Source organism: Ochotona curzoniae, unplaced genomic scaffold (assembly GCF_017591425.1).
Source record: "Ochotona curzoniae isolate NIBS_2020 unplaced genomic scaffold, NIBS_Ocur_1.0 contig_4501, whole genome shotgun sequence".
NCBI lineage: Eukaryota > Metazoa > Chordata > Mammalia > Lagomorpha > Ochotonidae > Ochotona > Ochotona curzoniae.
In genome coordinates, this window is record NW_024466307.1 from 371,328 (window position 1) to 652,710 (window position 281,383).

Consider the following 281,383-nt stretch of genomic DNA (forward strand, 5'->3'; position numbering starts at 1 on the left):
TCCCACCAGTTGTCACATAACCTTTTTAGTGAATGTTGTCACATTGAAACTTCTGTGCTGTAAGTGTGCAAATCGTTCTCTCTGTGACTGGTAGTTGGGTGTAGGACAAGCAACATGGATGCTGAATCAAGTTCAGAAATTAAAAGGCTTATGGAACTTCCTCCGCAAATCCTCTCCCATTTCTGTTTTATACCTTTTTTGACTACTTGGAAATTACATTAGCCTTTCTTTCTGTGCCTCTTGGGCCTATTAGGAATCCTGCATGTTTCTGGTGCTGTTCCTTAGTAAGAACCCTAACCAGCATCACCCTTTGTATCCCTGTGACTCAGGGAGTATTCTAAATGAAGAGTGGCTTGGTAAATGGAGTTTATAGTATAATTAATCACTGCTACTGTATTTATCACACTTGTACTCTTACAGAGACCTATAAATGGATTTTTTTAAATTATTTATTTGAAAGGCACAGTTACAGAGGGAGAGGAACAGAGAGGTCTTTAGTCTACTGGTTCACTGCCCAAATGTCCACAACAGCCAGGGCCGGGCCAGGAGAAGCCGGGAGCCAGGAGCTTCTCTGAGTCTCCTGCACACATGGGCCTTCTCCCATTGCTTTCTCCGGTACAATAGTGGAGAGCTAGAGCAGAAATGGAGCATCCAGGACTCGGTACCCAATGAGATACCTACACTTCAGGCAGATTAACTGGCCTATTTGCATGAGCGTACCTAGAAGGATTTGTATTTATGTGAATTTTTTTAAATGATTGACTTGCTTGAGAGAGAAGGATGATAGGACGCCTGTTCACTGGCTCACTTCCCACGAGCTCACAGCAGCTGAGCTGGACCTGACCAAGCACAGCTGGGCGCCAGGCCACTCAGTCCAGAGCTTCCTCGCGGGCAGCAGGAGCCCAGCTCCGTGAGCCATCACCACTGCATCCTGGGGGCCCAGTTAGCAGATGCTCAACCCAGAAACTCCACTATGGGACAACATCCACCCTACCTCCATTTCTGACAGTGGGTACTAGTTATAGAACCAGGAAGGTCTGTAAGAAACTTGTGTGTGTCATCTCCAGTGCTATTATATGGAAAAACTGAAAAAATAATGTTGTGACTATGTTCAGAGCAGTGGGTAGACAAACCCTTGTAAACAGGTGAATACAGGTGTCTTGAGCTGATTCCTCTCCTGTGTGTCTTCATCTTTCCTGTTGGTACATAGCAAAGTACATTGCCTTTTACCCCTCTGACGCTCCAGTACAGCTGACTGTCAACCCCATTGAAGGTTAATAAGATTCTGACTAGAGTGCTGTCAGAGATGTGGGTGACAACTTTCATAGATTCCTTGTTCTCTAGCGTTTTACCAAGTAGGAGTCTTCATAGCAATGAAGCGCACACAAATATTTATATTTATTTTTTTTAATATTTATTTATCTTCATTGGAAAGGCAGATCTACAGAGAGGAGAGACAAACAGATCTTCTGGTTCGTTCCTTAAATGATCACAACAGCTGGAGCTGAGCCAGTCTGAAGCCAGGAGCCTGGATATTTTTTCTGGGTCTCCCACGCGGGTGCAGGGTCCGAAGGCCTTGGGCTGTCCTCGACTGCTTTCCCAAGGCCACAGGCAGGGAGCTGGATGGGAAGTGCAGCAGCTAGGATACAAACTGATGCCCACAAGGGGTCCTGACACTCACCAGAGCTGCTGTACCAAACCTTATTTATTGAATAGTCATTACTGGAGACCAAGTAAAAATGTGAAGTTGACTGTGTCATACTAGGTGTTCAGTAAGTGCTAGTGAATGAAATGAGTTTAGTTGGTTGATGATTAAAGAGAAACTGCAGAAGTTAAAAAAAAAATGACTAGAACAATTAAACAAGAGAGTAATGATCCAGACTCCGTGAGAGCTCTCTTGAAGAGGAGGTGTTTGTTAAGGACATTACTCAACGTCAGACATTGTTTTAGCTTTGTGGCATTTCTTTTTCCTGCCTCACAAAAATCCTGAAAAATAGAGATTATCCTTAGTTTACATATAAGGAAATTAAAGCTCAAGTAAGTGATATAAGTTTCCCTAAGGTCCTAGGTAGTGAACAGCCTCATTCAGACTTTGAGCCTCAGGAGACTGCCATATGTATTTTATTACATATACAATTGATTTTAGATTACAGTTATTATCCTAAATGGTTTTTGATGATTAAGCCATTGAGACTGTGAGGAAGTTAGATGATCTTTTTAAACACGTTGGATAATGTTTCTTTAGTTCTACAGTTTTCTTAAGATGTGTTCACCTACTTTTTTACCTGCAGTAGCAGTTTGTGTTTTTTTTCTGTGCTAGTGTGTATTAGCAAGTCTGTGTTCTAATTACCCATAAATAATTTAGCAGGCTGCAGAGCCTATGGCCACCATCCTTTTGTCTTACGTTGATGAAAAGAATAATTGGTTTCACATTTAGTATTTTAGGAAAAATAACCATGACCATTTAGTATTATCTCATTTTTATATTTTTTATTCATTTTATGAATAATGTTGAGAATATACTTTTATATTATAATAAACATCAAAACACAGAAATCCCAAGTTGTTATTCCATATTTCCTGGAGTAGGCATTTTGTTTTGGTATTAGCAGACTGCCATCAACTTCCCAGGCTGGAGCCTGGAACGTTCATCCTGCCAATGAAGATTCCAGGGTTCACTAGCTCTGTTGAGAGTTTGTGTCTCATCATCACTTTTGTTACATGAAAGCCTAGTAGCATTGACATCTTATGGTCTTGTTCAAGAGAAAACAGTGATATTAGATCATTCATAATTGTAAGCATATTGTTTCTACACAGCATTTCTGTAATTTATTTCTGTATCATCTGTTTTTTCCCACTTCCCTCTGTGTATATATCTGCATCAAGCAACGTGTAATGCACAAACATCACAAAGGATGAAAATTCTGTCAGTAAGATGTGGTGTTCCAAGTTCCACTACAAGTGTGTGGGGTACAGTAAGTGCCTGCTGGGGACGCTCTAGATGGTAATACCTGCTCTTTTCTATAATTTGTGTCTTTCCTTTTTGTCTCTGAAAATGCATTATCTACTCATTTATTCTTTTTTTTTAAGATTTATTTTTATTTTTATTGGAAAGGTGGATATACAGAGAGGAGAGACAGAGAGGAAGATCTTCCGTCCGATGATTCGCTCCCCAAGTGAGCACAACAGCCGATGCTATGCCGATCTGAAGCCAGGAGCCTCTTCCGGGTCTCCCACGCGGGTGCAGGGTCCCAAAGCTTTGGGCCATCCTCAACTGCTTTCCCGGGCCACAGGCAGGGAGCTGGAAGGGAAGTGGGGCTGCCGGGATTAGAACCAGCGCCTGTATGGGATCCTGGGTGTGCAAGGCGAAGACCTTAACCACTGCGCCATTGTGCCGGGCACTCATTTATTCTTGAGTTCAGAAAAGAGCAGATAGAACTGGCATGTGGCACAGTCAGAAGCCCCACCTGCATCACACACGGGCACCCATTACTCTGCTGATGTGGCTGGGAAAGCAGCAGAAGACGGCACACAACCTTGGTCCTTGGCCACCTGTGTGGATGGAGTTCCAGGCTCCTGGCTTCAGCTGGACTTGGCCCTGACGACTGTGGCCATCTGAAAGTTGAGTCAGTGGGTAGAAGGTCCTGTTTCTCACTGTGGTACTCTACCTTTCACATCATTAAATTGTTTGTTTAAGATGGTGTGCATTTGAAGCATCTGAACATTCATAGTCTGAGATTCTAACTATAGGGTCAGTTTTGCCATCATACTGTAGAATGCTGATTGCTTCTTTGCATTCAGCTTCTGATTTTTTTTCTTATAGTTCTCTAATAATTGTGAAACTGTTCTGTCCATTTTACTCGTTTTGACATTACAGGTAGAAAGTGAAAATTCAAAACACTCAGCTGGGCCCCGGCGCGGTGGCGCAAGTGGTTAAAGGTCCTCGCCTAGCACGCCCGGGATCCCATATGGGCGCCGGTTCTAATCCCGGCAGCCCCGCTTCCCTACCAGCTCCCTGCCTGTGGCCTGGGAAAGCAGTCGAGGACGGCCCAAAGCTTTGGGACCCTGCACCATGTGGGAGACCAGGAAGAGGCTCCTGGCTTTGGATCGGCTCAACTCTGGCTGTTGTGACCACTTGGGGAGTAAACTAGTGGACGAAAGATCCTTCTCTCTGTCTCTCCTTCTGTCTGTAAATCTGCCTTTCCAATAAAATAACTATTTTTTTAAAGGCAATTGAGAATGTAGACTCAGAATAGAATCTGGATTTGAGTTTTGGCTGATACATTTTTGTAAATGTGAATGATAGCCCTTCCCTTAAGTATTTGTTGATAGTTACTCTGTTACAGTATCTAGGAGTAATCATGAAGAGTAATGCTTGGCATGTGGCAAGCTGGTCACTCTTAGTTGTTATCTTGCTGTGGCAGGTGGAGCCACCTGGTGTGGCTCCATTCCTTTCCCCCACTCTCAGAGGCTGCTTGGATCCTGAAGAGGGTGGAGTCAGGCAGTGGCATTGACAGACATGCTCAGAAAACCCTTGTTTCCAGAAAAGGAGATGAAGAAAAGATAAATTCCCTCTCTGAAAAGCCAAACCTCAGCACCCCATTAAACTAGATTTTTACCCTATAACATTTTATTCAGTGAGCTGTGCCTTCTTGCATGTCCTCATTTTTTTAAATTTATTTTTCTAGAGGCAAACTTCTGATTTAATGTATTTTAAAACCTGAGACAGTTTGTTTCATTTGAAATAAAAGGTGTATCTGAAGCAGGGGAGAACAGCTGCCTGCGTCTGCCTTGTTTGTGGGTTACTAACACAAGCATTAGACTCTGCACTTGCTTTAACAGCAGTAAAAAACAATGTCTGTTCTGTTTGACTTTTAAAATAGAATTTCTGACATGCAGGCAGCCCGCAGAGCAGTCCCCATGTGCCTGTGAGAAGCCGGGGATGGGACACGCCCTCCAGCCCAGCTCCGGGAGGACTCAGTGTAGTTTCGTGTTCACATCAGCGGTTTTCATTTTATTGCCATACCTGCTTTTCTTCTCTTAACCTTGTAGTTTTCTTGTCACAGATTCTCTGCCTCTTGATAAGCTATCTCCAGTCTTTTTGGAAGAAGCAAATAGATTCATTATGCTGGGTTGGTAAGACAGCTCGCAGATCATTTATTAAAGAAATTCATGCTTATAAACAAGCAATTCCCATGTGTATCCTGTTTTTATTGCAGACTGTTTTGCTGGAGAAAACCTGATAATATTCTTCTTGTATTGTTTTAAAGTGTCTGTCTCATTAAGACAATGAGGATATAGATACTTATCACAACATTTGCTAAAATGGGGAGAAACTACAAATAGCCTACCTGTCCTCACTGTGAAATACCACGTTATCAGTGGTACTTAACCCACTGGACCAATGCCAGCTCCAAAACCATGGTCGGGCTTTCTTTCCTTCTTTTCTTCTTTCTTTTTAAACACCTTTTTTTTTTTGAAAGTCAGATTAGAAAGAGGAGAGACAGAGAAACATCTTTCATCTGTTGGTTCACTCCCCAAGTGGCCACAACAAGTGGAGCTGAGCCAATCTGGAGCCAGGAGTCAGAAGTCTCTTCCAGGTCTCCCATGTAGGTGCAAGGTCCCAGGGCTTTGGGCTGTCCTTTACTGCTTTCCCAGGTCACAAACAGGGAGCTGGAAGGGAAGTGGAGCTGCCAGGATTAGAACCAATGCCCATATGGCACCCTGGTACATGAAAAGTGAGTATTTTGCTACTAGGCTTACTACAGGCCTCCGTTGTCTTAACAAAATCTGATCTTTTAATAAAAACAAAATTCAGATTGATATGGGCTTGTGTCCTTCCCCCCGCCCCCCGACACACACAGTTTGTTGGTGAAAGAGGAAAGTATGTGAGTATATTTTTAAATCATTTTGTCTTAAACGTTTTCCACCATGCTTGGCAAGTTTCTGAGTGTTTTTTTCTCTATGCTTTTCAGGCATGTATAATATGATTAGGAAGAAAACATAGTAACTTCAGAGCCTTCTGTGGAAACTAATTTATTTTCTCTTTTTGGAGAGAAAGAGAGGGGGGAAGGGTCCTCTCAAACAGTAGCTCACTCTTCAGAGGCTCACACTGGCCGGGACTGCACTGGGCAGAAACCCAGAGGCTCATACTGGCCTGGACCACCCTGGGCAGGAGGCCAGAGGCTCACACTGGCCTGGACCACCCTGGGCAGGAGCTCAGAGGCTCACGCTGACCCGGACCACCCTGGGTAGGAGCCCAGAGGCTCACATTGGACAGGAGCCCAGAGGTTCACCCTGGCCCAGACCACCCTGGACAAAAACCCAGAGGCTCACACTGGGCACGAGCCCAAAGCCAGGGCCACAGGCCAGGTCTCCCATGTGGGTGTCAGGGTCCTAGGAACTAAAGCCTTCACTGCTGCATTCTGGAGCATACATTAAGAGGAAGCTGGAACCAGGAATTGAACCCATGTAGTCCGGGGTGAGACACAGGACGTTAGAGCAAATGCTTGCTCCTGGTGCTGTTCATCCTTATTCCCTGGTAGTAAGCAGGTGTCCTCTGAGAACCTAGAGCAGTCTTTGAGATATGATGTCATTGTGCACTGTGGTTCAGAGAGACTTCTAAGAAATTGAAGCATCAAAGCGATGATGGTGTCTGATATATCGGCGATAGATACACATGAGGAATGAGGACCGAGTCACACAGTGCTTTAGTGGAACAGATTTCAGGGAAACTTGGAGGTGTTTATCTAAGATCTCACTTGGAAGCAGTTACTTTGACAGACTGTTTTGAACTCCAGCCATCCACTGTCAGAGCCATGCGAAGGTGAGAAAACAGGCAGCAGTATGTCAGGAAGCAATGCTGCAGCTGGGACTCAGGAAACTGCAGGGCCATCGGCAAGGGAATTCTTAAAGGACTCTGTGGGGCTGCCAAGTGTTTTCTTTCCAGTTCAGAGATGTCAGGTTGTGAAGTAGCTCCTTGGCCAACATGGACTGGTTATCACTGAACTGGTCAGGGTGCCCCTGTGTGCCTGAGTCAGCATCCCAAGAACCCTTCCCTGTAAGATAAAAGCTCAGTTCACAATTGTTGCAAGTCTTTTGTGTGTGGAGTGAGTCACAGAGACGGCACTGTCCAAGAACCTGGAGAATGCCAGAGTCGCAGCTCTGTCCAACAGAAGTTCTCATTCTGGACATTGAAGCACTTACCTTTGCATTGACACTTGGTTAATGTGCTTACATCACAACAGGCTCCGTGTTGTGCTGAACAAGGAGGTATCTTCTCTGGGAGTGAATTTCATAGTATAATATTAGTTGGAGTTAAGTGTTTTTACTGTTTCTGTCGCTTTGTTAGAACCAGAAAGGCGAGGAGGGAGAGGCAGGCAGAGAATTCACACAGGCTCCTCTCTGATGAAAACGTGTTGCCTCAGTATGCATGTCTTGTTTCGGGATCTGTATGTTTCCTTTATTTCTCAGGAAAGCATAAAACTTAAAATTTCTTCTATAATCAATTTAAAAATATTTTTGAAAAAACTACAGCATATTTTTGCAAAATATCAAAACTGAAGCCAGAAGTGCAAAGTTGGGTCTGTGCTTGGATGGCACACGTTAAGAACTCTAGCCATGAGGACTTACTGTTTCTGAGTGTGTTCAGTTCTCTGTTCAGTTGTGTGTGTGTTTAGTTCTGTGCCCAGGAATGTGGAGACAGGGCGCTGAGATTGGGTCATCTGTAAGCCTTAGAGCTGTTATTTTTTATTTTCTTATGATTTGCAAATGAAATGATTTACAAGTGTAATAAAATGAAGCTGAAAAGGGAAAATTTTTTTAAGTCACTCATGGAAGATGTTTATTTGAAAATTGTAATTTAAAGTTATAGTCTTAATTCAGTTCATGGTATTTAGACTTAGTGAAAGGACATTTACTCAGACTGAAGTCTTATGTTCAGAGAATTGAACACTGGAGATTTTAAAAGACTGCTTCTTGTGGTTACAGTTTTAAAGTTACTGGTTTGTGTGTTCACAGGGCAGGGGCCGGCGGAAACAGAGGGCAGACTGCCCTGGGCATTCGTTACTCCTCCTCCTGCCTCTCTCTGTCCTTCCTGCCCACGTCTCCTAGGGCCGTTAGTTTATTGTGCCTGTTTTCTGGGTTATTTCTTGGTGAGTCTGGTCAGTATGCAAAGTGCGCTTGACATTAGTTGCGTTGTTTGGTGTGTCTTTTATAGGTCGGAGGAACTTTGTGGCACTAAGACTTCTTCCTCAGAATTCCTTCTGAGAAAAGTTGTTTCTGTTGTTACTACAACCCAGATCAGAGACTCTCTTGTATTTTTCAGTGGTGACCTGAATTGTCAGTGGTAAGTCAGGCTGGGGACAATTTGAATATTTTCAGAGAAAATACACCCTTAAACCAACATGCTAAACCACAAGACGCAAGGATTCTTTCCTTTGAGCTTGTGTTACTATTTGTGATTCTTAATAGAAGTGAAAACAGGCTTCAGTCTGTACTGCCAGGTGCAAAATGACCTTTTCAAGAACAACCTTGTTTCTGTAACACTTATTTCCATCGTGAGACCTGGGCCTTCGTGGTGGTTCTCCTACCACAGGACCAGAGCCTTCACGGTGATCCTATCCTGTCTAGTGGTCCTGGGACCACAGGACCAGAACCTTCATGATGATCCTGGGACCATAGGACCTGGGTCTTCACGGTGATCCTGTCTAGTGATCCTGGGACCACAGAACCAGGGACTTCATGCTGATCTTGTCTAGTAGTCCTGGGAACCAATAGACAGTAGGACAGATCTGTGAGCTTGCGATTTTTCTTGAGGATGTTTACATATGTATGTTTTATAGATTCCTGTCTTTGTCTTAAAGAGTGAGATGGCAAGACGGGTACTGTGCACAGGGTTTAAGCTGCTACCCACATCCAGTAGTGACCACTCCACTTCTAATCCAGCTTCCTACTGCTGCATCCTGGAAAGCCACAGCAGATAAGTTCTCTGTCCTGTGCACACATGTGAGAAGCTCTAAACTTCTGCCATAGAGTGGCTATCTGGCACACTTGCTTTCCTCTCCTTACTTTCTCACTCTCTCCTCCCCTCCCCCTGCCTTTAAAATAAAATGGAAATAAATAAACAGTGAAAGCAGTGATGCAGGATTTTAGTGTAGTAGTCAACATGCCAGTTATGAACTGGAGTATTTTGCACAACAGTGAAGATGCCCACATCCAGTGTTGGAGTGCTTAGGCTAAAGGACCAGCCCTGTTCCTATTTCTAGCTTTCTGCAAATGCAGACCTGCGAAGGAAGCAGAGGATGCCTCAAGTGTGTGTGTCCCTGCCACCCACATGGGAGACCCAGATTGGGTTTCTGGCTCTTGGCTTCAGGCTGGCCCAGGGCCAGCTGGTGTGGGCATTTCAACAATGACCCAGCAGATAGAGCTTCTGTTCCCTGCCTCTCAGTTTCAGTACCTGACCCTAGCTTCTGTCCCACATCCCTATAAGGGAGACCCCAGAAGGCCTGAATTGAGCCCTGGATGCTTGGTTTGCACTTCTTCCACCCATGTTGTGGGAATTTGGAAAGGGAGCCCACGTATGGGAGCTAGCTCACTCCTTCCCTGTCTGTGTCTCTCAAACAACACAGTGACGTAGGGATGGTACCAAGAGGACTTGGGGCTGGTGTTGGGGCACCACCTTGAACTGCCACTTCAGTCCCTGTGTTGCTGTATGCCTGGCTCAGCTCCTGTCTTTGCTTGGGATCAGGTTTCCTACTAATGAAATCCTAAGTTCCTGCTGCCACAGCACCTATGCACAGCCCTAGTGGAGTTTGAACACACAATACCCCAGAAGGTTGTTTATCTCGTACTTTCGTATTTAATGTTGAAATGAGGAAGAATTGGAAGTATTTTATTTAACTCCAAAAAAGTAGCTTGTCTCCTGTTACTTGTGTGAATACCAGCATAATGACAGAGTAATGTAAAACAGATGTGCTCAGTAGGTACAGCCAGCCTGGTTGTGGGCTCTGCAGATGTCGCTGGAAAAGTCAGGTGTCAGCCTGCTGGAGCTTCCCTCTGCAGGGAGGAGGCAATGCTTCATCGATAACTTCTGTTGGGCACTGCAGAGGCCCATGAAGAAGCCACTGGGGCAGGAGGCAGCGCAGACTGATAGAGGCTGGAGCACATGGTGGTAGAAGAGATCTGGCTTGGGAACTCTGCAGGATGAAGACCTGAAAGCCAGGAGCAGCCTCACAGAGGAGATGCAGAGCAGTGAGTACCTGCGAGTCAGGTATGAAGGTAGACAGCAGAGCCTTGGTGCATTGTTGCTGCTTGAGCAGGACAGTGGCAGAGCTGCTCCTGAGGCAGCTGCTGTCATCAGGAAGGAGGTGCTGTTCAGTGAAGCTGGTGGGAAGTGGTTCGGCGCAGGTGCCTTTTGAAAGCAGCACCCGCAGCATTTCCTGAGAGTTGGGATATCAAAGATTGAGAAAAGGAGGAGTCACAGATGATTGCAATGTTGTTTGCATCACCTGCTGAAAGAGATGAGAGTCACCCTCTGCTGAAACCAGGGAGCAGCAAGTAAAGCTGGTTTAGGGAATGGAAGCAGTGAAGGTAGTTTGGAGATGTTCAGTCGAAGGTGTCAAGACGAGTCTGGTGTGGGGCTGTCAGGGCACTGGCAGATAAGCCATGTTCAGTGTGTGTGCCTAGGGAGTTACACAAGGCTGTTACACAAGTTAGGTGGAACTGGGCTGGAGCTATCTGTTCATCTCATGGACTTGCCTGGTGTTAGCACTGCCGGGGGCCCAGTTCCCCTGAGGCAACTAAGAACTGAAACATGGAGTGGGGTGAGGGCGAGACATTGCAGTACAGCAGGTTAAGCTGCCTGTTCAGGTCTCAGGTCGTCAACCTCTTCTTTAAAAAAAAAAAAAAATATATATATATATTTGTACTGGAAAGTCAGATTTACAGAGAAGGATCTTCCATGTGCTGATTCACACCCCAAGTGCTCACAACAGCCAGAGCTGAGCCGATGCAAAGGCAGGAGCCAGGAGCTTCTTTGAGGTCTCCCATTACAAGTACAGGATCCCTAGACCTTGGGCCATCCTTAACTGCTTTCCCAGACCACAAGCAGAGAGCTGGATGAGAAGTGCAGCAGCCAGGACACAAACCAGCACCCATACAGGATGCCAGCACATGGAAGGTGAAGGTTTAGCGACTGGCTATTGTGCCGGACCTGGTCCTCAACTTCTCATCCAGCTTCCTAATGACTTGGGAGGGTGCTGGTGAGGATCCAATTGCTTGAGCCATGTGGGGGACTGGGAAAGAAGATGTGTCTCTCTCTCGTTCTACCTTTCATATAGATGAGAATAAAACATTTAAAGGAAAAAGAGATATCTGCATCCTCTATTGGAGGATTTGGTTAGAATCCTGGCATCTGGTACGTCCACTCCAGCCTCTGCTGGACGGTTGCAGATGATGGGATACATGGCACGCATTCTAGGCTCCTGGCTTTGTCCTGGAACAGCCCTGGCTGTTCCAGGCATTAAATGAGTGAAACAGCCGATGGACCATGTCAGTGTGTGTGTGTGCGCGCCATATAAAATGTAGTTACTGTTTACCATATATGGAAATAGTGGTTGTTCAATAAGTACTTCTGCTTTCCTACATTTCATTGTTTAAAAGACAAAGCATTTATACTCTTACCCTTTTCAATAGTGCAGGTATGGTGAAATTATGATTTCTATTTCTCTGATTTTCTAGCAAATGCCAGGTAATTGGCTAGGCAGAATGTAATGATTAAAGGGGAAAATCCTAGGAATAAAAACAGAAAGCCAGGCTGTGTTCCTCTGGGCACTCAGAAGCAACACCTGCACCAGTGCTGCTCATGCTTGGCACACCCTGCGGCTCCTCACGTGTGTCTTAGAACCTGACTGCCTGACTCGCAGAACTTCTGGCTGATCTGGTGTGTGATGGAAATGTCTGAAGTTCCCCAAGTATGTCTGATCTGCAGCAGTTTGTGAGCAGTAGTGGGGTATACTCTGTCCTGTCAGGACAATGTTCTAAATCCCTTCCAAAACCTGTGGGTGCCAAAAATGGAAGCAGTGTTATTACAAAACGCTCTCAAAGCAGAGTGGAGTAAGTGGCCCTGTGTATACATGCCAACAGGAAGTCGCTGCCGTGGGAGGTCCGTGCTGCTGTCCCCGAGACCATCAGCATCGCGGAGGGAGGCCCACGCTGGAGGCAGTGGCATATCACGGGTCAGAGCCAGGTTCTCAGGAGTACCTATCCCTCTGCTGTCCTGACATTCTTACTCTCCCATTAAGCAGTTCACTTAACCTCTGAAACGCCCCACTTTTTTTTGTTTCTTTGCAGGGAAGTTCTAAAGATTCTGGTTTTTCTATTATAAATTTTGTTTGTGGATTTATTTATTTATTTAAAAAGCAGAATGATAGAAAGAGGGAGGGGAGAGAGAAATAAAGATCTTCCTTTCCCTGATCACTCTCCAAATTTTCACAACAGCTGGAGCTGGGTCAGGAGTCAGGACCTCTGTCTGGGTCTCCAGTGCGAGTGGAAAGAACCAAAGTGCTTGGACCATCGTGTGCTGCCTCCTTGGTGTGTTAGCAGCTACACCAAGTCAGAGTGTAGCATAGCCGCGATGCCAGTCAGGTACTCCGGTGTGGGATAACGTAGCCTGGATGCCAGTCAGGTACTCCGGTGTGGGATAACGTAGCCTGGATGCCAGTCAGGTACTCCGGTGTGGGATAACGTAGCCTGGATGCCAGTCAGGTACTCCAGTGTGGGATAACGTAGCCTGGATGCCAGTCAGATACTCCGGTGTGGGATACCAATATCCCAAGCAGTAGCTTAACTAGCCTGCCATGCCACACCTGCCCCTGCCAAGATGTTCTTCAAGCTTAATATACTAGTATGGGGAGCTAAACCATAGGGAACTATATAAAGATATTATTACTTGACGGGATTTTTCTTAACCCTAGGAGTGATATAACACAGCACTCAGAGCTGGTGCCGTGACAGTGAGCTAAGCCATCAGCTGACACCAGCAGCCCCTATGAATGCCGTTTCAAGGCTTGGCTGCTCTGCTTCCAATCCAGCTCTTTGCTAATGGGTCTGGAAGGCAGTGGAAGGTGGCGCACGTCTTTGTCCCCCTGCCACAGTGTTCATGGCTACCAGCATCAGCCTGGCCCAGCACTTAACATGCCCACCTGGGGAGTAAACCAGCAGATGGAAGAACTCTTTCTCTGTGGTGTCTTCTCTGTCTCTCCCTATAATTCTTCCTTTCAAATAAATATAATAAACCTTTTAAAAAATTATGCAATGTAATAATATCCTGGGAATAACTAGGTCATTGTTTTTTCATTTTCTGGTGAGTAGAGCTGTACATATAGTAGATAATATAGGCTGTGGGACTTAACATTTGCAGAAGTAGGAGTATCACTTTGTATTTATTTTTTGTGTGGTATATAATGTGGGTAGAAATTCAGGTTTTGCACTCAGACCTTGGTTGCAAAACAGGTTTTGCCTCTGGTTAGCAAATATGTGTCAGTAGGCACAGCTTTATTCTCTCTAAACTGGCAGTAATAGCATCTCCCTCATGTGGCAGCCTGAAATTCCCATGTGCAGCCCACACAAGGGACCTGACATGGAGTTTACAATGGTGTGGGCCTCTTGGGACAGTGATCTTAAAAGCCTGAGCAATAATTTTTCCTTAGCTGAAACTCTTTCCTTGTTCTTCAGTTTGCTTTGCTGATCTGTATCACTCTGGTTTTTAGGTGTCCCACCACCTCCATGGGTGCTTTTCAGAGCAGTGTTGAATCTGTTCTTTGCAGGTATTTTTTGAAAGCCTGCACCATGGATAACATGAAGAAGCAGCATGAAAGTGGAGAGGACCTTCTGCTTCGTGTGGGTCTGAATGACAACAAAGCAGGCATGGAAGGGCTAGACAAGGAGAAGATTAATAGAATTATAATGGAAGCTACAAAGGTATGTTTCCTGTTCCTTTTCATATCTCTAATAACATTTTACTTTCTCTTGAAAAGATCTTTGCTTGGGAGTTCATATTGTTGAAGCCTTTATTCTAACATACAATACTGCTAAACTGCAGAAGGCCCAGCATGAGCTCCCTGCTGTGCCCCAGCCCATTCCCAGGCACCTGCCTGTGTAGACTGTCTGGAAGCAGTGTGTGTGTGTGTGTGTAGGTGTCCTCTTGATGCCAGGAGCCCTTGCCTAGGCACTGCCTGTGTAGACTGTCTGTGGAAGTGCAGTGTGGTGGGTGTCCTCTTGCTGCTCAGGACAATCTTGGAATTGTCTTGCTTTTGGTGGTGCTGTGCTTTTTTCCCATGTTAGAGTCAGCCAGAGGTTTTTTTTTTCTAAGTGATTGAAGATCGGCATTTGTCGTTAAGCCTGTGTATGCAGGGCTCCTTGTTGATCCACGTTGTAAGCCACTTGCAGACAGAGAACCTATTCTGCTCTGAATATTGTTGCACTTCCTCCTTGTGTGCAAGGAGATTGCTCAGGGTGGGCTTCTGCCCCATATGTGCGTGTCACCTTTGTGCGGTTCAGATCTGTGCTCATCTCAGCTGCATACTAAGCCATACGAGGCTGATGATAACCCTGGGAACCAGCAGTCTGTTAGTAAATGCATGTCTCACAAAGAAGGAAGCTGTGACGCAGAAAGATGAAGTAGGGTGAAGCATCACAAGCAGTGGCTTACCTCTGCACCACAGCCTCCGAGCACTCTGACTGCAGAGTCTGTCTCCAGCCACCATATTACACACCCTACAGAAAGCAAGCTGGCGTGAGGCTTTTCTTTACACAGCTGTCTTATAGTTTGTCTTTTCTTCCTCCATAGGGGTCTAGATTTTATGGAAATGAACTCAAGAAAGAAAAGCAGGTTAATCAGCGGATTGAAAAAATGATGCAACAAAAAGCTCAAATTACCAACCAGCAGCTAAGGAAAGCACAACTACAGGTATTAATTTGATTGTCAAGTTAAGTGTAAGCTGATAGAGCAGTAACTGACAGAATCATAGAGCCAGAGTTGTGGCACAGCAAGTTAAACTGCCTGTGGGGACTGCTGCTTTCTATACTGTAATGCCTATTTGAGTCTGTACTACTTGCTTTTGTCCCAGAACCTTGCTCATGACCAGGGAAGGCAGCAAAAGACGGTCCAAGTAGTTGGCCCCACCAAGATGGAGTCCCAGGTGCTTGGCTTCAGGCTGGCCCACGTCTGGCCAGTGGAAGAGTGTGTGTCTCTCTCTCTCTCTCTTATTCTCTCTCTGGTGCGTAGGAGGCAGGGACTCTAACACTTGAGCCATCACCTTCTGTCTCTTGCTGTGTCCCAGGCATCCTGACGTAGGTGCAGGCATCCCATGGAGTTGGTTCAGCTGCTGTAACCAGTTCCCCAAATCATGTGGTCCCATTATCTCCCTTGGGGTTGTCCTTACCTAGAATGACAGAAATTAATTATTTCTAGTCTGTGTTCCATCTCTTGGTAAGGAATAAAGGGAGAGAATTAAAGACAGTAGCTTGTCCGTGTTCCATGTGGTTTAGCAAGAGTTGGGATCCCCAGCCCTTCCTGACAGCAGCAGGGGCTGGCAGTGTATTCTGACCTTGAGACGCCATTGACCGGCCGAAAAGCGGTGATATCCATGAGGTGGCTTGCTGGGCTTTCACTGACACTGCATGGAGTACGTGTATGAAGTTGGGAAGAGCTGCTATCTCAAAAATAATGAATTTCCCTTTCTATAAACATAAACATGGAATTTCTTTCCATTTATTTAGTTCTTCAAGATGTGAAGCTTTCTACATGATGACCTTGTATATAATTTGTTAGACTTATACTGAAATATAACTGGTACGAATTTTGGTAGTGCTAATGTGTATTGAATTTTTTTTTTAAATAAGATTTATTTATTTATTTTATTGGAAAGTTGTGTTTACAGACAGAGAGAAAGATCTTTCATCTGCTGGTTGACTCCCCAAGTAGCCACAGTGATTGGAGCTAAATTGATCCAAAACCAGGAGCCAGGAGCTTCCTCCAGGTCTCTCACATGGGTACAGGAGTTCAAGGCTTTGGGCCGTCCTCGACTGCTTTCCTAGGCCACAAGTAGAGAGCTAGCTAGGAAGTGGAGCAGCTGGGATATGAGCCAGTGCCCATGTGGGATCCTGGCACATGCAAGGTGAGGATTAAGCACTACACTATCTTGCCAGGCCCATGCTGTTGCTTTCACTGCTCCTAGATTGAGGCAATCTTTCCAAGGTCCATTGGCTGACATAGTCCACCTTGGTGGTGTATGTGTGTGTGTTTCTGGGTATATGTGTGGTTCTGTGTACGTGTTTCTGGGAATATGTATGGTTCTGTGAGTGTGTATGTATGTGTGTGTGTTTCTGGGTGTATGTGTGGTTCTCTGAATATGTGTGTGTGTCTGTGTTTCTGGCTATATGTGTGGTTCTGTGAGTGTGTATGTCTGTGTGTGTCTTTGCTTCTGGGTGTCTGTGTATGTCTCTATATGTCTGTATATGTGTTGCGGGGCAGCCGCCTTCAGTCTTGAAGCCACTGAGAAGAGCAGAGCATGCAGGCATAGCTGTATTCCGTTACCCAAGCCAGGAGGATCAGGGGCCTCGCCTGCTTTCAGATCAGATTTTCCATCTGCTAGCACTGCACTCATGGATATTGGGCAACAGATGTGGGAGGAAGAACAGAGTGGGGAATACCTATCATTGCTGTGCTGGGAAAGGGGAGGTATAGTTCTCAGAAGAGGGAAGCACTTTTCCTTCCGTTTGTGTTCTTTTCCTGTGGTTGTCATGGGGATTTTCAACTCTCTTGGCTGGTGGGAATGTTTAGTTACTTAAGAAATGAGATTATGGTGGAATTTGAGGTGTCCTAGGTGGAGCTCAGGAAACCACACTAGATCTGGCTTCTCCTGGCCTGTCAGCATGAGCAGTAACCTCTGGCCAGAAGACATATTGCTCCCAGAGTGGAGGCTGGAAGCCGAGCTAGGCCCATGGGCCTTGTCCTGGCTGACAGTGGGAACCCAGTCCTTTGAGCCACACCTTCACCTCCCAGGCTCTGCATGAGCCAAAGCGGCAGTCAGGAGCCAGGGGTGCCTGGGACCAATGCCGGCTAGTCAAGGTCTGGGTTTTGGTAAATTTTCATTCTGCTCACAATAACATTGTTTCTGAATTGGTGTTAACTCTTGAGCAATTTACTTTTTGGACATTTTGGCCAGTTTTGTGACTGTGTAATATATAAATACCTGATTACATTATAAGGCATGGTTCACATGAATTGTGCTGCTATGCTGTTTCTAAGGCTCATATCCTTGTATGTGGTTACAACCTGGAGGAACAGAAAATACCTTGCACTGTGAATCAGATGAATCCAATGAAGGGTTCTGTTCCAGTTAGGACTGCCTGTTTCATGGGAGGTTCCCTGACTCCTGTTGTGGAATGGCAGGAAATGTGTTCTATGTTGATTGCCACATTGTTTGATTTGTTGAGTTTCCTCTGAAAAAAGTTGTGTAAATGGGAGGGGATTGAGGAAGTCGTAAGAAGTCAAGACAGAACAGAGATGTTTTCAATTGAAATTGTTTCTATTTTAGAGTTCTAAATGTCCATGTTGTAGGTTTTGTTCCACATATTGGGACAGGAACTGAGGTGAGAACTCTGTACACATGAATCCCAGGTGTGTGAGAGAACACTCTAGAATGTTCTCCCACTTGAAGGAGGACTCTTGAACTGTCATCTCAGAACTCTTAGCAGAGGTGAGTGGAATCAAGGGTCTTGTCTTCATGCTAGAAAGAATTGAGTGTGAGACAGTGTAATGCCAAGCAGGCTATTGCACTTTAGTGGGACAGGGAGTCTGTCAGACAGGATCAGACTGGGCGGGCAAGACTGCATGGTGTAAGAGAATACACGTGACAGGCCGAGTGACTCAGGGAGGAGCTGAGAGCAAAGCGTATAGTCTGTATCCAGACCAAAGCCTCTGAAGGAATGGAGTTAGTTCTCCCTGTGGTTCCCCCTTCCCTTCCTCCTTCTGGACAAAGAGCTTGCTGGGTGAGGAAAAGGTAAAATTGATCTCTTGTCAGACTAGGTGGCCCACCTGGTAGTGGACAGGCTGTGGAGGTGTCCTCACCCGGAGTGGTCAGCTGACTTGCCCCTGTGAGCTGGGATCAAAGCTTCCAGGGAGAAGGCTGGGACCACCCAGGAAGTAGCTGGGGCATGGGCAAGACTTGGTAGTGTGTAATTCTGGGCGGCTTCCTGGCTTTGCTTCTGAGCCTGCTGGGGGCTGTTTCCTCCTACGGAAACTGCACAGGGGGCAATTTCTAACTTGCCAGAGGTCCATGTTACATTCCATGGCAGCTGTTCGGCAAATCAGCTCATTTTATTGACCCAGGTGTACTCAGTAGTTGCTAGGTTAATAACAAGTCAAAAGAATGGAAATCATTATCTCTAAAATACTCTCCTGACGGGAATGGGGCTTTTAAAAAGAAAATAATCTGTCTTGTAAATATAAAATGTATCATTAGAGACTTTGCTCCTGGAGCCTACAGCAAGTCCTTGTCCCCATAAGAATTCTAGACATGAGGCGGAGAGTAGGGTCAGCAAGCTGAATGTCACAGAGAAGTACACTGGCAGACAGCCTTCAGACTGCATTGCTGTGGATGGAGGGTCCACGCCCCCCTCCCTTCTGGGATACTGCTGGACAGAGGGCTGTGAAATTCCTCCCCAAGTTTTATTATCTATGGTATCAGATCAAATAGCCTCCTTGGCGTTGGGTCACAGATCTTCCCGGGGGAAGATGGGCTCCCTCGTGGGTGGGACTTTGCTTTGAAGGCTGCTGCGTTCCTTCCCTACACCTCTTTCCCTTTGGCCCTTCCACACATATAGGCTGATGACTGTCTTTCCTTAACAGTTTGAACTTCCCTCAGTGTATAAAAGAGCATTGGGAGATGCTAGAAGGAACACAGTCTCACAGTCTCGGAGTCACTGGACCTATCCAGCTGCATGGCAGGGCCCAGTGCTGGTGCTGCTGGCTGTGCGCCTTGGGGCCAGCTCCCTTTCTTGTCCGGAGCCTTAAAGTGGAAGTGGTCATGAGGGGGTCTCTGGACCCATTGACCTGAGTCAGTGAGTGAACAGACTTGAGAGACACTTGGCTGTTACTGGCCGTGCATGGTATATGCAATATCATTAAGCCTTTTTCATATCCTCTGATAAATACATCCCATAGGGGTATCTTTAATTCTTTTTTTTTTTTTTTGAAGATTTTATTTATGTGTTTGAAAGACAGAGTTACAGAGTGAAAAAAGCAGAGAGAGAAAAATCTTTCATCCATTAGTTCACTGTCCAAATGGCCATGACGGACAGGGTTGAGGCAAGCTGGAGCTGGAGCAGGGTTTCCTCAGGGACCCCTGCTGCCTTCAGTTGCATTAGCAGGGAGCTCAATCGGAAGCAGTCAAGACTTGAACTGACTCCCATATGGGATGCAGGTGCCACAGTGCCAGCCTCTCTTTAATTTTCTCAAGGGACATTAAAGGGTTAGGTTTAGTCTCACTTTATAAAGAAAAGCAAGGAGGAGGAGAATTGCCTTGCCCGCTGTCATGCAACTAATGAGTGTTAGAATCCAAACCAAAATTTTTACTCTTTTCCTAACTTTTATGTATTTAAGAGGCGAAGAGAGAGAAACAGAGAGAAGTCTCCATCCACTGATTCACTCCCCAAATGTGTGTGCAGCAGCCTGGATAGGCTGGGCTGGTTCCAGGAGCCTGGACTCCCATGCAGGTCTCCAATGCGAGTGGGCAGGACTGAGCCTGTCTGCCTGACCTTTGGGGCATACACAAGTCCCCGTAGTGGCCGAGAGGAGCTGTGGAGGTGTTAGAGACTCAGTCAGAACTCCATGGCACGTGAGGGAGAGTGCCCTCCGTGGCAGGGCTGTGTGGGGGGCTGCAGAGAGTCATGCAGCAGTGAGCCATCCTGTCTTGGGGAAGGCACTGGAACAGATGAGTCATCTGCTGGGGATGTTCCCTCTCGGCCCTGGGAAGGGGAGTGTGAAAGACGCAGTCAGCATGGCCGCAGGAGCCCAAGAAGGACTCCTGCCCGTCTGCTTGTTGCAGGTCACTGTGTCTGCCTTGCTCTCTACTGACTCTTGTCACTTGGGCGTGTTTTCTGGATGGATACAGGACAGTTTTTAGTCTCCCTCTGTATGCACGTCCTGTCAGGATGCTCAGTGCTAACTCATTGTTGCAATACTGTAGGAAATAAGGCTAAAGCAAAACGATAGATGAGTCAGATTGGAACGTTCTGTTTACTACATCAGTTGTATTACCAGAACCCAAAGCCTTATCCACAGTTTCTCTGTTGCTTTTTCTTTTTTTAGCCAACTTTCACACATCACTGTAAATTTCCTTCCTGATTTCCTACCAGTCATCCCTCCCTGTTAGAAAGAATTCAAAGACAGATAAAATCTTGAAAAAAAAAAAAACAACAACTTGGAACTTAGTATCTAATACAATGCATGGTTAGTAAGAGGAGGAAAACAAATATGAGAAATTAAGTTCTGTGGCTTAGAGGACAGAGATGGAGTTAAGTTACCTAGCAAACCAATGATATGTGAACAGACCTTGGAAGCCGTGGGACAGAGCTGGGTTAGGTGTCAGAACACCTGGCCAGCCACACCCTCTACAGCGTCAGTGTGGCTGACATGATCCCATGTGGGTGCCAGACTGAGTGGAGGACAGCCTAGGACCTTGGCACCCTGTACCTGTGTGGGAGACCCAGAAGAAGCCCCTGGCTTCAGATTGGCTCAGCTGCAGCCATTGCAGCCACTTGGGGAGTGAACCAGTGGACAGATCTTTCTCTCTGTATTTCTTTCTATAAATCTGCCTTTCCAAAAATAATAATAATAATAAATGTTAAGATGGAGGAGGAGAAGAAAGGCTGTGGAAGACAGCTGTGCATGTGGAGATAAGTTGCATTCCAGCACCTTGTAGCCCTGTCACTCTCTGCCTTAGAGGATAATTGCATTCTAGAGATGCCACAACGTGCTTATTCCCTCTACTCGTCTGTGGCTGTTATTATTTTATGTAAATTTAGGAGACTAACAGACCCACTTGCTTTCCGCTCTGCAAATGCCTGCAGCCAGAGACCTAATCCACAGACTCAGTCTTGAGTTAGCCCTGCTGCCCTGCAGCATGTGCGTGAGCAGGAAGCCAGCACTCAGCTGCAGCACTCCAAGCTGGGCTGTGGTGCCAGATGCCCACACTGTTCTGGCCTTGGCACAGCCCCAAGCCCTGCCCCCGTGCTCAGTTGCAGTTCTTCTGACTGCTTTCTCCTTGCATGATTCTAAATCCATCAAACATCACACGGGCGGGCTGGTGCTATGGGACATAGTTAAGCTCCAACTTCAGTGAGAAAGTTCTTTAAAAGTTGTATTTCTTACTGTAGTATTTGACATACATGGGGGTCTTCAGAAAGTTCAGTGTATGTTGTCATTTAATTTCATTTGTTCCTGAAGTTTTTTGGAGTTTCTTCATGTATTAGAGTTCTGAAGGATAAATTACAGCTTGTTTTCAGCTCTTTGTAGGGAATAACACGTACCTGGTGTTATCGTTCACTCTTCTACAGAGGGCATGAATGTTTACGTTAGACTTCTAGGCACTGCACAGCATGAACATCAGTGTAAATGAGATATATGTGTATAAATATGTATGTAGTAGCCTTGGTCGCTGTTTTAAAACTGTTACTATTACCAGTCAAAGGGGGTTTGTTTGAGACCAGCACAATGACTAAACTGGCTAATCCTTCACCTTCAATTGCCATATGGGAACCAGTTTGTGTCCTGGCTGCTCTACTTCCCATCCAGTTCCCTGCTTGTGGCCTGGGAAAGCAGTCGAGGATGACCCAGAGCTTTGGGACCCTGCACCTGCGTGGCAGACCCGGAAGAAGCTCCTGGCTCTTGGCTTCAGATCGACTCAGTTTCAGCCATTGCCACCACTTGGGAAATCAGTGGATGGAAGATCTTTCTCTCTGTCTTTCCTTCTCTCTGTAATCTGCCTTTCAATGAAAATAAATATTTTTAAAGGAGGAGGAATTTGTTTCCTCTAACTTAAGACTTTGTTACAATAACTTCTCCAAACTTATACAGTTGTCAAATAATTTGAAAATATAGTTGGAGTGGTTCCTCTGTTCAGTAAATGTTTATTAAGTACTTAAGTACTGGGACCCTGCCATCCACATGGAGTTCCAAAACTCCTGACTTTGGCCTGATCCAGCCCTGGTCATTGCAGCCATTTGGGGAGTGACGCAGCAGATGGATTTATATTCTCCCTCCGTCTTTCTCTCTCTCTGCTTTTCAAGTAGATAAACCAATGTTCTTCAAAAAAGAAAAAAAAAGCACTTACCAGCCTTAATGAGCAGTAATAAAATTGATGTATACACTCTTCAACAGTAATGAACTATATGTGCCCTCATTAACACCCATGAGCAGCAGTAAGTGTACATTTGTAACTCACAGTGGATGAGGGGTGGGCAGGTGCAGGCCACCAGCTAGATCCAGATAAGTGTTTTGGTCAATGAAATTTCAGTGTCATGTCTCACATGTTAACATTTTTAAATTAAGGTGGACAGATTTGCAATGGAATTGGAACAGAACCGGAATCTGAGTAACACCATGGTCCATGTAGACATGGATGCTTTCTATGCAGCTGTGGAGATGAGGGACAACCCAGAGCTGAGAGACAAGCCCATTGCTGTGGGCTCGATGAGTATGTTGGTAAGTTGGTAAGGAGGATGAGCGAACGGGCATTTCTTGTCTATTCTCGTCAGTCTTCAGCTGCTTGGAAGGGAGTGCTTCCATTGAGCTCCATCCCTGGTCAAGATATTTTTTACCAGGGTAGTTACTGTGCCATGTTGGAGTGATGGGTATAAAGTCCCAGCTCTGCTTCCTGCTAACAGGTGCCCTGAGAGGCGGCAGGTAATGGCACTAGGGATTGGGTCCCTGCCACCTCTGTGGGAAGCCAGGGCCAACCTCTGGGCTCCCGGCTCCGGCCTGATCCAGCCTTGGCTGTTATGGGAATTTTGGCAGTGAACCAATATTTGGAGGATCTCTCTTTGTCTATGTCTGTATGTCTTCAAATAAATAAAAGTAAAATTTTACAAATTTTTGAAACTTAAAGACTGCTCACAGCATTTTTGGAGCCTGCTTTATCTGACATGCTTTGATTTCTGTTAGATAAGTAATTTCCAAATAAAACAAATCCCAAAAGTTGAGTGTGAGCCTCTGTGTCTATTCCCAGAATCCTAAAACTTTTTGAGCTTCCTACATAATACTTGGAAATGTCAGACTTTAAGTTCCAGATTTCCAGCTTAGGGAGACCTCATCAGTGAATGGTGTACAGACAGAGATCCTCAGATTCGAAGAGTCCCAAATCAGAGATAGATGCTCAACCTGTATTGTGATGTTGTACTACTTTTTATTATTATGATTTGGAATCTTTGTTATTTGTGTTATGCCATTACCTCACAACTTCCTATACTATTTGCTGCACTGTTACTTTCATGTAGCATCATCTAGCGTCTTACAAACTTTGATATATCCTAACTAGAATGCATGTATGTCTTCTATTTAATTTTTACATTAATTTATTTGAAATGCAGAGTAACGGAGACAGAGAGATCATCTGTGCTCTGGCTTATTCCCCAAATAGCCACGACTATTGGTGCCAGAAACTCCATGTGGGTCTCATACATGGGTGTCAGGACCTGCATGGTAGGGCCGTCCATCTTGCACTGCTCTCACAGCTACTAGAATGGACACAGAGCGGCTGGGCCTTGACCGGCATTCAGCTATGGGAAGCTGGCATTGAAGCCACCTAGTGTAATAAACTGCTGCAAAGGGCCAGCCAAAGAGGATGCCTGCTTGAACAATGTGTGTAGTTACTGGAAATACAGGCAAGTTTTTTCCTAAGACTGTCTGTCTTGCTTACTATGTAGTATCATGTTCTAAGTAGGTGGGACAGCAGTGAGATAAGGTCCTAGGACCCAACAGGGTAAACTCAAAGCCTGGTGCAGGTCAGTAAGCTGTAAAAGAGATGTCCTTAGGGCCCAGCGCTATAGTGTAGTGGTTAAAGTCCTCACCTTGAACGGCCGGGATCCCATATGGGCACTGGTTCTAATCCCGGTGGACCCACTTCCCATCCGGCTCCCTGCTTGTGGCCTGGGAAAGCAGTCGAGGACAGCCCAAAGCCTTGGGACCCTGCCCCCACATGGGAGACCCGGAAGAGCTCCTGGTTCCTGGCTTTGGATCGGCTCAGCTCCAACCGTTGCGGCCACTTGGGGGGTGAACCATTGGATGGAAGATCTTCCTCTCTGTCTCTCCTCCTCTCTGTATATCCACCTTTCCAATAAAAATAAATAAATCTTAAAAAAAAAAAAAGAGAGAGAGATGTCCTTATATTGATCAATATCTCCACTTAGCTTTGTATATTTTTCCCCATGTGGTCAACTCTCCTTCAGTCTACTTCAAATTACCATGCAAGAAGGTTTGGTGTCCGAGCAGCCATGCCAGGGTTTATTGCCAAGAGACTCTGCCCACAGCTTATTATAGTGCCCCCAAACTTCGACAAGTATCGAGCGGTGAGTCAGGAGGTAAGTCACGGGTCCCATCTTCCTCGAGCCCCTGCTGGTAGAGACCTGACACCTCCACCCTTCCCTCAGCATGCGTCTGGGGTGCTGGGCTCAGGGTGGCACCCAGGCTGTTCATCCTGTACTTCCCCTGCTTTTTTGCCTTTGTGTGTATTTTTGTGTGCAATAGCCTCCTTATATGTTAAAACAGCTACCCATGTTTCTCTTCAGGTGCAGTATAGATTTCCTTCATCCCTAATTTCAACTTTTTTTACGTTTGTGTCAGTGTTTCTAAGCAGTGACAGAATCTGTGACTGTTAGCTGCTTTCCGTGCCCTACAGTCTAGCCAGGTGATGTCCAGGAGACTGGTCAGCAGGGACAAAGGGCAGGACAAGGGCTCTGAGTGTCTCCTGTAGGACACTGCCACTTCTAGGCTGTGTGCTGGGATTTACGTCCTGGGTCAGAAGGTTGCAGGATCACACCAGACACTGTACAGTTGCTGCCGTGACATTATCTCTGTTATTGTGTTCCTGACTTTCAAAAAAGATTTATCTATTTATTTATTTATTAAGCAGAATGAGAGAGAGAGCTTCCATCTGCTAATTCACTCCCCAAATTGCTACAATAGCTAGTATGTATTACAAAGACATAAAATGTTCACCATAACTGCAGTGGGCTTTAATAAGTTAAAAATCCTGTGAAGAATAAAGTCCTCCTTTGACTCAGTACAACTTCTAACAAACACAGTGACAAGTAGGTAAGAACCAACTGTTCTTAGCGTCTTCATGTCTAAGTACAAGCTGCTTCACGAATGATACTCATGTGTAAATGAACTGCTGCACACATTTGTCACTGATTGTACATGCAGTAATGGGGCAGTGACTTAAGGAACTTGGGCCTGGCACAGTAGCCAAGCAGCTAAAGTCCTCGCCTTGTCTGTACCGGCATCTCATGTGTGCTGGCTCTAATCCTGGCGGACCCAGCTCTCAGGTTGTGGTCTGGGACCCTGCACCCACATGGGAGACCAGGAAGAGGCACCTATCCCTTGATTTCAGATCGGCTCAGCTCCGGCCGTTGTCGCTGCTTGGGGAGTGAATCAGTGGATGAAAGATCTTCCTCTCTGTCTCTCCTCTTCTCTGTATATCTGACTTTCTAATAAAAAATTTAAAAATAAATCATAGGAAAAACAAAAAGTTTAAGGAACCCAGGATAGTGCAGCATCTTTATTTGTTGGAGCTTCAGACTTGTCTTTCCTGGATGTGTCTTTCAGTTCTGGTAGCAGGCACGCACTTCTGTCTCCGGGAACACTGCCCATTCAGACCTCCAGAGGGCGCCAGCCACTGGTGCCTCAGTGTCACCTTCCGAGATTTATATGCATCACTTTCTGCAGCTTGCTATAGGTGGCCGAATAATGTTGCATAAAAGGAAGCCTTTTGTGATCTCCTTCCTGATCTGCTTTAATTTGAAAGAATTGACAAATGAGCTTAAGAGTGAATTATTTATTTCCTCAATCCATGACTTATTGATTGCAGGATCATTACTGTAGTTGCAGGGCCAGAGTACTAAACTTTTGGTCAGCTCTCTGGAGAAGGTTTTGCAGTGATGACACCATTGGAACCTTTGTCATTCCTTTTGAAGGTTAAGGAAATACTTGCTGATTACGATCCTGACTTTATGGCTATGAGTCTAGATGAAGCCTACTTAAACATAACAAAGCACTTAGTGGAAAGACAGAGCTGGCCCGAGGACAAAAGAAGGTACTTCACCAAAATGGGAAACCCTGCAGAAAATGGTAAGCAGTTTATTGCAACTAACAAATTAAAATAAACAAACAAACAAAAACAACCTTTCAGATTGACCTAGCTGGCTCATGACCATGTACAAGTATAGAAGGTCAGACCAGCTACATCGAGAGACATGGAGCACCGGAGGTTTTCTGAATTCCCTGTGTGGGAGCCCATCTGTAAGCATGGTCATCAGAGTCCTTGGGTCGGGGGTCACCCCCTGCTCTTCTGCAACCTGAAGAGCATCCGACTGGCAGCACTCAAGTGGAGAAAGCCATGGCTTGCTGTGAATGTTTTCTCTGACCGTTAATGAAAACAAATTTTAAAAGATGAGCCTCAGACATAGCCAAATCTTCCTGTTTTCCACATGTTCTGTAATCTCGGTGTACTCCTGACTCTGGCTTAGTGTTGTAGATGGCCGATGGGAGAGCTCGCTCTGTCACTCTGCCTGTCAGATAAGTAAGATATTTTAGCTGTTTCTAGTGAATGACTCTGTGGGCTAGAGGCATGTCTGCTGTCACAGGAACAGGGCCTTGCAGTTTTGGCAGGCGACGGATGCGTCTTCCAAAGTCTAGAACATTCCTGTTCTGTTTTCCTCCTCTTTTTTGTAAAAAAAAATATATATACATATATATGTATATATATTATTTTAAAGGCAGATTTAGAGAAAGAGGGAGAGAGAGAGATCTTCTGTCTTTTGGTTCACTCCCCAAATAGCTCTAACAGCCTGAACTAAGTCAGCCAAAGCTGGAAGCCAGGAGCTTCTTCCAGATCCCCCATGCGGCCAAGGTCTCCCAGGGGCTCGGGCCATTTTCCACTGCTTTCCCAAGCCATAAGAAGGGAGCTGGCTCAGAAGTGCAGCAGCCAGGACTCTAACCAGTGCTTTATGGGAGGCCAGCACTGCAAGACAGAGGATTAGCCTGTTGAGCCACTGTGTCAGCCCCTCCCTCCACCTTTACAAAATGTTTTTCTTTGAACATGTGCTACTGACTGTGGTCTCCACATATGTGAAAATTGATCATTATGATTTTACATTTTCTCTGGTTTGTGTGCCTAGTGAACAAGTGCCAAACCATGTGAGGAATGAAATAGCATCACACGACTAGCACCGGCCATCAAGGTGGACGGCTTTAGTTCTAGCACTGTCTCTGATTACATCAGCAGCCCAGCAGGTAGTATCACCACAAGGTTCTGCAGCAGCTCTTTGATGTTCCAGAAGGAGCACTCTGTGCTCTGTGCTGTATGTCCTATCGCAGTGACTCACCTGAGGGCAGGCAGGATGTCTTCAGGGGGGCTTAGTGTCCTGCAGTTCCCCTGACCCCTGCAACCTGTTAGCACAGGGAGCAGGTTCCTGGTAGCTGGCTCCTGCCCCAGCGACTTGCCGTTCTTCTGCAGCTCTCATTACCTGACCTCTACTGCTGATAAAAGTTTATCAGCCCCACTTGGAGTTCCCTCTGAAATGCTAGTGCATTTTAAAAATAGAATATGAAAAGCGTCTGTGACAAAATTCATAACACATGCTCATCACAGTATTTACCTTGTCTTTACGTTTTCACAAAAGACCAAGTTCATTTTTCAAGTAAAATACAGTACTGTGCATGGAGACAACATATGTGATCCTTCAGACTTTACCTTGATTTGGAAAGCATTTATGCATGAATATAATAAAACTAAGAAATATGACTAGAAAACTCTGCTCCTAATCTTCACTGTTATAAAAACATTTACGCATTTCTCCTGAATTAAATCTTTAATGAATTTGTACATGAGGACATTTTTAGTACAAGTACAGTTTTAGAAGTGTTTTACAGTCCATATATGAAAAATATAAGTAAAATGAAGTCATAACCAGATTGATATGTTTCCTTTATTTTTTGGTGATAAGACTGTACAGCTGATTGATGATAATAAAGATTATTTCCCTTACAATTGAACTCTGGTTGTCTAATATTTGCATAGTTAAACAAGCATGATTTTCAGAGATAGTTTTTATTTTGAAAATATATCCTTAGGAAAAAAGACAACTTCTAAACAAGCAAGTCAGAATTAGAAACAGCATTTGGAAAAAGAGACTTCAGACTACATTCATATCTGAAGTTTCTTACATAAATGAAAACGCAAGGATTTTTTCCCCTCTAATAAGTCATTTTCCAGGTGTAGTTATTCTGTGTTGTTCATTATCTTTCTCCGCATTTTTAAGTTCTGGTTTTCTCTAGATAAGGATAGAGAAGAAAAAGATTTCTTTTTTTCCTAAGAAAAATGTAAACTGAAGCCCCGTTCTACTTTTAATGAAGTACAAAAATTAATCAGTAGAATAGTTCAAGATGTATGTTATGGAAATAGATGATCTTTTGTCCTTTGGCCCTGGTTTGGGAAACCTGACTTGCGGGCGGTTCCTGTTTGTGGTGCAGCTACAGCAAGCAAGGAAGCAGACACGCTGGGCGAACATGACGGCACCATCTCCCCGCTCCTGTTTGAAGACAGCCCACCTGACGTGCAGCCACTGGAAAGTCCTTTCCACGGAAATGGTGAAGAACAAAGCAGTCCTCAAGTGCTCCAGAACTCCGTTGTTTTTGGAACGTCAGCAGAGGAAGTGGTGAAGGAAATTCGTTTCCGAATTGAGCAGAAAACAGGACTGACGGCCAGTGCAGGTATTTAAACGTGTGAGACTGCAGTTGTGACGTCCCTTCGGCTAACTTCACTCACCGTGGTCATTTCTCTTTACGAAGCATCCAACAGTGTTTAACTGACTCATTTTGGATTCAGTTTAACACCATTACTATCAGAGTAGTTGTGGAACAACACGCCAATTAGAGTTAAGCAGAAAGGGCTAGAAGCACAAAAGAAATGGAAAGCTATCATAAAATATCAAATAGTTGTCTTTTATTATGTACAAAATATATTGATGTTCCAAGCAGGCCTTGGAAGACGTCAGTGCACGAGAGAAGCCTGCAGGTGCCCCCCAGGGAGGGGGCAGTGGGTGTGCCAGCCTTGAGGGCACCTCAGTCTGAACATGGTCACTGCTGCGGTCAGAGACCCTGTGAAGCAGCACTGCATGCTGGGTCCATCTTTCTCTGCCAAAGCAGCAACAATCAGTTTTAGGAAGATGTGAAAAGAAACTGAAATGACCTGTTATCAATGAGCATACCTATTTCAAAGTATCTTGACCATGAAGACTTCTGGAAATTGTGAAACATTTTTCTGAAAAGTAATCCTCTCTTTTGAAAGCAGCAAAAATAATGAACACATTTGATTATCATTGCTCTAAGTACCCTGTAACCCAGGACCTTTCCTGTTGTTTCTGTATGAGGATAATCTATAGACAAGATACTACTTAAAGAATAACCATCCACCCTAAACTCTGGGTCTTTTCAGAGAATCTAGAATCACTACATACAGCCCTGTGATTCTTACAAGAGATAATAAGTAAATTAGCAGTAATGCTTAATATTACTCAAAGCATAGCTCTAAAAACCCCATGTTTCCCGTGGAGCTGTCTGAGTTGATCCCAGCTCTGGCTCTCCTGGCTGCAGCTTCCTGCGGTACAAACCCTGGGAGGCAACACAATGGCGCAGGTGCCTGCCAAGAGCCCTCAGCTCTAGCCTGCACCCTGCTCTAGAGCCAGCCCTGGCACGTATCTTCTCTGCCTCTCGTTTTATACAGCATACATGACTCAGTTCTGAAGTTATTCTTAGATTTTTGCTATAGAAAGAATTAAATATTCTTCATCTCTGCTGCCAAAAAATTAATCAAATTTCAAAATTTTCTAAAACTATCCAAAGCCATGAGGAGATAAATGAGAGTCAAATGCTATTTTCCTAAGATATATTTATTTTTATTGCAAAGTTAGATTTACAGAGAGGAAGAGGGATGGAAAAGAAGATTCTGGTGTATGTAAGGTGAACACTGCAGCCGCCAGGCTACCATGCTGGGCTCAGATGCTATTTGTAAAGTAGCATTACCTATAATTTCACAGGACACACAGATTTTTTCTTTTGCATTTAACATGATGTTTCTGTTTTGTCATTACGTATTTAAAAGTTGTATATATTGATTTCTTTGAGTCTACAAAATTTTTTTCTTTTTAGGTATTGCCCCAAATACAATGTTAGCTAAAATATGCAGTGATAAGAATAAGCCAAACGGACAATACCAGGTTCTTCCCACTAGACAAGCCGTGATGAACTTCATCAAGGACTTACCCATTCGGAAGGTAAGGCTTTGTGCACAGGCTCAGCCGCGTGTGTGAGTTCTGAAGGGACGCCACATGGGCTGGTGGTAGCCATCCTGTGTGAGGGCTGTACTGGGCAGTTGGATTTGGACTTGAAAAAGTGTTTTATAAAACCTTGCTGGTTGGCTTCTGGAAATTTGTTTGCTGGAAACATCAAAGAAATTGATAGGTGGCAAGATTTAAGTGCTCTCCTCCAAGAATAGGGAAGTAAAAGGAATATGTGGAAGAGCAGCCAGACGCCGTCGCAGTCCTCATGCCCACGCTGCTGCCAGGCAATCCACAGGGCACTTCAGAGAGTCCAGGTTTCAGTGGTTTTTGACAGATAAACCAAAATGCTTGACCATCTTTAAAATGGTAAGATGACCCTCCGAGGTCCCCGGAGAGGCAAGCATTATTGTGCTGCAGGTCTCCTGGATCTCACTGCACACACACACTTCTCTCGACGTGATTGCTCTGTCACTGTTAGGTATTCTACGACCTGCATTTCTCCCTCCATCTGGGAGAAATTCACATATGAGTGAATTTTTCTTGTATTTCAAATGCAGAAGAAAGGCCCTCTCCAAGGACATCCTCCAGTGGTTACTGAATAAAATCTGCAGGCGTCTCTGTAAAGTCGTCGTTTTCCAGGGAGTGAATAGTGGTCACTTAGAAAGGTCTAGGGTCGGATAACTTTCAAGTGAGCAGCCCTTGGGTGGGTCACCATGTGTATGGTAGGTTAAAAAATGCTTGTAGTGAAAGTTCATTTGTCTAGCTCACTATTACATGATTACAGAACTCCATTTCTAAATGCCTTTTAAAACACCATGAAACATTACTTTCGTGATCATGGTCAGGATGCAGTTAAAGCAGTTTTGCAACTGCTTGTGAAAGCAGTCACACTATCCATATCTGTTTTTGATTATAAAATGTATAATGAGACTATAACCTCAATCCTTATTTTACTCTTAGAACATTTGATGACGAACACTCATTTCTCTAGGTTTCAGGAATAGGAAAAGTTACAGAGAAAATGTTAAAGGCCCTTGGAGTTGTCACCTGTACCGAGCTCTACCAGAAGAGGGCGCTGCTTTCTCTCCTGTTCTCAGAAACGTCTTGGCATTACTTCCTTCACATCTCTCTGGGTCTAGGTTCAACACACCTGGCAAGGTATTGTTAATATCACTGTCCTGCTTTTTCTTTATCGTTTGCTTCTGAAGTACTAGTTGTAACCACTGAGATGGAGCCTATAGGTACAGGTCACATGGCCTTAAGACCATTACACAGAGTTCACAATTTAAGCTTGAACTGGAGTCAACAGATTGGACATGGGGGAAGGGTGCTGTTCCAGGACTGGGTGGATGAAAAGGAAGATGTACAGCTGCCTGCTCCTCTGTCTTGGCCTTAGTGCAGAACTCGGTGGGATTGGCTGACTTAGCTAGGGCTGGGCTGTTGAGGAAAGAAGAATGGCTTCTTGAAGCAAGACGATTTGATAATCCCATGAAGCACCCTAAAGAGCTAGCTGCCTTTCTAAATGGTCCCTGGGTCACCACAGGGTGTTCTGTGGGAGGCACTGTTCTGGGCACTGAGAGTGTTAGCAGGAAGCAGGACAGAGCCCTCCCCCGAGACAGCATGACCACAGAGGGCAACAGGCTCAGCAGCTCAGGTACCCCCTGGGGTGCCCACCTTGCCAGTGTGAGTGCCAGCTCCTGTTCCAGTCCAGCTTCCTGCTGGGGTGAGCCCTGCTGAGGCTCACCTGTGTGGGAGAACTGGACCGACTTTGTGTCTCTCAGCTTGTGTGCCACCCTGGCCTGGCCCTTCCCCCACTGTGGCACTGGGGGAATTAACCCCTGGATGGAACATCTGCCTCTGGCTCTCTGCCTTTCAAATTAAATAAATAAATAAACATCATCTTACAAAACATTAAAAATCCAAATAAACAAATGAATACAGTAAAGCAGAGTGAGAGTGTGAGTGGCATCCACAGGCTGCCAGAGGGAGCCAGTCACACAGAGTAGGGGTGAGGGTATGGCCGAAGGGCCCTGAAGCCGAAGGGCAAACTGAAGAACTGAGTGAAGAGAAGGGAACAGGAAACGAGAGGAAGGCCTGCGGTGGACAGCAGCCCCGAGGCCACATCTGCTTGGTGGTCTGGAGGCTAACAGCACTGCAGCTGGGAAGCCCTGCCGGGCTGAACCATCTGGGGCTGCAGAGACTCCCCGTTGTGAGTCACTGGGCATACTGACTGACCTCACGTGGCTGTGGTGGCCATTGGAGACATCACAGCATGATGAAAACAGCAGCAGACAAGACTCACTAATCTAAAGTCACCTGCTTTTATTTTCAGCACATGAAAACAGTGTAGTTCTAATACAACATGTTATCCTGTGGTGTTTAGAGAGAAAGCTATACCTGGAATTCGCAGGCTTTCACAGGAATAGGTCATTTTAGGCCTGCATTGCCCTCTGTCCATGTTCCCTGGTGCCCCACTCTGCTTTGTCTTCTCCCGTGTTACATGCTTGCTTCCTCCTTCCATGGAAACATCGACTTTATAAGGGCAGAGACTTCATGTATAATATTCATTTCTGTATCTACCACGTTCTAGAACAGGACTTGGATCACAATAGGCTCACTGAGTATTCGGAAAATGAATAATCTGTGTATCATTCAGCTCTCATGGGTTTTTAACTGTTCCTGTCAGAGCAGCTAGAATGCAGCCAGGCCAAACCAGTCAGTCTAGATGCCCAATCTCCATCTTAATTGCTTTGTACCACATCCTGACTGAGTTCTGTGGTATGGCCTAAATGAGTAATGAACATATTGTAGGAGAGGCAAGTTGCTGTTCTAGGTGAAAAACCATGAAGTTCAATTACATCCCATGACTGCAAGATATTATACTACCACTTCCTACTGGTTTTTGTGAGTTTTATATATATATATATATATATATATATATATATATATATATGCATGCCTTAAAAAGAAGGGATTTGTAATATCTCTGTTCTCATCGACGAGAATATAAACTTGATTCATGACATATATAATCATGCTAACATCTTATTCATATGCTTTGGTGACAGACTTAGGTCGTTTTAAAGATATGTTTATTTGAAAGTCAGAGTTACAAGGAGAAAATGAGAGGTCATTTCCCAGGTGGCAGCAATGGCCAGTGCTGCTGCAGACCAATGCCAGAGGCCAAGAGCCTCTTCTGGACCTCCCACATGAGCGGCAGGGCCCAAGCACTTGGGCCATCTTCCACTGCTTTTCCCAGGCCATTAGCAGGGGGCTGGATCGGAGGGGAGCAGCTGGGACTGGACGCAGTGCCCACTGAGATGCCAGTGTTCCCGGTGCAGCCTTACCCACTGTGGCACAATAATAGTTCCAATAGTTTTATTTGTAGATTCAAAAACTATTTTACTGGGCCCGGCGCGGTGGTGCAAGTGGTTAAAGGTCCTCGCCTTGCACGCCCGGGATCCCATATGGGCGCCAGTTCTAATCCCGGCAGCCCCGCTTCCCTTCCAGCTCCCTGCCTGTGGCTGGGAAAGCAGTCGAGGACGGCCCAAAGCTTTGGGACCCTGCACGCACGTGGGAGACCCGGAAGAGGCTCCTGGCTTCGGATCGGCATAGTATCGGCCCGTTGCGCTCACTTGGGGAGTGAATCATTAGACGGAAGATCTTCCTCTCTGTCTCTCCTCTCTGTATATCCGCCTTTCCAATGAAAAAATAATAAAAATAAATCTTTAAAAAAAAAAACTATTTTACTATTTTTTGTGGTGTATAAACTTTAATGAAGAAATTTAGATGTTTGAAGAGTAATTGATATGTTAAACCATAGTTAACTAAAAGTAACTCATTCGTCTTTAAGGAAGAAAGTAATCTTTTTTTTTCCATTTCCAGGGATGGAGAGAGGAAAAGCATGAGTGTTGAGAGGTAATGTTTTGTTAGTTACTTATTACTATTTTACTAGTTATTTATTACTAGTTCATAACTAATGTTATAACTTTGGATACAGATATCACTGAAATGTTTAAAAATATAATGGCAATCACAATAGCCATTTCCTAAACTAACGGTCCTAGCACAGTGCTCTCGGTGGGAAAAAATGAACTGTAGCAGTCTTAATTTCAAGATTCTTTGTAAGAACCATCAGATTTACTTGGGAAATTTAAGAAGTGATTTAGGAAAATTTTCCCTAAAGTCTTCAAATACTGGTGAAAGGCAGAAGCATCAAATGCAGGTTGAACATCACAAATCCAGAAATCCTAAATCCAGAACTGTCCAAGTGCCATGTGATGCCACAAGCGGGAAATTCCACATCTGACCCCAGGAAACTGATGGGTAAAATGACCTTCAGACATTCATATCCACAAATGGAGAAATAGTCAAATGACTCCTGTCTTTGAAGTAGGATGTTATGCACCACATGAAAATGTGGATGTTGCTTACTCATTAAGGACCATCAACAGGTCCAGGTGAGAAGTGCTAGGTGCTGAGCAATGCGACTAGCAGCGTACTCGTTACGAAGAAATTAGGAGGAAGTGTTGGGCTGCCTGGCCCATGCTTTTGTGGTGCATTTCTGAAGGAGTTCACGAGAATAAGAAGTCCACTGATTGTCACCAGCCTGGGTGCTGAGAGCCTGGGAGGGCCGCCACCATCTCAGGGGTGCTGAGAGCCTTGGAGGGGCAACACCTCCTGCAGGGGTGCAGAGAGCCTGGGTACAGTCTAGGAGGGCCACCACCTCCTGCAGGGGTGCTGAGAGTCTGGGAAGGCCACCTTTCCTGAGCTTGCTTCTGCTGTGATAATCTTCCTCTTTTGTGTCAACATGGCCTCTCAACTTCGTTCAGCACTGTTTGCTTAACAGCCTTGCTTCTCTGGCCATTGCTTAGGCGATGCTGCCTCAGTACCAAGAGCCAGTTCACTGAATCTGCTTTGTGATATTCACATTCCAGAAAAGTCCTCTGCAGTGATGGGGTGATTCTGTGGAGCAGAGCGCATGCATACGCCCTTTGTGTTACCTGTCAGTGACTCAGTCATCCCTTTAAAAATACCCTGAAGAGAAAGAGAACATAAATTTGCTCCTTTGCTAGTTAGCTTACCAATTAGTAGTTTTTCCATGATTTTTGTATTCTTGGATGTTTTATTTTATTGTATCTCATTGCATCTGAAGCATTGTTTTATACTGCACATAATGTACCTTACTGTTAAACACACCATATCATTCAAACACCATCCTGAGTTATAGTGCACTGTAGTCAGCAAAATAATTCTTGTCTTTCCAGAACATTCAGTGAGATAAGTCAAGCAGAAGAACAGTACAGCCTATGCCAAGAATTATGCAGGGATCTTGCTCAAGATCTCCAAAAAGAAGGACTTAAGGTACTCCATCTTAGTTTGGGATTCCTAGTCTTAAAATGTTTAGTCTTAAAATGTTTGATGGCTCAAATGGCTAATCCTCCACATGCAAGCGCCAACATCCTATATGGGATGTCCCAGCTGCTTTACCTCCTATCCAGCTCCCTGCTTGTGACCTGGGAAAGCAGTTGAGGACGGCCCAAGACCTTGGGACCCTGCATCTGCGTGGGAGACACAGAAGAAGCTCCTGGCTCCTGGCTTTGGATTGGCTCAGCTCTGGCCATTGCAGCCACAAGGCTAATGAACCAGTGGCTGGAAGATCATTCTCTCTATATTTTCTTTTCTCTGTAAATCTGCCTTTCCAATAAAAATAAATAATAGCATGCTGCAATTACAGATCTCTTTAAGATTAGTGCAGGCTGGTAACTATTGGTACAGGCTGTCTGCTGCCTACTGCCCAGACAGTTTCGGCCTGGGTTAAGTTGTACAGAGGAGCAGCCTGGGTGACTGCAGTAGCTCCAGCACGATGTACATGAGGAAGTGTAAGGGGAAGAGCTTCCTCAGAGCCGTGACACAGAAGCCCCTTTCCAGTCGTCCTGCGGTGTTTTTCTTCACGTAGACAGTGTAGGGGCAGCCACACTGTCATCAGATACCAGGGAGCAGGAGGGTTTCCTCAGAGCCGTGACACAGAAGCCCCTCTCTAGTGGTCCTGTGGTGTTTTTCCTCACATAAACAGTGGCCTCCTGGAATAAACATTTTGTTTCAAGGCTTGTTCCAGTTTGCTTAACAGGTTGGAAACAAAAGCTTCAAAGACTTTGAACTCCTGTTCATAACTTCTTTCACTGATGACAATTCACTTTTGATATTTTCCCAGCACTTTCAGAGGTGAAATTACTATAACACATGAAGTCATTATAAAGAATAGTATATGTGATGAATTGTTTTTTCATAACCCTTCTTGTCATACCTTGACTGTGAAGAGCTCTCTCAAAAACTGTATTGTTTTTGATTTTGAATTTTTTTTGTGTTGTTTTGTTTGTTTTGAAAAGCAGAATGATGAGGGGAAAGAAACAGAGGTCTGTGTTTGCTGGTTACTCTGTCCAGTGCCTGCAGCAGTGGAGGCAAGCCAGGCCAAAGGCAAGAGCCGGAAACCATCTGGGCTGTTGCTGTTGCCCCAGGTGCATAGCAGGGAGCCAGATCGGAAACAGTGGTGGCACTCAGTCCCGGGTGCTCTGGTAGGGACCACCATCCCAAGCAGCAGTGTAGCTTGTCTGGAGAATCATTTGACTGTGGTATGGAGGTTGAAGCAGAAACCCTGAAGTGAGCACGCTGCTGTAGCACCTCTTCACTTTTGAGATGCCGTCCAGGGAACTGCACTGAAATGAGCCATTCTGTTTCCATTTTTCAGTCTTGTTTTCCGCACACCTACAATCCTAGGATGTACTGGCCAGGTGTCCTGCAGGCGGGCCCAGATCTGGTGCATCTGACAGTTTTCTCATGATTCAGCTGGGTCATCCTGAGACTGGAGTACTTGCCTCATCACATTGTCCTGGGTCACGTGAAGCCCCTGGGCATCTTGGGCATGTGAGAGATGGTCCTTCCCCTGGGCAGTACGTCAGCAAGCCTAGTCTTCCCCTGAGGAACAGGGGCAGGAATTAAGCTGTATCTGCAAGAGCTAATAAAATACATCTAACATGGATGACACCAGTTAAGTCCTTTGAACTGTATGGTTTGGTGACATTAAGTACATCAGCAGTTTTGTGTGACAGTGCCATTTGTCTCCAGAACATTTTCATCCTCTCTAGCTAGAGCTCTGTGCCCATGAAAAACTGCCTGCAGACTGAGTCCCAAGAGACTGTTTATCGTGGTGTCTGTACATAGGGCAGCAGGAAGTGTCAGGGAGGCACAGTCGGTGAGTCCTGAGAGGCTGTCGGACGTGGTGAGTGGTGTAGGGCAGCAGGAAGCGTGTCTGTGAGGAGCTGTCAGTCCTGAGAAGTTGTCTGCCATGCTGTCTGTATGAAGGGCAGCAGGAAGTTTGAGTGTCTGTGAGGCGCTGTCAGTGAGGCAACACTTTGTGCTACTGAATCCATCTCTAATAAGAGGAACGACTAGTTAGCAGAGCCCTTTTCATATGAAGATGTTTTGTAAAAATCCAGTTGGGACAGATTTCATTGCACAGCAGATCAATCCACTACTTAGGACTTGCATTCCATAGTGGGGTGCAATGTTCCACCTGTCCAGCTTCCTGCTTCTTCCTAGCCACACAGGGTACCTGACTGCTGGCTTCAGCTTGAACCATTCCTGGCTGTGCGGGTCTTTGAGGAGTGAACTGGAAGATCTGGCTCTCCCTCCCTCTGTCATTCTGCCTTTCAAGTAATAAATTATTTGGCTAAAATTGGGTTCTGATTACTTCCAACTTTTGAGAGACAGAGAAGAAGATCTTCCATCCGATGATTCACTCCCCAAGCAGCCACAATGGCCAGAGCTTAGCCCATCTGAAGCCAGGAGCCTCTTCCGGATCTCCCAAGCAGGTGCAGGGTCCCAAGTCTTTGTGCCACCCACGACTGCTTTGCTAGGCCACAAGCAGGGAGCTGGATGGGAAGCTGGGCCGCCAGTTCTAATCCCGGTGCATGCAAGGTGAGGTCTTTAGCCATTAGTCCCCCATGCCAGGTCCTAATTTTGGCTTTTTGAAAAATGTATTTATTTTAATTGGAAGGTCAGATTTATAGAGAGAAGGAGAGGCAGAGGAAAAGATCCTCCATTCACTGGTTCACTCCCCAGTTGGCCACAACAGCCAGAGCTGAGCCAGTCTGAAGCCAGGAGTGTCTTCCGGGCTTCCCACACGGGTACAGGGACCCAAGGCTTTGGGCTGTCTTCCACCGCTTTCCCAGGCCACAAGCAGGGAGGTGGATGGGAAGTGGAGCAGCCAGAGCATGAACTGGCACTCACATGGGATCCCAGTGCATGTAATGCAAGGGTTTAGCCACTAGGTTACCATGCCAGGCCTTGAGGCCCATTTTAATTACCATACTCCATCAGTTGTCACTTGTCCTTCCATACTCTTATGTGTTAGCAGAGACTAAAGACCATGTGTCATAATGTCTTCTGTGTCTCACAGGGTCGAACCATTACCATCAAGCTCAAAAATGTGGACTTTGAAGTGAAGACACGAGCTTGTACAGTTTCCTGTCCTGTTTCTACTGCAGAAGAGATATTTGCTGTTTCTAAGGAGTTACTGAGGACTGAAATTGATGCTGATTTTCCACGTCCCTTAAGATTAAGACTTATGGGTATGACTCAGTTTCTTTTTTTTCCTGGATTTTGTCATTCAGCTTTGGAATACTCTCTTCTTGGGTTTCTTAATCCTGGTCACCAAGTTCTCACTGTGTACTGCTATTTAGCTTAATTCTTTCGGACTTAATGTATGTGAAACCAGAATCATTCATTTAATTTTAGTTATTTTTCTTTTTTTAGGTTTATTTTTATTGGAAGGACAGATCAAATTTACAGAAAGGAGAGACTGAGAGAAAGATACTCCATCTGCTATTTCATTCCCTACGTGGCGGTAGCAGTCGGAGCTGAGCCAGTCCAAAGCCATGATCCAAGAACTGCTTCCAGGTCTCCCACACAAATGCAGAGTCCCAAGGCTTTGGGCCGTCCTCTACTGGTTTTCCAGGCCACAAACAGGAAGCTGGATGGGAAGTGAAGCAGCTGACACATAAACCGGTGTCCTTATGGGATCCTGACAGTTGCAATGTGAGGATATAGCCATCCAGCCATCGCACTAGGCCCCCAATTATTTTTCTTACTGCTTACTGAAATTGGGAGAGCAAGGTTTACTTCAAAATTTAGCACTTCATAGATTAGAAAGCAAAGTTTGGCACATGGAGACATAAGTTTTAGGGACCTGAGGCATCAACCCACTGTAAAACCTGGTATTGTTTCTATAGCAAGGCAAGACTCCCTTACAGTATATTAAGACATTAAATCCTGGGGCCTGCCGCAATGGCCTAGTGGCTAAATCCTCACCTTGCATCTACCAGGATCCCTGTGGGTGCTGGTTCTAATCCTGGCTGCTCCACTTCCCATTCAGCTCCTTGCCTGTGGCCTGGGAAAGCAGTCGAGGATGGCCGGGCCCCTGCACCCACATGGGAGACCCCAAGGAAAGTCCTAGCTCCTGCCTTCAAGTTAGCTCAACTCTGGCTGTTGCAGCCACTTGGGTAGTGAACCAGCAGGTGGAAGTTCTTTCTCTCTGACTCTCTTTCTCTCTGTAAATCTGCTTGTCCAATATAAATAAATAAGTAAATAAATAAGTCAATAAATAAAAATCTTAAAAAAAAACAACAAACCTTTAAATCCCCTCCTAGGTATTCATTCATCTGTTATGTGCAATATTCAGACATGTTGGCTTTCAGAAGTCAGTTGAGGACTGTGACACTGCTGAAGCCACTTTCCCAGATGCTGCATGATAGAAACACAGACCCCAGGACCCCAGAGTGAACTAGAGAAAAGCCCCACCTGACTCACTGGCATCCTGTGCTGGTTCAGCTTCCAGCTGCTGCACTGCCTCTCCAGTTCTCTGCCAATGTGCCTGGGAAAGCATAGAGGATGCTCCAGTCCTTGGACTCCCGCACTCCTGTGGGAGCCCTGGGGGAAGCTCCTGGCTGCAGCCTGGCCCCAACTGTTGTGGCCATTTTGGCACAGTGAGTCAACAGATGGAAGATGTCTGTCTGTGTCTCTCTGTAACTCTTACTTTGAAATAAATGTATCTTTTTAAAAAAAGTAAACTGGGGAGAGAATGTGCATAAGTGTTTCAGAGTAATTTAAGAATAGCTAAGGAGTAAATATATAGTTGATTCCAGTTATTTATGTATTATTTAATGAGTTCTATATATGCCAATTTCAGGAAATATTTAATGCTACCCAGTTTTATAAAGAAAATGCCTACTCCTAATAACAGCTATGGTTTAGAAAAATACATCCTTTGTTTGATTTCTCCATGAGCATGTTGTGTGTGTGTGTGTGTGTGTGTGTGCGCGTGCACGCGCGCACTGCAGGTAAGCTGACCCTGTGGAATCTGGGACCAACTGGTTGTGGCTGTTTTAACACAGGTGTCCGGGTGTCCGGTTTTCCCAGTGAAGAGGACAGGAAACAGCAGCAAAGGAGCATCGTGGGCTTCCTGCAGGCTGGACACCAAGTCCCACCAGCCACAGGCCCTGCACCAGAGGGAATGGGTACAGACCTGTTGGCAAAATCCCCAGAAACCACTCCTAAAAAAAAGAGTTTCTTTGATAAGAAACGATTGGAAAGGAAAGAGGGTCACCAAGATGCACTGAAATGTGAAGGTACAGATGAGCAAAATCTACAGACCTCACACACAGTCCAAGTTTTAAAGAGGACAATGAATGAGAACCTGGTATCAGAGAGTCTACTCAGCCTGGGCCCCTTTACCTGTCCTGTGTGCTGTCAGGAGCAAGGAGGCATCAGTCTGGAGGCCTTCAACAGGCACGTGGACACATGCCTTGAGGCACCTTCAGGCAGGGAGGCCTCCCGAGTGTGGTCAGGGTCACGGGCTGCTGCCGCTGAAGTCAGCAACAAGGAAAACGCACACTGCTCGTTCTCCTGTGGCGAGAAGCAGGATGACCAGGCCCCACAGAAGAGTGCAGGCCTCGCCACTGGAGGCCCTGTGGACCTCTCATCTGAACCACCAAGTGCAGGCACTTCAAGTCCTAACCGCAGCAAGGAGGACCATGCTGACCTCCCACAACACAGCTACCACAACTCTGCGTGGGAAGGCCAAGGGGCCAACCTACTGGGGCAGGAGTGCACCCACCCGGACGTATGTGAGATCACCGCAGGCCAAGCTCTGGTGTGTCCTGTCTGTAACCAGGAGCAGAAGACGTCAGATCTTACCCTGTTCAACGTGCATGTGGATATTTGCTTAAATAAAGATGTTATCCATGAACTGAGAAACAATCAGGACAATCTAGTTCCTCAACTCAAAGAAAATTCTAGAAGTGCTGGTGAGTCTATTTCCTTTTAAACAATATGATTTTTTATGTTTTTAAAAAATCAAATGAAATTGTTAAAAGACACAGAAGTTTCAAGAGCTGAGTGTTGTAATAAAAAAAATGCCTTCAGAGAATATTTTTAAAACACAGTATTCAATTAACTATATCCCCAAGGTCAGAAGACCTCTTGATTTGCTTTGGGTAGTGCTACCTAGTCAATTGTCAAAATAAATGTAGGAGAGAATAAGTGTTAGTAAATTAGGAGGAAATCATACTGCATAGCTTCTAGTTTGTGTAAGTAAAAGGGACATAGTACCGAGGGAATTTTTTTACATTTAGTCAGCATTTTTGTGCACCTTTTCAATTAATTTGTGTTGTTCATTGTGGCTTTTCTCGATTTTTCTTCACTCAGAAACCAGTTCGAGCAGAGTACGGAAGACTTCAGCAAAAACAAAAAGGTATGGTTTTCTTTAATGCTAATAGTGAATAATAATTGCTTTAAAATGTCAATGTTTTGAGATCTTATAGTAGGTATTAAGTTTTTATTTTTTTTAAGTCTTCAGATAAGATTTTTAAAAACTGCTTATTTGCAGCATTAATTTTTACAAACCACCTTCTGTGTTGTGATTGTATGTTCTCTTTCATTCCAGGCCAACACTGATGAAAACCCACTCAGCGTCAAAAAAAGCCAAGCCAAGCACCACCACACAGACTATCGATACTTTCTTTAAATGAACATTGCATATTTTAGGGTTAACTTTTAATTGAAAATATTTTATAATCAATGAATTTATTTTAATTTACAAATCCTTTAATGGAGACAGCTGCATAATCCCTCCCTAAATGGCATTTTTTTCTGAGAATGTGGAATATGTTCAGATTTACTTATAAGAATGTGCAATACATACGAGTTTACTTCTGTGTACCTTTGCCTTAACACGCGAACTTCCATTATCAGTGAAAATCAATCCTTTAGAGACTATTTTAAAAAGAGAAGCAGGAATGAAATAAGAAAGTGATTTGTTACTTTTACACTGGACATAAACCACAGGGGTCAGGGCTCTTAGTGGCCCCTAAGTACTTGTCCACGGGGATCAGGGCTCTTAGTGGCCCCTAAGTACTTGTCCACGGGGATCAGGGCTCTTAGTGGCCCCTAAGTACTTGTCCACGGGGATCAGGGCTCTTAGTGGCCCCTAAGTACTTGTCCACGGGGATCAGGGCTCTCGGTGGCCCCTAAGCACTTACCCACGAGGATCAGGGCTCTCGGTGGCCCTAAGCACTTGTCCACAGGGGTCAGGGCTCTCGGTGGCCCCTAAGCACTTGTCCACGGGGGTCAGGGCTCTCGGTGGCCCCTAAGCACTTGTCCGTTGTGCACCCTAGGCTGCTGTTTGATTGTGGTATCTTCTGATGCCTCTTGGACATTCACCACCAAAATGTTATCATAGTTTCTGTGATAAGTTTTACCTTAGCAGAACTCCTCTGCCTGTTTTTTTTTTTTTTTAATCTTCAGGAAAATAGTATCACCATATTATCTGTCAAATGGATCTTTACTTAAAATATTATTTATTTGATCTTATTTATAATTATTTTATGAATGAAAATTCACTTTATACACAGTAGTTTTATATGTGGAAGTAGCAAGGTTTTATTTCTTGACAGTTTGCTTTTTTACATACTTGTATTAAATAGGATAAACTGTAAGGTCGTTGTAATGTGAAAATGTGCAGTTCAGAAGATAAGTGTGTATCAGAATATATAATTTATCTTAGAGGCATTTCCAGGATACTTTTATTGATGGTTGTGAAAGAAGACATTGTAAATATAGTTGAATATGCTAAACACTTCTGTGTTGTCAGTGAATTCTTTAAAAGTCAGTTATGTAGTTGGAACACGAAGAAGGAAGCCAGTGTGCTCACCACAGTGAACTACCTCTCTTGTTATCTTGTGTTTTTGTTTTCTGTTCTTTTTCTTGTTTTAGCTCATTAACTATGCAAGGAAATTACATATATTAGCATCTGGTAACTTGCCTGGAAATTCCTAGATTGTTTGACCAGCTGAGTGCTTGTTGAGTGCTTGTGGGCTCGTGTGCCGCCCCACAGCAAGTAGGGCACTGGTGCTCTTGGTGAATTCCAAACCCACCAAAGCTGATTCAGACACACTCTGTTTCCCATCTAGCCTGAAGTTTATTGTTTTTATCATTAGAGCAAATTCCAAATTATCTTCATGTAAGTAAGTGATTTAGCTGAATGTGATCCTTTAGTAGTTCTCAGTAGTAATTGAAAATAAAATTGTAGTTGATCAGTCAACAAGCAGAGGTACTTCCTTGCTTTTGTGTTCTTCCCCCGATGAGTTCATTCACGTTTTTCTGCCTCAATTCTCAGCATCTTTTTTTTTTTAAAGATTTATTTTTATTATTATTATTTTTTTTATTGGAAAGGCAGATATACAGAGAGGAGAGACAGAGAGGAAGATCTTCCGTCCAATGATTCACTCCCCAAGTAAGCGCAACAGCCGATACTATGCCGGTCCGAAGCCAGGAGCCTCTTCCGGGTCTCCCACGTGGGTGCAGGGTCCCAAAGCAGGACTGCTTTCCCGGGCCACAGGCAGGGAGCTGGAAGGGAAGCGGGGCTGCCGGGATTAGAACTGGCGCCCATATGGGATCCCGGGCATGCAAGGTGAGGACCTTAACCACTTGCGCCACCGCGCCAGGCCCCAATTCTCAGCATCTTTTGCTGTTTTTTTTAAGGCATTAAATCCGTTTTCTAGTTTTTATACTGATTAGAGACATTTTTAGAAACTACAGCGAAACTACAGGAAATGGTTAAAGGAACCACAACCCAATACAAAATTGTTAAGGAGAACATACAGCTCAAATAGTGGTAAAAACCAGGATCTAGAATGCACTTGTGTAGATGGTTCCTGTGGACAAGAAAAGACAATTAATTGAAATCTGTCAAAAGACTTCTCTGAAGTTTATTTGAAAGAGAAGAAATCTTCTACTCTGGTTCACTTCCCAAACACAACAGCCACATTGGAGCCAGGCCCAAAGCCAGGAGGCCAGAACTCCACCCAGGTTTGCCTGTGAGTGGTAGGGCCCCAGGACCTGAAACATCGTTTCCTGCTGCCCAGGAGTGTAAGAAGTGGGAATTGGAAGGAGGTACTCTGACTCAGGATGCAGGTATCATAGATGGTGTGTGAACCACAGTGCCAGACACCTGCCCTAGTCAAAAGGCCTAAACTGACATATAACACAAAAGGGAATCCAAATGGCCAAGAGGCGTAACATTCATATTCTCGTGAGCAATCCAGAGACCAGAAGCACCAATGATCCTGAGTGTCACTGATGAGATGAACATTTACTGTCTCTGCCTACTGTCCAAGCAGTGGGCACCAGGGCAGCAGGTTCCCCTGAGGGAGCTGGAGAGACAAAGGGAGATCAGGTGGGATTTCTTCCCTTCTGCCCCTTCTGTAGATTCTCCTCTCCTTCAACCAAAGTGCTAGCCAAACGGCCTCACTCTTACTATGAATGCCACAGGCTGTGCTTTGTGCTCTGTTTTCTTTGCAGCTGCCTGGGCGTTTGTGTGTAAATAGACCCTTAGGAAGACTAATGGACCTAGGAAATGCATGCAGAAATGTTCACAGCATTGGAGTTAGCACAAGCGTTGAGGTCATGTAGTCCTGTGTATTCGAACAGTGGGTTATGTGCAGTGAGGAAAAGGAAGGAAATTGATGGATGTAATGAGAACCAGAGGATGCTGGCCTAAACTAAGTGTGGCATCCTAAGCAGGTGGCCGAATGAGATGCAGTGACAGTGAAAGGTTGTTCTGTGTCCCCAGAGTCGGCAGAGCTGTCATAGAGAAACAGAGGCACATGGAGTCCTGCTTGTAGTTCAAGGGCAGTTGTTCACAGACACACTTGGATTTGTGTTCAAGGATTAAAATACAGCGAAGTTCTCTGTGTATATCTGACTTTTCAATAAAAATAAATCTTTAAAAAATACAGTGAAGTGTCCTCATGCAACCTTATGCATGTCAGGAACCACACCTCTTACAGGATGGCATTCCCTGCCTCTCTCACACTGCAGGGGAGGGGGTCCGTCCCAGCAGCTGGCAGAATGCTGACATAAATGTCCTTCATGCTGCAGCCTACACCAACAGTTGGGTTGTTTCAGAAAAAATGGTGTAACTGGTTGACCAAATACCTCGTCAGCACCAAATAAACCAGTAGCTAGCCAAGCTACCATACCTCTGTCCTCCCCACAGCCCCCACAGTGCTGGTCAGTCCAGTAGGTTTTACTATTTATAGCACATTCTTGTTTCTTTTAGTTGCAGGTTTCTTAGGAAAAGTGAGCTTCACTGGTTGGCCTTGGTGCTATGCTTCAAGGTAAGTTCAAAGGTGCTGGTTCTATTGGTCTCTCAGGAATCATTTCACACTTCTCACTCCAGCCTTGAGTTCGAGGTAGAGGAGGGGACAGCTAAGGACAAAGGACAACTCCCTGGCACACACGGCCCACCCTCCAGGTCCAGCCTGAAGTCAGCACACAAGGCCCACCCTCCAGGTCCAGCCTGAGGTCAGCACATGAGGCCTACTCCCTAAGACCAGGCTGAGGTCAGCACACGAGGCCCACTCCCCAACACCAGACCCACCCTCCAAGATCAGCCTGGGGTCACTGCACGTGGCTTACAGACAGGGAAAGACACAGTGCCACCCCCAGGCTCTGCACTAGAGGAAGTTGGAATCAAGAGTTGGTTGTTGAAACCAGGTACTCTGTGTAAGGAACATGGTGACAAAACAGCACTGTAACTTTCTGGCCAAATGCCTGCCCCTGAGTGGACTTTTTCCTTTCCATTTACTTCCAAAGCCCACACCAGCCAGGGCTGGCCCAAGCTGAAGCCAGGAATCCCAAATTCAGTTCAGGTCTCCCATGTGGGTGTCAGCCATCACTGGCTACCTGCCAGGAAGCACAGATATCAGGAAGTGAGATTGGGGAACTGGGACTGCACCCAGGGGCTGTGATACTGGACACAGATGCTCAAATAGCAACTTAACCACCATGCCAGATTCCCACTTCCTGGGTGCAAGTGTGTTGCTTTAATATTTATTTGTTCTGGGCCGGCACGGAAGCCTAGCAGCTAAAGTCCTTGCCTTGAAAGCACCGAGATCCCATATGGATGCTAGTTTTAATCCTGGCGGCCCCAATTCCTATCCAGCTCCCTGTCTGTGGCCTGGGAAAGCAGTCGAGGACAGGACCTTGGCCTCCTGGCTTTGGTTCGGTGCAGCTCCAGCCGTTGCAGTCATTTGGCAAGTGAATCATCAGACAAAAGATCTTCCTCTCTGTCTCTCCTCCTCTCTGTACATCTGACTTCGCAGTAAAAATAAATCTTTTTTTTTTTTAATATTCATTTGTTCTTATTGGAAAGACAAATCAGATTTGTAGAGGAGAGACAAAGATTTTCCATACACTGGTTCATTCCCCAAATGGCTGCAGCTGAGCCAATCTGAAGCCAGGAACTTCTTCCAGATCTCCCACATGGGTGCAGGGTTCCAAGGCTTTGGGCCATCCTCTGCTGCTTTCCCAGGGAGCTGCGTAGGAAGTGAAGCAGCTGGGACACAAAGTAGCACCAATATGGGATCCCGGTGCTTGCAGGTGAGGATTTAGTCGCTAGGCCATCATGCCAGGCCATGGGTAAGAATTTTAAAAACAACACTAAAGGGCTGGTGCTGTGGCATAACAAGTAAAGCTGCTGCCTGCAGTGCTAGTATCCCATATGGACAGGAGTTCGAGTCCCAGCTGCTCTACTTTCCATTCAGCTCTCTGCTAAGGCATCTGGGAAAGCAGGAAAGGATAGTCCAAGTGCTTGGTTTCCTGAATGCATGTTGGTGACCAGAATAAACTCCTGGAGCCAGCACACAGGCATGCACAGCTGGGACTGCGTCCTGCAGAGGCCAGAGGTGGCCCATGGCCCATCGTCAAGCTTCAAAACGTGCAACACTACAGATCCAGTCGTTGGTGTAAATGCCTCATCCGATCAAGACAGTACTCAACGCTCCCAGCGCTCCGTCAGAGACCATCTTGAACCCACTGAGCGCACCCTCGCCACAACACGCCATTTGGTGCAGGAAGACCACATCCCTCGCACAACACGTCACTTCTGGTGACGCAGGTGACAGTGGGCCTCCAGTACCCCCAAACCTCACACTCCGCGCTGCGCGGCTCACCGCAGGCCACGTGATAACCAGGGGCTCGGGTGCTGCGCCCGGCACTACAGTAAGCCCGGGCGAGAGGCGGGCTAGGGCAGGGGCGACGCGCGTGCGCGGGGGAGGCCCGTGGGGCGGGCCCGGCGCGCGGTGACGTTGTACGCAGAGGGAGGCGGAGCTCGCGCTGCGGTGGCGGAATGAAGGGGCTGAGGGGCTTAATGGCTGAGGGGCTGAAGGGAAGGCGGCGGGACGAGGGGCTGAGAGAAGGCGGCGGGACGAGGGACTGAGGGGCTGAGGGAAGGTGGCGGGACGAGGGGCTGAGGGGCTGAAGGGAAGGCGGCGGGATGAGGGACTGAGGGAAGACGGCGGGACGAGGGGCTGAGGGGCTGAAGGGAAGGCGGCGGGATGAGGGACTGAGGGAAGACGGCGGGATGAGGGACTGAGGGAAGACGGCGGGACGAGGGACTGAGGGGCTGAGAGAAGGCGTGGGCTGAGGGGATGAGGGAAGGAGGCTGGCGCACCCTGAGTAGGAACCCGGTTGCAGCCGCCCTCAGGGTGATGACCTTTTTCCTCAGGGAAAGCCACCACGTGAGGAGGCTGGCTGACTGAGGGTTCTAACCACGTTCCCCGGGTTAGAATTGGAGGCCATTGAGGGACCTGAATTACTTTCTAGTCCGTCCTGACATCGTTTTTCCACTGCGCACTTCCTGTGTTTCTCTTCTGATTTTTAGAATTTTAGCTGTGAATGAGTATATAGATGTATTTCACTTTCTGTCCTGTTTTTCCATCTACATATTAGTATATAAACAGATAATGCTTTCTATTCCGTATATTTGCTATTTAGAAATTTTTGTTGAAAGGCAAACACACACATACACAGTGGGGGAGAGAGGGACTGATGCCTACCTTCCGTTCCCTAGTACACTCCCGGAACACCCACAGCCAGGGCTGCACTCAAGCAGGCCACTTCCCTGTGCACAGCGGGAAGCTGGGGTCGGCCCTTGTGCCCCCGGAGGGCCCAGAGGTGACTCCCACGCTGCAGTGCTTCCAACAGCAGGCCCTATTCATATTGTCATTCAAGGAGAGTCTGAAATTATAGGAGTCGTCCTCGACACAACATTTTGCCGTGTGTTTGTTTTCCACTAATGAAGAAATATGTAAAGGAAAAACGTGTATGTTGAAGATGAACATTGAAATTTATATGAAAATGAAACGTATTTCATTAGTTAATGAAAAGAATTCCAAATGAAGATTCCCTCTAGTATTTAAGGATTTTAATCTTTTTTTTTTTTTTTAAGATTTGTTTGAGAGGTTGGTGCCATGGTTCAACAGGCTTATCCTCTATTCTGTGGCACCAGCATGCCTAATGGGCTGCCCCATTGCGCATCCACCCCCCTGCTTGTGGCCTGGGAAAGCAGTGGAGGATGGTCCAAGGCCTTGGGACCCTGTACCCGTGCCACAGACCTGGAAGAAGCTCCTGGCTTCTGACTTTGGACTGGCTCAGCTCCTACTGTTGCAGCCACTTGTGTAAACCAACAAATGTAAGAGCTTTCTCGTCACTCCTCTTTGTAAATCTACCCTCCCAGTAAAATTAAATAAATCTTTTTTAAAATGGGCCTGGCATAATAGCCTAGTGGTTAAAGTCCTCACCTTCCATGCATCAGGATCCCATATCTGCGCTGGTTTGTGTCTCAACTGCTCTACATCTATCCAGCTCCCTGCTTGTGCCCTGAGGAAGTGGTACAAGATAGCCCAAAGCCTTGGGACCCTGCATCTGCATGGGAGACCCCAGGGAAGCTCCTAGCTCCTCATTTGAGGTCAGCTCAGCTCCTGACCATTGCAGCCACTTGGGTAGTGAACCAGCAGATGGAAGGTTTCCTCTCTCTCTTCTCTGTAAAATCTGCCTTTCCAGCAAAAATAAGTAAATGTTTTTCTTTTTTTAATTATTCATTTGAAAGGCAGTTACAGCTGGTCCCTGAATTAGAGTTTCAGATAATGCTATAGTTTTCAAATGGGAGAAATGTAGATTTATTCGGAGTAAAATTCTGGAGCCTGTTTAGTAATGGTGTAATACTCAAGTTACAGCCAGGTTGAGATCAATCCCAGTAGACGCTTCCCAGATGGCATAGAACTCAAAGCTGCCCTGGTGCACGTTAAGATTAGGGTTGGGGCAGGTTGGGGCGGACCCTAACTGATAAACCCAGCTCGGGCAGGGCCTGTGGGTGTCCCGCCCAAGACCAAAGAGACAGGGAGGCGGGAAGACACAGGACACAGGTACCAACGGACCGAGCATGGCCATGCACCGCGTGTGGCAGAGGCGGGAGAGGCAGGGACCTCAGGAGCAGAAGGCTGCGGACGCGGACCCCGAGGGCTGTGAGTTTGGGGTGGGCTGGGTGCCCAGTGCCTCCTGGACTTGGGGCTTCAGTGAGGCTTGCAGACTCCAGGCCCTGGAGGAACGCGTGCTCCCACCCCCCTGTGAGGCGCTCTGGGGAAACGGTAGGGACTGTGTGCTCAGCGGGGACTTCATCTCGGTGCCTGGCAGTGTTTCCCTGCGCTCTGGGCCCTCGCCTGGAGAAGTCAGGTTGCATTTCTTCGCCTGTGGACCCCACCCCGGTTCTCGTTTCAGTCTTCATTTTGTTTGTTTTCTTTGATATAGGGAACCTGTACATGTTCTATTGCATATATGTGACTTTTTTTTTACTTTGACCTCTTCTATCGTCTGATTCACGAGACACAAGGAGACAAATTCATGTTACATCGAGGTTTTTTTTGTTTTGTTTTTTTTTTTAAGCTCTTAGGTCTGATGATTCACTCCCCAACTGGCTGCAACAGCCATAGCTGAGCTTATCCAAAGCCAATAGCCTGTGTCTTCTTCCAGGTCTCCCACCTGGGTGCAGGGTCCCAAAGCATTGGGCCATCCTCAACTGCTTTCCCAGGACACAGGCAAGGAACTGGATAGGAAGCAGGGCCACCGGGATTAGAATTAGAACCGACACCCATATGGGATCCTGGTGTGGCAAGGGGAGGACTTTAGCTACTAAAGCTACCACGCCTGGCCTTACATCGAGTTTTACTAAGAAGAGTGGAGATAGAAATTCCTGCACCTGGCAGAGCTAAAGCAGAAAGTGTCTCAGTAAAGGAAGGAGAGCCCTGTCTGCAGTCAGACTGGGGTTTTCAGACACCAGTGTGTCCTTCTGGGACGGTGTGTGTGAAGAATTTGGGGTGTGGAATTTCCCTAAGTCCCTCCCCACAGTACTTGCCATCAAGGTTCTTATCAGCAATGACTCCTTCAGTCCACAGACTCAACCCTGTGGGACCACTGTATGGCTCTCTCTGGTCAGTGAGTTCCTTCATCAGGCAGGGACCCCTTGGGCTAGGAGTTGGCAGTATGTTTTTCAGGCTCTACCCCGTCCTGTCTCGCCTGTAGTAAGCCTTTACTGTGAGCCTTGAGAGTCAGGGGGTCTCCCGCCCTCACCTGGCCCTGAGTGCAGATAGCTTTGTGCTTTGGTGTCTACTTGAGCGTCTACTTCTTGAGTGCTTCCTCCATGTGGTTGGTGAGATCCCATAGCTTTTCTTCTGTAGCCTGCTGCTCTGGAGGATTTTGTAGCTTTCAAGTCAAGCCCTGCATGATCAATGTGTGTTCTACTTTTTATTTGCCATTGAATGTGGCTTGATAACATATCTCCTAAAAGTTCTGCATGTTGTGTTCATGAGGGAGACTGGCTTAGACTTTTCTACCCTTGCAGACACTTGGGTTTAGCGTCAGCTACATGCTGGACCCCAGAAATGAGTTAGGGAGGGATGAGGTCAAGTTGCTTTTGACCTTTAAACATTTGGGAAAATTCACTGATGAAGCCACCTGAACTTGGAAATTAATTTTTCGCAACATTTAAACTAAAAATTCAATTTTCTTACTAATTACAGGGTCATTTGGATAATCGGTATAATCCTGCATGAGTTGTGATTTGTGATTTTCATGGAATTCGTATAGGTGAAGTTGGACATGTAGTTCCCTGGAGACCTATTTCCTGTCCAAGGGCTTCAGAGATGTGTGCCCTCTCCTGGGGTTGGACATTTGTGTCTTGTCTTCATGGTTAATGTGGCTACAGATTTATTGATTCAGTGATATTCTCTCTTGGTTTGTTGACCTTTGTCATTTTGTGGTTTTCAGTTTCACTGGTCACTGCTTTTACTTTTGTGATTTTCTCCTTGCTTGTTTTGGGCTTGCTTTGCTTTTTTCTCTTTTAAGGCAGGACCATTAGTTTATTGGTGAAGACCTTTCTTTTTTATAATCATTTAGTGCTATGTATTTCCTTCTAGTCACACTTTTACTTCATCCCACATATATTGATGTATTTTATTTTCAGCGTCACTTGGTTCAAAGTTGTTTCTGAGTTCCTTTCTGATCTATGTTGGGAGAGTCTGGGCACACTAGGCCTGCACTCCTTCTTGGCCACGTGTATAGAGGACTCCGCACCCATGCAGGCTGCCAGCAGTCCTTCACAGAATTCTCACCCTCACAGATTCATGGAGGAGGGCATCCTTTGAGGTGGCTATAAGAGGTGCACTCCCATGAGCTTGCCCCCTCCCATTCTATGATGTCTTCCCAGTGCTGGGGTGCTGCCCAGAGACCCTGCCCAGGAGCCCTGCTGTGCTCTGGGCTCTAGAGGGTAGCTGATTTTCCACAAAGGACTGAGACCTAAGAGGTATAAGGTGACAGGGAGTTGAACAGTGGTGCAGCAGTTGGAGAGGAACACAGGTTTTAGTGTGCAGCCTCTGCGGTGTGTGGGGGGTTAACCTGGGGTTGGGAGATAAATCTGGGCGGTGGAGCACTGATTTCTAGGAGGCTGATGTGGAATTATTGAAAACATGAAGGGACTGGGCCCAGAGCCCAGGAATGGGAGCATAACAGGCAGCCGTGAACATCCTGCTGAGACCATTGTCCACAGTAGCAGGGAAGCCAGCGTTCGTGTGGGTTTTCCAGGGCTGTTGGACCAAAGTGGCCTGGGAAGCATTCCCCACAGCTGGGCCGGAGGACTCGATGGTTATGCAAGTGAGCTGACGGCTTGAGAAGGTGGCAGAATGCCCAGTCTTGGGGAGCTAGAGCACATGAGCTGAAAGGATGGGAGAATTGGGTGTTTTGATTATGTTGAGCAGATGGTAGCTGAAATGAGTTAAGGGTATGGGAACTGAGAGGCTAACCGCTGGGTTAACCATCCTCAAGGATGGAAACGAGTGGCAGTAGCAGAGGGTTCCAGGTGGTAGAATAAAAATTGTCAGTCCATGTCAGTGCTAGCAGTGGTGGAAGAAGGTGCCACAGATAGTGCTTGGCTTGTAGTCAGCTGCCTTCCCCTGCTGTGATTTCTGCTTTGTGCATCTGTGCCCCAGACTCCTCTCATGTAGGGGCATCCCTTGTGCTGCCTGTTCTTTAAAGGCTTCCAGAGACAGGTGCCACTCGGAGATACCAGGGAGGGAGGCCGTTGTGGGACATGGCTCCTCTCTCCTGGAGAAGTTGCTTGTCCTTGCCTGAACTTGGAGGGGTGAGACTCAGGAAGACCACTTGGCAGCAGGTATGCCTCAGGGATCCCTCCCAGAAAGGATGGCCTGACACTCCGCCATGACAGAAAGCTGAGGAAATCTTGTAGTCATGCAGCTGTGGAATGCTTGATGGTGTGTGATGAGTGGTGTTTGCCGAGGGCTTGGCTATGCTTTCATACCCTCCAGGGAAGCATGTTTATATGTGTGATGTGAAATGGGCTGCGGTTTAGGGTTTGGTCCCTGCAGGGCTGGCATCTGTACCTTATCTCTGGGCTAGCTGCTGCAGCCTTGGGACTCCTCCCTGCCTAACCTTACACACATTTTTACAAACCATGATTTCAGGGTGAGCCTGTGAGCAATGGTTTGTTTGGGAGCCAGGAATAACTTTAGGGTAAGAAACAACTAGAGAAGATGAAATGGATCTTGCCATGGTAGCTTTACCAAGGAGTGAGGCCCTGCTGCCCTCCTTGGAGGCAGACGGTTGGGGACCCAGGCCATTGTTCCTGAGTTCCAGGGTGCTCTTCCTCTCTAGGTCTTTGCTGTTCCCTTGTCAGCCTGGCTTGTTCTCTTTCAGTACTGCCCAGTGAGAGACGCTTTCAGGATGCTGCCAAGAGCAATGACTTGGACCTGATGGAGAAGCTGTTTGCGAAGAAGGTTAACATCAATGCTGTCAACAGTGTGAGTGAGGTCACAGGTGGGCAGGTCTCCAGTGGACTGGAGCTGAACAGGTCATCTGGAATCATAATGAAAGATGGAGGGTAGGCTGCCAAGGCAAGGGGGTGGCCCTTGTTGATGATCCCAGGATGGCAATCAGCCATGGAACAGACTGGGGCAAGTACCCAGGGTTTTATGCATGCCTGCAAAGTCTGTGTGGATGGACACAGGACCCAAGTTCAGGTTAAAGGCCATATCTGGGGTCCTGAGTAGTGGCCTGGAGTGCAGCGTGGCCTCATATGTCTGAGAAAGCAAGATTTCTTACTGCAGACTGGACAACGGGGCGACTGGGTAACATCTCTCTCCAATAGTGTCCTAATTCAGAAGATAAGGGAGTGTGAAGCCGCGTGGTACGTGTGGAACAAAATGGCTGCCGCTAACACATGAGGCCCCCTACCTCAGCCCAGGTCAGAGGGCTGGCTTGCTTTCTCCTCAGATGAACCGCACAGCCCTTCACTTTGCCGTTGCGAGAAACCATTTGTCAGCCGTGGACTTCCTGTTGAATCACAAGGCCAGGGTGGATATTGCTGATAAGGTAGGCTGGTCAGCATCTGGCCAAGCAACCCTGATTCACCTGTACTCATGTTCCACTTGATGGAGAGCTCTTTGGAGAGGGTGTATGTGGTGTCCTCTGTGGATTTTCTTACTGTCACCTGGGGGTCTTGGCTTCTTGCTTATTTCCCCCACAATGATCTGGCAACCAACAACACATGTGTGAGAGGATGGTCCAGGCTGGGTTCTGGTGCATGGAAGATGTGAGCATGCTAGCCCTGGGGACATTAAATTCTCTTTCCCATATGAACTCTGGTGCTAAATGCAGATGTGAGATTCAAGCTGTGCAAAGGGCTACAAGGAGGTGTCATAGATTCAAATCTTATGTGCTGCCTTAGGAAAGAGCTAAAGGCTAAAACTGAAGTTCTGCCTCCCTCATCTGCAAGTGTGAAACTCTCAAAGTTCTCAAATCTTATCTATGAGTGCTGACATCCAGCACATGGGTGCACTGAAATACCGAAATCTGTGTAGAACCACCTTTGATGATCACAGGTAGAGTGTGATGGAAAGCATCTAAATTCCATTCTATCCCCCAAGCTACCTCATCAGGGTGTGACCTGAAATCCAAACAGCCCTGGTCCCAGGTGCCTCAGGTTGTATTGTACATTTTTTTTTTTAAGATTTATTTATTGGAAAGTCAGATATACAGAGAGGAGGAGAGACAGAGAAGAAGATCTTCCATCTGATGATTCACTCCCCGAGTGGCCACAATGGCTGATACTATACTGATCCAAAGCCAGGATCCAGGAACTTCTTCCGGGTCTCCCACACGGGTGCAGGCTCCCAAGGCTTTGGGCCGTCCTCAACTGCTTTCCCAGGCCACAAGCAAGGAGCTGGATGGGAAGTGGAGCTGCCAGGATTAGAACCGGCGCCCATATGGGATCCCGGTGCGTTCAAGGCGAGGACTTTAGCGGTTAAGCCACGCCGCCTGGCCCCTCAGGTTGTATTGTAATGCCTAACTCATAGTTGAGGAGGTTAGACACAGGGAAGTGTAGTTTGCCTCAAAGTTGGCATATGTAGTAGAAATGAAACTCAGGGATGCTTGTATGACGCCAGAGAATGGCTGGCTGGCCTGAGGTCAGCTACGACCCTAGGGCCTCCCCATTGCCTGCCTTCACTGAGCAGAAATTCCTCACAGGGGGAGCCTCACTCTGAAGTTCTTGTTCTGAAACAGTCCTGGACCATAGTTTGTAAAGTGTGACCATCGGAACAGTCACATCAGTGCTCACTTCGGCAGCATGTATCCTAAATGGAACAGTCACAATAACCGTGGGATGCTGAGAGCCAGCCTCCATGCCCAGGGACTCATCTCTCAGTCTGTCTGGACTCTGCTGACAACAAGACATGAACCAAAGGCCTCTTACGTTTCATAAAGGAAGACCCCATGGCCACCCAGTCCTGCTTACTCACCCTTCTATTCACTAAGGCAGGATGGTTTGGTAAGAGGTAGGAGGCTGTGTTGAGACTGCTTGCTGTGGCCAGTGCTAGCAAAGAAGTGGTGGGCTTGTGTTGATGAGGAATGCAGGACCCAGAAAGCAGACACAGCTTCAGGAAGGGAGGAAGGGACCAGAGTTGGGGCCTGGAGTCAGGCACATGGCATCTGCTCTCTGTTGCATCAGTGGCATAGAGCCAAGGGCCCTGGGTCTGATTCTCAGCCCTTCAGCTCCACCCAGCCCACAGCCAAGCTCTGCTCAGCTCAGCACACAGCTTCCCACTGCATCCCTCCAGCTTAACAGGACCTCTCAGCCTGACACTTTATGTATGTGTGTGCAGTTTCACCTATGTGAAACCTATGTGTGCAGTTTCACCTATGTGCTTAAATGGCTTGTCTTTCTTGTTTCTCTCCTTTTGGGGGCCTTCTCTTCTTCTACCTGAGCGCGTGCTTGGCTCTGTGCTCTCCAGTGATCATGCAGCCCCATCTGCATCCATCCACCTGCCCAGTTACTGACACTGTGTAGGTAGATGGAGTTGAATCTGTGCTCACACACACGGTTTGTTCATCTCCTTTTTAGTAAAGAATAGCCAACATGTTTCTCTTTTTTTTTTTTTTTGTCTTTTTCCCCCATATTTAGCAAAGTGCATTGAAATAGTTCTAAGTCCATTTGTTATTTTTAGTGGCAATGTGCCAGAGCTAACTACTCTGTTAGTTATTCAGCATTCCCATGTTGATGCGCACGCATCTAGCTCCAGGATTTTGTGCCACAGTGAACACCCTCACACAGTTAACATCATGTCTTGAGGCTTTATTTTCAGATAGAGACCCAGTTGACCTGCTGACTGCTTTCAATTTAAGCAGACTACCAGCTGGCTTATCAGTCATGGCTTCCTTCAGATCATATCTCCCTATAAGATCTTCTGTCCATATATTTTTAAATGGTTTATTTGCTTTTTCTTGTTGGTTTTAAGGAGTGCTTCATATATCAGAAAATTACCTACCTTGTTATTGATACATTTAGAAATTTTGTCTATTGTGTTTTTCCTCTATAGCTCTGGGTTAAAAGAATGTGCATTGTGGTCTTGAGTTTGTTCTAAGATATTCATTGTTTGTGTACTTTCTCATGTACTCAATGCCACGCAGTGTCTCATCTCCCATGAGTGCAGTGTGACACAGCACCCCACTTTTCCCTCTAGATGGAAACCCATCTGTGCCTGTATCACGTAATATACATGCTATAGAAGTTAGAGAACATCTTTGTTTTAGATTAAATTCTCTTCTTGATGTGTACAATGAATCTCAGCTTGATCACTGCTGGCCAAGCTGACAGGTACTCTGCTCTCTCCTGGGGAAGCATGGCCTCACGGTGTTACACCTCGCAGCCTGGTCTGGAAGCCTGGAGACCATGCTCATGCTGGTGAAAGCTGGAGCCGACCAGAGAGCCAAGACTCAGGTGGGTGTGGGGGCACCCCTGTACCCTTGCATCTCTGCTAGAAGAAAGTGCTGAGGCTACAGTGAAGGACTTGGCTCCTGGCTGTCTGCAGGATGGGATGAATGCTCTCCACTTTGCAGCTCAGAGCAACAATGTGCTGGTTGTGGACTATCTCATTCAGGATCTGCACCTAACTGACCTGAACCAGGCTGACAAGGTGTGTTTGTGGTGGTGGGATAAACCACCCTCCCTTTCCCAGTTCCACCTTGTCTTTGCCCCAGGGAGTTGATCAGTGTCATAGCTCACACAGACACTTCAGGGAATTTACCAGAGCAAGGGGAGGGAGAGCATGTGGGCATGGGGTGGAGAGGCGGAATGGGGGAGTCAGCTGCAGCCACTAGGAACTTCTGCTATATATAGGAGTTTCTGGTAACCATCACCTTGGTAACAATACAAATATAAGAAAGACTCTGAAGATGATATTTAATGGGCAGCAGCAATGGGAGATATTCCTGATGTAGCTTCCGCTGCAATACATGTGACATAATGAACTATGAGATATTCCTGACATAGCGAATTCTGGTACACATGGGACACACTGAGTACATCTCAGTGCCAGATGGTGCACACCCTGGGTATGTTCAAGGAGAGTGGAGCCAGGGAAGCCTTTCAAGCCAGGGACAAAGAGGATGACCTCAGATATCCAGGAACATCACTCTCTGGCCACAGTGGTTAATAACTGGGCTAACAGCAGCCCGAGGTTAAGTGGATAGGAGCTGAGCAGATGTCTTTGTGGAGGTCACAGTGTCCTCTGAGTCATGCTGTGACTCTGGTAGAGTTTTTGGGGACAGAGACCCCCAGACATTTGACATAAGAGTCCTTACTTGGTAACCTTGAGCTTTGTTTATTATTTTTGTGAGGCTGACACTGACACACTACTGGGATTCTGAGTGTAAAGGGATTCCAGGTTTTGTTGTAAAGTCATTTGGGCCTCCCCAAGCGGGATTCGAGCCTGAGGCCTTGTGAGAACATTCATAGTTGCAGACGCACAACCCACAGGGGTCGCCTCAGGATGCACAAATTCAGCTGGGTTCACCATGAATGCTCTGAGGATGCCACTTTAGCAGGGCATGTTGGAGGCTGTGAGGCTGCCGCAAAGCTGGTTATGCTGTGAGTCCTGTGAGAGTGCTGTGCCAGCCAGATGCTGTGGGTGCTATGAGGACACCACACAGCTGGGGGCGCTGTGGGTGCTGTGAGGAATGCCGCCTCAGCCAGGAGCTGTAGAGCTGCTGCATAGTCTCTCAGTCTGTAACACTGCCAGTTTGAGAGGGAATCTGGTCTGGGTGCCTCTTAGGGACCCTGCATCTGTGGCATTGCCCTTGGAAGTCCCTGCGGCTCTGGGTGCCTGCTCTTGGCCCTGGGATGTTAGCAGCTGCTGGTGTTCACTGAGTGTGTGACAAACATGATTGTGTTTGATCCTCAGAGAGGAAGAAAACCATTTCTCTGTGCAGCAGCAAGGGGCCATGTTGAGATGATAGAAAAACTCATCTTCTTGAATCTGCATTCCTCAGAGAAGGACAAGGTGAGCTGAGCTCTGTGAAGGGGCAGCAGGTGTGTATGGATTTGCTGATGCATTGTGGTCACAGACCACTGCTCTGGGTTGCTGTCAGCAGAGGGTGTCATGGCTGTGCAAGTGAACCCTGTTGGGTTGGCCACAGCTCCGCCCCACAGGTGTTGGGGAACTGGCAGACTTTGTGGATTGTTCAATGCCTGCTCCAGTTTCCCATCTCTCTCCCTGCAGCCTGATAGACACCCATCCCCTGCTCACTGAGTGAGGGAGCCAAGGAGACACCAAATCTACCTGCTCCTCTGATGATTTTCCCATGGGTAGAGTCAAGGACTCCACTTTTTACTGCAAGATGGTAGCAAAATTAGAATGAGGAATGTGGGTGCTTTTGCTTCTCTTTTAAATAGCTGTGTCTTCTCATAGAAGATGTAGAGGTTTATGAATTTCACTTACAATTGCACCTGACACAGTCCACATGCTAGGCCACAGTGTGGCTACAGGGAGAGTACCCAGGAGGGTGGCCTGGCATGGATCTTCAGCACCTATGTCTCTGTTGCAGGAGGGAAACACAGCCCTGCACTTGGCCGCAAGGAGTGGACACAGTCCAGCTGTACAGCTGCTGCTGACTCAGTGGCAAGGAGTGGACGAAGTCAATGAGGTATGGATACGCTCACTGCCAGCTGGACCTGGGCTTCAGTGGGGAATTGATGGGAGGAAAGCCAAGCAGTTAGGGCCGGGAATGTAAACGTGATTTCAAAGATTCCTGCTGCTTTCCTGAGAGCCTCCCAGTCTTCACTTGTTAACATTCATGTGCTCACCCATTCATTCCAAATGCTTACTTCCTATATACCATAGGCCAGACAGTTTATTCTTATTCTGGAAGCCTATAGGGCAAGAGGGGCATGCAAGGGCAAGTGTATGGCACAGTGCATTAAGCTACCACTCAGCATATCCACATCCTGTGGCAGAGTGCATGGGGTTGAGTCCTGCTTGGCTTACAGTCCAGCTCTCTGCCAGTGCACAGTCTGGGAGGCAGCTGGTAACATCTCAGATGCTTGAGGCCCTGTCATCCATATGGGAGACCTGGATGGAGTTTTGGGCTCCTGGCTTCAACCTGGCCCAATCAGGACAGAATTTGGGGACTGGGCAAGCATCTGGTCCAGTGTGTGCATGTAATCTTTATCAAATAGATGAAAATGAGTACATTTTCAAAATTAAAAATACAAGAAGGGCATGCAAAATATACTGTATGCATGCAATAATAGAGGTGTTATGAGCTCAACGTGGTAGCCTAGTGGCTAAAGTCCATGCCTTGAACACACCGGGATCCCATATGGGTGCTGGCTCGTGTTCTGGCAGTCCCACTTCACATCCAGCTCCCTGCTTGTGACCTGGGAAAGCAGTCAAGGATGGCCCAAAGCCTTGGAACCATATACTCATGTGGTACACCTGGAGGAAGCTCCTGGCTCATAGCTTCAGTTTGGCTCAGCTCCAGCTTTTGCCGCCACTTGGAAAGTGAATCATCAGATGGAAGATCTTCCTCTTTGTCTCTTTTCCTCTCTGTACATCTGACTTTCTAATAAAAAGTAAATAAATCTTTTTTAAAAAAAGAGGTATTATTTATCTTAAGAATTTATTCTAATTTTTTTTTTGAAAGGCAGAGTGACAGAGGGAGAAATAGAAGTCTTCTACGCATTGGCTCTCTCCCTAAAGGGCCATGATGGCTATACTTGGGCCAGACAGAAGCCAGAAGCCTGAAACTCTGTCCTGGTCTCCCACATGTGTAGAAAGGCACCAAGCCCTTGGGCGATCCTCTGCTATTCTCCCAGGTATACTAGCAGAGAACTGGATCAGAAGTGGAGCAGCCAGGATATGAACAAGTGCTCTGGTACCATGTGCTAATATCATGGCAGCAACTTAATGTGCTGTGCTACAACTCTGACCTCTGTGGGGTGCCTTTTAAAAAAGTAATGGAAAACGAAATTAAAAGATGTTTATGTTGGTGCAAAATTTTTGAAAGTCATGCTTCATGTATATTTTTTCATTATACACATTTTCCCTGATTATTTTATTTCAAGATTTTCAAGATTTTATTTCAAGGATTTTCATGATTTTTATTTTAAGAATTCAAGATTTTTTTAAAAGCAAAATAAATTTCCCTATAAAAAATTATGTATAGGGCTTAGCATGGGATTCTAGCAGCTAAAGTCCTCACCTTGCATGTGCCGGGATCCCATATGGGCACCAGTTCGTGTCCTGGCTGCCCCATTTCTCATCAAGCTCCCTGCTTGTGGCCTGGGAAAGTAGGAGGATTGTCCAAAGCCTTGGATCCTGCACCTGCGTGGGAGACCTCAAGGAGGCTCCTGGGTTCCTGGCTTTGGATCAGCTCAGCTCTAGGCCATTGTGGCCACTTGGGGAATGAACCAGTGGATAGAGAATCTTTCTGTCTCTCTTCCTCTCTGTATATCTGCCTTTCCAATAAAACTAAATAAATCAAATCTTTTTTTTTAATTGCATATGTATTTGAGAGGCAAAACAGAATAATGGAAATTCATCCATTAATTCATTCCACAAATTCCCACAGCAGCTGGGGCTGGGCTGGAGCCAACCTGACAGGCAAGAACTCCAATCATCTCTCTTGGTGGTGCCTGGGACCCCATCGCTTGAGCCAGGCTTGCTACCTTCCAGGGTGTGCATTGGTGGGAAGTGAGGTTAAGAGCAGTGTGGAGTGCACGAGGACATGACTCCCATGCTCCCCTTCCTGTTAGCATGTGATCCACTGAGCTTGCTGTGGCATGCACCCCCTGGGCTTGTCCAGCACTGTTGTTAAGCAGAGAAAATCCTGGGGGGCTGGTTAGGGTCGCTGCTCGAGGTCAAACACTGAAATCACTTTTTTAAAAATTGAGAGAAGGAGAGACACACAGAGAGATCTTGCATTCTACTGGTTCATTCCCCTGATGGCCACAGTAGCTGGGGCTGGACCATTAGCTTCATCCGTATCTCCCACAGAGGTGCTCGTACCTAAGGACTAGGGCCACTGTTGGCTACTTTCCCAGGCACATTAGCTGGGGACACCATCAGAAGTGGAGCATCAAGAACTCAAACCTGACATCAGTGTTGTAAGCCCACAATGCTGGCTGCCACACTCCCCTATTCAGTGACTTTCCCCACTGCAAATTATCACTCAGCTTCTGAGATGGTGTTCCCTGTGGGCTGTCCCCTGAGGGCTGTGTCCTCTCTACTTCTGTGACTCCAGCAAGCACAGTGGTGTCTGCTGGCCCCATCAGTGTACTGTGAGGATGTGATGGGATGGACAGTGGCAGGGGCAGGCTGGAATCCTTAGGAGAGTGGGCACTGGTACACAGGGCGTGCAGCCTGCTCAGCAGCCTTTGGCTGGGGTTCCCTTTACTCCGCCGTGAGTACAGTGTTTGGTACTCTGGTGTGCTCTAAAGGGACCGAGGTGTGAGGGCTAACAGTGGCCATGCAGTCTTGCTCTGCGTGCCTGTGACTGGGAGCAGCACCCAGGGGTGTGCACAGGACTGGTTCTCAGTGCTGTGCTTCTTCACCTGGGACCATCAGCCCTGACAGAGTTTTCTTTGCTAGGATGGAGAGACGCCCTTCTTCCTGAGTGTCCAGGAGGGTCATGAAGAATGCAGCCAAATACTCCTGGAGGCGGGAAGTGACATCAACGTTAGAAATAAGGTGGGCTTCCGGGGGTCACTTACAGGACTTTGTGGAGTTCACACATGTGAGATGATGTTTGCTGGACATGTGACTTCCCTCTGAGATCCTACGGTGAACTTGCTGCTGGAGTAACATCTTTTTTCTGCTTCTCCGGAGGGAAGTCTCTTGACAGTGGGGTTAGGAGCGGGCACCTGTCACTCGCTGAAGACTGGACGCTCTTCTCTTGTCCTAGGAGGGCTTCTCCATGGCCCCTGGTCACACCTACCTTGCATAGCAACGCTGAAAAGGATGTGCATTGGTGAAAGCTCAGGTGTGGCAGGCTGGACCCTGGCTGCTGCTGGCCTATGGGAGGCTCTGTGGTATCCAGGCTGCACTGCTGCCTGCATTTCCTTTGAGAAGTTGGGGAGCTCACCCAGCAGCGTTTGCAGAGCTCTATCTGTCTCCTTTCTTCTTCTGAAAATCCTTCAAGATCAAAACATTTGATGTTACGTGATTCTACTCTTCAGACCTCACGTTGGCAGGAATTGATTTTCCGCAGAGTACCCCATGTTCCCCTTCCTGCCCCAGCCGCACCCACACATGAGGGGGCTCTCCACAGTGTGACTACAGAGCCCCATTTCCCCTTCCTGCCCCAGCTGCACCCGCACATGAGGAGCTCTCCACAGTGTGACTGCAGAGCACCTTTCGTTCGTGTACCAGATCTTCGCTGGATGGGATCAGAATTTCAGGGGTTCAGAGCTTGTGTGGGGCTCCTGGCCAGAGCTCAGCCCTCAGCCTCTGAGCCTTGACCTCCTGTGCCTTCAGAGCAGTCGAGGCAGCACTTGCAAATTGCAGGAGCAGCTACCATGCCTGGGGTGGTACTTCTGCCATTCTCGTGCTACTGCCCTGACTCCCCAACTGCTGAGGCATTTTTTGTAGCCAGCTCCAAGTCACCTGTTTTGTCTCGTGGAGAGGTTTCTGGGGGTGCAGAGCTTGTTCTAGTCCTTTTATACACAGAAGAAGGGAAGTGGATTTAATCCACATTTGCACAGGCAGTCTTACTCCTGGTGCTCCCACAAGCACTGCATGACCCTGTGCCTTGAATGGCAAGTGTTCATTTTTTCCCGTCACAGCTGGTCAATGGCTGATGGCAGGGTGGCTCCGGTGAGGTCTCCCTGGCTTGAAGCATGTGGGCCTCTTGCTAACTCTTGTGTGGCACCATGAGGACCTGTGTCTCTCTGGTCTTACTCTCTGGGCTGGGATTCCACGTTTGTAGGGTCCCACCGTGTGGTCCCACCACCACCCAGGACTGTCACCCTGGGGCAAGGGCTTCTTCCGACACTTGACACTCTCAGGGCCCAGGATTCGTCCATTGCACGTGGGCACCCCAGGGCTCTGACACCTGTGGGGATGGTGTTGGGCTTTCCTTTTTCCTCTGCTGTACCCTCCCTGGGTCAGCTGATTCCCGTGCACTAAGCAGCAGGGAGTGAGCCTCACCAGAGCCCCTCCCCTGTCCCCCTGTCCCTTCAGCTCAATGTCGGGGCCTTGCAGACTGCAGCCCGGAATGGTCACAAAGCCCTGGTCAACCTCCTTCTGCGGGAGAATGTGGACCTGTACCCAGGCTCGGGCGTAAGTCTCCTCCATGACACGGGCTGAGGGGCTGGTGGCTATGCGGGGCATCCTGGCAGGTATGGGCCAGGGGAATCGCTGTGGGGGGCACCCTGGTGGGTATGGGCCAAGGGGTGGCTCTGGGGGTAGGTACCCAGGCGGGTGTGGGCCAGGGTTCTCCCCAGTAAGGCTGCCTGGCTCCTTCTGAAAACTGATTCTGAACCCTCAGCAGTCAAAAATGAGATGTGACTACTTGAGCCATTGAAGTCCTGAACAGAGACAGGTCTTGAGGTCTGCTGTTTAAGTTTGCTCCTGTGTCTTCAGATGCAGTTCCCTGTGAGTGCCATCTCCCTGCGAGGGCCTTGAGGACATGGAGCAGGGCTGTGGTTGAAACTCCATCACAGCTGTGGGGCATGACAGCGTTAGGACCTGGCTCTGGACTTCCTAATCCCGGGGCAGTGCCAGCCCCCTTGAGGCAGCAAGCTTGGCAGGGATATACCCTGAGTCTGACCTCTCCACTCTGGTGCCCCTGCTTCTCGGGGTGCTGCTGGCCTCCCTCCTTGCTGAACACAAAAGGACAGGAAGATCGGGTTAGTCTCTGATAGTCCTGTGGCAGATTCTGGTCCTCACTGTTCATGATAAAATGGGGACTAGGTGATGTCTGGGCACCCACCAACCCGTCTGCAGCACGGCTGACTTCTCAGGGGCCAGGAAGTGCACCAGCTTGCACTAGGGCCCCAAAGCATCCTTGGCTGCTGCCTGTTCTGCCCATACCCTCTCTTACTCCTTCCTTTCCCTGACCCCAGCTGCTCCTCCCTTCCTGTCTATCTTCTTCGGTGCCTCCCAGTCCCAGAAGGAGAGAGCAGACCCCTAGGCAGCCTGGGTCTCTGGGTTGATCCTGGGGTCCCTGTCTTCAGCCCACAGAGTCCCCTCTGCATCTAGCAGTGGCCCACAATCACATGGCCGTGGTGACCAGCTTACTGCAAGCCCAGCATGACACCAATGTCCTCAATCAGGTGAGCTGTGATCCTGGCCAAGGTTGAGAGGCCCTAGAAACTCCCCGGGGGATCTGTGATCTTTCTAACCTTCCCTTCTTAAAGTCCCCCTCTTCCCATGCAGACACAGATGTACACACAGGGGCTTGGAAGAGCCCAGGGCAACACATTCCCACCCAATAGACAGTCTGGCTCACGGGTGCCCTGGACAAGCAGCTCAGCAGGAACTCCTCAGAGACCCAGATCAACAGCTGCCCCCTGCCCCAACCCCTCACCCCATATATGCCCTATTCCAACTCAGGGGAGCCCTCTCTGCTTGGGAGGCAAATGTGGCTTCCCCTGCCCAAGGCAAAAATAACCTCTTGGAGTTAGAAGTCATTGGGAAGTCCAACTGCAGCAGGAGCAAAGCTCTCTGAGAAAGGGCTCCTTTAGGTGGAGAGGCAAGTGGCATGGAGGTGGGGCAGACACGGAGGGAGACCAACTGCCACCCCTAGCACCCTACCCTCAGCAGAGTCCCTGTGGGCTCCTCCAACCCCCATCTGGCTCCAGAGCTTCGCATCCCTCCTAGGGTAACATCTTGGACCCGCCCCATCTCAGAGGGTGTGTATGCATGAGTGTGTGTGACGCCTGTCTACAGTTTCAGCTTGGACCTGACAAGCTGTCGTGTTAGCCCAGGAGGGTACTTGTCAAACAAGGCTCATTTAAGATCAGAAAACACGAGTCAGCAGGGCAGGTGCTCTCCCAGCCCTGTTTGTCTTCAGTGAGGCAGAGTATTATGGGTATTGGCCCTGCCATGTGGTGCTGTGGCCCTGTGCCTCGCTGGTGTAGTCAGTGGGGGCATCAGTGACCTGGAGGTGTTAGCAGAGGTACCTGCCATACAAATACTGTCTTCAGGCATGAGACAGAAAAGTCATAAGCAAGGTAGCAAGGGTTAACTGGGCAGCGTGTCTGTCATAATGAACAGGCAGGGGATGCTGTGGCATAGTGGCTAAAGCTGATGTCTGCAGCTCCAGCAATCCCATGTAGATACTGGTTCATGTCCCAGTTGCTCCACTTTTTTGAAAAAAAAAATTTTTATTTGAAAGGTAGATTTACTAAGAGAGAAGGAGTGATAGAAAAATCATCTATCTATGGTTCACTCCCCCAAAAGGCTGCAATGGCTGGAGCTGCACTGGTCCAAAGCCAGGAGCCCAGTACTTCTTCTGGGTCTCCCACTTGGATGCTGGGTCCCAAGGGCTTGGACAATCCTCTGCTGCTTTCCCAGGTGCATTAGCAGGGAGCTGGACTGGAAGAGGAACAGATAAGACTTGAACTGGCACCATAAATGCCAGTACCAAATGGAGGCTTAACCTAGTACACCACAGTACCAGTCCCTGCTCCGCTTGAGCCAGCTCCTTCACAGCGGCCTGGGACAAGCAGTGGCAGCTCACGCCTGCACCCTCCTCACTGAGGTTTTCTTTATCTCCCATGGCAGAGGCAGCAGACGCCCCTGCACGTGGCTGCTGACCTTGGGGACGTGGAACTGGTGGAGATGCTGCTGCAGGCGGGCTGTGACCTGAAGGCTGTGGACAAGGTGACTGCATGCACAGGCCTGCTGGCTGGTGACTGTGTGGATGTGGCCTGGGGGACGGGACTAACTGCGTCTTCACACACCTCTGGTCATAACATTCAACTTGACCCCATTTTGATGCTAACCCTAAGAGTTGTTCAGAGTAAGAAAATCTGTGGCTTTCAAATACTAGTTATCAAGTGCTCAAAATCACTGTAGATGCACATGGTGCAGACATTTTCAAGGTGGCCCTCACCAGTAATGTTTACAGAGAACCTGCCCACTGGTGTCCCCTGTTGACAGCCTGCAGGTGCCACACGTGTGAGCAATCACTCAGCCTTTGTGTCTCTGACTCGTCACACTTAGCATGAGCGTCCCCTGCTGCCCCTGAGCCACCTGCTTCCCACCTCAGGGTGTGGGTGAGCATCCAGCTGCATAATTCTACGCTTGTGAGAGCCCTCTTGCTCACTCTGTTTGATAACCAGTTATACCATCCTGGCTGCCAGTCGGAGGCAGCTCTGTCAGGAGCCCAGAGAGCTGAACCCTTGCTGCGGGCAGCCATACTGCCATCCCAGTGCCTTCCTTAGTAACACCCAGCCCTGTCCTTCCTTATGACCAACAATCATCAAAACAGAGCATCCACTCCCCAGTCTGATGTGGCTGTTAGTGCTACGGCAAGCAGTCAGCATCCCCTACCACCCTGGGAGGAATGTGGGGAGAGCACATCCCTCTTCCCTATGGACACTTCTCAGGGTGCAGGGGCCTCCTGCAACGTCATGTGCTGGGCAGCCTTAGGTTCCCAGCTGATCAGCAAGGAGCCATGAGATACTCAGGACCTCCTGTGCTTTGTCACATCATCGCCTCACAGGAGCCAGGTTCTTACGGGGCTGCTTGTGCTGGCAGGCTTGACACTGGCTTCTGTGTCTCAGCAGGGAAGGACGGCCCTGGCTGTGGCCTCCAGGAGCAGCCACAGCCTGGTGGTGGACATGATCATCAAGGCAGAAAGATTCTACGCTTGGAGACAGGTGAGCCTGGCCTTGCGGTACAATCTGTCTTCTCTGGCCACCTGGGGTCAGCTGTTTTCCTGCTTTTGTGCCCAAGTGTCTGAGCACAGGGGAGCCTGCCAATCGTGTTCTTTTCCTCTGACGTGGGGACAGGGGAGTGCAGCTCCTGTTGCTATGGCCAAGAGGCTCCCTCCCCTCCAGGTCAGGCCTGTGCCCTCAGGCTAAGATGCCACCCCAGATACCAGCTTGGTTGCCTGGCTGTGCTGCTTTCCGTCCAGTATGTCAGGGCTGGAATTCCGGTCCCGATGCCCACTGTGTCTGCCCCTGTGAGGGCAAACATTGCTTCTTCCACTGTGGTCTGGGTGCATTCCTCATAAATTCTTAAAGCAAAATGTACCTGTCTCCATGTGCCAAGCCTGACAGGAATCCAGACCCTCACCCTCCCTTCCCACCCCCATTTCTGTACATGAATACCAGGCCCAAGACAGGACCTGGCTCTTCTCCTCGGCCTGGAGCCCCCAGGGGAGGCGGCTAATGCCAGTTCTTCAGCTAAGCTAAGTTTGGGCCACAGGCTCTGCCATCCAGGATCCCACGTTTCTGGCTGTTTTGTTGTCCCAGTAACGACTCCCGTCTAGTGACTCGGAACTGTCTTTCCTTAAGACTCACTTTTATTTCAGAGAAGACAAAAATAGAAGTCAGCATACATGAAAAGTGAGCCTAGGGTCAGTGGTAAGCCCTTTGCCCTGTGGGGCAGTGTGTCCCGCTTGCTGGCCACTGACCTGCCCTGTCGCACGGGGCACCTGCAGGACAGGCATTCCTGGGGCCTGCAGCACTGGCTGCATGGGGTTGTTCCCCAAGAGCTTTGGTTTGCAGCTGGGAAGCTCTGCAAAGCCAGCCAACAGTAGCAATCTGGGCCCCATGGGTCCTTCAGATGTTCCTAAACAATGAATTATTTATTTTGGTACAAAAATCTTTTGAAACCCATCTGTGTGTGTGTGTGTGTGTGTTTTCCATGATGTATCTTGTTTATGGATGCTTAGGGTTACGTTTAGCTGCTGTGGCTAGGATAATGTCTGCTCCTGTCCTCCCCACCACCCACATTCTCTCTCCTGCTTGCTGGAGGGGCTAGCTTTGGGGTCATGTTGGTTGTGGTAAGAAGGCAACCCATCTGGATTCCCTGGAAGCTCCTAGTGAGGGTCAGAAGAACCGATGAAGTATGGCTGAAAGTAAGACCACCACCAAGACCACCAAGGGCACCTGCCTAGGGACCCACCCTGTGTTCTGCCTTGCGGGCCCATCTCCAGCGGCAGCAAGGAGTACAGCCCTGTGAGCCCCGTCTGTTCTTGTGAGCCCTGTCTGTTCCCCTGAGTCCCATCCATTCCTGTGAGCTCCGTCCGTGCCCGTGAGCCCCATCCATTCCTGTGAGCTCCATCCGTGCCTGTGAGCCCTATCCATTCCTGTGAGCCCTCTCTGCCTGTGAGCCCTGTCCATTTCCCTGAGTCATCCATTCCTGTGAGCCCTCTCCGTGCCTGTGAGCCCTGGTGACACACATTGACAGAGCAAGAACACTGGCAGTAGTCTTGCCTGCCCAACCACCAAGTCTGGAACACCCTTGATTCACAGAGAACCCTGACAGCCATTTCCTCTTCCTCTCAGGAGCATGGTGAGGACCCTGACACCCTGGGCCCTGTGACATTCAAGCAGGACCACAGCCTGGAGACGAGGCCCATGCGTACACTGCTCTGGGACCTGGCTTACCGGCAGCTCAGGCCCCGCGAGTGGCAGAGGCTGGCCCGGTGCTGGGACTTCACAGAGGAGCAGATCAGAGCCATCGAGCAGCAGTGGGTGGGTGAGTGCAGCCTGGACCATGCAGGCAGGAGGCTTTCCTGGTAGGGTCAATAAGGGCAGGGATGTCAGGTAAAACCACAGGCTTCATAGCCTAGAATTGGGGTGGTTGGCTTGGGTTTTCATGGGTGCATGGGAACATGTAGGGGAGGGAAGTAAGCCACTGCTGGCTTCTCATCACCCTATGTGGAAGGTGGAGTTAGGTTGTGTGTCAAGCAGGTAGCAAGGACTTAAGGCACTAGTGTCCCTGAGATTGTCCTAGTGTGAACAAGTCTGCTGCATGATCAAGAAGCTGACCGCTTCAGGAGAAATCCTGTAAACTAGCTATAGTGGTCAGGCTTCTTGTGGGATATGGTGTAGCCTCAGGTTTCACACAGAGAGCCAGTGATGGGGCAGAGCCTGCTATTCAAGGCACCCCGCATGGCTGTCACCACAGGAGGTTGCTCTGTGCATGTTGGACCCACCAGGAGACGTCCTCGTGGCATCATGTGGGGGAGAGCACATAGGACCTGAAGAGGCTCATGGGCCTCACTTTATAACCTGTCCTGCTCCCACACAGGAGCAAGATGCCTACAGGACACGTTGAGACCTCTTTGAGTACCTGGCCAGCCTCTCCCAGGCCCCACAGCCTTAGTACCATCACTCTGGAGATTAAGCCTCAACTTAAGTTTTCGTGGCAACAATCATATTCAGAGAATGGCAGGGTGGGGACAGTCTACTCACAGTCCAATCACAGTGCAGTTTGGTGAGAGCCTGTGGGCTAATGATGGCATGTGAGGTCAGTGGGGGGCAGCCATTTGTGGTGTGTCCAATCCTGAGTGGGAAGCCTGGCTCCCAGCCCTGCCTCCACTTCTGATTCCGGCACCCTGCTAGTGTGTACCCCAGGAGGCAGCAGAGTGCCTCAAGCACTGGGGTCCCTGCTGCCCACACCTAAGATGTGAACCGAGTTCCTGGTTGTGGCTTCAGCCTGGCTCAGGCCTGGATGTTGTGGGCAGTGGGGAGTGAGCCAGCAGATCCCCAAGAACTGTGGTCACAGCACCTTCCCTCACAGTGTGTCACCTTGGTGTCTGTTCAGGGAAGGAGAGCTTCCGTGAACATGGCCACAGGGCCCTGCTCATCTGGCTGCACGGGTCCTGGCTCATGCAACCCCACCCTGCCAAGCACCTGCATGAGGCGTTGGTGCGTGCAGGCCTCCCAGAACTGGCCGGTGAGTTCTCCACAGGTGGGAGCCCCTCCTATGGTAGACATGGAGGTAATGGTCAGAAGTATCAGTCAATTAGCAGAGGTCCCTCCAGGGCCAGCTCCTGTAGAATGCTGAGCAGGGGGACCAAGGCACACCTGTCAGAGCTGATGGCTGTCCGTGTCGCCCCCTCCTGGCTGTCTGCAGAAGTGCATGGAGGGGGGCAGTGTTCCTGCCCTAGATGCAGGTAGCCAAGGCCACTCTTTCCATGTCTGAATGTTTCCTTCAGAGCTGCTAGCACTTTGTCAGCTCCTGGGGTAAGAGCCACCGTGACAACTATTGGCCACTTTCATAACACAGCAGTAAATCAGCTGGCAAACCATTATGCCAGCACCACTGCTGGGTCAAGTAGATGGCCGCTGGGGACACAAGTGAGTGAATTGGGCCAACCTGAAAGCATTCCAGATAGTAGTCGAGACCAGAAACTGCCTGTGGTCACCCTGAGGCCTGCTCTCGGCTTTACAGTCTCCTGTGCTGGCCTCCAAGCCCACCCTGAGGGTTGCAGGGCCCGTGGGTTCTCCTTGGGGCCCAGGACTGACTGGCCATGCCACCATTCCACCAGTGCTCACAGGAACAGGTAGGGCAGGAGCTCAAGATGTGCTCTTTATAGCTAATGGACGTTAGAGATGAAGGGGTACTAGACCTTGCGGGCAGAGTGCCTAAAAAGGCCAGCCGTTACGGAACATCACTCTTCATAACAAATCTACTTTTTCCAGAAAAGACTCGTCAATTAAAAAATGGAACCAACTCGAACTCCAGGAAATGCACAGTTTCATAAATTCTGAAAGAAGTTGTTCCATGACTTTCTTTTAAATTCTGCTCCTCTTAGGCCGTAAATGTCTTCTGTTGGCACTAACTTTCCTCCCAACCCTGGGACGGTGCTGACCAGGGCCTTGCACAGATGGACGAGGAGCAACACTGTACACCTCCCAGATACCCATGTAGGTTTTGCTTAAGGCTGTTGTCCATCTGTCACTTAATGCAGACATGTGATCATCTAGGAGGGTCTACGTACCACATCTTAGGCTGGCGATGGCAGCAGATCTACAGTGTGGCGACCCAGGAGTTTTAGAGACACTTTTGCTGTGGAGTCGCCATAAATCCCTGGGCCTGTTGCTGCTGTTCAGGCTGTCAGACCCTTGGCTTCCCTCCCTGGGACTGGGGTTTGCCAATCATTACAGCATGCCTTGGATGTCACCGTGCCAGCTGCCTCTCCTCAGTGACTCTGGGTTTGGATCTGGTTGTCATTTGGCTTACATCACATATAAATGGAAAGGACCAGAAGTAGACCCATTGGCATGTATTGCCACTTGGTGGTAGAATGACATAGTGACCACATGCTACCCAGATGAATGTGGAATTGGAATCCCTAAGCCTCAGGCTGAAACCCTCCATGCTCAACCCCAACCACTGATAAGTGTGAACAGCCTGCATCTCATCTATGGATTTGTAAGTCTTGTGCTGACTGGAAACTGCCCACCTAATGCTGCAAATGCCCCAGCCATGATTCCAAATCCTATATGATGGCAGAGTGGTCCTGACCCATCTGCTCAGCAGGGAAGCTTCCAGAGTCCTTGCTGCACCTCTCCCGGCCAGCCGAAAAGCCTCATGATGCAAAAACCACCGAAGGCACAGCACTGCTGTCTGCTGCTTCACTCTTAACGTGGAGCATGGGTTCCCACCACGACCTGCTCACTGAGGTGGGGCCTGACCATGTGGTTGTGGTTTGCATGTTGAGAATCCCTTACTAGCCAGAGACTAGAGTCCTCCAAGCACAGCTGAAGACCCACGTGTGAGCACCCCAGCCCGCTCAGGGTTAGGGTCAGGGTGAATGGCCCAGGGCTGCTTTCAGGAGGTGAATGCTGCCTCTGAAGACCATTACCTGTGCAGAGGGAAGACCACGCTTGCTAGTCAGCAAGGTGTCATGCTGGGTGGTGGGAGTGGCCCTAGTGGAGCTTGTGGTCTCTGATGTGCCTGGGAGCAAGTCGCGTGTGAATTTGCTCATGAGACACTGCCTGACACTTGTGTACTTCAGAAAACTCTCATGTCCATGCTCAGAAAACGCTATCTGCCTAGTTTTTCTGTCCTAAAAGCACTATGTGGCAGCAGGGAACTGTTTCCTGGAATAAAATAGGGCTCTCTGTCTTCTGTCCCAAGGGGGCAAGGCTTCCGGTACCCTGCTCTGAACCCAGAAACACCTGTGACGGGGGCTCCTGTGGGCGGAGTGACAACAGAGCCTGCTTTGTTCTGTGTTTCTGGGCCAGGTCTGGCGCTGCTGGGCTGCTGGGGCTCCCCATTATAGGATGGGGCTGGAGCTAAGTCATGCACTCCAGTACTGTGATCTGTGAGGGAGGCAGACGGTGTCAGACACAGCCCAGGAAGCTTCTGGAAGCTTCCATGACTGTTCCTGGGCTTGTGTATTAGACTTCCTGTGGGGTCACAGCCCCTGATTCCCCTGTCAGGGTCCCAGGAAGGCAACTAATACATCACAGCTACCAAAAGCTTTGTGACAAAAGTGCCAGTGGTACTCCTCGTCTTCATCTTTTCAATGTAAAATGATTCCCGTTCCCACCAGCTCTGATGACTGTTCTAGTACAGTGGGTATACACTGGACATATTCCAGTCCTCAGAAATGATGCCAAGAAACAGGCTTCATAAACATGACGGAATCAACAAGCTCAGTAAGATAAAAAATGAAGTTCCTGTTTTAAAAAATTAAGCAAGTTTTACTTAATTTCTTAAATAAAATAATATTAAACTAACTTCTACATATTACAAAGGCTGGTGTAGCTTCAAAGTCTCCTGTAGTCCTGGAAGCCGAGATGCTCCATCAGGGAGGCTGCTGAAGAGTGAAGGCAGAGCAACGGGCCACCTCCCTGGCATGTGGCCCTTCAGTCAACCACTTTGATGGACTGAACGCTGCCCAGGATGTGGGGATGGGTGGGTCTGGTTCCCAGAGGCCGGGAGGCTGAGCTGCTGCCCTCAGGGGGCACAGTCCGTGGGTACTTGGCTGCAGTTGCCTGAGGAATGGTCTGCTAAAAAGAGAAAAGTTGGCTTCATCAATCCCACAAGGTATTGTGCCCTGCCACCCCCCCCACCGTGACAGGATCCAGTGTCCACTCAGGAATGTCCCTCTCCCTGCCCCCATGGCTCGCAAAGGCCAAGGCAACGCAGGTGGGATCAGACCCCATCCCTCGTGCCGTCCAGCTTCCTCCTGAACCCTGTGGTCTGGTTCTTGCTGATGCAGCTCACCCCAGGGTTGACAAAACCCAAGTGGAGGACTCCCCGAAGCAAGGTGCTCCCTTGACATCGGGCACAAGTACAGCCAGATGGCTAGAAACCATGTTTCAGGGTCCGGCACAATAGTGTAATGGTTAAAGTCCTCGCCTTGAACTTGCTGGAATCCCATATAGGTGCCGGTTCTAATCCCGGCAGCCCCACTTCCCAATCAGCTCCCTGCTTGTGCCCTGGGAAAGCAGTCGAGGACGGCCCAAAGCCTTGGGACCCTGCACCTGCGTGGGAGACCTGGAAAAAAGTTCCTAGCTCCTGGCTTTGGATTAGCGCAGCACCGGCCGTTGCGGCCACTCGGGGAGTGAATCATTGGACAGAAGCTCTTCCTCTCTGTTTCTCCTCCTCTCTGTACATCTGCCTTTCCAATAAAATAAATAAATCTTTAAAAAAGAAAAAAGAAACCGTGTTTCAGTGGACACGGTGAAAGCAAGCAGCTGCCCAGAGCCCAGGCCCTCATACTCAGTCGCCCTGTGTGACCTGTTCACGTGCTGTAATGTGCACAGGTGCACTATACACATGACTTGTGACTCAAATGACTGACACGTGCTTACAGGGCCTACTCCACCTGAGGCAGCATCTTAGGAGCAGGGGAGTGTTCGGTCCAGATTTCTACCAGGTTGCTTCATTCAGAAAAGTAATTTAAAAAATATTGCAAGTAAAATTATATCTATTTTGTCAAAGCAGTCACAGTAAGCACTTCAGAAATGAAGAGCCAGTTTTTTAAAAAAACGTGTTGTGGTACAGTGAGTTAAGACAGCACCTGTGACACCAGTGTCCCATATGGTTGGTGGGTTCTAGCCCCAGCAGTTACTTCCCATCTAGCTCCCTGCTAATGTGCCTGGAAAGCAGCGGAAGACGGCCCAAGTGCTTCGAGGCACGGATGAAGCTCCCGGCTGCTGGCTTGGGCGTGAGCCAGGGTTGCACTGCCCAAAGGTGCACATGGATGCTCAGATGGCTGGCAGCTCTCTGGCATAGCCTGAAGGTGCAGGGGTGGCACACCAGATGACATCACCAACAGGGATTGATTTTTCTTCTATAAAATATGAATTCCTACACTGCTACAGAAACAAATTTTCCCATGGTTAAAAATAAACATGCAAGTTTGTGCCTCAGAGATCTACTGCTGTGATCTCCATCTTATAAGCACATAAACACGCAGATACAGGGAAACTGTTTACTGGTAATATTAAACATTTTGTTCACTGTTTTGAGAGGCAGAGTATAAGCGAGCGAGCAGGAGACGAGCTCTCCTTCTACCAGCTCTTGTCCCAGGTGCTGCTTTACCAGGGCTCAGTCAGCACAGACCCGGGACGAGGGAACCCAACTGGGGTCTCCCACCGGGGGCAGAGATCCAAGGACCTGAGCCAGTCACATCTGCTTCCCAGGCGCATTAGTTGGGAGCGGCGGGACTTGAACTCACATGCTTGAATCTAGACATGTGCTCCACAGAGCGTATTGGCTGTTTGTTCTGCCAAATGCCTGCTGGGGATCTATTCCAAAGTCACAAGACAACCATGACACCCGGTGCTGTCCTGTGTCTATGACACTATGTTATGAGCTGACGAATGTCTTTACACATCTCGCTTTCACATTCTCCTTTTCCCAGACAACATAATCTGTATGTGGCCTTCCTGCAGCGTGAGCTCACGCTCAGCCTGCTTGCCCTGCAACATCCACACACTTCCCTTTGCATCACAGGAGTTTCTGCAACCTGAGTTTTTTTTTTAAACTTGAAATATGTTAACAACTACAATGAAGAAAAACAAATGTGATGCTAAAAAACAAACAACCCAAAAGTTAGAAATTATAGAAAATTTCTTTGGTAATCAGATACTTGCTATGTCAGTATCTGGATACAGTTATGGTTTTTTGAATCAACTAAAACATTCATTTCCAGGGAGCTAGCGCTGTGGCACAGGGGCAAAGCTGCTGCCTGCCACATGGAGATCCCACATGGATGCGTGTCCTAGCCCAGGGGAAGGAGTGGAGGCAGCCCACATACTTGGGCCCCTGCTACTGACATGCAGGAGACCAGAATGAAGCTCCTGGATTTGGTTTGGCCCAGCCTGGGGACTGAGGCCACTGATGGTGAGCTGGTGGATGCAAGATCTGAATATCTGTCTCCTTCCCTCATCTTCCCCTTTCTCTCTGCAACTCTTTCAAATAAATACATCAATCTTAAAAATCCACTATGCATCTTGCCCTTCTGAATGTCACTGTCACTGACAGTTCTCACGCTGTTCGGAGGAAATGTCGGAAATCAGTTTCCAACAGGGAACACAAAGCTGCCGGAGATCACGCCATGCCCCGCGTGGTCTCCCTGTGGATTCCATCCATGGGTCTTACCACTGTGACTGGGTGGTGCTTCTCCACGACCACGGAGCTCATGGGCGGAGACACACCCATGATGGCAAGGCTGCTGCTGACTCGGCTCTTGGCGGCAAAGTCACACCTCCCCGTGACCCGGGCTGTGATGGTCCTCCCTGCTTTCTGCTGTGCGGATGTGATGACTCTTGGCACATACTAGAAACGACAAAAAGAGCCCATTGGGGACATTCAGGCAAACTGTGCCCGACTTCCAGTCTACCCTCAGGGAGAAAACACAGTACTTAAAAATTATTCCTTATTCCACCACCTTAATATAGAAAAAATAAAACCCAAGACAAGCAGCACACACACCCAGACCCCTCTACGTCTGAGCATTGGCTTCTGGGGGACAAGCAGCGCACACACACACACACACACACACACACACACACACAGCCCCCACATCAGCGCTGGGGTGCCGGGGACAGCAAACACACACCCAGGCCCCCTATGCCTGAGCACTGGGCTGCCGGGAGTTTGCTGTTCTTAGAGCCAGCTCCAAAGCAGCAGGCTTCCAGGAGGCTGCAGTGTCAAGGCGAGGCCCGTGCATGCTGCACTGGCTTCCGGAAGTGACTGCCTCATGTCCTCACATCCAACCAGCACCAGATTTCAGTGTGGATGTGGTGTCAGTCTGCTGTGCAGGTAAGATCTAAGGGACAGAACTGAGTTCCTGTTTCTGGCTTATCCTTCCTTACCAGGCATCGGTTGCTACAGGCATGTGGGCAGGTGGGAGCTCTTTCTACCTATCTCTCAAGTACAAAATACTTTTTAAAAATTTTATACACTGCTCAGGATTCTTAACAGTTCCTTTAACATATAAAATTAATTAGGGTTTACCCAGTCATGCTGAGAAGCCTTCAGAAAGGGTCATGAGATGCAAGCAAGAATTCTGGTGGGTTGGGAGAGCGGCTCTGGGGGTGACGGAGGCTGCCATCCCGCACTGCCCTGCCAGGAGCCGTCAGCTTTCAAAGGCTATTGTTTCTGTCTGCAGCAACCTGGAGGCTGGCAGGAGCAGCTGGTGGAGACCCGTTCTGGAACCACGTGGGGGCTCTGAGTGATGTGTAAACACTGCCGCTCAGTCAAGGGGAGGGAGAAATCCCAGAAGGTTCCGTTCACACTCTGCTTTACAGAAATGCATCAAGTGTGACTCATGTTGGAAGGATGACTTTGGGGCTGGCAGTGTGGCACAGTGGGGACAGCAAAAGTTCAGACTGCTCCTCTTCCGGTCCAGCTTCCTGCTCACATGCTCAAGGACTTGGGACTCTTCCTCACAGGGGAGACCAGGATGGAGGCCTGCAGCCTGGCCCAGCCCTGAGTGTCACTGTTAGGGAAAACAGCTCTGTCACTCTGCCTCTCAAATAAGCAAATTTTAAAAATGTGTGGTGATCAAATTATTTAACAAATTTAGATGTGTTCATTCACTGCTTCCTAACACATCCAAGTCCCATGGCCATGCATACAGCTGTCCTATCTAAACAAGACAATCTGACCACATCACGATTCCTTGTGTGATCACGGAAGACAAACATGTCTCATCAGGTGGAAGGGCTGGACTTCGGTCTCTTTGAAAGGCATTTACAGACCTAGGAGACAGATCTTCCATCTGCTGGGTCATTCCCCAAGTGGCCCCCATAGCCAGGGCTGGGCCAGGCAGAAGCCAGAAGCCAGGAGCTTCTTCTGGGTCTCCCACATGGGCACAAGGGCCCCAGCATTTGCACTGTCTCCTACTGCTGTCCCAGAGACCACAAGCAGGGAGATGGATTGGAAGTGGAGCAGCCAGGACTCAAACCAGTGCCCATATGGGACGCTGGCACCACAGCCAGAGGCTTAGGCAGCTACACCACAATGTTGGTGTGCCAAGTCTTTCTAAGCCAAAGTTCCCCTATGTATGCTCAGCCTTGTGCACCTTTCACAGAATAAATAGCAAATGGAATGTATCATTTACATAGTAGCTCATTTTTTGTGTTAAAGTGATCATAGATAATTAAATTTTTAGTAGTGGGTGAGCCCAGCGCGGTAGCCTAGTGGCTAAATCCTTGCCTTGCATGTACCAGTACCGGGGTCCGTGCAGTGGGTATGGAGAACACAAAGGTTGTGTGGAGAACTGTTCCCCTACAGGCAAAGCTGCGAGGAATTATCCTTGGAAACACCCACTTCACCACGACGTAAAAAGTCTATGCCAGAGCTTGTGACTGCTTCTGCATAAATAAAGGGGACAGCTTTCTTGCACTGTCCATTGTGATCTTGAAATCATAGTGGTCCATTTGTTTTCCTTTTATGCCTACTCCATGCACCCTTCTTGAGCTCCAGCCAGGATCCCTTCTGGGCATCGGTTCATGTCCTGGCTAATCCACTTCCCATCCAGCCCCCTGCTTGTGGCCTGGGAAAGTAGCTGAGGAAGAACCATAAAGCCTTGGGACCCTGCACCTGTGTGGGAGACCTGGAGGAGGTAGGTTCCTGGCTTTGGATCAGCTCAGCTCTGGCTGTTGCAGCTACCTGGAGAGTGAACCAGCAGACGGAAGATATTTCTGTCTTTCCTTCTCTCTGTAAACCTGACTTTCCAATAAAAATAGATAAATCTTAACAAAAAGTGAGGACTTAGCCACTAGGCTATGGTGCTGAGCCCAGGACTTCATTCTTTTTTTTTTTTAAAGATTTATTTTTATTATTTTTTTCATTGGAAAGGCGGATATACAGAGAGGAGAGACAGAGAGGAAGATCTTCCTCCGAAGCCAGGAGCCTCTTCCGGGTCTCCCACGCGGGTGCAGGTTCCCAAAGCCTTGGGTCGTCCTCGACTGCTTTCCCAGGCCACAGGCAGGGAGCTGGAAGGGAAGCGGGGCTGCCGGGATTAGAACCGGCGCCCATATGGGATCCTGGGCGTGCAAGGCGAGGACCTTTAACCACTTGCACCACCGCGCCGGGCCCTGACTTCATTCTTTTTTATAGCTGAATAATACTCTATTGTGTTTATATGCCAGTTTCCACCCTAATTTGATTCTGCTCAGGTTACTGTGAACAATGCTGCATGTTCATGCCTCTGGGGTGTGTACTAGAAATGGGACTGCTGCAGCCTTTGGCAAGAGCTAGCAGCTCTTGATACATGCAAGTTTCAGGCAGCTGGCATACTACCAGTGACCTCAGGGCACTATGGAGCAGTCACAGCTCGCATGTCTGCCTGTGTGCTGAGACCAAAGCTGGGATGCATGTCTGCTGCAGCAGGGAGGCGCTGCAGGACCACCCAGTGGTGCCTGAGGGCCTGCGTTCTGAGTCCTGACTGCAGCTTCCACATCAGCCGACCCTGGGAGCTGCAGGTGAGGGGCCACCCAGAGAAGAGCTCAGAGCTCCATGCTCCTGGCTTTGGCCTGGCACAGCCCTGTATGTTGGGGGGATTTGAGGAGTAAAGCAGTGGATCGAAGATCTCTTCTTAACTGTTTTATGTGCCTTCAAATAAATTAAAAAATAGAAACATAAAACAAAGATTTAGCAGGCATGAATGTGAGAGCTTGGTTTGCAGCCTGCTCCATCTTCTCTGCCAATGCTGAGTGAAGCAAGCAGGCTCGCAACAGGAGGCTGGGACACAGTTGGTCGAGGACTACCTGCATACAGAACACTTCAAGTACACATTCCAGAACTTGGGAAAATCACTTCCTACTTTGAATTTGAATTGAATTGACAGTAAAGCCTATTCAAGATGGGATGTGTGATAGAAAACACATACTTAAACACACATTAGCCCTCTAAGCCCTTAAAAACACAATTTGATCACCCTTAAACTTAAAGCATTATCAATTCTCTCTCAAATTAAATCTACTGTTCTTGAGTAGTTTGGAAAAGTGCAAAATAAATTTTTTTTTCTTTTCAAAGATTTGAAAAACAGAGACAGCAAGAGAGAGAAAGTGTCTGTCCTGGCTGGTTTCCTCAACAGCCACGGCTAGGGCAGGTGGAAGCCAGGAGCCAGTGGCTGCGCTCTGGTCCCCATGCAGGTACAGAGCCCCAGGACCCATGCTATCTTCTGCTTTCCAGGCATGTTACTAAGAAGCAGCATCCGGGGGCTGCTGTGGTGGCACAGTACGCTAATCTACCAGCATCAGTTTGAATGCGTAGGTTTGAATCCCACTTGGTCCACTTCTGCTCCCACTCCCTCCTAACAGCCTGGGAAAGCAATGCAATATGCGCCCTGCATACATGAGAGAAACTTGGAAGAAGCTCCTGGCTCCTGTGGCCATTTGGGGAATGAATCAGCAGATGGAAGATCTTTCTCTGACTATCCTTCTCTATATAAATCTGCCCCTCAGATAAAAGAAATAGTAAATAAATCTTAAAAAAAAAAGCTGGATCAGAAGTGAGGCAGCCAGGACTTAGGCAGGCACCTCGAAATAGAATGTGGACACAGCAGGTGGCAGTATAACCAGCTGCTCCACAGATGCCTGCCCCCCCGAAATGTTATTTTTACTTAAACTAGTGTGGTAGCACTTCTAGTTTAAACTCTTCATTATCAATTCATTTCGTAGCCACTCCGCACATTAAATATTTGTGGCATGGTCTGCATAGAAAAGTATGTTCTGGGTTCAGTATAGCCACTTTATAGACAAATTTAACTTTTTCCTAACATAGCACTCGCACTGATTGTACCTCTTCTGTTGCAGCGGCAGCAGCGGGTCCTGTGCCAAGAACAGAAACAGGCACATGAGCAGAGGACATGGACGCAGCCCCGGCAGAAGCTGTGGAAATGGCAGAGGAGATGGCAGCGACGCTGGTAGCTCCAGCCACGGCCACTGTTGGGGCCAGCAGCGGTGGCGGTGCCATGGAAGAGGACGCAGCTGAGGGCTCCAGCTGAGCAGGGTGCTCCTTGCCTGGAGCGCCAGGTCCATACTCCTCCTTTTTGTTTCCGGTGCCATCCGTCCCTGCAGAACACAGGTCAGCTCCATGTCAGTCACTGTCAGCCTCAAGCAGTGCATGAGGCACAGCTAAGCTGCGGCCCTAACAAAACGCAGGGGTGTGTGCCACCCCAACACAAGTGGGCAAAGGCTTGCAATAGCCGACCCTTCCATTTCACCTGAGGAAAAGGAGAGGAATGATTTCCTTAGAGAATTAAAAACAATTTTTAGGAGAGTTACTGCCAACGTGTTATGGAAGTTAGGTGTCATGGCTAAGCTAGGATTGCGTGCCTGGGAGCCCCGTCCACATGATGAGTGGTGCACAGGACCCTGCGAGCCAGCGAGCCCACAGGGAACACGGTGTCAGCCAGAGCACGCCAGGGGCCTGTCACAGAGAATTAAGGAGAAATCAGTTTCCTGTTACTCACTGTAACCAGTTTTAATAGTAAAAATAAAATCTATAAACTCTCCTCCAGAGAGAAGATGAAATTCCTCAACCAGAGTGGAGTACACCACACTCCACGGTCGCAGCTCCAGCACTAGTCTGGGCCACGGCATGGGTTCACTCCAAGTTCTGACCGGTTCAGAGAGGGCGCTGTCCGTCTCAACACCCTCACAATATGTGTGGATGCCCTCAAGGCAGGGCCCAGGAATCCCAAAGGGGCAAGTCACTGTACTGTGACCACATTAACTGCGTTACGACAGCTCACTTCTACAGTGGAGAAAGTCAGCCCAGCCGAGTTCTGCTGCCCCAACTCCCACCCAGATGGCAGAGGCTGCAGACACCAACCTGCATCACCTTTGCTCTGAAATATAGTCATTGCTTCCAGGTTCAGTGCACACACTCCTCTCATGAAGGCCTTTTTCATGGAATCTTCAAAGTGTTCTTTTTCTTGCTGCATTCTCACAATCTCAGCTTTTGCATTTTCCAAAGCTCCAGTTAACTAAAATAAGGAATCAAATAAATAAAATAAGATTTGAGACACCAGGAAGAATTCTGATGTAAAAAGCAGGTAGTCCTCAGGTTACCTCAGTCTAGCACTAGTCCTGGGGTTACCTCATCTAGTAGTGGTACTCAGGTTACCTTAGCGTAGCAGCAGTCTGTCCTTCACCCTCCATGTACCTCTCTCCTTATGCATTTTAGATTTATTATTTTTTTGAAAGGCAAAGCAACAACATGGAAACATCTTCTATCTGCTGATTCACTCCCCAGATGAACACGATGGCTGTAGTTGGCCAGGCATCCAGAAGTCCATCTGGGTTTCCCATGTGGTAGCAGGGCCCAACCACTGGGCCATTGTCAGCTGCCTTCCTCATACACTAGCAGGTGGCTGGTAAGAAGTACAGCAGCCGGCACTTGAGTTGCACTGGCACCTGTAAGGGATGCCAGCCCCTCAGTTTGTTTTGTAAGACTTATCCTACCTCCATTGTCTTCGTTTTATAATAGTCTTTTTGAAGACTGCTTAGAAACTTGACAGTTCCTGTGAAAATTTCTGATTGGGATACTAGCCAAAATACACTGCAAGACAAGACAGCCTTGGATCCTTCAGGGCGAGTCAAAGTGCCTGAAACAGGAAGGCATGGCTTAAAAAGTCCATGCAGGGAAACGAGGCAGGCCACTGTTCGGCCAACCAAGCCTACAGGGGCTGCATTTTTTTTGCATGCAATTTTGAACTGCAGAAGCTATTTGTGCTATGAAATTTGTTCTTAACAGTTAGAACTTAATGTTATAATGATATTACTTTTCTTTTTAATATTTTACTGCAAGAGGCCTATTGCATTCTTCATAAATTCTTTGTGTTTTATTTCATTTTAGATGCCAAACTTTTTTCACAAAAACAATTTTATCACTAAACATCAATGAGAGGGCCTGGCAAAATAGCTCGTTGACTAAATCCTCACATTGTAAATGCTAGGACTGCATACGGGCACTGGTTCATGTCCCAGCTGTTTCACTTCCCATCCTGAGAAAGCAGTAGAGGATGGCTCAGTTTTGGGACAATGCATCTGCATGGGAGACCTGGAACAAGCTCTTGGTTCCTGATAGGCTCAGCTCAAACTGTTACAGCCATTTGGGGATTGAACCAGTGGATGGAAGATCTTCCTGTCTCTTCTCTACATAAATCTGATCTACCTTTCCAATAAAAACATACATATTCTTAATTTTTGGAAAGTTAGGTATAGAGAGGAGGAGAGACAGAGAAGATCCTCCATCCAATGATTCACTGTCCAAGTGGCTGCAATGGCCAGAGCTGCCGATCTGAAGCCAGGAGCCTCTTCCAATAGTCTCCCACACGGGTGCAGGGTCCCAAGGCTTTGGACTGTCCTGGACTTTTTTCTCAGGCCACAAGCAGGGAGCTGGATGGGAAGCAGGGCTGCCAGGATTAGAACTGGAGCCCACATGGGATCCTGGTGCATGCAAGGCGAGGATCTTAGCTGCTAGGCTACCACGCCAGGCCCCAATAAAAATAACTCTTAAAAAAATACTAACTAAAAAAAATCCAATGAGAGAATAATTCCAATTTATAAAAAAACCTGCTTAACAGTAATCTTATAAGAATGCAGTTTATCTGTGTTAACCCAAGGATAAACATTTTGCTTACAGTCTTTATTCTTGGCCACAGAGACCAAAAACAGGGAGGCTAAGAATAAAAGTTACAGTGAGTCTGTCTTTGTTTCAACAAGAAATGATCATGCAAAAGTTTACCATGGCCATTTTGGCTTCATAGTCGTTGGAGATCTGGACACACACTTCCTCAGCTCTTGCCTGGCACGCTCGCTCCACCACGTCTTTCCACTTCTTCTGTACCACAGCACGCCAGCCCCTCCACGCCTTCTTCAGCAGGTTCCTCCGGAAGTACTGGTCAGCTAGCTTGCCTTCATAGATCTAGGCAAGAGCGGCCCATCAGCAGCCTACGGGCTGGGAAACGTGTGGACAGGAACGACACACTACCGGGACACACACTTTCACTCAATTCCAAGCTGTTGGAATGCTCCCTTCTGCATGGGAAAAAGGCTGAGAGAGGGTAGGTTCCTGCGCTCTGCCACCCAGGCGGAGGAGATGCTAATGCCAGACTTGTCTGACTCAAAGGCCTATGGTCCTTCTTATCACACCACTGCCCCTAAGCCAATCAACTAATCTGATCAGAGGAGACAAAGAAGTCCTTTGTGACATACAGACTCCAGCAATGTCCTCCCCCGGCAGAGTGGATCCAACCCTTCTCCCTGCTCTGCTCTGTGGTACCTCCCAACCACGCAGGAAGCTACACTGTTTTATCAAAGGAACTTAAAATTCTGAAGACCTAGATTCAATTCTTGACTTCCTTAACTATGCCCCACATGTTCTGGCTGATAATTTACAAAATACATTTTCACATGTTGCGTGACAGATAACTCCAAATTTAGTGTAAGTACTCATTTCAGTATGATTTATGTGGATCTGATTTATTGGGCTTAATAACGAAAACAACAGGAAGTCTTCAAAAGGGAAAAGTTCTATTTCCTAATAAGAGTTTTCTCCTCCAACACCTGGACGTGGCTCGACGAACACACATGGAAGCCACCTGTCCGCTCACACCTACAGGTCTGTCTGTCCTTCATGGGTCTCCATCTTCTGTCCAAGCTTAAATGTATACTATTAACTAAGGATAATTTAAACAAAGCTACACAAACATGACTGCTGAGATTCTCATTCCAAGTCTCTACAACACTTATGCTCTAGGCAGCCTGCAGTGTATCAAGAAGGCAATAGTCTGTTTTAAGGGTTCTGTGGTGGCAGATGGTCTGTGTCTTAGGTACAACCCTTATGCTGACTGCTAACAAATCCTGTGTCTGAGGTACCAGCTCCTCTGAAAGGCGAGTGATCTGAACACAGTTCACTCCGACTGGGGAGAAGCAGACAGACCCTCTCTGACCTCTACAGGAGCTCTGGTAACTGGTTCCCAGCTTCATCTGCTTCCTCTTTTCAAACTTACGTCCTGGGTGGACCTGACATGACCAATGCGCCAGTGGAAGAAGGTTCTCATGACCTCGATGCGCTCCTTCTGCTTGCCCACGGCATGAGACAAGCTGGCAATCACCTGTCAACAACAGTTATTCCAATTAACATGATGGGAACAGCAGCAACTCATTCAGAGATCTTCGCATTGGTCACAACATGCTTCACAGAATGGCTAAGTATCAATTCTCCTGTCACCCAAACAACCTATGATGTTTTAAAGACTTTCATTTTTTAAAAAAATATTTATTTATTTTATTGGGAAGGCAAATATACAGAGCGGAGGAGGAGAGAGAGGAAGATTTTCGGTTTGCTAATTCACGCCCCAAGTAGCCGCAATGGCTGGAGCTGATCTGAAGCACAAGACCAAAATAATGTATACAATCACAAAAAACCATGATCAATGAGCCATGCCCCTACTCCTCTGCTGTGTCACCATGGTACTGCCCATAACACGGACTGGCGGCCAACCCACTCTGTTCAAGGTGCAAATATGAGAGGAAAAGTTAGCACACATTTGAACTACAGACTCAAATTTTCAGAAGTCTAATAGAAAGCAAGAAAAACAGTATTTCCTGTGTGTATTAATGAAATGAAGACCCATGTATTAACACCAGGACCACCAGAGTCAGTGACATCACACTGCTGGTCTCACAGTGAAGAAATCCTGCAGCCGCACCTGTGTTAATCCATCACTTTTGGAATGATCCTCCTGCGCCCAGTGTGGTAGCTTAGTGGCTGAAGTCCTTGTCTTACATGTGCCAGGATTCCATATGGGTACCGGTTCATGTCCTGGCAGCACCACTTCCCATCTAGCTCCTTGCTTGTGCCCCGGGAAAGCAGTCAAGGACGATCCAAAGCTTCGGGACCCTGCACCTGTGTAGGAGACCTGGAAGAAGCTCCAGGCTCTTGGCTTCAGATCGGCCTAGCTCCAGTTTTTGCAGTCACTTGGGGAGTGAACTAGTGGACGGAAGATCTTCCTCTCTGTCTCTCCTCCTCTCTGTATATCTGACTGTCCAATAAAAACAAATCTTTAAAAAAAAAAAAAAAGAAATTACTCTTTCTTACTCTCCTTTATGAACTTAACAATCACTTATTCCTGCAATTTAGTTTTGGCAAGACAGCTGCCACTTGTTAGAGTAAGAAAAAAACACCTCTGGCTATATTCACCAGCTCTGTATTTAATGGGATGTTTAATAGAAGCGTAGCACAGACTGGTATGTTCACATAGAGATAAAGTGCAGTATGTCTCTCTGTGTCCAGACCAAAGATGGACTCCCAGTGAAACAGTTGAAAATATCCTGACAGTAGGATGCTGGACTCTCTGACACTGTCCATGCCTACAATGTTGGGAAACACCTCAAAAACAGCATGATGGACTTATGACTTCACGAAGGACCACCCATTGTAATACTAGAGGGGAAATCAATGGGGGAGGGAGGAAACTTGGGAGGGGGGGACAGGAAATCCCAGAGCCTATGGAACTGTATCATAAAACAATAATAAAAAATAATTTTAAAAAAAGGAAAAAGAAAAAGAACAAGACCTCATCTTTTCTCCCCAGGGAGACCTCGAAGGCCTTCTGCAGCTCCTTCAAATCACGGATCTGGTCATTCAGTTGTTGTACATGGGCTGCTTGTCTTTCCTTCTCCTTTTTCATTTCCATTCGGTGCCAGTCAATAAAGTTAAGTCTCCATTTACTTAGCTCAGAAATAATATTTGTCTGAAAATAAACACAATGTTTGGTTTGCTAATGTGTCCTAAATCTCCAAAAATATTAAGCATTAAAAAAGTTCTGGAATGGGCAATCAGCCTCTGAGCACCAATGAGGACGTGTGCAAGTTCACAACCACCACACTGAGACATCAACCTCCGCCTGTCTTAAGTTTCTCTTAGGAAACCTGTTGTCATTTAGAAAACACCACTGTTTCATTCACAAAGTTCGTCCATCTGCTCCAGGACATGAAAGTTCACGTCAAGATGGACCAGGAAGACAAGTGTGGTTGCCCAACAAATGAAGCCACACATCCTGTATCCAATAAGCTCGAGTCCTGGCCCCTCCACTTCTGGTTCAGCCTCCTGCTCACGCACCGGGAGGTAGCAGGTGCTGGCTCACCTGTGTGCGTCCTACCGTGACTGTGGAAGACCTGGACTAAGTTCCTGGCTTAGCCCTGATGTAGGCATTTGGTGTGAACCAGTGGGTGGAAGATCTTTGTCACTCTGCCTTTCAAATAAATAAGTACATCTTAGTACTTTTTCTCTTTTTTTTTCTTGAATAGGGAACAGGAAAGAGAAACGCAGGATACTCGGCCTGGGCTGGGCTATTAAGGACCAGGAAGCCCTGCCAACACACAGGCAAAGGGCATGAGCAAGCTGGACACGTGGCTCCCCCCAGGCCAGTGGTCCGCCTACAGCCAGGTGCGCAGCCCTCCTACGCCGCTCGAATGTTATACATAATATTCACTCGAAGAGAGGACATTCTGCTTGCGAGGGGCCCACACTTCAGGGGAACTTAGAACTATGATCAAAAGTGTGCAGCCAGTTCCAAGGAAGAAAATGGGAGACACTGTGGCAGAAGATTATTTCTAGAAATATTTCTCCAACTGGGGAGAAATATAAATCCCACAAAATGCACATGATTGTAATTTCTTCATGTTTGTGAACATTCATTGTTTTAAAACTATTTTAGAAAAACCACCATTTTCTACATTCAAAAAAATTTTCATGTATTTGTTTAGTACTAAAGGCAGAGAGACAGAGACAGGAAGCTTGGAGAGATTTTCCATTTGCTGGTTCACCCCTCAAATACTTCCAACAGCAAGGTGTCATGTCCCACGCGGTGGCAGGGACCCAAGGGCTTCAGCCTTCACCTGCTGGCTCCCGTGCTGCCCAGCAGCAGGAAGCTGGACAGAAAGCAGAGGGGCTGGGACTCGCCCCAGCCAGGCGCTCTGACAAAGGCTGTGGGTGTCTGGCCGAATGCCGACTTTCACTGTTCCTAAATGGTAAGCAAGGACGAGGAGGTCAGCAGGGCTTGCACAGTCGCCATGCAGCTGTTTCACTGCTGGACGCCCCCAAGGAACAGAAATTCTGAGCCCAGAGCTGCAGGTCCCGGGACATTCCAGATGGAAACACTCCCAAGTTGGGATCCTGTGTAGAGTCCTCAGGAAGCTTAAGAGCTTCTCACATTCTTAGCTGAGGCCAAGAAACACCTTCCATGAAGAACAGAAGCAACTAGTAGGAAGTCACACGTGGTGGTACCTTCAGGCCTGAGCTCCAGAGGTCAAAGACGTTCTCCACCGTCTGCAGGTTTTCTTCAGAGATGAGGAATTCGCCCACACCCCCATCACGGGCATTTGTGTGGCTGGAGGTTGTTCCTGGGGAGGAAGAATCGCCCAGCAGATGGGAACTGAAGAAGTCCATGACCGGGTGAGAAGGCTTCCTTGGTGACAGTGTGGGCGATGACCCTGGAACACAGGAGAAGGACCTGCTGTGGCACGACAACCACCCCCACATTCCGCATGGCAGCAAATGACTGCTTGCACACCCTGTGCTCCCCGAGTCTCACCCAGATGCCATGGGGGATGAGCCGCACCTCCCCTGCTCCTGAAACCACAATACTGCTGTGCCAACTGTGCTTGCACACAGAGACGGCAGGCAGTGACCAGAGATAAGGCAGCTGGGCAGTCTCCAACACACAGGTATGTCAGGATGCCCCCGCTCTCACTCCTGGCCTGTGTGCACAAGAGCTGTATCTACTCTGACAGCACAAGGCACAAAGGCCAATGTTTCATCAGAGGTTTATGTTGCAGACTTGGGGACAAGAGACGCCCATCACTTCTCACACTGTGAGGTCCTTGAGACCAAGACGGGGTGGGCTGGGGCTTTCCTCTCTTCAAGGATAAACAAAGGAAAATTCAGCATGGGGCTGTCACCCAAAGAGCACAACTCCCAATTCCTCAAAAAGGGGAAGGTCAGCGTTAAAACACACAGCATGAACTTGAGATGGCACTGCTGAGGTTCTCAGTCCCCAGTGAGGAGATGCCTTCTAACATGGGATCCACACCCATCACACTGAGTCACACAGCAAGAAAAGTACTCTCAGCACGCCAGGAAGACGCCTCAGTCTCATATTAGAACTCGCTTCAATTTTTATGTTTCATTTTATGTGAAAGGCAGGGAGAGAGAGAACTTTCATCTACTGTTCACCCTCAAATGCCACCACAGCCAACACTGGGGCAGGATATGCCAGGAGCCTGGAACTTGTTTTGGTTCCCCCATGTGGGCGGTAGAAATCAAAGTACTGGAACCATCACCTGCCTGCCACCTCCTGGGAGTGCCCCAGCAGGAAAGACTCAACCCAGGGCACTTCAAGGGTGGACACAGAGTCCGAGGGGGCATCTCAGTCACCCAGCTGGATGCCTACTCCCTCCAACACTTGCAAATCTATTAACACTTCACTGAATCCTAAAAAACAAGGTGTCACATATTATGACATATTAACTTGTGTTAATTCTACTATTTTTGAATCTTAGGAAATTACCTTAAATATTATCACTTACATTAGCAACAGTAACATTTAAAAATCTTTCCAATAAGTAGTATACTGAAACTGTTGCTCCTCTTACTGCATTAGTCGTAAATAAGCTGCATATTAACGAAAGCGAGCCGAGAAAAGCCATACCATCTGTCTTCGAATGACCTGAAGCATTCAAATCACTTCCTTTTCCAACATCAATCCCCACTTCTCTGATCACAGGATTGTTTCCTGTCAAAAAGAAAAGTTTTGTTAAATTAACCAAACCACTCTTCATTCACTGCATGCACAGAGGAAACAAAAGCCCTGTCCTTGGTCCTTGGAGACAACTGTACAACTGTCATGAGGGCAGCCCCAGGCTGGCCTCTGCCACATCAGGCCTGAGCACGCAGTGCACATCTCCTGAGAGCCTCCTGAGTTCAGGAGAGGGAGGTAGCAGCTTCCACATAACCAAACGCCTCATCCTCAGTGACAGGCAGAGAGTGAATCCCGGGTTACAGCTCTGAACACACTGGACTTCTGAAGGCTCTGGGCCTACAGTTCCTTTTGTGGTCCCAACACAGCTGACCAACGACTGAGTCACAACACACAGCAGTGTCCATAGCACTCCCCAGGGCTGTGACCCACTGGGAGCCCAGCAGTGGTATGCATGCTATGACCATGTCCATGTCTTCAGAGAGGACTGCTGCAGCCGCGCACTTCACAAATACAGAGAGAACAGGCAGAAGAGACTTCCATCCTTCAACCGCTATCACTCTCCCTCAACCCACACCTGTTTGTGTTGGCTCTCGAGCTTGTGCTTGGTGTGGCCCACGACTGGCTCCATCTGACGGGGGAAGACTCGGGCCAAGCTGCAAGTCCAGACACATATGCTAACAAGTACTCCAGGCAGCTTGGAGGGCCCCTGAAGGACTACCTTCTTCCTAGGCATGGGGTCACCTGGGAGTAGGCATGCTGAGGCAACACATTCCACTCAGACTGCACCTTGGCTGTCTGCTCTACCTCTATCACTTCTTCAAGATTTGTATTTTTATTTGAAAGGCAGAGTTACCGAGAGAGAGAACAGACTCCTCCGTGAACTGGTTCACTTCTGCAATGGCTGCCCATAGCCAGGTCTGGGCCAGGCCACAGCCAGGAGGCTGGAACTCTTGTCTGGAGCTCCACAACTGGCACAGGCAGACACTTGGGTTGTCTTTGGCCATTTCCCCAGATGTGACAGCAAGGAGATGGATTGGAAGCAGAGCAGGAGGGGACTGAGTTGATGCCAATGTGAGATGCCCGATGTTATAGGTGGTAGCAGCCCTAGTTTCATTACTTTTCACAAAAAAAGAGGCAAGTGAAGTTCAAATAAAAATTTAGGTGCCTCCCCTGTCAGGGCCAGGAATAATACTGAAATGTGAAAAGTCCGCCTACTGATCTAGAAGTGCCAACAATGGTGGGGGGACAAGCACATCCCCAAACAGCAGCATCACTCAGCCCAGTGGTATCTTCAATTAAGAGCTGTCTCAGGGCCTGACATGCTAGCCCAGTGGCTGAAGTCCTTGCCTTGCATGTGCCAGGATCCCATGTAGGTGCCAGTCTGAGTGGAAGACAGCCTAGGGCCTTGGCACCCTGTACCTGTGTGGGAGACCCGGAAGAAGCTCCTGGCTCCCGGCTTCAGACTGACTCAGCTCCAATCATTGCAGCCACTTGGGGAGTGAACCAGCAGATGGAAGATCTTTCACTCTGTATCTCCAACTTTCCAATACAAATAAAGAAATCTTTAAAAAAAAGAGGTATCTTAAAAGATATACATAACCTTGATGATGAAGAATGCTACTAACTGCCGTAGAAATTCTAGCGTCAGGCACCGCTTCCCCCCGAGGGTGAGACGATGGATATACACCAGGGTCGGCATGTGGATTCACTAGAGTGTAGCGCAGCAGCTCCTCGTACTCCTCCTGCAAGAGGTGGGCGTGAGCACCGTGTCACAGCACCCACACGGGCACAGGAGCTGCATCTGCTGAGCACAGCACAGCACCCACACGCTGCCACATGGCCACGGGAGCCACACCTGCTGAGCACAGCACAGCACAGCACAGCACAGCACAGCACGCAGCCCTCACTCCCACAAACCATTTTTGAGTCAACACAACACACAGTTTTTATTATTCAGATCAGTTTGACTGAACAGGGACAAGCTACTAAAAAGCTACCAAGATGCCCACGGTGGCCAGGCCCCAGTCAAACAAAGGCTAAGAGCCAGCTTCATCCAGGTCCCACATGGGTGTCAGGGCCACATTCCACTGCTTTTCCTAAGCTACTAGCAGGAGGCCAGATTGAAAGTGGAGCAGCTAGGACTTGAACTGGTAACCATATGGAACAATGGTATTGCAGGTATAGCTTAATTCACTGCCCTACAATGCCAGCTCCACCCTGGGGACTTAGTCTGGATTTCAAGCATTATCTCTTGATGAAAAGACAACTTAAGGCTGTCCATTTTAGTACCTTAATTTTATGGTGTGGAAGAACCTGCACAGGCAGAGAAGAAGGGCCCAGGAATGAGGTGGGGGATGGGGGCAAGGAGCCCTCACTAGTCAGTCTCAGGCTGCCTTCATCCCAGGAAATGGTCAGAGTTTCCCAAACCTTCCCAATTTCTGCATGTACAAATTCTGTTAAAAGAGCTTTTATTTCATAAAGTATTTCCCTAAAGCTTTTCTCAAAATGCAATGTCGGTCACTTACTCTGGATACACCATGTAGTCTTTTCTCTGTTACGTGATGTCACTATAAACCTTATGATTTGCCCCAGGAATCTGAACCCACACTCCTGCTGATGGAACTTTCCGAAGAGAGCAAAGTGAAGCACTCCACATACAGGGTGTCTCCATGGCTGCTGTGGCTGCTTGCCGGTCCACCTGCCCCAGCCAGGAGCTGGCCCTTGCGGTGGGTCCTGGCAAGCGGCACACCAGGGAGCCAGGGGAGCTATGGAGCCTTTGACAACGGGATAATCTGCATTAAAAGTGAAAGCAGAAGTATTTCCATCCTCCTCCCTGGTGCCTGTGGAAGCCTCTGCACAAAGGAAGTTACAACAGAGATTCCTAACCTGAAAGGACCCATCTGGAATGGAGTCAGTGAGCAGAGAAGTCCTTCCCTCCCATTTCCCCTTGCTCAGATGAAGGCCCCACTCAGGACGCGCTTCCTACCTGAAGGTCTGTGGAGACAGAACTGGCAGGGTCCGAGTTACCCTGTGTCACCGCGAATGCACGTTTGTCCTCATCAGATGACATTGTGCTCAAACTCTAGGAAGCAATGCAAGTTGATCAGCTTTTCCTTCGACTTATCTAAAGGAAAATGCTCAGGCAGCAACCAACCGGCACCATCCCTGCCGGCAAAGCCCTGGACCAGGTGGGAGAAGGCAGAGGCGCCACTGCAAAGGCAGCAGGCTAACCCCTGCAACATCCCCTTCCTCGGAATAGCGTTTTAAGAGGAAGAAGCTTTACAACAACGACACACATCCAGATACCTGCCCGGAAGAACTGCTAGCAGACAGTAAAAGCACGTTTACGTGTCTGGCGGCAGCAGGGGCGCCTACGCCCAGCACTTGTCTTCACGGGCTCTTCCTGACAAACACGGCCCTCGGACCTGGTGCAAGGTGAAGGCACCGCGCAGGGGGCAGGGCCGGCGGCCCGGGGCCTGTGGGCAGCAGGTGGCCGCCTGGGGCCACGCGGGGTCGCCTGGGAGATTGTTGTGCCGGCCGGGAGGCAGCTGAGGAGGCGTGTCCGTGGGCGGTTAGAGCCGAGGGGACATCAAGGGGGCTCGGAGGGCCAAAGGAAGTCGCAGCGAGAGTACTTCCGGCCCCCTAAAAGCCGTGCCGGCGGGGTCTGCTCACGCCGCACAGGGACCCTGGGACACCGCGGGCTCGGGCGTCTGAGGTGCTGGACACGGGCAGGCCGCTCCGGGCGGGCAGGGTCGGCGCACCCCCGGCGCACAGCCTCCGGACCCTCGCTCCCGCGCTGGGGCGCACGCCGCCGCCCGGACCCCGACCCCACGCCGGCCGCTCACCGTTCTCACCGCCGAGCACACCCACGACAGCTGCGGGCAGCAGCGTCCGCCCCGGGAACCTGCCCCTAACTGTCGCGGAAGCCCGCGGGGCACCCACAGCCGGTAGCCGGAAGCCGGAGTTCTCTCGGTCCCGCCTCCTGCGCGGCCGTCCCGAAGGGCGGGACCTCGGGGAGCCCCGCCCAGAGCCCGGGACGGGTGTGCGCGTGCTCAGCGTCGGGCGGCGAGGGGCGGTGCCGGTGGGCGCGCCTTCGCGGAGCCCCGCCCCCCCGAGGTGGTTCAGCGAAGTTGGGGGTGGTGCCGGTGGGCGGGTCCTCGTGAGCCCCGCCCCTTAGGGGCCTGTCTACGCGGCCTCTGCGTCGGCGGCGGCTCCGCTGTCCCGCGGGGCGGGCTTGGAGGCTCCGCTCTCGGCGGGTTTGCGGGGCGGCAGCTGCGGGCGAGTTGGGGTCAGGCCCCCGTGGGCGAAGTGTCGCAGGCGGGAGACTCTGAGCTCTTCTTTCAGCGCTTCCCCGTGGCCGGAGCACTTGAAGGCACTTCTTTGGAAGCAGTCTGCGCCCTTACCAACTCGTAATAGCCGATTTCCAGCGCGGACTCCTCCGAACCATGTCCACGGGCGTCACGACCGGAACCTGCGCTGTGGGCAAGGCGTTTGCGGGCTCGAGGGAAATGGTGAGCAAAGTCGACGAAAACATGGGCGTCAGGACTCCGGTGCGTGGAGTGAGGAGTGAGCGAGGGGGACGCGGGGCAGGACGGGGCGGGACGGGGCGTGAGGGGGCTCCGTGTGAGGCGGGACGGGGCTCCGTGTGAGGCGTGAGGGGGACGCGGGGCAGGACGGAGCAGGACGGGGCTCCGTGTGAGGCGTGAGGGGGACGCGGGGCAGGACGGAGCGGGACGGGGCTCCGTGTGAGGCGTGAGGGGGACGCGGGGCAGGACGGAGCGGGACGGGGCTCCGTGTGAGGCGTGAGGGGGACGCGGGGCAGGACGGGGCTCCGTGTGAGGCGTGAGGGGGACGCGGGGCAGGACGGGGCGGGACGGGGCTCCGTGTGAGGCGTGAGGGGGACGCGGGGCAGGACGGGGCGGGACGGGGCTCCGTGTGAGGCGTGAGGAGGACGCGGGGCAGGACGGGGCGGGACGGGGCTCCGTGTGAGGCGTGAGGGGGACGCGGGGCAGGACGGGGCTCCGTGTGAGGCGTGAGGGGGACGCGGGGCAGGACGGGGCTCCGTGTGAGGCGTGAGGGGGATGCGGGGCAGGACGGGGCTCCGTGTGAGGCGTGAGGGGGACGCGGGGCAGGACGGGGCGGGACGGGGCTCCGTGTGAGGCGTGAGGGGGATGCGGGGCAGGACGGGGCTCCGTGTGAGGCGTGAGGGGGACGCGGGGCAGGACGGAGCGGGACGGGGCTCCGTGTGAGGCGTGAGGAGGACGCGGGGCAGGACGGGGCGGGACGGGGCTCCGTGTGAGGCGTGAGGGGGACGCGGGGCAGGACGGGGCTCCGTGTGAGGCGTGAGGAGGACGCGGGGCAGGACGGGGCGGGACGGGGCTCCGTGTGAGGCGAGAGGAGGAAGGATGTGCTGGACTGTGAGGAGCTAACTCGGCTGTGCTGTCCGGGAGGTCAGTTGTGTGTGTGTGTTCCGTAGCAGGTGCAGTGTGTGTCCTATGGGCAGGTGCACGCCTTGGCATGGGAGGTGGCCCGGCTCTGGTGCACCCCCTCCGTGTGTTCTGTGGGAGCGATGGCCGAGCCTGCAGCAGTTGCCTGGATGATAAGTTGGTGCCCGGAGAGCCTCGGTGAGAGGGGCATGGAGGGTGCTGCTCAGTGCACCACCTCCCACCTGCGGGCCTGGGTTCAAGTTGCCTTCCTGGCAGGTGTTCACCTGGCAGGTGGCAGGTGAGGACTGAGGATGTGGGTCCTTGCCGTCCCTGAGGGAGGTGCTGCTGGCTTTAGTCTAACTGGGTATTTAGGGAGTGAACCAGTGGGTAGGAGAGTAAATGCCACCTCTGTTGCTCTGCTTTTTTGTTTAATTAATTTTTTAATTGGAAAGTCAGATTTATGGAGAGAAGGGACAGAGAAAAAGGTCTCTCATCCACATTCACTCCCCAAGCAGCTGCAACAGCCAGAGCTGAGCCAGTCCGAAGCCAGGAACCAGGAGCTTCCTCCAGGTCTCCCACGCAGGTACAGGGTTCCAAGACTTTGGGCTGTCCTTGACTGCTTTTCCAGGCCACAAGCAGGGAGCTGGATAGGAAGCAGGGCCACTGGTATTAGAACCGGTGTCCATATGGGATCCTGGCACATGGAAGGCAAGGACTTACGCCACTAGGCTACTGCGTCCGGCCCTGTTGCTCTGCTTTTTAAAGAAAATAAGTAAAAGTTTAAAAAGTGGTGGCAGCTGAGACTGGGTAAAGAGGAGGTGTCTGAGTCTGCAGGACCTGCTGTGGTTTGAGATTGCATTTCAATTTCAGTGGCATGATTTTAGATATCCGTTACTTAACTAGCCACCTTTAAATGATCCAAAAATATCCCTGGACCGTGTCATGTGCTCAACGTTTAAACTCTGTTAGACCTGGTATACACTCCAGAAGACTAGGGAAAACACACCAAGAACATATTATATGGAATCAAGATTGCAGAATGTCCAGACTGCAATGAAAATAGTAACACCCCAGCTGAAGGTGCTGGAGGGTGAGGGTTACCAGGTTATCTGGGCATGTTTCTAAAATGCTTTAATGTGAACAGCCGTTCACCACGTGATCTGTACTAACTATGAATGATATGCTAAATATAATGTAAGCTATTAAACTGTATAATTTTATTAACACAATTGTGGAACATATTTTTGAGTGTTTTGTTTTTTATTACCTTGATTGTGTGTTAACAATAATTTGAAAGGCGGAGAGACCAATATTGGTTCCCTCTAGAAATATGAGAGCCAGGAGCTAGAACGCAGGGATCCCACACAAGCCACTTCAGGCATCACTGCCACAGTGCGCGTTAACTGGGGGCTGGAATCCAGAGTGGAGACAGGCACTTCAATGTGAAATGCAGCTGTCCCAGGCAGCACTTTTAGTTTGAGGTGAAACAGGTTTGAGGATGACCACCGTCAGGGTAACGGTATCATTTAGAACTCATTTTCAAGGAAAGCAACATTTAGTTATTTGTGTTATTTAGCAAATATTTGCTTCCTAATAAGATCCGAAGGGAGGGACCATGGCATTACATCTTCCTAAATACTTTAATAATAATAAAGCCAGACCCATGAAGTAGGACTCTTGTTGAAACTAGAGCTTTGAGTTTGTATCCAATTCTCTGGCCCCAGGGTGGAGGATGGGGAGGCTCCACCCTTCAGCAAGGCCTGTGTCCAGGGGCCTGCGGGGTGGGGTCGGGGGCCTGAATGTGCTTGTGGTTGGGTGTTTGTGGTTCCTAGTATGTGCCACATACTTCACTCAGGCACAGGTTTCTACTGACAGATGGCCATTGTGTGCATTCTGCCTTTTGCTGCTGGGTGCCCCAGGTAGGGGCAGTGCCTCCCCACTTCCTGTTACTTCATAAAAATCCTCACACGTTGAAACCTTCAATACAAGTTGGACGAGTGCCGCCCATCTGTGTTTGCTGTGGACTGAGAGCTTCCTCTTCATTCCTGCTCTGTGCCTCCCTATCCCCATGACATCCCTGAAGTTTGGTCCAGCCACGCCAGGTGGCAGTGTAACACATGCCTACAGGCCACTGAGGCTGGTGAGAAAAAACAACACCACCTACAGAAAAATTAGCGCATGACAGTGCAACATACAGAGGAGCCCTGAGTTTAATCTTGTGAGTTCAGTCAAAGACTTAATACTGCTGCTGACACAAATCAAACAAGTCCTAGTCTTGGCACTCAGCAGTCTTGGCACCCTGGCAGATGAGGGGCAGTAGCCTGGGCAGAGTGATCAAACTGTCCTACCTATCAAAAGTCTACATGGACCTGGGTTTCAAGATACAGTGTTTTTTGAGTAATAAAATGGCTGAATTTTGTTGCAGGTGAATGATTGTGAAGTATTTTTTTTTTAATCTGTATGAGTAAACACCATAGTGTCTTAAGGTTGGGATTCCAGTCAAAAGAACTTGCCTTTGTGCTTCCAGAAATAGGCTGCTGGCTTTTGCAGGTCACTCCCATTTCTGAGCTGCACTCTCCATGTGGGCCAGGAGCCAGGGCCTGCTGTGGCTATTTGCAGCTGCCCAGCATCCTAAACACCTCTTCATGTCTGGGGAAATATGCATTCCCAGGCTGAACTAGGAGCCTCCTGTCCCAGCTTTCCTTGCAACAGGGGTTGTGTGGATGCACCTGAGAGTGAGCCATCTGCGCCCTCTGGCAGGGGTGGCAGCAGTGGTCCAGCCCCCTCAGGAGCCGCATGGCAGTGTTTTTGGCCGCTGCTCCCCGGTGTCACCGTGGCCATCCATTGAAGCAGAACTATTAAAACAGAAAGGAAAATAGACAAACACACATGTGTCACAGTGGTGAGTAGGGGTGATGGAAGAGATGGGGTGAGAGAGTAATGAGGTAATGGGGTGAGGGAGGTGATGAGATAAGAATGGTGGAGGAGGTGGAGGTGAAGAAGTGATGGAGGTGTTGAGGTTGTGGTGGAGAGCAGCAACCTCTGAATACAGCTGAATTACTCTGTGTTAAGAGCTGTTCAGTGGCCAGATGGAGACTTAGGAGGAATGAAGAGGCCTCTCTTCTAGGCTCCGGGTCAGCCTGAAGGAGGGTCCACTGCACTTTCAACTTGGAATCTGTGCAAACTAAGGCTGGAAGGACCCTCTGTTAGTGGCTTTAAGTGCCACAGTTGCTATCAAAAGTCAGTGTGGGGGCTGCTGGTGTGTGTGCACACATGCTCATGTGTGTATGTGTGCACATGTGTGTGTATATATGTGCATGTATATGCGTGAGTGTGTATGTATGTGTAAGTGTGTGCATGTGCACAAATGCGCATGTATGTGTATGCATATGAATGTGTGTATGTATGTGTGCACATGTGTATGTATGTGTTTGTACATGTGTGTGCATATCCACCCATGAGTCCATAGGCGAGAATACTTGCACAGAAAATGAGTGTAATGAAACTATGCATGGATTTCCAATGTTTTCACATTAAAATAAACTTTTTAAAAAAGATTTATTTATTTATTGCAAAGTCAGATATACAGAGAGGAGGAGAGACAGAGAGGAAGATCTTCCGTCCAATGATTCACTCCCCGAGTGGCCACAGTGGCTGGTGCTGCGCCAATCCAAAGCCAGGATCCAGGAACTTCTTCCAGGTCTCCCACACGGGTGCAGGCTCCCAAGGCTTTGGGCCGTCCTCGACTGCTTTCCCAGGCCACAAGCAGGGAGCTGGAAGGGAAGAGGAGTTGCTGGGATTAGAATCGGCGCCCATATGGGATCCCAGCGTGTTCAAGGCGAGGACTTTAGCTGCTAGGCCACGCCGCCTGGCCCTAAAATAAACTTCTAATTCCATGTTGCCACAGGCCTTTTGATGTTCTCTTCTCCCATTAGTGGTGGGTGGGTACATGGGGAGCTCTGATGGCTGTGGTGGAGATGAGGGTGGACAGGACAGGGCACAAAGCTCTGAAGCTGGGACATCCTTCTTGCTGACAGTGTGTGAGCAAGGGCAGGGCGCAGCTGGGAACCTGCTGCTCTCGGCCGTACATGCAGATGAGGATAGAGAGGTGAATGGGCCAAGAGTTTATGCAGAGGGAACCACTGTGGGATGGTGCTGTTCTGCTGCTGAATATGTTTTGATCCGGAATTGACACAGTTTCCCTGAAATTCAGCAAATCCTTGTGAGAGCCCAGTGTGAGCCAAGCATGGCCCTCTGGAGCTCCAGCCACCAAGTCAGCCTTTTACCAGGGGAAGGTGAGGAGTACTCTTTGGGGTGGGACAGGCCAACTGGGGGGTGGGGTATAGGGCATGGGGACTGTGTGGGATCATGCCAACCATGGGTTGGGACAAGGCATGGGGACCATGTGGGGTGGGATAGAGCAGGGTCATGGGAACAGGTTGACTGTGGGGCAGGATGGGGCGGGACGTGAAGACCATGTAGGAACAGCCAACCCTGGAGTGGGATAGGGTGGGGTGTGGGGACTGTGTGGGGACAGGCCAATGCTTCTGAGCTTCTGAAGGCTGTGAGGGACGACCCTGAAGGGCAAATGTGGGGTGATATCACTGAAAAATGCAAGCAACTCATTGGGAAAAGCCTTTAGGGAGGGGCTTCACCATCTAGTGAGACAGATTTCTTTGATGGCTCTGCTAAGACCGGGGCTGAGTGCAGTGGTGGCCCAGAAAGGAGGCACTGTGGAGGTGTGGAAGCTAATGGAGTCAGAGCGAGGGATGCTAGCTGGCAACGTGCAGGATCTGTGAAAACAGAGAAGTCCAGGGTGGTACAGCAGATACAGTCACATGCGTTTTCTTCCGCTTTCTGTAAAACCTGATTTTCTTGGGAATGAGAAGTTAAAAAGCAATTTCATCAATTTGTAGGCAGAAGTCATCCAGCAGTGTTCCTATGAAAGCTCAAGATAAGGGTACCATTCTGAGGTCACCATTAGGAATAAGTTGTGCTGACCTCATCATTGAGAGATGGCACTAATGGCATCACTGAGAGTAGCCGTGATAACATTATCATTGAGAGAGGGCCCTGTTGACCTCATCACTGAGAGAAGGCCTTATTGACAGCATCATTGAGGGCCCTGTTGACACCATCACTGAGGGCCCTGCTGACATCATCACTGAAGGCCCTGCTGACATCTGTAGTGTTCTTGGTCCTGGTGTTCTTGAGCCACTGGAAAGAGTCCAGAAACTGTGTGCTTATGGATCTTCCATTTCTTGAGAAAATCAATGTAATTATTTGAATAGCTGAGGATTTTTGAACTCAGCTGAACCGAGTTCCTGATGCGTAGAGATGACGTCAAGGCTTTTGGCCTGAGAAGCTGGCATGATGAATTCTCCTTCCCTAATATGGACAAAGCAGAAAGGGATGCATTTTGGAGGACACTTCAAGGTCGAAATTTAGACACGTTGGGGTGTCTGTGGCATCACGCACTTGCCCGTGGCTAGAGTCAACAGTGTGTAGTTGGGCTGCAGTGCTAACAGATTGGTGTACTGTGCCAGCAGAATGCCACAGAGGGGAGAACACATGGTCCTGTGCTTCAGCCAGAGCCCAGACAGAAGAAATGAGCAAAGGAAATTGGAAAAGAGTGGCTGAGGAAGTAGTGGGTGATTGAAAAAGAAACCTTGTGGCTAAGGGGGAGAAAATAGCTGTGACCTTGAGTTAGCTCCAGGGAAAGCATTGTGACCTTGACAAGGTGATTTTAGTGGAGTCATGGGAGAGTGGGATGATGGATGTTTCTATAAGGACTGTGTCCGTGAGGGAAGCAAGCACTGGCATGTGAGTGAGGTCCAGGGAGGCTCTCGGCTCAGTGATGTGAGGGTTCAGGTGTGTTCAGGAGATGTTGGAAATACACTGAGGAGGTAGCATCCAATGCTGGAGGGCAGTAGGGGGCTGCTGAGTCATGTCCTCACAGGCAGGGTGGCTGAGGGACTTCTGGTAGAAGTCAGAAGTTGGTGGATCGGGGGAGCAATCAAGGAAACAGACATTGTTTGTCTATCACTTTTAATGGATTTTTAAAAAAGATTTATTTATTTTTATTGGAAAGTCAGGGCCATATAGAGAAGAGGAAAGACGGAGAGGAAGATCTTCCGTCTGATGATTCACTCCCCAAGCAAGTGCAATGGCCGGTGCTGAGCCGATCCGAAGTCAGGAGCCAGGAGCCAGGAGTCTCTTCTGGGTCTCCCATGTGGGTGCAGGGTCCCAAGGCTTTGAGCCGTCCTTGACTGCTTCCCCAGGCCACAGACAAGGAGCTGGATGGGAAGCAGGGCTGCCAGGATTAGAACCGGCGCCTATATGGGATCCTGCCACATGGAAGGCAAGGACTTTAGCTGCTAGGCTACCGCACTGGGCCCAATGGATTCTTTCTTGAGGTAACTTTAAGGCATGATTAAAAATGATGAGATTCACTTACTTTGAGTATGCAGGTCAATGATTGGACAAAAGTCCACAGCTGTGTGACTGCCGCTTCGTGGAGGCAGGACACTACCATCCTGGTACCCCTGCTCTATCCCTGTTGAGACAAAGATTCAGCTAGGCAGGGGGAGAAACACCCCACCACCCTTTGGTGGAGAGAGGCAGGAGCTGCCCTGGCATGGTATGGCACTCCCTGTGGCCAGGGGCAGTGCAGCCTTGTGTGAAGGCCCGAGGAGACTGCACTAACTGTTCCTGGAGTGGAATCAGTGGTCCCCAGGCTCGCAGCAGGATGTGGAATCGCTGTTCAGTGGTTTCTGATGAGCCATGCCCATACCTCGACCTTGTCTGTACTTTATCATCAGTTATCTTCTGCAAGGGTGAATTGCTTTCTTGAATGGTCAGGTAGGGTGAGTGAGAAATAGCTGGCTTTGTTTTTCATCCGTTCTTTGTTTTTTAATGATTTATTTTATTTTGTTTATGAGAAAGGCAGATATACAGAGAGAAGGAGATAGAGAGAGAAAGAGACAAAGATCTTCAGTTCTCTGGTTCATTCCGCAAGTGGCCACACTAGCTGGAGCCCAGTCAGTCCGAAGCCAGGAGACCAGAGCAGGGAACTGGATGGCAAGTAGAACAGCCGGGACACGAACTGGTGCCCATATGGGATCCTGGCACATTCAAGGTGAGGATTTAACCATTAAACTATTGTGCTATTTCTTTTTCTTTCTTTTTTTTAAGTTAAGGATTTAATGACCTCTAATTTCTAGGGGGTTTATGAAAGTTGGGAGGTGGGTCAATACCAGGTGTTTGAAAATGTTCGTGGAAAAGTAGAATTATAGAATGGGTTCACTTTGGTTCCTAAAATGAGGAAATCCATTCACAGATTTTCCATAATAAGCATTTTGGTGAGTTTTTGTTTTAAATTTGGCTCCGCATGCATCTCTACTCCAGGGCTAAGGCCAGGGTTCGAGTGAACCAGACACAGGTGACCTCTGAGATCAGGTGACGCGGGAGATCCTGTGGAAGGCGGAGTCCTGTAGTAGATACCCACTCTGCACGCCTGCCGCTCCCTGGAGCAGAGATCTGTCTCTGTGTGCCTCCCACTCCCTGGGGCAGCTGCTGTGCCTGGAGCCCTCAGTACAGAGAGAGGAGGAGGGATTCCACAGTGAGGGGCTGCACCTCCCCAAGCACAGCTACAGAATAGTGTGGACCTCCCAGGAACAGCCAGGAGCTCAGTGTTTAAGAACTCTGAATTATTGAAGACCCCAAAGAGGTTTTGTCTGCATGGGTTACCACTGTTGTTATTTGCCACATGAGAAACGGAAGCTGTCCAAGTAATGCTGTGTGTGTTGGCCAGCTGAGCTTAGTGAGGGATATGAGTTTGAGGCCTGTTGTTTTCCTTGAAGAGACAGGAATGCAAAGTGAAAATGCCTGTGACTGTTCACAGTGGAGCTGCTGCGCTTTCTCTGTGGGTTAAGGAGATGTGGTCTAGCAGTAGCACTCACAAAGGTTGTTTCCTGGGTGTGCCTGTGTAGTTTGGCACTTCAGGGATGCATCCAGTTCCTAACACAGTGGAAAGAAACAAAGCGTCCTTTGGATCAGACTCAACAACTCTGAGCTCTTTACCAAGGACACAACTAGGAAATTGGCTCCTCCCAACCCCATTCAACTGTGAGTGCATAGTGATGGGGGAACAGTACCAGTGGCATAGCTTGAAGACACTGCTGTGGCTGGTGCAGAGGCCACTGCTGCCACCACTCTCACCCTCCTTGGCTTTCACACCTTCAGGGCACAGTCAACACAGAGAAAGGGCAGATGTGATCTCAGGATTATTGAGAAATGGTGTTGCTCTGTGGACCCTTGAATGGATTTGGAAAAGGCCCATGTTGGTGTCTGAAGGTTGTCTTTGTTCTCTCATTCCAAAGAACACATCCTGAACACTTGTGATTACCTGGGATGGGTGTATGGGTGTGTGGATATGTGGGAGAGTCAGTGCACATGGCATGGATTATGTCACTCAAGATGCTGGTTACCTGGTGTGTGTGTGTGAGAGAGAGAGAGAGAGAAAGACTGAGGAAGACAGAGTCAGTGAGGAGGGCCTGGGCTCTGCCTGCTAGATACTGGTTACCTGGGTTGTGTGTATATGTGTGTGTGAGAGAGAAAGAGAGAGAGAGAGAGGGAGAGAGAGCAAGCCAGGCAGTGAGGAGCCCTGTCCCCTAGACGCTGATCTTCTGTGATGAAGGTCATGGCCAGCGAGGCGACAATCACGACATAGGGGACAGAATGGAACAAAAATGTGGGACTCTGGAATAGACAGGGAAACAATAATCGAGAATGTAGGGGAAAGGGTAGGACAATAGAAGGACGTAAGATGGACAACAGTAAGATAATAGACAGTGGACAAAGGGCACAGGCAGCAGAGGACAGAGGGTTGAGATTGACAGGGATCTGGATCGCAGGTGGAGAAAAGGGAACGCTTACACGTTGGTATGAGTATAAAACAGTACAGCATTGTGGAAAACTAGAACTTCCTCCAAAAAGTGAAAGTAGAACTATCATCCTGGGTTGCAGCCCTCCCATATGTGTGCGCGCACACGTGCGTGCACACGTGCACATGCACACGCCCAAGGGAAATAAGGCTGTATTTCAGAGAAATGTTTGCACTCCCACATTTATTCCAGCACTATTTGTGTTGGCCAAGAAATGCAAAGATGCACCAGTGTTCCCCAGCTGCTCAGTGAGTAAAGAAAACATGGCTTGTGTGCACAGTGGAACATTAGCCCTTATGAGGATGAAATCTCTTCACCTGTAACAGTATACATGGAACTGGAGGCCCTTGCTTGTGTTAAGTGAAATAAGTCAAGCGCAAAAAGACAGACAATTGCATGATACCCTACATGGGGACTCTGATCTCTTTGGAGTTGAATGTAGTGGTGGTTACAGAAACGGGGGAGAGCTGGGAGGGAGGGCTGGGGAAGGTTGCTTGATGTGTAGTAAATTGTAGTTAGCAGAGAGCAGTCTGGGGTTGTATTGCAGCCAGCAGGGAGAGCAGCTCTTGAGCCATCGGCAGGCAGTGTCCCTTCCCCAGGTCACGGCTCTCTGCGTCTGATGCGCTCTGAGTCACAGGGATGCATCCTCACTGCAGGTGCCTTGTGGAGGGGGTGGCTTGCCTATTCTACACCACTGAGTTTTTGAAACTCTGGAGCCAGGGCACAGTGGGCAGAAAGGATTGGAGAGCTTGCTTGGGAGGGCTTGGATGCAGAGAGATAACATTAATGAAAGAGCTTTTTGTTTTTGTTTATGTTTACTACTAGGGTAGAAGACAAGTATGGCTGATGGGCAACTGTGTCCATGGGAATGGTTCATAGGCCCCTGGTGGAAGTGTGTGTGCACGCACGCGTTGGGTGACTGTGTCGGTGGGATGGTTCTGAGTTTTTAGACCTAGGCGTGTGTGTGTGCTGGGCACCCTGCCTTGGCACAGGCCAGCTTGGACTCTGGCTGGAGGGCCCGGCGACAGCTGGGTGGCAGGGCAGCATCACCAGGTGCAGTGCATCTTGGGCCACAATCTCTCCCAAATGCAGCAGTCAGGAGCTAGGGGGCATCATCTCAGCTGTCCTAGAGGGAGCGAATTTCTGGTGTGTGGGCTAATTCTATTCATTGAGAACCCAGTGAGGCCGAGGATGGCCTGAGGAGTTTAATTTGAAGAAAAGTGACCTTGTGATCTATGAGAGTTACTGCCAAGGGTATAGGCAAGGGCAGTGAGCTCGAGCCCACGGACAGCTGCAATGAGATAGGAGGGGGCCTTTGCCTCATGTGGACACAGGAACCGAGCTTGCCAACCTGATGCAGTGAGAACTCGGAGGCAATGAGCAAAGCTCACACCCCCGGCCTCTCCTTTGCCTCCAACACAGAAATCAATTGGTTTGCTGAAGTAATAATAATTCCATTCATGAGAGACAAGGACCTGGCATCAGGAAAATGCAGTCTGCTGTGTTCTTGGCCAGCGGCCAGAACAAGCAAGGCACTCTGTGTGTGTCTGCAGTAAGCAGAAGCGCTCGGATCAGGGGGTCCTCCTGTCTGTGAGGAGCCTGCGTGGAACCCCCTCCCCATGCCCTCAATCCTGCATTCCAGGAGGGCTTGCCTGCTGCCATGCAGCCCGCAGCGTGATGCATGTGCAGCACTTTTGCATTCAGTTCACACAGGCTTCCTGGAGCCTGGAGGAGGTTCAAGGCTGTTCTGAAGTGTCGTCAGGATCCATTATGCTTGGTTTCCTGTAGCTTTTGTTCCAGGCTGCCTAGGAATCAGTGATTGTGAAGGAAAATAGAAAATACACACACTGAAGCGAGCGATGTAGTTTCACTGTCTAAAGCCTACCACCCAAACTCTGACCTGAGTAATCCAGGGCAAAATGACATTTCAGCAGAGGATACATCCATTAGTAAGTCTTTTATGTGAAAAGCCCCATAGGAGAAAAATGCTCACTGAAATCTTGGCTTGATTTACATGTGGGGAATAGAAAATTGAAACCAATCATTAAAGCCCTAAAGGTTTACTGAAAAATCACCATACATTGCGGGAGCAGAAGCATTTTGTGTAAATATGCATATGTTAAGTTTTTCATTTAGATACTGTATCCTTCACTGGGGATGTATTAATTCCATTTCTGAATAGCAGGGAGAGATGTGATGTTTGGTGTGCTAGATAGTGTTTGGAGCAAAAGTACCCTCATTGAGGGTTGATTGGGATAGAGTTCCTTTTGGGGATTAGGAAGATGATGAAGGGAAAACATAGTTTCACACAGTTTTGTCTCTTCCCAGGCTCCAGGACCCCCGATCTGTTCCTCCCACTGCTCTTCGCTTCCTGATTCCCGTGGTCTGTCTCTGTCCCCTCTGTCCAGATGGCCGTGCCCACACAGCCCCTGCTGTGACCCGCTCTCCACAGCCTCTCAGCACGTGGTGCCTTTGGAGCAGGTGCTGGTGGGGTGGCTTGTTGTCTCACAGCCTTGAGTAGCAGCAGCGTTTCTCCCAGAAACCTTGGTGGTGTAACAGCAGTCAAAGCATGCCCAGTCTGTCTGCAGCCAGTTTGACCCATGCTTGCTGGCTGGTTGGCTCCCACATTGCCTTGTTTGTGGCCATGAAGTCCTTGCAGTGCTGGAGCTGAAGGCCCAGGACTGGACAGCTGCTCAGTGCAGAGATGGGATGAGAAGTCAAGTTCAGGTTCATTTTCCCCACTCATCGTCAATGTAACCATCACCAGACACTTGGGTCATTGCAGAGCTGTCTTAATTTTTTTTTTCAAATTTAAAAAATCTGGCAGACATACAAAAATTGTACATTTGTTGGGTAGTATGTATAAAAACAATTTACACATGTACTTGTGCTGTGCTCAATTAGGGTAGATAAGTTATCGTTTCAGGCATCTAATGGTTGTTCATAGTGAGAATATCCAAAAGGCCTGTCTTGTAGGCTTTTTGATTAGAGAAATAGGCAGTAAATGAATGCTGTCCATCTTGACTCAGCTGTGTAGAAGAACTCCTGCCTGGCTGTGACTCAGCTTGCTGGCAGCAACCTTCTGATCCCTCAGGTCCCACCTCTTCGTCCCAGGGAGCCAAGCTGTGAGGCTGGCCTTGTGAGGCCTCCCCACTACCTCCACCCTTATCCATTGACCGCTTACAGGATTCTGTGAACCAGGCTTGTACAAACTTACCCTACTAGTGCCCAGCTGACCAGCAGGAGGACACTGGAAAAAGTTAGAGTCTGCTTCGTATGCTGCTTCGTAACTGCTCTGCAACAGTTTGGGCTTTTCCTGGGTAGAGAATTTACTGGAGAAAATGCCTGTGACAGGTAGCAGGACTAGAGCAGGATGAGGTAGCTGATTGATCTATAAACCTAACAGGAAGTCCGCAGTGGGCAGTCTGGGAAATTCAGTGATGGTGGCTCTGTGATGTGTTGGCCTCATGGCTGCTGCCTTCTGCTTGCCCAAGGTCCTTGGAAGTCCTGATGGGACTAACGGAAGGCATGGACATTCCTGGTTGAGTCCACCCCTTTGCAGAGAGTTCCTGGGAACCCCACCCAGTGATGGAGCAGTGCCCCACCCACCCATATGTCTCCCTTTAAGACTGAGCTGACCAGCCAGGACAGCTGGCTGTCATGTGCTGTTAGTGAAAAAGGAGAAGGAGAATGTTGGCAGCCTGCAGTACTGGCCACACTGCTGTTCCTGGATTGGTGTCTGCCTCACTGGGACCGCAGGGTCTTCTGTGTGGAGTGCAGCCTTGCTGAATATTCCTCCCTCCAGTTCCCAACCCCACCTGCGTCCACTGGGTGCTTCTGGTGTCTGAGCTAGGTGCCTCCCTGGCAGAGAACTGCTATCTGTGGTCATTTGGGGGTACATCAGTCATTGTGTTGACTGCACCTGAATTGAAAAGGTTGATTTCATAAACAGCGATGGGCAGAAAAATGGGGGTGAGTGGTGTGGGCAGCACCTTGTGGAACAACATGGTGGGCAGCTTGCCCAGGTTTCTGTGTCTCCTTCTCTCTCTCCTTCCTCCCCCCATGTCTCTTCATTGCAACAACAAAGAGCTTGTGTCCTTGTTCCAGTTTCTACCATAACAGTCTGCATTCCAGTGAGCAGGCAATTCAGTTTTAGGGGACATTAAATTCTGAAACTTTGTTATGAATAGAATCGAATGCATTTCATTCGTTTTTATTTTCCCTGGTTCCTGTTCACCAAAAGCATATCATTTCAGCAAGTGGGTGGCCCCCTGCCACAGGCTGATTCTGACTTGGCTTTCCTGTGTGGTGGCACATGAGCTGTTTTGAAAGGCAGTAGAATCTCCCCACCTCCACCTCCTGCCACACACTGGAACAATTCCCCTAAAGGATTTTTTTTTTGTCTGCTTCAAATTGAGTTGTCATCTAGTTCACCGATCCACCAGAAGAGTGATAATAAATTTCATAAAAATAATTTAGGGGATTTCTATTGTCAAAACAAAAAGTGCCTTTTAAAGCAGCATTATCAGTGACCATTTGGGAAAAACTGGTGTTTCTCATCCATCTTACCTTGGGTGTGTGGGAGCCATATGTGCCTTGCAGGCATTAGCCATGTGCTTCTCTCTCAGGCTCTTCCTTTGCAGAATGAGGCAGCGAGACAGGGCTAGACATGAGTAGGAGAGTGTGTGGCACAGAGACGGCACTGGGCATATGAGGGCTCTGGCCACGCATGTGGGCACACATGTATGTGAAAGATCAGAGCACCCAAATGTGAGCACACACGCGTATCAGAGGTCAGAGAGCTCAGATGTGAGTACGCACGCCTGTGAGAGGTCAAGAAGCACGGGTGTGAGCACGCCTGTGAGAGGTCAGAGTGCAGGTGCTGGCCGCAGGTGTAGACAGTTGTCCTCGGAGCCAGTACAGCTGCTGGTCGTGGGGTGTAGATGGCCAGTGGGCTCTTTGCACTGCCCATTAATGTAGACAGGTTCTGGGCTGATACCCAGTGTGGTGTGGCTGCGGAGAGCCCCCACTGGGTGGGTTGCAGTGGGCAGGCTTGCAGAGAGGCTGGGGCTGTGTTCTCTTCTGAGTGGATGCTCAGTAAATGGAGGCTGGCGCCTCCACCCTGCCTGGCAAGCCACCTGGTTCCAACTGGCAGCTGTGTGATCTCGGTGTTATTTCCTGCCCAGGCCTATGGGTCTCACCAGTGACCATGTCCCTGAGTTTAGAGCAAGAAGGAATGTGTGGGCCACTGCTCTGTCTCAGTGTCGTTCCCGAGGTGGCCAGGGCTGCTCAGAGAGATGCCACCAAGTGACTAGAGAGGATCGAGCATGGCTGAGGGGAGGAGTGGGCACGCGGGGAGTGGAATGTCACTGTGTAGAACAGTGCTGACACGTGTGGTTGGATAGCGGGGGCGTCTCCACCTTTCCAGATGCCAGGAACCAGGGCTCCTCTGGATCTCCCCTGTGGGTGTCATGGGCCAGTGCTGGGCTGTCACCACTGCCTCCTGACTGGCATTGGTCAGGAGCAGAGCTGGGAGTCAGACCAGGTCCCCTAAGGAGGCTGCACAGCCACCCCAATCCCATGCCCCTTTATGGCAACCCGTGGAGCTGGTGTGTGCTATGTGATATGTAGTAGTGAAACGGGTAACTTGTAGATGTCTAATCTCCCCCCCACCACCCTTGGAAAGAGCTGGCAGACACATGGTTCAGTTTTCAGAAACTTCTGGGCCTTTTGCTCACTTAGGCTGTGATGGGCCAGCATCCAGCAGTTGCCGTGCTCACGTGCCCTCATGGCATCCCACAGCTGTGCTTGGTCTTTCCCCCGTAGGAGGACAGAGAAGAACAATGCCCTTGTGTTCTGGAGTGACAGGCCCTCACCCTCCGTAACTTCTAGAGATGATGACTAAGGTGCGTAGGATGAGTGTGGTTGCCTGGTAACCACTGCTTTAAACCTTTGTCAACCTAATTGCTCCCTGATAAAGTGAGTTAACATTGAACGGCTCTGTAAGTAGCTCGTGTGTCCCCTACCCTTGTTCTTGGCATCTCATTATATCTTTAAAATATATTTATTTGAAAGTCAGAGATGCAGCAAAAGCTACAGAGAGAGAGATTGATTTTCCATCCGCTACTTCAGGAGCCACCAACAGCCAGCCCTGGGCCAGGCCAGCCAGGAGTTCCTTCCAGGTCTCCCATGTGGGTGCAGGGACCCTAGTACTTGGCCCATCCTCAGCTGCTTTCCCAGGCACATTAGCAGGAAGGTGGACTGCAAGTAGCTGGAATGCTGGTGTTGCAGGCAGCAGCTTGTCGTGCAGAGCCATATACAGTTTCATCATTTCAGATTTTCTTTTTTTTTTTATTGTTAATAACATTGTATTATGTGATACAGTTTTATAGGCACTGGGATTTCAGATTTTCTACCACTGAGATTGATTTACCCTGAGTGGCGTTGGTGAGGATCCCACTTGCCCAGAAACAAGAAACCTGAGTGACCACCAATGTTACTCTCCTGCTCTCTGTATGCCGACTCGGACATGAATGCCTCTGGAGACTCTTGGCCTCCAGTTCTGCTCTGACGGGTTCTGGCGGCAGTCAGACAGTGCCCATGTGCTTCTTCTTAACCTGAGGCACCAGCATCTCCTCATGGCTGTGCTCTGTGTCCCTGTCCCTGACCCTAGCGTCTCCCCACAGCCATGCTCTGTGTCCCCATCCCTAACCCCAGCATCTCCCCACAAACGTGCTCTCCATTCCCTGTCGCTCACCACCCCTCATGCTCTAAGCAACACCCATGCTACTGCCATGGGAACATAGAACCCCAATGACATTGCGCATGGTCCCAGTCCATACGGCTGGTCTACCACCTGCACTGCCATCACTCTGAATGTGCGAGGTGTAGCTAGAAAAGGACCTGCTCAGGATGGCAGTGTGAGATACTCAGGTGACCTTGGAGAGGGGTCCCCTGCAGGGGATGGGCTGTGTGTATTCCCCCCACCCCATGAGAACTGGGGGAATTTCGGCTGATGGAACAGCAGAGGCTGAGTCCTTGTTCACTTCCAGTGCAGGCGGCTGGGTACCCAGAGACATGCTCTTCCCCTGGCCAGACCCAGACAGGACACAGGCTCTCAGTAGCTGTGCCTGCTTCCCTCCAGCAATGGAGAGTTCCCACTGGTTCCTGGGGCTCCTATGTGGGGGTGTGCCTGGTGACATGGCTGTCCCTGCCACCTCCCGCTTTATCCACTACATTACAGCACCACCCCAGCAGATGATGTGTTAAGCAGCATCACTATCACAGAGGCTGTCCACTGTTGAGCTGGGCCTGTGCCTCTGGTGCCCTTCACAGGAACATGGCCTCCTGCAGGTTGCCCCAGACAGCATGTGCTGAGTGAATGCAGTCTGTCTATGCAAGCTTCCCCTCAAAGCCGCCGTGAGAAAGCTGGGGCCCAGGCTTGTTCTGGGCGGCTGTGTAATTGTAGGCAGCAGAGCAGTCGGCAGTGACATATCTGTTGTCATTTCAGGGAGAAGCAGCTTGCTGTGCCTTTTCAGTGAGCACATGTTGTGTTTGGATGGCATCTGTGGGCTGTGAGGGGAAGACACTGAGGGCTGTGAGCCAGAGGAGGAGGGCTCACGGAGCAGCTTCCAGGTGCACACCAGTCCTCCATACTCCTGCCACTTGCTCTCAGAGGGCTCCCCCCCTCAATTCCTCCACCAAGTACAAGAGCACTAGCTCCTGAGTGAAGAAATTTAGGGAGCTTGGGGGGGGCGGGGTGACAGCAGTGACGCAAGCCCCAAGAGGAAGTGCAGGTCAAGGAACACGAAGGTCATGGTGCTCTAGGGATCAGAGGTGTGGGAGGGTACCTTGCCTAGCATGCCCCATAAGAGTGTAAGGGTGTAAGGGTCACAGAGCAAGAGCTGGTGTCACACTTTGTCTAACATACTTGGAGAAGAAAGGTTTGTTTCACTTTACAGATGGTGGCCCCAGAGCCTGGCATCTAGTGGAGGCTGGGCCTGGCCAGTGTGACTGCAGTGATCACATGGCAAGCTGGGAAGGAGAGAGCCTGGCCTGGACTCAGAGAAATGACCAAAGCTGTCTTGAGAACCACTTCAGGCAAGCTGCAGATGCTCAGGGGCCGCCACAGGTCCAGAGTCCACCTCAGTCTCTCAGCCAAGCACAGAGACCTCAGAGTTTAGACAGCTGCACCCACTGCAGATGCTGGTCGCATGAGGTGCTTATCCATCTGCATGGCCCTGGGGAAGGGCATGCCAGAAAGATGTGTGTTTTCCTGATGTGCTATTTTTCATCCCACAAGGCTCCCAGCATCTCCAGTGTTACTGGTGGGACTGGAGAAAGAATGTAGACTTGGAGGCAGGAGCACACGGTGCTTCCTGGAGCCCTCGGCCTTGGATGGATTCTGTCCTGGCACAGGCTAGAACTGAGGGCATGGCAGCTCAGCCTGATGGGACAAAATGGGGCTGGTAGCTGCCACATCTCTGCCTCTGTGGACACATTGCTCTCTGTCACAACAAGGACCATGGTCATCCCCAAAATTGACCCGCTTTCTCAGCAGGTTTCATGGTTGTAGGCAGCTCCAGGACAGGAAGGTAAACACTGCAGGTAACTATAAACAGGATTTGACCCGTAGGTTAAGATGTGCCTCCCTTGGTCAGGACATGGCCCCTTTGGTTAGGATGTAACTGCCTTGGTTAGGATGTGGCTCCCTTGGTTAGGATGTGGCACCTTTAATTGGGACATGTCCCACCTTGGTTGGGATATTGGCCCCTTGGCTGGGATGTTGGCCCCCTCGTTTAGGACGTGGCCCTTTGGTTGGGATATGACACCTTTGGTTAGGACGTGGCCCCCTTGGTTAGAATGTGGCCCTTTGTTTGGGATGTGGCCTCCTTGTTTAGGTCATGCCCCCCTTGGCTGGGATCTGGCCCCTGTGTGACTGTGCTCTGTGGGGAGCCCCCAGCAGGTGATGCCGTTGTTGAGAATTCCTACATTATTGCCAGGATTGCTAGGACATGAGGGTGCACAGGTGTTTCCTCCCCGTTAGCTCTTGTTTGTTTTCTGAGGTTGCGTGGCCACAGGCGTCTGCTCACAGCGTGCAGGAACATGAGCCTTGGTGAGTCCCAGCCTGGGCACTATGCTCCAGCAGTGGCAGAGTCGGTGGGGTGGCCCTGTCCATCCTCAAGTGGGCCACCGTAGTGCTGCTGTCTGGAGGCAGCATCTGTGGTGCTCGGGTCCCATGTTCCTGTGGTCTTTCTGCTTCAGTGTCCTCTCCTCCCCACCCAGGTTTACCTACAGCTGTTCATTGCCCCGTGTACAACCTCGTCTAAGCTGAGGAGGCATTGCCATCTGTGTTAAGTACAGCCAGGGCCCTGGCCCCTTGTGAACTGACAGTCACTTGGGCAAGTTGCCTCCCTGAGCAATACGTGTCCAGGGAACTGGCCACAGCCATTTCCTTCAGACTATGGACAGGACCCCTCAAGGGGTTAGGGCCCCGCAGGCAACCCCCAGGGAGGACAGCGGCCTCATACTGAGGTGAACACCAGGTACCCATTTCCTGTCCCCTGTGAAGGGCCCCACCCCACCCTGGGGTCCCCTGATGAGTGCAGGACCTGCCACTCTGAGCAGTGTTGTCTGTGGCCTAGGAGAGGATTTGGAGCTGGGTCACTGTCTCTCCCGTCCCAGAGTTTCCTGAGCCGGCGTCTGGTGTGTGGTGCAGTTGTGCGCACTGGGCTTTGTCCAGGGCAGTTAGCTCCTCTCAGTGACAGAGCATCCTTGTGAACCGTGGTGCAGTGTTGCTGCCAAGAGTTACTGTGTCCCATTTGCTTCCAAGGACAATCTAGTGATCAGCTCTTAGACGCATCTTCATCCATTTTTATTCGTGCTGCTTTGGCAGCAGAGATTTCTTGGCCCAGATTGGGAGCTGCTGGCTGGGCCAACTCACTTTTCTTTATCTTTGTGTTTAACAAATCTTGAGCTCAGGTTAGGTCACTCACACAGTGATGGAGGTCACATGTCCTCATGACTATTCATGACAGGCAGCTGGGGGTCGGCAGGGGACATAGAAGGCCTACATCTTGCAGCCAGCCACCTGCTGTATGGACAGGGCCAGAGCCACATGTGGCCAGCTGAGGGACAGGCACCCGTTCTCACATATCCTTTATAACTTCTAACTCCTGGGATCCTTCTGACTGTGCGGTCGACTAGAGGCTCACTTCCTGCTGGGAGGAGGATGTCCAGAACCCTGTCCTCAGTGGTGGGGACCATAGGCACTTCCAGGCTCATTGGGGTTTGGGAAGCTCAGGATGTTCATGTTAGTCCCCAGGAGTGACTTTCCAAGGACTCCCAGAAGCTCTTGGGGCAGCCATGCCTGGGTGTGACCTGGCAGATTGATGCAGCACAGAGGGAGCAAGGGACTTGAGCACCTGCAGGGACTGCTGCCCAAACCGTGCCCCCAACATGTGCACAATGTGTGTCAGTAGGTCCGTTTCCATGGCCTGTTCTGGGCTGTTCCCTGTTGTGCTTCTTGCACTTACCTGCAGGGGTCTTTTTTTTTTTTTAAGATTTATTTATTTTTATTGCAAAGTCAGATACACAGAGAGGAGGAGAGACAGAGAGGAAGATCTTCCATCTGATGATTCACTTCCCAAATGACCACAATAGTTGGCGCTGTGCTGATCTGAAGCCAGGAGCCAGGAGCCTCTTCCAGGTCCCCCACGTGGGTACAGGGTCCCAAGGGTTTGGGTTATCCTTGACTGCCTTCCCAGGCCACAATCAGGGAGCTGGATGGGAAGTGGAGCTGCCGGACAACAACCGGTGCTCAAATGGGATCCCAGCACATTCAAGGCAAGGACTTTAGCCGTTAGGCTACCACACTGGGCCCAATTAGAGTGTCTTAATAAAAATTTAATGCAAGTAAGAGAAATAGCAACCTTATCTTGTTTTCAAACATAGTGTTTTATTCAAGAGTATAAACTTGGATTGATAAGTATAAATTTTTTAATATTTCTTTTAGGAATCAGTGTGATGACTCACGTGGCTTATCCTCTGCCTTCAAGAGCTAGCATCCCATTTGGGCACAAGTTCGTGTCCTGGCTGCCTTGCTTCCCATCCGGCTCCTCGTTTACAGTCTGGGAAAGCAGTGGAGGGTGGTTCAAAACCTTGGGACCCTGCGCCTACATGGGAGACCTAGAAGAAGCTCCTGGCTTCTGGCTCACGATCAGCTAAACTCTAGTGGTTGCAGCCATTTGGGGAATGAACCAGTGGATAAAGATCTTTGTTTCTCTGTCTCTCCTCTTTGCAGATCTCCCTTGCCAATAAAAGTTAATCTGTAAAAAAATTATTACTTTTAAAGCATTAAATTTGATGTTTAAAGATTTTAGATACATGTTACTATTTTGTTTTTTAAAACTTTAAATGCAAAGAGATGAAGGGCAGGGAGTGGGGAATGCACCCTTACCCACTTCACTTCCACAGTGCTTGTGGTACCCTGGCCTGGTGCTATGGTAGCGGTTCAGTTGAACCTCACTGCTGCTTTGAAAGGTCTGCATTAGCAGGAAGCTGGGACTGATGGCACAACAGGTGTGGAACCCACACACAGTTCCACTGGAACTGCCAAGCTAGGCACCTGCCCATTCAAGTCTGGCTTCAAAATGTGTCTGGCAGCAGAGTGAAGAAATAGAGTGAATTTCCACACATCTGTGAACCTAGAGGAACATGAGTTATGAGTGTCCAGCAGTTTTCTGTGTTATGGTACCGAACTGTGTAAATACTGTGCTCATTAATGTGTGTCTCTGAAACAAACCCACAGAGAAGCAAGGCCTGGGCCCTGCACCCTGGAATGAGAAGCCCCCTGTGTTGGCATAGCGTGCCATGTGCCGTCAGCATGCCTGACCATGTCTGTCCTGTCTGTGGCTCTGGCCGTGGTAGTGAGCTTGGGTTCAAGTCCCCTACTTCATTAAGGTGGGGCAGGTCTCTCCTCGTGGATTTTTGAATGCAATAGTAACTTGTGAAGCGTTTAACCTGAGTCTGATCACACACTTGTCTTCCACCGCTCCACGGCTGCCTTCCAGCCAGGTCAGCCACAGGGGCTCCTCAGGCAGGCCGGGCTGCCGATCTTGCCTTGTGCAGGCCTCACGGCTTGCAGTAGTCATTTCTTTCTTACTATGAATATGAGCCAGATGGTGGGCCCCTTGGCTAGGGGGCTTGGCTCATTGTTTCTTTCCCGTTTCTCTTCCTTTGCCTTTTGTTCTTCATAAAAACACTCTGGTTTTATGTTCCAGTTCTGCTGAGTTTTATTTTGGCCAATCTATTTTCGGTGTACAAGAGGCTTTTTCCTCCTGTCCTTGATCTTGTTCAAGCACTTGGCTTTCTTTCAAGGATGGAATGCTACACCATCCTCCCTGAGGGAGCTGTAAGGGGCAGCATTAGTTTCCTAAGGGTCAGTTGCTCCTGTTTGCTTGTTCTTTTTTGTTTGTTTGTTTGTTTTGTTTTGTTTTTAAAAAAACACTAATGTATTTACTATTTACCTGAAACAGTTACAGAGAATGTGGTGGGGACTTGGGGTGGGTCTTTCATCTACTGATTCATTCTCCAAATGGCCATAACTGCTACGTCTGTTCCAGGCTGAGGCCAAGAGCCAGGAGCTTCATTAGGGTCTCCCATGTGGCTGCAGGGTCCCAAGCACTAGGACCATCCTCTGCTGCCTTCCCTGGCCAGCACCAGGGAGCTGGATCAGAAGTGGAGCAGCTTGGACTTGAACCCATGCTCATAGTGGGTGATGGCATCATAGATAATACTTTTTAAAAAAGATTTATTTATTCCTATTGGAAAGGCAGATATAAAGAGAGGAGGAAAGACAGGGAAGGAGATCTTTCTTCTGCTGATTCACCCCCCAAGTGGCCCCAACGACTACAGCTAACCAATCTACAGCCAGGAACCTGGAGCCTCTCTGGGTTTCACATGTAGGTGCAGAGTCCCAAGGCTTTGGGCCATCCTCGACTGCCTTCTCAGGCCACAAGCAGGGAGCTGGTTGGGAAGAAGGGCTGCTGAAACATGAAACAGTGCCCATATGGGATCCCCCAGGCGTGCAAGGCAAGGACTTTAGCCACAAGGTTACCATGCTGGGCCCACAGGTAAGTTTTAACTACTGTACTGCAACACTGGGACAGATGCTAACTTCTGCATGTGTCTTAGGTCCTTGTTTAGGAGGAAACAAAGGGACCCTGAGGTGGCTCAGGGTCGGACAGGCTCAGTTCCATGGGAGCATTCATCTGAGCGTGGGTTGTTCTGCTCTGTTTGGGCTGAAGGTGCTATTTGGTTTGCTGCCTGAGGCACCACCTACCTCTGCCCAGGTCCAGGTCTGTGTGCAGAATGCAGAAAGGAGCAGGGGGCTGTTTAGCTGCTGTGGGTTTCACCAGCCCTGCTGCCAGCCCTTTCTTACAGGGCATTTGCACCTGCTAGACCCCAGGGTAGAGCCTCTGTGGGCTTTGTCCTCCAAAAAAACTACGTGTGGAAGTTCTGGAAGATTCTGCCACTAGCACCTTCATCTTTTGGTCCAAACCTCCAGATATCTACCTATTCAGGCTCCCTCTTGGGGTCCGTGTCCCCATGATTATTCCTCGTTGATTTGTTTACTGTTTTCTCAGTGGGATTGTGGGTGAGGAAGGGCATGAACAGACACGTGAATTGTGCTTCGCCACCACGAGAGCCATTTCTGAAGCTCTGGTGCTTGCAGGAAGTGTTCCAGGAAAAAACCAGTTACAGGGGTGCAAGTGCTGCAGGGGCGGAAGGCTGGTAGGATGTGAAAGGATTCTGGAAATTAGAGAACAGTTTTTCATGGACATTTGGAAGACCCCTTCAAAAGGACAGTGCTGGGAGGCTGGCATAGCACCATGTCTGAGGTGACAATTTGGGGCTTATTCCTGGCGCTAAGATGCTGGGACAGATACATGGTACTGTTTCTGAGGTGAGGGTGCCAGGAGGTACGTGTGAAGTATCTCTGTAGATTGTGCCAGAATGTGTGCATGTTTCTCTGAGGTGATGGGCGCTGGTTCACCTGTACAGCCTCATCTCTGGGTGTTCCTGACACCATCTCTGAGGTAACAGTGCCAGGATGCATGTGTGATACCACTTCTGAGGTAATTGTGCCAGGACACATGTGGGACACCGTTTCTGAGCTTTCGGTGTTGGACACCTATGTGGTGCCCTCCCTGTGGTCACAGCCCCTGGATGCCTGTATGCTATCTTCCCACTATCTTCCCCTGGGCAGAAACGTGCTGGCCTGGGTTTATAGGAAGGAAACCGACCCAGTGTACCGCCTCAGGCACCCTGCAAGTTCTCTGGTCAAAGGTGGAAAGATCTAGTTCTCTGAAAAGCAACTCACTCCATCTTCACCTTTTCCTCATCAAGTCTTGTTTTAGATTATAACAATAATATCTTCTGCAACAATTCAAATGATGTTGAAGAGTATAACAGCAAGGTGAATACTGCTGTCACCAGCCTGGTCACCAGGGCCTCAGTGGGAGGCTGGACAAATAAGCTCCATGTTAGAGCCCCAGCCATGACCATAGGCAAGTTGTTTAAATGTTTTATGCATCGATTTCTGATTTTTAAAATGAGTAAACACTAGAGCTTACCTCTAAGAAATACATTTATTTACTGATTTATTTGAAAGAGGGACACAGGAAGAGGTCTTCCATCTTCTGATTCACTCCCCTCAAATGGCCAAAGGATGGAGAGCCAGGCTGGGCCCAATCCAGGACTTGGGCATCTGGGTCTCCATGTGGGCTACAGGCACCTGCTGTCTCCCAGAGTGAGCATCAACAGGAAGCTGGAGTAGGAGGCAGAGGCTGACTCACACCCAGGCACTCTGGGGACCTCAAGCCGCTGCTCTCTATCCTGTCGTCTCTCCAAGTCGCTGGGCTTTGTTCAGATGCCGCTGGTATCTGAGGATTCTGAGCTGCTGATTGGGCCACTTGGCATGGAAGTTCTTCCACATGGTATTCACTGTTCAAGACAATCTGCTTCATATGGGGCATCTGTGAGGACAAAAGTATTTCTTTTCTCTTCCTCAAGATTCCTGAATTGATAAACCCTGGGCTATAGGAGGGGAGGTGGGGAAGAGGTGACTAGGGGCTCAGAGTGGGTCCCCCAGCAGAGCTGGCAGAAAAAGATCTTTGCCCAGGTGTATACAGAAGACAGAAATCTGAAGAGGAAGGGGACGGGGCTGGGATCCTGTGGAGAACACAGCTCATGGCTAGAACGTTCCATCTCTGGCTGCAGCCAGAGCAGCTGAGGCTCCAGTGCCAGTCCTGGCACACAATGTGGAGGCAGCATCCCCACGGGCCTTCCAGGCAGAGCCTCTGTGGTTGTTGGGGTCAGACCCGCAGCACTCAGGTGGCATGAAAGCCAGTGGTGTGACTGCCACTGCTGCTAGCGGCTGCTGTGTCATAGAAAGTGCGTCCTAGCAGGGTTTGCAGTGACGTCCACCGGAACAAGCAGCTTGTGCCCTCTGCTCCGTGTGAGTCACCATTCCTTTCAGTGCCTGATGACATAGTCATTACCTGTGTGCCCCTGTCGGCCCAGTCTCTATGGTTACGGAGAAGTGGGACCCCGTTCTGTGTCACAACAGCAGGTGTTTTCTGGCTCACTAATTGTCTGTTTCTATCTCCTGCCCATTTTCCCATTGAGCTATGGTTTCTTCCTGTTGCGAATTCCTTATAGATATTCTTTTTCAGTTATTAAGATAAGGTGTTTCCAGCTTTGCCTTTTCCTTCTGCATGCTGGTCATGGTGGATGTAGTTTTGTAGACAAAATGTGAATGTTTCTGTAAGCAATATGCTGGTTTCCCCTATGTTTTCTGCTTGTCTCCAGTCCAAGGGTCTAAGTTAGGCATCTTTTTGTAGTGGTGGGTAAGACTGAAGCCAGATATGAGTGGAGCTCAAATACGCGAGATCTCCAGAGCTTTGGATAGGATTGTGGCTCGAAACTCTAGTTGGCAGTCTTCCCAGCACGTCCACCACCGTCACCTGGATTAAGCTGGAAGCACAGTGTTGGCAGACAGTGAAAGCATCCCTTGGGATGGGGAGGAGTGCAGGTGGCCTGCATTCCCGGAAACTCTGCCTCATTCCCGACTCTCCTCCTACCTTGTGCCATGAGCTCTGGGTGGATGCCCTTCACAGGCCCTGCCCACTTCTCTGGCATCTGAGAATGCGTTAGCTCTCAGGAAGCCTCCACGTGCCCTGGAATTCTTGGCTGAGGCAGCATTAGGAGCCTGGACACTCCTGGTAATGGCTGTCACCACAAGCTTAGTTGTTGTCCCCGGTGCTGAATTAAAACACTGAGGGCGAGGTTAGACGGTAAAGGAGAGAACTTAATCCATCGACAGACAAGAGGGTAGTCTGAGGGATTACAGCCCTAGCTGGTGAGGGTGGTCTGGGGCCTTCACAAGGGATGTAAGGAGGTGGGGCCACTGAGCTGGGAGCTGAAGCAAGTGTGGCTCTGTTAGCAGTACGTCTGACATCAGTGCAGATCCTGGGGAAGCTTGACTTCATGAGGAAGAAATGGCAAGCTGTTTGGAAAAAGGAGCCAGGTACTGCATGAAGAGAGCTTGGTGCTTACTTAGGCAGAAGGGGGCCTACTGGCTTGGCACTCAAGCTTCTGTGCCCTGAGTTGCCCGTACACCTTACACTGTGTTACAGTGCATTCAGACCTGGTCAGGCTGACCGGGGAGGGCCACCTGACATTGCAGCTTCCACTGGCTTCTCAAAGGCCAACTCCATTTCTGGAACAGATGCTGTGGTCAGTCACAGGCTCTATAGTTTGCTTTTGTTCATCAAAATATAAGAAAAGATGAATCTGTGCTGGTTACATACACATTTTGAATTTACTTTTTGTAAAGTTTCAAAGGTGAGTTCTGAATTTTTGCAGGATTCAAATGACTTAGGAAGAGAGCCTGTGCCATAGGAAATGACTGAATAGCCCCCTGTTTCCTGCTGAAGGGAATGCTGGAAATGCTGGCTTACCCATACAGTAAATGTGCTGATTCTGGTGTGAATTCTTGTTCATTTCAGTTATTGCAGCTTTTTAAACTTTATCTTAATGTCTGTTGGCCAGGACCTGCCCTAGTAGTCTTTTTTTCTGATGTTTCTTGGTTTTTCTCATGCATTAATTTTAAAAAAGGATTTTTTTAAGTGGAAAGGCAGATTTACAGAGGTAAGGACTGATAGATTTTTCACTTGCTGGTTCACTCTCCAAGTGGCCACAACGGCCAGAGATAAGCAATCCGAAGCCAGGTGCTTCTTCCAGGTCTCCCACATGGGTTCAGGGTCCCAAGGCTTTGGGCCATCCTCCACTGGCTTTCCAGGCCACAAGCAGGGAGCTGTATGGGAAGTGGGGCAGCTGGGACACAAACCAGCACCCATGTGGGATCCTGGCACATGCAAGGCGAGGACTTCAGTCACTAGGCTACCACACCAGACCCATTTAATATGGAGGTTTTCCATGCAGATCATGATCTCTACATTCAGTTAGTTTGGACCAGCTTTTACAGAGACCAAGAGCAAGACGGCTCTGTTGAAGTAATTCTTCTATTTTGCTGACTGGAAGTGAGACAGGCACCAAGCAGGATACTCACATGGTAGGTCATCATGTGGCATAGTGGCTGGCTGTGCACACAAGGCCATCCCTGGGAGAACTTCTATGCAGGTTAGACTCAGGGTATCTTTCATCAGGAACACGGGAAGGACAGGGATGAAGTGAACAAGAAACAAATGCTGATAGCCAAGGTGTGAGCTCAGACCAGCGCCTGTGTGAAGAGATGATGGGAGTAGATTCGCAACCCCTCTGTGGCTCCATCATCACACTGGTTTGGTATCTCTCCTTCCTCAGCCTCTTAATGCCAACCTCCAGTGCCCACCCCTACTTTGTGGTCATCGTCATGGGGCAGACCCTGTTCTTGGGAGTCACCTCTACCTCAGCTCCGCCCACACACTCATCCCAGCTCTCCTCAGACTTCTTCTGGCAACCCTCATTTTTTTTCCATTAGAGAATCCACTTTTTATTTGAGTCAGTTCCTTAATGGCCTGAAGGTCACCTCTTTCCAGCTTCTCAGACGGAAGAAATTCCTCACTGTCCTCACTTAGAACGGCAGCCAGTCTTGCCCCTTCGTGAGGCTTGTCTGACTCACGCTGGCATGTAGAGAGCACAGCAGTCAAGTTAAGGAGGAAGAGGATGCTGTGGGGCCAACATGCCCTGTCATGGCATCCTGTCCAACGTCACAGTCCAAGGCAGGAGAGGAGCCTTATGGCTGCTGCAGCTCCTTTCACTCCTGTTTGCCCTCAGTTTGCCTCAGGCTTTGCAAGCTGCCCACTGTCACCTCACTAACCATCACTGCCTCCCTCCCTCGCCAGCCATCAGCCATCACCCTTTCCTGTCAATCCCTCCTGCCAGCTGCTATCACCCTGTCACCCCACTAGCACTTACCCTCTCACCCACTTCTGTCAATCTCTCTTGTCACCCTCTGCCACCAGCCACCAGTGCCCGCCACCCTCCCCTGCCCCCGGGGACCCAGGCCTTGCCCTCACTGGCATGCTGAGGAAGGCAAAGCTGTTGTGAAGAGAGCACTACGAGAACACTGCCTCTGTGCTGCATTTCTTGACCACAAGGATGGAGATTCCAATGAAAACAGTCCACAGGGCCAGGATCTGCTGTGCGGGAACAGGGCTGACCGCGGCCTTTGGTGTTAGGTTCTCCACAGAGCCAGAGGTGTGACTGAAGGTGAGAAAATGCTCTGCCCCCTGGGAAGCCAGGCTGGCAGGGAGGGAAGCATGGAGTCTAGCCTCCTGCTGCTGCATGGCAGGCAGCCGCGGCCACCCAGTCCTGAAGGGCCACTGCAGCTCCGTCTGTGACCCTTCTCAGCTGACCTTGGTCTTCTCCAGTTTCTACTGGCAGTGTTCCACAGCTTTCATGCTTGTGGCAAATTTCTCCCTAAATATTTGTTATGTTAAAGCCAGTATAAACGGTATTATGTGTTAATATTCTTAATTTGTGGTCCCAGCGGCATGGCCTAGTGGCTAAAGTCCTCGCCTTGAATGTGCCCAAAACCCATATGGTCACCAGTTCTAATCCCAGCAGCTCCACTTCCCATCCAGCTCCCTGCTTGTGGCCTGGGAAAGCAGTCAAGGATGGCCCAAAGCCTTGGGATCCTGTACCCGTGTGGGATACCCAGAAGAAGTTCCTGGATCCTGGCTTTGGATCAGCATAGCATCGGCTGTTGCGGCCACTTGGGGAGTGAATCATCGGATGGAAGATCTTCCTTTCTGTCTCTCCTCTCTGTATATCTGACTTTCCAATAAATAAATAAATCTTTAAAATATATATTCTTAATTTGTTGCCTAGTGCCACAGCATGTAAGTAAAACTGCTTTATAAACACTAAGTTGTGCACTGTATCCTTGGTAAAAATCACCTCTCAATTCTTTCACTTCTAAAAAGTTTTATTTTTCCTTTTGAATAGCAGAGCTAGAGAGAAAGGGAGAGAGATTGAGGAGAGCAATCTTCCACTCATTGATTTACTCCTGAATGGCCATGATGACTGAGACTGTGCCATGCTGAAGCCAGCATGGAGCTTTCTCCAGGTCTCCATGTGGGTGCAGGGTCCCAAGGTTTTGGGCCATCCTCTGCTGCTTTCCTAGGCCACAAGCAGGGAGCTGAATCGGAAGTGGAGCAGTTGAGTCTCGAACCATGTGAGCATCCACATGGGATAGCATCCCAGGCAGCAGTTTTAACGTGCTACCCCACAGCAGCAACCCCGGAAAGCTGCTTACTCCAGGTGACTTTCTTATAGCTTCTGTCTTACAGTCCCCTTAGTCACTCCACAGATTTGTCGTACAGCTGTTCCGGAATCTTCTCCATGATCAAGTCCTCAGAGAACTCATTTTCTCTTGAATCTTGGTGTGTTTTATTTCTTTTCCATTCTATGTACCACAGCAGAGACCTTCAGTGTTGTGTTCCAGTGGGGAGACTGAGCCGTATTATTAGGTCTATGGTCCCAGGAGTGAACAGCCCATCTGCAGGTGAGCTGTGAGTCCTAGGTTTTCTGTTTGGGGCCTTTCATGATGTCCCAGAGAAGCTCCATTCTATGCCCCGCTTGCTGAAAGTTGCTATCCTGAGAACCTTGGATATTGCAAACTGCATGAGCTCTGTTGAGACAGCCAAATGGCATGTTGTGCTTAATTTGTCATTATGGTAAGTTACACTGATTGGATTCTAAATGATAAACCCGCTTGGCATTCTAAGGGAAAATCCCAGTCAGCCATGCTGCAGCCTTCCCCGTGTTGTTTCTGTATGGTTTGGCACATGGAATCTGGTCGTAACCAGTCCTAGGCTGGCCTGCTCTTGTGACTCTGGCAGTCCCTGGGACTGTGGTGTAAGGCTCCTGAGCATTGATTGGGATGTTCCTGTTAGAAGCAGTCTGTTGCAGCTGGATCTTGCTTTACACTTAGTTGGGTAAGACTGGCTGGGGCTTGGTCGAGGTCAAATACTGGGCACTGAAATGGCCCTCGGCGTTCTCTGTCCACTTCTTTGGCATCCTTAGCTGTGGCTCTGGCTGCAGAGGGCCAGCATCATTTCCTGCCTGAGCAAGCTTTGAGCACCATTGCCTCTGGTCCTTCCTGCCAGGGTTTCCCAGCCTTGGGGGTCCACAAGCATACCGAAGTACTTAGTCCTCAGCCATACCCTTTAGGGGGGTACTTGCAGACCCCTGGAGTCCTCTCCTCTGCGTCTGCAACTCAGACATGCAGAATTCTCAGTGGTAGTTCCAGTCCCAGGAGTGCAGCTGGCATTTTCCTGCCTCTTCTACACCCAAGTGGGGGTCTCCCCAGGGCCCTGCCTCTCCTGCACCCATGTGGGGGTCTCCCAAGGGCTCTGACTCTTTCTTCTGTACCATGTGTGATTCTTTTTAAAATCTTTATTTATTTATATGAAAGGAGGAATGACAGACAGACGGAGGGAGAGCAAGAAAAAGAACTTGGATCTGCTGGCTCACCCTGCAAATCGGGCCTTGCAGAAGCCAGGAGCCATGAATTTCATCTGGAGCTCCCATGTGGTTAACAGAGACTCATTGAGCCCTCCTCTGCTGCTTCCCAAACTCCTTAGCTGGGAGCTGGCTGGGAAGTGGAACAGTGTTGCCAGCCGCCTCTGTACGTACTGGCCACATGCCGTACCCAAAATGGCGCCGGCCAGAGAAGCCACATCTTGGTGTTTGGTGGAGAGTCACGTAGATTTCGCAGTACTGCGCAGGCGCCTAGCATGCGCAGTGAGCTGCGGCGCGGCAGGCACGTAAACACTGGGACTGACGAATCCAGTCGCCCAGAACCCTGCGTAATCATGACGCCGACCTATCATCGGCGGAGGCGGGGCCAGACAGCACATAAGAGCAGAAAGCCTGCCGGGGTCGGAGCCTCTTTCCTCCTCATCTTGCTGTGCACAATAAATTTTACCGCAGAAGACTTCACTCGCGTCTGCGTCTTATTGCTGGGCGGTAAGACATGTGGGCGCGACAGAACAGTTGGGACTTGAACCAGTGTCCTGACAGGAGAAGTCTACATTACAAGTGGCAGCTTCACCCACTGCACCACAATGCCAGCCCCTGCCATTTCTTTCCAAAAATCCCAGTAAATTCTGAGTTGCTAGAAAGGCTTGATTTCTCTGTATATAGGGCAATCATGGGGCCCTGGGTAATCTCGGAAAGGATGGTCATGTCCTATGGTGTGTCTCAGTGACTCCAGGGGGGACAGACACTAGCCCGGCCCTGCAACCTGCATGGTTCCCTTGGAGAGTTTCCATGGCACCTGGGCCCTGAGGAGCAGGAACTGCTTGCACTGGGTGAGAGTGACCCTGCTCTGTGTCCCAGAGCACCCCAAATGCAGAAGGCAGCAGTGTCTAGAATCCCACACCCACTGCATATCAGCCATTGCCTCTAGCCATCTCTGAAGAAACACACTAAGACAAGTGTGAATTCGGCATGGATGAGATGGGCCCATATTTTCACTATCTGGGAGGCAGTACTGAGAAGTGGCCTGTGCTTACCAGATCTGCAAGTGAACTAGCCACAGCTATTATTCTTAGGGGATGTGGGCACCGAGGCCCTTGGGTATTTGGTGCCACCCCTCACTCATGGGGCCAAGCCCAGCTCAAAACCACATCAGCCCTTAGCTGACTGGGTTCTTAACTTGGTGAGGAAACAGAAGGGGACACCCTGAGCACCCCTGAGGACACACTCAGGCTGAGGCTTCCAGGAGTGAGACTGAAGAGCTCTTATTTCGGGAGTGAATCAGTGTGGGGGCCATCTCTTCTTTTTTTTTTTCTAAAGATTTATTTTACTTTTATTGGAAAGGCGGATAAACAGAGAGGAAAGACAGAGAGGAAGATCTTCGGTCCGATGATTCACTCCCCAGGCGGCCGCAACAGCTGGAGCTGAGCCAATCCGAAGCCAGGAGCCTCTTCCGGGTCTCTGACGCGGGTGCAGGATCCCAAAGCTTTGGGCCGTCCTCTACTGCTTTCCCAGGCCACAGGCAGGGAACTGGATGGAAAGTGGAGCTGCCAGGATTAGAACCAGGGTCCATATTGAATCCCGGGCGTGCAAGGCGAGGACTTTAACCACTGCACCACCATGCCAGGCCCGGCCATCTCTTCTTATGTCTATCTCTCATTCTCAAACATTGAAGGTCAATGAGTGCACCTGCCCTTACCTTGCTGCATTCTGCTCATTCTCTTGGAACTTTCTGAACTGCACATCAGAGGCCACAGAAGTGTTGAGATTAGCACATGTGTGTGTGAGGAGGGGAGGAGCGTGGGGAGCTCCTTGCAGTCACAGTGTGTCCAGGCAGTTAGTTGAAGTTGTACCCAACCTATCCCGTTACACAGCCTGTACCCCTGCAGTGTGATCTTTCTGTTTTTAGTTGTCTTGTTGCACCCACCTTCCCAAAATGTAGCTGTCTCATCAGGCACCTCCAAATCCCACCCTATCTGTACATCTAAGCCCAGCACTGCTCCCCTCATCGTAAGAGGCTGAGGAGGGGGACCCTCTGGCCACAGACCACACTGCGAGGCATGATCTTGGCTTCATGTGGACGGTCCACATACACACGCAGATGTGGATGGTGCTTCTGCCCTCGCTGGTGGGTCAGTCCTATTCCTGTTTGCACTCACTACCCATCATACCTCATGGCCAGACATAAGCCTGGATTGGAACCTGGCCTATATGTGGGCACATCATCCCCCCAGGACCCAGCCTGGGGAAGGGGTGCCTCACAGATCTAGGTCAAGGCCCCTCACAGCCAGTAGGCTGTGACTCTGCAATACAGCAGGCCTACAGTGAGTGGACTTCCTGCTTCCATCTCTGTCACAGCTGGTGACTGCACAAAGTCCTGTAGGATGGGGGTGTGGGAGATGGCCCTGTGCCGAATCCTGTATATGGACCCTGCTATGTTGCAGGTACCCAAAGTGAGCCATGCCAAGTTCCTGCTGTTCCCTGAGCACCTGCCAGAGCTGCTTGATTCCTCCCACGTGGCTGTCAGGTGGCACACGAACCAAGCAAGTACTGGTGTTGGAGCTGGGGTGTCACCACTCTACCAGGGCAGCCAGTGCATCCGTCTCGGTCTGTTAAAATGGCTAGTACACATGGAAGCCACCACAGAGCCCCCTTCCCCGGCTGGACTCTCCTGCCTGGGGCTGGATGTCAACTGCCTCCCAGCCTGGGGCTGCCTGTGCAGATGGTGCACTGGCTCCCTCGGGATGGGGGTGTGTGCTCCCTGCTCTGGTGTCCTGGGCTTGTGGAGACTTTGCACTATCCCTTGGGGACAGGGAGCAGTCAGAAGCTCTGCCCAGCTCTTACAGGTCCTCAGTTGATGATACTGGGACACATCCGTGACGTGGAGAGCCGGAGCTGCCTTGCTGCCCATCAGGGTAGGGGTGGTGGGGACGCAGGCTGGGCTCTCATCCTGCTCTGCTCTGCCGTGTGTGGAGGTCTCATGTCTGCACCCTTTTGAGTTCCTCTTACTTAATCTTTTTTTTAAAGATTTATTTTATTTTTATTACAAAGTCAGTTATATAGAGAGGAGGACAGATAGAGAAGATTTTTCGTCTGATGATTCACTTCCCAAGTGACCACAACAGTTGGTGCTGTGCTGATCCAAAGCCAGGAGCCAGGAACCTCCTCCAGATCTCCCGCATGGGTGCAGGATCTCAAAGCTTTGGGCGGTCCCAGGCCACAAGCAGGGAGCTAGATGGGAAGTGGAGCTGCCGGGATTAGAACCAGTGCCCATATGGGATCCCGGTGTGTTCAAGGCGAGGACTTTAGCTGCTAGGCCGCACCGCTGGGCCCATCTCTTACTTACTCTTGTGTATCACTAAGGATCTGAGAGATGCAGGTGGTTTCTAGAATGCACACAGAGTATCGGTGCTATAGTATAAAACGAAGACCTACCACCTGAAATGCCTACATCCCATACAGATGACAGATTAAGTACCAGCTGCTCCATTTCACATCCAGTTTCCTATTTGTGGCCTGGGAAAACAGCTGAGGATGGCCCAAGTGCCTGGGCCTGGTTGTCCATATGGGCGACTGGGCCTGTCTCCATCTTTCCTGGTGCAACCACCTGGGAAGTTAGCCAGGCAATGGAGAATCTCTTTTTCTCTTAATAAATCAATAAAATCTTAAAAAGAAAATTCACAGAATTTTTATTCAGTCCTACCTCTGTCAGAAGCTTGCGTTTCCTTCTCAGAGGACTTTTTTTTTTTTTTTAAAGATTTATTTTTATTATTTTTTCATTGGAAAGGCGGATATACAGAGAGGAGAGACAGAGAGGAAGATCTTCCATCCGATGATTCACTCCCCAAGTGAGCGCAACGGGCCGATACTATGCCGATCCGAAGCCAGGAGCCTCTTCCGGGTCTCCCACGCGGGTGCAGGGTCCCAAAGCTTTGGGCCGTCCTCGACTGCCTTCCCAGGCCACAGGCAGGGAGCTGGAAGGGAAGCGGGGCTGCCGGGATTAGAACCGGCGCCCATATGGGATCCCGGGCGTGCAAGGCGAGGACCTTTAACCACTTGCGCCACCGCGCCGGGCCCACTCAGAGGACTTCTTTATCTCCCTGCTTGTAATAAAAACACACATGATGATAGAGAAGCAACTCTGGTTTGTACATGAGATTTAATAGACAGATGTGCCCTGGAAAGGCAGCAAAGAGAGATGGGCAAGGAGGACAGAAACATGAACAATGTGAGTGGTGGGGCAGGCAGCAGCGTGGCCTCAAACTGCCCTTCCAGGGCACTCAGCTCTCAGGAGCTGCAGAGGTCGGTCCTGGCTGTGGTGGTCCATGGTGGGAGGGTAAACACAGATCCAGACAGGAGGGTGGAGCCAGCAGAGAGCTTACCGCTCAGGAACTCTCACCAGGATGGAGAGTGGAGAGTAGGTACCGTGCCCCTGGATGTGAGTGAAGTTCTGCCCGACACACAGCAGGGCAGGCAGCAAGCACCTGCTGCGTGAACTCTGCTTGGACCTGGGCAGGTCTGCAAGGGCTTTCCCATCGCTCCCTCCCTCCGATGCAATGCTGGATCTGCCTTGACAGCCAGGAAGAAGTTGTCCCTGCTGGCTGGAGTGTACAGGGCAGGCCCAGAGGAAGGGTCCCTCAGCCTTCCTTCCTGCCTCCCACATTAGCGCTTTGGCTGGGCAGAAGCCGGGGTTGTGGTAGTGAGAGGTGGGATCTGGCCTCCACCCATTCCTCCCCTCTTCAGTGCCAACATCCCAGACTTGAGGATGTGTCATTATCCGGGACTTTGAGATCAAACACGGTGGAATTCAAAGGATGAAGTGCATAAGAGTAATCATGGGAGCTATTGTCTTCCTCTTTCATCGAGAAGGAGAACAAGCTTTGATATGAGAAAGGCTGGTTTGATGTTGCTGTCACACTTACATCTTAGTGGAAAGGTTCTCACGATGTTTTGGTGCAAAGTAACTGCGACCTGAAAGCAGGCTTCTAAGTGAGAAGGACAGGGAGCTGAACCTTTGTCATGCCTGGGTTCAATAAGCAGAAAATACAATGTGGCTGTTTCCTGCAGGTCCGCGTTGTGTTCAGCACTTTGCTGGATTGATTCATCGGTGCTAACAGGGCAAGCACGGTTGCTTGGTCTTCTTACTTACTTACCAATTTCTGTGCCATGTACTTATTTCTCTTCCCTAGTCGTTCTCCTTCAGACTTCCAGCGTTGGATTGAGTGCAAGCAGGGATGTGAGCATCTTTGTCTTGCTCCTAACTCTCCTGGCTCAGTGCAGACTGGCAGCTGGTTTGTCTTGTATGGCTGTGTTCCTTCTGCACCACGTCTGCTGAGGGGTTAAATCATGAAAGGATGTTGGACCTTGTCAAGTGCCCTCCAGGCATCTGTTACAAAGGCCAGTGCAGAGGCCACTGTGTGCCCACAGGACCTGCTCTGTGTGTCAGTACGTGGCCCCACCCTCCCCACCCTGTTTGTCTCAGGTTCACAGCCCCATCCACCTGGCCCCATGCATCCCGGGTCCACAGCCTCACTCTCCACGGCCTTACCCTCCCGGCCCAGAGCGTCCCAGGTCCACAGCCCCGCCCTCCCGGCCCCGCCCTCCCTGCCCCATGCATCCCAGGTCCACAGCCCCGCCCTCCCTGCCCCATGCATCCCAGGTCCACGGCCTCACCCTCCACGACCTCACCCTCCCGGCCCCATGCATCCAGGTCCACGACCTCACCCTCCCGGCCCCATGCATCCCAGGTCCACGGCCTTACCCTCCCTGCCCCACCCTCCCGGCCCTGTGCGTCCCAGTCTGTGACTCCATCCTCTCTGCTTGCGCTTTCATCACAATCAGTTCCATACCCCTCCCTCTGCAAAGGGAAGAAACTGCTGGGGAAAGCAGGTCTTGGGTACAACTGGTTGGGACTGTGGGGTGGGAAGGGGTACAGCTTTTGCCAGACAAGTGAGGACAGAAGAGGGACAATGTTTCCTGTACGTAGAGGATGGGCAAGACAGGCCTGAACAAGGGTCTGAGGACACTTCTGACATGGCTTGGTCAAGGACTAGTCATTTCCTGCACACACCAGCCGGGAGCTCTCCATATGTGTCCAGATATAGCTCCCTGGCCAGAGAAGCCACCCCTCCTTCTCCATCACAGCTCCTGGGGCAGTTCAGTGGCCAATGCTCACCCAGGGCCTCCCATTCTGTGGTGTGCCTCATGAAGGAACCTACCTTTCCCATAGAGAACCCACTGGGGACACAGTAACCTGCCCACACACTTTACAAACAAGTGTTTGGAATGTTCTGGACGAGATGCACAGGTTTTTATGTCACGATGAGCAGTGCTGGGTTTCAGCAGGTCTTCAAGAAGTTTGTGCAAAATGCCAGTCAATCGAAACCTATGAAGGATCTGACAGTTTAGCACTTTTTCCTACCAAGCAGCTTCTTGCTCCTCCTCCTCCAAGCCTTCCTCGTGCTGCTCATTTCCTTGCTGCCTGTCCCCAAACGCAGACGAAGCCAGCAGGTTACAGCCAGACCCCTGGTGTGAGCACCTCGGACTGCAGCAGCATAAATGAGCATGAAGCATAGGCCAGCTTGTCAGAAAAAACCTGGGTATCCCTGTCAGCTCTTCTGCACCCTAAGTGTGCATTCAGATCTGCACCGTGTCCACAAGGGCCTCTGTGGATAGGTGGTGTGCACCTGGGTCCCTGCGAGCTGGCCAAGCAGGGGGTTTGGAGCTGTCCAAGCCAGCCCCATCCTGTCCAGCCCTGCCCTACCCCTCCTCCAGCCCCTTCTCTAGCCCCTACTCAGCCCTGCTTTAGAATCGCGTGCTGCCCAAGCAGGAAGTGCAGGCGCGGTCCTTGGAAGGCTGAGGGGAGCAGAGTCCCGGAGAATAGAAATTTAGAAATTTATTTTTCGGCTTTTGGACAAACGCTCGATTCTCCGTCGTGGCAGCCACTTCGCACCGGTCTGAGAGTGCGGACGTTCAGTTGAGACATTTGCATCGTAGACCAGGCAGACCCCTGGAAGCCAAGCCACATCCAGCCGGCCCAGGTTCCCGGCCCCGCCACCCCGCCTCCCCATCACCTGTGCTAGGCCTGTGCTAGGCACGGGACCTGAGTCCCACTGGTCCCCACACAGCAGACCAGCCCCCAACTGCTCCCTGGAACACTTGCACCGGGGAGGGACCCTTGCACCGGGGAGGGACCCGGCGTCCACGCCTCCGCCCCGTACCGCCTCCTTGCCAAGTCGTGCGCCCGCCCCCGCGCAAGGATGCGCCCCCGCCCACTGCCGGGCACTGCAGCAGGGGGAGGAGCACGGGGAGCCCGCAGCGTGCAGGCCCGGAGCCACCTCCCCGCCTCTTTCACCTCCCACGCGCTCCCGGAGTCGCGACTCAGCTAGCACCCCGGCCAGCATCAGAAGGAGGTGGCTTGTGTTGCCGCACAGAGACAGGGTGCGGGGTAGGTGTCCTAGCGGCTGGAGGTAAGTGGGGAGCCCCTGGGGCCGCGGCGAGACTTCCCGTCGGAAGCTTAGGGTTGGGCAAGGGAACTTTTTGCCACAGCGCACTTTGGTCTGCTCGAAATGGCCCCCGAGGCTACAGCTGCTGGTGCCGGTGGTCGCGTTGGGTGAGAGTGAGAAAGTCGGGAGGATGCCAGGAGAGCGAAGTTGGGAACTGGAAACGCGGTCTCCGGCTTTCCCAGGAAAGGGGTGCTGATCCGCATCCAGGGAGCGCAGTGCTCTGCCTGACTGGCTGTACCCGCAGGCGGTCGATTTAAAGCTCACTGCTGGCATCCTCCCCCGCGGCAACTTTCCTGCTGGTCCCCTTGCAGGTGGCACTGAGGGAACCTCGAAACAGCACCGTGGGCTCGCGTTCTCCCGCGTAAATCCCCGCGGGCCCAGGGTGGCGTCCAGGCGACAGCGGGTGGGGGAGCCCGGGCGTCGGCTCCCGTAGGCTCTGCGCTTTGCCGCGAGAGGGAACCCCGGGCGCCTGCGCGGCGGGAGGAAGCTAGATGTGATGTTCAGCAGGGAGAACGACGGCTCCCATGGGCGACAGTTCCCCGTGGCGGCGGGGACTGGTGGGGTGCGCACAGGTGCAAGGGCAGACCTCAGGAGCGGCCCCTTCTCTGGGCGGGCCCCTGCACCCAGGTCTGGGGTCTCGGGGGCGTGGGGGTGGCACTTTTCCTCCACTGCGTGGTTGGAGACGCCCACCAGCTGAGTGCAGGAGACTGCGGAAGAGAAAAGACGGGCTGAGCCTGGCTGTGAGCCGCTGCTGCTCTTACGCAGACGCGCAGTCGGGAGCATTTCTGTGGGCGCGCGGGACCTCGGGCGCCACGCGTGGGGGCGGAGGGGGAGGAGCTGAGTCACAGGGCCGGGCCGGCAGAGCGGGGCGCGTCACCCGCTGCGTGCGCGAGCGATGCGCTGAGGCCATGGTGGGCGGTGGAGTCTCTGTGCGAGAGCGCGCACCAGGGGCTCCTCCGAGACGCTGCGCGCAGCTGCGGGACGGCGGCTACTCCTGGACCAGCGCGGCTAGGGAGGCTCGTGGGCCAGGGACGGGCAGCGCCGCAGTGCGGCAGTGCCTGGGGCGGGGCACAGGGGACGGCGATCCTGGGGTGGGGGTGGGCGGTGCCTGAGGAGGGGGGCCCTCGCCTGCTTGCTTAGTGGGCCCACTGGCTGGTCCTTAACCCGGGAGGAGATTGGCGCTACTCTGCCAGACCTTAGCTCATCGTACAGTACAGTGGCGAGTTTCCCGGGAACTCGTGGTGTTGGGGCACCGGGGTGCTGAAGCGGGACAACCGCCCAGTGTCCATGTCCTGAATGTGAACAAGATGAATGTGAATTCTGTGTGCCGCTCTAACGACCGTTCCCACAAACAAAGCAAGGATTTCTGGCTGGCTTTATCTTCCAAATCGGGGCACAAAGAGGCACAACGAAGGCGATGGGGCGTTGGGGAAGTGAGAGTAGGGGGCAGTGGCAGCCGGGGAGAGATGACCCCCCCCACACACATCCCTGGGTGGAATCTGTGGTCAGAGTAGCGCTTGGGTGAGCCAGAGCTGTGTAGAAGCGAGCTCTCAGCTTTACAGAAACAAACTCTGAATGGAAAATTCAAGGGACCGGATTCCCTCCGGAGATGAAGAGACAGGAGAAGCCCTCCAGCGTTGTTCCCTCCCAGGGGTCAGCAAGGCAGGCGCAGCCTTTGCCAAAGGCAGAGTCGTTAGTGCCTTGGGTGGAGGTGGACAGGGCAGCGTAGTCAATCACAAGCCCCAGCCAAGGTCCACCCTGTCTACGCCCTGCGCGTAGGGGGAGCTATGGCCAGGCCACAAAAACATCATGGGGGCCACACGCTCTGTGGTCACTGGTGCAGGCCGGAATTAGAGTTTTCTTTCGTAAACTTCACTAAGGCAGCTATGGTGAACGTGAACGTCTGACTTGCCCGTCCTGACTTTAAAGCCTTCTCTAGCAGTTCACCATGCTGTTGTTGCTGAGCACAAATCCAGTTCTGTGTACCCTGCAGGTAAAATTGGCATCCTGGTTGGGCTCAGCTGTACCATGTGTAGGGATTGCCCAGGAGAGACTGTAGCGGCCTGGCGCCTGATCGCAGGAGGGGTACCCTGGGTGGGGCTTACAGTCCCCCAGGACCATCAGACCACGTTGCCAGCTCCCAACCCCAAGCACCGCTTGTTGCTACATTCTGTCTTGTTTTGGCTTTGGTGTTTTCTTTGCAACTGAGCTGGCAGGGAATTCAGTTGGGAGCTTGTTTGTTTCTGAGCACTGGGAGGAGCTGGGGATGAAGTCACTGCTGTAGATCTTTCCTAGAAGTGCTGGATTAGGTCCCCAGTTAGGCGCAGGGCTTGTGTGCTGAGTTGGGTGGAAACCACCCTTGGGGAGCAGGCATGGTGGTGGAGTCTGACCTAAACAGAATAGCAGGGGCTCAAAGCTCTCAGCCTTCATTGGTGGCTCTCTGCTGTGTGAATTCATGCTGGCATTGGACACATGGACTCGGAGCTGATGGCCTTGGTGGAAGCCACGGGAATCTGGATTCCAGGCATCAGTTGGACACAGGAACTGAAGTGGGCATGAGAAGCGTTGGGTCAGGAGAAGGGGTGGGCCGTGGCAAGACAGGCAGTGTAGGGCCAGAGGCCCTGAATGACCTGGCTCTGTGCAGCACTCAGACCCTGGTTCCTCCTGCTACAACTTCTGGCTGGGGTCTTTTCGCTTCTGGGTTGGCCTGGGGACCACCAGTGCTGTGAGTGCTGGGCCATTCCTCACTGTCAGACCGTGTGAAGTACTATGGGCAGTGAGGCAGAAGGGAAATCACCTGCTCTTCCTGGCAGGTCCTTCGTGGTGGGAGCTGGGGGTGGGGACAGAGTGAGCAGAGGGGTGCTGAGGGCAGCTGCTTTCTAGGAAGAAGTGTGTCAGCTTCATGTGTTCAAGCCTGCAAGGTCATAGTGAATCCTTGTCTCCTCATTTACATTGCTTTCAGGTTTGTCCAATTTAGTATTTGTCTTTGGGGGCCAGTTTTCTGGCAGAGTAGGTTATGCCGTTGCTTGAGACACCAGCATTCCGTATGAGGCCAGTCCAAGTTCCAGCTGCCTGCTTCTGATACAACTCTCTCTGCTAATACACCTGGGAAAAGAGCAGAGGAGGGCACAAGTGCTGGGGTCCTTGGGTCCATGTAGGAGACCGGTATGGATATAATGTCTACTGGCTTTGGCCTCACCCAGCCCTGGCTGTTAGGGTCATTTGAGAAGTGAATCAGCAGGTGGAAAACATTCTCTTCCTCTCTCTCTCACACTGCTCCCCACCCACACCCCAATCTATGCCTCTATCACTCTGATTTTCAAAGAAGCACCTACATCTTTAAAGAAAATCATACTCCTAGGTGCTTTCTGATTCTGCTTTTCATTCCAGGAAAGAAGAAAAGCCAGGGGCCTCAGGTAGATCGTGAATGGAATTGGTAGATAGCTAGAACGTTTTCTTCCAGGTTTGACCTCATGCTTTGGTTTCCTGTTAGCTGATAAAATTGTTGAATATTGTCACCGTGCCTGAGAAATGCTGACTGTTTTGTCAAGCACTGGAGCACTAGCTTGGTATCGATAGCCTCTGCTTTCATTTCCACAGCCAGCTTTCAGTGCACTCCCTGCAACACTGAGGTCCAGGGCGGCTGAGGTTTGCAGTTAGGTGGTGTGAGCCTTCAGCCTCAGCTTCTCTGAGATGCCCACACCTACCCTGGTTACAGGATGCCGGCTACTGGACATTGCCTGGAGACATGTTGCTCCATGCTGCAGATGGGGTGTGGACCCTGAGCATGGCTCCGTGCTGCAGATGGGGTGTGGACCCTGAGCATGGCTCCGTGCTGCAGATGGGGTGTGGACCCCGAGCATGGCTGTATGCTGCAGACAGGATGTGGACCCTGAGCCTCTCCACATGTGGGGAATGTAGCCTCTCGCATCTCCCTCCGTTTACTCCTTGTGTCCACTTTAACACTCAGGACATTAGCTGTTATTTCCAAGGAAAGCCCTCCCACTGGTCAGTACCGTGTGAGGGATGTGCCCATGTGATTGAGGCAGGCAGTCTGCTTGTCCTGGGTTTTCTTGAACTTTGCTTCTATTGGTCTGCTATCCCTTGTTTTCCCCAAGAGGGAGGACAGAGCCCCTCATGTTCAGATGCCAGGATGTCCTAGCAACGTGAGCCAGGTGTGGGACCCAAGCCACTTGGGCCTGCCTGCTTTGTGGGAGGCCCTAAGAGTCTGTTTCCCAAGGTTGCTGCAACCAAAGGCATCAGAACAGTCATAAGTGGACGGGACATGCCATGGCTGTGGGTAGCACTGGGAGCACCCAGAGGTTACCCTGTGTGCAAGGTCCCTGGGAGGAGAGCTGGCCAGAGTGCTGAATGTGCCCCGGCAGTGGGAGGAGAGCTAGCCAGGGTGCTGAAATGACCGCCTGATCCCAGCCCTGCCTTGCAGTTCACCAAGTGTCTGTGGGCAGCTGCAGCAGAGACCCCTGGGCACTTCTCATTCTCCATCTCCCACTTCTTGTTTTGTCTCTTGGCTCCAAGCTTTTCTCTCTGTGGTCCATGTGAGACCCTGCAGATCTGATTTCTGAAACGGCTCCACTCTGGGTTGGGGGAGGTCAATGCTGCAGTGGGAGAGGCTACTCTTCCTCTTGCCCATGGCCTTTCTGTCTGCTTGTGGGCTGCCTGGGCCTGTGGATAGAGCAGTGTTCCCTACATCCTTCCTCCAGAACCTCAGAAGTGGCCTTGCTTGGAAGTAGCGTCTTTGTGGATGAGACAACTAAAGGTGGTGCCATCCTGGATGCTGCAGGCCCCAAAACCTGGGTAATGTTCAGGCACCCAAGCCCCAGGGGACAGAGGCAGGAGGGGAACTACAATGGGCACGGGAGGTGAAGGGGGCCTTGGGAGGGTCCCCATGGTTTACAGCACTGGGTGTGAAAGCCCTGGGAGATAAGGCCTGGCCTGCCAACTGCTCCTGACGCCCTGAGCTTGTTTAGTTCCAAGTACTTGTGCTTGACTTCTGTGGCCCTAGTGGTTGCTTCCCTGTGGCTGATGCTTTTGCAGCACGTGGGGTTCTCTCGATATGCTCCGTGTTGCCTGGTCTCAGCCTCACCCTTAGTGGTTCACACTGAGGTCTCTGCTCTCGGAGTAGGACTAGACCCTGCCCCTACATCCCTGATGTTAGTGTGTCCAGCAGTGAGGCTCTCCCAATCCTGGCTTCTCTCAGCCAAGTGCCATGTCCAGCAGTGAGACATTCCTCTGGCAGATGGAATGTTTGGAGACAGCGGAGAAGAATGCTTTCTGGGCTGTATGGGTCCTCAGCGTTGGCCACAGACCCTGTCATCCTGAAAGAGCATTTCACCCTGGAAACCCCTGATGCAGCTGCAGGTCCTATAAGCTCCATGTTGCAGCTTAGTGGGCTAGAATGGTGTTTCCCTCAAAAAGTCACTCAGGGTCTATTTGCATAGTGTGGGTGGGAGGTGGATGCTGTGTCGCTCTGGGGCTGGGGGTGGGGGGAGTTGTCTGCCTTTGGTCAGGATGAGGCTGTGAAGTGGACCCTGCTGTGGCCAGTGTGTTTGTGAACAACGGGGTGGGAACACAGACACAGCTAAGAGTGACTCAGTTGTGTGGTGAGGAGGGTGCAAGCCTTCTGTGCTTCAGGGTTTGTGGTCAGGGAGGTCCTGGCACAGGCTGGACTCAAGTCCACCAGGTTGGGCCTGTTCTTGAGTCCCTCAGCCTATGACATTAGGCTGTGCAGCTCTGCAAGTGGCTCACTGCTTGGAAATACCCTGCTACATGCTTTCTGTTCCAGGTCTCCCCAAGCTGGTGGACACCCCTGTCCCTGGGTCATCACCTCATGCCTCCAGAGTGTGTGCAGACAGGACTGGAACCTTGTCAGGTGGATGTGGGCCACAGTGTCCTCCCTGTGCCCAGCTGCCTGCCCTGATGATCAGCTCCTTGGCGAAGGTTGGCAGAGGCCCCTGCTCTGGAGGTGCTGGCATAGGGCATTCAGCTGCTGTTTGGCCTCCCTTGGCTGCACCTGAGGTGCCAGTGGCCCTGGAGAAGCACCTGACATCCTGGGCATCACACGAGCTAGAGCACAGGCATCATTATCTGTAGGAACCGTGTTCCTTCTGTTCTGAGCAGGAGCAGGGTGGAAGGTGGGAGGGTTGGAGTCCGGTATGCACAGCACTATGCTGGCTTGGCTGTGGGTTTTCTGTAGCAGCCCTTGGCCCAAGGCTGTGATGGGGAGGACATCCCCACAACCCTACAGCGAGAAACCTGGGGTTAACATTACGGAAGGGACTCAGTTACCTTCCAAGCATCTATGTACCACAGGTACTGCCAGGGACATGGTGCGGTGGATGGTTGAGCTGCAGGTGACAATGAGGCCAGCCCAGGAATGTGTGTGTGTGTGCACGCGTGCACTCATGCATGCACAGGGGCAGGTCCTGGTGGGCGACCATGTCTGGATCCTTGGCCAGCAGTGCCCTTTTCTGCAGCAGCTGCTGCTGTTTGTGGGAGCAGCTGTGCTGGAGGAGAGTGTGGTGCACCTTGTGGGGAGGGGCAGCCTCACTGTCACAGCCCTGGCTCTGATGCCATATGTGGACTATTCACTGGCTCTCTCATCCCTCTTCTGCAGGAGACTTTCCCTCATGGCTCACCTGCTTTCCATCCTGTCCAAGAGGCCCTGGGTGTGTGCTCTCTGGAGACAGCAGTGGCTGTGTTGTCCTGTGCACAGATCTCCTAAGCCAGTCACAGTAGTGACGAAGTTGCAGGGTGCCGTGGGCACAGATTCTTAGTGGTCATGGGCAGAGGCCAGAGGTCAGATAGAGGCAGTGCCATGACAGGCCGGTTGAGGCTGCTGGTGAGGGAGGTGAGGAAGGACACTGGTGACCCTGCCTTTCTTTTCCTGCAGGTCCCATCGGAGCCTGAGAGGCTGAAAGTGCCCATCTTGCTGCCACCCACCCATCAGGGAGATGGATGAGACCCCCAAGGACAGGACATCGCTGGTGCAGGGTGCCAAGGCTGTGGCCCGGGAAGTTAGGAAGCATGTGAACCACGCGGTGGACCAGGCACAGGATGGGTACACACGCAGGTCCTACCATCGCTTTCAGGATGAGGAGGGCGAAGAGGATGAGCTCCCCGGGGATCCCTACCCTGGCAACACCCCGGAGGACGAGGGCTCCAGTGAGGCCACGGAGGGCCATGACGAGGATGACGAGATTTACGAGGGCGAGTACCAGGGTATCCCCAGCGGGCCCTCTGGGAAGGATGGCAACCTGGCCATGGAGCAGCCCCCAGGGCCCACCTACAAGGAGTCGGAGAGGCGGGCAGACGAGGAAGAGCTGGCCCAGCAGTACGAGCTCATCATGCAGGAGTGTGGCCATGGCCGCTTCCAGTGGCTGCTCTTCTTTGTGCTAGGCATGGCCCTGATGGCCGATGGCGTGGAGGTATTTGTGGTGGGCTTCGTGCTGCCCAGCGCTGAGACGGACCTGTGCATCCCCAACTCGGGGTCAGGATGGCTGGGTGAGCATGAGGGGCAGGGCTGGGACTCGGTGAATATTTGGGCAACAGGCAGCTCGGAGGCTCACAGAGCTGGAGTCAGGGCTCCCCAAGTTTTCAGGGTAGGGAAGTGAGCACACCTCATGCACAGGTCCTCTGCCTGAATCAGGGACTACACACTGTCATGGAGTCTGCCATGGGGTGCCCTTGGCCAGCAAGTCTTCGCATGAAGGATCCCGTGAGGGGGTTCAGACCACTCAGTGTCTGTATCCAAGGCACTGCTCGAAACCCTGGCTTAGAGGTGAAAGGACCCAGTGACTTCACAGGCGATGTCGCCACTGTGGGCTCTGGGAGGTCTCCTGTGGTTGAGGTCCAACATCGTCTTCCTGCCAGTGAGCTGCTGTTCTGTTCCGTTCTTGACTCTCAAAGAGTGAAGGGCTGTGTTGTGCATGGTCCAGCTACAGGGCAGACGAGGGTGCTTGACTTCAGAGGTGCAGGAGAGAGTATGTGGTTGTGGAGCATGTTAATCTGTTATATACCAGTGCTGTATCTTGCAGATTTTTTCTTTTGATCAGTGAAGACACTTACCCTTAAACATGGGAATTTCCATAGTTTGTAGGGAGGTGGAGTGAAAGGATTCGTGTGTTTGGGGTTGGGATGGTAGTGGGAGCAGTGCATGAAGTTGCAACTGGGACAGCTGAGGAGGAGGTTGGGTGTTGGATGCACAACTGCTCAGCTTGAAGTCCAGCTCCCTGCTAATGCACCTGGGAAGGCAACAGGTACAGGTAACAGCCCAAGTGGAAGACCTGGATGACATGTCTAGCTGCTGGCTTCAATGTGGGCCAGCCCCAGCCACTGCAGCCATTCGGGAGTGAACCAGCAGATGGGAGAGCTTATTGTCTGTCTTTTTTGATTCTCAAGTAGATGAAAATAAAGTGAAAGTAAAGAAATAGGTATGCGCAAGCCATCCTCAGAAAGGTCTTGAGAATGCAAATTACAAAAAATACGTGCAGGGATTTCAGACATTTCTGGTGCGCAGAAAACATTTAATCTTGTAAAACCAATTATGTGAAGGAAAGACAGCTTCCATCCTCTGATTACACCCCACACACTGACAGCAGCTGGAGCCAGGGACAGCCCATTTCTGCCTGAACAGAGGCCAAGGAACTTGAGCCAGCTCCAGGTGTGCATAGCAGGAAGTGGGGACCAGAGGAGACCTAAACCCAGGCACCCTGCACTGGAGTACAGCCATTGCTTCCCCCTTCTGATCCCCAGAAGAGGCGTCTTAGTTGCTATGCCCACACTCATGTCCTGTGCTTTTCATTCCAGTTTCTGCAAGCCTTTGGATGTCCCTGAGTCCATTTGGATTTTGCTCCTACCAACCCAGTGATACCAGGGCCATGCAAAGGCTTCCCCAGGGTGGAATCCATGTATCATGTCCTTGATTTCCTGCTGGAAATCTTGGTGGAATCCGTAGGCATCCCTGGGCTCCCGGGTATGAAGGACACAGAGTATTCCGGGCCCTCCAACCCTGGGAATGGCACCTCCAGGGACACCTGGACCCAGGTTTCCTTGTCTGACCTTGGATTGAGAGCATGTGAATGATCTCCTAGCTGCCTCCCAGACTCGCTGCTGTCATTTCACTCATAATTGCACTCTAATGGGATCTTTCTAGACAAGCATTTAAAGTATTTTGTCATTTTCATTTCAGCCCATAATAGCTTTGCAATGTAATTACCACACTGGGTCCCAGCAGTGCCACCAAAACATCAGCAGGAAGGCCTGGCCACGTGGTGGTGGCGGTGTGAGGACCAGGAGCAGTCATGTGACCATCAATGTTGCTTTTTGCAGTTTGAGCCGCTCCTTGTGTTTGCCATGAGATTAATATTGTGCAGGCAGTTGCAGCATGCTGAGCATGTATATCTGCCCCAAGCTGAGGGTTTTGGTGACATTAGGCAGGCTGGAAGAAACTAGAGTAAGTGTTATATATTCCTTAATAAAAATTGTTTACTTATTTATTTATAAAACAGCATTACAGAGAGAGGGAGGGAGAGACAGTTTTTTCCATCCCCTGGTGTGCTCCCCACATGGCTGCAACAGCTGGAGTTGAGTCAGTCCTAAACCAAGAGCTTGGAGATTCTTCTGGGTCTCTCACACAGGCACAGTGTCCCAAATGAGCAACCATCCACTGCTGCTTTCCCAGGCATATTAGCAGGGAGCTGAAAGGGAATTGGGGCAGATAGCACTCAAAACAGTGTCCATATGGGATTAAGCCATTTTGCTACAGAACTGGCCCATAAATGATGTATGTTCTAAGGAATTGCTCTTCGGGGCAGTGGGGGGGTGGGGAAGGGGAGGAAGGTGGGTGCTGTAAGGTGGCCTGTTCTTTGTTGCCAGGGTCTAATCAGTGTGTGTCATCATGGGCAGCAACAGGACAGGGACACACAGGAAGCTGTGGCCCCATGTGCAGGACCCAAGGTGGCCACAGGCTGAATAGGGAAGAGGGTCCCCAAGAAGTAGTGAGGGAGAGATAGCCCTGCAGAGGGGAGAATGTGACCTACTTTGTGGGGCCCTCCCAGCCCCAGTGTATGGCGCAGGGGGAGCTGCAGGGTTGGCCTGAGCCAGCTCATTTCTGTCAGCAGAGAGCTAACTAATCCTGCTGTGTGCTGGCTTGCAGTACCCAGGGCCTTTACTTGCCACATGGGGGAGAATGGGTCTGTAAGCAGCAGGGTTAACCCAGAAGCTGGAACTCACTCTTCCCAGTAGAGCTGTCCCTGGCCCTGAGATGGCTAGTGGAACCCTCCTGGCAGGAGTGCCATGAAGGCCAAGGGGAGTGCTGAAGACAGCCAGTCCTGTGACTTGTCCAGACATGAAGGAGAGGCCATTGCTGGGATACAGACAGTGGCCTCTGTACTGCCCTGCTGCCTGGGCCTTGTGATGCTGTCCTGGCGCTGACCCCAGGGAGCAGGCAGTTTAGCTCCTGGCTTATGGACATCCTCCTGGGCTGTGGGGCTGTACAGATGGGCATTGTTCGGAGAAGCTTAGATGTGTTAGCCCTTGAGGCCAGGCTGATGAACAACAGCCTCCCAGGCTGAGGACAGAGCGTGTGTGCTGCCTGGGCTGCTCCATCTACTTTGGAATTCTCTGTGTGTCTCGTGCAAATCTGCCTGCTCAGAATTCCCTGCACTGTGCTTTTCCAGGCAAATTTGCTCTGGAATTCCTGGTGGTGTTTCCTGGGGCAACACTGCATGCTCCAGAATTCCTTGTGGGTGTGTTTCCCATGCTGATCCTCTGGCCTTGAAACCCCCTACTCTACACTGTGGCCCTGCCCTGGAATATGAAGTCTGGGGCTGTGATCTCTGTTGAAAGTGGCCACATAAGTCTGGCCCCCACACGGAGGCCAGCTGTGCAGTGCCCCGTGCCTAAAGCCACCCGCTGTCTGGGTCTGTAGCTGCTTCCAGCCAAGATTCTGTGGATTCTCAGCCATTTGGCATGATGACCACCATAGCTGGCTGGCCAGGGGCTTCACCTCACCTGGGCCAAATGTTGACCTATGAGCTGTGTGTTAGCTGACTGATGAGGGTAGAATGTTAGGAAATTCTCCAAGCTAATCTAATCTAATCTAAAATGAAAACTTTAAGTGTGTTTCAACTTTCCCCCCTAACCCTGCAGTCAGTGGCCTGGAATTTGACTATAAAAGTAATAAGGGGGAAGCAAGGAAAGGAGGAGAGTGGGAAAAGGCTAGGTCCCCATTGGCTCTGAGCCCCTCACTGACACCGTCATTCCCCTCAGCCATGCCCCGACTGCACCCCTCACTGACTGACACCGCCATTCCCCTCAGCCATGCCCAGATGACACCCCTCATTGGTACCACCATTTCCCTCAGCTTTGCCCCAACTGTGAGGTGGCTGGAAACTGACAGTGATGCCAGGAGGAAGCTCTGACTGTGACTCCACCAGCTTCACCTGAAGGTTAAGCTCCGCATGCCGCAGTCAGCTCCCCAATCCTCTCAAAGCTCCCATCCCGCACCCAGGTTCTTACACACCGTCTTGTTGGAGCAAAGCTAAGGGGGTGGTTTTAGGATTAACTCCTGTGCTTGCTCAGCCCACTGGGAACCCCAGAAGGAAATTTTTCCATCTCTAAGATCCAGTGATCTCAGCTGCTGGTGGGCCCAGCTCTAGGATGCTCCCAGCACATGGATCCAGGCCAGTTCCTGGTGGAGTGGGGAGGTTCAGGCTGTGGCATGCAGGAACTTGGAGCAGACCAACCGAGAACCGTTTGAACCTGAGAGCCCTGGACGTGGTTGCCCTTGGCAAAGACAGAGCTGATGGCAAGGGTCAATCTCCTGAATGACTGAGGAGCCAGCTCCTGCCTGCTGCCTGCTACCTGTCACTGAGAGCTCCGTGAAGATGTGTGGGTGTGTCCCTTGTCTGAAGGACAGGGGTGTGACCCCCTCGTCTCTGTCTTTGCATGAGAGGGCAAGCATCATATTGTCCTCAACACTTATAGTCAGCTAGTGAGGTTGAGATGGCCCTCGGAGCTCAGTGGTCACTTGTATACTGACTACCATGACCCTGGGCCTTCTCATGTGGGTGCTGGGTGTTACCTGTCCGTTACTGTTCCGAGTGTTCTTCCCTGTCTCTGACCTCTCTGTGTTCCTGTCTTGCAGGCAGCATTGTGTACCTCGGGATGATGGTTGGGGCCTTCTTCTGGGGCGGCCTGGCAGACAAGGTGGGGAGGAAGCAGGCCCTGTTGCTGTGTATGTCTGTCAACGCGCTCTTTGCCTTCCTCTCCTCCTTCGTCCAAGGTTACGGCTTCTTCCTCTTCTGCCGCCTGCTCTCAGGGTTCGGGTAAGGGCGCTCTGTGTGTGTGTGTGTGTTTTCTTCCTACCTGTTTCTGTTCTGCACACCGCAGGGCGCATTGTCAAGAACCTGTCCCTCCACATGGTACTGCTCTACACAGGGTGCCCCCCAGGAACCTTGTCCTGGGTCAGCCTTTGGACCCAGCCAGGGACTTAGTGCTTGCCACTGGTCCTTTCCTGTTGTTTTCCTTCCAGAAAACAGCCATATCTTTAGACTCCATCTTGTGCCACAGCCATTCAGGAAAGTCAGCAAGAAAAAGAGAGACAGACAGAGACAGAGAGATCTTTGTTCATTATTTATGTAAAATATTTTTATTTTTTAATAATGATTATATGGTTGATCAGGGTGGGAAGGATCAAGATTTAGGGAAAATTGGGTGAACTCATTGTTTCCAAGTTTGCTATTTCTTCTTGTTCCTGGGGTACCACTCATGACTTTCCATATATCCCAGTACCCAGGGATGAGGAACTGCCACCTCATATCAACCCAGGGCCTTCATGTGTACATATTTCTGTACAAGTGGTTTGGATAGTTCTAAAATGCTGCCGATTTCACCAATCCAAGGGTGATGTCACTCTCCCAATGTCCATTGGCTCCATTCACCGAGATTTTTAGCTGTCTTCATTTGTTTGGAGTAGTTGTCCAGTTTGTTCCATTCTTCTGCTACAGCACCAAATATGCAGTCATTTTCTCCTTTTACAACAGGGCCTGTGTTCACTCATTTTTCATTAATTAGGACATGTTCTTGCAGGCGAGTCCCAGTACCTGGGCCAGGTGTCCCAAGCATTGCCGGATCCCCAACCTCTGGGGCTCATGAACCTGACATCCATCTAGTAAGCGGCCCTAGGATCCAGGACAGGAGACCTAAGCCTTGCCAGATCCTCCACCCCTGGGGCTCATAATCTGGCACCCCCCTCAGAAGTAGGCCCCAGGATCCAGGCAGGCCAGGAGACCTGAGCCCACCACATCCCCAACCTCTAGAGCTCACGAACCTGACACCCACCTAGTAGGTGGGCTGTGGGACCTAAGCCAGGAAACCCAAGCCCCGCCATATACCTACCTCTGGGGTTCACAAAACCAACACCCACCTAGAAGGCAGGCCCCAGGACCTGAGCCAAGCTACCTGAGCCCTGTCAGATCCCCATCCCTGGGATTCATGTACTCAACCCCCACTGGGCCCAGACTGACATGACTTACCTCACCTCAGTGTTTGTAATCTTATTGCACAGCCTGGCCTAGTCTAGTCTTCCACCTGTTCCAGCTCCTGCTGGTGGGTGCTGCAGCCTATCCCAGCACAGCCTGATTGCTGTCCCGGTTCTAATGTGAACTGGCAGGTGTTGTGGCCTGATCTAGCTCCTCCTTCCCCTGCCCTCTCAGATCTGCCAGTGGGTGTTATGTGCTGACCCAGACTGGACTGTCCCTAGGCCTGACCCACATGTATGCCAGCGGGTACTGTAACCTGGCATGGTCTGGGCTGCTCCTTGCCTTGCTTCTTCGCTCATTTGCGGGGACTGCATCCCAATGAAGGAATTTCCTAAGTTCCTATGTTGTGTCTCCTCCCAGTGGCAGTTCTCGCATACCAGTGGGATCAAGAGCTTTGATTCTACTGGCCCAGGTTGACTTTGTCACCTCCTATCCTGGCAAGAACAGTGGCCTTGCTCAACCGGCCATATCCATTCTGGTTCTTGTTGGGTCCTGCAGGCCAGCAATATCTAATCCATGCCCAGATACCGCTTTCATATAGTTCAGTGGGAATCAAGACCTAGTCTGGGCTGTTCTACACCCAGCCTGGCTCTCATGAGTACCACTGGGGGATGGAGTCAAGCCCAATCTGGTGCTCCAAGGTCCCAGTACACACCTGTGCCAATGCAGTCTATAGCCTTGTACAGCCACGCCTGCTGCCTACAATCTTACTCAAGACAGAGATCTTGCAGCCACTGACTCCATTCCCAGATGGCTGCAATGGTCATTACCAGACCAAGCCAAAAACCAGAAACCAAGAGCTTCTAGGTCTCCTACATGGTTTCAGGGTCCCAAGGACTTGGGCCATCCTCTGCTGCTTTCCTAGGCACATTAGCAGGGAGCCTGACTGGAAGTGGAGCAGTTGGGACTAGAATCCGTTCCTACATAGGACACTCAGAAGGTGGCTTTAGCTACTATACCAGGGCACCACCCTCCTCTCACACATTATTATCCTCAACACTTGATCTCAGCAGACTCTAGCTTTGATCCTACTGGCATGAATGAGCAAAGAATACTCATCCAGCAGCCGCATCCTCAAAGTCAGGGTTAGAGCATCACATGACATGTTACCCTGGTCTGTCAGCATAGCAGGTACATTTACCCATAGGAACCTGTGTCTGAAGACACAGCAGGTTCTATCTGTGACTCCCTGACATGTGTTGAGTTAAGGAGGTAATACTGTTACCCAAGCACAGAGCAGTGTGGCTGCTCTATGTCATCATTTCCTTCAGAATCTAGAAGCTTAGCTGAATCCAAGGCTAATGAACACCCTTAGGAGATTACGAGAAGTTCTGCTTTAATCAGGGGCCAGCCTTATTACTGAAGCAGGCCCTGCAGTGCTCACAGCATTGTGTAGGCACTGGTTTATGTCCCAGCTGTTTAACTTTCCACCCTGCTCCCTGCTAAAGGCCTGGGAAGAGCATTAGAAGATGGCCCAAACATTAGGGTCCCTGAACCCACATTGGAGACCCAAGTGAAATTCCTGGCTTCTGATGTCTGCCTGGCCCAGCCCTGGCTGTTACAGCCATGTGGAAGATATTTCTTTCTCTCTCTCTGTATTCTGATCTTCAAATAAATACATCTTCTAAAAATGTTTTGCTTCAATTTGTAAAGAGAAACAATGGAGATGCATGATTTCAGATTCACTCCTGAGGGTATAGAGACATCATTTTCAAGGTCTCTGGCATAGAAGAGTGTAGCAAAAAATAAACACTAAATGGGAAGAGGCTGGTGCAGTGGCAATAATGGGTTGAGCCACCAGCAGCAGTGCCAGTATCCCAGTATGGTTACTAGTTCAAGTCCCAGATAGCTGCTCCACGTCTGATCCAGCTCCCAGGTGTCCAGTTCATTGCAAAGATACCTGGGGAAGCAGCAGAAGATGGCCCAAGCACTCGAGCCCCTGCCTCTACTGGGAAAACCTGACGCAGACACAGTCATTGCGGTGGTTTGGGGGTTGAATCAGTGGATGAAAGACCCCCTCCCCACCAACTCTGCTTTTCTAATAAATAAAATCAAATATACAACAATAAAAGGGAAACACATGAGGAGTGTGAGAGCCCCAGGCCCACAATGGGCTTGGGAAGCACCCACTGGTGGTATTGCTGGTAAGGTCACAGCCCATACAGCTGGACAAAGTTTGTGAAAAGGAGCCTGAGCAGCCATATCCTAACTCCTGCACAACACCCACGTGCCTCTGGGCCCTGCTAGCCTGTGTGCTGGGCATGGATGTGGGCAGCATGGAAGGCGCCTTATTAGGCCTCGTGAGCGGTTCTTGCAGCTTCTCGCATGGTATATGCCCAGCCCAGTGCTGAGGAGTCTTGCAGACCCAGCCCACATGAGTTTAGGAGGTTTTTGCCGTGCCACTTGTGGAAGCTGCAGGTGTGGAGCCTTAGGTCCAGCGGCTGGCTGGGATCCTTATCTTCTGAAATCAGGCAGGTGAGCCAGGGTGACAGTCCACAGATCACAATCAGGGCTGCCCAGGATAGACCTAGAGTCATGGTAGGTAGCCCTGGCACCCCTCGCGGAGGGATAGAAGTCTCCGTAATGGGTTGGAGCTGTGTGGCAGCCAGCAGAGCCCACATTGCACAAGGGTCCGTCCTGAGCCGGCTCCACCCTGGACTGCTGAGCTCTAGGAGGTCTGTCAGCATGGTCCTGCCTCCAAGTACCCCAGTTATGTCCTGCAGCTTGCAGTTCAACAGGGGTGCGACCACTGGTGCTGAGCCCAGTGCTGAGCATCACCCCCAGCTGCAGGCCCCAGCAGCCCTATTAGGCTCCTCTTCCTGTGGTAAGGGGCCTGCCTGCCTGTGTGCGTGATGTCTGCCCTCATCAGTCCCCAGACAGGCCATGAGACTATCATCTAGAAGCGTTAGCCCGACCACTGCCTTCTTCTGGATGGCCTCATGTGTCTGGTCAGTGGGAAGAGTGATCATGCTGTCAGGGGGTGTCCTGCAATCTCACAATTCACTCTCCATCTCTTGTCATCCTAAATGAATCTCACAGGAGCAGATGCTCCCTCCCTTTTGTTCCGGAAAGCGAGAAAAGCTGGAGTGGAGCTGGCAGCGTGCACTCACTTTCCTTGGCTCAGAATTGAATTATTTGTGTCCAGTCACTGTCAATTATGGGGGCAATCGATCGTGCAGAGGGCGCCGAGCAGCGATTGGGGAGGGGGAAGGATAGCAGCCTGCCCTCCCCCACTGGTGCTGCCAGGCTTCCAAGTGTCCCTGCTGCAGGCAGCAGAGGAGGAGTCCATTCCTGGGTGTGTGCAGTATCCACACACCCCCGTGTTGGGATCCAGGGAGACAGCGGTGTTGTGGCAGTGACCACCACACACAGAGGTGCTTTGGGGAAGCACCTGCTCATCTCAACAGTGGTTCTTAATAACTGAGTCTGCAAAGAACAATGCCTTGTTCTTCCTGCAGCGTTTTATTTATTGGGTTGAACAGCAGAGTGAGAGAGAGAGGGAGGAAGAGCAATCTTCCATTGAATGGTTCACTCCCCAGACACCGCATCAGCTGGGACTCAGCCAAGCAAAAGCCTGAAGCCAGGAACTGCATGTGGAACTCCCTTGGGACATCTTCCCTTGCTGTCATGAGCTTTGAGCATGGAACTGAGCTGGAGGTGGAGCAGCCAGGACACTTAGCTAGAGGACCTTGTTGTTACCAACTGCAGCTTAACTTGCAGAGCTGCAATGCCAGTCACATGTGTTTGTTGTTGTTGGTTTTAAATATTTATTTTTATTGGGAAGGCAGATTTACATGCAGAAAGAGAGATGGGCAGAAAGATCTTCCATCTGCTGGTTCACTCCCCAAATGGTCTCAGTAGCCAGATTTGAGCTGATTCAAAACCAGGAGCTTCTGTGTCTCCCACGTGGGTGCAGGGTTTCAAGACTGTGGGCCGTCCTCTCCTGCTTTCCCAGGCCACAAGCAGGGAGCTGGATGGCAAGTGGAGCAGCAGGGACACAAACCAGTGCTCATATGGGATGCCCATGTTTGCAGGTGGAGAATTAGCTGGTTGAGCCACTGAGCCAGCCCCATAACATGTTTTGTGAAGTAGAGAGTTCAAACGTTCAGCAGCCATCAGGTCTTCTCACATGTTCAACCCTGATTCTGCATTACAAGAAGGCCATGTTTCCTTAGCGTTCTGGAGAAGTGCAGACTAGTGAAAATTAATGCAATTTTAGGGCTGTGCTCTACCCTTCCACTAAGTGTTAGGACAGACTTCACAGTTTGTACCTGAGGATGAGACGCTGTGAGGGAGGCCCACTATGAGCACCGTCCTCCTTCTAGCTCAGGGCTGGCTTCTCTTCTAGGCAGCATTTGGTTCCCATGCCAGGTCCCACCATTTCCCCAGCATCAGCAGCTCAGTGCCTTTGCCGGTGTAGCAAAGGCCAGGCTGGGGAGCAAATTGATGGTGTGTTCTCTCTGCAATGACGCTGGTGTTAGCCAAATCCCATGCTTACAGATGAATGTTTCTAAAATAGCTGCATTTTCTTGTTTCTTTGTCTTAGATTTAATTTATTGATTTGCCAGGCAGAGTTACATACATATAGAGAGAAAGAGAGAGAGAGATCTTCCATCTATTGGTTCGCTCCCCACATGTCTGCAGTAGCCATGATTGAGCCATGCCAGAGCCAGGAACCTAGGACTCTGGGTCTCCCATGTGGGTACAGAGGTCCAAGCATTTGGGCCATCTTCCACTGCTTTTCAAGGCACCTTAACAGAGAGCTGAATCAGAAGTGGAACATTTGGGACTTGAACCAGAACCTGTATGGTACGTGGGCGTTTCAGGTAGCAACTTAACTGGACCACAAGGCTAGCCCCAGATAACCAAGCATTTTACCAGTGTTTATGACAACAGTTTATGTAATAACAGGAAACTGACATTTCCCCATGTCACATAATGTGGACTCTTCTCCCATGCCTAGGAGCTGGGCAACCTCTAGCTTTGCTAACTGTGGGCCGAGTGGACTTCACCCCAGACTTGGCCACCTTTGGGGATCCTCTTCCTCCTCTCTGTTCCGGTGACAGCTCAGCCCTCCCAGACCTCTTGGAGGGCCAGGGCCATGCTCTCAGGCACACCCTAGGGCTGTGCAGCTCTGTTTCCTTTCATGGAGTAGAGGGTGCCAAAGGAGCTTCTCTGGGTAGCTTTTTTGTGGGTTCATTGCTTTGCTCGACCTCTGGTAATGGATGGTTGGAAAGTCATTGTTCTGTGAGCTGTTTGTGAGCCCAGACTGTCTGCTGAGCCCATATGCTTCCTTGTCCAGAGCTGCTGGGGTCAGCCCTGGCAGGCTGTTTACCCTCGTGCAGGACACGGGGCCTCAGAGGGCTACCCAGCTCCATGAGTGTGTGTTCCACTGAGGCCTGCCTCACAGTGGACATGGGGAAGGCCAGATAGAGGACAGGAGACAACCATCTGCTGAAGTGGGGAGACTGCAATCCAAGCAGTTACTTCACTTAGCACTGGGGGTGTCAGGCTTCCAGCCTCACTGCACCTGCTTTTCACCTGTACCCTCTGACCCACTGACAGGTCCAGCATAGCTGTGGCATTACAAGTGTAGGACATTCAGCTTTCTGGGTCTCCCTGGGCTTCTGTCTATCTTCAGGGCAGAGCTGATAGTCGTCTCTGCTGTCTCCCAGCCCAGGGGCGTGCTACCTACAAAGTTGGTGCAGTCTGGAATCCCACCTATGAATTTGCCTTTGGTTGTTATTTATTTATTTATTTGAAAGAACATCAGAAAGGAAGCAGGAAGAGGGACAATAACCAGGGCTGGACAAGGCCATAGCCAAGAGTCAGAACTCCATGCGGGTCTCCCACGTGGGTGGCAGGGACCCAAGTACTCAGGCCGTCTCTGCCTTCTCTGGTGCATTGCTGGGAGCTGCACTGGAAATGGAGCAGCCAGTACTCAAATTGGCACTCTGATACTAGATTGTGGCATTGCAAGCAGTGACTTAACTTGCTTCACTACGATGCCAGGCCATGCCTTAGGTTAGGTTAGTGAGGACAATACATGTTCCGTGACGTTTCCCAAATGCCTGGCACTGAGTCATGTGTAAACCCACTTTGCTATCATCTGCAGATGCACATGCATGGACATGGCGTGTGTGTCTGCTGTGCACATGTGCTGAAGTATGCAGTGCGTACCTGTACACTTAGTGTGTGCGTGGCTCAGAGGCCCCAACTTACTCTTTAAATGTGTCTTGATAGAATGTTTTGACTTCTCAGCATTTCTATAACATTACAAGGATCTACACTGTTTGGTTCACCAGGCGTCCAGCCTGGTGCCGACTTGATCAGCTTCAGGCTCTGAGGCCGGATCCGAGGCCCCTGAGCACAGTGGCTCCTCCCTGTCATTGCTGCGGGGAGCACCAAGCACAACCTTATCCTGATGGTCCATGTCATTCAGAGCAACATGTTGCTGAGCAGTAATGGTGGACATCTCCCGTACTACCTTGGTAGTGGTTCTCATAACTGGGAATCAAGGCTCCTTTGAAATTAAGGACATTGTGAGCCCACGGGCAAGCTGTCCAGGCCCACACATGGCCTGTGCAGCTCAGCTGGTCCTTCTGTGACCAGCATGTGGTTGCTGTGTAAACCTGCACCTCCATGTTTGGTTCTGCCCAAGTCCCTTTCTTGAGTGCTTGTTGAGTGGTGATGTCTGGCAGCCTGGACAGAAGTGCCCTGCAAGTCTCTGGTCAGCCTGGCTTGGTGGCATGACAGAGTGTGGAGAGCAGTGAGTGCAAACTGTAGTGTTTGAGCTGTTGCAGAATCTCCTGTCATGGACAGGATCTACACCGTGTTTCCACTCAAATGCAAATTCCTTAAAATCCTGACTAGGTAAAACCAATCATGGCAACTGCTGTTTAGGATGGCACAGCAGAGAGCCAGAAGCCCCTAGCCACACCTCCACTACCCAGGTGGATACCACTGTCCCGGTGGATTGCACAGCCAGGAAGTCTTAGGCTCACCCTCCACCACCCAGCCTGGCACTGCTGCCCCTGTGGGCTGCAGCGTTAACTGCAGGTCCAGGTTTCTGGGAGGCTATGGAGCCTGCATTAGCCATGGAGACTGTTACCAGTGTCGCAGCATGTGGAGGTACATGTTCTGTGATGAGCTGGGGTGGCCTGGAAGCAGTGGTGTTACAGTTTGCTTTTGCTCTGTGTCTTGCCCCTCACCAGTTTCCCATGTCTCTTACAGGATAGGGGGCGCCATTCCTACCGTGTTCTCCTATTTTGCGGAGGTGCTCGCCCGGGAGAAACGAGGGGAACACCTGAGCTGGCTCTGCATGTTCTGGATGATTGGTGGCATCTATGCCTCAGCCATGGCCTGGGCCATCATCCCACACTATGGTAAGAGGCTGGCCTGGTGGTGGACAGGATCCCTACATGGCCATCATCCCTCTCCTTCTGGGATGGTCCATCAGCAGCACTGCTGTCACGTGCTTCTGGCTTCTGAGTTGTCTGTGGGCTCCCCCTCTGGGATCTGCATAAGAGGCGGGGGGCTCTGTCTATGGCTCTGGGGTCTGCAGAGGTCACAGGAGAAAAATTACACTCTTGTCCTCTGCCCTGCCTTGACCATGCTCTGGTCACCAGACTTGTACAGTGCCCCTGCCCCAACTGGTCCTCCAGACTCAGTGTCCCACAGTTTAGCCCTATCCTGGACTTGCCAGTGTCTGCAGACAGATCCCGCAGGATGGCACCGGGCTGCCTGGCCCCATGTCATTGCAGGCAGTAGGGTTTTGTTCTTTGTAAAGGCTGAATGCTACTTGTGTGTGTATGTGTGCTAGTGTGTGCACGTGTGTGCACATAGATCCATAGTGTCAGCCCTCAGTTTTAAGTTTGGAGTTCCACATGTGACACAGGTCAGGGCCCCGCATAGTCACCTCTGGATGTTGACTTTCCACAGCCATGCATGGAGACTAGTCCTCGCCTGCTGTGGCTCTGAATGCTCATGTGGAAGGTTGGTGACTTCTGGGCTCCTGTTGTGTCTGCGTCAGTGGTCACTGGTTCGCAGTGATGTGAGGTGAAACCATTGTGTGTGGTGCCCCCAGCTCAGATTATATACTGTAGGTTCCTTTAGCTGCTTGGGGACCTCTGTATTTGCATGAGGGGGTGGTTTATAGCTGTTTTTCTGTTACTGAAAACTGACCTTGACTTTGATAGGGACTATGCTGAATCTGTAGATGACATTGCTGAGTGTAGGTGCGGGCACGCTTCCGTCTGCTTCTGTCTGCACCTCCTTGGCTATGTTTACTCCAAGCCTCTGGTTCTTTTTCTGATGCTATTGTAAACGGGCTTTCTTTCTTTATTTTTCTTCCGGCTGGATCATTGTTCAAGTACAGAAACAAAGCGGATTTTTCTGTGTTGATCTTATATCCTGTTGTTACCAGAGAAGCTTAGTGGCTTCTTTCTTCAGCTTAGCCTAGAAATGAAAAGCCGGGAACAAGTGCAAGTATAACAGAAACTATTCCCAGCAAGGGGAGGAAAGCACTGCCCGCAGAGGTGTGGGCCAGTGCAGCGTCCACTGCCTGCACAGGTGTGGGCCAGTGCAGCGGCCACTGCCTGCACAGGTGTGGGCCAGTGCAGCGGCCACTGCCTGCACAGGTGTGGGCCAGTGCAGCGTCCTCACAACCATGAAGATAGGGAGGGATATGGGGGACCCAGTGTCTGAGTTGATAAAGAGGTACCTTAGATAAGAGCATTCAAGTGGCTCTCTAGTCCGGGGACATGGCCCATGACCTCCTGCTCCCCCGAGTATTGACAAAGAAGCAAAAGGGAAATTCCTTTTGCCTTGGTTACCTAGGCAACTCAAGGTCTCACTCTGCACAGCCAGTTTATCTAGTATGTGCAGACAGTGCTCTTTGAGACGGGTTCTTGGAAATGGGTATCCCCTCTCCAAGACTCCTGGACCCGGCCTCACTGTAACCTGACTGAATTCATTTATTACAACAGCTTTTTGGTGGAATCCAGAAGGGTCTCTGTGTAAGATCGCATCACCTGCAAAGAGAAGCACCTTCCTTTCTGATTTCCAGACCTGGCTGCTCTGGCCACGGCATCCAGTGGGGTGGAGTGGGCACCCCTGACTGACTCTCACCCTTGAGGAAGAAAAGCTGTTGGGCCTGGCCTCTGTGGCCTGCGCTCAGTGGAGGCGCTGTGTGTGCATGGGAAGAGTTAAAACAGAAGAGGAGTTTGCTTAGCTGCTCCTGGCCATGCTCCTCAGCTGTGGGGAGGACAGGGGTACATGACCACGGTGCTGTCCACCCCCAGGCAGACCCTGCATACCCCTTCCCGGGATCCTGCTTCAAGTGCAGAGTGAGCTGAGTGAGGCTGTTGGGAAAACAAACACCAGGAGAGCCAACTTCTCGAGTAGCAGGAACCATGGGCCCTGGGTTTGCTCGAGAAATACTGCAGCTATGCCCCTTGCTGGGAGGGAACTGAGCTGAGACCAGAAGGAGCAAGAGCTGGTATGCCTGGAGACTGGCAGTGAGCTGACAGGGCCGCTCCCACGAGAAGGCACCCTGGTGGCTTGCACAGGTTCTCACGTGGTTGTGACCTGGGTGACTGTGGACCCCACACCCACCTACCCTGTGCGGCCCAGGTGAGGCAGAAGGCTGACAGGCAAACTGGAAAAGGGCTGTGTTTCACTCTGATGCTGCCCACCTCCTCCAAGGAGACCACGCAGTTGGCACCAAAGCAGCACAAACCGGTTTCAATCTCCTCCGGGGAAGGTTATTGATGGATGTGTTCCTACTGCCCTGGGGCGGGTGGAGACCGCATGGCACAGTGCATCATGGCAGGCGTCACCTAATGGATGCCCACGATGGCTGCGGTACGTAACCCAGGCTGTGTCTACCCTCCTGTGACCATGCCGGGGAATCAGAGCAGGTCCCAAGCCGCATTGCAGGCGCTTACTGAGACACTGAAGGCTGGTCGGAGAGTGCTTGCTGTGCAGGCCGATTACTCCCAGGCCAACAGGCGTTCTGTGTTCCCGGTTCTCGGTTAAGCCCTTAGAGAGCAGTCCTAAGCCGCCGCTGTGGACCTGAGTGATATTTTTCCACAGTAGGAGCAGAGAGGAGGCAAGGTAAATGGAGATTTATCCCTGAAGAAAAGGGCAAACAGAGAAAGGAATAGCAAATGGTGATGAGACATTTACCAATGCCGGGAGAGGCAGGGAGTTGGGGAATAAATGAATATCTTTAGTGAAATGAGGGCAGCCGTGACATGCGTGGGCGCAAAACAAGCAGGGCTGCATCCAGTGTGTGTCCTATGCGGAATTGCTCTGAGGTCAGGGAGCCCATGGGAAGTGTCTCCCAGGATGGAACCTGGGAGGTGGTGGGATGTGGTTATGGGAGAAACGGTAAGGGCAGCGCAGGTGTAGTCGCCATGTGCACAACTGCAGTGCACGTGCTCCTGGCCGCCTGGCCATGCTTGAGAGGTTCCCTTTACCTAGAAACCTCAAGCTGTTAGCCTAGTTAAAAAAATAGAGATAGATTCATAAACAAACACATCATAAATAATAATTTTTAAAGATTTATTTATTATTATTATTATTTTAATTGGAAAGGCGGATATACAGAGAGGAGAGACAGAGAGGAAGATCTTCCATCCGATGATTCACTCCCCAAGTGAGCGCAATGGCCGATGCTATGCCGATCCGAAGCCAGGAGACTCCTCCAGGTCTCCCACGCTGGTGCAGGGTCCCAAAGCTTTGGGCGGTCCTCGACTGCTCTCCCGGGCCACAGGCAGGGAGCTGGAAGGGAAGCAGGTCTGCCAGGATAGAACCAGTACCCACATGGGATCCCGGGCGTGCAAGGCGAGGACCTTAACCACTGCGCCACCGCGCTGGGCCCCAAATAATAATTTTTTTTAAAAGATTTATTTTTTTTTATTATTTTTTTATTGGAAAGGCGGATATACAGAGAGGAGAGACAGAGAGGAAGATCCTCCGTCTGAAGATTCACTCCCCAAGTGAGCGCAACGGCCGATGCTATGCCGATCCGAAGCCAGGAGCCTCTTCCGGGTCTCCCACGCAGGTGCAGGGTCCCAAAGCCTTGGGCCGTCCTCAACTGCTTTCCCGGGCCACAGGCAGGGAGCTGGAAGGGAAGCGGGGCTGCAGGGATAGAACCGGCGTCCATATGGGATCCCGGGCGTGCAAGGCGAGGACTTAACCACTTGCGCCACCGCGCCGGGCCCCTAAATAATAATTTTTAAAAAGCACAGTAAGATGTCTGCTGGAAGATGGAGAGAGATGCGTGGCTTTTCCAGATCCGTGTTTTCATTCTCTGTGTAGCTCACAGACGTGTTCAACACATCTCATTAACCGTGTCTCCTGCAGCCACACGGTCCTCTCTCCGCATCCAAACTGATTAAATTGGAGAAGGAGCAGCTGGTGGGTGAGTTCTTCCTGCTCCCCACCCCAGGATGGGGAGGAGAAATGTGCACACATCTTAGCATAGGGCTGTTTGCTGCAAAGGATGCGGCCTGTGTTTTCCTCCAAGGGAACAAATGTCTTGCCTCCACAGGGCTGTTCTCTTTTGAGGGTGAGTGGTCCCTGGCAGCCAGTGCACCCATGCAGGGAAGCAGGATGCAGCTGGTGCACCCATGCAGGGGAGCAGGATACAGCCTTCTGTTATCAAGCCCAGAGGTCCTGGCACAGTGGACAGTGCATAAATGTCCTTTCAGTTTCTTGTCTTCTTTTACAAAGAGCACTATTTCTTTTTTTTATTATTTTATTTTTTATTGGAAAGGCAGATATACAGAGAAAAGGGGACAGAGGGAAAGATTTTCCAAATGCTGTTGCATTCCCCAAGTGACTACAATGGCCAGAGCTGAGCTGAGTGGAAGGCAGGAGCCAGGAGCTTCTTCTGCATCTCCCATGTGGGTGCAGGGTCCCAAGGCTTTGGCTGTCTTCCACTGCTTTTCCAGTCCACAGGCAGGGAGCTGTATGGAAAGTGGAGCAGCCAGGACACTAACTGGCACCTATATAGGACTCTGGTGCATGCAAGGTGAGGATTTTAGCCACTAGGCTACTGTGCCAGGCTCCTTCTATTTCAACATACATTTTGGTCTTAGCTAATTTTCTGGCTCTGTATAATGTATGAAGGCATTTTGAAGTATTGATGGAACATTAGGAGTAAGCACTTAAACTAGTGGTTAAGGTGCCAGTGCCACGTGTCAGACTGCCTTGATCCAGTCCCTGCCCTGGCTCGGTTTGAGCTCCTTGCTAGTGCAGTCCCTGGAGGTGGGAGTGAGGGCTCCACTGTCAGAGCCCTGCCACCCGTGTGAGACTGGGTTCAGTTCCCAACCCCAGCCAGGCCGTCGCAGGAAGGTGAGAGTCGTTCCTCTCTGCCTCTCAAATAAATAATCTTTTTTGAAGATTAGTTTATTTAGGTGTAATTTTAAAATTATATATATATATTTATATTTGTTTATTTTTAATGGAAAAGCAAATATACAGAGAGGAAGATCTTCCGTCTGATGGTTCACTCCCCAAGCGGCCGCAACGGCTGGAGCTGAGCTGATCCGAAGCCAGGAGCCAGGAGCTCTTCCAGGTCTCCCACGCAGGTGCAGGGTCCCCAGGCTTTGGGCCGTCCTCAACTGCTTTCCCAGGCCACAGGCAGGGAGCTGGATGGGAAGTGGGGCCACTAGGATTAGAACCGGCACCCATATGGGATTCTAGCACATTCAAGGTGAGAATTTTAACCGCTATGCTATTGCACTGGGCGCTTAGATTATGTATATATATATTTTTTTTTCATTGCTGTTTTCTTTTCTTTCTTTTTTTTAAGATTTATTTATTTATTGGAAAGTCAGATATACAGAGAGGAGGAGAGACAGAGAGGAAGATCCTCTGTCCAATGATTCACTCCCCAAGTGAGCACAACAGCCGGTGCCGTGCCGATCCAAAGCCAGGATCCAGGAACTTCTTCTGGGTGTCCCACACAGGTGCAGGCTCCCAAGGCTTTGGGCCATCCTCGACTGCTTTCCCAGGCCACAAGCAGGGAGCTGGATGGGAAGTGGAGCTGCTGGGATTTAGAACTGGTGCCCATATGGGATCTGGGGGCGTTCAAGGCGAGGACTTTAGCTGCTAGGCCACGCCGCCTGGCCCCAAGTATGTATATATTTTTAATACACATTTTCCATGAACATTTTGGAGACTGTCTCATTAATACAAATTTCAAAATGTTTTGTTCAAAAATAAATTGCTCTTAATTGCATTTTGCTTGAACTGTTTGAAATACCTGCATATGGCCATAACCCTAAAAATCAAATACCACAAAGACATAATGAGAAAAATGAGCAGTCTCCAGCTGAGCCATACCATTACACAGACACCGCCCTCCCCAACCAGGGCCCTCCTTGTCCCCGTCTCACACGCAGTCTTCTGGGGCATTGGGAGGATCCAGTGGTCCAAAACCATGCTGTTCCACTGAGCCGGGCTGGAGAGCACTTGCTGCATGGACCATTTGTTCCTGGAGCCAGTGGGTGTTCTGCATTCCCAGTTCTCCGCTAGGCCCTTGGAGAACAGCTCTAAGCCGCCAAGGATGTGACATGCGTCGTGTGTGTCCTCATTTTCCTGTTTGCTGTGCATGTCTCCCAGGCTTCCCACACTTGTGGCCCCTCTCTGTGTCTTCCCTCCACTCTCCCCTGACTCCTGCAGGGTTCTGTATGCCCTGTGCTGCTCAACTGCGTGTGGGGGCCCGGACCCCAGCCCCATGATGCGGCCAGTCTGGGGCCACTTCCTGGGGAAGGGTAAGTAGGGGGTGGTTTCTGGCACTTTTTCAGTCCTCTCGGTTTCTCTCCCTGCTGTTTTGGCTTTCTCCTGGAGGATGCCCAGTAAGCTGAGTGGGAGCTGTCCAGGTAGGGGGTGCCTTTGGTGATGAGTGGGCTCTGGTGGATACCCTGGTACAGAGAGCTGTCCTCTGGAGCCGAGCAGAGTAACCATGTGCTGTTTGGAGTCCGGGCCTGGTGGATCTGAAGGCCCAAGGAGCTGGCGCCATCTGGAGACTTATTGGAGCCCGGGAGACCCTTCCCTAGTGACTGCCTCACACTGCTGGGCTGTGAGACTGGCCAGGGTCCCTTCCCATGAGGCCTCCGGACAGCCTCCCTGACTGTCCGTGTGCTGGGGTCCACTGACCTGGCACTCAGTCGGAGGGTCCTCCCGGAAGCTGCTCTGTTTTCTGGCCTCACTTGGGAAGCCACGCCCTGCTGGTCACTCAGTGACCCAGTGCTCAAGGCCACCAACACCAGGATGTGGCGTCTGCCTTATGATTCATTTATTGTGAGTTTGGGGTCTAAAGTCCTGTGTGACATTGAAGCCAAATCACAGGCCAACCACATGGAGACCATAGCAGTTTATCAGTGGACGGCAATTAGGCATGTGTGCAGGTGTCTGCCTGCCCTGTGGGGAGATCCCTAATCAAGAAAACACATAATCATGAGAACATGTGTTTTTTGAAAGCATCGTCAGCCTTCAGGCACCGGCACCCTCACTAAAGGACCTCACGGGGCTGCCCCAGCTCCATTTCACAGTCAGCAAAGCTCACAGTGACTGTCAAATCCTGAGAAGTGGCCCCATGGGTGGCCACTGGCCGGGCTCTGGCTTTCCTCATGGCCATGCCAGACATGTTGCCTCTCACTGAGTTGCCCCCATGGTTCCCTCTGTCTGGAATGTTCTTCCCTCAGGTTCCACAGGGACCGCTGCAACCATACTGATTCTGCTCCTTGAAGTGGCTATCCCTGACCACTTGCTGAAACAGCAGACACAGGCCACATGGATTTTCCTCAGATGCTAACCATGACTGCCCATTAGAGTGGCACTACAGGTGAGCAGGAGCTGGCCTCACATAGCAGTGTACCCTGAATCTCCCCAGGCACCCACTCCAGGTCACAGTCAAGACTTACCCACTTATAGAAAGTCTTGCTCATTTGGCAAACATTATGCACAGACAGTGTGGCAAGATTCAGAGTCACAGAACTGTCTGACAGAAATGCAACGTGAACTGCATGCAGTACCTTCAGTTTTCTAGTAGCCACAAAAAGTGACAAGCAGCATGCCCTTTTCTGTAAATCTTTTATTTAACTCATAAATATGTGAAACATTACTTAGCATGCCATCAAAATTAAAATATGGTACAGTTCACATATTGAGGGGGACTGAGGCCTCAGAACTGGCATGTGGCCAATGCCATTGCATCCCAGCCTAGCTGTGTGGGGGTCCGCAGAAGCACTTGGCGAAGCCCAGCACATGCTACCAAGTTCACTGAACCCTGGGAAGAGTGTGGGTGCTCGTGGTATTGTGAACGGACAGGACCCCGAGGCATGGCCGGGGAACCTGGACTTCCCAGTCAGCACAGCTACGGGGCAGACAGGCTGGGCATGATTGATGGGCCTTTGGATTGAAGATGCTTGCTTGAGGATGCTGGAGCCAGGGGAAGTCACAGAGGACAGCTCGCTAAGAGGCCCTTGGGAGCCCTGAAGCAGGCGCTTCTCACAGACACACCCTGATGGAGGGCTGTGTGTATTGGGGACAGGGTGCAGGGGATTGTATGAGGAGTCGGGGGGCTTTGAGGGTGGCAACTGAGGGAAGGGGTCTGTGGGTTGCTGACCAAGCTGGGAGGGTTGTCTCTGGTGTTCTGTGGCTGCAGTTGTCATCATTGGTGCACTGCTGTTCCTTGCTGGTCATCTGACTGGCACACGAGGCCACCTCCTTCCTGCCTCCCCCAGGAGACTCGGGTGTGATGGAGCAGAGAGCATCGCATGGCTACACTAAGCAGGTCTCCCACGGTGGGGTTCACTGGTGTACACTTCCTGGGTCCGCCCCCCCCCCCCAGGAGTCAACACATCTCCCAAGGTGGAGTCTGCTGGCTTGTCCCCGAGGTGGCACTCCCCTGAGTATTCTCCCCGAAGCAACGTCTTTATGTCCCCCTACATGTCCTCTTGAGGTGTGGTCTGCCCTGCTCACCAGTCGGACTGTGGACTGCCCTCTGTCTGTGAGCAGCCCACTGCCCAGGACATGCTGCAGCGCCATCTGCTGGCAGTGAAGGAGACCATCCCATCTTGAGCTTTGGGTTTTAAGTTGCCACTGTCCAACACTGTGGGGCAAAAACGGTTTTTTGATGTTTACTCTAGGGCATGCTGTTATTTTAATGCACATACTCAAACACTTGCCAGCTTCTTAGATCTAATTTTAACCTATAAAGTTAAAAAGAAGGAAGAATCACAGTAAATTGGGAAGGTCTGTGGTGTAGCTGTTCTGTATTCACTGCCATTTTGAAATTTGTGTTAATGAGGCAGTCTCCAAAATGTTCATAGAAAATGCATATTAAAATATATACATAATTTAAGGTCCCAGCGCAATAGCATAATGGTTAAAGTCCTGGGGGACCTTGTAGGACAATTTGCATCAGCATTTTTATGCAGTTCTGATTGGTCCGTGTTACTGTGGTGTTAGTACTGCAGCAGTCTCCGCAGCGGAACACCATGGATGTCCTCTTATTAAAGGGAGGACTCACCTGAGCCCCAGGTGCATTCACATACCTGCTCTTTTCAAATCCATGGACTCCTGGTTTCTCTTGGTGGAGCTGAGTTGGGATGTGTGCTGGTCCCAGGACTCCTTCTGGAAAAGCTCCCCCATTTGCTGTTGGTGCACTTGGAGATTCCAGGGTAAATTGCCCTGAGTAATAAACTTATGAATTTGTGAGTGTCAGAAGCAGCCAGGGAATCTGCTTCTTGGAAAGCAGATTGGTCACGGACCAGTTTTGGGAAGCAGGGCCAGAGGTGCCATCTTTCCTTCCACCTCTGGCCATTGGCTCTGTGCCTTCCACACAACAGCACAGTGGGTGCAGGCAGAAGGAGGCAGGACAGAATTTCAAAGGAAGACATGGCTTACTGTGGTTTATGTAGCCCTGTGGTTACTGTATGTATATGTGTATGTGTGTTGCATATATGTGTGTGTATGTGTGCCTAGAAAAAAAGCAGATACATGAGTGGCATTAGTTCACTCAGCCACCCTGAACTCTTCCAGGACGTGCAAGGCTGTGAGAGTGGTAGGCAGCGAACGGAGCAGAGTGCCTTGTGGACTGCTTAGGATGCTCTGGTGCTGCAGGGAGAGGAGACTGCCAGACGTGGTCCCAACCCCTCCTCGGCCAAGACCCCATGCCTTCACCTGCCAAGACCCTGTCCCCTCTGCCAGGACCCCTCCACTTCATCTGCCAAGACCCTACCCCTCACCATCTTGGTCCTCGGCAGGGTGGAGCTTCAGCATGGGTTCAGCCTACCAGTTCCACAGCTGGCGTGTGTTCGTGGTGGTCTGCGCCCTGCCCTGCGTCTGCTCTGTGGTGGCCCTCACCTTCATGCCTGAGAGCCCACGCTTCCTGCTGGAGGTAACCCTAGCTCCTGTGTTTACCAGGTGGGGTTTCCTATGTAGCAGTGCTGCCCGTGCCTTTGGCTGGTGGCTTGTCTTCTGATCCTGGAGCCATGGAGGATGCAATCCTGCTTCCTAGAGGTGGCTAGACTAATCCCTGGGGGTGGAGGGAAGTGGCCAGGGTTGGGGAGGATGAGACTGTCACCAAGGCTGTAGCTCAGCACAGTTTGAGCAGCTGTTCTGGTATAGTTGTCAGTACAGCATTGTGATGTGTGTAGTGTGTACTGACCATGTGTGTTAGAGCCCCCTGCATACTGACCCTGTGTGTGTGTTAGAGCCCCCTGCACACTGACCCTTTGTGTGTGTTAGAGCCCCCTGCTGTACACTGACCGTGTGTGTGTGTGTCCTGTGGTACAGGTGTGTGTGCTCCTCTCATCTCTCACAGCCATGCTCCTCTAGGTGGGGAAACATGATGAAGCCTGGATGATTCTGAAGCTGATCCATGACACCAACATGCGGGCACGTGGGCAGCCTGAGAAGGTCTTTACAGTGAGTACTTCATCCCACTCCAAGGAACCAGCCCTGCCTGGTGGCAAGCATGTATCCAGAGCCCCAAATGAGCAAGGAAGCTGGGGAACCAGAAAGTCACCCACAGCACAGGCAGAGGTGTGGGGGTTGGGACTTGACAGCACAGGCAGAGGTGTCGGGGGCTGAGTTGTCACCCACAGCACAGGTAGAGGTGTGGGGGGCTGGGCTGTCACCCACTGCACAGGCAGAGGTGTGAGGGCCTGGGTCGTCACCCACAGCACAGGCAGAGGTATGGGAGGCTGGGTCGTCACCCACAGCACAGGCAGAGGTGTAGTATGGGGGACTGGGTCATCACCCACAGCACAGGCAGAGGTGTGGGGGGCTGACATGTCACAGCACAGGCAGAGGTGTGGGGGGATGACAAGTCATAGCACAGGCAGAGGTGTAGTGTGGGGGGCTGGGTCGTCACAGCACAGGCAGAGGTGTAGGGGGCTGGGTCATCACCCACAACACAGGCAGAGATGTGGTGGGGCTGACAAGTCACAGCACAGGCAGAGGTGTAGGGGGCTGGGACTTGACAGCACAGGCAGAGGATGTGGGGGGCTGGGTCGTCACTCACAGCACAGGCAGAGGTGTGGGGGGCTGGGACATCATACAGCCAGGCAGAGGATAGGCAGCCTCTAGTCTGTTCAGGAGTCGAATGGGATCAGTCCAGTGGTGACACCCTCACCCCCTCCATTGTGGGTTCAGGCCATGACCCTGGGCTCAGGCTGCCTCAGCTTCCCAGCTCAGGACCTACAAGGGTGCCCTTGTGGCTCTGAATGGTGATCAAGTCCTTGTGGGGCTCTTTCTGCACTCTGCCCGGGTGCTGTCCCCATGCTCACTTGCCGCGGCTCAGCCCTGGGATCCAAGCAGCCGGGGGCTCCCAGGTAAAGCAGGTATGTTGGGCTTGGCTTGTCTCCTGCCGGATCACCTGAGCTGGTGACAACATTGGACTCAGTTGAGGGCAGATGCAGGAGGCCATGAGTGCTGGATACGTGAGGGTCCCAAAATGTTCATGGAAACAATGTGTTCAAAAAAACCTGCCTTTGTTTTGCACCAAAATAAGCATATATGTTACTAACCCTTGATTTTCCACAAACTTTAAAGTGCCCTGTGTACTTCACAAGCATGGTGAACAGGTGGGGAGAAATATATCTAATTTATAAGGAGACAGAAAGTAGAATCTTAAGAATGGAAGGGGCTTGGTGCTGTGGCATTGCAGATAAAGCTCCTATCTGTGGCTCCAGCATCCCATAAGGCCACCAGCTCAAGTCCTGGCAGCTCTACTTGCCATCTAACTCCCTGCAGTTGCACCTGGGAAGACAGTAGAGGATGGCCCAAATCCTTAGGACCCTTTACCCACGTGGGAAACCCAGAAGAAGCTCCTGGCTCCTGGCTTCAGATGAGCTCAGCTTTGGCTGTTGCAGCCATTTGGGGAGTGAACCAGCAGATGAGATCCTCCACCCTTCCTCTCCCTCTTTCTCTCTCTCTGTCACTGTACCTTCTGGCTAAGAAAATCTTGGAAGGAAGAGCTGTGTTAGCTCCTAAAGAACATGACTCAAGGACACCAGGCAGACTCAGGCCGTCCGGGGTAGTAGCCTGTGGTTTTTGTACAATTGGTGGGAATGGACAGACACCCTCTGTAGGTGTGCAGTCAGGGATGTTCCTGGTAAGCAGAGCCAGGAGGTCGTGATGTGTCCAGGAGTCCACCCTCTCTCCCCATTTTCAAACAGAGGCCTGAGGAGGTATGTGAGGAGCTCCAGGCCCATGGGCATCCCTGCCAGGGTTAGAGGGAAGCAGAATGGGACAGAATGACAACCTTGGCCACCTGCATGCAGCTTGATCCTCCCATCATACGTCTTCTTCCTTGGGGTGTCCACAGATCCCCCGCTAGGTCTCCTCTCTAAGGCTTGAGATGTGATGTTTTCCAGGCCCCTACTTTCCACTCACTCCTCTAACTGAATGTGCTCCTCAGCTGTCATCAGAGTGTGTGGGACTGAGTCCCAGGCGTGTGGCAGAGGCTCCAGGGCCTTTCCAGCCCAGAACTCACCCCAGGAAAACCTGAGCCTCCCCAGCCCACCTGGCCCCTGCACACTGGCTGAGCACCAGCACCACCCTGTCCAGCCCTCTCCCACTTCCTGCCTTAGCCACAGCATGGCCATGGCACTGCTGCTGATCACCCAGCCCTGACCCTGCCTTCCTGCCATCCACTCTTTGGAGGAATAGCTGTGTCTTCCTGCTGCAGCCTGCTCTGGTTTCTGCAGTCTTGTTGGGCAGCTGTAGATGAAGAGCCTACCCCTATAGAGATGCCGTCCCTTCCTCCTGCCCCTCGACCCACTGCAGGCATGTTGACCAGCCCTGGTGCCTGGACTATGGAGGAGGAAGGGCTGATGGAAAGGGGACAGTTGTAGGCCAGATGGGTCAGATGAGGAGGTAAGGGTCACCTGGTTGACCTGGGGCTCACCCAGCAGGTCACTCAGTGTGTCACTGTTCATGGCTGAAAGGTGGGTGTGTGGCTCTCACTGATCTGGTTCCCCCTTCCTATGCCCCCTCTTTCTGGGTGCTTCAGCCACGGTCCTGGGCCCCTTTCCAGCAGGTTTGGCATCAGCCACCTGGGGAAAGCTCAGCCCAGTGTGCTTGGGAAGAGCTCGGTTCTGTATGCTCAGGGAGAGTTCAATCCTGTATGCTTATATGCTCAGGGAGAGCTCGGTCCCATGTGCTTGGAGAGAGTTCAGCCCCATGTGTTCTGTTGCTCTCCAGGTGAACAAAATCAAGACCCCAAAGCAGGTTGATGAACTGATTGAGATTGAGAGTGACACAGGGACCTGGTACCGCAGATGCTTCGTCCGCATCCGTACAGAGCTCCATGGGGTAAGCAGTGTGTGCTGCATGTCACAGAGAGGGTGGAGGAGAAACCTGGATCCCTGCCCAGGACACGCAGCCTTGGGTGGGGAGAGAGCCCTTACATCTCAGGAGGGGAGGGGGCCTCTAACAGGGCAGGGGTTTCATCCAGAAGTTGAAACGTGTAGTTTTCTGTGGCCTCTGGCCTACACAGGTTGAGATGAGCTGTGATCCCGAAAGGTGGTGATTTTATCAATCAATTTGATATTGTGTGATTTTGTGTAACAAAATAGGAGGGATGGAGGGGCAGGTGTATCAACTGTAGTTGTTAAGTTGTGCTGTCTCTCAGATCTGGCTGACTTTCATGAGGTGTTTCAACTACCCAGTCAAAGAGAACACCATCAAGCTCACGGTGGTCTGGTTCACATTGTCCTTCGGGTAAGTCAGGCCTGGAGCCCAGGCAAGCCACGGTGGTCAGTGCCTCCAGTAGCTCCTGTTCATGCTGGCCTAGAGGCTAGGGCACAGACCCCGGGCAAGCCTTGGTGGTCAGTGCCTCAGGCAGCTCCCACTCACGCTGACCTAGACTAGGGCACGGACCACAGGTGAGCCTCAGCAGTCAGTGCCTCAGGCAGCTCCCATTCATGCTGGCCCGGAGGCTGGTTACCTGCTCAGGTGTACATAACTGACTAATCAGTGACTCCTGATCTTGTTGGACAGCTAGGGCAGCCACGCTGTTTGCACTGGTGGAGTTCAGGGGTTATGCTCAGTTCCCATGTGTGAATAACTTGGGGGTCCACTCAGACCACAGTGCAATGTGTGAGCTCAGCACAGGATACTGGGTTCCCCAGGCAAAGCAACTCTGGCCTGCAGGAACTGTCAAAGGGTGTGGAGGCCCCTCTGCTGCTATGGAAGCCCCATGGTACCTGGGGTGCTCCTCTGCAATGTGCTGTGGCTCAGCATGGGGGTGCAGGGCCTAAGCCCACCCTACCCTGCAGATACTACGGGCTCTCCGTATGGTTCCCGGACGTCATCAAGCACCTGCAGTCAGACGGCTATGCACTGCTCACCCGTAATGTTCAGAGGGACAGATACGCCAACTTCAGCATCAACTTCACGATGGAGAACCAGGTCCACACGGGGATGGAGTACGACCATGGCAGGTCAGTGCCCGGGGACGCCCAGCCTGCCCCTCTCTCACAGAGCGTGTTTCTATGTCATCTGCCTGACACCCCGGGATGCCCAGCCTGCCCCTCTCACAGAGCGTGTTCCTATGTCATCTGCCTGACACCCCGGGATGCCCAGCCTGCCCCTCTCACAGAGCGTGTTCCTATGTCATCTGCCTGAGGCTGTATCCCACAGGCTGTGCTGTGCCTTAGTCGTGGTACTTGCATGCTGTGTTTGAGTACTTGTAAGCAGGATGTCAAAAGTGGGTACACATGTGTCCATAACTGCTTCTTGTTGGTGAGGCACTGGAGCTGAAGAGATGGGAAAGCAAGGAAAAGGAAAGAGAGGAGTTAAGATGCAAGAACTTGAACAATCCCTGGGTGTCAGGACTTGGAAAACACAGACTTTGTCAAAAATAGGTTTAAAAAATACGTAAAATCATCAAACTTTTGCAGGACAGGAACTGGCTCAGCAAGGTGAAAGATCCCGTGGGTGCAGGATACTATTCTAATCAGCAGTCGTGTGAGGCCCGGGAGATGCCAGAAACATTCCACTCTCCCCAGGACACCCTCACTTGAATCTCCACTTAGGTCTCATCAGAACTTTTAACAGCAAGTGCCCAGTGGTTCGAGAGAAGATTCCCTTTGTTGAAGAAGTGTTGCTACTGCAAGAAAAAGTTCTAGCATGTTTGTAGTGATTGTTGAAGTCCTCAACTGGGTACACAACTATGGCTTAGAGGGTTTTTTGCCCTAGCAACAGGGTAGTTTAGAAGTTTATAGAAAGCGGAGCTGGAAGGTAAATTTATTTTGTAGCAAAAAGAAATTTGGAACCCACACTGTGAAGTTTATGGAGAGTGCACTTGATGAAAAAGCTACAGAATTGTGGCAGTGCCCTCGTGTTCAGCCTCTATACTTGCATGTGGGTGACTCTGCTCAGAGCCCCTGGATGGTAGTGGGCTCGGCCTGAGCTCAGCAGGCGAGCATCCCTCCCCTGACCCTGTGTGCACACTGCTCATCCTAAAGAGAGTTCCAGACACACTGATGACCCTGACCCTAAAAAGAGTTCCAGACATGGTGATGACCCCTGACCCTAGTGAGAACCGGACACAGTGATGACTCCTGACCCCAAAGAAAGCCAGACACAGTGATGACCCCTGTTCCTGTCCACAGAGCCCCCCACAGAGGGGCCACTGTTTTGTGATTTTTTTTTCATGACCACAACCCTCTTCTCTGCAAAGAATGCCCTGACAACACCTAAGAAGATGCTGAGAGATTTTGATATCCTTCCACCTAGTTCCAGAAGCAAGCACAGCTCCCGTGCTTCTCCTTGGCCTGACAGATACCTGCTGGCCAGAGGGAAGTGGGCTGCTGGAGTAGGTGTGTGAACCTCGGGCACCTGGTGCTATGAAGGAAGCTTAATGTTGGACATGGGGCGACCCCTGCAGCAGCTGCTTCTCTCATCAAAGCTGCAGAGTTCTGAGACTTTCCCTTGGTTGTGTGTGGAAGGTTCTTAGTTTAGGAGTTGGGTTTTCACTGTATGTGTTGGGGAACACACCCTGAAGTAAGAACTACTCACCCCAAGCAGAGTCTTTTCACATGCAAGGATAGGAATCAAAATAGTACCACAGGTACTTGCTTACCCTGCGCCTCAGTTCAGACCCCAGGACCTTCTGCTGGTAACATGAGAAGCTACCTGATGGGGTGCAGAGGCGTCCAGAGGGCTGTTGGAAGACAAGGCGACTACATGAGGAGAGAGAAGGCGTGTAGACACCCACACACCCATGACCCTTGCCTCCAGCCAAGTCTGTGTTGCTTCTCTCACCTGTCTGACTTGACCTTGAGCTCTGGTAGACAATGACAATGACATGGATTTCTCTGTGTGTTGAACAGGTTCTTGGGAGTCAAGTTCAAATCTGTGACTTTCAAGGATTCCATGTTTAAGTCCTGCACCTTTGAGGATGTGACTTCAGTCAATACCTACTTCAAGAACTGTACCTTCATTGACACTGTTTTCGACTACACAGGTAGGGAAACATGGTAACTGTGACCGTGCAAGCAGAGCAGGTTGGGGGCTGAGACCCAGGTGCAGACAGATGAGTCCCATCCTACACTAGCCTGCAGCACTGGGCTTGTCAGATTTAACGCAGTTCAAGTGCCAAAGTCAAAGTGGGCCAGAACGCAGCTCCCCTGTAGCTAGGTACCCCCCTCCTCCATGGCGTGAATGTGTTGGAGCTGAGCTATCCTAGACACAGCACCCCTTCCCCGTCATGGCCATGTTGGACTGATCTAGCCTAGACAACACCCCTGCTCCATCATGGTCATGTTGGAGCTGAGCTAGCCTCCAGTTGGTGACCCTGGCTTCCCTGTCTGGTGTCCAGCACAGACCATAAACTCAGTCAGGAAGCTGCTCAGGAAGTCCAGGAGGGAGACAAGCATGACAGAGCACCTGTGTGCGCTCTTCCCTGTTGGGACTCACTGTCCACTCAGTTGTTCCTGCTGAGGCCATGCCTGCGGGATCAACTGCAGGGCACCTGTGAACCCAGGGTCATCCGACATCACAGCTGGACCTTCGCAACTCACACCTGGGAGCTGACGTGTGGCCCAGCTGGAGATCCAGTGTCAGCTGTGGCCAGCTCTTCACAGGGCACTCTGCCCAGTTCCGGTGAGGCCCCGATCAGATAGGAAGAAAGGGTCTGATTGTCACAGCTCTTAACAGAACCTACCACTCCTTGCAGGCTTCCTGAGGCAGCTGCCCATCTGTGTGGGCTGCCTCAGCCCTGAGTCCTACAGTGGCAGCAGTGGGCTCATTGTGTGCACTTTAAGTGCAGAGTTTCTGTGGTTGTGGTGTGGAAGCTGCTGGTGCCTGGATAACGGGATGGTCCTCCAGCAACAAAGCAAGGGAAGGGTCAGCTGTGGCCAGCCTCAGCACACAGGAGACCATTGGACTCTAACTTAACTCACTCCTTTATTCAGCAGGTATTTCCCTCCGGTGTTTTTACCTTGTGATATTTTTGGTTGAGCTCTGTGCTAAAGCCAGAAAAGACAAAAAAGCCAAGCTGGCCCAGGCCTGAGTCCCATGGTTCTCCCCAGACTTCCAGTGGGCTCCAGCTGACCCTCAGGAACTGATGTGTGGCCTCTACTGCTGTTGTCCCCACAGATTTTGAGCCATACAAGTTCATTGACAGCGAGTTTCAGAACTGCTCCTTTTCCCACAACAAGACGGGGTGCCAAATCACCTTTGATGATGACTACAGTGCTTACTGGATCTACTTCGTCAACTTCCTGGGGACGCTGGCTGTGCTGCCGGGGAACATTGTGTCTGCCCTCCTGATGGACAGAATCGGGCGCTTGACAATGCTGGGTAGGCAGTCTGCTTCCTGGGAGGGAGAGGGGCCAGGCCCTGAGACCCCTGGCTGCCCAGGAGCAGGCCCAGGGCCTCTGATAACAACTGGCTGCTAGTGCGACTCAGCCTATTTACATGGCACAGAAGCAGTTCTCTCAAGTTGTCAAGCATAGGGTCAGTTACATGTGACTGATGGGCACTTTTCCTCTAGTCAAGCACTGCGCAACAGGCATTTCACATTGACTGCTTCAGAAGGTGAGCACCTTGGGTGCAGGTGGGCACCCCTGGGCCCAGACCTTCTTGATGCCCAGTCTGCAGCTTCCCCTAAAGTTCAGTTTTCCTGAGAGGTCACCGAATCCCACAGTCCCTTGTCCTCACCACTCCCTCGCCCTGTCGTCAGTGGGCAAGCTCAGGCTTTATGTGGTCATTGGCAGGTGGTTCCATGGTGCTGTCGGGGATCAGCTGCTTCTTCCTGTGGTTTGGCACCAGTGAGTCCATGATGATTGGCATGCTGTGTTTGTACAATGGGCTCACCATCTCTGCCTGGAATTCACTGGACGTGGTCACAGTGGAGCTGTACCCCACGGACCGGAGGTATGTGGAACGGTTCTAGGCGGATCACTGAAAAATCACAGACTAGCAGAATACACTTCCCAGGGAGCGCACACCTGACGTTCTGGGTGCTACAGATGGCCTGGGGTGTGGAGCCCTGAGTGGGACTGAACACAGAGCAGGAACACGCAAGAGAGTGGAACCCCTAGAGGGAGTGAGCACGCAGTGTGTGCATGGCAGGAGTCTTGCTGCTCTCCTCTGGGTTTCTCAACCATCAGTCTGGAGGAGTGGCAGTGAAGTAGTGAGGATGAGGGTATTGTTGAGATTAGAGTGAAATGGAGATTTAAGTACAATATAATTGAGGTTAGGGTGTGACTGGGTTGAGATTACAGTTGGGGTAGTGTGTAATGAGTCAGGGTGTATATGGGGTTAGGATGTAGCTGGGTTAGTGTATAACTGGGGTTAGGTTTAATGGGGTCAGGGTATAACTGGGGTTCGAAGTAGTGTATAGCTGGGGTTGGCATGTGGCTGGAGTTGGCATGTGGCTGGAGTTAGGGGCTAGCTGGCATTGGCGTATTGCTTAGGATTAGTGTGTAGCTGGGGTTGGGGTGTGAAGGTTGGAGCATAGCTAGGGTTAGCATGTTGTGGTAGCCTACAGGTGTTGGGGCTCACAGGAGCTGACACTCCTGCCATGGCGGGAGGTCTCCATCATTTTGGGGTGTGTGGGTGAGCCCTGTCTGAAGTACCCACAGGCATCTGGGAGGATCTTATGACCATCCTGATTTGTTGAGAACCATCCTCCAGTCCTCGTATGGAGACCTAAGGCTGCTCTACATGCCACGGTTGGCCTGGAGACAGGACTGGGGTGGCACCTAGTGCTGGGCCTCTGAGCTGCAAGGACAGGAGCCCTGTCCTGCTTGGAGCCAGGTGACATTCAGTTCGCATGGTGCTGCCACACTGGTGAGGAGGCCACCCCCTACCTGCTGCTGTTTTCTTTGTGTACCTCACACATGGTGCTACTGTGTTCCGTGTACAGTTCACTTTGACATCTGTGCACAGAGGAAGCTGTCTTTGGGACCATATGTGTGCAGGGCCAGGGCATAACTGTGCAGCCTGACCTTGCCCGTGTCCTCTCCCTGTAGGACAACCGGCTTTGGCTTCCTGAACGCATTGTGCAAGGTGGCCGCCGTGCTGGGGAACCTGACCTTCGGCTCCCTGGTGGGCATCACCAAGGCCTTCCCCATCCTGTTGGCCTCCACCGTGCTCGTGTGTGGGGGACTGGTGGGGCTGCGCCTGCCAGACACACGGACCCAGGTCCTCATGTGAGGGGTAAGCGGCCTGCTGTCCCCCAACGCAACTCCACCTGTGACTGGAAACCTCGCTGTGTCTCCCGCTCCTCCCATGTGACTGCACAGGTGCCCCCACTCCGCCCTGCCTCCTCTCCCCGGACGCCTCCTCTTGCTCCCCAGACACCAGGGATGCTGGCCCAGGGACACGGCCCTGCTCAAACAGGGTCAGCTCATCAGGGCCAGGGTGTGCAAACTGGAGCTAGCCACTTACTGCCCCGTTTGTGCTGAGAGAGGTTTTTTCCAGGAGAGCCTGTGTTTCCTGTTTACCGAGAAGACAGCCAGCTGTTCCTGTTGTGACAGCTGCCTGAAGGTCCTGCCAGGGCTGTGGCAGAGGCCTGGAGGACTGCATCTGTAAGGCCTGTCCGAAAGCCAGACAGGTGCCTGAGAAGTGTGCAGAACTGGGTATCTGGAGCCAGGGTATGAAGTCCAACAGCTGGAAATGGGTTGGTGAGAGGACCTGCCCCTCATCACACAGCCTCGCCTGCATGCGTGTCCCTGAGTCATAAGATCCTTAACCACTTGTAGGAGGAGTGGCTGGCGGAAGGAGGGATGCAGGGGACCCCTATGCAGACCTTGGCCCTTGGAGGTGAGCCCTGGTGCTGCCCTGAGGCCTCTGCCTCCACTCTCATGATCAAGATCCTGTGGGATACTTCTTCCACCACCACGAGCCCTCTGTTGCCTCCCTTGCTCCCTCCCTAGGGAGGCCCAGTGATCATGGCCCTAGCCTAGACAGTTCCCTTCCCATCATCATGCAGGCCCTGGCCAGCAGGGCCCTAACCCTCGCACACACCTCTTCCTCAACAGAGCTCAGCAAGTCAGAGTTGGGGTCTCCTCAGATGGGGGAGGGGTGCAGGGACCCTGAAGTTCCCCTGAAGCAGTCTGGATAGTTTATGAGCGATTGTTTCTGGGTGACACTTGTGACTGATAGTTTGTGCCTAGAGGTGTGTGAGTGAAATGGTGTCACCCACTTCATATCCTGGAGGATAATGTGGCTGGCAAGCAGGCCCTGGCAGGCCACCTCCTCCTCACACTACTGCCTGGCACGAGACCATACTCTCCCGGGCTCTTGGACCTGGAGACATGCCAGTAGTGTGCATAATGGGGGTGGGACCTGAGAGGGGCCTGGTAGCCAAGGAGCTGCCAGCCAGGCTCAGGCTCAGCATGGGGCCACCCAGAGGCCTGCTGGTGCTGCAGCATATACGCCTGCCATGCACGTCTCTGCCCTGATGTGGCACAGGCTGTCCCTCCCCCAGAAACTCCCCCGGCTGGCAGAGCAGGGAGCCTATGCCCGGGCCACACTCAGGGCCTCTGCCACGGCAGCAGCCTGTGCTGAGTCCCTGGCACTGTCAGGTGGAGAGGCAGGAGCCACTGGCCTCATACAGATGACAACTGGCATTCCAGGAACTTCCAGAGCCAGCTGCAAATCATAGCCATCACTGAAGTTAAATACCAGGTTGTGTTTGAGTTTTTATTCACTGAGAGGAACTGTTAATATACATTTCAGAACTCTGCTTGCCACTGACTCTGTTGCCTTCTGCTGCCATGCAGCCTCAGGTTCCCATGCGGAGCCTGTGTGGAGCAGCACCCCAGGGTGGCCCCACCCAAGCTCCAGGCTGTCCCAGGTCTGCAGCTGCCTGCATCAGGTCTTTGTGGGGGTCACTCAGAACCCAGGTCATCAACAGGGGACATCTCGCTGCTTCATGCCTGTAAGCCAAACGTGGTGATCCTGCCAGGAACAGTGGCCCTGAGGGTCCCTGCCCCACCTGGCTTATAATCCTGAGTGCACACCTGCCCCAGTTCAGAGAGTGAGTGCTCCTTCCTGCTGAGTGCTCCTCTGTGCACAGCCGTGCATCCTGGCAGGCCCTGTGCCTCTGCTGGGCTCTGAGCACTGTCACTCAAGGCCCGAAAGAGCGCCATGGTCTCAGGCCAGCCCATGGCCTCTCACATTGGGTTCTTGGTTGTGGTTTTCCTTTTCTGTTCTGATGCTCTTGTAAGTTTGTTCTCTCGTCATATGTGTCCAGGTACCCTGCTGTCCCATTGTACAATCATGTATGTCCCAGATTCCCCAATGTATCACATATGTCCCTGGTTCCCCAGTGTCCCGTGTATATGTGACATGTATGTCCCAGGTACCCCCGTACATATGCTGCATGTGTGAACTCTGGTATGTTCTGTTTCTGGGCTTTCGTCCTGTGTCCAGCTGGCCCCATTGTGAGCTCCTTCTTCCAGGATGCCCCTCTGTTTCTGATTTCTGATTGCCAAAATGTTTGTGAGCACATGTGTTGTGCGGCTCGTCTCTCCTGTGTGGACACCTATATTGTCATGTGCCAGGTAACCAACATTCGTGTAACAGCTGCAGAGAGAATCCATGTATGTCAGATAATAAAGAGCATTGTTGGCTCCATTAAAACAAGGATCACTGTGTGGCTGCTCTTCTACACCTAGTCCAGCCCTCACTGAGTCCTGGATACAGAGAAAGGGAACTAGGCAGGACCCTCAGGGGGTCCTGGCTTGTGCCTCTGACAGTGGCGACTGCCAGCGCTTGGCTCTGAGAGCAGTGGAGGACATGTCTCATGGCTGCCACACTGCATCTTCTCCATCCCCACAAGGATGTGGAGCTTGCATTTGACACAAGACCCAGGTGTCTCCTGACACAGGGTGGGGCCTAGAAATGTGGTTGAAGATGCAGCCCTCTCCAGTGACTGGATTTGTTCCCCTTGGGGACGCAAATGGCAGCAACGATGCCAAGTGTCCATGGCTGCAAGGAAGGCTCCTTCCCTTCCTTATGACCAAGTAAGACAGGGGTGGAGCAGGTGTTTGGGATAGCCACGGGCAGGGCCTGCCTGTGCTCCCCCTCCCCACAGCCTGGGAGAACTCGTTGGCACCCCCAAGTTTCTGGTGTCTGACTCCTGGACAAGGTGGGAGTTTTGTGAGCAATGGGAAAGGCACAGCTGTGTCCACATTTAAACCTAAAATCACTACAGGGACACCAGGAATTTGAAAATGGAGGGATTTCCCTAGGTTGACAGGACATCACACTGGAGGCCAGGTCGCTGAACTGATGAGCTGGTGGCAGTAGGGTGATATGGCTTGTCCTTCTGTGATGTCTGCTCCTGTCCTGATGAGAGGGGCTATGACCTGCACTCCTCTCCTCTTAGGATAGGGTCCTATTGATCTGGGGACACCCCAGGATGTTCCATAAACATCACATCTCCCAGCAGGACCACAGACTGAGTGGAGGGTCAGGACAGTGGAGAGGTCAGCCCAGCTGAGATCTGATTCCAACAGCCGTAGCCAATGAGCTGTGTGAGGTAACGGGGCTGGGGCAGTAAGGAGATGACTGGAGCTGTGTAAGGTGACCGGGGTAGGTGTGTGAGGTGAGACTTGGGCTGTGTGAGTTGACTGGAGACTGTAGAGGTTGATTGAGGACTGTTTGAGGTGACTAAGGCTGTGAGGAAATTACTGGGGTAGATGTATGAGGTGACTGGGAGGTTCTGTGAGGTGACTGGGAGCTGTGAGAAGGTGACTGAGGGCAGTATGGAAGTACCTGATGCTGTGTAGAGTGACTGGGGAGCTGTGTGAGGTGATGGGTTGTATGTAGTGACTGGAGTGCTGTATGTGGAGGTGACTGGAGAGCTGTGTGAGGTGACTGGAGGCTGCGTGAGGTGATCCTGGGGCTGTGTGAGGTGACTGGGGCTGTGTAGGTAACTGGGGGCAGTGTAGAGGTGACTGGGGCTGTGTGAGGTGACTGGGGTGCTGTATGTAAAGGTGATTGGGGGTCCGTGTAAGGTGACTTGGGGGGCTGTGGAGAGGTGACTGAGAGCAGTGTGGAGGAGACCAGGGAGCTGTGTGAGCTCACTGGGGGGCTGTATGAGGTGATGAGTTGGCCTGAGTGCTGTATGTAGCAGTGCCTGGGACTGTGTGAGGTGATCGGGGGGCTGTGTAGAGGTTACTGGGGGCTGTGAAGAGGTGACTGAGGCCAGTGTGGAAGTGACTGGGGGGTGTATGAGGTGACTTGGGGGCTGTGGTTGCTTTCCAGCTAGGAGCACTGCAGCTGGAGGCTGGATTGCACCACCTGGGTCGTCTGTTCCCAGGTCCTTGGATTTCCAAGCCTGCCTCTGCTCCCTTTTCACAGTCATCAGTTTAAGTCCTGCAGGTGTCAGGGACTTGGTCCCCTCTCTGCCCCCATGTCCTTTGAGGAAAGCCGTCCATGGGCTTCCTCTAGGGCTAGGCCAACCCCTCATGAGGCCTCTACCTAGAGTTCAGTTTCCTACAGTTCCCAGGATGGACAGCAGGTGGAGTCATAGCAACTTCAAGGAGCTGTGTGTTCCTGAAGGAAACAAGCTTTAGCCCTGGAGGAGGTGGGTGGCCAGGACACAGGGGCAGACACTGGGAGGGGCAGGGGCTGCAGGGTCATAACCAGGGTCAAGCACCCATCAGCTGCCCCTACACCTCCTTGGTCTGGGAAAAGTGAGACTCACCCCCGCCCCAAGCCTCCCCAGTACCTGTTGCTTTCCCTGAGGGGTTGAAGGCCCAGGATGTGCTAACCCCTGGCCACCCAGGAATGGTGGGCATAATGGGAAGGGATCCTCTGAGAGCTGATGTAGAAGAGAAAGGAAGAAGACCCAGGTCATGGGCCTTAGAGAATCCACAAACCATAGCAAGATCCACAAACTTACAGCAAGAATCCAAAAACATAGCAAGAAAGTGTTCTAGGGGATTTTGCCAAGCAACTGCTTGGCACTGTCTTCTCATATCCACTGATTTGTGCTGTCATTGCCGAGGTCAGGAGGATAGAGTCAGTGTGCTGAGGCACGGGGCAGTCCCGTGGGCAGTCATGTTGTCGTTCATGCTCAGAGCTGTATTGGGCCTGGGGCCTGTCAGTGTTAGGGCGCAAGCCACAGGGGAAGCCTGTGTCATCACACAGCCACACAGGCATGCTCCCAGGCCAGCCATATGCCCAGCACAGAGCCTGGCTGTCCAGCCCCACAGTGGTTTTTCTGGAGTTGTCAGCTTGTCAAACACAAACATGATGTGCACAGAGGACTTGGGCGGGGGGCGGGAGGAGCCAGGATCCCAGCTCTGGCACTTGCGGCCCTGTGGGTATTGGGGAAGTGAAAGCTGGGCCTTGAACTTCCAGAGCTGGCTTCTGTGGTGACTCAGCATAAGGGAGAAAAGAGAGCATCTGGGAGAAGCTAAGCGAGTGCCGAGCATACAAGCTCTTGGTGGCCTCCAGGATCCAGGCAGCTTGCTAGAGTTGGGGCTGCCTATCCATGGACTACCACGAGGTTGAGCCTGTGCCACTGCCTGTGGCCCTGCCCACATCTCCAAACCCTGCTGTCATTGTGCCCCCATCAGGCACGCTGAGGCAGTGGGCAGTGACCATGAACACACAAACGCCCAGCTCCACCACAGGGACCTCTGGCAGCCAGGAAGGGAGTAGGGAGGGGAAGAGAGGTGTGGCCATGTCCACCCCAGTGCCTCAGCATTGGCTGTGGTAGACTACATACTGGGAGGACCCAGAACATCCCCTCCCCAATTGGGGCTGCTCCCCACCCCCGGGAGCCTTGCCTGTTCCCCTCAGGTCAGGAGGACTCCCCACTCAGATTGTCCAAGACCTCGAGTTGCAACTGTTCCCCAAAGGCCCTGCTAAGATGATGCTGGTGGGAATGAGTAATTCAGGGGTGGTGAGCACTTCTGAGCCCTGTAGCTGGCACCCTGCCCACCACCTGGGCACACTATGGAGCTGGGCGATCGAGTGCCAAGCCCAGGTCCTCCAATGGGGAGCTGTGTGGCCTGCAATGAGTTCTCTCAGTATTTCTTCGGCTGTCAGGAGTACTTGCACATACATCCATGCTGGACAGGCTGTGCAGGGTAATGGATGACAGAGACAAGGGCCTCCCTCCCCTGGCCTCAGTGAAGCAAGATTCTGGAGGAGTCTGAACACGCTCAGCTGTGGCCGCCTCCCCTGAAGGGTGCTCTGGCTGGATAGCTGCATGGGCAGGAGCCACAGAGAGTAAAACTCCAGGAGGAGAGGTCCTGCAAACACAGGAAAACCCAGGGTCAGTGAGGCTGAAGGACCTCTGAGGCGCAATGCCGCGCTTGGCAGGGGGTGAGGTGGGTGGGGTTTTGTGAGGTGATGCTATTTCAGAGGCTTTGTGATTAAGTCTGTAGTTCATTCAGTCCAGTCCACTCTAAGTTTGTTGCCTTCTCACTGCATCAGAAGTCAGTCATCAAGAACCATCAGTTGCCAGAGCACCAGCTGACACCACCACCTCCACAGCTGGTGAGTGACAAGCGTCACGCTGCCCCCCCCCACGCCCAGTTCTGAGCAGGGAGGGTGGGACTTGTGCAGCAGGACTGGCCCCCGCACCCAGCACCAACCAGGGCTCTCACATCTGCGCTCTTACAGGGAATGGCAGGCTCCAAGAGTGGGAGCAAGAACTAGCACCAAGCATTCTTGACACCAGGTCTTCATGGTGTGTGTGCGCGCGGCACACTCATGTGTGCACTTCAGAGTTACAGGATAGAGCCAGTCCTACCCTAATCAGCTCCCCTGGAAGACCCACAAGTGAACAAGCAATCATTCACTCCCTGCCCATTCCCATGCACCTGGTCCTATGCCACATCCTGGGGACTCACAGGGAGGGGACAAGAGGCCTGGTTTTTCCACAGCCAGCTGATAATGTAGCTGAGGGGATGGGCAGGTCACTAGGAGAACAACATGACCTGGGCTGTTGCTGCAGGAGTCCTATACACTGACCTCTGAGAAACAGCTAAAACCCAACTGGAAGGGCCCATATAATCATAACTCAACATCCCAGATGACAGCACCACACAGCTGATGTGTGATGACTCAGCATTCCTCCTGCAGGTGATGGCAGATGCAGACAACCCGCACACAAATGTAGTAAGATATTCAGTGATACCTTTGAGGATTTATTTTAGTTTGTAATGGAGCTTATCTTACTTTCAGTCTCTGAGTTGACAGCGTCGTGTTTCACCATGGCTGGCAACTTCCTTGGCATTTTGTCCTGAGCTCCCATGGGCCACTGTATCTCACTCCAGGGCCCAGTGGGGGTGGGGGGCAGACTGAAGTTGCCATGTTCTCCGTGTGCTGGGTTCCTGCCCGTCCTTGTGTTCACCTGCTCTAGTTTCATCAAGACTGGGCGTTCAGCCCCACAGGTGCTTAAGCCCCAGGGTCCTCCACTGAAGCTAATGAGGGTGGATGCTTAATCCAATTACTGTGATTAGAGGGAGCCTGGCAGACATGGGGCGTGCCCAGGAGAGGGTGGGCTATGGTCGTGCAGCTGGGCGCCTGCTGTCTGTGTGCTGCCTCGAGTGTGCACACTGGCCACCGCCATGCCCCTGCCTCCCCTGCCCCATGTGGCACTCTGGGCCTCGCCTCTTCCTTCCTGCAGCAGCTGGCCTCAGACTCTTACTGTCAAACACCCAAGACCCCAGCTAAAAGGGGCAGGGGTGGGGGCCTTAGCACATCCCTCACACCTGCCACGTGGCTGTGGCCAGCCAGAACTGATGTGAGTTCGCTTCTGCCTCCCAACAGGCTCCTGAGCCCTGGGCCTCAGAGCATGACTCACCCAGCAGGCGCCTGGTTCTTGCCGCAAGTACGAATGCATGAGCTCAGGATGCACCCTGGTCCTCAGCTTGCAGCCTAGATCCTGATACTTAGGCCTGTGTGCCCATGTGTGCAGGGCTGCCCCCTCCTCCCTCCCTGGTAGGTCAGGTTTCACAGAAATGCACTGAAAGGGGTCATCCTCACCCAGCATGCTTCTCCCCCCCCCCCCAGGAAGCCACCCATCACTCATGTACCAGGAAGATATAAAGCCAAGTCCCTGGGGTCTCTGGTCCAACTAAACACCTGGTGAGAGAATCCATCACTCAGACCAGCACGCGCCCAGAAACAGGTGGGGACCCTGTCTTGCAGTGCCTGGGCTGGGTCCCTAAGTGGCAACAGAGAGAGCCTGATCACCCTCATGGGAGACCCCATGGAGGCTCTTGGCTGTTGTGGGAACTTGGGGGTTGGACCAGCAGATGGAAGACACCCACCCCACCCCACTGAGCCCCCTCACAGGCGTCCTACAAGATGAGTAAAAAATGTTTTTCAGCCATCTGATATTTTATGTTAATGTGATATTAATACAAAGAGAACAGGTTCGAGGGAGTTCACAGGATTCTAGTATAAGGATATTTCCCTCCTGCCTCCTCCCACCAGTGACTCCCTCCCTCCTTACTTCTCTTTCTGCTTAGTTTTTAAGAAAATGTTTTAAAATTTCATTATCATCAAGGGCTTAATGCTCTGTTAAAGAGCTCAACAAGTGAAAGTGCAAAGACTCCAGTTCGGCAAGAATCCATGGGGGACACAGACAAGAGCTGCAAAGAAGAACACCTCATTCAGATAGGGTAACTGTTTCTAAGGGTTGTTTGTTTTTGTTTGAAAGGCAAAGTTACAGAGAGAATGACAGGCAGTAGGGTCGTTTGCTGCTCACTCCCCAAATGCCACAATGGCCTGAACTGAGCGGAGAGGAAGCCAGGACCCAGGAGCTTTTTCCAGGTCTCCCACGTGGGTGCAGGGGTCCAAGCACTTGGGCCATCCTCCACTGTTCTCCCAGGCCATCAGCAGGGAGTGGGATCAAAAAGGGAGCAGCAGCACTCAAGCTGGTGCTCGTATGGGATGCCAGCATTGCAGGAGGCAGGCTAGTCTGCCATGCTCCGGGAAATGTTTACAATTGTCACAAATTGCTAAAAACAGTAAGATAACTTTTTTAAAAAAGATATTTGTTTATTTTGAAAGAGGCAAAGAGAGGAGAGTGAGACAAGGAGATCTTCCACCTGCTGGTTCACTCTCTAAATGGGCGATCGATCATGGTCAGGCTTCGGTCACACACACAGTGGCTAGAGCCCAGGCAAGTCATTTTGGCCAAGGAAGCCGATTTCCATAAATTCAGAGAGAATTACATCAGGATAAAAATTGGTGCATCAAGTCCTTTTTCTCTGTTTCCACTGGGACGATGTGGGTGTGTTATGTCAGCAACCACCTGCTTTTACAGCTCTATTTTTTTAGCATTAGACTAAATGACAGAAGCCTCCTGGGAAATTTGGAGCTGAACTGTAGCTGATGGTGAGAAAACCACCCTCTCCATACCTGTGAACTGGGACTGTGACCCCTCGAGGACCCTCAGACTTCCTGTGGAGCCTGAACCCCACCCAGCTGGGACCCTGGTTGTCCTGGAACGGCAGACCTGCCTGTCCCCACCAGGAAATGTTACCCCAAGTTCTGAAGCTGCATAGTGGAAACTGCTTCTGATCCACTTCACTTCTAACTGGCTGGGTTTTGTTTTGTTTTGAAAACATGTATTTTGTGAGTTGGTGCCATGGCAAAATAAGTTAATCCTCCATTTGCGGCACTGATGTCCCATATGGGCGCCGGTTCTAGTCCCACTGCTCCACTTCCCATTCAGCTCCCTGCTTGTGGCCTGGGAAAGCAGTGGAGGACGGCCCAAAGTCTTAGGACCCTGCACCTGCGTGGGGGCCTGGAAGAAGCTCCTGGCTCCTGGCTTCAGATGGACTAAGCTCTGACTATTGCAGCCATTTGGGGAATGAACCAGTGGATGGGAGATCTTTTTCTCTGTTTTTCTCCGTGAATCTGACCTGCTTTTCCAATAAAAATAATAATAATAAATCTTTTTGAAATGTATTTTATCTGAAAGACAAAGCTAGAGACACAGAGAGGATTCTTCACCCCCAAATGGCCACAAAGGCCAGACCTGAGCCGGTCTCAATGGGAAGTGCAGCATCCTGGAATGAGCGTGAGCTCTGCTGTGGGCTGCCTGCCACCTGGGCAGTGTGTCCTGCCCCACAAGAGCTCCCCACAGGAGCTCCACCACTGCAGGGAGCACAGGCAATGAAGGGTAAACTCAAGCCAATTCCAGATCTGTATGTGCTGCAGGTGTGCTCTCTCTGGGTTCTGCGAAAGGTGGGAAGACAGCCATGTTGCCAGGAGCCCTGACCTCTGGTGCATTGCACACGTGGGCTCCAGGGGGTAGCCAGAAGGATGGGGTCAAGAGGGGGATGCCTGGCCCAGGGCCCAGGCTTGGACAAGCTCTCTCTCCAGGGCACATCTGTTGTGCTTGCCCAGGAGACTTAGGGAACTGTGCTCTTGCTATGTCCGCTCTGCCTCCACACCCCCACCCCCTGTGGCTGTGGGTCCCAGGCCACTTCTGGATTTGCCTTGGGGTCCTCGTCCTCATCAGTGCTGGGTCTGGGCTCCCTCTCACACAACCTCCCTCCCTCTCAGTGCCTGCCAGTGAACACCAGGATCACTCCTGTCTTTGCTGCCTATGGGATGCCCCCTCCACCACCCCAGGTGAATCTGTTTGAACCAATTGGTCTCTGGCTTGAGGTCCAGGGGCTGTGCCTGAGAGTGGCTGGTGCCCCTGGCCTGGCCTTTGCGTGTCTCCCCTGCCCATGGACCCATTGTCCGTGATCACACCAGGACCAGCCTCTGGCCCGTGGGCTGCAGGGCACTGGGGAACTCCATGCAGGTCCTGGTGGACACCTCCCCTCATCAAGCCCATGGGAAGCCCAGAGCAGGCTCTTGCCATGGGGCAGGGCTTCTTCAAGCCACAATTGGGCTGTGGTTGAAGCAGAGGGCCTGGCCTTGGGTTGGGGCAGACATTGTTCCCTTGGATCTTGGTGGAACAGTCAGCCTGCAGAGTCTCGGGCATCAGCCCCATCTCACCACTTCAGTATTCTCATCTGTGAAATGGGCCATGGGAAGCTTCCCAAGCCGGGTCGCTCTGTTGCCTCACTGGGCCGTGACCCAGCCCCATGCTAGATGTTTCTACATGGTGTTCCTGTGAGATCAGCATCCAACTTGCTGGATCCTGAGAGCTTGTATGAACAGAAGGTCCTCCTTTCCTCTCCCCTGGCCCACCTCCCTCACCAGGAGGAAGCCAGGATATGGGTCATGCCCAGATGGGGCCAGAGGCTGCTGCCTGCCTGAGGCCTGAGAGCAAACACCCTTGGTTTTATTCCCATCTTGGTTTCTTCCTTGTTGCCTGCTGAACCTGGGGGGCTGTAGTGATGGGAGATGGGCTGCATACTGGTGCTGCCCTTCCCAGCCTGCCTTCCACCCCTCAGCCAAGGTTCCCTGTAGTGCCCCTTCCCAGGGGCCACAATGTCGCCCTGCAGGGTTTATAGGGGTGGTGTCAGGGAGGGACCAACCTGGGGTTGGGCTGGGGGAGGGGAAGCACCGGCGTGACCAGGGAGGGACTGGACTTTGCACAGGCCCTGTTCTGAATCTATGTGGACCTTGGAAGTGATAAGGCCAGCTAGCCGGCAAGGCGTCCAAAGGACTCAGGGGGCGGAGCTATGGTACAGGGGTGGGGTACATGCCTGGGCCATGCTCCCCTCACTGCAGAGGCCTCCCCAGTAATGTCTCTTATCCACAAAATTACTTTTAAAGATTTACTTGGAAGAGGCCTGTGCCAGGAGATTCACCCAGGTCTCTCATGTGGATGCAGAGCCCCAGCACTTGGACCATTTTCTGCTTTCCTAGGCACATTAGCAGGGAGCTGGATTGGAAATGGAGCAGCTACAACTAGAATTGGTGTCCACATGACATCACAGTGGTGGCTGAACCTGCTGTGCCATGCACCAGCCCCAGGCACATGTTTCCCAAGGCGAAGAGAGGAGGGCCGAGTAGAGTTGATGGGAGAGAAGGCCAGGAAGGTGTCTTATGCCCATGGATGCACATTGGACCACCCAGAATGGAGTCCACCTTCTGTGAGCCTTGGGCCCACAACTCACTGCTCCCCTCAGCCTCCTGGACCCTCCTCACCGTGTCCAGCTGCCAAGGGATATGATCAGAACTGCATGTGTGTGGCAGCAGAACTGAGGCTGCATGTTCCAGGCCTGGTCAGGGCTGCCCTTGGCAGCTGTGAGCTGCACAGGATGGGGTGGGCAGGTGTCTAAGGCAGTGCATGAGAGGCTGGGAGTGACTTGGCTCTACCCTGGCCATGGTTCACAAGAGCACCACTGCTTGCCCTGCTGGCATCCCCTATCGTGGCACTCAAGTCCTGACTGCTCCACCTCCAACTCATCTCTGCTGGTGCTCCTGGGACTACTACGCAGAGGCCCTGAGTGTTTGAGACCTGGATGCAGCCTCGCCAGATGTCACAGCCCTTTGGGAACTGAGCCAGTGGATGGACTATGTAATTCTGACTTTTAAATATGTCAAATTCAGCAAGCTCCCCTGGAGGCTCTCACTTCCTCTCTGTCATTAGAATGCATAGCACTGGCTTTTCCTTCCTCCCTGCCCTTCTGACCTTGTGCTAGCTGTCGGTCTACCCCCCTCGGCCGGGAGCAGTGGCAGCCACTTAGCCCACTTTGGGAAATCACTGGTCATGTAGCCAGAGTTCACACACCAGCAAGTCAACAGTTTCAGCTGTGTGGGCTTTTCCTATCTCCCCCTCACCCTGACTTAGTTGTGTGCAGGACAGTAATGGCATGCATGCATGAATGTGCTCTGGACACTGCCCACATGTAGACAGGCGTGTGCAAGGGTGATGGCACACATGGATGTGTACAGGGGTGATGGCATGTGCAGGCAGATATATTCAGGGAGACAGCACATATGGGCAGGTGTGTGCAGGGGTGATGGCATATAAAGGTGGGCATGTACAGGAGTGGGGTTATAGCATGCATGGACGATCTCCTGGTTAGTCTGTGACGTTAGGGGTGCTTGTTGGTGCTCTGGGTTTTGGGTATTTTTTTTAAAGTTTACTTATTTTCATTGGACAGATTTACAGAGAGAAGGAAAGATAGAAAGATCCTTCTGTCCACTGGTTCACTCCCCAAGCGGCTGCAACAGTCAGAGCTGAGCTGATCCAAAACCAGGAGCCAGGAGGTTTGTCCAGGTCTTCCTCACAGATGCAGGATCCCAAGGTTTTGGGCCGTCCTCAACTGCTTTCCCAGGCCACAAGCAGGGAGCTGGATGGAAAGTGGAGCAGTGGGACACGAGCTGGCATCCATGCGGGATCCTGGCACATGTAAACCAAAGGCTTTAGCCATTAGGCTACTGTGCTAGACCCAGGTGCTCTGGGTTTTGAAAACTCAGGGCTCAGTGCTTGCTCCTCCTCACTTTCCTCCTGAGCAGCCCCATATCCTGGGCCATATTGGCAGGGTTGCTGGGCACCTGCCTCACACCCAGGGGATAGTCATGGGCTCATGCCCCCCCAAACACTCCTGCCCTAAGTACTTCCTGTGTCTGAGCTCCCTCCCTGGCCCAGGCCACTCCCAGGCCCTTGCCTTGGCGCCTGCAGTCTCTTTGACCTTGGGCTGTGCTGTAGGCTGAGGGAGGGGCCAGGTGTACCTGTGTTTTGGTGCTTTGCCAGGCCCGGTGCCCAAATCCCTGTCACGGCTGACTGGCTGGGCAGGCTGGTGGGGCCAGGCCCTGAGGGCTGTTCCCATGAAGAAGCTGAAGAGACTTGTGGGGGCGTACCTCCTCCTCCCCCTCCCACAAAACAGGCTCAAGCCTGGGGCCGACCCTACCTCCCACCTGAGCAAAACAGGCCCCCTTCCCACTGGGCAGATCTACTGTTCCCACAAATTCACCTGCTCTGGCTCCTGGCCCAGCGTTCTCACCATCAGCTTTTCCTTGTCGGTTCAGAGAACCCTGTGGGTGAGCAAGCACCACAAGCACCGCAGGGGGGAGGCAAGTACCAGCTGGCTGACCTCTGATACTGTCCAGTGTGTTGGATGCCACCAAGAAGGGGACAGGGCTCTGAGAGCCCCCGGGCACGGCACAGTCGGATGGTGGAGAGAGCTGGGCAAGTCAGCAGCAGGGTCGGCGTGGCTAACCCTGGACCTAGAGGAGCTACAGGGGCAGCACTGGACAGCCACAGGCAAGACACAGGCTCTTCTGCTTGGGGGAACTCAGGGTGGCCTCAGGCCTCAGGTTCTCAGGATCCTGCCGCACTTTCCTCTCTTTGGCTCCCAGGGCTCTGGGTTGGTGAAGAGCCAGTTGTTCACACTGCAGTAGGTGGAGCTGTACCTGTGCATGAGGAAATGGGGACCCCTTTGGCCAAGGCCTACAGGGTACTGCCTGATGGCCCCCAAGGGATCCGACCACTTTATGACCATCTCTTGGCCGAGGGAAGCTCTCTGCCAGCTGCTCGTCCCCATGGAGGCTGAGGTTCGTTGACTTTGCATAGAAAGTGGCTCTGCCTTTGTCCATCTGTGTTCCTGTGCCAGCCGGCCAAGCCGTGGGACTGGCATGCTAGGTCCAGGGTGCAGAGCCCCCGAGGTTCCCTGAACGGGTTCCATGAACCTCACAGTTGCAGCCTGGAAAGGGAAGGATGGAGGCGATTCCAGTGGGCCCGCCCCCACCCCCATCTTCTTCCTGTTTTGGCCTGCATTGGGAGGTGACTTTTCTGTGGGCAGCTGAGCATGTCAGCACTGGGAGCCTTCCTTCCTCCTCCCTCTCTGTGGATGTAACCTACACTTCCCAGACGCCCAGGTTCATGCCCCAGATAGCGGTGTGTGGGGTACATGGCAGCCACTCTTGCCAGCCCCGCACCTGTGGTCCTGGCTCCTGGAGCAGACGGCACCTGAGGAGGTTCCTGTCCATCTCTGCGAGTCCTGGCTCCAACTCAGCAAGACAGACCTGCCAGCTGCGTGCAGTGAGTCACCTCATGTGGTTGCCTCCCTGGAGCTGGCTCCTTCTAGGGGCCCCTGACTGGCCATGGCCCTTGTCCTTGTTCTCTTGTTACTCTGGGCCGCAGGTGCCATGGTACAGGTGCCCGCTGGATGGCATGGAGAGCTCCTTCAAGGGCCTTGGCCAGGCCTCCCTGAACATGGAGTTGTTGGTTGAGACGGTGGTCACCAGGCTGCCTCCCACAGGGCATGAGGCTTCAAGGGCCTGCCTGGACGTCAGGTGCGAGCCGTGATGTCAGGCACCATACAACAGACATAGGTGGCTTCCCATGAGCCCTACACAATCACAGGGACCTGCAAACTCTCTGAAGGAGCAGGCATTGTAGGCTAGCCCAAACACACAATCTCTCTTTCTCTCTCTCTCTCTCATTTGCTGAAGCAGGGCTCTTGCATCAGCAGAGTCAACAGAGCTGACAGAGGTGGCCGGGGATAAGGACCTTGCTCTCATTTCAGAGGGCACAGGGCACAGAACTGACCTCTGCCCTCTCTGGCCCAGGTCATGAGGGTTGCCATAGGGCCCGGGCGGTGCCAGTGAGTGGAGTGAGCACAGGTGGTTCAGGGCCTGGTGTCTGGGGCTCTGTGACCCACGGGACCCCTGGCCCAAGGCACAGCTGGACTCTCATCACAGCAGGACCAGGAATAGAGAATGCTGAAGGCAAAATGCAGCAGGAAGCTTCAGCAGGACTTCTAAGCCAGATTTACAATTGTTGAAGAGGAAAACAGCAGAATGAGATGTTTAAAATCAGGGGTAGGGGGATTTGTGAGCCCACCCATTGCCCTGAGAAGGCGGCCCCCACAACTTGGAGCAGATGGTCAGATTTTCCATAAAAGACCCTGTGGCTCCTCGGCAGGGTCTCCACGCCCAGCCCTCAGTTGCCCCCCGGCCCCCTGATTGGCTAGGGGTGCTTTGTTCACTGTTAGTGTTTCTGTCCATCAGGGGGAAGCTGTGGAGTGAGCAGCGTGTTCTGTGGCCACACAAACATGGCCCCTGCTCCACAGGCTGCTGCTTGTCCAGTTTCCCTCTCTGCCTCAACTCCCAGGAGCTGTTGCATGTGAAGCAAATGCCTCCTTCCTGTCTGTGTGTGACACGGTGCCTGGTGTGTGTCCTGTAGGACTCTCTATAACCCTGTGTGTGACACTGTGCCTGCTGTGAGTCCCATCCGACACTGTAACACTGAGTGGTGGCTCCTGACTTGACCAGGTGGAAGCATTCTATCCTCTTCTGGTTTCATAAGTGACAAGCTAAACCTCAGCACATCACCTTGACCCCTCTGTGCCCTGAGTGTGTTTCTGGTTTTTCCCTGGCTGAATGTCTGTGGGCAAGTCAGAGGGTTCTGCTGAGGCAGACTTTTACATGGCAAGGGGCAGCAACCCACTGCTCCAAAAGGCTGCTCTAATCTCTGCCCAGCCACTTACACATTTGAGTCTCTGGCACTGTAAGGCGTGCATTGTCTATCTTCCAGGAATGAAGAGCTCCCACCATGTCCCAGCTTCCTGGGTGAGCCTGAAGCCACATTGTTGGCAACCAGTCACATGGGCCTTCAGCAGGGTATCAGGAGCCAGGTGGGGAGGACGGGTCACTCAAGGCCAAGTTTTGTGCTTGTGGAATCAGGACCAGGCATTGCAAAGCAGGCTAGAGACAGATGTAGCACCTCTGCCGTGTCCACAGGAGGGCCTCTGCCTGGTGCCATGGGATTTTACCTGAGGAAGATATCTCAGGCCAGGAAGGTGGCGGTTGGTGTGCCCATCACTGTGGACAGCGCCTGGACATGCTCCCAGGACCCTGACTTCTAGCTCCTTGCCATGCCAGGCACTGTGGGAACTCAAGTGTGTGGCATGTATTTTAGTAACCACCCAGCACAAGGGAATGGTGAGCCCGGAGAGGTGTGGTTGGGGTCCAGCGGGAGCTGGCACAAGTGCCATCTTCTGTACCCTGTCCCACGGTTGCTGCACCACTGTGAGCTTGTGGGTGCTGAGTGCACGGCAGCTGTGGCAGTACCAGCAGCAGCCACTACTCCTTGTGGGACACTGAGTGGAGCCGCTACTGCTGGCTAGGCTGAGTGCTGGGCACCCCCGCATGCCAGGAACCTTCAGGTGCTGGAGGGAAGGGGAGGTGAGGAGTTCTGTGTTCACAGTCAGGGCAGATGCAGGTTGGGCCCCAGGGACAGGGACTGGGAGTTGTGCTGCGAGTGGCACCACCCTGCCTCCCTGCGCCTTCCCAGCACCCGCTGGGATTCACTGACCTTCAGCCATAGTCCAGGATAATCCTGCTGGGGCTGTGTGTAATGGAAGCCTATACTCTGTTCTGACGGGGTCTGCCCAGAGCTTTACAGCCAAGGCCCAAGCTGGCTGCTGGCATCTGGACCGACCTCACACTCACAGAATCCAATGACAGGCTTTGGGGAGGAGGCTTCTGAAACACGCAGACAGGACAGAAGGCAGGGAGAGGTGCCCGGGGCTGTCAGAAAACCCCAACTCTGTCCTCTTCTGTTTTACAGTGGACATTAGCGGCTCCGGATCACGATTTGTGGTGGGCTCGCGGCGATGGGCTCTGGTTCGCAGGTGCGCTCCGCCCGGACCCCCCACCCCCCACCCCCAGCCCCACTTCCCGCAGCGTAGAGGCGAGCCCTGCGGGCCAGTGTCAGCCCCCACAGCGGGCCCGGAGAAAGTTGTGCCGCCAGCCCCGCACTGGGCTCCCGGCGTCCCGGCCGCGCTGCGCTGCGCCCCGCACACGGTAGGGGTCGCTGCCGCACTCCCGCCGCGCGGGATAACGGGGCGGGCGCGGAGAAAGGAAGCCCGCGGGCGGCGCAGGGCGCGGGGCGCGGGCGCGGGGCACTCGGGCTTGGGCCGGCAGCGCGCGCAGGACGCGGAGCCCGGGGCGCGCGGAGAGCGCGCAGGCGGCGGTCGGAGCGCGCACAGCCCGCGAGCTGGCGGCCGCAGGGGGCCGCGGGGGGCGCGCCCCGGGAGGGCCCCCGGAGGCGCGCAGGATGTCCCGCGAGGAGGGGCCGACGCTGCAGAGGCCCCGCTACGGCTGTAAGTACGGGACGCGGACTTCCGCCCCCTCCCCAAATTCCTGGTCGTCGCAGGCAGCCCGATTGCCCCCACTCCACACCATGGCGGCGGGGGGTGGGAAGGAACGGAGGGCGCGGGGTTGCGAGTGCGGCGGGGTGGGTGGGAGTCCCGGGCGGCTGCGGGATGGGGCCGGGGGCGGCGTGAGACCAGACGAGAGGAGCCCGGCGGGCGGCTACAGGTGGCCCTGGCGCACGGAGAGTTCGGTGGGGGGGACCCGGGGCGCTGCCTCCCCAGGCCCGAGCCGGCGGGGACCCAGGTGAGTCCTCTCCAGCCGAAGCTGGAAGGGACGGCCCCGGGTCGCCCCCAGCGCCCGAGGGAGGCCGGGCGGGTGGGGGGCGGGGGCCGGAGGGGCTGGGTCCCGCGTGACTTGGCGAGCCCACGGCGAGGGGCTGCTGCGGGAGGAGGTGGAGCGGGCCAATCACGAGCGGCCGCAGCCAGATTAGCGCCTACCACGTGGCCTCGTGCGCAGAGTTCAGAGTCCCAAACCTGGGCCAGGAAGCGTTTCCTTCAGCTCAAATCGTAGGGCGAACCCGGGGCCCAGGTCGGCTGGGGGGCGGGACGCGGGTTTTCCTGCTGGTGGCGCTGCCCCCGCCACGGGGCTACACAGGCTCCGGGCAGGGGGGGCCTGGCCCGTGTCCCCCAACCCCAATCTCTGTGGAGGGTCCCGTGTAGGTTTGCCCCCTTGGGTCTGCCCGGCTGGTTTCTGTGTCCCAGGCCCCAGCTGTTTACATCCCCTGAGTGGGTCTGGGCGCGTGGGAGCTCGCGAGGTGGCTTCCTGAGTACTGAGACGGCTGTAGTGGGGGCATCACGGGACTGCGTGGTCGTTGGTATCACACTGGTGGCCTGCTTGGGGTGGTGCCCAACAGCAAGTGGGCGGGGCTGGTTCTCCCTGCCAGGTCCGGTGGAGGAGGTGTGTTTGCTGGACAGACTGGCCGGTCCTGGGGAACCTACTGTGCGGAAACGGGCCCCGCCCCCACTGTAGTATGGCAGCGTCCTGAATGGTGCGTGTGCAGGCTGCTGCCCCCTGGTTACACCTGAGTGTGCGCAAGTTCCTCCTAACCCCGCCCCCCAGGGGTGAGGCCTTGGGGCCAGATCTCTGCTGATCCCAGGGCCTGGGAGGAGCTGGGGTTGTCTTGGGGGTGCAGGGTGGGGCCCAGCCCTCAGCTTGCCCCAGCCCTCAGCTTGCCCTGGCTGCTGATGCTGAAGTCAAGGGTGGCTGCCCGGAGGTGCGGGCCCCAGTAACTGTGTTCAGAGCCCTTAGGTGTCCAGGTTCTTGTGCTACGTGTGTTTAAGCATGGCCTGCAGTGACATGGGTGCACACCACACCCATTCTGCAGACACTGCCCTCCCTCTGGGGTCGGCTTGCCCCTGGCCTGTTGGCAGGGACAGCTGGAGCAGAGGCTGACTCCAGGACAGGTAACTCCTCGTCTGCTCTCCACCCTCCAGAGAGGTGAGGCAGGCAACACCTGTGCCTGGGTGCCAGCAGCTGCTCACCCCCAGGGAACGCCCTGGGCCACCAACGGCTGTGTGCGCAAATGGTCAGGGCTGTGGTTTCCTCCCGGCAGAGGGATCCTTCCCCTCACGAGATGGGACAGCTTGTGCAACCAGCACTGAGGCAGCAGCCTTTGCCTGCTGCTTCCTCTGGAAGCTGCACCCCCATTTGTGTGTATGTCCCAGGGGTGCAGGCTGAGGGCTGAACCCCCAGCCTGTGTGTGTGTTCCCAAGGGGTGCAGGCTGAGCCCCCAGCCTGTGTGTGTGTGTGTACCCAAGGGGTGCAGGCTGAACACCCAGTCCTCTGTGTGTGTGTGAGTGTCCTGGGGGTGCAGGCTGAACCCCCAGCTCGTGTGTGTGTGCATTTCAGGGGTGCAGGCTGAGCCCCCAGCTCCATGTGTGTGCCCTGGGTGTACAGGATGAACCCCCTGCCCTGTATGTGTGTGTCCTGAGTGTGCAGGCTGAACACCCAGTCCTGTGTGTGTGTGTGTGTGTGTGTGTGTGTGTGTGTGTGTGTGTGTGTGTGTGAGTCCTGGGGGTACAGGCTGAACCCCCAGCTCCTGTGCCCACCCATGAATCAAGCCCCAGAGTCCCCCATGATGAGTAGTGGGCTGTCGGGTTGGCCTGAGCTGGGCCCCTCCCCCATGCCGTGCTGCAGTCAAGTTTTGCCTGGGACCTGTGAGGTCAACAGGAACATGTTGTTTGAGCAGCTTTTAGCTCTAATTACATGCACTCTCAGCTGCGCCGGCTGGTTTGTGAGTCTGAGTTTGCAGGGGTGTCTGCTGATCCTGTCCCCTCTGGGCTGTCAGCACAGCTTGGGGTATGTGGGGGGTGCCAGCAGCCCTGGCCCTGATTGAGCTCGTGGTCACCCAAGGGGCTGTGTAGGGCTGAATGGTGTTGAGTGAACACTGACAGGAAGTTTCTGCTTGTGACCTTGGCAGCTGGGCTTGTCCCTGGCTGTCACCTGCCTATTGTTCCTGGGAGCACCTGTGGTTTCCCTGTTTCACTTTCTCACTTTCCCACAGCTGGGGCTGGACAGCCAGAGAGCTGAAAGCGCTTCTCTGGGGCAGTAGCCAGCGGCCCCACTCTGTCCCTTTCAGATGACCGATGGTGCTCGCTGCGGAGATGGGAGGGCATTGCTGGGCTGCATTCCTCCCCAGGCACGGACCAGCTTTCTGAAAGTGTCTGGGTGTGGGTTGCGGACACCCTGTTGGCCGGTCCCTCTGCCCACCCAGGAACAGCCCTGAGTCATTCCATTCCTAGCAGGGCAGCTAGTGGTGTATATGTCGCATACACCTTATGGCCAGGAGGGTACAGCATAAACGTGACACACAGGTGACATGTTGCACATGTTACAGCGGCTGTGCCTCACAGCCAGGAGTGTCAGACACCTGCATGTTGTTCTGTGTGAGACACAGCTGGGAGTGCCAGTACATGTGTGCTCTACATGATGGGCACACCTCACAGCCAGGAATGTCAGACACCTGCATGTCATGTAATAAGTGAGAGTTATACATGCTGACAATGTTTCAAGGCCATGTGGATGACCACTGCGCCCTCCCTGCCCCACCCCCTATGTTACTCTTCCTGTCTGGGAGGCAGCTTGGTGATGCAGCAACTGCCTCTCTGAAGATGTGTTATCTCTGCATTCATTCCCAGCAACCTCAGGGGTCACTGGGTCCCCCGAGTGTGAGAGAACTGGCTATGTCCCAGAGGTGGTGGTGGGGGGAGTGGGAGCTCTCTCAGCAGTCTGCAATTGTTGCCTCACTCAAGTGCCTCGAGTGTCCCACAAGTGGTCAACGGACATGTGGCTGACCCAGTCACAGCTTGGAAGAACATGTGGAAAGGGAGAGGGCTCAGGTGTCACGGGGAGGGGCCAGCGGCCTCTAAGGACCCTGGAATTTGAACCTAACCTTGACCTTGGAGAGCATGTGCTTGTTGCCTGGGCTGGGTATGACTGAATGGCAAGGGAAGGGGGGAGCTGGAGGGGACATGCCTGCCCTCCCAACCTTCCTGTGGTTTGGGCTGTTCTTAGACCTTCTGTCTTCTGTTTCCTTTGACTTGAGGGCTGGAGACAAGTGGATGGAGAGGCCTTCCACCTCCTGGTTCCTCCCCTGTGCCCCTGTCAGGGCTGGGTGGAGCCCCAGCTGAGAGCCTGACTTTCCATCCAGAGGTGCCCCCGGGTGTGTACAGCCCGGAGCTGGGGTCAGGGTGGTGCTGGGCCCAAGGGCTCCTTGCAGGTGGCTATAGATGCCTGGCCCCAGAGTTCTTGGTTGAGTGGCTGATGAAGAGGACATGGAGGGGAGGCTGGGTGTGGGGTGTCTGGGATGGGCATGGTTGGCATCCCTCCAAGTGACCAGAGACTGCTGTGGTCAGGGGAGCTGGGAGTGCACCTGGCTCCCCATAGAGGAGAGCCGGGATTCTAGGGGTTTCTATAAAGTTAGGTTCAGGGTCCCGCCCAGGGCCTGGCACCAGCTCCTCCAGCGTTTGGGTATTTGATGCTGTATCAGGTTCTGCTCAATGTGTGTACCACACTGTGTGTCAAAATGAAAACACATGTCTGCCAAGAAAACCTTGATTTTAAATTTTATTTACTGGGAGAGAGAAATATCTATCTTGCATCATTCCACAGCCACCAGGCTAGGCTGAAGCCTGGAGCCTGGAGCCCCGTCCAGGTCTCCTGTGTGAGTGGTGGTGGCCCTCCTCCCTGACCTTCCTGGGTTGGAAATGGAGCATCTAGAACTCTGTGGGGCACTGGCATCACAGGTGGCTCCTTAACTCGCTGTGCCACCGTGCCAGCTCTGGCTTCGGCTTCCCTCCCAGCTGTTGGCGTCTCCTTCCCTTAGCTTCCTTGCTCATAAGGGTGGGTGGGGACAGGCAGGGTCAGAGGTCACCAGGGTGTGCCTCTGGGAATCTGCCCAAGTCTGCCCCACTCCTACCCCCACTCTTTTGTCCTCCCTTTCTGCATGGAGAAAGGGATAATACTTGGTCTAGGTGGGTTTCAATTTGGCCTCATTTGCTTCTTGGAGCCCCTGTCTGTTCACAGGTAGAGGTGGGGAGATAGGGCCCAGGGCTAACAGTGAAGCGGCTGCTGACACACCCACTAGGTGAGGCCAGTAGTACCTGGGGCCACCTAGGCTGCAGGTGAACCAACCCTGCAGGGTTAGGGGGAGGAGGAGGAGGTGCCTTTCTCTGGTCCACCACGGCCTCAGGAAGCTGCAGAGCTTTGGGTCAAGGTGGTGACCCTCAGCTGAGAGGCACCTGGAGTCTGGGAGCCTTAGAGCCGCCTTGCACCCAGGAGCCTCTGTGACCCCTGAGGCTCTCAAGTCCCACTTGGAGTCCCAAGCCACCCAGGTGTGAGCCAGCGTCCTGGCAGGATGCAGTCACCCAGCCGACCTTCAGGTGAGTGCGCCTTCCCCACCTAGGCACCCTGCCTGGGTGGGGAGAGCCTGGGCTTACTGCTGCCACCCCAGTGTTGGGGCTCCCCTCTCTATCACTTCCCCAGGAGAGCCCTGGCCTACCCTGGCTTTGGTGAGGATTCCAGGATGGAGGGACTGGCAGCTTGGGGTTCCTTCCGGGGTGTGGGCTGTGACTGCATTGTCACGTGTGGCTCCAGAGACTCAGAAGTGAGGGCCTGGCTGGTGGTTGAGCAAGCTGAGCTGCTGCTTGGGTCCCTGGCACTCCACATCAGAGATCTATTTGTGACTTGCTCCCTGCTGTTGCTCCTGGGAAAGCAGTGGAGGATGACCCATGTGTGGGCCCCTGCACCCACGTGGGAGACCTGGATGGAGCTGCTGGCACCTGGCTTTGACCTGTTGTAGCTGTGGTTGTTGTGGTCACATAGAGAGTGAACCAATGAATGGAAGATTCTCTGCCTTTCAAAAAAGCAAACTGATTTATTGAAGGATAATTTTATAGAGAAAGTTATAAATAAAAAAAAAACACAGGAAATCAAAATAAATGAGGCTGAAAGACTCTTCACTGTGTTGAAGTTTTGTGGTCTGTGACCTGTTGCATGGAGAGGTGGCGTTCAGCACTCAAGGTGGTAGTGCTGGCTGTGGCACTGGGCTGCCTTCAGGAGGAGGTGGGGGTGCTGTTTGAAGCCGTTGTGTTCTCTGTTTTGAGTCATCAAAGTAGGGTGTGGCTTTACAACACACCAACCGCTGGCTCTGAGCAAAGCAGGTGTGTGATATGGGGCAGCTCAGGCCTGTGGGTGGGACGTGGGTGAGGGTTGCACCCCCCCCATGTCGGGGCACTCTATAGCCGCCATGGAGATATCTCCCTGGGCCCCCTCCCAGAGCTGCCAGTACATCGTGTCCCCCTTAGCCTCATTAGCTCAGTACTTGGGGCTTGAATCCCCCAGAAATCCAGTGGCGATGACCCAGGCTGGATCCAGCAAAAGTCAGCAGAGTGGGACTGGAGGTAGAAACAAGGAACCTAGAGGTTTGGAAGCTGATCAATGGATGACCATGGGCCAGTGGCCGGGCTTCAGCGACAGCCAGGTCGCCATAACTTCAATAGTGTCCTCAGGGCTGGGGTGTTGTCAGGGTGTCCCTCGGGTCTCACTCTGTTGGTGTACCTGCATGTGGGCTGATAACACTTTGAGGTGGAGAGGGCCTCTGTGGAGGTGACCTCTGACCCTGCTGATACTGTGTGAGGTGGAGAGGGCCACTGTGGAGGTGACCTCTGACCTGACCTGCTGACTGAGGTGGAAAGGGCTGCTGTGGAGGTGACCTCTGACCTGACCTGCTGACTGAGGTGGAGAGGGCCTCTGTGGAGGTGACCTCTGACCCTGCTGACGCTGTGTGAGGTAGAGGGCTGCTGAGGAGGTGACCTCTGACCTGACCTGCTGACTGAGGTGGAGAGGGCTGCTGTGGAGGTGACCTCTGACCTGACCTGCTGACTGAGGTGGAGAGGGCTGCTGTGGAAGTGACCTGTGACCCTGCTGATGCTGTGTGAGGTGGAGAGGGCTGCTGTGGAGGTGACCTCTGACCTGACCTGCTGACTGAGGTGGAGAGGGCCTCTGTGGAGGTGACCTGTGACCCTGCTGACTGAGGTGGAGAGGGCTGCTGTGGAGGTGACCTCTGACCTGACCTGCTGACTGAGGTGGAGAGGGCTGCTATGAAGGTAACTTCTGACCTCTGCTGTGGCCTGTGATCTCGTTCTCTATTGTGCTGTGCTGGTGGGCTGTGTGACATTTGTGTTTGAGGTGCAGCATGTGTGGTACACGAATTGTGCATGTTGGCGCCGGTGGTTGGAGGGTGGACAGAGGTGGAGTTGGAACAGGCTGGGTTCCTCCCTGAGCACAGCGGGCAGCTGATTTTCCCAGTACCTGTGCCAGTCTGCTCGATGATGGCCTCGAGTCACAAGACTGGAGATGCTTGCTCTGCCCCAGGCTCCCGTCTGGGCGCTGCATCATGTGCAGTGAGCAAAATCTCATTGACTGGCTCCTCACCAGCAAGGGCCCAGTCAGACCACATTGCACACAGCACACACTCAGGGCTCAGTGCTCCAGCCAGACCCACAGCTTACCCTCCCTGAGAACAGACTGCCCAAACATAGAGCCAAGCTCTTGCCTCAAAGGCACTGGCACTGGTGGAGTCTCTAGGCATGGGGGGCGGGCAATTCTTCTCTGGATAGTCACCTGTGGGATGTGCCCTGTGCCCCTACTGCGTGAGCTGCTGGTGTGGAGAGCTGGCTTTTGTGCCAATGTGACATGGGCGTGATGCAGTGTGATCAACAAGGAGATGCCCACCCTCCCTGGCTGGGATTTCATTTTGTGAGGAGGGTGGGGGTGGGGGGTGTGCGGCCTCACCCCAGAGCTTGAGAATAATGAGCCTTTTTTTGCGCGGCCGGGAGCGGGCTTACACTGCCTCCCATGGCTGCACAGAACCGGGTTTGCAGGGGGTGTCCATCCGCCTTGTTTCAAGGGCACTGGGTTTACTTGCGGGCTCTCAGGAGAGTCTGCCTGTGCTGGGCCATGGGGGTGGTGGGCTCGACTGTGCTGCAGCTGGCCTAGCTCCCAAGCCCCCAGTGACGGGGACACTTGGAATAGTGGGCGGTCATTAGGAGTATGACACTGTGTGTAAAGGAAGTGCTCTTCTGTGTGTGGGGTTGGGGGGTGCCGAGCAGGTGAGAAACAAACTCCAGGCTCTGGACTGCTCCTGCACTGTGCTGGGCAATGGCTTTGGAGGAGAGTCGAAGTCATTCAGTCAGCTTACAAAAAGAGATTCTAGAAGTGGTAAGTTGTCTCCTAGGAAACACCTTAAATGAGGAATTGGCTCCTCAAGCATCATTATCGTGAGTTTAGCTGAACTTTTCTGTGGATTTGCTCCTGGCATCATTAGAATTAGAGAGAAAGAAGAAGACTCCTGCATCTGCTGGTTTACTCGCAAAACGACTGCAATGACCAGAGCTGAGCCAATCTGAAGCTTCTTCCTAGTCTCCCATGTGGTAGGGACCGCAGCACTTGGACTGTTTTAAGCAGTCTTGCTTTTATCATTGGGTCTCACCAAGTGGCAAGAGGAGATCTCTCTAGTTTGTGGGTGAAGAAAGGGAGTTACAGAGGCGTAAGCCAACGGAGGTCCTGGTGTAGCCCCCAGAGGTGGGAATCCACAGCAGGAGGCACAGGATGTGGGTGAGCGATGGCTGCTCAGTCAGGTGAGGCACGCCTGCATGCCTTGATTCAGTGGACACCCGGCCTAGTCTGGTGGGTGAGCCACCCTGCCATGCCCATATCCAGTGGGTCAGGAGCCCAGGTGGACATGGGAGCAGCTGGGTCCCTGCTACACATCCCAGGCTGATGAATGCGTCCACCTAGCTGGGGCTGGAACGGTCTGGAAACCTCTTTACTTGGATGCTGTGTCCCTAACCAGGATGACTCCAAGGATGGACTGGTCAGACCGGGCTCCCTGTGTGGCACAGGCCCTTCCAGTGCAAATGCTGCTTCCAAAGACAGTGACGGTGGGGCAGCATGTGTGTTCCCTCTGGGAGACCAGGCACCCTGGAGATGGCAGGAGCCCCTCAGTCACAGTTCTGGAAGCCCCGTGTGCCACCTTGCTGGTTGGAGCCGCTGTGTGGCTGGCAATCGAGGAGGGGGCACTGGGCCCCAGGGGATGGAGTCATGGACTTTGGGCACCCCTCAGCAGGCTCCAAAGCTACCCCACCCACTGTTCACGGCAACTCTGACTGGGTCGATACCAATCTAGGACACATCAGCAGAACTGCCAAGAGGGAATTCAGGCCCCCGACGAGCTGAGCATCCTGGAGATAGAGCTGAGCTGCGGAGAAGTTTAAACACATTGTGGAGTAGTTGTGTTAACCCACACACAGCCTTGAAGAAGCTGGTTCTGAAGGGTTTGTGAAGAAATGGGAGCTGGGAAGAATGCCAGGCCTGCGGGTGGGCCACCGTGTCCCTGTGGGAGTTCATCCGTGCTGTGCTTGGAGCACATTGAGTGCCGTTGGCCTGTGTTGGGAGCCCAAGGCCCTGGCTGCTGTCAGGGTGTCAGCAGCTGGGGGAGGCTGGCTCCTTGGGGCTATGAGGGGGCCTGGGCTGGGTGCTTTGTCTGCAGCCCTAGGTCATTTCCTGTGTGCCAGCATGTCCGCTGTTCTCTGCCCTGGCCCTCCCCTCCACTGTGTGCCAGCCACCTCTACCTGTGTCTGTCTTCCATGGCTGCTTCCTGACCGGCCCTCCCGAGTGCTGTGGTCTTCTTCGCTTGCATCCATATTTATCAGCTGTTCTCTGACTCACCTTTTCATGGTAGCTGGGAGCACCCCTTCTGTGATGTCATGAGGGTGAGGTCAGCCCAGCCTGGGTCAGCTCCCACAGTTTAGTGTTTGAGGGAGCTGCCAGTCTGTCTCACTGTGTCTGGGGACCCCAGCAGCAGCCCCCAGGCCTTCTGTCCATGTCTTTCCCACTGGGCTGTGTCCCCCACTTGATCCCATGTCAAACCTGGGCTTTGGGCTTTGGGCCAAGAGCTGAGTCCTTGTGATGAGGTGCAGCAGGCACTGGACCTGCCTCTGGGCTGTGGCTGGGTGATGGCCACTGAGCCGGGAGGCATGTGGAGCCTCGAGGCTAGAATGTTTGCTTCTGGGGTGCCCTCTGACTCCCCACTCCTGACCTGAACCTCCAAGGCCCCCTGGTCCCCTGGACCCCCTGCCCCTGAGTGGTGGAGGAGCCTGACTTGAGGGCCCGTCACCATCATTGCCTGGGGGACCAGAGGCTGTGTGAGGCAGAGCTGGTCCCCATGCCCTCCCTAGGGCCTCTCCCTGGCTACCCAGAAATAAGGGATGTGGGAACTGAAAGCAGCTCAGGGGCAAGTGGCATCACAGGGTGGGTTTGGAACTAAGACCTTTACATCCATGTGCTGGATGTGCTGCATTTCCCGTGACCACTTTGAGGACCCCTGCAGAGTTATGGAAGGGCTTGGCCCAACAGACCAAGCATGTGCCCAGGCATGGTCAGCTCTGCTCTACACACTGCAGTGGTGCCTGCCTCCTGCCAGGCCTGCCACCTCCTCAACCATGTGTTCCTTTTGTCTTCACTGGAGAGGCCAAGGCCTGGCCGCGTACTGAAGCTGGAAGCTGGGAGCTCAGCTAAGGTCACCCAGGAGGGTGGCAATCGACCCGAGGCGTCGTCCCTGTCTCCCAGGGCCTGCACTGGCCAGAACCCAGAGTCAGGACAAGCGCCTGTGGGCGAGGAAGTGTTAGTGGTAGGCTCAATGCCTGCCTTGTCATCTGTGTTTTTAGTACAAATGCTTTTGGATGTGAAAACGAGGAATTTATCAAATGGCCTATAGTCTAGTATCTGGTATCTGGCATTTGTCTTGATGAGGGAAGGCAGGATGGGGGAGATGGTTGTACTGGAGGCTGGCTGGTTTGTGTTACCAGCACTAAATGCCAACTAGTTGGGGTTAGTTAAGCACTGGTTAACCAGCTGTACTGGGGCCCGCTCCCCGAGTAGACTCCCCTGCCTGCTGTGCTCTGCTTAATATTTTTCTTTCTTTTTAAGGTTTATATATGTAAAAGGCTGAGTTACAGAGAGAAAAGGAGGGAAGGAAAGAGAAAGATCTTTCATCTGCTGGTTCACTCCTCAGATGGCTGCAGTGCCTGCAGCTGAGCTGATCCAAAGCCGGGAGCCAGGAGCCTCTTCCAGGTCTCCCACGCAGGTGCAGGGTCCCAAGGCTTTGGGTTGTCCTCGACTGCTTTTCCAGGCCACAGCAGGGAGCTGGATGGGAAGTGGAGCTGCTGGGACTGAAACTTGCATCCACATGTGATACTGACATCTCAGGTGGAGGATTGGCATGCTGTAGCACGTCAGCCCTTCTGTTCTGCTTCTGGGAACATAAGGTTAGAAGGAGCAGATCGTGAAAGTTGCTCTAGAGAGGACCCCTCGGCAAGTGTAGGAGGATGGAAGAAGCGTGGGGTAGACCTGTCCAGCAAGGAGGTGGGGAGAGTCAGGCTGGACGAGCAAGTCCTGGCTGCTCCTCCCAACTCCTTCCCCAAGATGTGGCTCCTGTGGGCTCGGCGGCTTGCAGCAGCTGGTGCAGCGTGGGCCGAGCGCCTGGAATCCGATGTTTTCTGGGAGTGTGACCTCCCGGGCAGTTCTCTAAGCTGCCCGCACCTGCACAGCCACAGGAGCCAAGCTGGGGTCAGTGCCCCGGGTTGGGGTGTGTCTGGGGGGAGGAAGGCTGGCTGCTGGCCAAAGCTGAGCTTTGCCTCTATAGAACTGTGTTCCTTTGTGGCTGACACGTGGTTGGTCATTGGGAAGCTGGATGGTGGAGGACCCAATAGCCCAGTAAGGCTAGGCTACTTCCTGCCAGGCCATCATCAGCTGTGACCCTGGGCCCTAGTGGGCCAAGAGAGACTACGCCAGGGCCAAGAGAGACTACGCCAGGGTGCAGGTGGTGCCGGCCCCTACTGTCCCCAAGTGGGCTGCACTTCCCAGTCTCCCCCTTATGTCTCCAATGCCCATCTGATGCAGGGAGTCTTTGTGAGATGTGCGTCAAGCAGGAAGCCGGTGAGACACAGGAGCCATGGACATCGGCCCCCTCTTGCTCTCCTTGCTGGTTCCCAGCTCTGCCCTGGTTGTAGTGTCTTGGACTCAGTTGTCCTTCTGGGGCCTTCCATGGGGTGGTTTGTTCCAAGGATGGTGTCCCAGCCGTGTAGGATCCAACTTCCAGGGTGACTGGAGCATGACCAGGACAAGGGACAACACTGAATGTGTGGAGGAGCCGTGCATGGGGTGCTGAACGGGTGGGTGTACAGCTCTATGACTTGCTGTCCCTCACAACCAGCCCTCCCCGCATGTCCCCCCAATACCCTGTTCCCACAAACAGTCTGATGAGTCATACTTCTCACCCTTTGTCCTCAGCACAGGCTGGCACAAGGCAGCCACTCCAGTGTTTGCTGAACAAACCAATGAGTTGTGACTCCAAGGACATGGTGGCCTTGGTGGCTGGGCAGAGCACAGCAGTGGGTGGGGCAAGGTAGAGGTAGGCGTGGTGAGGGCGGGGCCACAGCTGTGAGCATGGTGAGATCGAGGGTATTGCTGCATTGGTGGGCATGGCTATAGCAATGGGTATGGTCTCAGTGGTGTGCAGGACCACAGTGGCTGTAGCAGTGGGCATGGCATGATGTGGCTGTATCAATGGACAGGGCCACAACAGTGAGTGTGACACTGAAACTGAAGTGAGAGATCTGATAGCAATGGGGTGTTGGGCTGGCAGCTACACCCACTGCTATTGCTTAGAGTGCAGGGGTAAGAAGGCAAAGGGAGGAGCAAACCCAGCTCCCAGGGCTGCGGCTCTGTTCTGTGGGTGGTGCAGAGCCAGCACCCCAAGAGATTTCTGCAGCAGTTGCACCTGCTGGAAGAGGAGCCTGGGCAGGCATTCACGCCCTCCTCCCCACTCCCCCCTGGAGCGCTAAGTGGAGCTGGTTGGGTTACAACTTAGAAAGGTGATCCTGAGAAGTACAGCTGGAGGCCGACCCTGCCGGTCTGTCTGTGTGTCTGGGGACGGGTCTGTCTGCCTGATCTGAAGCCCTGGGGGTTCAGTGTCAGGATCAGATCTTGAGCTGCAGATCATCATTCTGGCTCCATCCCAAGTTCCACATTCCTCCCTGCTTCTTCTGTCTGCCACGGGGAATTCACAGGGGTGTCCATCACGCCTTCTCTCTCCTGCATGTGTGGCCAACGGTCTGGATGTAAGAGAGCAGCACAGACATTCCTCCCTGCCTGCCTGTACACGTGGTCATTATGGGGTATTCGTGGTGCTGTGTGCATCTGTGCAGTACACATCCTGTACCTGGGTACACACATGGGGATGTATATGCAACATGTGACACACTGCACCATGTGTACATGCTTGCACATACAGGCACAGGTCTTCCTGATGCGTGAACTGACTAAGTAGACACCAGGTTGGCCAGGCAAGACTAAAGTGGGAACGTGATGAATAGATCAGTGGTTGGCAGCTGTGGCCCAGGGTTGGGATGCAGTGGGCACGGGTGCCATATTCTCTACCGACAGGAAAGCAGATGTGTTGGCACACTCCAGGTTGTGTGGGGAACCAACTAGCATGTTACCTGCTTTGTTCCTCATGGCCCTGCTGCCAGGAGGTTCTGTTGTCATGGCCAAGAGGCAGGAGGGGGAGCTGGGATCTGTCATGCTGCAGGACGGGACACTGTGATTCCTCCTGGATAAGGAGACACATGTGTCTGTGCAATCTCTCACAGATGGCCATGTGGGTGGGCACTACCTCCACGGGGAGCCTCGGGCGGCATCCTGGCAACAACTGCCATGGTGTGGTGGGGAGTCCTGGGGGTCTAGTCGCTCTGCTAGGACTGTTGCTACTGCCCACTCCCCAATCCCAACTGCACCTGGTGGGGGGCAGGGTGGTGCCTCTGGGCGTGTGCCATTTCAAGCCCCATACCCCAGCCTCTGGCAGAGTTCATGATGTCTGGGCAGTGACACCCTGTGTCCTGTCTCTGCAGCCATCGTGGATGATGAGCGACTGTCCGCAGAGGAGATGGATGAGAGACGGCGACAGAACATCGCCTACGAATACTTGTGCCACCTGGAGGAAGCCAAGAGGTAGGACTCAGCCCAGGGCACGGGCGAGGTGGCTGGGGGACTCTCTCTGTGCTTGGTGCTTTGGGCATTTGACCAGACTTGTGCCAGGAGGGCAGTGGCCAGGGTAACCTGCACACCTGGCTGCAGTGGCAAGAATCCTTCACTGGGCACACACTCATGACTGTACTTCCAGATGCTCCTTCCCTGTCTTGGTGGTCCCGACTGGTGGGAGGAGAACCTGACAGGCTCTGCCAGGCAGGACCTGGAGAGTGTGGCCGCCACGCCTCAACCAGTGCTGTGTCTGGACTGGACACCTCAGGCTCAGGGTCAGGCTCTCGTCTGGCTGTCTCCCCTACCGTGCGTGGTGCCCAGCTCCCAGTGCTCAGCAGAGCCACAGTGTAGGTACCAGAGCCTATGGGTGGTGAGCAGGAGGGCAGGCTCTAGACAGCAGTGTCCTTCTGTACCTGTGGGAGAGGCCGCTCTGGGCACCTGTCCTGTGGCTGACCTGGGATTCTCCAAAATCTCATCAGAAGGACTGAGGGGCCCTGTCCTTGTTGAGTGGAGCTGGGGCTGAGCCATGGCCTCGTGTCTGGGGGATATGGGGGCTGAGCCATGGCCTCGTACCTGGGGGACATGGGGGCTGAGCCATGGCCTCGTTCCTGGGGGATATGGGGGCTGAGCCAGGGCCTCGTGTCTAGGGGATATGGGGGCTGAGCCATGGCCTCGTACCTGGGGGATGTGGGGGCTGAGCCAGGGCCTTGCACCTGGAGGATGTGGGGGCTGAGTCAGGGCCTCGTTCCTGGGTGCAGGGGATGGGTGTTCCTAGGGCCAGCATCCACTGTGGCTGCTGGTGAGATGGAGCTGGGAGTTTGCAGACCAGCAGTCAGGGACACAGGCCCTAATTTGGTGTCAGCATTGTTCTGGGGTGAGGGTGGGGGTTGCCCCAAGCTGCTGGATGTTTGCGGTTTGGGTTTGCGGTTGTTTAATTTTCTTTAAGCTCTTGGATCAGGCCCGAGGGGTTGTAGCATGTCTGCGCTGCCCCTGCTGTGACTACAGGACCTAAACATGCCTCAAGCAACAACATTGCTGCTGAGGCTTGCTGAAGGAGGGGGTGAGGGCTGTAGGAGGGTGGAGGTGAGTGAAGTAAGGAGTTCCTCAGGTGCGCACAGGGAAGCTTCTGAGGTTGTCATGACTGTGGGGACATGATTCAGTGTGCTCATGAGGAGCCTGCGACGGGTGCCAGCCTCAAAGGGTCAGGCATTCCTGTCTGAAGCGTAGCTGCTAATCGCAAACTCATGATGTGAGCAGAGATGGCCTGTGCTGATGGCCCAGGGCTGCGTGAAGGAAGCAGCGCCCCTTGGTTTGCCTGGAGGTACCCCTGGTGTCTTCTTCAAGTAGTGATCTCTGAGCTACCATGAGATGGCAGGTTGATTAGACATTCAGGCCTTTTTAGATTCAAAAGAGCGTCAAGTGAGAAGGTGAGTGGCAGTTCTGGCAAAGGGCTGGCTTCGTGGTCTGACCTGGTTTGGAGCTCAACATGTGAGTAGGCAAATGGGTGGGCACATGGTGGGGAAGCCTGGCCTGGGACGCTCCATGGCACCAGCCGTCAGGGAAGTGCCAGTCAGCTGCAAGGACACTGCCCCTCCTCCTGTCTGCTGGTGGTGTAGGTGAGGTGGGCAGAGACATGGCACTGTGAGCATCTCCATGGCACAGGCTAGGCCTGACCCAGCCGGCCCTACCTGCAAACAGTCCCCCAGGACATGAGCACTGAGGTCAGTGTTGAGGGTGGAGCCAGGCCTGAGCTGCGAGGCTGGAGCAAGGACAGGACCTGAGGCCAGGGAGGAGCCCTGGCCTGGCACACTGAGGTTAGGCTGAGGGTACTCGGAGCCCTGAGCCACTGGCTGCCCTTCCGTCAGCCAAGGCTGGCCCAGGGACACGGCGCTGGGTAGATGAAGGCTTAAGTTTCACCCATGTGGGTTCCATCCTTGGAATCCTGTTGGGCCAGTGCTGGACCTGGCTCAATGAGTGTCCAAGCCAGCCTGGGCTATCTCCCTCAAGTGCATCCAAGAATTTGTGGAAAGTGGGGTGAGGTGGGTGGGCTTTTTTGCAATGTGTGTGAGACGTGCCCGACGAGATGATCAGAGTGGGTATCAATGTTTTTGGCACTGAAATGAACTCTCTTTGAAACCCATTGTCCTCTGGCACTGTGAAGCTGGCCTGCAAATGGTGCTTCCCCTGGGAGAAGAAGTTACCGCTCGGGGCTCAGGCAGGCACATGCTGGATGCCTAGGACATGCCCAGCCAAGGTCTGTCCTCTATGCTGTCCTGTGCTGCATCTCTCAGTTTTGGCTGCAGGGCTGGGAGGAAGGGAGAAGATGAACATTCCTCAAGGGAGTCAGGGACAGGCTGGGGTCAGGGCTCAGGGCTTGGCCATGGCTTCTCTGGTCTCCTGTAGAACCTTCCAGAATCAGGCACTGTGATTGTTTCCCCAAAGACTCTATGTGAAGGGAGAGTTGTGAGGGGAGAGTCTGCCTGGCCTGCGGTGTCATCAGCATCAGTTTTTTTCCTGTCACTGGCAGGACCAGCTGAGGGCGACTGGGTTCTTGGCAATGGCTTGGTTAAAGTGGCTTGCAGCTTGCACCTCACTGAGAGCTTAATCTAAGCTGAGACGGAAAGCAGGGAAGACAACATGGGCTGTGGAATGTCCCGGGGCTGCTTCACCAAGCTCTGCACCTGCACAGGTGGCAGGAAGGGCTACGCCAGGGCGGGGGAGCCTGGCGCCTCTGGCCAGTCCCGGGGAGTGAGGGTGGTGAGTGCCTGTCTCCTGCCTCCCAAACCCCTCCTCCTGCAAGGCTCTACCAGCCTCTTCCTCCATGAACTGCGGAAATGAAATAGCTCTGGTTTCACACCATGGCAGAGGAGGAAGCTGTGGTGACATGCCTGGGCCCTGGTGACCATCTCTCCCTGGAGTGCTTTGTGTTCTTGTGACTTGTGAACCTGTGCTGATACAGTGCACACACATGTATAACCACCAGCTCCCATGTATATGACACATTCACATTCATACTCACATGCTCATAGCCATGTGTGCTCTCATGCAGGCACACGTGTACTGCCCATGGACACACATGCAGGACACAGGGCACACTCCCTCACATGCTCACGTGTGCATGCGCATGGCACACGTGGACTTGCACACATGGTCACATTTCCTCACACGTGGACTTGCACACACAACACACTATTACACTTACACTGCACAACATATAATCATGTGCCCACATATCTGTATATGTACACTAGCGCGCATTTGAACACATGTACTCTTTCACACACAATGGACACACCACGTTGGCCCAAACTTGTGTTTCCTGCAGCAGTGGCTCTGGTTTCTACGCTGCTGAGAGAGGATTTGTTTTTCATTTAGTTTGAGTCTTAAACTCTTAGTTTATGGAACTGTCCCTCGTGCCAGGAGCTCCCAGCACCCCCTGAGTCCCTCATGTTTGGCCTGCATGCCAATAGCATCAGGCTTGGTTTCACTCCAGCCTGTCCAGCACCAGTGTGGGGCTTGGCTCAGTGTGTCCAGCTCTCCTCCACCTCTGCTCTCATCCTTGGGTAGGCATGGCCATTGACTGTGCTTCAGGTTTGCTGGGATGATGTGCCCTGTGTGGATGTGAACATGGCGGTATTCAGCCCACAGTACTCTGGCCCACAAGACTGCGATCTTGGCCAGGGTCACTCTGAGCAAGATCTTTGGCCAATTGTGTAGGCTTTGGAGCTTCTGCTGGTCTTGGCAGTGGTACAACTCCATGAGTTTAAACACCAGGTGTTCCTGTAAAGGACCAAACCTTGTCACGTCCTGGAAAGGAGCAATACTTCTTCAGGACATGGTGTTCGCCTATGGAGTGTCACAGACTAAAGGTCAGCTTCCTGTAAGGTGTGGCTGCCATCATGAACCTGGTAATAAGGGAATGTTCTTTCTGCTCAGTTGGTCTCTCCCCTGCGTTGGGCACCTCTCTCTCCTGCGTTGGGCACCTCTCTCCCCTGCATTGGGCACCTCTCTCCCCTGCACTGGGCACCTCTCTCCCCTGCACTGGGCACCTCTCTCCCCTGTGTTGGGCACCTCTCTCTCCTGTGTTGGGCACCTCTCTCCCCTGCGCTGGGCACCTCTCTCCCCTGTGTTGGGCACCTCTCTCTCCTGCGTTGGGCACCTCTCTCCCCTGCGTTGGGCACCTCTCTCCCCTGCACTGGGCACCTCTCTCCCCTGTGTTGGGCACCTCTCTCTCCTGCGTTGGGCACCTCTCTCCCCTGCGCTGGGCTCCTCTCCTCTGCACTGGGCACCTCTTTCCCCTGTGCTGGGCACCTCTCTCCCCTGTGCTGGGCACCTCTCTCTCCCCTGCGCTGTCTGCTCTCCCCTGCGCTGGGCTCCTCTCTCCCCTGTGCTAGGCTCTTGTGTAACATGGGAGGCTCAGGTCCAGGGGAAGTGCTGGGATATAAGGCACTTGGGTTCTTACTTGATCCCCAGGATTCCTTGTAACCAAGTGCTTAGCCACATGCCAAGTCTGTAGTACCTACTGCCGCTGTGGGTGCTAGGTGGTGGTTAGTGCAGCCAGCTGGAGTTGTGGGTGAGATCAGGGTCGCTTGGACACCCAGGGTCAGTCGTTTGTATCATGCTTGGTTAGTGGGTTTTGTCCGCAGCCTGGTGTGCAGAGGAGGCTGCAGAATGAAGCTCCCTTCCCACTCCCCTGCTGCCCACTGTGCCCATGGCGTCATCCTTCCATGGCACTGTCCCAGCCACCTCCAGCTCCTGTGTTCACCTGTAGCCTTAGGCTTGTGCTCACGGGCTGGGGGATCCCACCTGTGTGTGCCTGGCACCATCTTGGGCAGGCTGGGGTCCCCGAGCCCTGACTGTACAGACTCAGGCCAGAGACACCCCTCTACTCACTCTCACAGCTGACAGGGTGAAGGTGGATGTGAGCCTGGCTTCCTGTGGGGCTCAGTGTTCCCCCACTGAGAGAGTGCATGTAGGTGCCTGCCTGACCCCTGTGGACTCAGTGTCCCCCCGCTGCGTGACCAGGGGTGACTCTAGAGCCCAGAGCCTTGTGGTCCTCAGGGGGGAGCCCTGACTCCTGCCATGTGCACGGTGCAGTGGTGGGGCCGAAGTTTGCCAGTGCTGTGGCTTTCCTGGGCACTATCAGCCTCTTGTCCTGAACTACAGTGTAAGCATGGGTGGTCAGGGGTTGTGTGCCAAGTTGGGGTGTCCAGGGATGCCCTGCAGGTGCCAGTGACCAGGACGGGATTAGTGGGAAGTCTGAACCCAGACACCTGAGTCCTTGTCCACTTGCTGGCCACAGTGAGTCCTGAGTGCTGGGCTCAGGGGCCCTGGACAGAGGGACACACCTCCTGGGTGGTCCCTTTGAGCTTTGTGGTGAGGGCAGGTTCAGGGCTGTGGGTCTGGGGTGGGTGTGTCCAGCTCTGGGTCCGCCTGGTTGTGAGGGGCTCTGGTTTCTGTGGCACCTCCTGAGGAGTCCCCAGTGGCACTTTGGGCCATGACTGTGACCCCAAAGACAGACTTTAGGTTCTGACAGAGGTTCTGCAGTTTCATGTTCATTAGACTGCTTTGGACACTTGAAAAATACATCTTTATTTCTTTTTATTTGAAAGGCAGATTTACAGAGAGGAGAGACAGAGAGAAATCTTCTGTCCACTGGTTCATTCCTCAAATGGTTACAACAGCCAAAGCTGAGCCAATCCAAAACCAGGAGCCAGGAGCTTCTTTTGGATCTCCCATGTGGGTGCAGGGTCCTCAGGCTTTGGGCCGTCCTCCACTGCTTTTTCAGGCCACAAGCAGGGAGCTGGATCAGAAGTGGGGTAGTTAGGACTCAAAGTGATGCCCACGTGGGATGTCAGTGTCACAGGAGGAGACTTTGTGTGCAATGCCATGGCACCAGTCCCTTTAACACTTAAAATTAGGCGTCTGAGCATCAGCTACAAAGAAGGAGGCATGGATAGTTGTAACTCCGGGACTAGACATCATCCGAGTATGGAGAGCCTGGCGGCCCAGCAGGGAGGAGCCATGAGCACACCTGGTACCCACTCGCGGCATGGGCAACTGCCGCCCTTAGTGATTGGCAAAGGCTGGAGCGTGTGAGCAGGTGTGCTGGCTGTCCACACATGAGTGAACACCACAGAGGATCTTCTGGGAGGGCAGTTTGACAATAAATTACTATCTTTGGCGGCTCAGCAAATTCTTCCCCAAGAATGTTAATTGCCATGTTGTTTGCAGAGGTGGGAAGTGGGGAGCCACTTTCATGTCCTGCAGAGCTGACTGGTTAGTTAATTGATGTAAACAGGCAGGATGGATTTTCCATATCCCAGATTTAGTGTGTGAAGCCACCTGGTGTGGCATGCTGCTGTTTGTGTCACCTGACATTACTTTGTATCACAAAGAGGTGCACAAGCAGAAACAGTGTAGAAGGAATGAGGATTCTCCCTTCTGTGAACTGTGGCCAACAGTGCACTGCCCATGGCCGTGGGCTGCTGTACAGTATCCAAGGATGCTGGAAGCCGCCCTGGTGCCTCTTCCTGCCATGAGCAGTGATAACACTGCACTCCCCGTGGCTGTGGGCTGTTCTACAGTGTTCGAGGAGGCTGGGAGCCGTCCTGGTGGGCCTCATCCAGCGCACTGCCTGTAGCCATGGGCTGCTGTACAGCGTCCGAGGAGGCTGGGAGCCGCCTGAGGGCTGCCTTCTGCTCCTGCCACTCACCCATGTGTCTTCTACAGGTGAGCCCAGGAAGAAACACTAGGTACTCCTCACTCCACAATCCAGCAAACAGAGGAGAAACCCTCAGGGCCCCTCGTTTCCTGCCTGAGAACCAAACTTGAAACTGAAACCTCAGGAAGGGATGGCTCACTTCACGGGGGAGGATGCTCTGTGGGTGAGGCTTCTTGCCACCCAAACTGGTTCCCTAGAGGTCCCCCTGGGTGAGCAGCCTGGACGTGGCTGTGCTTCCGTCCCTGACACCACCCTTGGGTCTTGTTCCAGGGGCAGCATGGACAGGACTGGAGGACAGCAGGGGCCAGAGCTGTGGTGTAGTAAGTTGGTGCTGGCATCTCATGTGGGTGTCCCCTTTCTTCTGCTGTTGATGCGGTCTCCATGGCAAATTCTCATTTCTGCAAATATAAGTCACTTTGTTCCATTCCGATGCAATGCTCAGCGCTCAGCTTGCCTTTGTTTGAGGGGGCTCTTTGGGTGCTTGGAGCTTGTGTCCTGGAGGGCAAGTGGCACTCCATGTTCCCGACTGTGCCTGCCTTGGAGTCAGTGTCAGCCAGTTCCCTGGTGATACCCAGAGCTCTGTGGGCACTGCAGAGGCCACGGTGAGGCTGCTGGTAGTGAGGCAGGTGTGCAAATTAGGGTGTTTGTGTGAGCTGTGGCAGGCCAGCTGGCCACAGCCTGCAGCAGGGCCTGAGCGTGTCGGAGCTGGGTCTCTGCCATGCACAGGGGCTGCCTGCCATCAGCAGGGTTCTAGATGGAAGGTGAACATCCACTGTGTCCCCTCAGCTGTACCCCTTCTCCTCGCTTCCTATGGAACAGCCAGGGTACTGGCTGAGTGGCATGGTCTTCACCCTGGGAACTTAGTCACAGGGACCCCACAGATGGGGAGTGGATCCCTGGGCCTCTCAGTCCTGAGTCCTGGCAGCTGGACTCTGCCTCTGACCACTCTCCAGCTTTCTGTTGCTGACCTGTTAGAGATGACCTGGGCCCCGTAGTGTGGCACACCCAGACTGCACTGTAGCCGCCATGTGCCCAGGATGCTTCTGTGCCAGGTGTGGACATGTGGTCTGGGTCATCATGTCCGCAGGGGTCAGCATGCCCAGGACAACACAGGGCAGGAGCACCACTGGAGCCTTGGTCTGGGTGGCGCTGAGGAGGCGCAGTGGACAGCATCTTGCACATGTGTGGGCACCAGTGTATCTGAGCTGGTCAGAGTGCCTACACCTCCCTTCTAGGACACATGTCTCACTCGGAGCCTGGAGCTTTCTGTGTCTGCCGCTAACCACCCAGGTGTACTCAGGCCCCGTCAGAGCCAGGGCACAGGGCACGTGTAGGCCCAGGGATTGGGTTGGTCCTATCCCCTGATGGCCAGGAACGTAGCACTGGGCAGCTATGGGGAAGTTGACATTTTGAGTGTCTGCATGGGCGGATTTGTCTCTCGTGTGCTTTGAAATCTCACACACCAAGTGCATTTCACCAAATTGGATTCCACTCGGGGCTCAGCAGGGCTCCCAGTACCAGAGTAGGAGGAGTACGTAGGGACATCAGGGATTGCGTGGACACTGAGGGTCAAAGGTCAGGGTGGACGGCTGTGCTGTGTGGCTGAGAGCCCAGTGATGAAGGCCTGGCTTAGGTTTCTGACTAACCCTCTGGGCATTTGGGGAGTGAACGGCAGATGAGAGCTCCCTCCATGCCTTTCCCCTTGCCTCCAATGGATAGCTTAAAGGTTTGTTAATTTACGTTCCAAATGGCCACAATATGTATGTATTGTGTGAGCACCATGGCAGCACGTAGCTGTGTTAGCACAACAGCATTTACATATTTTGTATCCTGCAGTCACACGTGTGTATTATATAAGCACATTTGTGTATTGTGTGACTACCATGGAATGCATGTATCATGTAATCAGTGTAAGTGCAATATGTGATCACCAGTCTACGTGTGACTATGACATCACATCACAGCGTGTGTATATTTACATAATCACTACGTGTGACTCCTGTGCCTACAGCATGCATGTGTCCTAGAATCTCACATGTTGTTTGATCATCACAGTATACAGTGTACATATGACTGTGGTGGGACACAGAAGGACTGCCTGGTCCCCAGTGTCCTTGGCCACCTTTCTGCCCCTCCCCAAGCTCTGCTTCTGCAGGGTATCTTGAGGGTATCACCAAGTGTATGACCTGTAGGGCCTGGGAGTTGAAGGGGGATGCAGGGTGCCAAGACACTGGGAGTAAAGGGTGCATGGTACCAGCATGTGCCATCTGTTTTCTGGGGCTGGTAGAGCTTCGACAGCCATGAACCATGCTCTCCAGTTTACCTAGGGTGGGGTCCTGGTCACCTGGGAGATCGGTGATTTCCCTAGCATGGGGGACAGGATGTAGGGGAGGGGCATACTGTGCATGTGTGTCCGTGTATCAGTATTTCTGTGTCAGTGTTTGCTTGCATGTGTCCACGTGTGTCCACAATGCATGTAGGGCCATCTGTATGCAGGTGTGTCTGTGTAAGTGTATTCACATGTGGTGCCTGTTTGTTGGTATATATGTCAGTGTGTGTGCATGTGTACCTGCTGAGAGTACACATGTTGGAGCTCACACGTGGTCCATGTCTGTGCAAACTATGTATGTGTCTGTGTGCACATGTACCTGCTGTGTGCACATATGCCAGAGCTCACATGTGGTCCATGTCTGTGCACATCAGTGCTTGTGTATGTGTGTGCAGGTGTGTGTGTGTGTCTGTAGGGATCTAACAGTCCTTCTACCACACCTGGTGAAGCCTCAAACCTAGGCTGTGTCTCTCCTTGCTTTTCCTGAATCATTGTGGCTGTGTGAGCTCCTTCATCTTCCCATGTGAGGTTGCTGTCAACCAGGCTGTTCCTTGAAGACAGTTCTGCTAGATTTATGCAAAAGATTCTGGGACTGGACCTTGCTGCATCTCCGAGAGTCCTCTGGGCTCAATATGGTTGTGAGAATCCCACTGTCTGCAGAGTGTGGGTGTCCACTGATGGTGGTCCGTGGGTGGTCCTAGGTGGCCTGGGTCCCTGTTTTAAATCTGACGACAATGAAAGCACAGAGGGAGAATCCGGTTTTCATTTTTCACTACTGTGGGCGGCCAACCCTGTGTCTACCCGGCCTGGCAGTGGTAAGTCGTCCCCTGGACCCTGGGAGCAGGCAGGCCCCCACCATGGCTGTCGTCCTTTCTGTTTCCAGCTGCAGTTTTTGGCAAAAAGCGGGCGGAGACTGATTGGTAATGGATAGAATTAGCTCTGCACTCAAACAATAGAAAACTGAGTCATAAGTTCAGTCTTCATGAAATGCCTCCAAACTTTAGGAAAATGACTCATTTTTCGGCAGCATCCACTGCAAAAATTTGCCAGGAAGTGATCTAACTTGGATGAGCTGGGGAATCTCCGCAGGCTTCAGAGTCCCTGCAGAGAAGGCCCCAGGTGTGGAGCCCATGGCCTGGGGGTGCGGGGAACACCTGGTGCTGTCGCCAGGTTCCTCTTGGGCACTGGCTGGGTCAGGCAACAGACACAGGGCACAGGTGATCCTCAAAGTTCCTTCTTGACCTTGGGATGCAGCACTTCCGGCCCTGTTGGGCTCACAGCCACTCTGTGAAGTTCCTGGTGTCAATGGAGGCGCCTTCTAGAGAGCTGCTAGAGCCCAGCTCCTCTGTGGGCAGGGGCCACTGTCTGTCCCCCAGCATTTGGAACAGCCTGAGTCCTCAGAGGCCAGGAGCTCTTGGCAGGCAGCTCTTGGGAACCAGCTCGCAGGGAGCCCCGGGTCGCACTCACCGCAGCTGTGCCCGTGCGGCTGGGCCAGACGCCAGCCTGTGCACAGTGGGGGCCGAGGCGTCTCACTTGGCTGCTGACGTGAAACCACGAAGAATTTCTTTATTCAGAGTCAGAAAATCAGTGTTGAACAAGCCAGGGGACAAGATGATATCACGGCTGGACTGAATGGAGTGTGTGAAATCTGGGAGTCTGTTCTCATCTGTGTGTGTCCTGGCTGCAGCCGAGGGCAGGTACGCACAGTGGCTGGCCCTTGTTCAGTCATGTCCTGTTCCAGACGTGTGGTCTTGTGTGCTCTCCATCCTGGTCTGCTGTGTCAAGGATGCCCAAAGGCTCCACGCAGAGACCACTCCAGCCCGGCTTTCCTCTGTGGGCCTGGGCTAGGGGAGAGCAAAGTCAGTGATCTCAGGTGCAAGAAACATAAGGGGGACTTCACCAGGCAGGCAGAGGCCATCAGCGGCATCCACAGTCCCTCTGGCTGTGTGTCCTAATGTCTTGAGGCGCGGGGTTTTGTGTGTTTTGGCCTTTGCTGGTAATGAGTGTCTCCCATGGGCATCACTGTTGGGCAGTGTTGTGGTCTCTGACAATGGTGCTCTTGATGTCAGCGTAACAGGAAGCTGGCTGTGGGCCCCCAAGTTGGAACCTGCTTGAGGCCAGGACGCAGGGCGGGGGCTACCTTTGTGCTACGTCTCTAGTCACTTTTCAGAACTCTGGGAGGGGTCACGGAGCAAAAGAAGCAGGGCTGTAGGAAGCTTCTGTGCACACATGGGAGGGAGCCTCAGACAGTCGCGGGAAAAACCGTCAAAACGGTGTCTCGGCTGGCATCTGAGGTGCCCGCCTCCCACAGTGGAGCACGTGGGGTCCACTGGGCCCTGGCTCAGACTCCAGCGTCCTAACCCTGGGAGGCTATGATGAGGGATCGCTCTTGGCCACACACATGGGATACCCAGATGGGGCTCTAGCTCTGGATATCAGCCTGGCCATTTCCACAAGTTGGGGAGTAAATCAGGAGGTGGGAAAGTTGTCCTCTCTGTCTCAAGTACACAACCGTCAGAAATTTCCGTTTATATTACTGCCAGGTTTTTGGAGCCTGTGCATGCTCCTTCCCCAGGACCGTCCTGCCTCCCCCATGTGCTGGGACATGGTCTGGTCTGGGTGGATACACAGTACTGGTCAGCCTGGCCCACACCAGGAACTCCATCTGAGCCCAAGCACTTAGACCATCCTCTGCTGTTTTCCTGGACGTTAGCAGAGAAAGGGATGGGAAATGGAACAGCTGGCTGTGCCCACAGATGTGCACTGAAGCTTCTCCTTGGCTCAGGCTCCCCTGATTCCGGGGCCATGGCTACAGGAGGTGGCCAATGAGATGCTCACAGCTCAACGCCGGGCTGGACTGCAGAGAGCAGAACTTGTGCCAGGAGCCAGCGTTGTGGTACCATTGCTTTCTGCAATGCCAACTTCCTGTATTGGAGCATCAGCGCTACTCCATTCCTGATCCAGCTCCCTACTTATGCACCTGGGAAAGCAGTGGAAGATGACCCAAGTTCTTTGGTCCCTGCACCTACACCTGGATGGAGTTCCAGGCTCCTGGCTTCTGCCTGGCCCTGCCCGTCTGTCTGGGGAGTGAACCAGCAGAAGGAAAAGCTCTGTCTTTATCACTCAGACTTCCAGGTGAAAAACAAGAAAGTCTTTAAGCATACAGAAGCTGCCTGGTGCTGGGCTGCAGCTGTTTGTGCCACTGGCACCATGCTGGCACCATGCAGCCTGTGCTGGATGACCTATAAGGAATAGGAACTCATTGTCTCGGAGCCCGCCCGAAGGTCACCTAGAGGGCTTGTTCAAGGGCTGCTTTCTGTCTGTGGCCTCCCCGAGGAGGGTCAGGCTGACCCCCAGGCCTCCTGAGCCTCACCCCAGACCACATGTGCCACCACCTGGGGTTCAGGAACCCCAGTCCAGGGCAGGGGAGGTATCAGCACCCATTGTACGTCTCTGAGGCATTGCCTGTGTGTCATGCACAGTAATGCTTGTAAATGTGTGGGTTGCAGACCATGCAGACTGTAATAGAGGCAGACCGGGGTGAGGTCGTCAGGCAGCACCCCAGCAGTGTTCCTTTCAGAGCCCTGCCCTGCATCTCACGTTCAGAGCTCCCAGCAGATTCATGGCTGACTATTTGCTCCCGAGCAAGGAGTTTTTATTGAAGCATTTTCTGTTTGAGTCTTACTTAAGACTTAGTTCATTAAGTCTCTCTCTACATATATGTGTGCATATGAAGATTTATTTGCGTATTTGAAAGGCAGAGTTTCAGAGAGGAAGAGACCATCTCAAAGCCCTCACCTGCCTGTTGTGTGACCTCAGAATTGTCCCCAGAGGTGCCCAGCAGCCAAGGCCTTCACACTGAGGTTGAGGGCATAACTGTGTTTGCTCCACCTGCTGGCATGCATCGTGTCACAGAGACACGTTGGATTTGGGGTTCCTAGAGCTGGGAGCCCCCTTGCTGAGCTGAGGATGCTATACCTGGGTGAATGCGAGGACTCCAAGTGGGTGTTTGTACAGGTCACCTGCTGAGATCCCCAGGGGGAGCACAGTGCTTGCTCCTGCTGCAGCCTATTCACTCCGAGTCCTCTGCGTGCCACCCACAGCCATCCACTGTGGTGTGGAGAGGCCCCCGGGCCTGCGCTGGACAGCAACATTAAACACTGAGGAATTCCAGGCTGCAGCGGCTGGTGGGTCGGAGTCCTGCGCCTCTTGCTCAGGCCTTGCTTTCTTCCTATCTCAATCGCGCTTTGTCTGCGCTGAAGGTCAGGCCGCGGGACCAGCTGTTCCTTCAAGTTTGGCCGGGGAGGGTGGGCATGTGGACTGTGCCATGTGTCCCTGCCATGTGGACATGCAGCCGCCATAAGGCTGTACCGCACACACATCAGGGTGTAAGCAGAGTCATGTCCGGCAGGAGTGTGGGGGACGTTGTCCTGGAGTCACTGTCCCCTGCTCCCGCCCCCATAGTGCCCATCTCCCCTGTGGGCAGCACCAGAGCGCCTTGTGGCTGAGGTCCTACAGGTGTATGGGGGTGGGGGTGCCTGGAGGAGGGCTGGGTGTGGAGAGCAGCCACCCAGCCCTACTGACCTCCATGGGCCTCAAACTCCCCTCAGCACCCACACCCAAGTCCAGCTCAGAAGTGAGTGCTGGTCTTGTGTCTGGGAGTGACGTCCACACCAGACATGACACCAGGCCCATGTTTCTGGACAGGGCCTGTACCCTGCAGGCTGGGGACTGGACCTGCTTTACAGTTTAGCCAGCTGCCTGTGAGGAAGGGACTCCTGCCTGTCCTCCCAGGGCCCCCAGCTCCCATCACTCCCTGGGATTCCACCAGGGAAGCCAGGATCTGTGCATCCTACAGTCCAGCCCACACACTCTGTCTTCCTGTGGCTTCCCCTGTGACGGTTCCTCATGGCTGTCCCTGTGGCTCCACTGTATGACCCCTCCGTGTTGCCTCTTCCCCATGGCTGCTCCCCGTTGCTCCTCCCAGTGACTTCTGATGGCTGCTCCCCATGGCTGCTCCCAGTGACTGCTCCCCATGGCTGCTCCCCGTGGCTGCTGCCTGTGGTCACTCACTATAACTGCTCCTCCCCATGGCTCCTCCCCATGGTTGCTCCCTGTGGCTGCTCCCCATGGCTGCTCCCAGTGGCTGCTGCCTGTGGTCACTCCCTGTGACTGCTCCCCATGGTTGCTCCCTGTGGTCACTCCCTGTGACTGCTCCTCATGGTTGCTGCCCGTGCTTGCTCTTCATCATGGCTCTTCCCTATGGCAGCTCCCTGCAGCTGCTCCCCATGGGGTCTGGAAGAAGATGCTGTCTGGTGGGTTTTTTGAGGCCACAGTCTGCTTGGGTTGTTCGAGTTTACACAAATAAAGTAGCTGACACCACAGCCTGACAGCCATGTTCTTGCTGGCCACATAATTCCCCCACTACCACTTCCTCTGCCCTGGCCACTGTGAGCCCCAGAACATGGGCCTGGCCAGTGGACCTGGTGGAGAGGCACTTTTGCCTTGCACCACATGAAACTGCTTGGGTGTGTCCGCTAGGCTCTTGAAGGTCCTGCAGCTCTGCACTGGCAGATGTAGATGCCACCAAATCCAGGGCTCCAACCTGCTGGGTTTCTAAAATGACTTTGTAATTATGTGGAGGGCAGAGTCACACACACACACAAATCTTCCATCCACTGGCTCATTTCCCACATACCTGCAACATGCAGGGTGTGGTCAGGGCGAAGCCAGGGCCTGGTGCTCCATCCAGATCTCTCAGGTGTAGAGCCCAGGCTTTGAGCCAGCACTGCTGTTTTCCCAGTGCTTCAGCAGGGAGCTGGACTAGAACAGGAGAAGCCAGCACCGAGGCCAGCGCTGCCCTGAGAGATGCCAGCATCTCAAGTGGCTATTTGACCCATCACAGCACTGTGCCTGCTGCCTATGGGTTCTATTTGGAGTCTGTGCTGAGTTGTGCCTCAGGAAACTGGTCAGGAGCCCCAGGCAGGTGGGTGACAGCTCTGGGATGTTTAGGTCCTAAGGGTGATAACTGACCCTGCGCTGGGCCCTGCAGGGGGCCTGAAGACCCACCTGCCTTCCCACACCTGCCTGGTGCAGGCTCCAGCCCTGTTCTCTGAAACCTGAGAACCCGCAGGGGAGTTGGTTTTCTGACATGGCTCCTGTTCCCTGAACCCCAGGTGATTCACCTGGCCTGCCTTGCCCTGTGTGTGCCCTGAGATTCAAGAGCTGTCTCAGCTGCAACCGCAGCCCCGTCTCTGGGCTGCCCCTAACCCCAGGGCTCCTCTGTAGCCTTCTCAGTTCCCAGAGCAGGCTCCCTGGGGAGAGCATTCAGCACCAAATCAGCCCTCACTTAGGGGCCTCTGACCTGTCACCCTGACTCTGACCCCTGAGCTCTGACCTGTGGCCCTGGTTGTGTCCTGGGCTCTGACCTGCGGCTCTGGTTGTGTCCTGAGCTCTGACCTGTGGCCATGGTTGTGTTCTGGGCTCTGACCTGTGACCCTGACTCTAACCCTGACCTGTGACCCTGGTTGTGTCCTGAGCTCTGACCTGTGGACCTGGTTGTGTCCTGGGCTCTGAGCTGTGACCCTGGTTGTGTCCTAAGCTCTGACCTGTGGCCCTGGTTGTGTCCTGAGCTTGCTCCCTGCCCAGCATCCTGTGTCCCCACATGTGTCTCTCTGGTGTCCGCCCTCATTGTGCATCACTGCCCTGCCCTGTCCTGGTCCAGCGGCTTCCCCTTGGGCTTGGCACTGACAGGCTGGAACAGGGCTATTGTATTTGTGTGAACTGCTCTCTCTCTGCCTGTCTGGATGAGCGCAGCGCTGGGGACCTGGAAGATGCTTGTCTGCCGAGTCAGCCCCCTGTTAGCTCCACAGGTTCTGAGGGAGGAGGCCTCATGACCAGCGTCCACATGCGTGATCCTAACCAGGCCGCGTGGGGCCCTGGCTGCCCTCATCCCGCTTGCATGGCCACTCCCCTACCTGGCAGCCACCAGTGTTCCGACTGCAGCGGCTGGTGGCCATGAACAAACTCACTTCTCAGCCCAGGGCTGGCTCCTGCACACTGCCTGCAAGGTCCCTGACAAGGACAGGGGGTCTGTGAGGGTGAGAGCTGAGAGGGACTGGGCGGGCAGGGCAGGGCTGAGCCCAGTGCCTCTGAGCGTGGGTGAGCAGGTAGACATCTCATCCACCACCATGAAGTCAAGGCTGTGGAGCTGCACCGATGTTACCACCTCGTGTAGGAGCTGCTCGGTGGGACAGGGACAGGGAGGGGCCGGGGCTCGGCAGGGCGGACTGGCCAGAGCTGCGTTGGAGAACAGTGCCAAGTGTGAAGGGCCAGTAGCAATTCCCAACTTCAAAGTTGTCGCTGGGCTCTTAAAGTCTCCACCGCTGTCCATGTCTTCTGCATGGAGTGAACTTGGGGTACTAGGGCCTGTGACGGGGGGCGGGTGGCCCTGGGGAACTGGGGCCTGTGACAGGGGAGGGTTGGCCCTGGGGTACTGGGGTCTGTGATGGGGGAGGGGTGGCACTGGGGTGCTGAGGCCTGTGACAGTGAACTTGAAGGGATTATGATTCTGTTCATGGCCTGTCACCTCTGCATGTGTGGGATACAGCGACCTACCTCCATGAGCTAGGTCCCAGGCCGTCCCAGCATCTGCTCCTAGTCCCACATCTTGTAGTGTCCCATGTCTCCTAGTCCCACAACTGCAGATCTTCTGAGTAAACTTGGAGAGACTTGGATGGCTCTTCTCGGAGCCCAGGTTCCTCCTGCAAAGCCCAACAAGGTCCCAGGTCCTCACTGTGCAGCCTCATGGGGTCGATGCCTTTGTCCCTAACATGGTCAGCAGGACTCAGTCCATCTGCACATGTGACTTGGTACCTTCCCTCAGCTGCAATTGGGGCAGTGGGCTCAGCGCCTTGTCTTCTGCCGTTCCCACCAAGTTCCAGTCCCTGCAGCATTCCACTTGTCCACCAGTGGCATTGACAGTTCTGTGTCGGTGCTGTGGAGGCACTGGCCTTCCCGCAGGGCTGTGATCCCTGACCAGGCTGTGATCCCTGCAGGTGGATGGAGGTCTGCCTGGTGGAGGAGCTGCCGCCGACCACGGAGCTGGAGGAGGGGCTCCGCAATGGTGTGTACCTCGCCAAGCTAGCCAGGTTCTTCGCCCCAAAGTTGGTGTCAGACAAGAAGATCTATGACGTGGAGCAGACGCGCTACAAGGCAAGTAGGGCCCCAGCAACCTGGCTCCCTCCCTGTGGGCGGGCGGTTGGAGGTGAGGGCTCACTGCTGCCTTCCCACGTGTCCCTGCAGGCCAGGAGTGTGTGGGTGGGGCTCCCCAGGTGGCTGCAGCCCTGGCCTGGCCTGGCCTCCTGGTCAGTTCTCCGTGGAAGTGTCTGCTGTGGAGAACGCAGCGGCTTCCCACCAGGCTGTGTCCCTGTGGTACCCACAGGACTAACCTTTATGCATGCGCCTGGGTGAGCTCCCCACCCTGTAAACAGAGGCAACTGAGGGAAGTCTGAGACTTGCTTGCTGTTTAGCGGGGACAACTGAGGATACACGAGTGGCTGCCATCTGGTTTGGGGTTGGCCAGGTGGAGGGTCTGGGTTGGTGATTCCTCAGGTCGCTGTTGGGTTTGTGTTTCAGGCTGTGGTTAGGTCTAGGGGCATATGCTGGGTGGGTGCTGTGGCTAAGGTTTAGGGTTGGGATTAAGGTATTAGCCTTAGATTTGGAGCCTGGGCTAGCATGAGTGTGGATGCTGATAGGTGCCTGTGTGCCTCTCCAGGTGACTGGAAGACTCTGCCCAAGCTTGGCCCACAGCCACTACCCCTTCCCAGAACTGTACACCGGGATGAATCTGCCGCTTGGCAGCAGAATCCTGGGCACAGCCAGCTGTGTGGGCCGATGGTAGACAGGTCAGCCGGCATATCCCCCCCCTTTCTGAGTCTGTGTCATTTCCATAGGGAACTATGAAGGCGGGAAAAGTCTTTTGTGCAGGCAGTGGGTCTGGGGGCAGCAACCAGGACTTCAGAGATGCGCAGGAAATGCTGTCTGAGTGACCCCTGCCCCTGCACCCTGCCACGATGTCTCAAGTCCCTGCCTGGAATCTCAGTGAATCATTTCTATTGCCATGGCTGTGGTGGCAGCAGGGGAGGGGGCATGTTGGTGTTGGCACCCATGTGGGCTTGGAGCAGAGTGTGGCTGGGCACCCCTCCTCTCCCTCAGGCAGGTACAATGGTGTCCAGGACACAAGACCCTCGGGGCAGCCAGGCGAGGGCCCACCCAGATACCTGTGAGCAGCTGTGGGGGAGGGGCCTAGAGGCAGTTGCAGGCTAGGACAAGGGATCCCGTCCCTGGTGCCAGGCCCCCAGAACAAGGGCAGTGTGGATGGGAGCTGCCATCTATGCGTTCCCTGCCTGGGACTTTTCCCGTGTTTTCTGTAGTTGGGGTGCTGCCATGCCTGGTGTTTCTGGGAGTGACAGTTGTCCTCGGTGAATGACCCAGTCTACCCCAGGTTAAGCTGAGGTGACATGACTGTGACCGCACCTGTGTCCGCACTTCTATAACTTCAGCGCTGCAGTGGGCCACATGTCCTGGACCAGGAACATTGGATCCTGGGGCTGAGGAAAGGCTGTGGGGTCAATGGATAGCAGGAGCTCTCCTGATCTGAGGCCCTGCCAAGTGTGTGCCCAGCAGGCAGAGTCAGTGAACCTCACTGCAGGTCTGCAGGGGCTGGCCTGGCACACGGGGTTCCTGGAGCAGGCTGAGGCCTATGAGCCAGGCACCCAAGATCCCGGGGCAGGCCAAGGCCCTGAGCCTGGCACACGGGGTCCCTGGAGGATGTGTGTTCTTGAGCCTTGAGGGTGCAGTGTTGGCTGACAGCTTCACTGTGCGTGGACACTCTGGCTCTTCATTGATGTAGGGACAGGAAGCTGTGTGCTCCGGCCCTAACCCCCTTCTGTTGGCCACACATGGTGGTTGCACAGACAGTGTTGTCACAGCGACAGGGACCCCACATCCCCTCTCTGCCCTGGTCTGCCCCATGGAAGGAGCTGGGTAATGGCTCTTGGGAGGAGAGGGGAAAGTAGATTAGGGTCAGCCAAAGGCCCTCCCTGTTCCTCTGCAGCTTGGTACTTGGGGTCTGACATCCCCCTAAACATGACACAGACCTCCTGCAGAGCCGTCTGGCTGTGTGTGGAAATAGGACACCTGGGCATGTCCAGACAACTGGGCCAGGAAGCATCTCTTGGCCAGGGTCCCAGGAATCCCCACTCATAGCCAGTCACTTGCAGCTGATTCTAGTCATAAACTGAGGCATGTGAAGTGTGACTCACACTGATGCAGTGTGAAGAAGTGATGGGGAGACAGGATGGAGCTGACCCAGGGCAGGATCACATGCAGGCAGAATGCGCTGATCCACATGGTTCTCATCAGAGGCTGACCTGCTCCAGCTGCAGCTGGAGAGGCCGAGAGCCAGTAGGTCTCCACTTGGGAGCTGCAGTCAGTATGTGAGGGAGAAAGGAAAGCCAGGTTCCTGACATGTTGCAGCGGGGGCAGGGGGCCCTTCGGAGAGGAGTTTGCTGGGAAACTAGGAGGTAAGAAGAGTGACTTCTGTGTGCAGTCGACACCAGGGGCAGGAGGAACAGAGGGACTGCAGCGGGGGACAGTGCAGGCAGGGAGGAGATCATGTGTGACAGTGTCTCAGTTTCCTGTGACTTCACCTGGTATGCACGGAGCCATGGAAGGTTAGTCAGAGATTCAGGGTGCAGGCCGCAGAGCTCACCAGAGTGAGCAGCAGGGAGGGTGCAGGTGGGGACAGATCTGGTGAGCAGATAATTCAACCCTCCTGACAGGTGCATAAGCAGGAAGTGCATCGCTAAGAAGAAGTATAAGACAGGAAACTGCATAAACCAGCAGGAAGTGCAGGCAAGAAGTGCATAAACCAGCAGGAAGTGCAGGCAGGAAGTGCATTTGTACAAAGAGCATAGCTTCCAGTGGAGAAGCAAAGAGTAGATTCTGGAATGGAAACGAGAGGAGGCTCTGAGAAAGCTGCTGGGGCTGGGAGACCCCTGGAGATTGCCTCAATTCTGACAGGGCAGGGGCCGTGGGGGTCTCTGAGCATGCTTGGCCATTTTCTGTTGCTGTCAGTCTCCCAGACTGGGAGCTTTACCAACGACAGGGGTTTCTGTAGCTCTGTGTTGTGACTTGGCAGGGGTCAGATGATGATGATACAGGACAGGCCATCAGCTCGGTCTCTTCCTCTTCCTGCAGTGGCACCCAGCCTTCTTGAGGACATGTCCAAATGCATTTGAGGTCAGGTTTGCGACATGTGGATCGGGGGGACACATTGAAAATCAGAGTGAGGATTCCAAGCCAGCTGGGACAGACAGGACAGAGAGGATGGTCCAGGTCATGGTGTGGAGAGGACTCCAAGATAAAACAAAGGTCTAGATGGGGCCTTAAGATGCACAGCCTGTGGTGCTGTCGGTGCATTGGGTGAGCCTTGCACAGGGCCAGCACAGGCGAGGTCACTGGTGGGAGCGGCAGAGTCCAAGTCCTCCAGAATCCACTTTGGCACTGATGCTGCCAGCCTGCCCTTCAGCCCAATCTGGAAAGGGAGGTGCCCTGCACCCTTTACAATCCACCTGCAGCTGTGGGCAGTGGGTACTAGGAACAGACAGTGAGTGTGGGCGGCAACTGGAGCAGGGTACTGAGTGGAGTGGTTGGCTTGCAGTCAGAGCTGCCAAAGGGAGTGTGCAGTCTGGGCTCAACGCTCATGCCCCAGTTGACCCAAATGTAGAGCAGGTGCCTTGAGACATGCTGGTCCTTTCTGAGCTGTTTTGTCATACTGGAAAACTCTAGGAAGCTGGCTTTGTTGGTCCTAAGTGGTCCTGTATGGCCTTCGTACTCAGCCCTTGCACTGCTCAGCCATAGAAGGTACAGTACTGGAGAGAAGTGAGAAGGTGGACACAAGCCAGCCTTGGCTAATTGGGCATGTGGGCTGACACAGATGTCTAGTATTGGGGACAGCAGACTGGGTTCCCATGACCCTGATAGATCACAGTTGGAACCCATTGATGCCCACGAGTCTGGGGACACACTACCACCGTGTGGTGTCTGAGGTCCTAGGCAGGTGTGACCAAGCGTGTGCACGATGCTCCCGAGCTTCGTGAGGGCTCCTTGTACATAAGCAGTGCTCCAAGAGGACATATGGCTGCAGAGTGAGGCCCCTGCAGAGTGAGGCCCCTGCAGAGTGAGGCTGCTGCAGAGTGAGGCTGCTGCAGAGTAAGGCCACTGCCAGCAACTAACCTGTGTGCTCTGTCCCATCACCCCACACATGTTCCCATAGACATCCGGCCTGCATTTCCGACACACAGACAACACAGTGCAGTGGCTGCGAGCCATGGAGTCCATCGGTCTGCCCAAGGTAAGCCGTCCCCTGTATGTGCAGCCTGGGGGTTGGTATCCAGGGGTGTTCAGGGCCCAGTGCTCAGGTCCTTGCTGTTACCCTTGGCCTGGCTGAGCCCATGCTGCTCTGGGCATTTGGGAAATGAACCAGCAAATAGGAAATCTCATTGCCCTTCTCAGTCAATGAAAATTAGCATTTAAAAAGTTGTATAGCTATTCCTAAAGATTCTCATTCTGAAATTACAAAATCCAAGTCACCCATATGTGTCCTCCTCCTGCGTCCCCCAGTGGTGACAGAATTCTGGGTTGAGGCAGTGTTTGTGTATGGGAGATTGTAGGCTTGATACAGTCTTATGCTCTTCATGGGGCACACATGTGGATGTGGGGTATGTGCGATTCCATGTACTTTGTCCCTTGAATCCATGCACGCAGCCAGTACCGAGCAGGCACCAACCACAAGGTCAGACAGGCAGCTGGGGCTGACCCTGAGAGCCAGGCATTGTCCCCTGTTCCTGTCCTTGTTCCTGACTGGTAAATGGGATCCTTGGCGATGTCCTCTGGAAGGGGTGCCCTACAGGGTGGTTGCTATCCACTACACCAGTAGCTCACATCTCCGCTTTTCCTGAAGAATCCTGCTGAGGGCACTCGGTGCATTTATGAAAGATGGGTTTGAAGGAAGAGGCTTGTGACTTGTACACATGCAAGCTGTCTCCAGCAAGGTCTTGGGAAGTGGCCATCGTGAAAGCATGCTGGGGCTGTGTCCTCCTGCCTGGCAGAGGCTGGGGGAGCCATTGCTGGCTTCTGGCTACAGGTGGACATGTGATGACCCTAACCACACAGCAGAAACCAAGACCCTCTTACAGACACCATGAATGCCTACATTTGATGTAGTTGCATTCACTTTAGTTATATCTCACATTTTTCAGTAGTTGTTTTGTTGGGCCATTTCCAAACACAAATGTCTGGAACATGAGGTGCTGCCTCTCCAGGGCCCTGATCATGAAAATGATTTCATCTGTGACTTTGTGTATGTGCTTACAGGGGCTGGGCAGTGAGAATGTCACACGTGGTTTCTGCATGAGTGATCTCATCAGATTGGATAAGTTTGATTTTGTTTTTTTCATGTTGGGCCCAACAATGGCGCTTGAGAGCAGATCCAGGGAAGATGCCCAACAAAACATCAAAGTGTGAATTCAGTTCCCTGTTTATACTTATTCATCTTTGTTTGAAAGATGGAGAGACAAAAGGAGACAGAATTACAGAATTCCCTCCTACCAGCTCTCTCCCCAAATGCCTACAATGGCTAGGGTTGAGATGGGGAGCTGGCAACTCAGTCCAGTCCTGGAACCATGGCCTTCTGGGCACACATTAGCAGGAAACCAGTGGGCAGAGCCAGGACTCACCCTCAGGTCTCACACTGGGAAAGACAGGCATGCCAAACAATGCCTTGGCCCCATGGCCCATGCAGCCCCAGCCCTGCCCACTGTGGGACATCGAGGCTGGTGCTCTCTTCCAGTTGGGCCTCACTCGGCACGGACTAGGCAACAGGCCAAGATCTGGAGGCCACCTGACCCCCTGGGCTGTCTGCTGCTCAACTGGGACCCCTATGCAGCTCACGGATCCCCCTCCTTCTCTGCTTTTTCAAGTCCCACGGGAAATTGTACTTGGGTATTGAGTATTCCCATATGGGACGTGATTTTGCTTTGGTGTTTGTCAGAGTTTACAAAATATGTACTGAAAGCGAGTCATGCAGTGTGCTTATCTTCTATTAGAAGATTAATGCTGATTATTTGTTTTTGTGCATAGAAGTCTGAAAATTTAGCGCCTTGCTCTGAAATCTGTTAATTACCAGGCTTTTCATTTCAAACTGGGAAGAACAGTGTGAATGTGTGTTTCATACCTTCAAATTGAGACCTTCAGTCTGGTCTTCCCACATGTAGACTGTACCCGTGGAGAAGGAAGCAAAATGCTGAGGAAGGCAGGGGGGCTCAGGGATGTAAAGGAAGGTGGGACAAAGCAGAGGGTGAGCCATAGGAGTGGTCAAGCTGGGGCTCAGAGCAGAGAACCGCACACACTGTAACACAGGGCTGGTCAGCGTCCAGGACAGACTGCAGCGTGCAGCCAATAAAAAGAAAAGAGTACCTGCTTCCTTGGAAGGACACAGCCCCTGGGGAGCAGCCCCTCTCCCACAGAGTGAGGACACAGTCCTGGGGAGGACACAGCCCCTGCCGAGCATCCTCTCTCCCACAGGCCACTAGGGCTCAGACTGGCCAGCCATCAAGGACAGGCAGCTTGGGTGGGACCTTGAGGTAGGCCAGGGAAGTGAGTGTAAAACACCCCCATTTCCTTGTCTTCCAGATATTTTATCCAGAAACCACCGATGTCTACGATCGGAAGAACATTCCGAGGATGATATACTGCATCCATGCACTGAGGTGAGCAGACATGGCCGCAAGACGAGGAGTGGATTTACGTAAAACTGATTACAGCTCTGAACAACGTCAAGAGTTCTTATCAATCTCAGTTGTTTTGAATTTACTGATGCAAAGTTAAGATAATTATCACGTAGAAACAATTCTCAAACCTGGAAAATGTTTCTTTAAAAAAAAATCTAATATAAAGTAGAAAGCCACAAAATGGAGCCCCTCCAGTGAAATGAGGCATACCTTGAGCTGTCCTGGGACCCACAAGGGCTGTGGCACGCCAGTGGTGACTGGCACCGTGGTTCCCCCACAACTGCAGGTAGCCAGGGAACCACTTCCCTAATCACCATCACGCCTGCTGTTTGCTTGAACACTGGCTACGGTTAGACTAAATTCCCTTCAGGCACCAAGAAAATCCAGCTGAAGGGTGGTGTCTTTGGTGCTGTACAACTCTAAGGAAATCACACACAGTCACAAATATCACTTCAACAAAAGCCACTTTTCATTTTGCATGATGCAGAAGTTCTGGTTCGCAAATTGTTTTATCTCACTGGGCAGAAGAGCTGTGATTTTGAGGAAGAAGGTTCTAGAAATGGCTGTCGGGACTGTTGTTCTGCGAGCGCCTGTCCTGGGTTCCCATCCCCCTTGATCTCTTCTTGCCAGAGGCTCACAGCCTTCATCCTGCATGGTAAGGAGTGCCAGGCAGCCTACTGAGGGGCTCGCCTCAGTGGGCATGGTCTGCCTAACTCCAGGGACACCTGTGACAGCTGTCCTGGGTCTGCCGCATGCTGGTCCATGGCTGAGGTTTCCCTGCGGCAGGCTCTGCCTGTGGAGAGCAGCTCAAAAGGGGAGTGTGCACCACTCCCACACATCACACTCGTTTGGCATGCCCCACCTCATACCTACACATCACACCTATGCATTGTGCCCACACGTCACCCTCATATGCCACACCCACAATCACATATGTCATACTCACAATCACCCCCACGTGTCATGCCCACATTCACCCTCACACATCACACATGTCACACCCATAATTACACATGTCACACCTGCACATCACGTGTCATGCCCGCATGTCACCCCCACACATCACACATGTCATACCCACAATCACCCCCTCGTGTCATGGCCACACGTCACCTCCATGTGTGACACATGTCACGTCCACTTGTCATACCCACATGTCATGCCCATGTACCATGTCCACAGCTCACACCCACACGTCGTGCGCCGAGGGCATCTATATGAGGCTGGTACCAGTCTGAGGGGTCTCCCATGAGTCTGTTGGAATCCTGCGCTTGTGTGTCACAGCCCAGGCCCCCACAGGCATCATGTACCAGGTCTGGGTTCCTGGATGCAAGGTCTCCATGGGTGACAGAGAAGCGCAGGTTTCAAGCATACCGGGTTGAGGGGCTGGTGGTGGGAGGAGCCCCTTTCCTGTGTACCCTTGGCCTGTGGCCTGTGCCCTGTGGGCTGGATTCAGGCCTTGAAGCCTCAGTTATGTGGAGACTTGCCCTTGCTTGAACTTTTTTTTCTCTTTTTTTTATCTGAGAAGCGGGGCAGTCGAGGCCGACTGGGGCCATCCACGTTGTCAGCTCTCCCCGGATGCCTGCAGCCCTGGGCTGGGTGGGCAGCCTGGAGGCTACCTGGGTGTCCCCCACGCAGAAGGGACCAGCTGCTTACACCTGCCAACTCCCATGCACATGAGCAAGGATCTGGTCTGTTTTCTTACAAGGTTGCCTGTTTATATGCCTGTGCACTCCTGGTGGGAAGCCTTGGCACTCCCAGAAAGCGCCAGCGTGAAGCAGCCTCAGTGTTTATACATAGGTTACGAGCTGAATGCCTTTAAGCTTCTTAAACTATTATTGTTAAAAAGAGAGAGAAAGTGTGATTTTTTAAAATGTTCTAAGTTTTACAAAATCGAATATCTGGAAAGGCAAGTGAGCTGCCTGGATGCTAAGCAGCATCCTCCTGCTGGCCGAGACACCGGCCTGCCCGTGTTGCTCACTTCCTCCTGAGCCATGAGGTATGGCTGCACCCAGGGCCGCAGTGTTATTTCCATGCCTACCCTGAGCTGACCTTCTAGCCACCACATAAACAGAAGGACCCCGCAGGGCTGTAGGACCTCAGGCCTGCGCCCCGGCTTGCCCTCCCCGCCGCCAGACCTGGGCTGCCACCTGCCCTTCCCCACCTCCCAGACAGGCCTGGGCTCCTCCTGCCGGCTGCCAGTCAGGTCAGGTGACTCTGACCCTGGCCTTGCAGATACTAGGCCCACCCTACATCAGTGAAAGACACCCTTTTTGTTTTTATCTGAAGGTGCAAGGCTCTGGGAGATTTTGGTTTGAGCTCAGGGCACCCTCCCCTGTCACCAAGCAAGGCGTTTCTTGCCAAGTTGCACTGGGTGGCCATCCTCAGCCCACCTCACTGGCCAGTGTCTGCCTTGCTCCCCAGCTTGTTTTGGGGTGACACATGGCCTGCCCTGTTAGTGCATGCTGTGTCAATGTTTTCTGGGAATTTGTGGGGCTTTCTAGAAGTCTCCATATCCAACTGGCTGTACCCAGAATTCTCTGACCAGGTGGCTGGTTTACCCCAGCCAGCTGAGCTCAGGCCTCTCTGTGCTGGAGTGTGACTGGCAGTGCTGGGCTCTCTGTCTCCCTAGCTGGTTTGGCCACCCCTCCTTGCTCTTGCACCTTCCTCTTGAGATGCTGCCTCTCTTTTCTGAAACTGTTCATTTGCTCAGAATCCCTGGGATTTGTTGGCCTCAGCTGCCCTCAAGGGGCCTGTGATGCTCTGTGTGTGTGTGTGTGTGTGTGTGTGTGTGTGTGTGTGTGTGTGTGTGTGTGTGTGTTTTCCTACTGAGTTTTGGTGAGCGAGGTTCTGCTTTGCCTGCTGGATCCTGGCTCTCCAACACCCACAGCCTAGGGGATCCCAGGCATTGGGGTGTCCCCTGACCTGAGGACAGCTATCTTGCTGTGAGTCCTCCTATGTCCCCACATGTTGATGCCAACATGGTACAGAGCTGAGGCTGTGAGTGTAGCTGACCCAGATCAGATTAACCAGCTGCACTGAGGACCTGTGCTCTTCTCTATAGCCCTGCAAACAGACAGGGGTCGGTGCATGGGTCTCCTGTCTTCCTGTTCCCTTGTTCCCCTGTGTGTGTCGCCTGTCTGTCCCCGTGTGTGTGTGTCTCCTGTCTGTCCCCGTGTGTGTGTGTCTCCTGTCTGTCTCCGTGTGTGTGTCTCCTGTCTGTTCCTCTGTGTGTGTCTCCTGTCTGTTCCCGTGTGTGTGTCTCCTGTCTGTTCCTCTGTGTGTGTCTCCTGTCTGTTCCCGTGTGTGTGTCTCCTGTCTGTTCCTCTGTGTGTGTCTCCTGTCTGTTCCTCTGTGTGTGTCTCCTGTCTGTTCCTCTGTGTGTCTTCTGTCTGTCCCCGTGTGTGTGTCTCCTGTCTGTTCCCGTGTGGGTGTGTGTGTGTCTCCTGTCTGTCCCGTGTGTGTCTCCTGTCTGTTCCCGTGTGTGTGTCTCCTGTCTGTTCCTGTGTGTGGGTCTCCTTTCTGTTCCTCTGTGTGTGTTTTCCAGGCTTTCTGTTGCCATGTTTTTGTGTGTCTCCTGTCTTCCTTGGCTGTGTTTCCATATGTGTAGGTCTCCTGTCTGCCTGTTCCTGAGGAACCCACACACCAGATGACGTAGCCTGCTCAGTTTGTATTTCATCGTGCAGTCTGAAAGTTGCAGGAAAAACCCTGGCAGAATTTTAAAGATGCTTGCTTCCTGGCCTCTGAGGGGGTCTTGTGTGGGTGCCTGAGGGCCTCAGCTGCCTTTGTCCGGCCCTCAGTCCTCTACTCCGAGCCACAGCCAGCTGCTCAGGACCTGTCTTTACAATGAGGTGAACTCCCTGGAGAATTGTTTCTTGTTCTGGTGCCTGCCCAGCTCTGCTCTGCAGAAAGCTGGCTTCTCAGCGCCACCTTGTGGCCACGCCTAGCTGAGCAGGACTGTGGAACTGGCTATCGGGATGGCTGGCACCAGCCAGGGGCCAGACATTCACTGAGAATAGCAGGTTTCTTCATCTAGCCAGTGGCAGCCTGGCCACACGTAGGGACCACGTGGTGGAGGAAAGTGGCCCTGCTGTCAGCTTCCCGTGAGCAGGGAGTAAATGAGTGAGTGGGTGGTGGATCAGCAGGAGGCGTGCTGTCTCCCTGGCTAGGCCATCCCACAGCACACACATGTGGAACTTACACAAAGAGTTTAAAAACTAAACTCAGCAGCCTATTCAAATGTGTATGTGCGGACAATAACTGTTAGTGGATAGCACGTGAAGTGCTAGAGTCACAAAATAGATAAAAATCCAGTTTTTAGTATTTTCAAGAATGTCACAAATTTTCTGATCATGTTCTTGAAATTCTTAGAATCTAAAAAAAAAATTGGTTTATGTATAGTACAATTTATGTAAATTAAATGACCTGGGAGCTGTGAGAGGGGAGGAAGAAAATGCTGAGCAGACATTTTCTGATTGTTGTGACAGCCCAGGTGCGGCACCACAGCTCTTGCCTCTACTGCCTTGCAGTTCCTGTGAGGAGAAAGCAGCCAGCAGGCGGTTCCCCATGACAGGAGCCCACTGACCCCGTGCTGCAGCAAGTGCGTGGGTCATGGAGGGGCTGACACGGGGTGATCCTGATGGTTTGTCAGCTTCAGGCCTGCCCCTTGGGACTGCTGTGTGAACCCCTGTGTCCCTGGCAGTTCCTGAGGAGGTCTCCTGTGGGTCCAGCACTGCCTCCTGAAGGACAGTGACTGTGTCACACTGAGAAGTGTTCACACTCTGACATCTCTCCCCTGTGGGTACGGTATGAATGTGCTGCTCATCATGAAATTTGGGCCAAAAATTATCCAGTGTAAAAGAAATCAATTCTTTTTTTTTTTAAAGATTTATTTTTATTATTTTTTCATTGGAAAGGCGGATATACAGAGAGGAGAGACAGAAAGGAAGATCTTCCGTCCGATGATTCACTCCCCAAGTGAGCGCAACAGGCCGATACTATGCCGATCCGAAGCCAGGAGCCTCTTCTGGGTCTCCCACGCGGGTGCAGGGTCCCAAAGCTTTGGGCCATCCTCAACTGCTTTCCCGGGCCACAGGCAGGGAGCTGGATGGGAAGCGGGGCTGCCGGGATTAGAACCGGCGCCCATATGGGATCCCGGGCATGCAAGGCGAGGACTTTAACCACTTGCGCCACTGCGCCGGGCCCAAGAAATCAATTCTTTATCCTTTGACCTTAAAGGGAAAAGGGGGAAATGACAGAAATGTAATACCCACGTATCCCAATCCCTAAATTGAAGAATTCACTGCTAAGTCTTTTCCGGGAGAAATGATAGCACACATGCACATGGAATGTTCACACCATAGCTAATGACAGGAAACAGACTCAACTGCCCATTGCCATCAGACTGTTCTGCCACAGCTATCATGGCTGAGGAGATGGGAACTGTGGGTTTGAGCCATGGGACACGCGTGGTGGGCCTCAGCCAGCACATGCAGCCTCACCGAGTGGCCAGCCAGCTCCCTGCAGGGTCACGGAGTGCAGAAAGTCCACGCCGGGCCTGCGGCTGCCTGTTCCTCTATGGCAGCACCCCCAGCGAGGGCAGGAGCTGACCGCCACAGGAGGGACCCTGCTGGAGCCCAGTCCTCCACAAGAGTGGACAAGCTGGAGTTCTTCTCCGGCACACACCCTTGCTCCGTGTGGGTTTTAGGAAGGACTGCCATGGGTGAGAGATGCCTGCCTGTTCCCAGGCACAAAGTTGGCACACTGAGTATCATTAGCAGTTAAAAGTGACTGGCACTTTAAATGCCCAGGAATTGTGGAAGTAAATCTCAAGAAATCTGTTCTCTGTAGGAGTGTTAAGTGTAGATAACCCAGAAGCAACATTCTTATTCTGGAAGTGGGGGAAGAGAGGGAAGAGAGGGGAGTGTTTGTCTCTGATTTTCATAATGAATGATGGATCTTCCATCTGCCGGCCAGGACTGGGCCAGAGCCTGGAGCCAGGAATTCTGTCCAGGCCTCCCATGTGTGGAAGGGACGCACGCACCTGAGCCATACTCTGCTGCATCTCGGGGGCGTTTTCAGCAAGCAGCCAGGCCTTGGACCAGCACTCTGATAAGGAATACACTGGCCCTCAGTGGAATTGTAATTGTGACCATGTGTTACTTTTCTAAGTAATTGGTGTTTTACAAAAATTATGATTTAAAAAAGCCAATTTTGGTGTAGGCTACTTGCATGTAATCATAGTCTTTTAGAACTTTATTTGAAGGGCAGGGTTATAGGAGTGGAGGGGGTGGGTCTTCATTTGCTGGTTTAATCCGCAGATGGCTGTAATGGGCAGGATGGGACCAAGCCAAAACCAAGAGCCAGGGGTTTCTTCTGAGTCTCTTGTGTGTGGCAGAGGCCCAAGGATTCAGGCCACCAGCAGGGATCTGGATAGGAAGTGGAGCAGCGAGGCCACCAACTTCCTGCCATCCACATAGGATGCTGTTGGTATGGGCTGTGCCCAGACCCACTAGGCTACGGCACCAGGCCCTTAGTCGTAAACTTTAGGAGTTTGTTTTTATCCAGTTAGGAAGATTGATTCCCAGCTTCTTTGATGTGTTTCAGTGAAGTGTCCCATGTGTTACAAACCACTGAGGCCATTTCACTTTGGCATCTGCTGTGACAGACACTGGGGTATCGCCACATCCCTCTTCTTCCTTTTTCCATTTGTGCTTTAAAGTCTCCAACCGTAAGCGTCTGGGTTGGTGGCTGGAGAGGAGCCGATGTGGTGGTTAGGTGTGGGCGGTTCCCGAGCGGGGGAGCCAGGGTGGAGCCAGGGCCCTGGCCCTCGGGACTCCTTTTTGGCAGTGGTGGCTGAGGGCTCTGAGAAGTGTGGCTGAACCTCGCCCTTTCCACACAGGTCCTGGTGGCTCCTTAGCCTCGTAGCACCCAGCTTGGCCTGGCAGCTCTGTTGGCTTTTTCTTTCTTTTTTAATTATAGTTATTTTTATTGGAAAGACGGTTTTACAGATAAAAGGAGAGGCAGAGAGATGACTTCCATATGTTGGTTCACTCCCCAAATGGCCACAAAGGCCAGACCTGAGCTGATCTAAAACTGGGAGCCAGGAAGTTCTGGGTCTCCCTCACAGATGCAGGGTCTTTAGGCTTTGGGCTGTCCTCTGCTGCTTTCCCAGGCCACACGCGGAGAGCTGGATGGGAAGTAGAGAACAGTGCATGAACCGGCGCCCACAGGGAAGCTCGGCGCCAGCAGAGGGAAGATTAGCCAATTGAGCCATCATGTTGAGGCCTGTTTGCTTGATGGCAAACCCTAAGGTGAATGTGGCCTCACAGGGCGTGCTTGGGCAATGCTGGGCATCACCACTCGGCTCAAGCTGTATTTTTCATCCAGGGACATGGCAATTGCTTTTGACCCTACTGTGTGTTATTGGAGGAACCATCTCAGGGTGCAGAGGGGGCTGACTCTGCAGAATTCGCAGTGCCCCACGGGCCGTGTCCCCCAGTGTTCTATGCGTTCGGTGTTTGTCCTCCCTCCCCTCGGTGGATGTATTCAGGATCTCTTAGGTCATTCTCCACCAAATGACGTGGCTTGTAGCAATAGGCTCTCTGATGGTTTTTTGGTTTTGCTTTCAGCCTCTATCTGTTCAAGCTGGGAATCGCCCCTCAGATCCAAGACCTGCTGGGCAAGGTGGACTTCACAGGTACAGTTCCCCTTGGCTCTTTGCACCTGCACTTTTTTGTAAACTCTGATGCTGCCGATGCCCTTTCTTCCCCTCAGTGGACAGCTGCCTGTGTCACCTGGCCATGCCCAGCTGGGCCCGGGGCCTGGCCTATATGACGTCACCTGCTGACCGCATTCCTGGCCCGAGGCCGGCGCCTGCCCCCACCTCCCCTGAAGCTACCTTTCACTTTGTCTTTCACAGAGGAGGAAATCAGCAACATGAGGAAAGAGCTGGAGAAGTACGGGATCCAGATGCCGGCGTTCAGCAAGATCGGCGGCATCCTGGCCAGCGAGCTGTCAGTGGACGAAGCTGCCTGTGAGTGTGCCCTGCCCTGCTCCTGTAAGAGAGGCCACTAGCTGACACCAGCACCCAGCACTCTACACAGGCCCAACCCTGTGTCCTCGGGGCTCATGCTGAGGCTGTCAAACACAGCCTGGTGGTTGGCTGTGCACCTTGCTGAGCAGTGGGAACTCAGACATTCCAAAAACATCTTCAATCTGCACAACACTCCTCTGTCTTTTTAAAAAAGGTTTATTTATTTTTACTTAAAAGTCGTAAATAGAGACTAAAAGAGAGAAAGATCTTTCATCCACTGGTTCATTTCCCAAACGGTCAGATAGTCGGGACTATACCAGTTTAAAGCCAGAAGCCAGCAGCTACCTCTGGGTCTCCCGCATAAATGCAGGGTCCCAAGGCTTTGGGCTAACTTCTGCTGCTTTCCCAGGCACAAGCAGGGAGCTGGAGAGGAAGTGGAGCAGCTGGGACATAAACTGGTGTCCAAATGAGATCCTGGTATCAAAGGCTGAGGATTAACCTGCTATGCCATGGCACCTAGTGTCAGAGTTACTGCTGAGTTCTCTGGCATCTCTCAGTACTGGGTGATAGCTGCCTGTGTCACCCCACCACAGGCGAGGACAGATAACCCTCAAAGCCCCCATGGATGGCTCAGTACCAGATTCCGTTTAGCTGGCTGGTGCAAAAGGAGCAAGCCGGCAGGGCTCAGGCAACAGCGCAGCAGGTGGGATGGCTGTGTTCTTTACCAACATGGTTCCTGGCTGCCTGGAGCGGGGAGAAGTGCCATCTGAGCATGCCTGCCGCCATCCTGCTTATGAACCCTGTGTGTCCGTCTGCCTCTCCCACAGTGCATGCCGCTGTTATCGCCATCAACGAAGCTGTGGAGAAGGGTGTGGCAGAGCAGACGCTGGGAACACTGAGGAACCCCAATGCAGTGCTAAGTGCCGTGGACGACGGGCTCGCCCAGGAGTACCAGGAGGAGCTGTGGGGAGCCAAGAGGAGGAAGGAGGGTGCCTCAAGACTGAAGGTACTTCCCACTCTGCAGCTGGCCAGCTCCTTGTTGGCCAGGGTGCAGGGAGCCCCCTCCTCTGTGGGACCCTCCCCTTGCCTTCTGTGCAGACTGCCGCAGGCTGGGATTAGCAGGTCCCCCATGCAGCCATCAGGAGGTTAGCAGTGCAGTGTGCTGCTGTGTGGGGGTGGGTGCTGTTTACCCTCCTGTCACCCCTCCCCGGCAGGATGGCCTATGCCCGACCCGAGCTCCCACTGCTTTGCCCATGTCCTCCCAAGGAGCTGATCTGGTCAGTTCTACCACAGATAAGATCTGCTGGAGCTTGGGAGCCTTTTCAGAGCTGCTGGCCACCCTGGGTATCTCTGCCCGCCTCTCTTTCTCTTCCTTTGCCCTGCTTTGTGGAACTCAGTGCTTATGGGGGTGTCAGCTCGCAGCTGCTCCCCCAGAGCCCCTCAGTGTAACCCAATGGGGCAACAGGGCTCCCTGCCTTCCCAGGCTCTCTCAGGGCTCCCTGCCCACCACTGGTTCTCTCTGGGTTTTCTGCACGCCCTGGCTCTCCCCTGGCTCTCCCAGCCTCCCTGTCCACCCCTGGCTCTCCCCCTGGCTCTTCCAGTGCTCCCTGCCCACCCCTGGCTCTCCCCTGGCTCTTCCAGTGCTCCCTGCCCACCCCTGGCTCTCCCCTGGCTCTTCCAGTGCTCCCTGCCCACCCCTGGCTCTCCCCTGGCTCTCCTAGTGCTCCTCCCTCTGGCTGTGGCTGTGTGACTGCCTTCTCTGCCAGGTGTGACTCTACTGCCCACTTCACCCCTCTCCTGACTCCTTCGCCAGCTCTGGTTTGCAGAGACGGCAGCACCAAGTGCTCCAACCTGGGTGTGAGCATGAACTCACTCGTTCCTTGTCCAGGTCCTTGTCTCAGAGATAGTGTGTCCCGTGGGAGCTGACACACTTAGCAGAAAGAGAACAAACAAGTGTGGCCACCCCACAGAGAGCAGGCAGGGCCACCATGAATAGAGGGGGAGGGCAGCACTGCCATGCTTGCTGTCCTGCCCTCCGCTCCTTTCATGGGTTCTTAATGAGGACATTAACCGGAAGGACAAGACAGGTGCCCCTGAGAGCCAACGGGTAGATTTGGTTATGTGGCAGGGTGGGGAGGATTCCAGCTCATCCTAGCTTGCACCGACTGCCTGTTCCACCATGCAGCCTCCTGCTCAGTGCCCCGCACAGAGCTGGCAAGTCTCAGATGTGTGTGGGGCTCTCTCAGAGGAAGCCAGTTCTTACCAACTCTGCGTCCTTGCATTGGGCTTTGAGACTCAGAGGAGCTTCACTGCATCTCAGGGCTCCGTGGGGACTTTGCTTTGCAGAACAGCTCTGTGGCCGAAGAGGAGAGAGATGCGTATGAGGAGCTGCTGACGCAAGCAGAGATACAGGGCAGCATCAACAGCGTCAACAGTGAGTGGCATTCATTAGAGACCTCACCATGCCAGAGCCAGGAGCCACCCATGCGGGTGCAGGGGCCCAGGCATTGGGGCCGTTTTCCTGACTTCCTGGATAGAAGCAGAGATGGGATGGGATCCCCAGCCCTCTGACACAGGATGCAGGCTTCCCAGCTGGTGGCCTAAGTCACTGCACCTGGGTACTGGCGCCAGCTGCCCACTGAGTAGGCAGTCCTGAAGGCTTCTCCTGGTGACCATGCCCTGCCCACTGCTCCCCCCATGCTCAGTCAAAAATGCCATCTGTGCCCTGGACACTGCTGCATGCGCTGCTCCCAGGCACTTCCATGTGGCCCTAGCATGTTGGAGACTCGCATCCAGGTGCCAGCTTCATCCGGCCTCCCAGCTGTGGGTCTCCTGGAGCCTCAGGATGCACCTGTGGATGCTCTGTAAGGGCATCAGGAGGGCATCTGGTGGCTCATGGGCTCCCTGTGGGCGGCACCCCACTGTGTGTAACATGCAGAGTCAGCATGGGAGGTCCCAGGAGTGGGACCATGTGCAGTCAGCAGAGAAGAGGTGAAGTCAGAGCCAGTCTTGAGAGGGCTTTGTGGGGTCACTGCACTGGGCAAGGATGAGCTCGAGCCCACAGTGGACCTGACCCTGAACACCAAGGTGACCACTGGGCTCATCCCACAGTGGGCCCGACCCTGAGTGCCAAGCTGATGCCCACTTGCACCTTCTGCTGCTCTGCGGAAGCCCTGTGGAGGAGTCAGGTGGGACGGTCAGCTCTGGGACAGACTCCCATCATGACAGATTGTGAAACTATCTTTAGGACTAGCTGCTGTGGACCGGATCAACACTGCCATTCGGGAGGGTGACCCTGAGCTCACGCTGCTTGCCCTGATGAAGCCGGAGGCCCAGCTGCCCACTGTGTACCGCTTTGCTGCTGCTCTGTATCAAAGCGAGCTCTTCACCCTGCAGGAACAGAGTGACACGGTGAGTTGGGAAAGCCAGGTATCAGAGGAGTTCCCCCTAATGTGTCAGGAGACCCCTGTGTGGAGGTGGGCTGTGTCCCAGCAGTGCGGAAGGGCCTGGCCCTGTACACCTCGACTGTGTGCCAAGTCCAGCCTTGCTGGCCCATCCCACCCAGTCCCAGACTCTCCCTTCCTTCACACCTGCCTCCATCTCCACTGGCTATGGAGAACAGCACTAGGAATTAGCTTTGAGAATGGCTCCTACTGTGAGTTTTGAAGAACTTTGGATAACTTTTCTGATGAGGTATTGCTTTTAATATTTTTTTAGGAAGATTTATTTATCTGAAAGTTAGATTTGCAGAGACAGAATATCTTCCATCCACTGGTTCACTGCCCAGATGGCCACAGTGACCAGAGCTACACCAGGCCAAAGCTGGGAGCTTCATCCTGGTCTCCCAAAGGAATGCCAGGACCCAAAAACCTGGCCTGCCTGTTGCTTTTTCCCACGTGTGAGCAAGGAGCTAGATGGGAAGTGAAACAGTCCAGAGAGACATGAATTGAAGCCTGCATGGGATTGCCAACCTTGCAGGTGGCTTTGTCCACTGTACCACAGCAGCAGCCCCTGGAGAAAGAGGCCCCAGCCACACAGCGTCCCATCCTCCATGGAGTACCGAGGTCAAGGACAGGAGACACAGGCCCCAGCCCACACAGCATCCCAACCACCTGGGACAGGCACAGTCATTTTTACAAGTTGGGTGGCCTGGAAGGACCTTGTAAGGGAAGTACAGGCATTTGGAAAGACACGATCAATGGTTGTGATTACCACCGTCCCCAAAATGAGCACCTGCAAGAGGCCCCGGTCCTCTTCCCCTGCCGTTTGAGGAAATGACTCCCTTGCTGTTTTACCACATGAGAACCAGTTCAAGTTCTGGCTGCTGTCCTGCAGATCCAGCCTTCTGCTAATGTGGCTGGAAGAGCAGCAGCAGGTGGCTCAGGCGCTGGGGTGCTGCCCCGTCCCCCAGGAGGCCGACCGAGGTGGAGCACCTGGTCCTGGCTTCAGCCTGGAGTCGGGTCTGCTTTGGTTATCTGGGGAGTGAACCAGGCAACGGAAGGTTTCTGTTTCCAGTCAGTCGGTAGATAACAGAAATCTCTAGCCTGGAGAGGGTCCTGGGGCTCATGTCACCGCGTGTTTTCCTGTAGAAGCACCTGGCACATGAGGAACTCTCGATTGCTGTGGAGATGCTGTCTGCTGTGGTGCTGCTGAACCAGGCCTTGGCGAGCGGGGACCTGGAGTCTGTGCAAAGCCAGCTGCGCAGCCCCGCAACTGGTTTCAGCAACCTGGACAAGGCACATGTGGAGCGGTAAGGACACCTCCAGCTCCGTGGCACCCATGTGCAGCTCCCTTGCAGAAGATCTGCAGGGTGGTGCATATGCCCACCTGTGTTATGGGGAGGGGGCTGCCTGGGTGTGCTCACCCTGTGCTGGTCACTGAGCCTGGGGCGGGCATGGGAACTGACCCCATGCCCACCCCAGGGACTGTGAATTCTTGAGGACAGGTGGCCAGGCTCTTGGTAGTTTGGTTACAAAATGCCTGATCCAGAGCTAACTCAGGGCCCACGCCCTCTGATCCCATGACTACCCTCAGGGAGTAAAGACTCCATGAGTGGAGCCAGCACCATAGGCATGCTTGTGAATCACTGCAGGGTCTGCAGGAGCAAGTGGCCCTGAAAGGAGCCCAAGAGGAGCCCAGTCAGGGCCTTGGCAGGCAGGGACACTGGTGACTTCCAGGGGACGCTCGATGCAGACCCTCATCTCAGAGCCTGCATCTTGGCTTCCTGTTACTACCCTGTTTTCTTTTTTTTTTAAAGATTTATTTTTATTATTTTTTCATTGGAAAGGCGGATATACAGAGAGGAGAGACAGAGAGGAAGGTCTTCCGTCCGATGATTCACTCCCCAAGTGAGCGCAACGGGCCGATACTATGCCGATCCGAAGCCAGGAGCCTCTTCCGGGTCTCCCACGCGGGTGCAGGGTCCCAAAGCTTTGGGCCGTCCTCGACTGCTTTCCCGGGCCACAGGCAGGGAGCTGGAAGGGAAGCGGGGCTGCCGGGATTAGAACCGGCGCCCATATGGGATCCCGGGCGTGCAAGGCGAGGACTTAACCACTTGCGCCACCGCGCCGGGCCCTACTACCCTGTTTTCACTTGGGATCGTAATAGCACTATCCTGAGTGACAGCCGGGCATCATGAGTGGCAGCGGGTACTCAGAAAGCTCCTGTGCCCTGGACAGTGTGGAGTTCGGGTCTGGGTGAAGAGTGCTCAGCTGGTGATGCCTATGCAGATGCCTTCAAACCCAAGTCAGTTCAATTGCAGGCGTGCTGGGTGCCCTGTGCCTCCGCGAGCTGTGCTGCTGGTTACTCCCTGCGCAGGAGCCCAGGGTGCAGAGGGGGCTGCTCCCCCTCCCTGGGGAGGGTAGAAGAGCAAGCTGAGCCCTCGGGGGTGGCAGGTCCTCTGTGCCTGAGGAAGCTTGTGGGATTCCTGACCAACCATGCTGTCCGTCACTGTGGTGGGCTTTGTCTCAAGTGTCTGCAGAGCAGAAGCACACCCTGGGGCTCGGCTAGAGGCTATGGGAAGCCGAGAGGGCTGAGGGTTGGGGGCAGAGGTGAGCACTGGGCACTGAGTTGTCAGGTTTGGAGCCTTGGGGGTAGGGACAGGGAGCCGGGCCCTGGGGTGTCTGAGCCTCTCGCCAGGCATGTCTTGTTCATGATTTATCCTAGGTGAGCATGCTGGGCCTCGCTTGGGGCTTCAGTTGGAAACTCCCCTGGAGGCTCAGAGTGACTGGGGACGTATGGCATCCCTGACCTGGGTGTCCCCTCCCCAACAGGTACGCGCGTGAGCTACTCACCGCCAAGCTGGAGGCCGCGTCCCAGGGGCAAGAGAGCTTGAGCTGGAATGAAATGCAGAATTGCATCGACACAGTCAATGCCCAGATTGAAGAAGAAAACGAGTGTGAGTGTGGGGCCCTGGGGGAGGCCTCAGCTCAGGTATTCCGTCCTCTTGGGCCTGGTTTCCCATGTGGGTTCTGGACCAAGGTCTTTTACCCCTCACAGGGCATGCTGGGGTAACAGAAGTCATGCTGGCTTCTTGTCCTGCAAATGGGAGCCCCATGCAGCACCCAGAACCGAGAGCCCCATGCCGGCACCCAGTTCTATTTGGAGCCCTGACTGCCATGAGGTGGACAAAAACACTGAAGGGCCCTGTGGTCACAGCAGTCTGGGGTCACTATGAACACTGGCCCTGGGGCTGGGTCCACCCCCCATGAGCTCATCAGAGCAGTGAGCCATCCTGCTGACAGGAAGCACACAGTGCATGCTGCCTCCCAGGCTCTGAGCCCTCGGAATGACCACAGCCTCTGCTGCAGTCCCTGCCCCTGGCCACCCTCCCACCCCGCTGAGCTCACAGGCAGGCAGCAGGAAGCGGCCTTCCCCTACAGCTTCCCAGGTGTGTCCCCGTCTGTTAGACCCCCGATGAGGGTCCCTTGAGACGAGATGCGTAACGTGGCTGCTCCTTGTGTCTGCGTGGTTTCCCTGTCTCTCAGCCATTTTCCGCAAGCCCTGCGCCACAGCCCAAGGTCAGGTTTGCTCTTCAAGTGTCGAACCTGGTGGCTTCTCACCTTGAAGCAAGATCCAAGGGGCCTGTATGTACACTGTGTTTGTGGGTGCAGCCTGGGGAGCAGCCAGATGTGTCCTCTCCACTCCCTGGGGGACAGCCAGCTGTCTGTGTGTCCTCTCCACTCCTTCCTGGCTCTCCGGCCCAGGAGTCTTTCAAACATTTGAGTTCTCTCTCGTGTTGGGGAGGTTGTCTGCACCTCATGTGTGGCACGTCTTGTGTGTGGCTCACATGCAGCTTGTCTGAGTCATGCTGGTCTTGTTCCTGTTGTCAGAATGATGTACTTTTGCTTAAAGCTCCTCAGGTATTGAGGCTGGCATCCTCTGTCACAGGTGGTTGCTGAAACAGCTGAAATTGTTAAAAAGTGAGGGCATACACTGGGCCTGGTGGTCAGATTTCTGGCTAAGATGCTTGCCTCCCTAGTGTGAGGACCTGGGAGGCCCTGGGGATGGCTCAGGTGGCTGAGCCCCCACACCTATGAGGCAGACCCCGCTGGAGCTCCTGGCTTCTGACTTCTGCTAGGGCTGCTGTAGCAACCTGGCGACTGGACCAATGGACAGATTCTGTGTGTGTGTGTGTCATTGCCTCATAAATAAATAACAAAACAAGTGGCAGTTTTCAGCACAAAGCAGTGTAAACAGGCAGGAATGGTCCAGCCTGCTACCTGAAGGACGGGGCATGCAAGGGTGGCCTTACCTGTGCTGTTGTAGGGTGGTGGCAGAGGGTCCCTGGTGGCAGGGAGGCTGAGTGTGGAGAGGATCCCCCTCTTCCTTGAGTTGGGTTGCTGCTCCAGTCGTGCGTACTTGTGGGGTGGGTCTGGATGGGGTTCTCTGGAGGAGCTTTCTGGCGTCTCAGTGTGGCCTCTGCATGGGGAAGGCCCCAACCTCCCACCCGGTCACCAGGCTGCGTCTTAGCAGAGCCCCTTTACCTGTGTGGACATGAGGTGAGGGCCCCAGCAAGCTCCTGGGCAGGCCTCCCCAAGCTCCTGTGAGGTCACTGACTGTGACCTCAGCAGGCCCCCCCCAGCAGGGGGCTTCAGTCCAGCCTGGGGCATGGACTCACTGCCAGGTGACCAGCTGGAAGGATGCCTGTACGTTCAGACCTGGTGTGTATGTGTGGTGGGGGGTGGGGAAGCTCAGAGGGACTTAGGATGGCGCATCCCAGGGGGCAAGCTTAGCAGCACCCCAGGGACGGAGGTGCCTTGCCCTGGACAGAGCTCCGATGCCCAGAGCTGTCCCCAGGCTTGCACACCCTGCAGCCCCCAGGACCCAAGTCCTTAAGTTCTGTGATGTGGCCTGATACCCAGCATCGCAGGGGACCCATGGCCTGCAGCCAGGTCTTCTCGCTGTGAGTGATCAGCTGTTTAGGGGACACTGAGCTGACTGTCCCATCAGCCTGTGGACACTTCTTCATTCTACGTGAGTGTCCACTCTCTCCTGGAATGGCACACTGCAGGGTGACTGGTGATTGTTTTTGACAAAAAGCAGCCAGCAGAGTGAGATCATGCCTGGCTTTCAGAGTGTTAATGTCTCATTCCATTGCTTACTCATGTTTAGTTCTTTATCTGTTCATCTGCAGGAAATGCAGAAGCTAGGGGTGCCAGCATCTATAGGAGTGGGTACACCTCAGCCACCTTGTGCTGTCTGTGTGACAAGGTCTTAACAGGGGCGGGGACCTTTGGGTGGGTGCAGACTACTGGCCTACCCAGCCTCTGCAAAACCCCCAGCCGGGCTACACTGCTGTTTGTCCGTGGCTGACGTCTTCCTATGACCCAGCAGACGTGCTTCGACCCCTTGGCTGCAGCCACCCGTCGGGGCTCCTCAGAGATGTGATTAACCCGGCGTGGCATAAAGAAAACCAGTCCATCATCCTGTATTTGAACAATCCCGAGGTGTGCGCGGAGGCCCCCACACCTTCCAGATACAGTGACAATGATTAATTCACACAAAGCTACACTTGGGAGCATGTAGCAGCTCGCTGTGGCCATGGTTGCCACACTGACCTCCACCTTGACCCTGTCTGTTCACGTTCCAGGGAACAGCCTGACTGTGCACCCCCGTGCAGCATCCCGTGCAGTGCTGGACTAGGATGCGTCTCTACGAACCTCTCGGTACTTGGTCTTCCCCCTCACAGCAACACAAGACCCTCCCTGGCCCTGCCTGCCGCCTGGCGGGATCTGAGCATCCCCCTCACAAAGACACGAGACCCTCCCTGGCCCTGCCTGCCGCCTGGTGGGGTCTGTGCATGGCACGCTGGCACCGAGTGCCCCTTGTCTTGAGAGAGCCTCAGACACTTGGGAGACATGCATGTTATGAAAACACTACACATGTGTCTTTAGGCTTTTTTAGATGAAACGTGTTTTCTAACTCCATTCTCCATTAACTTTAAACAGTAGCCTGATCTCATGGTTATCCTGAGATTCACGCACGCAACGTGGAGTCAGCCCATACGGCCATGAAGTCATTATCAGCCCTCCATGTCTACTCCCATAGGAGACCCCCACTTAAGTGGGGGTGCCAGGGCCAGGCACTGGGCTCAGTGTCAGGAGCATAGCCTGTCACTCAGTGGAACCAGTGTGGCTCCTGTGACCCAGAGGCTGTGGCTGTGACCACATGCCCAGTGCAGGATCCCTGGAGCCCAGGATGGTATCTCCAAGTCAGGCTCTGGGTGATGAATGCAGGGAGTGCCAAGGGTCCGGATGCTACATTTTCCTCTCTAGGCCCCATGCTCCACCCTCAGGTACATTTCCCTGTCTACTCATCAGCAGGTGGGAGCGCCAGAGCTTTTTACTGTGAGTTAATGATACAGTGACAGCGCTGTGCAAGCATGTCCTCCACTGATTAGTTGCCCAGGAGTGAAGTTGCTGAGTCACACAGATGGAGTTGCTCAGCTATGTGGGCAGGTGCTGAGTCGCGTGGGTATAATAGCAGAATCACAGAAGTGCATTTGCTGAGTCATAGATTTAGTGGCACCTGAGTCATGTGGCTTAGTTGCCAAGTCAGAAGGGTACAGCTACTGAGTCATGTGAGTGCAGTTGCTGACTCACAGATTTAGTGGCTGAGTCATGCGGGTATAATTGTGGAGTTGTGGACACTTAGTTGCTGAGTCACACAGATGTGGCTTAGTTGCTAAGTCATGTGGGTATAATTGTGGAGTCATGGGGGCTTAGGTGCTAAGTCACATGGGTACAGTTTCTGAGTCACATAGATGCAGTGGCTGAGTCATGTGGCTGTAGTTGCTGAGTCATGTAGGTACAGTTGTGGAGTCATGGACACTTAGTTGCTGAGTCACACAGATGCAGTTACTGAGTCATGTGGCTGTAGTTGCTGAGTCGCGTGGATGCAGTTGCTGATTGATGCTGGTGCTGTTGCTGGGTCGGTCTTGTCTCTAGCGATGAGTCTCCTGAGCTCTGGGTGCCCAACATGATGCAATGCAGCCCATGTCTACTCTCTCAGCTGAGTCTTCATTTTCCTCATGGTGATCTTTGCTGCCCAACAGGGTTGATGGTGAGAAAGCCCTGTTCGTTGGTTTGTGTGAGAGGGGAAGTAAGGTGGGGGACCGCCTCCTAGTGTCTGTGGACACCTGGTTTTCCCAGCAGCATGTGTAGGCTACACCATGCTTTACCACTGATGTGCCTACCATCATTATAAACATTATAACCCTATGCTTATTCACAGCATCGTGACGCCAGGTTACTCCCTGTATTTATGCAAGGTTGAACTTGGGAAATGTCTTTGAACTTTGTCTCCCTTCTTTCAAGATTTCATTGTTTCTTATTTGCCCCTATTTTTTTTTTTTTACTTGCGAGACAGATGGCAGGGATGAGCCCCCATTCGCCATACCTGCAATGGCTGAGGCTGGGCCAAGATGGAAGCTGGCCCCTGGGGATTCAATCAGGGGTATCCTCGTGGACGGCAGGTGCCGGCACAGCCATCCCGGGGTCTACCAGGACAGCAGACTGGAGAAGTGCCAGAGGCAGGCATTGACCCCAGGCCCTCAGTATGGGACATGAACATCCCAACTTCTGGGCTAACCTCTGCCAGCCATGGGCTGCGCTTGGTCTCTGCCATGTCCTTATGACCTCTGCTCGGTGCGAATGTACAACACAGGGAGGAACTGGGGCCTGGAAAAGAGTCTGTGCTGATGTGGGTCCATCCCAGGTGTGTCCCATCTGCACGAAACTGTATCCTCCAGTCTGTGGGCCCAGGTTGCTGTCTGTGTGTTCAGGTACCTGTGGGCCCAGGCTGCTGTCTGCATGTTCAGGTACCTGTGGGCCCCAGGCTGCTGTCTGCCTGTTCAGGGCCTATGGCCTTGGGCTGCTGTCTGGCTGTTCAGGTGGCTGTGCACCCAGGCTGCTGTCTGCGTGTTCAGGTACCTGTGGGCCCGGGCTGCTGTCTGCGTGTTCAGGTACTTGTGGGCCCGGACTGCTGTCTGCCTGTTCAGGGCCTATGGCCTTGGGCTGCTGTCTGGCTGTTCAGGTGGCTGTGGGCCCAGGCTGCTGTCTGGTTTTGTTCTGGGCGTACTGTTTGTACTTTTCAGCACCTGTGTCATGTTCTAGTGTTACTCTGATCTGTGGACCTGGGGGAGGGGGTCACTGGATACCCCAGGAATGGAATGTTTTACCTCCACGTCAGGACGCCCTCTGTGTGCAGAGAGGCCCGCAGAGGCATCGTGTAATCCTGCCTCCTGCATCCTGCTATCCTGCTATGTCAAGCAGAGCACAATGGTGCAAGCTCAGTGTAGGCACAGGAGGTAGGTACAGACACCCTCTCTTCCTGCAGTGTAGACACAGGAGGTGGGTACATGACACCCCTCTTCCTGCAGTGTAGACACAGGAGGTGGGTACATGACGCCCCTCCTTCTGTGGTGTTGACACAGGAGGTGGGTACACGACGCCCCTCCTCCTGCGGTGTAGACACAGGAGGTCCTGTATTAACCTGTCCCCTTTTTCTCTCACAGTGGTGGTGGCCATGGGCTATATCAATGAGGCCATCGACCAGGGAAACCCCCTGAAGACCCTGGATGCGCTGTTGCTGCCAACTGCCAAGATCCGAAACGTGGACCCAGCTCACGCCCAGCACTACCAGGATGTGCTGTCCCAGGCCAAGTTGCGGAAGCTCAGGGTGAGCTGGGGCATGTGTTCTAAGCAGGGCCATACTGTTGTGCTGCTTGGGAACTCAGCATGGGCCTGGGAGGGCAGGCGAGGGGCCTCACCCACCTCCATTCACAGCTGGTGCCCTTGAATCAGATGTGGGTCCTTGGGCTGTTGTCTTCCTGTGCCAGATGTGCACATGTGAACATGACAAGTGTACGTGTGATTGTGGGTGCTGTGTGCATGATGCGTGCCCCATCTGCACGTGTGTCAGCAGTAGTGGGTGCTGTGTGCATGATGCGTGTCCCATCTGCACGTGTGTTGGCAGATTCTGTGGGCACATGTGGTGGTGGGTGCCATGGGTATTGTGCTGATACTGAGTGCACGCATGCAGTGGCAGGTAAATGGTATCAGGTGCTGTGTACGCCATGCAGCATGCAGCCTGTGGGAAGGCGGAAGGACACGAGAGGGATGTGTGATTTACGGGCGTGTCCTCTGTCCCCACTTAGAGGTGCCTGGAGACTTACCAGGGAAAGGGTGATTAGAGGGCAACAGAGGACATAGGAGCAAGGAGCCCCTGGCGAGACTGCAGTCTGCATGTGTGAAGGACATGTGTGGCTTGGACATGGAGTCAGAGCCATTGGGAGAGTGTGTACCCTGGTGGAGGGACAGGGCAGAGCGGCCACCTGGCCCCTGCTGAGCCAGCAGCTCCCGTGGGATACATGGCCATACTGAGACGAGAGGAAGTGAGGAGGGTGCTAGACCCATTGCCAGGTGTGTGGCTGGTCATCCTGCGGTGCCAGTGAGGCTCCTGCAACCCAGAGGCCTCAGCTGCCATGTTTCTCATGGAGGATCTTCTCTGTGTGGGCCCTGGGAGCCCAGCATGCCACCTCTGAGTCAAGACACTGAATGATTCACACGAGTTCTCGAACTCTACCCTCATTGTGGTACAGCACCTGGACCCTATACCCACCTCCCTGTCATGCCACGGACGTGGAGGCCAAGGCTGAACAGCATCCACAGGTGCCAGGAAGAATCCTGATGTGACAGCAGCCATGTGTCCTAAGATGGGGCTGGTCATGCTCCTAGGCAGACAGGAGTGGGATATCACAGCCTGACTTGCAGTGATGGGGTGATAACAGACTGCTGTGGGAGAAAAAGCTGGGTGGTGTGCTGGTGCCTGAGTGCCCTGGAAGGGCAGGGTCAGGAGCCTGGAGGACAGAGTGGGCTGCCTGGGTGCCCGGGAGGCAGGGTCAGGAGCCTGCCCCCCCAAACCTGGAGGACAGTGCGGGCTGCCTTTATGCCCCAGGAGGCGGGGTCTGCAGCCTGCCTGGAAGATGAGCGGGCTGCCTGTGTGCCCCAGGAGGCGGGGTCTGCAGCCTGCCTGGAAGATGAGTGGGCTGCCTGACATGTTATGAGTGCTCACCCAGAGGTGTGGCACCCAGCACAGCCAGAGCCCACCATTCCCCTCTGTACCTCTGCTGCCTCTTCTCGGGGTCTGTGAAACCCAGGGTACCCCCTTCCCACCCTCCCTGCTCTGACCCAGTGCCTAGATGCACTGTCACTCTTACAGGGCCACAACCCCACCCAGCCGATCTCTGTGCCAAGTCCACAGTGGGCCTCATCACATCTAAGCGATTATTGCCACACGGGCTGTCTCCACCACACTCAACTTACTAGTAGCAGCCACATCCTTCTTTTGTTTGTTTCCCTCCAAGTTTGATGACTATGCATCGTCTGTTTCCTTTCACTGGAAATATTCCCTAGGAATGCAGAGGCACCAGGGGGAAGAGCAGGGGAACCTCAGAATGTGTGTGGTTGGAGAATTTGGTGTTGACAGGAGCAGCTGGAAGAGCCTTTCACGGGGGGTGGTGGCAGGCGCTAACAGAACAGAGAGGTACAGGCTAGTGTCACGAGTGAAGGGGACGGGGTAAGGTGTGGACTATGGGTGTGTAGAGGTGAGGTGTAGACTGTGTAGTGTGTAGGTGTGCTGTATCCTGAGGTTGTTGTGAGTTGTGGCCTGTGGGGTGTGTAGGAGTGAGGTGTGGACTGTGGGGTGTATAGGGGTGAGTTGTAGACTGTGCGTGTGTAGGGGTGATGTGTGGACTGTGGGTGTGTGTAAGGGTGAGGTGTGGACTGTGGGCATGTAGGGGTGAGGTGTGGACTGTGGGCATGTAGGGGTGAGGTGTGGACTGTGGGAGTGTAGGGTGAGGTGTGACTGTGGGCGTGTGTAGGGTGAGGTGTGGACTGTGGGTGTGTGTAGGGGTGAGGTGTGGACTGAAGGAAGTGTGAAGTTAGGTGGGAGTCATGCAGAGTGCAGTGGTTGTGGGGTCTCTGCTGTAGTGGCCACTGTGCTCGAGGTCACTGCCTGTGAAGTGTGGTGTGACAAGCAGGATGAAAAGCAGAGAAGCAGCTGCCCTCCATGTGGCCCGCTCACTGTGGTCTCTGTCCCTGCTGCTGTTCCCAGGATGCCGAGAGCACATCCAAGGCGCTGTGGCTTGATGAGATCCAGCAAGCCGTCGATGAGGCCAACATGGACCAGGACCAAGCCAAGCAGTGTAAGCCCCCGGCTGCACCGGCCCTGCTCACCTTGAGCATGTGTGGTCAGTGTGTCCCTCCATCCCAGGGGTGGTGGGCAGGTGTTGTCACCTGGTCCCTGCACACTGCCCCAAAAATGAGATGTTACCGTGTTGAATCCACATGGCACACATGGTTCCTGGCCCTCAGGCTTCATGGCTAAATCCTGAAACTGACCTATTGCTGCTTCATGCACCCCACCACTCCTTTTCCTCCTCTCACGCCCTTGGCGTTCTCCCAGGAAGCACGGCCAGTAGGATGGGTGGACAGGCAGGCAGACAAGGAAGTGAGCGAGCTGGCTGGCAGAGCACAGGTCAGGCCCATAACCAGGGGCCCAGCCGACTGCAGATCCTTGCTTGCCTGGGTGGGGTAGGAACGTCCCAGTGTGGGGTCAGCAAGCTAACTCATGCCATGCAGACAGCGTCGGAGTGACTCAGCCGGCTCCCCACTTACAGACCACAGAGTGGACCCATGGGCCACTGGTTGGGCAGCACCCAGCATGGTCCAGTGGAACCTCGCCCAGCTCCCAGTGGACCTGTGTGGTGTAGCATGAGGCAGCAGCGCTTACCATACTTCAGCTGGGAGTGTGCTGGGTTTCCAAGAGGACTGTGGGGGAGCAGAAGGACTGGATGGGGACCCCGGCCATGTCCCAGACATGCAGCCCTTACCCTGCACAGAGGAAATGTACCAGCCAGGGACTATCCTCTCGGGCCAGACCTGGAAGGTAGTCTGGTCCCAAGCTCCTCCTTACTGTGAGCTTGCCTAAAGCGATGCTCTGCTCGTCAGCTCACTCCCCAAAGCGTCACAGGAACCGGAGCTCAGCCAGGCTGGAACCAGGAGCCCAGAGTTCCCTCGGGGCCCCCCCATAGCTGGCAGGACCCCTACACCTCGTCCGGCTTCTGCTGCTCTCCCAGAGGAGGCACAGACGTGCCCAGGAACGGCCTGACGCCCTGCACCACGAGACTCACCCCTGCTCTCCCCTCAGCTTCCTGGAGTCCAGCCAGCTTTTCATTGCCTTGAGGAGTCCTTGGGACATTTGCCCCATGAAAAGTTTTCTCACCCCTACTGGGACATCCTGTGGCCCCCCAGGAGTGCCTTAGAGCGCAGTTGTTGGGGCTTAGCAGTGAAGCCAAATTCAACCCCGTGGGAGGTCCCGGGAAGCCTTCCTTCCCTTGTCCCTGAGCAGGGGTGACACCTGGGTTTTGTTGGTCAGCACGGTCAGCTGGTGGCCCAGAGCCTGGGAAGACACTGCGCTGCTGTGTACCTGGGGCTGTGGGGCTGTGGGGAGATGATCAGCCAGACAGCGAATGTTCTGTGAAGACATCTTGGGCCTTCACAGGAAGCAGTCCCCACAGAGTGAGAGTCGGTGCAGAGCACACCTCGCATGGGCTGTCTCCCTCCTCCACGTGGCTTTCCTGGGGAGCAGGAGACGGTGTTCGCCTTGTCCTGGGGTCTACTGGGCAAGGCCGCTCACTCCCTCTGTTGTATGAAATTGGCTTGTATGAAATTGAGCTGGCAGCCCACCCCTCATCACTCGTAGTCTGCACACATGTGAATGCAAATGTGGTTTGGTGGCCATGGCAAGTGTTGCACGCTCGGGTAGCAGAGTTTGACACATGTGAGTGAAAAGGATGGGGGAGCTGTCACACCCTTCTTTCTGCTGGGAAACCCTGTGATGTGGCTTCTGCTTGTGGTGTGTGTATGTGGTACGTGTGTGGCATGTGTGGGGGTGTGTTTGAGGTGCAGGTGTGTGGTGTCTATGTAGTGTGTATGTTATCTATGTGGTATGTGTATGTGGTACACAGGTATACATGTGCTATGGTGTGGTGTGCAGTGTGTATGACGTGTGTGGTGCCTGTGTGTGGTGTGTGTGTTATCTATGTAGTACCCAGGTATACATGTGTGCAGTGTGTGTGATATGTGTGGTGTGTGTTGTCAATGCTATTGTTCTACTTTTCTAACTCAGTGTATTTCTAGATGAGGAGAACAGTGGTTCTGCTGTGTGCACCAGAATATTCTGAGCTGCAACTAAAATTGATGAAGAGATCATTGAGTTAGCCATCTTTAAGTGACCAGGAGATTCATAAGTTTCCTGCAGGGGGAGGGGCAGAAATCTGAGATGGAGAAGATGCCTGTGGTCAGCACTGGCTCCTAGATTCTCGATTCCAATGCAGGGATCTACCAGCTGTGCCTTTCTAGCATGTTGTAGAACATTTGGTCTTACAGGCTAAGTGGTCCGGTATGGGTGCCGGCAGCACAGACTCCCAGTGACTCAGGCATTCTTAAATGGCTGAGTGAGTGACGCATCTGTGTGCCTTTGAAGTCCGTGGAAACCAGCCCTTCACACAAGTATATTTCATCGCCAGGGGTGACACTGGTGGTTGACGTCAACCAGTGTTTGGAAGGGGTGAAGTCCAGCAACATTTTGTCCATCTTGAAGTCCAGCTCGTGTTACCCGAATGACATCCTCCCTGAGTGTGCCGACAGCTACCATGATGCCCTCCTGACGGAGAAGCAACGCAAGTCTGAGAGGGGTATGCCCTTGCCTCGCGGCCCACCACTGTGCATGTCATTTCCCACACGGCTACACTTCACATGTGGTTACCACTTCACGCAGTCCGTCATTTTGCATGCGGTGACTGCGTTTTCTTTCCTGTACCTGCAGCTGAGCGTTTCTGAGATGGTTTCTGTCATCCGTGTGAGGCGGAGTGTTTAGAAGTTCCCTCACTGCATGGTCTTGGAGATTTCTGTTTCCCCAGCAGCCCCCCTCATTGGGAGTGTACCAATGTCTCTCTTCACATGCTGTGAAATGTGTCCTTTACAAAGTGTGCAGCAGCCTCTCACCTCATGTCAGTCCCACCAGCCAGGCAGATGGAGGGAATCCTGGGGCCCTTGGCTATCTCCCTCTCACCTCATGGTGGTCCCACCAGCCGGGCAGACGGAGGAAGTCCTGGGGCCCCTTGGCCGCCTTCTGCTGCCGTGCTTGGCTTCTCACAGTCCCCTATACTCCCAGTTCGCCTCCCATCCCTGGGTCTGACTGTTCTTGGGGCAGAAATGCCATGGTTACGTGACCTCCCAGCCTCACTGTATGCCATGGTGGTTAGAACACCAGTATGGCTCTGTGGGAGAAAATTTTTAAAAGATGTGTTAGATAGAGCACCTGAGCTGCTGTTTGCTGGTTTATTCCCCAAATGGCCATAATGATCAGGGCTAGACCAGACGACAGCCAGGGTCTCCCACGTAGATGCAGGAGCCCAAGGCCTTGGGCCATCCTCCAATACTGTCCAGGTGGCTCAGAAGTGGAGCAGCCACATGAGGTGCCGCTGCACTGCAGTTCTGATCTCTTGAACTCTGATCCACCTGCAAAGGCTGGGAGGGACATCACAGCAGGTGGGTCAGCTTGGTCCAAATCAGAACTTTGAAACCAAGTTTTTTGGCTTGTTTTACGTGTGTGTAGGACTCTGTGTTCTTGTGCAGATGTTAACTAACTTTCATTTGCAGCATCTGGTGAAGAGGGACCGTGGCTGCGATTCACTGTGAAGGAAAATCATGATTACTACTACAATGTGGAGTCAGGAGAGGGCGTCTGGGTCCCGCCCGAGCCCTGCCTGACCAAGGAATCCTGGCTCATGGAGCAGGAAATCGAGGTAGGTGGTCAGTGTGAGAGTAAGGTGGCCATGTCCTGGTGTTAAAGCATGGGAGAACCGGGAGGACCGGGTCATCAAACTTCCCAGGAGTGAGGCTGGAGGAGAGCCCTGAGGCTTTGCTGAACATGGCCGCGTTGTGCTGCTTTTGGGGTTGTGTCCACATGGGACAGGGTAGGTTCCTCGGGGCACATGATCCTCCTGAGGAACCAGCCCCTGGGCTTTCCTGTAGCACACAGTAAGCTGAGATCTGGAATGTCTTAACTATTCCTTTCCCCCACTTACACCTTAACATGATGCTTTTCGAGCCACAGTGCCACATGTTTCCAAAGAACGGGGAGGGTGTGTTTCCCACATGCAGCACTGGTCCTCTCCCCATGAAGTTCCCAGGCTGTGAGCAAGCAGACCAAGGATCAAGAGTGGGCATCAGCTGGGTCCATCTGCGTCCCCCAAGGCGGCCACTGTGGCATGCTCAGCACGGTTCTGGAGCCTGAGCACACCCCTCCAGGGCAGTCAACTCAGCTCTATGTCTGTCGTGTGGTGTGTGGATGCCCCTCCCAGGGGGTTGCCCCAGTGTGACGCTGTTGGGTGGCAGCATGATCTCTGGCACTGAGCGTGCTTGTCCACAGATGAAGTGCAGAGAGTAGAGTTCTATGTGTTTTACACATGGCCTGTTATCAGCTAACCTAAAAGCAAATGGCATGTTCACATGTTGTGCTCAGAGTGATGTAGTGAGGTAGATCTACAGAACCACTCACGGTCTCTTACAGGTAACATTCGAGACATTGATTATCAAGGCTACCAGATTTTGCCATCCAAAGCCGCATATCCCTTCTCCCTCTGCTTGTAACTAGCAATTTATGTGAGTGGTTCCTCTCTGTGTATCCTGCAGGGGGCAGAGGGGACAGAATGGGTCACCCCTCACAGCATCACGGCAACCGTGAGGCTGATCTGTGAGCTCCAAGCGGAAGGAGCGATTGAGAAGAGTGTGCGTTAATATATCCTGCTCAGAAGTTTTTTCTCATTCTGTGGGACGCCTCCTGGTCCGTTTTAGCCCTGTGTCCACCCCGAATGTCCACCAGTTTGTACTTCTGTGCGAGGCTCCCCTGTCCACTTGTGGGAGGCCCAGGGGCCACATTGGAGAAACAGGAGGGAGAGGAGGCAGAAGCCCTTGAGTGGGAGCCATTGGACCTCACAGGACGTCTGAGAAGAGGTTTGGCCACAGGTTATCGTCTTAAGCACCATGCCCAGCGATGCCCCGTGATGTGTGGCCTTGCCAGCCGAGGCTGCTCAGCCCTGCACCCCAACTCTTCTGTGTGTTTGCACCTCATTTGGATCCCAAGTGGAGGCAGAACAAATGTCACCTGCTTCCTTTGTTCCAGGCAGGGAAACCGAGGGAGCCTGTGGGGAGGCACCATATGTAGCACCCTCAGCAGGCACGGGCCCATCCCAGGCCCCGCCCCAGCTGGGCTTCACTGTCCACGCAACCTGGACTTCCAAGTGGTTCTGGCAGTGAGGCAAGACAGGCGTGGCAGGCCTACCTGTCCCAGCATGGACACCAAGACCAGAAGCTGGGCCTGAGGCACGTCCAGCTATCTCTTGGGAAGTCCTGGTGGTGATCAAATTGCATTCTAGAAGCCTCAAACAAGACATGCAGTGTGGGTCTGTCTGGTCAGTAAGGCTGGGCAGGCTCTCAGAGCAGTGACATCACAGTGCAGCCTCTACGGAGGCTTGCCCAGGCCCCTTTTGGTGTGATTCAGTCACAGAGGGCAATAGAGAGCCTGGCTTGTATGGCATCAGGAAGGTGGTGGCGTGCCATGGCTTTGAGAAGTGAAGTAGTGGACCATGCCAAAGACATGTGGCCTGGCAGAGCCATGAGAAGCAATGTGGCAGAGGTGACGGTCAGAGATGACCAGTGCCGGCTCCAGTGCCGGCGCCCCCCAGCCAAGACAATGAAGCAGTGCTGGCTCCCACCCCACTCAGGACAGATCTGCACATGGGTGTGGACACTTGTGTGGCTCTCCTGCCAAGGGGCTTGTGTCTGCTGTGAGCCATCTCACCAGCCTGCTCCCCCACCCAGCCCGGAGGAAGCATGTGTCATCTCTGCCTTTGCCTCTCAGAGTCCTCTCACCACCCCTGCACAGCGTCCTTCGACTCCTCCTTCCCGCCACATCCCCTCTCCGCCTTCAGCCTGCTTTCTTGTCCTTGTCTTTGTCTTTGCCCTAGCTCTGCGGCGCACGCTGGGATGGGTCTGTCTAGGCTGGCAAGAGGTGCTGCCCCCGACTCCTCTGCCCTCTCTTCTGCCCTAGCTCTGCGGTGCACACTGGGGTGGGCCTGTCTAGGCTGGCAAGAAGTGCTGCCCCCGACTCCTCTGCCCTCTCTTCTGCCCTAGCTCTGCGGTGCACACTGGGGTGGGCCTGTCTAGGCTGGCAAGAAGTGCTGCCCCCGACTCCTCTGCCCTCTCTTCTGCCCTAGCTCTGCGGTGCACACTGGGGTGGGTCTGTGCAGGCTGGTAGGAGGTGTTGGCGCTCCCCCCACTCCTCTGGCTGCTGTTGTCCTCTGTGTGGAGGAGCCCAGGTTTGGCACCTGGCCTGTGCCAGCGTTATCTGTGCAGCTTGGCCACTGTCTGCCCTCTGCAGTCACACTCCAAACTGAGTCTCAGCTGGGCACCGTCTGTTTAAGCCAAGCAGAAAAAAAAAACACCTTTCTCAGTCATTGCCCGAGGGACGACTCCCCCAGAAGTCATCACGTGTGTCCTTTACATATAACGCGAGCCATGTTTCTTGCCAGGACACCGTCGAGAGGGTCACGCGAAAGTACATCCGTGAGCAGATGTGGTCGGCATCCCAGGATTCTCTCCTTCGCTTTCAGAGCATGCGGCTCGGACCCGCCCTTAGGGAGGAGTTCGAAGCTAGGAAATCATTCTTGCATGGCCAGGAAGAGAATGTGGTCAAGATCCAGGTATGTGAGGCTCTTCCCTCTGCTTGGCGCTCACGCTCATAGTCCTGGAGTGATCCACTGGCAGGAGCTCAGCCAATACCAGCCTTGCACTCCAGGTATGGGATCTCTAATCCTTGCCCCCAGGTGCCTGCTGCCAGGCCCTGCAAAGGGGACTGTCCTAGTGATGCAGACCCCCGTCACAGTGTCACTCTGACGTCTATGTGGGCATTCTGTGGTTGGCTTTTTGTGGCTGCGTGTGGCAGATGGTGTCACAGTCCTGTTTCCTTCTTGCCTGGAAGAACTGATGGGCAAATGGTGCACAAGCCACTGAGCGCCCCCTGCCTTCCCGAGTCTGCAGCCCTGGACTGTCCAAGGCCCCTGGCTCTCAGGCTCACCCCCTGCCCTGGCTCCCTCCGCCACCTGCTCCCTGAAGGCCCCGTCATACCTTCACTAGCTGGCTACCCTTGGTCCCTGGCAGCTCCCCGACCTGCCCCACCTGGCTGTTGCATGCAGGCTTTTGCCAGCATGTGTCTTGCGTGCTCTGGGCACTATGTGTTTGTGTATGCCCAGAGCCTAGAATGTCAGCATGACAGCAGTTTGAGAGGTGTGAGCCTGATATATACAGGGTTGCCTGGGAGCTGGTGACGTTTCTAAGTTATTCCCTGACAGTCATGCTAAACAGCACACGCGGGGAGTGAGTACAGCCCTGAATGTACGGTGGCCCATACTATATTCCAAGTGACCATGAGTGAGACCGCTGGAGTCCACTGCAGGCTTGGCAGTGCGGGCCATGGAGCCTGAGGAGCCTTCCAGGAGGGGTCCCCAGATGCCAGAACCCAGCCTTAGCCTCCGGCTGCTGCATTGGGAATGATGGGAGGAGCGGAGGGTGTGTGAACAACCCCAGCCCTCAAGGTTCGCAGTGAGCGATGTGGGGAAGCTACGCAGCCGGGTGTCCATATAGGTGGCAGAGCCCTGATGGCCTTAAGAATGAGTGAGCCAGAGGTGTCTGCTTGTCACTGAGGGTGAGAACTTGACGTGGACGCAGAGAGAGGAGGACAGCCTGCTGTGGACACTAAGGATGTCCCTCCGGGAGGCAGAGTCTGCTGGACTTGCCATGAGCTCCTGAGGAGGGAGATGTCAGATGGGAGTGAAATGAAGGGGCAGCTGGCAGCCAAGGAGGCTGAGACAGACTGTGAGACAGAATTATGTGTCCACAAGGACCAAGCAGTGCCAGGGCGAACCGTCATGGTGGGCATAAACAACCCAGCAAGGGCTGTTAGAACCTCCTCTGTGGAACTGCAGAAGGTGGTGGAGGAGGTGGCGATGTAGGCACCAAGGATGGGCCACCCCGTGTTGGGCTGCTGGGCACAGAAAGGCCCTGGAGGAGAGCAGGTGGGGAAGGTGACAGACCACAGCAGGAAGCTCCCCTATACTTAGTGGCTTGAGGCCACTTAGAAGGGAGGGACTTGGTCTGGGGGAACCCTGAGGCTGGGGTAGGAACCACCAGTGGTGTGCAGGACTAGAGTGCAACCCAGCCAGCCTCAGGGGCCACCTCCCCTGTGCCTGCCCTGGTGTGCCAGAGGCAACTTGGTGGTGAGTTAGAAGGTGTGTCTCTATCCTCAAGTGCCTGTTGCAGGCCATGGAGAGCTCACATAAGGAGTTATTCCAGCTGGCCATGGTGAGGGGCCCTCCTTCCTCAGTCCAAGGCCCCCAGGGAGGAACCAGACATCAGCCCGGCGTGCTGGTCAAGAGGCAGCATTCCCCTGCCTCGCTTGTGCTGTGGGGAGAGGGCAGAGCGTCCCAGGATGCCCATGCTGTTCCAGTTTCAATCTCTTTAATGTTTCCAACGTGTCAATTATAACACCCTCTAACCTACAGCAAGAGAATCATGATTTCAGTAAAAGCACCGGTGGACACTGAAAGAGAAACAGGCTCCAAAGTCATCTGCAGTGGTGCTGCAAGTGGCCTTGCAGAAACATGACAAGGAGTCATTGTGGACCCATTTGAAACACAAAGTCTGGGAAGAGAAGTGGGCCATGCAAGGAGGACCATATGGCAACCTTTAAACATCAAACAGGGGCAAAACTTGAAACAGCAATGGGTGTGAATTGGTCAGTGGGCAGGCCAGGCCGCTAGACGCACAGGAGCCATGAGTAAATAAGACCCAGAAAACCCCGAGATTTGAAGAGCAAGCTGAATGGAAGGAACGGGGTGAGCAGAGCCCCATGTTTATGGGTGCGTCCCCCTCATCCCAGAGAAGGAGGGGCAGTGCAGGGACGACGTGTGAGCACGTTCACCAGGAGGCATGCCCCACCTCCAGGCAGGGCCCACACAGAGGGCTCACATAGAGCCGCGTCAGCACCCGCTCGGCAAATGAAGACTCCAGGGAGCTGCCCTGTGGCCAGACAACAGCCCAGCAGGGCCGGACGTGAGCACTGTCCTCGGAGTAACCTGCTCGCTAGAGCACCGAGGTTTCAGGCACTGAGAGGGGCTGTGACAGCAACAGCATTACAGAAGTGAGAAGATGGACGTGAGGGTGGAGCAGAGGATCCCGTGCACCTGTCAGCATGTGTGGCCAGTGAGGGAGAGGGCCCTGGGGGAGCCGTGCCTGCACCCCAGGGATCGAACCCCAGAAACAAAGTTGGTCCTGTGAAACCGAATGAACTTTCAGCATTGTTCAGCAGGGGGCGCTGTGGTCACAGTGGCTGGTGCTCAGGAAGGCCAAACAGGGAGGTTGCAACTGTGGAATTATCCTGGCTGTGTACAACTTAGAGATGTCGTCCCTGGTGTCAGCGGGCCTGGCTGTGTGGCATTGTCCCCAGCGTGGCTACAGGCCTGGATGTTGACATCCTTGTGTGAGCAGGCTGGTTGGAATGTCATCATGGTGTGATTGTGCTCAGTGTGTCCCCTTGGACAGCACCCTATGCGTGCACATGTGTGTGATGACCTAAGTACATGGGTCGTGTGGGCCTGTGTTTCCCAGGACAGGGCGCTGAGAACTGGGAGGCCGGGGAGGTCAGTCTTGCTGAGCCTCCGTGTTGTTTCTCACCCTCCTCTTCCAGTCCACGCTGCCTGTCCCCTGCTGGACACACGGGTGAGGACCATTTCCCTGCGTCACTGTTGACTGCCCATGGCTCCCCAGATTTAGAACACCCCACAGAAGTGCCGTGGCTTCTGAAACTTTCATCCTTGTGACTGTCCATTCCTAACACACTGCATCTCCCACTTGCTTGCTCCCCAGGGTCTCGGGACGGGACAGCACTGAGTAGGGGGGTGCCTCCCCTGGGGGCAGCGAGACGCAGGGCAGTAGACCCCAGTGTATGGCTCCATACGTCCTGGCCGTAAACAGACACGCGTCATGTTTCAGGGGCCAGGAACAGGCACTCGTGCTGTCTGGGGGGCCTAGAGCAGGTGCTTGTGGTGTCGCAAGGGCTGGGAGCCCAGAGCCTGCGCCATGAGGACTGTGGCTCCATCCTGCCCACTCCTGGGTCCAGGGCATGCATCCTGTCTGAAATAATGAAATGAGGTGGGTTGGCACGTGTCAACAGGAGAGGAAACGCGATGTTGGGCTTAGCAGGCAGCTAGGGCCAGGATACCTGAGTGACATGGAGGGAATTGGGGACCCTCAGGGGGTCCTTCTCCCTGAGGACTTGCTCCTGGGATCTGTGAGGAAATAAATGGATGTTGTCACAGTGCTCACTCTGACCCCTGCGTCCCAAGGCCAGGGATACCAGCCTCTGGAGCCCCTGGCTTTGAACTTCAACTTCCAGGTTGCTGGGGGCCCTGGGGGACGAAGCACTGCCTGCTCTCTGCTAGGCCTAGACAGGGCTCAGATCCAGTCCTGGTTTTGCTAAGCATTCCCCAAAGCAGGTATCCAGGAGGCCAAGCTAACAGTATCCTGCCTGTAACTCCTCACTGAGTGTCCATCAGAGACACTCAGTGTACAGGGAGGCAGAGTCTGGCCCTCTGTGGGGGCACCAATGCTCTCAGTGACCCTGTGGCCCCTCTCCTGCCCAGGCCTTCTGGAAGGGACAGAAGCAGCGCCAGGCGTACCAGCAGAAGCGGAAGACGTTCGCTGCAAGCGTTTCTGAAATTGTGAAGGTAACCACCATGGCCATCCAGCTGGGCACCACTGGCCTTCCTTGTGCTAATGTCGGGGCTGAGGAGGGGGGATGTCCTAAAGTGAAGCACTGTGTAAGTGAAGGAGAGACCGACATGAAGCTGTGTATGGGAGTGTGTGTGACGTAACCTGCAATGAGGCTGTGTGTGTGAGGTGACCTGCAGTGAGGTTCTGTGTATGTGTGGGGTGACCTGCAGTGAGGCTGTGAGGGGGAGTGGGGTGGGGGGTCACCTGCAGTGCAGCTCTGTGTGTGTGTGAGACCTGCAGTGAGGCTGAGTGTGTGTGTGTGTGTGTGTAAGACCTGCAGTGAGGCTGGACGGGAGGACCTGCAGGTCACATGGGCAGCTTAATCCCGTGTCTGATCATGGGCACCCTGTGGAGATGTTCCTTGTAGCTGGCCCACAGCACCTGAATTCATTCCTGTGGTGGAGGGACCCTGTTTTCCTTTCTGTTCCTCCCACCGTGTTGGCTTGTAATGTGTGGGCAACCTGAATACCACGCAGAACCGGGCTGTAGAACAAGGAGTCCCCCAGACTCCTTCCTGTACAGCTCTGGGCACAGGAAGGTCCTGCGGGGTCCTGCGGTCCCTGGAAAGCAGGCACTTCTTGCTGTTCCCCCTCCCCACCAGTGGTGCTGCATTCATTGTCCCTCATCTGCTCCCCTTTGGTCATGAGACCTGGTGGCGGCCACCGCTGATGGCCTGGCTCACTCTGTCCCTCTTTCAGATCCAGTCCTGGTTCCGCATGGTGGCGGCAAGGAAGCGGTACCTGTCACGGCTGAGCCACTTCAGAGATCATGTAAGCTACATGCACGCCAGCGAGCGCCAAGCGGTGGCCCTGCAGTGTTTTACACAAGATCAGTTGGTGTATTTGAAAAGTTGGGGATATAGAAGGAGACGCAAAGATCCTGCCCAGTGTTGACTCCCTTCCCAAGTAGGCTGGCCAAGGCCAGCAGTCTGCAGCTCTATCCAGCTCTGCCAGGCACTTGGCCTCTCACTTGCTGCGTCCCCCATGCTTCATTGGGGAGCTGGATTGAGAGTAGCATAGCCAGAACAGGTGCCAGCACTCCAGTATACAGTGTGAGTCACTGGTGGTAGGAGCCGCGGCTTAATCCACTGCCCCACACAGTGACATTTGGTGTTCACGTCTGATCAGCACTTGTGCTCAGAGTGGAAGCTTTTTGAAAAATCTGAGTGCTTTCCAGTACAACATAATGTCATGTGCTGCCTGTCTTACTGGCAGTTGGCAGGCTTTCCCCAGAGCGTGAGCGCAGATGGCCTGAGCCAAGTTCTGTGCCCAGCCCTTTCCCTTTGGGTCCACGCAGTCCCCCGTGGCCTGTCTGAACTGTGAGTAGCCCCTAGGCCCTCCTGCAACAAGTGACCAAGGGCAGTCCTCAGCGCAGGTCATGCTCAAGGTTACACAGCCTGTCCCCATCTCTTACAGACACCCGAGATTGTGAAGATACAGTCGCTGTTGAGAGCCAGTCGCGCCCGGGGCGACTACAAAACACTGGGTAAGTTGAGGCCTAGCTTTCCGCAGTTGCCCCCTGGGCTCTGCTCCAGTGACCACTGAGAGACATCCTGGGAGGGGACACTGCTTCCTCTTTGCAAGTCAGTGGGAGGTTGGAGTCTATGGCCTCACCCAAGATTGTCAGGGCCGTCAGCAGCCTGTGCCACCCCCTCCCTGCCCACACACACACACATACTCTCTAGAAGATGTTGAGTTAGTGCGAACCATGAGAGTAAACCCCTTCCTTGTCTCTGCCCTGGAGTAGACGCTGCAGCCCCCTTGGTTCCCAGCAAGGACCCTTGGAAGTGGTTGGTCAACGAGGATGCTGGCATGGGGCTTGTGCAGGATTTGGATCCTGAGTCATTTCAGGCCCCCCATTCCTGTGTCTGGGGTGGCACCTAGAAGGGCATCTAGGACAGAGCCAGCAGTTGGGGGTTGGCCTAGCTGGGTCTCCCCAGCCCTTGTGTTGTTGGATCTGAGCCCTCATCCCTGAAGATCCCCTTTAGTCTCTCTTCATGGTTTTTAAACTTTCTCTGTTTTCAAGTTACTTGAGAGGTGGAGAGATGCAGAGATCTCATAGCCACTGAGTCACTGGCCAGTGCCCACAACAGCCAGGGTTCGGCCGTGCCAAGGCCGGGAACCAGGAACTCACACTCTCTCAGGTGGGGGCAGGGACCCAAGGGCTTGGGCCATTTGATACCTCCCATGGTGTGCACTAGCAGGGGCTGGATTGGAAGCTGAGCAGCTGTGATGTCACTGCTGTGCCACTTGTGGCATTTACCCAGAGTTAGTCTCACTGAGCATGTTGGGAGCCATGTTGGGAGGAGCCAGAGGGCTGGCATGGCAGGTACCAGGGAAAACTTGCGGAGTCAGCGAGACCTTGGGCCCTCTACATGGTTCTGGGCACCTCTCTGGTCAGAGTTCAGGCTGAGGGCTAGGCTGAGGTTCCTGAACGCTCTGGGAACCCTTGCCATCTCCCCGGCTCCTAGCTGGCCCCTGGGGTCCTGCCCTCTGACCCTTTCTCGCCCCACAGTGGGAGGCCTGGCTCCTCTCTGAGGCCTTTGGGGCTGGGAAAAACTGCCTTCTGCCCCTCCCCCTGAGGCCACAGCATCTCCCTGGCCCACCCCAGGTCTCAGTGAGGCTCAGGCCTCCCTTAGCAGGGCTCACACGCATGAGTTGGGGCCTGCATGGGACCCCTGAGTAAGTGGCAGATGGTGGGAGTGGAACCGCTTGGCCGCCTCAGTGTGGTGTGTGTGTCTGCCATGGGCATGGACCAGGCCGGCCAATCGTGTCAGCATTCCTGGCTGTGTCCCTGGCCATGTTCCAGGGGCCTTTGCGGACAGATCTGATTTCCCTCTTTGCCGGGCTATCCTCTCTCATGCACACCCTTCCTCCCCACAGTGGGCTCAGAGAACCCACCGTTGAAGGTCATCAGCAAGTTTGTCCACCTGCTAGACCAGAGTGACCTGGACTTCCAGGAGGAGCTGGAGGTGGCACGGCTGCGAGAAGAGGTGGTGACCAAGATTAGGGCCAACCAGCAGCTGGAGAAGGACCTCAACCTGATGGACATCAAGATTGGGCTCCTGGTGAAGAACAGGATCACACTGGAGGTCAGTGGGGTGGGCTGCAGCCATGTGAGCCCCCCAGGGGTCCTTGGGGGGCCTGACCCCTCCCCTGCCTTGGCCAGTGCCTCTTGGGCTGGCACATCCACAGCCTCCATTTTGTGACACACTTTGTCCCTTGGGCTCATTTCACGCTCCTGGGTGACAGAGAACCTCAGACCTGCTGTCCTGGGGGCCTCAGCCAGAGAGCCAGGCCTTGACAGCCCTGAGACAGGAGAGTGACAGCATGGGAACCTGCAAACACGCACAAGCTTGAAGATGTGACAGCCAAGCTCCTGTGGAGGAGCTGCTGCCTCATGCAGCCTAACCCATTGCTCAGGATGCCAGCATCCCATGGAAGATGGGGCGGGTTTGGGTTTCAGCTGCTCCACTTCCCATCCAGATCCCCGACCTTGGCCCTAGGAGGCAGCAGGTGACGGCCAGGTGCTTGGGTCCCTGCAACCCACTTGGGAGACCCAGACGGAGCTCCTGGCCCAGCCCTGGCTGCTGTCGCTATTTGGGGAGGGTAACAGGGCTTTCAATAAAGCAAAGGATTTTCAAAAAAATATTTATTTGAAAGGTGCCAAGACAGGGAAAGATCTTTCCATCCTTTGGTTCACTCCCCAGATGGCTACAACAACCAAGGCTGGCTCAGGCGGGAACCAGGAACTCCACCCTGGTCTTCCATGGAAGTGACAGGAGACCACGGACTTGGGCTGTCTCTTACTTCATTTCTAGGCCCATTTAGCAGGAAGCTGGACAGGAACTGGGACAAGACTTAAACTGGCATCCATACGAGATGCCAGTGCCAATGGGGCCATGAGCCCAGCCCCTGCCCACTTAACAGGCCAGTTTGTGTCTGCTCACATCCTCAGCCTGGAACCCCGACATGGCCCCATGTCCAGGAACCTCGTTACCTGCATTAAAAATTGAGGCAGGTACTTGACAGTCCTGTGTTCTGTCTACAGAGATGGGGATGTTAGCCCATTCACAAATGAGGAGGTGAGGAGGAAAAGCTGACTGGTCACAAAGCTGGCTGTGCGCTGCAGGAGCCCCTGTCAGCAGTTGGCAGCTTCTGCAGAAATGTCTGCCTCGTGGCATGTTAAATGGGGAGCCTGAGGCCATAGCCAGAAGGGTGAGCTATGTGGATCTCTCGAGCAGGCTAAGTATCAGTGCTCTCTGAAGCCATGAGCCTGAGTGTGCAGTGTGTATGTGTGTTTGTGTGTGTGAACTCCCTGCCCTCAGTGCAGTGTGCTCCCTGTCCTCAGCGTGTGTGCTCCCTGCCCTCAGTGTGTGTGTGTGAACTCCCTGCCCTCAGAGTGTGTATGTGTGTGTGTGCTCCTTATCCACAGCATGTGTGTTTGTGTGAGCTGAGAGCTACCCTTCTCTGTATGCCAGGCTTGGCCGTCTGGCGTGTCTAGAGCCTGCTGAGGTCCTGCCCTGTGGGAAGTGCATAGAAAGGTTCATGCAGTGAGAGGACTTTGTCACAGGTGTGTGGGAGGGGAGTACACCTCTTCCCCCTGTGTAGAAGCTGGTGTCTGTGGCCCTGGGGTCCAAGGAGGAATGTTGCACTAAGCTGGCTCTTGGACTGTCTGGGAGGTGCTTGTGGACGAGGGAGCCCTGCAGCCACCTGCCCACATGTCCCCACGCCCCGTCTGGTGGCAGCTGCACTTCTTTTCTCAGTGTTGACATATCTCCGAACCAAGCACTTCATGTCCCTGCTCCCTGCAGGGCATCGAGGTGACCTGGGGAGAGGGACACCAGCTTGCCGCAGAGCTGGGGAGTGGCCACAGGAAACTTTGTCACCCTGAGCTGGGAGCTGGAGTCAGAGGGTGCAGAGCTGGGGGACAGACCATGGTGTCTGCTAGGCAGGGCCTGGGGCAGAGAGGACACAGCTCGTGCACAACACCTCCTGTGCCCACACATGTCCCTGGCATACACCTCCCTGGGTGCATGGCCTTGGTGGGTCCCTGGGAGTGAAATGTAAGATTTGTAGGTAGTTTCTCCTGCTACCAGCTGATCAGTGGATCTGATTCCCGTGGATCCCAGTGTAGCTACCTTTTCTTTGTCATTTTTGCTTTTGGAGTCACAGCTGAGAAACCACAGACTCATCTGGGGGTCACAAGGATGCGGGCCTGACTTCCTCGCCCTCCTTCATGGCTTAGCTCTTGGTGTATCGCTGTGGTGTGGAACCTGGCTGTCCAGTTGTCCCAGCATGTTCATCTCCCTCTCCCCCCAGTGGGTGACCTGCTGTCCAGGTCACATTTGAGGGTTGGAGAAGCTCATCTTAGAAAAGCCAGACTCTCCCCAAGCCTTCTCTCTAACTTTCTTGGCTTCCTCATAAAGGGAGGGAAGGGGTGAGTAGTAACAGGTGGCAGCTTCCTCCCATCTCCTAAATTCTTCTTGCAGGATGTCATTTCCCACAGAACGAAGCTGAATAAGAAGAAAGGAGGCGAGATGGAGCTCTCCAACAGCCTGGACAATCATGGCATTAAGAGCCTGAGTAAGGAGAGAAGGAAAATCCTGGAAGCCTATCAACAGCTGTTCTACCTCCTGCAGGTGAGGGCCGCCAGCCTTCCCCAGCCAGGGCACATGCGGCCACAAGAGCCCATGTGTCCTGCATACCTGCTGTGCACTACGTGCAGCCAGGCTAATCTGATTTCCTACTGCATCCCAGGCCTAGAGCATGTGAGCACCCAAGGTATCCCCAGGCTGCAGAGTGAGACGTGGGTGCAGCTAGGCAATGCCCAGAGTTTGGCTTCAGAGCCATGCTGGGGTGATGGGACTGGTGCACTACATGCTGCTCACACCCGTGCTGCAGGGGATGGGAACCCAGCAAGAGTGGCCCATGGCCTTAGGGCTCCTGTGCAGCCTGCAGGTGCCTTGGTGCTGGTTGGAGGACAGTACAGGACACAGGGCATACACCTACCGAGTGACAGTGGCAGTGTTGTGGGGCCAGAAGTAGGAGACTCGGGACCCAGCTCCTCAGACAGGCATGGCTGCCGCTCAAGGGACATGGGGGAGCATGGCCAGGAGGCAGGCAGTTCCTGGGGACGTCCAGGAAAAGGGTACTTCCCAGCAAGCAGAGGGTGTTTTCCTGCCTGATTCAGATTGGCTGTCAGCCACGACATGGACACAGACTTTTTCTTTTAAGATGTGTTTGTTTAAAAGTTACAGAGAGAGGGCAAGACAGGGAGACAGGGATCTTCGTTCTACTGCTTCACTCCCCACTGACTACAACAGCCAGGAGTCAGAAGCCTCATCTCGGTATCCCTTATGGGTGGCAGGGCTCTAAGGAGCTGAGGCATCCTCTGCTGCCTTCTCAGAAGCATTAGCAGGGAGCTTGATTGGAAGCAGAGCAGCCAGGACTCAAACCAATGCCCATATGGGATGCTGGCACCGCAGGCAGCAGCTTTACCAGCTGTGCAACGCCAGCCCCATGCCAACTGTGTTTATGCTCATGAATTGACGGGCTGTGGAGTTCCTTCAGGTTTCATTCCCTACTCATCCGGCACAAAGGAGTCAGACTCCAGTCATCACTGCCCTCAGCCAGGCACCATGATCCCTGATGTGCAAGTGAAAAGCAGGAAAACCAGGGACCTGCCTAGAAACACCCAAATTCCTGTTGCCTGAGCAGCCTGCAGCCCGCACCTGACCACTGGGCTGTGTCCAAGGAATAGGTTAGAACCATGGCCCACGCCTGACCACTGGGCCATGTCAAGGGGACAGGCTCAAAACCACAGCCCGCACCTGACCACTGGGCCATGTCAAGGGGACAGGCTCAAAACCACAGTGCAGCCTGCCCACTGGGCCATGTCCAGGGAACGGACTCGGAACCACAGCCCACACCTGACCACTGGGCCATGTCAAGGGGACAGGCTCAAAACCACAGTGCGGCCTGCCCACTGGACCATGTCCAGGGAACGGACTCGGAACCACAGCCCACACCTGACTACTGGGCCATGTCCAGGGAATGGACTCGAAACCACAGCCCACGCCTGCCCACTGGGCAGTGTCCAGGAAAGGGAACAGGCTCAAAACCACAGCGCAGCTTGCCCACTGGGCTGTGTCCAGGGAAGGGACTCGGAAGCACAGCCCACGCCTAATCACTAGACCATATCCAGGGAAGGGACCCGGAACCACAATCCATGCCTGACCACTGGGCTGTGTCCAGGGAAGGGACTCGGAACCACAGCCCACACCTGACCACTGGGCCATGTCCAGAGAATGAACTCAGAACCACAGCCCACACCTAACCACTGGGCCGTGTCCAGGGGACAGGCTCAAAACCACAGCCCGCACCTGACCACTGGGCCATGTCCAGAGAATGGGCTCAGAACCATAACCCATGCTTGACCACTGGGCTGTGTCCAGGGGATGGGCTCAAACCACAGCCCATGCCTGACCCCTGGGCCGTGTCAAGGGAAGGGGCTTGAAACCACACATTCCTCCCTCTGTTCTGTCTTCCTTTGCCTCATTTCTCAAGATCCGTGGGAAAACAACAGAGCTGTGAACCGCCTGGGTTTCTGGTCCCCTGGATTCCTCCCGAACAGGACTCCTTCCCTGCATGGCAGGTGTGCTGCTCCAGGCTTTGCCTCAGGGTGCTGTGCCCAGAGCCAGCGTTCAGAGTCCCACAGGTTGCTGGAGGGAGGCATGGTTCTCCACCAGGAATCCAGGAGGCAGTGAGAAATAATCCCTACTATAGAGCTGTGGTGGGAATGGTCCCCCCGGAGCTGTGACAAGGAGGTGCCAAGGTCCAGGTAGCCACCACTGACCTGAACAGCGGCATGTCACATCAGCCTGGTGTGGGGATTTCTTTGAAAAGTTTGCAGTCAAACTCCCTGAGTGGATGCAGTGAAGTGAGCCCTGGGTTTACAGCCAAACTGGCCGAGTGCGTGGGGTGCAGTGAGCCCTGGGTTTACAGCCAAACTGGCCGAGTGCGTGGGGTGCAGTGAGCCCTAGGTTTACAGCCAAACTGGCCGAGTGCGTGGGGTACAAGGAGCCCTGGGTTTCACATGCAGGAGATGCAGTGCAATTGTCATGCTGGGAGCCCCTCTGCAGCCCAGCCTCAGTGGCCCCTCTGCCCTCCCCTCATCCCAGATCCTTCTGGGGTGGGGAGACGTCATCAGTCTTAGCAGTTCCATGTCCATCCTGGTCACCTGGGTGCCACTGATCCCCCACCAGCCCCCCTGACTTCTCCCTCCCCACTTACCTCCTTGCAGAGTGCCATGGCTGCTGTGTTCTCTCCCTGCCGTTCCCTCTGTTTCTGGCACCTTCTGTGCACTGAATCCCTTGTGTCTTTGGAGATCCCTGGGTCCACCCTCTTCTGCGTCTCAGTAGTGATGTAGACCTGTGACTCCAGGTCTCCAGGGGAAAGCATGTTAGCCTAGGCATGGTGTGGGAGATGTCTGTGACACTCAACCACTCCTATGACTTGTGACACATGTGACAATATTAAGATATGGCCATGTCCTATGACACATCTGACATGTCTGACAAGACAAATGTGACCGTGTCCTGTGATATGTGTGATGTGACACTCAGACATACCTATGACACATTTGTGACACAATATTAAGATGACCGTGTCCTGTGACAGGTCTGTGGCAAAGACATTCAGATATGATCATATCAAGGGGCACATCTGTGAAATGGCTGTGTTAGGAAGCGCCCATGGCATGGCTTGCTTTGGTGGCACCCTGAGGCACGGTGACAGTGGTCTCAGCTGGCACCTCTGGACATCTCACTTTTGGCCAGCTAGTGATATGTAAATGAGACGCTACTGTCCAAGGGGTCATTCCCTGACCTGTGTTTTGTGTGCTTGGCTTTCCCCACAGACCAACCCCTCATACCTGGCCAAGCTGATCTTCCAGATGCCGCAAAACAAGTCCACGCGGTTCATGGACACCGTGGTCTTCACGCTGTACAACTATGCCTCCAACCAGCGGGAGGAGTACCTGCTGCTGAAGCTCTTCCAGACAGCACTGGAGGAAGAGGTCAGGTATGTCGAGGCAGCGGGGTGGCGGGGATGAGACCACCAAGATGGGAGCCTCAGGGTAGGCTGACCTCAGGTCTGTACCTAGTGTGACTTCCTCTGGCCAGCAGAATCCTAAGTTGCTGTCAGGCTGTCACACCCTCAATAGGGAATCCTTCCATCAAAGTCAAGTGCAGCGGAGGGGGACACATGAGAGGACGTTCCTGGACCTGTGCAGAGCCTCATGGCCGGAGTGACAGGGCCTGTGCCATGAGGGCAGTGCAGGGAAGGAATTGCTGGTGTGTCATGGAAACAGGCCTGTGGTGGGGGAGGAAGGCCTTGTAAGGAGGAGAGTGGGGCTGGTCTGGCCCCTTGGTGACGCCCTGGGTCACTGGGCAGTAAAGGCAGGCGGTGTGGCTATGCCGTCCACATTCTCGAAGCTGAGAGATCTGCGGCTCCTGCCACCTAGCAACAGGGATGTGAACATGACGGCCACCTGCAGCACGTCTGTGGGTGGGGTCAGAGGCACGGAGTCTTGATGCTCCAAGTCATGGTGTGGGTGTAGACAGAGAAGTGAATATGTGCAGCAGGCCTCTGGGCAGGCGAGACAGCAGGCAGGAGGCTCAGGTCAGGGGCTAAGGTGAGAGCACGGGTCCTGAGGAGATGGGGAGCGGGCCGTGCTGTGCGTGGGTAACAGGGGTGGCAAGCCAGCTGCAGCTTGTTATCTTCCACTCACCCTGTCTGCCCTACTCCCACATGCAAGGGCTCTCAAAACAGCTCATGGAAAATGGAATGAAAATTGTTTATTTTTATCCAAGTGTCTTGAAGTCCAGGCATGTTTTTCCATCATAGCATTTTCCATGACCCCTCACATGCTTGGATTTCAAACACTGTTGGCTCCAAAAATAATTTCATTCCATTTCCTGTGCACAAAGAGTCACAAAGTCAAGGAAAGCAGAATTCACCATGGCAAGATTGAGTGAAGGTGATAGGAAGCGGGGAGCAAGCAGGATGAGGATTAGAATAGGGCCAAATGGGAAAGGGGTGAGGAAGGGCTGGGCAGCTGGGGCAGGGGTGAGGGAGTGAGGAAGGGCCGGGCAGCTGAGGCAGGGATGAGGGAGTGAGGAAGGGCCGGGCAGCTGGTGCAGGGAAAGGGCATGGGGTCAGCCAGAAGAGGTGCTCTCTACCCTGGAGTAAGGCTGGGTTGCAGTGAATGTGGGTATGATAGGAAGAGGAAAGGGTTCGTTCCACTACAGGATTTCGTTTGCAAGTGGGCAGCTGAATGGGGCACCGTGTCTACCTTACTGGCATCCTGCAGTGTTGTTGCTGCCCTGCACATTTCCAGGTCCGACTGACCTTCAAGATTGACCAAGAGAGTGAATCCCATTTACCAGATGCTTAAAGTGCTCATTTCTTGGGCTGGTGCTAAGGCATCTTTGGTTAAGTTTCTGCCTGCAATGCTGACATCCAATGTGGATGCTGGGAAAGCAGTGGAGAATGGCCTAAGTGCCTAGGCCCCTGAACCCTCATGGGAGACCTGGAAGAAGCTCCCGGCTTCCAGCTTTGAACTGGCCCTGCTCTGCGTGTTGTGGCCATTTGGGGAGTGAGCCAGCAGATGGACAATAACTCTGTCTCCTTTGCTTTAACTCTGCCTCTCAAATGAAAACAAATCTTTTAAAGAAATGAAAATAAACCTTATTTTTAGGGAAAAAAAGAGGTGTTATTGCTTATTTGAAAAACAGAGTCACAGCAGGAGAAGGAGAAACAGAGACCTTCTGTCCACGTATGTGTCCCCCAGATGGCTGCAATGGCCAGGGATGGGGCAGGCCCAAGCCAGGGAGCCTTATCCAGGCCCCACCTGGATGGCAGGACCATCTTTACTGCTTTTCCTAGGCTGGGAGCTGGATTGGGGATGGAGCAGCTGGAACACCAGCCAGTGCCCACATGGGATGTCGGGGTTGGCTTTTCTGCTGCACCCTAACACTAACCCCAAGAAGTGCTTTTTACAAATGGTCTCTGCCAAAGAAATGTGACTCCAGAATGCCCTGGAATGCATGTTGTATAAATGGTGCCTGGGGTTGGTTTTCAGATCCAAGGTGGACCAGCTACAGGAAATTGTCACAGGAAACCCCACAGTCATCAAGATGGTTGTGAGCTTCAACCGGGGCGCCAGAGGGCAGAGCTCACTGCGGCAGCTGCTGGCACCTGTGGTGAAGGAGATCCTTGAGGACAAGGCCCTGGTCATCAACACCAGCCCCGTGGAGGTGTACAAGGCCTGGGTGAACCAGCTGGAGACGCAGACCGGGGAGGCCAGGTGAGACGGCCAGCAGCTCCTGCCACAAGTTGCACCTTTCCCTGTCCAGACACAGCCGCCTGTCAGCGCCCACATGGGTCACATTGCACACCAGACGGCCTCAGCCTCTGCCAGCCTCCCTTTGTCATTTCTGTTTCCACGCTGTCGCACACAGACAGCACAAACTTTATACAGTCACCACAGATTCAGTGCATGAAGACTGACAGCCCGGGCAGGCCTGGCCTCACTCCACATGTTCTGTAGATCAGGCAGGGCCAGCGATTCCCTCCTGATGAGGAGGCTGCATGCACTGACGGAGAGGCTCAAGAGCATGAGCAGCTGTTGCAGCACTGCGTGCAAACGTGAAAAGGCGGGAAAATAGAAAAACTTACGTATGGGGGTGTGCACGGCACCAGGCAGGGTGGGCCTCTGTTTGGAATGACAGTGTGGATGGAGGAATATCTTATGTCTCAGTTACAGTTAGGAACATTGACCTGTGTTCTCAGGTATAACGGACATGCAGGGTTCATGTGGGTGTATATACATGTATTAACACCACACACAGGACAATATGGAGTTGATGCGCACTGTATTACATCCACACACATGTACACATGGGGTCTATATGGGTGTGTACATGCTGTTACACCCACACATGTGTATACATGGGGTCTGTGTGAGTGTGCACGCCGTTACACCGACACACATGTGCACATGTATGATCTTGTGGGTGCGCACACTGTTACACACACGTTTACATGTGGGGTCTGAATGGGTGCACACATGTGTATGGGTTGATACACTCCTCCATACATACAGTTTGGATGTATGCAGCTCAGTTATTGATGTGCACAAAGGGCTGATGGTGTTAGGTCTGAGGGATGAGAACTAATGTTCTGCATGTTGGTAGCTTGTTTGTATAAAGGCTTTTTTTTTTAATGGACAGATTGATTGACTGTAATCAGGAAAAATGAAAAGAAAGCCATTTGGCTGGGTCTCAGTTCCCTGGGAGTGTCTGTTTCTTTGCCCTAAGGCCCAGAGGCAGAACTTGAAGTCCCCCGCCCGCCCCATCCCCTTGGAGCATGTTGCTGTGTGCAGGTGTCCCGTCCACTGGACAGATCGTGGCTCTGACATCCATGGGCAGATTTAGGGCTTGGAGGAAGCTGGGTGGTTGCGCCACTGGCTGGAAGCCCCTGACACTGACACCTGCCTGTATTCCAGCAAGCTGCCCTACGACGTGACTACTGAGCAGGCGCTCACTCACCCTGAAGTGCAGGCCAAGCTGGAGGCATCCATCGAGAGCCTGCGCCGGGTCACAGACCGTGTCCTCAGCTCCATCATCTCCTCCCTTGACCTCCTGCCGTGAGTCGTGTTTGTGGCCACTTTGACCTTGGGGCGGAAGGTTCTGGAACACTGTGTGACTTAGGCACCAGGTGCAGGCAGGCATCCTCCCTTGTGTTCATACAAATTATCCACTGTGCCTGCCCCTCAGGTGCACCGCCTTAGGCCCTGGCGGCTCTGCTGCCACCACAGCTGTGGACACTGCCTAGTCATTGTCAGGCAGGATCCTGGGGTTCCATTTCCATCTCACTTTATGTTTGATTTTTAGGAAAATCGCACAGCCGCCGTGTCTCCTTTTCCATGATTTTCTTTTGTCATCTGTTTTACATGTAGTTATGGATTGAGGTATGTAGCCAAAGTGCTGAAGAGTTCCCTGCATGAGAAATTTCCCGATGCCACGGAGGAGGAGCTACTGAAGGTAGACTATCTGGGGCAGCCTGGTCTAGGAGCCCCACGTGCCACCCATGTGGCATGACTGTTGATGGGAGACCTCCGAGACTGCTGCCCTCTGAGGGACACATGGGGTCGGCAGCCTCGGTGAAGGGCCGCTCAATGAAGCAGCTTACTGCTGCCCCCTGAGGGCCCCGTGGGGTCAAGGGCCTTGGTGAAGGGCCCCATGAAGGAGCAGCTTACTGCTGCCCCCTGAGGGACGCATGGGGTTGAGGGCCTTGGTGAAGGGCCGCTCAGTGAAGCAGCTTGGTTTCTCCAACCTCTGTCAGGCCCCCGCCGAATACGGCATCTTCATGACCTGTGCTGAGCTCCTTGCTAGAAATCAGGGCAGAAGCGGTCTGCTTTCTCTTGCAATGTAAAACTAACATCAGATTTCCATTTTTTTTAAAATAAATAACCTGACACTGTGTCCTTTCTCATGGCCTTGGCAGATTGTGGGAAACCTGCTCTACTACCGCTACATGAACCCTGCCATTGTGGCTCCCGATGGCTTTGATATCATCGACATGACTGCCGGGGGCCAGATCAGCCCTGACCAGCGCCGGAACCTGGGCTCGGTGGCCAAGGTGCTGCAGCATGCGGCCTCCAACAAGCTGTTTGAAGGGGAGAATGAGCACCTCTCATCCATGAACAACTATCTGTCAGAGACGTACCAGCAGTTCAGGTGACAGCGCGTCGCTGCAGGGCTGTGGACAGGCAGGATGGGCACAGAGCAGGAGAAGGCCCAGCCTATAGCCTCCTGTCTGCCACACAAAGTCCTCCCGTTGTCCTGCTGCCGACACACAGGCTGAGCAGCTGGAGGGAGCGTGGCATCAGGTCCTTGTCTCCCTCCATGGAGCTCCAGGTCATGGCATGGGGTTTGTGGTGAGGTGTTCTCCAGCCTCTTGGCCTAAGGCCTGAGTTGGAGCCAAGGCTCTTGCTCTGAGATGCTGTTAGCCGATGGCTGTGTCTACCTGTCCTGTTCCGTCACAGAGCTGTTCTCGGCACGGATGCCACAGCCTGCGTCGCTGGGGAAGGAGGATGTCCAGCCAGGTTACAGGAGAGACACAGAGTTGGTCTCTCTTCATCTGTCCACGGGAAGTCACGGCCTCTTCTTCCTCTGGTTTGAAGAGTGTGGACAAAGGTGTAACTGCCGTGACACCCATGTTGGAATGTGGGGCGTCTTCTGGCCCCTTACCCAGGGCCTGTGGTGTTCTGGATGCTGATTTGGCCCTTGGAGCTTCCTCCATTTCCCTCCCTCCCCCGACTTCCCTGTCAGCTGTGCAGGCCACTACCTCCCAGGCACTTAGAAACAGCCTCCAGGCCCAGCCTCAGCTCCTTGGAATTCCTCCTTTTCCTCTTGACTGCTTTGCATCCTCATAGGGGCATTCATGGCCAGGTTTTGACAGGTAGAACCTGCCATCCTACTGCCCCTGGGGACACAGGGCCTGCAGTCCGGTTAGTGGGGTGGGAACACTGAGAAGCCCCAGAGGAGATGGTGACAGCTTTATGGAACAGACCTGGGATGTATGTGCTTTTGACACATGGCTCTTCATGCTTCTGTCCATGTGAGCATATGATGGTCTGGGCTTGGGGCATGTGACTACCGTGGGCCTCCGTCACAGCTGTCATTCCTGTCAGCCGGGAAGGGGGTGGACTTTCTCAGGTTTGCCCCACTGGGCCCTCAAGCGGTGAGTGCACTCGCCCAGGCTGGGCCGCCTGAAGCAGCACATGTCATGACATCTGACCAAGAGTTCCTTCTCAGATCCAGAATTGCCAGTCTGGATGTTTTTATTTGAATTTCAGAGGCTGTTTCTTAAACAATAGCCTTTTCAGGGTGCCCTGCCCCAAACTGGAAGGTGTAGAGCCAGGAGAGAACTGAGGGCTCTTATAGCTCTCCTCAGCCCTGTGTAACAGGTGGGTTCCATGTCCAGAACATGGACACAGAAGAAGCTGTGATAACTGGAGAACAACTCACCGTCACTTAGAATTTCCTGTATCTTCCTTCTTTCTTTGGAAGAGAGACAAAGGGAAATCTCTTGAGTCTGCTGATTTATTCTCTAAAATCCTACAGTGGTCAGGTCTGGATCGGAACCAATCCAGGAGCTCGGCCTGGGCCTTCCTTGGGTGGCTGTGTCCCAGGTTTGCACCGTCACCTGCAGGAAGCTAAAACTGGGAGCAGAGCAGGGACTTGGACCATGTCCCCTCCTACAGTGCCCAGAGCTGCCCCTGTTTCCCTGCTTGAGACTGACTCACAGATTTGGCTCTGTCTGAAGGAACTACTTCAAGGAGGCCTGTGATGTCCCTGAGCCAGAAGACAAGTTTAACATGGACAAGTACACAGATGTGGTGATGGTCAGCAAGCCAGTCATCTACATTTCCATTGAAGAGATCATCAACACGCACTCGGTAAGGGCGCTGGGCCCAGCACCTGATGTGGGGGAGCAGATGTGTGCAGTGGGACAGGCATGGTTTAACATGGGTGACCAAACACATTTGGACTTGCGAAATGCAATGTGGGCAGTGATGGAAGTGGACAGTGATGGGAGTGGGCTGACACCGGTGGTCAATCCTGAGCACACTGGCGTGCCACGTGGTGGTGGATGTGTGTGCCCTGCCTGGAACTCTCTACACTCACCTACTCCTTCATCCAGTCACATCCCCAACCCTGGCCTGGTGAGATCAGGCCACTAAGCCAGGTGGCCAGCACTTGAGGCCCTGAGAGTCAAGGTCTGTGTCCCCACCAGACAGAGCCAGTGGGAATACCCCAGCTTTGGATCTGAAGCAGGAAGAAGGGAAGAAGCTGTTTGGGGAAGAGGAGGGGCTCCTATGCATCAGAGCTGCCTGCCCAGGATCTCTTCTGGATGTGGAAAGCTGTCCCTGACCCCGTAGTGAGGAATAGGGAGCATCCCTGACCCCAGGATGTCACAGGTTAAGCACCTGTTGGCGACAGGAGGCGTAGGAACCTTCAGCAGATGTCCCTGCATTCAGAGTAAAGAGAAGCTGAGCACTAAGGCAGTTTGAGACCATATGAAATTCATTTTCTGAAAAATCTAGGCTCTGTAAAGTAACTTAGAGGAATTGTTCCATAATTGGATCACCCAAGCAGGGGCCAGGAGACCCGTGAGATGGGCCTGAAGCCTGGATGAGAGCTGCTTCATAGTACGTGCCTGGGGGCTCAGAAGCTCCAGGTTTGAGCCCCCAGCTCAGGGTCTCCTAGAAACCCAGCCAATACACTTCTCAATGTCCTGAACCTGCCACGTGGAGCAGATCCACTCAAGGCCGCAGACTATCCTCACGAGCCTCCCTCTCTCACCAAGCTGCTCTACATGCTGAAGCTTCAGCAAGGGCCTGGAGGAAGGGCTGTGTCGGTTCTTCATCCCATCATCTGTTCGTTTAAAAGGCAGCTACAGAGAGAATTCTCCCCTTGCTGGCTTATTTCCTAAATGCCCACAAAATCCAGGCCAAAGCAGGAGCTAGGAATGCCAGCCAGGTCTCCCAGAGGCTCAGGAACTCCAGCTACCTTCTGCTGCTTTCCCAGGTGCATTAGCAGGGAGCTGAACCAAAACTGAAACAGCTGGGTCTTGAACCAGTGCCCTGATGCAGGATACCAGCGTAACTGGCACCATCATGCCTGCCCCAGATGCGGTTTTGACACTTCTGGACTGTGACGGGGATTGACTGTGATGTTCACAAGCTCTGGGCATACCCAGGTCAAAGGGCAACTGCCCAGCCATGCCCGTTCACAAAGGTGCTCCTCAGGCAGGCAGGCAGGCCCCTCTGTATGAGTCCTGACCCATCCGGCAGGCTGGCAGGCCCCTCTGTATGAGCGCTGGCCCACCCAGCAGTCAGCTCCTGTGGCACCTTGTGTATCCTGAACCCTGCGTCTACGCATTGCTGGGGTGGATACATTCCTGTCACAGCACATTGCTGGAAAGGGTACGTTCCTGTCGCGGCTTGCTGTCTGCTTCTTTGTCAACAAGAATTGAAAACAGAGCTCATCTCTGGGAACGGGGCTCGTGGCCAGTTCGCAGTTCTCAGTGGGCTGGGCTGGGCGGATGTCAGGTGGGGCCACGTCTCTCTCGGGGCCACATGCTTGCCCCTCCTGAGGAATGTAAAGCTAGAGATGCTGTCATGAGCTGGGGAGGAAGCCGCCTGGAGCACATACCCATACATGCAGGCCTCTAACATTGCATCCCATTGCCTGCCTCCCAAAACACTGCCAGCACAGCCTGTCCCAGCACCACTGTCCGCTGTTTCTGGCCATTGATGACAGCATGCACAGAGCACCTCTGGCTGTGCCTCCCTCAGGCAAGTCAAGGGCATGGACACAGGAGAGCTACACCAGGCGCTGCCCAGCTGCGGCTCTCCTCTGCTGACGCTCCAGGAGGATTTGTCTTTTAGAGCCGTGCATGAAGTGGATAATGCTCTTGTTGATCATCTCAGTAATGGGAGGAGGATGCAGTGGCTGTTGTCCACTCAGGTCCTCAGCAGTCAAGGAGACCTTGTGTGTGGTTCATTTGTTCTCAGCAAAGACCAAGGCAGCCCTCCCTGACCTCCATGGGAAAGAGCCTAAGAGCTGGCATTGTAGCATAGCAGGTAGTTGTCGCCTGCTACGTGCACCGGCGTCTCTTATGGGCTCCAGTCCGAGTCCCAGCTGCTCGACGTCCCATCCAGCTCCCTGCCTGTAACCAGGGAAAGCAGTGTGGAGAATGGCCCAAGGCCTTGGGATCCTGCACCCACATGGGAGACCTGGAAGAAGTTGGCTTTTAACCAGCCCCACTCCTGCTGGTGTGACCATTTGGGGAGTGAACCAGAAGATGAAAGATTTTTTTATGTCTCTCTCCTCTCAGGAACTCTGCAGTTCAGATAAATAAATAAATATTTAGGGATGGAAAAGAAAGAGTGGCAGGAAGTAGTACTGGGACAGCCAGACATGCACATCCCAGGTCCTTTCCATGACCCCATACAAAAAACAGCTCAAAACTGACCCTGCACCCACACGAGGAAGCTGGAACAGCAGGGAACTCCCCAAGCGAAACCAGAGTAAGTTTGCAACCCGGGCTCTGGCAACAGACTGAGATACAAACACTGAAGTCATAGGAGAGGTAGACAGTGTTTCAACACGGACAACTGTGCTATGAATGGTGCCGTCAGAAGA

General features: G+C 52.6%; 5 protein-coding genes across 7 annotated transcripts in view; 4 read left to right on the forward strand and 1 right to left on the reverse strand.

Annotated features, from left to right (window-relative positions):
- Positions 1–12,520: 12,520 nt before the first annotated feature.
- On the forward strand, positions 12,521–43,078 carry POLK (DNA polymerase kappa). Its single transcript, XM_040985931.1, has 15 exons — positions 12,521–12,645; positions 13,827–13,980; positions 14,849–14,968; positions 22,616–22,768; positions 24,511–24,642; positions 26,257–26,410; positions 28,814–29,053; positions 30,491–30,615; positions 31,613–31,779; positions 34,507–34,539; positions 35,889–35,985; positions 39,080–39,251; positions 41,073–41,984; positions 42,385–42,430; positions 42,623–43,078. Exons 1-15 carry the CDS (start codon positions 12,635–12,637, stop codon positions 42,705–42,707), a joined length of 2,601 nt encoding a protein of 866 aa, XP_040841865.1. The 5' UTR covers positions 12,521–12,634; the 3' UTR covers positions 42,708–43,078.
- Positions 43,079–50,152: 7,074 nt separating this feature from the next.
- On the forward strand, positions 50,153–73,471 carry ANKDD1B (ankyrin repeat and death domain containing 1B). Of its 2 annotated transcripts, XM_040985934.1 has the most exons (15): positions 50,153–50,666; positions 54,283–54,386; positions 54,859–54,957; positions 57,764–57,862; positions 57,954–58,058; positions 59,325–59,423; positions 59,968–60,066; positions 63,012–63,110; positions 64,602–64,700; positions 65,597–65,695; positions 67,149–67,247; positions 68,153–68,248; positions 69,884–70,076; positions 71,148–71,279; positions 72,029–73,471. In XM_040985934.1, the coding sequence occupies exons 1-15, from the start codon at positions 50,462–50,464 to the stop codon at positions 72,088–72,090; spliced, it is 1,689 nt and encodes a 562-aa protein (XP_040841868.1). In that variant the 5' UTR covers positions 50,153–50,461; the 3' UTR covers positions 72,091–73,471. The 2 variants fall into 2 exon arrangements, with proteins under 2 accessions (XP_040841868.1, XP_040841869.1); XM_040985935.1 differs by lacking the exon at positions 50,153–50,666 and having other exon boundaries at positions 53,467–54,386; positions 54,825–54,957.
- A 427-nt stretch (positions 73,472–73,898) lies between these two features.
- POC5 (POC5 centriolar protein) lies at positions 73,899–94,518 on the reverse strand. Of its 2 annotated transcripts, none has more exons than XM_040985933.1 (12): positions 94,422–94,518; positions 93,563–93,979; positions 92,177–92,318; positions 90,526–90,609; positions 89,103–89,308; positions 87,391–87,567; positions 85,822–85,926; positions 84,555–84,734; positions 82,638–82,791; positions 81,594–81,874; positions 76,950–77,126; positions 73,899–74,347 (listed from the first exon to the last, which is right to left on the reverse strand). In XM_040985933.1, exons 2-12 carry the CDS (start codon positions 93,644–93,646, stop codon positions 74,204–74,206), a joined length of 1,734 nt encoding a protein of 577 aa, XP_040841867.1. In that variant the 5' UTR covers positions 93,647–93,979; positions 94,422–94,518; the 3' UTR covers positions 73,899–74,203. The 2 variants fall into 2 exon arrangements, with proteins under 2 accessions (XP_040841867.1, XP_040841866.1); XM_040985932.1 differs by having other exon boundaries at positions 81,603–81,874; positions 93,563–93,658; positions 94,422–94,514.
- Positions 94,519–94,820: 302 nt separating this feature from the next.
- On the forward strand, positions 94,821–174,451 carry SV2C (synaptic vesicle glycoprotein 2C). Its single transcript, XM_040985936.1, has 13 exons — positions 94,821–95,087; positions 140,414–141,024; positions 145,670–145,850; positions 154,299–154,450; positions 164,351–164,484; positions 164,925–165,014; positions 167,796–167,906; positions 168,226–168,314; positions 168,872–169,036; positions 170,930–171,063; positions 172,197–172,400; positions 172,817–172,976; positions 174,077–174,451. The coding sequence occupies exons 2-13, from the start codon at positions 140,475–140,477 to the stop codon at positions 174,258–174,260; spliced, it is 2,154 nt and encodes a 717-aa protein (XP_040841870.1). The 5' UTR covers positions 94,821–95,087; positions 140,414–140,474; the 3' UTR covers positions 174,261–174,451.
- A 17,534-nt stretch (positions 174,452–191,985) lies between these two features.
- The window catches only part of IQGAP2 (IQ motif containing GTPase activating protein 2), a 103,362-nt gene continuing 13,964 nt past the window's right edge, over positions 191,986–281,383 (forward strand). The window contains exons 1-28 of the mRNA XM_040985938.1: positions 191,986–192,052; positions 205,574–205,673; positions 222,814–222,970; positions 227,097–227,174; positions 229,514–229,590; positions 237,243–237,310; positions 237,533–237,646; positions 238,474–238,652; positions 239,993–240,080; positions 240,894–241,057; positions 242,236–242,396; positions 243,919–244,043; positions 249,663–249,826; positions 252,263–252,353; positions 254,739–254,906; positions 255,874–256,019; positions 258,807–258,977; positions 262,974–263,057; positions 263,802–263,873; positions 264,519–264,588; positions 265,986–266,194; positions 268,595–268,744; positions 272,023–272,186; positions 274,249–274,473; positions 275,674–275,814; positions 276,127–276,211; positions 276,675–276,907; positions 278,499–278,631. Coding sequence (XP_040841872.1) covers positions 192,007–192,052; positions 205,574–205,673; positions 222,814–222,970; positions 227,097–227,174; positions 229,514–229,590; positions 237,243–237,310; positions 237,533–237,646; positions 238,474–238,652; positions 239,993–240,080; positions 240,894–241,057; positions 242,236–242,396; positions 243,919–244,043; positions 249,663–249,826; positions 252,263–252,353; positions 254,739–254,906; positions 255,874–256,019; positions 258,807–258,977; positions 262,974–263,057; positions 263,802–263,873; positions 264,519–264,588; positions 265,986–266,194; positions 268,595–268,744; positions 272,023–272,186; positions 274,249–274,473; positions 275,674–275,814; positions 276,127–276,211; positions 276,675–276,907; positions 278,499–278,631 — 3,663 coding nt within the window. The 5' untranslated portion in view covers positions 191,986–192,006. The remainder of the gene's footprint in view (positions 192,053–205,573; positions 205,674–222,813; positions 222,971–227,096; positions 227,175–229,513; positions 229,591–237,242; positions 237,311–237,532; positions 237,647–238,473; positions 238,653–239,992; positions 240,081–240,893; positions 241,058–242,235; positions 242,397–243,918; positions 244,044–249,662; positions 249,827–252,262; positions 252,354–254,738; positions 254,907–255,873; positions 256,020–258,806; positions 258,978–262,973; positions 263,058–263,801; positions 263,874–264,518; positions 264,589–265,985; positions 266,195–268,594; positions 268,745–272,022; positions 272,187–274,248; positions 274,474–275,673; positions 275,815–276,126; positions 276,212–276,674; positions 276,908–278,498; positions 278,632–281,383) is intronic.

Coding starts and splice junctions, on each gene's coding strand:
- SV2C (XM_040985936.1), top strand. CDS start 140,475: ATGGATGAGACCCCCAAGGACAGGACATCGCTGGTGCAGGGTGCCAAG. Junction 164,485..164,924: donor GCCCACGCTTCCTGCTGGAG/GTAACCCTAGCT, acceptor ATGCTCCTCTAG/GTGGGGAAACATGATGAAGC. Junction 165,015..167,795: donor AGCCTGAGAAGGTCTTTACA/GTGAGTACTTCA, acceptor GTTGCTCTCCAG/GTGAACAAAATCAAGACCCC.
- POC5 (XM_040985933.1), bottom strand. CDS start 93,646: ATGTCATCTGATGAGGACAAACGTGCATTCGCGGTGACACAGGGTAAC. Junction 92,319..93,562: donor CTGTCTCCACAGACCTTCAG/GTAGGAAGCGCG, acceptor CACCTCTTGCAG/GAGGAGTACGAGGAGCTGCT. Junction 87,568..89,102: donor TCTGGAGCTCAGGCCTGAAG/GTACCACCACGT, acceptor GTTTATTTTCAG/ACAAATATTATTTCTGAGCT.
- ANKDD1B (XM_040985934.1), top strand. CDS start 50,462: ATGGCCATGCACCGCGTGTGGCAGAGGCGGGAGAGGCAGGGACCTCAG. Junction 64,701..65,596: donor ACCTGTACCCAGGCTCGGGC/GTAAGTCTCCTC, acceptor CCCTGTCTTCAG/CCCACAGAGTCCCCTCTGCA. Junction 68,249..69,883: donor GATTCTACGCTTGGAGACAG/GTGAGCCTGGCC, acceptor TCTTCCTCTCAG/GAGCATGGTGAGGACCCTGA.
- POLK (XM_040985931.1), top strand. Junction 29,054..30,490: donor AGGACTGACGGCCAGTGCAG/GTATTTAAACGT, acceptor TTTTCTTTTTAG/GTATTGCCCCAAATACAATG. Junction 35,986..39,079: donor TCCAAAAAGAAGGACTTAAG/GTACTCCATCTT, acceptor TGTGTCTCACAG/GGTCGAACCATTACCATCAA.